At 43.5% G+C, this 288,358-nt stretch overlaps 1 protein-coding gene across 3 annotated transcripts; it reads left to right on the top strand.

Annotated features, from left to right (window-relative positions):
* Positions 1–6,502: 6,502 nt before the first annotated feature.
* Positions 6,503–121,268, top strand: LOC142748957 (heterogeneous nuclear ribonucleoprotein H2-like). Of its 3 annotated transcripts, none has more exons than XM_075856407.1 (12): positions 6,503–6,575; positions 6,864–7,056; positions 7,150–7,305; positions 47,111–47,254; positions 49,233–49,371; positions 49,869–50,041; positions 69,590–69,661; positions 69,751–69,857; positions 85,336–85,471; positions 95,081–95,164; positions 98,568–98,663; positions 120,959–121,268. In XM_075856407.1, exons 2-12 carry the CDS (start codon positions 6,969–6,971, stop codon positions 121,075–121,077), a joined length of 1,314 nt encoding a protein of 437 aa, XP_075712522.1. In that variant the 5' UTR covers positions 6,503–6,575; positions 6,864–6,968; the 3' UTR covers positions 121,078–121,268. The 3 variants fall into 3 exon arrangements, with proteins under 3 accessions (XP_075712522.1, XP_075712523.1, XP_075712521.1); XM_075856408.1 differs by having other exon boundaries at positions 6,510–6,634; positions 98,571–98,663; XM_075856406.1 differs by having other exon boundaries at positions 6,511–6,634.
* The last annotated feature ends 167,090 nt before the right edge of the window (positions 121,269–288,358 follow it).

Below are 288,358 nucleotides of genomic sequence, written 5' to 3' on the forward strand. Positions count from 1 at the left end.
CAAAATGGGGTCACTTGTGGGGGGTTTCCACTGTTTTGTCCCCTCAGGGGCTTCGTAAATGTGACATGGCCTCCGCAAACCATTCCTGCTAAATGTGGACTCCAAAAGCCAAATGGCGCTCTTTCCCTTCTAAGCCCTGCCGTGTGTCCAAACAGCCGTTTATTACCACATTTGGGGTATTGTTTTACTCGGGAGAAATTGCTTTACAAATTTTGTGGTGCTTTTTCTCCTTCAGTCCTTCTGGAAATGAGAAAAAATTAGCTAAACCTAGATTTTTTTTGAAAAAATGTAGATTATTATTTTCAGGGCCTACTTCCAATATTTTCTGCAAAAAAACTGTGGGGTCAAATCGCTCACTATACCCCTAGATAATTTCCTCAATGGGTGTAGTCTCCAAAATGGGGTCACTTGTGGGGGGTTTCCACTGTTTTGTCCCGTCAGGGGCTTCGTAAATGTGACATGGCCTCCGCAAACCATTCCTGCTAAATGTGGACTCCAAAAGCCAAATGGCGCTCTTTCCCTTCTAAGCCCTGCCGTGTGTCCAAACAGCCGTTTATTACCACATGTGGGGTATTGTTTTACTCGGGAGAAATTGCTTTACAAATTTTGTGGTGCTTTTTCTCCTTCAGTCCTTCTGGAAATGAGAAAAAATTAGCTAAACCTAGATTTTTTTTGAAAAAATGTAGATTATTATTTTCAGGGCCTACTTCCAATATTTTCTGCAAAAAAACTGTGAGGTCAAATCGCTCACTATACCCCTAGATAATTTCCTCAATGGGTGTAGTCTCCAAAATGGGGTCACTTGTGGGGGGTTTCCACTGTTTTGTCCCGTCAGGGGCTTCGTAAATGTGACATGGCCTCCGCAAACCATTCCTGCTAAATGTGGACTCCAAAAGCCAAATGGCGCTCTTTCCCTTCTAAGCCCTGCCGTGTGTCCAAACAGCCGTTTATTACCACATGTGGGGTATTGTTTTACTCGGGAGAAATTGCTTTACAAATTTTACGGTGCTTTTTCTCCTTCAGTCCTTGTGGAAATGAGAATAAATTAGCTAAACCTACATTTTCTTTGAAAAAATTTAGATTATCATTTTCACAGCCTACTTACAATAATTTATGCAAAAAACCTGTGGGGTCAAAACGCTCACTATACCCCTAGATAATTTCCTCAATGGGTGTAGTCTCCAAAATGGGGTCACTTGTGGGGGGTTTCCACTGTTTTGTCCCCTCAGGGGCTTCGTAAATGTGACATGGCCTCCGCAAACCATTCCTGCTAAATGTGGACTCCAAAAGCCAAATGGCGCTCTTTACCTTCTAAGCCCTGCCGTGTGTCCAAACAGCCGTTTATTACCACATGTGGGGTATTGTTTTACTCGGGAGAAATTGCTTTCCAAATTTTACGGTGCTTTTTCTCCTTCAGTCTTTGTGGAAATGAGAATAAATTAGCTAAACCTACATTTTCTTTGAAAAGATTTAGATTATCATTTTCACAGCCTACTTACAATAATTTATGCAAAAAACCTGTGGGGTCAAAACGCTCACTATACCCCTAGATAATTTCCCCAATGGGTGTAGTCTCCAAAATGGGGTCACTTGTGGGGGGTTTCCACTGTTTTGTCCCCTCAGGGGCTTCGTAAATGTGACATGGCCTCCGCAAACCATTCCTGCTAAATGTGGACTCCAAAAGCCAAATGGCGCTCTTTCCCTTCTAAGCCCTGCCGTGTGTCCAAACAGCCGTTTATTACCACATTTGGGGTATTGTTTTACTCGGGAGAAATTGCTTTACAAATTTTGTGGTGCTTTTTCTCCTTCAGTCCTTCTGGAAATGAGAAAAAATTAGCTAAACCTAGATTTTTTTTGAAAAAATGTAGATTATTATTTTCAGGGCCTACTTCCAATATTTTCTGCAAAAAAACTGTGGGGTCAAATCGCTCACTATACCCCTAGATAATTTCCTCAATGGGTGTAGTCTCCAAAATGGGGTCACTTGTGGGGGGTTTCCACTGTTTTGTCCCGTCAGGGGCTTCGTAAATGTGACATGGCCTCCGCAAACCATTCCTGCTAAATGTGGACTCCAAAAGCCAAATGGCGCTCTTTCCCTTCTAAGCCCTGCCGTGTGTCCAAACAGCCGTTTATTACCACTTGTGGGGTATTGTTTTACTCGGGAGAAATTGCTTTCCAAATTTTACGGTGCTTTTTCTCCTTCAGTCTTTGTGGAAATGAGAATAAATTAGCTAAACCTACATTTTCTTTGAAAAGATTTAGATTATCATTTTCACAGCCTACTTACAATAATTAATGCAAAAAACCTGTGGGGTCAAAACGCTCACTATACCCCTAGATAATTTCCCCAATGGGTGTAGTCTCCAAAATGGGGTCACTTGTGGGGGGTTTCCACTGTTTTGTCCCCTCAGGGGCTTCGTAAATGTGACATGGCCTCCGCAAACCATTCCTGCTAAATGTGGACTCCAAAAGCCAAATGGCGCTCTTTCCCTTCTAAGCCCTGCCGTGTGTCCAAACAGCCGTTTATTACCACATGTGGGGTATTGTTTTACTCGGGAGAAATTGCTTTACAAATTTTGTGGTGCTTTTTCTCCTTCAGTCCTTCTGGAAATGAGAAAAAATTAGCTAAACCTAGATTTTTTTTGAAAAAATGTAGATTATTATTTTCAGGGCCTACTTCCAATATTTTCTGCAAAAAAACTGTGAGGTCAAATCGCTCACTATACCCCTAGATAATTTCCTCAATGGGTGTAGTCTCCAAAATGGGGTCACTTGTGGGGGGTTTCCACTGTTTTGTCCCGTCAGGGGCTTCGTAAATGTGACATGGCCTCCGCAAACCATTCCTGCTAAATGTGGACTCCAAAAGCCAAATGGCGCTCTTTCCCTTCTAAGCCCTGCCGTGTGTCCAAACAGCCGTTTATTACCACATGTGGGGTATTGTTTTACTCGGGAGAAATTGCTTTACAAATTTTACGGTGCTTTTTCTCCTTCAGTCCTTGTGGAAATGAGAATAAATTAGCTAAACCTACATTTTCTTTGAAAAAATTTAGATTATCATTTTCACAGCCTACTTACAATAATTTATGCAAAAAACCTGTGGGGTCAAAACGCTCACTATACCCCTAGATAATTTCCTCAATGGGTGTAGTCTCCAAAATGGGGTCACTTGTGGGGGGTTTTCACTGTTTTGTCCCCTCAGGGGCTTCGTAAATGTGACATGGCCTATGCAAACCATTCCTGCTAAATGTGGACTCCAAAAGCCAAATGGCGCTCTTTCCCTTCTAAGCCCTGCCGTGTGTCCAAACAGCCGTTTATTACCACATGTGGGGTATTGTTTTACTCGGGAGAAATTGCTTTACAAATTTTGTGGTACTTTTTCTCCTTCAGTCCTTCTGGAAATGAGAAAAAATTAGCTAAACCTACATTTTCTTTGAAAAAATTTTGATTTTAATTTTCACGGCCTACTTCCAATAATTTCTGTAAAAAACCTGTGCGTTCAAAATGCTCACTACACCCCTAGATAATTTCCTTGAGGTGTCTAGTTTCCCAGATGCGGTCACTTTTGGGGGATTTTCACTGTTTTGGCACCGCAAGAGCCCTTCAAACCTGACATGGTGCCTAAAATATATTCTAACAAAAATAAGGCCCCAAAATCCACCAGGTCCTTTGCTTCTGAGGCCGGTGCTTCAGTCCAGTAGCACGCTACGGCCACATGTGGGATATTTCCTAAAACTGCAGAAACTGGGCAACAAATATTGAGTTGCATTTCTCTGGTAAAACCTTCTGTGTTATAAAAAAAATTGTATTAAAAATTTATTTCTGCAAAAAAATATTACATTTGTACATTTCACCTCTACTTTGCTTTAATTCCTGTGAAATGTGTAAAGGGTTAAGACATTTTCTAAATGCTGTTTTGAATACTTTGAGGGGTGAAGTTTTTAAAATGGGGTGACTTTTTGGGGGTTTCTAATATATAAGGCCCTCAAAACCACTTCACAACTGAACTGGCCCCTGTAAAAATGGCCTTTTGAAATTTTCTTGAAAATGTGAGAAATTGCTGCTAAAGTTCTAAGCCTTGTGAGGTCATAGAAAAATAAAAGGATGTTCAAAAAATGATGCCAATCTAAAGTAGACATATGGGGGATGTTAATTAGCAACAATTTTGTGTGGTATAACTGCCTGTCTTACAAGCAGATACATTTAAATTGAGAAAAATGCTAATTTTTGCAATTTTTCACTATATTTTCGTGTTTTTCACAATTAAATACTGAATGTATCGACCAAATTTTACCACTATCTTAAAGTCCAATGTGTCACGAGAAAACAATCTCAGAATCGCCCGGATAGGTGAAAGCATTTCAACGTTATTACCACATAAAGTGAAACATGTCAGATTTGAAAAATGAGGCTCTGTCAGGAAGGTCAAAAGTGGCTAAAGAGGGAAGGGGTTAAAGAGGCTCTGTCACCAGATTTTGCAACCCCTATCTGCTATTGCAGCAGATAGGCGCTGCAATGTAGATTACAGTAACGTTTTTATTTTTAAAAAACGAGCATTTTTGGCCAAGTTATGACCATTTTCGTATTTATGCAAATGAGGCTTGCAAAAGTACAACTGGGCGTGTTGAAAAGTAAAAGTACAACTGGGCGTGTATTATGTGTGTTACATCTGGGCGTGTTTACTTCTTTTACTAGCTGGGCGTTCTGACGAGAAGTATCATCCACTTCTCTTCAGAACGCCCAGCTTCTGGCAGTGCAGATCTGTGACGTCACTCACAGGTCCTGCATCGTGTCGCCACCAGAGGCTACAGTTGATTCTGCAGCAGCATCAGCATTTGCAGGTAAGTAGCTACATCGACTTACCTGCTAACGCCGATGCTGCTGCAGAATCATCTGTAGCCTCTGGTGTCGATGTGTCCTTGCTCGTCTGACACGATGCAGGACCTGCGAGTGACGACACAGCGTGATCTCTCGAGAACACGGCTGTGTCTGCACTGCTAGAAGCTGGGCGTTCTGAAGAGAAGTGGATGATACTTCTATACACAACGCCCAGCTATTAAAAGTAGTAAACACGCCCCGATGTACGCACATAATACACGCCCAGTTGTACTTTTACTGTAAACACGCCCAGTTGTACTTTTGCAAGCCTCATTTGCATAAATACGAAAATGGTCATAACTTGGCCAAAAATGCTCGTTTTTTAAAAATAAAAACGTTACTGTAATCTACATTGCAGCGCCTATCTGCTGCAATAGCAGATAGGGGTGGCAAAATCTGGTGACAGAGCCTCTTTAAATTTAGCAAAAAACTGTGGGGTCAAAATACTTACTATGCCCTTAGGTAAATACCTTAAGGGGTCTAGTTTTCTAAATGGGGTCATTTGTGGGGGTTTCCATCACTCTGAGACCTATGAGCCTCTGAAAACCTGGCTTGGTGCAGGAAAACAAAATGTACTTCAAAATTTATAAAATTATTATTCAATTTGTAAGTCCTCTAAATTGCTGAAAATGTATTTTATTTTTTCAAAAGTGCTGCCAAAATAAAGAGATAGAAATATATATTTAATTTAAAAAATTGTACAGTATGTGTGTACATATGTGACATATTGCAGTTAAAAATAGGGGAAAATTGTAATTTTTACAAAATTTCTTCCATTTTTTTATTTTTTAATTAATTTCCACAAATCGTATCAGTCTACTTTTACCACTAAAATAAAGTACAACATGTGACGAAAAAACAATGTCAGAATTTCTTGGATATTCAAAACTTTCACAGAGTTATTCTCTGATAAAGTCACACATACCAGATTTGACAAACAGGCCCGGTCATTGAGGGGTTAATACAGAGAACACAAGCAAATTGACCATCCATCACAATACTGTATGCTGAGACAATGCATCCCATTCTATCCAGGGGTGGAACTATAGGAGTCTCATAGATATGCTATCTCCAATATGTATGGAAAAATTTATTTCTTTTTCGGGGAGGGGGTGGGGCTAAATATATGTCTCGGGCTTGTGCCCCTGAGCATTTTTCACATCAAAAATTGCAACTTAATTGACTTGCTACAGATTAAAAAAATATGCAAGTCAGGTCAATTTGTGCACAGAAATTTTCTGCAGCGTGTGGTTGAGATTTTTCTTTACATCTCATCCATTTTGCTACTACTGTAGTACGCTGTGAATTTTTCACAAGCAAATTAGGACTGAAAAAAATCAGCAATTACGCTATGTGCGAACATAGCTTTATGGGTTTGTGGTCAAAATGGTGCGGTTTTACGAAAATCGTGGTAAAAACACATTTTTACATGGTTTTCTAAGTCCTATCATTCGTTCCGTGAAGACTTAGCAATTTGGCTAGGGCTAACACGGCGACTTTGGCCTTGCGACCTAATAGACACAGTGACAAAATTGCGGCAACCGCACAGGGAAAGACTATAGCAGCAGCACTGCAAACGTGACTACATCAAACCAGAAGGCGGGACCTTATTTTATTGCGCATGCGCTGACTGGGCAGCGTAACTAATACGCAGCCCGCCTGTTATCACCGCTCCAGCCAGAGGCGTCTGCTCTGTAGAGGTGAGAAGCGGCATTGTTTGTGCTACACGGAACCGACCAGCTTTGGGTTACCTAGTGAGGTAACGTATGCAGTATGTTGTGTCCGACCGCTTTGTTGTGTGGCGGGTTGCCCTAGTTATTCCCTTGTATGACGTCCTGGCTTCGTAGGTTTCATATATGCCAATCTGTGACGTATAGTCGTTCATTTATGGTTTGTTATATTAATGGTTTGTTATATTAGGGCCGTGCACGTTGTTTTGGTATTGAATTATAGTTCCCTCTCCCTATTCTGTTCACGTTTTGTTGCAGATTTGGTCTTTTGAAGTGCTCCGCCGCCATTTTGTCTTTGTGACGAAATAGCTAGTCACGTGTTACTACATTCCGCCTTGCCCCATTCCGTGTCTGTAGAAGAAAATGTCCGAAGCCGGCGAAGGCTACGTGGTAAAGATCCGCGGACTGCCTTGGTCCTGTTCGGCCGAGGAGATTGAAAACTTTTTCTCTGGTGAGTGTAATGTCGGCAATCTCATGTTGAGCGGGTTCTTCAGTGCGCGCGTGTGTTCTTGACTGACTTTTTTTTTTTTTTTTTCCCGTTCAGACTCGAAAATGTTAAATGGCACCTGCGGAGTTCACTTCATTTACACCAGAGAAGGGAGACCAAGCGGAGAAGCTTTTGTCGAGTTAGAAAGCGAAGAAGATCTTAATCTCGGCTTGAAGAAAGACCGGGAAACCATGGGACATAGATATGTAGAAGGTAAGCTCAGAATTGTTCTTTGCAGTGTGCGTTTCTCAGGTTGTGGTAACGTATCATGTAGATGGCTAGCTGGCAGTGTGCCTATCCTGGAAGAAGGCATGGCCTGGTATTGGGTAGGACATACTCATACATGCAGAGTCTTACCGAAAATTTCAAATGCTTTCTTTGTTTTCTAAGTTTTGGTTAATTCTAAACTAATTCACGAGTCCCTGGTAATAGGGTAGTTGAAAAAATAGGCTGTGTTCACATCACCATTGCCCTTTACGTTCACTGGTTCAGTCGGAGGCCCTTAACCACTTCCCGACATTTGACGTAACCATACGCCAAAGTCGGGTAGGGGAAGTATCGCTCCATACGATGCGGGTGTCGTCTGTTTTGTTACAGCCGACACTTCAGAATAACGAGCGGCATCGTGCTCGAGTGTGATCCCGCTCGTTTAACTCGTTAAATGCTGCGGTCAATAGCGACCGTAGCATTTAAATCGTTAAAGATGGGGGTGACATGTCAGAAGTTTTGATCGGTGGGGGGCTGAGCACTGAGAACCCCACCTATCGATAGAACGAAGCTCTAGGGTGAGTGCTGAGCCGCTTTGTTTCTGATCTGCTTTTCTCGGAAAGCAGTAATCGTGTACGGGCTCAAAAGAAAAAGTATGGGCCCGTTCACCGCTACATCAGCTTCACGAAAAAAAGTAGATAAGAAATTAAGCGTCTCAGCGCTTACACTAGTTCTACTGCCGCTTCATTTTAGAGGGGGGGGGGTCGTCTCAATGCATCTTAGAGGTTGGTGGCAGATCGGCAGCCCTGCAATGGCTACAGGAGACCTAACTAGGGCCTCCTGCTCTGCCGTTACGGAAGTCGTTACTGACATTCACTGACATTACGGCTATCTGTCAGTGAACAACTGACAGATCTAATACCTTGCACTACATAGGTAAAAAACAGACCTTCAAGTCCCCTAGTGGGACAAAAAAGGGTAAAAATAATTGTAAAAACATAAGTTTCAAGTAATAAAATAAAACAATCTCCCTTTTTCCCTTATCCAGTCCTTTTATTATTGAAAAAAAATAAATCATACATATTTGGTATCGCCACGACCGTAATGGCTTGAACTATAAAAATTGTATTTATTTGATATGGTGAATGGCATAAAAAAAAACTGCAAAAAACAATGCCAGAATTTCCGTTTTTTTGCTCACCTTGCCCTACAAAGATTAGAATAAAAAGTGATCAAAAAGTCACATGTACCCCAAAATGGTACAAATGATAACTACAGCTCGTCCCACAAAAAAACAGCCCTCATACCAATACAGCTATGAAAAAATAAAATTAGTTAAGGCTTCAATAAGTCAGGAAATAAAAATATGCATTAGTGCAGGCCGAGGGAAAAATTTCTTTCAAGAGGCGGCTTGTCAAGGCCCTAAAATTAAGGAACCAGGAATGGTAGAGCCCAAACATATCTGCTGGAAGCGAGGGTGCCCGTGTTGTATCAGGACAACACTTTTGCAGAAAAATTGTTCAAAGTGCAGTGTGTACCAAAAGTAGGATTAGAAAGGACAGTCTATCAGTGCGACACTGGCCTGTGCGTTATACCACCTGACTCTGCACTAATTTACTCTGCCCAGCTTACATATGCCCGCACATTATACACTAAAATACCAGTAAAATGCCACATAATTACTACCAAGCAAAATCCACACTCCAAAATCCAAATGGCGCTCCCTCCCTTCTGAACCCTACAGCGTGCCCAAACCGCTGTTTACTTCCACATATGTGGCATCACCAAACCAGGGACAACCCTTTTAACAAGTTTTGGGGTGTGTGTCTAGTGGCACAAACTGGGCATGGCACTACATATTTGCTGCTGAAATGGCATAACTGGGGAAAAAAATTTAAGTTTTTGCTTTGCACCATCCACAGTGGAACCATTTATGGAAAAGACCTGTGGGGTGAAAATGCTCACTACACCCCTTGAAATGCCTTGAGGGGTGTAGTTTTCAAAATGGGGTCACTTCTCAGGGATTTCTTTTTATTATTTCACATCTGAGCCTCTGCAATTGTGAATCAATACTTTGTAAATCGCCAAATTAGGCTTCAATTTCGCATGGTACTCGTTCAGTCCTGAGCCTGGCCGAATTTCCAGGCAAAAGATTATGGCCACATGTAGGGTGTTTCTAAAACCGGGAAACGCTGCATGATCACCAGAGAGCTGTCTTGTTATGGTGGCACAAACTTTATACCTATGGAAAATCGCTATTTTAGCTCTAACATCGAGTGTCCACTAACTTCTGTAAAACTCATGTGGGGTTAACATGCTCACTACACCTCGATGAATATCTTGAGCAGTGTAATTTTCAAAATGGGATCACTCATTCTGGGTTTCCAGTGTTTAGGCCCTACAGGGGCTTTGCAACGGCGATGTGGTACAAAAAAACAATCCAGAAAAATTTGCGCTCTAAAAGTCAAATGGCGCACCTTCCCTTCTAAGCGCTGCCGTGTGCCCAAACAGCAGTTTGATAAACATATGAAGTATTTTCATACTCTGGAGAAGTTGCTCTACAAATGTTGGGGGGCTTTTTCTTTATTCCTTAAAAATACAATTTTATTTTCACGTCCATATTCTAATAAAATCTATGAAACACCTGTGTGGTCAAAATGCTAATTACACCCCGAGATGAATTATTTGTGGGGTATAGTTTCCATAATGGGGACCTTTTTGGGGTCTTTCCTTTTGTTTTAGCGTCACAAGACCTCTTCAAACCTGACATGGTGCCTAAAATATAATCTAATAAAAAGAATGCCCCAAAATCCTCTAGGTGCTTCTATTGCTACTGAGGCCGGTGCTTCAGTCCATTATCACACTAGGGCAAAGTGTCGGCTATTTCTAAAAACTTCAGAATCTGGGCAATAAATATTGAGTCGCGTTTCTCTGGGAAAACCTGTGGTACAGAAGAAAAAAAAAATGTAAAAATTAGTTTCTGAAAAAAAAAAATGATTTTTGTAAATTTCAACGATTTCTTGTGAAACGCTTAAAGGGTTAAACTTTCTAAATGCTGTTTTGAGTACTTTGAGCGGTGCGGTCTTTAAGATGGGGTATTTTATGGAGGTTTGTATTGTATGGGCCTCTCAAAGCCACATCAGAACTGAAGTTGTCCCGGAAAAAATAGCTTTTTGAAATTTCTGCTAAAGTTCTAAGCTTTGTAATGTCCTAGAAAAATTAAAGGATGTTCTAAAGTAGACCTATGGGAAATGTTAATTAGCAACTATATTGTGTGATAAAACTATTTGTCTTACAAGCAGATACGTTTAAATTGATAAAAACGCAAATCTTTGCAATTTTTCGCTACATTTTGGTGTTTTTCACATACTGAATGTATCGACCAAATTTTACCAGTAACGTGTCAAAACAATCCAAGAATCGCTTGGATAGGTAAAAGGAAGTTTCTCCCACAAAGTAGAACATGCCAGATTTGAAAAATGAGGCTCTGCCAGGAAGGTCAATAGCGGCCACAGCGGGAAGGGGTTAAATGTATACTAAATGTGCTATACAGGGTTGGACTCGCCCACCAGATTACCAAAGGATCCTACTGTGGGCCCAGGCTCTGACCCCAAAAATGGGCCTCAAAGGTCTATTGGAAGTCAACCCCATTTGGAGCTCACTTGGTAGCCAAGCACTTGCCACTAGTATTTCTTATGGGTGATTCCCAAATAATCTATTAGACCTTATTGACACCGTCCAATGTGTACAATGATAACAGGTGGAGGTGCACATTCTGTAGAGATGGTGGATGGGCCCTCAGAATAATTTTCTCTGTTGGGCCCAAGGGACCCTAGTCTGCGTATATCAACACAGTCAATCTGGGATATATCTATGTATCATGTTCATCTGACAATCCTCTCCCCTCCGGAGTTGTCACACAAAGGGAAGAAGAATCCTATGCCAATGTACTATTGAACAACCTTCCTGAATCAAAGATACAAACAGAATATACTTTGGAAATGACCATTAATCCTAAATACAGAGTCTTCCATAACTAGGTAAACTTATTGTTGTTTTGGCTATTTTCTATCATGTACTCTGCATAATGTAGATATTAACCCCTTCCCGCTGTGGCCACTCTTGACCTTCCTGACAGCCTCATTTTTCAAATCTGACGTTTCACTTTGTGGTAATAACTTCGTAATGCTTTTACCTATCCAAGCAATACTGAGATTGTTTTCTTGTGACACATTGGACTTTGTTACTGGCAAAATTTGCTCGATACATTCAGTATTTAATTGTGAAAAACACCAGAATTTTGGGAAAGTTTGCATGTTTAGCAATTTTTAATTTATCTCCTTGTAAGACAGGCAGTTACACCACACAAAATTGTTGCTAATTAACATCCCCCCCCCCCCATATGTCTACTTTAGGCTCTGTTCACATCTGCGTTGGGGGTCCCGTTCTGATGTTCCGTCTGAGGTTTCCGTCAGAATGGGACCCTGAGCAGACAAACTAACTGAAGGAAACCAGAGGTTTCCGTTTCCATCACCATTGATTTCAATGGTGACTGAGCCGTTGCCCGTGATCTCCGTTTTGTCTCTTTTGGGCACTGGATCTGTCGTTTTGCCGGAAGCAATAACGTAGTCCGGTGTCGGTTTGTCTGCTCAGGGTCCCGTTCTGATGGAAACCTCAGATGGAACATTCAGAACGGGACCCAAACGCAGATGTGAACTGAGCCTTAGATTGGCATCGAGGTTTTGAACGTTTTTTGTTTTTCTAGGATGTTACAAGGCTTAGAGCTTTAGCAGCAATTTCTCACATTTTCAAGAAAAATGTAAAGGGCTTTTTTTTTTCAGGGACCAGTTCAGTAGACAAGTGGCTTTTAGGGCCTTATATATTACAAACCCCCAATAATTCACTCCATTTTAAAAACTTCACCTCTCACAGTATTCAAAACAGCATTTAGAAATTTTCTTAACCCTTTAGACGTTTCACATGAATTAGAGGCTCTGTCACCACATTATAAGTGGCCTATCTTGTAGATAATGTGATCGGCGCTGTAATGTAGATTACAGCAGTATTTTTTTATTTAGAACGACTCATTTTTGACAGTTATGACCTATTTTAGCTTTATGCTAATTACTTTCTTAATGGACAAATTGGCGTGTTATACTTTTTGACCAAGCGGGCGTTGTGTGGAGAAGTGTATGACGCTGACCAATCGGTGTCATACACTTCTCCCCATTCATTTGCACAGCACATAGCGATATAGCTATGTGCAGCCACAAACACACTATAACGTTACTACAGTGTCATGACAATGAATATACATTACCTCCAGCCAGGACGTGATGTCTATTCAGAATCCTGACACTTCGCTAACGTTTCTGTGAGATTTACAGCAAGGCAAGCGTAATCTCTTTATAAATGACCGCTTGCAGTGTAATCTCGCAAGCACGTTAACCCCACAGGTGTTTTGCAGAAGTTAGTGTGCACTCGATGTTGCAGAGTGAAAATGTTTTTTGTTTTTTTTCATAGATATGCCAGTATGTGGTGCCCAGCTTGTGCCACCATAACATAACAGCTCCCTAATTATGTGGTTTCCCGGTTTTAGAAACAACCCACGTTTGGCCCTAATCTTTTGCCTGGACATTCGATCAGGCTCAGGAGTGAAAGTGTACCATGTGAAGTTGAGGCCTAATTTGGCGACTTACAAAGTATTGGTTCACAATTGAAGAGGCTCTGATGTGAAATAATAAAAAAAAAACTGAAAAGTGACCCCATTTTGGAAACTCCACCCTCAAGGCGTTTATTAATGGGTGAAGTGAGCATTTTCACCCCACAGGTCTTTTCCATAAATGATTGCGCTGCGGATGGTGCAAAGTAAAAATTAAATTTTTCCCCTAAATATGCCATTTCAGTGGCAAATATGTTGTGCCACTTGAGAGAGACCCCAAAAATTAAGTGTTCTCCCGGATAAGGCGATTCCATATATGGAAGTAAACTGCTGTTTGAGCGCACTGTAGGGTTCAGAAGGGAGGGAGCACCATTTGGCTTTTGGAGCACGGATTTTGCTTGAAGTTTTACTGGTATTTCAGTTTATAATGTGGTGGCATATGTAAGCTGGGCAGAGTACATCAGGGGCATAGTCAGGTGGTACAACAATGAGGTAAAAAAAAGAATAAAATACTCCATAGTGTTATGCTGTGAAACAATCCTTTCTGCACAGGCCTGTGTCGCACTAATAAATGGTCTTGACTTATCCCCCTTTTTGTCCACACTCCGCACCTTTGCAGTTTGGGGAATTTTACTGGGAAAGTGTTGTCCTGGTATAATATGGGCACCGTCGCTTCCAGCAGATATGTTTGGGCACTAACCTTCCTGGTTCCCTAATTTTAGGGCCTTGATAAATCCGCATCTTAAAGCAGTAGAAATGTTCCCCTCGGGCCTGCGCAACTGCATATGTTTTATTTCCTGACTTTTAACTAATTTTATTTTTTCATAGCCTTAGTGGTATGAGGGCTGTTTTTTTGAGGGACACGCTGTAGTTATTATTGGTACCATTTTGGGGTACATGAGACTTTTTGATCACTTTTTTTCATCCTATTTTTTTGAGAGTCAATGTGACCATAAAACAGCAATTCTGGCTTAGTTATTTAGTTTTCTTTATACAGCGTTCACCATGCGTTATAAATTACATGTTGACTTTACTCTGCGGGTCAGTACGTTTCCGGTGATACCAAACTTCTAGCACTTTTTTGTGTTACAACTTTTTGCACGATAAAATTACTTTAGTAGAAAATTAACTGTTTCTGTCGCCATGTTGTTGGAACCATAACTTTTTAAATTTTTTTGCCGACAGATGTATGAGGGCTTGTTTTTTGCGAGACTAGTTATTATTTTTATAGGTATCATTTTTGGATACATATGAGCTTTTGAACACGTGTGTGTGTGTGTTTTTTTTTTTTTTTTTTTTTTTTTTTTTTTTAATAATCCAATTTTTGGAGGGCAAAGTGACCAATAAACACATTCTGGCATTACTTTTATTTTTTTATTTTTTTTTACACTTGTAATAAATAACAAAACCATTTTATAGTTCAGGCCGTTACGGCTTGCGGCGGTATTGGCTTATTTTTATTTCAATAATGAAGGACTTGATAAGGGAAAAAGGCGATCGTGTTTTTATATAATTTTTTGTTTTACACTTTTCTTTAGTCCCACTAGGGGACTTGAAGGTCCAACTGTCAGTTTATTTATTTATTTTTTTCTAATAGTGCAATGGTGCAATCAGGTGTTTTTAACGGGCATGAAAAACAGATGGCAAACGACCACTAACCTCTTCCCGACGTTTGTCGTATGGATACGTCATGGAAAGCTAGTGCTTCCCACATGTTGCTGTATCCATATGACAAATGGTGGACACCGGCTCAGAAGCTGAGTCGGTGCCACTGTCCTCGGGTGTGGGCTGCATGTTATAGCGGACACCCTGGGGTAATAGCGAGGACGGAAGTTTGCTACGATCCCCTGCATTTAAGGCGTTTGCAGTTCATCGGCACCCCAGCAATGAAATTGCCGGGATTCCGGTGGCTACAAAGGCTTCCGTTCCTGCCGGCTCAAGAGCTGAGCCGGCGGCGTCAGTGTGGTGGATGTCCACTGTATTTTACAGCTGACATTCACCAGTAACGTCAGGGTCTGGAGCTAGCTTCGATTCCTGCGATTAACTCCTTATATGCAGAGATCGAAAGCTGATTAGGCCCTGCCCGGACTTGAAGCCTAATCTGCTTGCTGTCAGTGAATGATTGACCGATCTAATACATTGCACTACATAGGTAGTGCAATGTATTAGAATAAAAATCTGACAGCTAGACCTTCAAGTCCCCTAGTGGGACTAAAGGAAAGTTAACAAAAGTGTGTTTAAAAAAACAAACAAATAAAAGTTGTTAAAAATAAGTTTCAAGTAATAAAATATCCCTTTTTTTCTCAAGTTTTGTTGAAAAAAAAATAACCATACATATTTGGTAATGCCGTGTCCGTAGTTGCATGTATCCAAAAATGGAACCTAATAACTAGCTTGTCCCGCAAAAATACAGCCCTCATGCAGCTCCGTCAACGGAAAAAATGAAGTTATGGTTCTCAGAACATGGAGACAGAAAAAAGACATTCTTTTTACAAAAGTAATTTTATTGTGCAAAAAGTTGTAAAACATAAGCGTGCTATAAATTATGTATCGTCGAAATCGTACTGACCCGCAGAATAAAGTTAACATGTAATTTGACGCGTGGTGAACGCTGTATAAAAAAAAAACTGTCAATTGCTGTTTTGGTCACCTTGCCTCCCAAAAAATAGGATAAAAAGTGATCAAAAGGTCGCATGTACCTCAAAATGGTATCAATAATAACAAAAGAGTGTCGTTCCTTATCCTATTTATCGTTGTGACACTGGCCTGTGTAGAAAGGATTGCTTCACATCGTAACAAATATTTATGGATTATTTTTTTTTATTTTTTTAACCCTAATATACCACCTGACTATGCCCCTGATGTACTCTGCCCAGCTTACATGTACTCCCACATTCTAAACTAAAATGCCAGTGTAACTCCAAACAAAACTACCACCAAGCAAAATCCATGCTCCAAAAGGCGCTACCTTCCTACTGAACCCTACAGCATGCCCAAACAGCTGCTTACTTCCATATATATGTCATCGCCTACCCGGGAGAACCCTTTTAACCGCTTTTGAGGTGTCTCCAATGACACAAGCTGGGCATGGCATACATATTTGCCACTAAAATGGCATATCTAGGGAAAGATTTTAATTTTTACTTTGCACTATCCACAGCGCAATCATTTATGGGAAAGACCTGCGGGGTGAAAATGCTCATTACACCCCTTAATAAATGCGTTGAGGGGTGTCGTTTCCAAAATAGTCACTTCTCGGGTTTCTTTCATTACTTCACATCAGCCCTGAAATTGTGAACCAATACTTTGTAAATCTCCAAATTAGGCCTCAACGCATGGTACTCTTTCACTCCTGAGCCTGGTTGAATGTCCAGGCAAAAGATTAGGGCCACATGTAGGATGTTTCGTAAACCGGGAAACACCGCATAATAATTAGAGAGCTGTCTTGTTATGGTGGCATGAGCTGGGCACTACATATTGGCATATATGGAGAAAAAAAAATCCCATTTCCACTCTGCAACATCGAGTGCACACTAATTTCTGCAAAACGCCTGCAGGGTTAACATGCTCACTACACCCCTAGGTGAATACCTTGAGGGGAGTAGTTTCCAAAATAGGCGTCACTTCTGGGTGGTTTCCAAGGTTTTGGTCCCACAGGGGCTTTGCAAATGCGACATGGCGACTAGAAACCAATCCAGCAAAATCTGCACTCCAAAAGCCAAATGGCGCTCCTTACCCTCTGAGCCCTGCCGTGAGTCCAAACAGCAGTTTATAAACACACATGGGGTATTGCCGTACTCGGGAGAAGTTGCTTTACAATGTTGGGATTCTTTTTTTCCTTTATTTGTTGAGAAAATGTGAAATTTTGAGCTAAAGCTATATCTTATTGAAGAGTATTTTTTTTTTTCACCTCCCAACTCTAATAAAATCTCTGAAACACCTGTGGGATCAAAATGCTCAGTACACCCCTAGATGAATTCCTCATGGAGTGTAGTTTCCTAAATGGAGTCACTTTTTGGGCGTTTTGATCCCTCAGGGGCTTTGCACATGCGACATGGCCTCCGCAAACCATTCCTGCTAAATTTGAGCTCCTGAAACCATATGGCGCTCCTTCCTTTCTAAGCCCAGCCGTGTGTTCAAACAGCCGTTTATGACCACATGTGGGGTATTGTTTTACTCGGTAGAAATTGCTTTACAAATCTGGTTGTGCTTTTTCTCCTTTTTAGTCTTTGTGGAATTGAGAAAAAATTAGCTAAACCTACATTTTCTTTAAAAGAATGTAGATTTCCTTTTTCACATCCTACTTCCAGTAATTTCTGCAAAAAAAACTGGAGTCAAAATGCTCACTATACCACTAGATTTCCTTCAGGTGTGTAGTTTCCCGAATGGGGTCACTTTTGGGGGTGTTGTCACTGTTTTTGTACCGCAAGAGCTCCTCAAACCTAGCATGGTGCCTAAAATATATCCTAATAAAAAGGAGGCTCCAAAATCCACTTGGTGCTTCTGTCCATAAACTCACTAGGACCACATGTGGAATATTTCTGATTGGCAGAATATGGAATATTGAGTTACGTTTCTCTGGTAAATCTTAAAAAAATTGATTAAAAATTAATTTCTGCAAATAAAAGGAAATGTGTACATTTCACCTCTGCTTTAATTCCTTTGAAACGTCTGAAGGGTTAAACTTTCTAAATACTGTTTTGAATACTTTGAGGGGTGAAATTTTTAAAGTGGGGTGACTTATTGGGGGTTTCTAATATGTAAGGCCCACAACTGAACTTGCCCCTGTAAAAATACCCTAACGTCCTTGAAAAATAAAAGGATGTTCAAGAAACTATGCCAATCTAAAGTAGACCTATGGGGGATGTTTATCAGCAACAATTTTGTGTGGCATAGCTGCCTGTCTTACAAGCAGATACATTTAAATTTAGAAAAATGCTAATTTTCGCAATTTTTTTCCTCCTACATTTTGCCGTTAAAGTCCAATGTGTCACGAGAAAACAATCTCAGAATCGCTTGGATAGGTGAAAGCAAGTTATTACCACATAAAGTGAAACATGTCTTATTTGAAAAATGAGGCTGTCCGGAAGGTCAAGTGGCCAAAGCGGGAAGGGGTTAAAAATGGACGGACGGACTGACTGGAAATGGATGAAAATTTAGAGGCCCACTGATGCAAAATGGCCATGAAAAACTGACTGAGTTTTTAATGGCTATCTTTTTTACACGGTCGTGTGAATGTTGCCTAAATGCATTGATCGTGTTTGACCGCTGTATTTAAGGGGTTAATGGCGAGGATCCAAGCTAACGTAAAGAGGCTCTGTCACCAGATTATCAAATCACTATCTCCTATTGCATGTGATCGGTGCTGCAATGTAGATAACAGTAACGTTTTTTTTTGTTTGTTTTTTAAAACGATCATTTTTGGCCAAGTTATGAGCAATTTTATATTTATGCAAATGAGCCTTTCTAATGGAGAACTGGGAGTGTTTTCTCTTTCCAACTGGTCGTGTATTGTGTTTGTAACATCTGGGCGTGTTTACTTGTTTTACTAGCTGGGCGTTGTGAATAGAAGTGTATGATGCTGACAAACACTTCTATTCACAACGCCCAGCTAGTAAAACAAGTAAACACACCCAGATGTTACAAACACAATACACGCCCAGTTGGAAATAAGAGAAAACACACTCCCAGTTGTCCATTAGAAAGGCTCATTTGCATAAAAATAAAATTGCTCTCAACTTGGCCAAAAATGATCGTTTTAAAAAAAAAAAAAAAACGTTGCATTTTTTTGTTGGCTTCTCTGCTTCTGTAATCGTGGCCTGATAGCAGGCACGGATGTCTGCAGGCAGCCGCCTTCATTTTTGGCCCGTGCTCCCATTCCAAGAAAGGGAGCATGGACTGTAAAAAGCAAGATAGGACATGTCCTAACTTTTGAGGTACACTTCAACGGTCTGGACAACTTCCCGTAAATGGGAAGGCGTCCATGGACAATAGAAGTGAATGTGTCAGTAATTGTGGCGCTGTTTACGGTTGTATGCATGGGGCTTAAAACAAAGAAACCGATTTATATGTAGTCTCCTCAGATTCAGAATCTGATCATTACCAGCATTAAATTTCAGAAGATGCTAGAGAAGACTACTTTCACTACTCCATCTGACAATGATGGGAAATATTATTTTTCCTCCTAGCACACAGACTCTTAAGAGCCATAAGGAATATGATGAATACCAAAGAAATCAGGGAACGGAGATCTGTGCAGGGTGAAATGTTTGCTATTCTTGGAACAAAAAAGTGGTTTTCCCAAGTCATGAAAACGTTCAGTCCCTCGTTAAAAATGACTACCAAGAAATGGAAAAAACCTTATTTAACCTAGGTGAAATTAGGAAACTTTCAGTTTAGCACTGAGTATGTTCAAGATTGGGAAGTCCCGAAGTTCGATGCGCAGGTAGCTAAAGTCCCAAAGAGGACAAGTACCGTTTGAAGATTCATCGCAACTAAAAGACCCAATGGATAGGAAGGCTGAAAGTTTGCTCAACCCTCATGGTGAAACACCATCCGCTTTACTGAAGACAATCCTTTCCACAACTCTGGTCGCTAGATCCATGTGTATATGGCTAGACCAACTAGAAGACCATCCAAACGACCGGACGCCACGAGGTCAGATATTGGTCTCTATTCCTACTGAAGATGGCAACGGCCTTCATGGCGGATGCCCCAGCTAAGTCTGTTTGGGTGGCAATGAAATCAGGAGCTCATCAATTCTGCTAGACTAGCTTTGTGACTAAAGCTGTGGTTAGGAGCTAATTTTGATTTGGAGATATTATGTCGCATTTACTTAAAAGCTGGTCCATATACATAATTACATTCAGAGAAGCTACTACAAAACCTCATAAAAGAAGAATTCTCTTCCCGAGGGCAGACTATTTTAAATAGAAGGAATTAGTTCGTCCCCCTAGAAACCAAGAGAATTTTTTGGCTAAATGAAAGATGGGTAGGATGGTGCTACCTTTAAAGGACAGGTGTCGCGGCAAAATTTTTTTTTTTTATGTTTTTGGTTTTAGTATGTCAATACATTTTTTTTATTTGTTTTTTTTACTTTTTTCTTAACTTTTACTTCTCTATGGGGGCTGCCGTTTTTTTTTCATCTCTGTATGGGTCGATTAACGACCCATACAGAGATGGAATATGGCACATACATCCCCATAGTGAATGCGAACGGGAGCAGTTCCATTCACTATAGCGTACGCCGTATGTGTGGGAACGGCGCTTGCGCCGCTCCCACACAGTCCAAAAGGAAGGGCTTCGGCTGAGCGACATCCGGCGCCATTTTCAGGTGGACCGGAATCCGCGGCCGGACAGTAAGATGACTACTTCCGGTCGCGGCTTCTGTCCATATGTTCAGAAAGGACTAGGAGCGGAGGCAGGAGCAGGTAAGTTATGTTTGTGTATGTTCGTGTTATACTGTGTGATTACACTGTATCTAATCCTCCTACACTGTGCATTCGCTCAAAAAATGGCAGCACACAGTGTAAGAGGTTTGAACATTCAACACCCTCCTTTCTGCTGGCACTAGCCAGGATAAAAGAGGGGGCATTGTGTGAGCACACTAGAGCGTGTGTGTCTACACCAAATTTGCAGCATAAAGCAATGAGGTTCCTCTACCACATTGCAATGCTGCAATTTTGGGATTTGCTCCCTCTAGTGACCAGCACATGGAAATGTTGTTATAAATTAGAATCTAATTTATAATATTTCCTGACTTGTGAAAAAATTAACAATGTGTAATCATTTATTGACAGTTTAACTAAAAAAATAAATAGAAAAAAAATAAATATATATATATATATATATATATATATATATATCGTCACATTCCCTTTAAAGAGGCTCTGTCACCAGATTATCAAATCCCTATCTCCTATTGCATGTGATCGGCACTGCAATGTAGAGAACAGTAACATTTCTTTTTTTTTTTTTGAAAAACGATCATTTTTGGCCAAGTTATGAGCAATTTTATATTTATGCAAATGAGCCTTTCTAATGGACAACTGGGCGTGTTTTCTCTTATTTCCAACTGGGTGTTTATTGTGTTTGTAACATCTGGGTGTGTTTACTTGTTTTACTAGCTGGGCGTTGTGAATAGAAGTGTTTGTCAGCATCATATGTCAGCATCATACACTTCGATTCACAACGCCCAACTAGTAAAACAAGTACACACCCAGATGTTACAAACACAATACATGACCAGTTGGAAAGAAGAGAAAACACTCCCAGTTGTCCATTAGAAAGGCTCATTTGCATAAATATAAAATTGCTCATAACTTAGCCAAAAATGATCGTTTTAAAAAAATAAATAAATGTTACTGTTCTCTACATTGCAGCGCCGATCGCATGCAATAGGAGATAGGGATTTGATAATCTGGTGACAGCCTCTTTAAAGGAGATTGAGCCAAGAACGTCTTTAATCCCGGAATAGGTTCTCAGGATAAGCAATGACTCCAATACAGCAGGAGGCAGAATCTCAGAATTTCTCCTGGATTAGCGCAAAGTAACTTCCAATCCTTGGGTGTTAAACACAATCCAGATGGGATACAAAATATAATTTTCTTTCTTACCCTCCTACAAATTTTGATTACTAGACAATCCTTGCCAGGTCTTCAGAAAAAACTAGGGGAAGGAGTCTTAAAACTTATTCACCTGAAAGTAATTACTCCAGTTCCCAAAAAAGTAAGGGACATTATTCAAGTCTCTTACTTGCCAGGAAGCCAAAAACAACATATCGCACCATCATAAACCTAAAGTTACTGAACAAGTTCATAAGATACAGACAGTTCAAGATGGAATCTATTAGCTTTCATTGCAAAAAATGCAGTCATGGCCGAAATCTACCTAAAGGACGCGTATTATCCTATTCCCATCAATACAGATTTCCAGAAGTTCCTCATATTTGCAATCTTTATAAATCAAGAACTTCTACATTTCCAGTTCAGAGCACTCTCATTTTGGAACTTCATTCGCCCTGCAAATTTTAACAAGCTCATGGAGTAAGTAGAATTCCTACATCAAGATCGTACCATATGTGGACAACTTTCTGATCATAGCAGATTCTACTGGTTTTATTTTTTAGATCATCTCAATATAACATGTCAACTACTACAAAGTCTAGGATGGATCACGAACTGTGAAGAATCCTAACTTCTACACACTGCAAAGTATTACTAGGAATCCTTCTGGACTCTTGGAAACAAATGTCCTTCCTACCATCACACAAATATATAGAGATGCATTTACTTTCAAAGAAAAAAAACCCACTCCTGTACAATAAGATAGACTCTCTATTAGGATCCATGACTGCATTCATTCCAGCCATTCCATGGAGCCAAGCTCACTCAAGTGAACTGCAGAGACTAGTTCTTTGGGAGGCCATGTTCTACACTATACTTTCCAGGGAAGATGGCCGCAAAATATAAACACCCGCTCAACGAACCTCAGAGTTAGGCCCCATGCCCACTTAATTTTTTTCTGACGGCTAGCACACTGACCCATTCATTTCAATGGGGCCATGCACACTTCAGTTTTTTTGACGGTCCCGTTGCTCCGTTCCGATCCAAAGTAGAGCATGTCCTACTTTGGTCCGGGATTCCGTGACAGTGAGGCCCATGCAAGTCAATGGGGCCGTCTAAAAAAAACTGAAGGCACATGGAAGGCATCCGTGTGCCGTCCGTGTGTGACGGAGCCGTTGCCTAGCAACGGGCGGGCTGAAAAACATAACAGAAATGTTACACTAATCGGCAGCCACTTGTCTCTATCAATCACTGATAGAGAAAAGAGGCTGCTGATTAAAAATAAAATAAAAATCCGTTCATGCGTACCCGGTCGTTGTCTTGGTGACGAGTCCCTCTTCTTCCTCCAGTCCGGCCTTCGTTTCTGACGCGGCAGGCCGTGATCGGCTGCAGAGGCCGCTGCGGCCTGTGATTGGCTGCAGAGGCGGTCACGTGGGATGAAGCATCATCCCTGGAGGCCGGCCTTCTGACGTCATCCTGACGTGCGTGACCGCCACTACAGCCTGTGATTGGCTGCAGCGGTGACATGGATGAAACGTTATCGCTGGAGGCCGGACAGGAGGAAAGTAAGTATGAATTTTTTTATTACATTAAAATTTTATTTTCCGTGCGCAGAGCATGGTACTGTCCAGGGTGCTGAAAGAGTTACCGCCGATCAGTGCAGCCCATTAACTCTTTCAGCACCCTGGACAGTACCATGCTCGGCGCACGGAAACACGGCGTGTACACGGCCGCTAAAACGGGCACACGGATCCGTCACAAACGGCCGTGAAAACTGGAGGAAGTGTGCACGAGGCCTTAAAAGCAGTGTGGGATACCTCAAAACAAGCAGGACATTTAGTGCAGGAAAAGCCTGACTGTAGTAACTTATCTGAAACATCCGGTGAACACATGACCTGCTTCCCTACAACTTCTATCCACACAGATCTTTCAATGGGCAGAAAGTCAACTCCTGTCTGTCGACTACCCATCTGAAAGATTCAGTAAACAGCCAGGCAAATTTTCTGAGCAGAAGGGAGTTAAGCCCGGGAGAGGTGTCCAGACAAAAGGGTTGGGCTCTGTTCCTTTGTTGGGGAATACCAGACATAGACCACTTTGCGATTCGTCAGAACAAGAAAACAAAACTTCTTTTCACAAAATTCTTGTGACCATCCCCTCGCAGTAGATGCAATATCACAAATCCTGAATTTCAGACTAGCTTACGCTTTTCCTCCAATCCCTCCTCCATTTTGGGGTACATGGGACTTATTGATTAACTTATTTTTTTTGGGGGAGTGGAGGGAAAAAGCGCTTTAAAGAGGCTCTGTCACCAGATTTTGCAACCCCCATCTCCTATTGCAGCAGATCGGCGCTGCAATGGAGATAAGAGTAACGTTTTTTTTTAAACGAGCATTTTTGGCCAAGTTATGGCTATTTTTATATTTATGTAAATGAGGCTTTCTAAAGTCCAAGTGGGCGTGTTTACAGTAAAAGTACAACTGGGCGTGTATGGTGTATGTACATGTGGGCGTGTTTACTACTTTTACTAGCTGGGCGTTCTGACGAGAAGTATCATCCACTTCTGGCAGTGCACAGACAGTGTGTTCTCGAGAGATCACGCTGTGTCGTCACTCACTTCCTGCCCCAGGTCCTGCATCGTGTCGGCACCAGAGGCTACAGTTGATTCTGCAGCAGCATCAACGTTTGCAGGTAAGTCGATGTAGCTACTTACCTGCAAACGCCGATGCTGCTGCAGAATCAACTGTAGCCTCTGGTGCCGATGTGTCCTCGCTCGTCCAACACGATGCAGGACCTGGGGCAGGAAGTGAGTGACGTCACAGCGTGATCTCTCGAACACGCTGTGTCTGCACTGGCAGAAGCTGGGTGTTAACGAAGAGAAGTGGATGATGCTGATTCGTCAGCATCATACACTCCCATTCCCAACGCCCAGCTAGTAAAATGAAAAACGCCCCGATGTACGCACATAATGCACACCCAGTTGGACTTTAGCAAGCCTCATTTGCATAAATACAAAAATGGTCATAACTTGGCCAAAAATGCTCTTTTTTAAAAAATAAAAACGTTACTCTTATCTACATTGCAGCGCCGATCTGCTGCAATAGCAGATAGGGGTTGCAAAATCTGGTGACAGAGCCTCTTTAATAAAAAAAAATAAAAAATTGTACGGCATTCACCATATGGTTGTATTAATGTGTTAACCCGTTAGTGACTGCTAATGGGCCTTTTCACGGCGGCCGCTAACTGACTTTATTCTGATGCATATGCCTTTTTACGGCACCATCAGGATAAAGTAAATAGAGCAGGGAGCGTCAAATCTCCCTGCTCTCAGCTGCTAGAGGCAGCTGAGGGCTGGGAGCGTCCCTGCTCTGCCGTGTGAGATCGATATTAGTATCGCTCTCACCCGTTTAACCCCTCCGATGCGGTGCACAATAGCGAGCACCGCATCTGAGTGGTTTTGAAGAGAGGGAGGGAGCTCCCTCTCATCCCACTGACATCCGGCGATAAGATCGCCGAGTGTTTGTGTCTCTAATGGCAGCCGGGAGCCTAATAAAGGCCCCCAGGTCTGCCTGCTACATCATGCCGGAGGCATGACCTAGCAGATGCCTCTCCGTTTTAAACGGACAGGCAGTAATACACTGCAATACAAAAGTATTGCAATGTATTATAATAGCGATCGCAGAATCGCATATTATAGTCCCCTAATGGGACTAGTAAAAAAGTTAAAAAAAAGTTTAATAAAGTTAATTAAAAAACAAAAGTGAATAAAAAATGAAACCCAGCTTTTCCCCTTACACAATGCTTTACTATTAAAAAAACAAAATAAAGTAAAAAAGTTACACATATTTGGTATCGCCGCGTCCGTAACGACCCCGACTATAAATCTATTACATTATTTAACCTGCACGGTGAACGCCGTAAAAAATGTAATAAAAAAACTATGGCAAAATTGCTGTTTTCTGTGAATCCTGACTTAAAAAAAATGTGATAAAAAGTGATCAAAAAGTCGCATCTACTCCAAAATGGTACCAATAAAAACTACAAGTCTTCCCGCAAAAAAAAAGCCCTCACACAACCGCATCGGCGAAAAAATAAAAATGTTACGGCTCTTCAAATATGGAGACCCAAAAACAAATTTTGAAAAAGCGTTTTTACTGTGTAAAAGTAGTAAAACATACAAAAACTATACAAATTTGATATTGTTGCAATCGTAACAACCCGCTGAATAAAGTTATTGTGTTATTTATATCAGACGGTAAACGGCGTAGATTTAAGACGCGGAAAAGAGTGGCAAAATTTCAGGTTTATTTCTATCCGCCCCCCCCCTCCCCCCCAAGAAAAAGTTAATAAAAGTTAATCAATAAATGTCCCCCAAAATGGTACTATTAAAAAATACAACTTGTCCCGCAAAAAACAAGACCTTATACAGCTATGTCGACGCAAAAATAGAAAGGTTATAGCTCTTGGAATGCGACGATGGAAAAACGTAAAAAATGGCTTGGTCATTAAGGTTTAAAATAGGCTGGTCACTAAGGGGTTTTCCAAGATAAAATGAATGTTAATGCTTGTAATTTATTAATGTAAGTACATTTGTAATATACTTACATTTTCCAAATTGGCCCCGTTTTCTGATGCTGCCGTGGGGTACTTGGCGGGTGACGTCACTCTCTGGCCGCTGTGTTGATCTTCAATTCTTTTCCAGGTATACGACACGTCACTTGTGACGTGCAGTGTATGGGCTGTACTGTTATACAGCCCGTAACTCGCATGCGCGGTCCCTGCGAGTTACGGTCGGTACAACAGAACAGCCTATGCACGTCACAAGTGACATGTCGTATACACAGATAAGAATTTAAGATCAACACAGCGGCCAGAGAGTGACGTCACCCGCCAAGTACCCCACGGCAGCTTCTGGAAACGGGGGCCAATTTGGAAAATGTAAGTAAACAACAAATGTATTTACATAAATTACAAGCATTAACAGTCATTTTATCTGCGGAAACCCCTTTAACTTTATTTTCAGTGTCGTTATGATTGCGGCGTTACCATGTGTACTTTTTTATTTTTTTATTTTACCATGCGAACTTCTGATATAATGCTTTCGAATATTTTGAATACCAAAGCATTGCCTGTCGGTGTAAGGGTATGTGCACACACACTAATTACGTCCGTAATTGACGGACGTATTTCGGCTGCAAGTCCCGGACCGAACACAGTGCAGGGAGCCGGGCTCCTATCATCATAGTTATATACGATGCTAGGAGTCCCTGCCTCTCTGCAGGACAACTGTCCCGTACTGTAATCATGTTTTCAGTACGGGACAGTAGTTCCACGGAGAGGCAGGGACTCCTAGCATCGTACATAACTATGATGATAGGAGCCCGGCTCCCTGCACTGTGTTCAGTCCGGTACTTGCAGCCGCAATACGTCCGTCAATTACGGACGTAATTAGTGTGTGTGCACATACCCTTAAACTGACAGGCAATCTATTAGACCATGCCTCTTGCACTGCCTAATAGACATATAGCCAGAGCAGACCTTGAGGGCTTTGTTAGGCCACCGGCTGCCATGGCAACCTGCCGGTAATTGAATTTGCGGGCCGCCGCCAGGTGAGGGAGCCCCCGTCCCCGTCAAAAGATTTAAATGCTGTGGACGCTATTGACCGTGACATTTAGGGGATTAAATGGCTGAGATTTGGATGTTTCTTCAAACTCCTCCTTTGCAGTGGGAACCCGGCTGTCTGTCACAGCCGGGGTCCCGCGGAGATCGTGCTGTCACAGTTTCTGTGCCCAAGCAATCAGCACATGTATACACGTCGAAATGCGGGAAGGTGACCCTTCCCATGAGATGCATGTATGTGGGAAGAAGTTAAGAATCTTGGTGGATAGAGTAATCTTCAAATTATAATAAGAAAACTTATCCCATTAAATAACCCAGAAAATGCAAAACCAAATTATGCACGGTGCCGTCCAAAGTAAATAGAAAAACTAAACCAAGTCAATGGACATAACCAGCACAGTTTAGGTAGAACAATTGGTATCAAAATTTTACAAATTATTTATTCAAATATGACACAGGTCATTAGCTGAATAAATACCTGTATTTTGGAGTGATCTGTACTTCCACATATATGGCATCGCCATACCCAGGAGAACCCTTTCAACGATTTTTGGGTGTTTCCAGTGGCACAAGCTGGGCACGACAGATTTGCCACAAACTGAATATCTGGGGAAAAATTCAGTTTTGTTTTTTTTTTTTTTTTTACTTTGCACCGTCCGCATCCCATTCATTTATGGAACTGACCTGTGGCGTGAATATGCTCACTACACCTCTTAATGCCTTAAGAGGTGTAGTTTCCAAAATGGGGGGTCACTTCTCAGGGGTTTCTTTTATTTCACAAAAGAGCCTTGTAATTGTTAACCAATACTCTGTAAATCGCCAAATTAGGCTTCAATTTCACTTGGTGCTCTTTCACTTCTGAGCCTGGTCGAATGTCCAGGCAAAATATTAGCGCCACATGTAGGGTGTTTCTAAAACCGGGAAACAACACATAATTAGAGAGCTGTCTTGTTATGGTGGCACATTGGCATATCTATGGAAAATTGCCATTTTCACTCCAACATCGAGTGCACACTAATTTCTGGAAAACACCTGTGGGATTAACATGCTCACTACACCACTAGGTGAATACCTTGAGGGGTGTAGTTTCCAAAATGAGGTAACTTCTGGGGGGTTTCTACTGTCTTGGTCCCACAGGGGCTTTGCAAATGCGGCATAGCGCCCAGAAACCGATCCAGCAAAATCTGCACTCCATAAGCTAAATGCGCTCCCTCCCTTCTGAACCCTACAGTGTGCCCAAACCGCAGTTTGTAACGGCATATGTGGTATTTCCGTACTTGGGAGAAATTGCTTTACAAATGTTTTTTCTTTTTCTTCCTTATCTGTTGAGAAAATGAAAAAATTTTGCACTAAACCTACCTCTACGTCTTATTGGAAAAAAAGTTTACAATTTTTTTTTATTTTTTTTTACTGCCCAATTCTAATAAAACCTGTGAAACTCCTGAGGGGTCAAAATGCTCACTACACCACTAGATCAATTCCTTGTAGTGTATACCTTCCAAAATATGTTTTATTTTTTTGGCATCACAAGACCTCTTCAAACCTGACATGGTGCCTAAAATATATTCTAATAAAAAGTAGGCCCCAAAATCCACTAGGTTCTTCTTTGCTTCTGAAGCCTGTGTTTCAGTCCATTAGCACACAAGGGCCACATGTGGGAAGTTTTTAACCCCTTCCCGACATCGTAAGTATACGTCATGGAAAGCCAGTGCTTCCCGCAAAATGTTGTAAACTTAGGACTAACGGGAAAACAGTTACAGAAAAAAATTAGAAAGTTTTAAAGTAAAGATGGCTGCTGTTCATAACAGCAGGCCATCTGTACACGATGCACAGGGGGGTGTCTCCTCCCCCCCGCATCGGCGATCGCCGCCATTTTCCGGTCAATTCAGACCTGCCAATTGCGGCCGTTTGTGGCTTTAGCCAATTACTGTGCCACAGGGCACAGTGATATGGTTGTGATTGGTGCTGTCTAGGACAGCACCAATCACTTCCATGTAAAAAAATGGCGGTGATGCACCGACCGACCAATTGCAGCCCTCCACCAGCCCTGCCCATCTCATTCCGGTTAAGAACTGTGGGCAGAGCTGGTGACTGTCTGTGAAGCCATCTTACTGAATCTGAGGCCTTCTGTGCTGCGATCATGCTGTGACGTCTTCATCCAACTGCTTCCTGCAGAAGAGTGAACCGTCATCTGTGCTGCTGCTGATTTTTTTTTTTTTTTAAATGTTTTATTTTATTTTTTATTTATTTTTTAGCAGCATCACTTGTTTTTTTCCTAAATTTCTTATCCCTGTACCCTTCTCCCCCTATTTATCCCCCCTTTTACGTCCTGTGGCCGCTGAGTGCAGATCATTGACCGCCATCACTGATCGCTCTGTGCGCTCAATTTTTGGCACAGGACTTTTTTTTTTTTTTCTGTTTTCTGCACAGTCTCCAAGTATGCGCCCTGCGGCCACTGAGTGCCGATCAGTGACCGCCATCACTGATCAGCATCTGTGGTTATTTTTACGCAGCTTTTTTTTTTTTTTGTAGTACACACCATTTTAGTGTGTGCATCCTGTGACCGCTGAGCACTGATCAGTGACCGTCGTCACTGATCAGCATTTGTGCTAAGTTTTTAGCGCAGGTTTATTTTTATTTTTTTACTGCACCATCTTTTGTGTGCGCCCTGCGGCTACTGAGTGCTGAGTCTATAATCCGCCTCAGTGGTAATAGGTTGATGCAGGTTTTTTTTGGGCCTTTCTTTTTTTCTTTTCTTTTTATAGAGTTGTAAAAAAGAGTAAGATTAGGGCATTAGAGTAGCGGACGTTTACTGACGTTTGTTTTGTAAAAAAAATATATAGCAGAAGTTTTAGCTATATATTTTTTCTACACTTACTTTTTTTAACTGAAGTTCGTTCACTAAATTTTTGATAGCGTAGAGACCGTTTAGAGTAAATTTACAGTGTTCTAGTTAGCGTTATTTGTTAGTGTCAGGTAGTCCGGAATTTTTTTATTTATTTTTTTCAATAAATTTCATTTACACGTGTAAAAGCACAACACACAACCACCTCTATAAAAATAAATTATTACACGTGTTGAAGCACTACATACCCCCCTAATAAAAATGTCCCAATCATCCCAAAGGGTCTACTCCGCCGAGGAGGCATACGCCATCCTGGCCTCTGACAATGAATCGGCCAGTGAGGGAGAAGAGGAAATTGCCCCATTCCTCTTGAGCTTCTCCTCATCATCCACAAAGGTGCCCCAGGACATCCGCTCAGGCAACCCCCCCCCCCCCCCCCCCCCAAATTAGTGATTATATGTGGAACCCACCCCCTGATAATTATGAGCCTCACATTCCGGATTTCACAGGGAGCTCAGGAATTTGGTTAGAGACTGCAGGCCTCACAGAAATGGACTTTTTCAAGGTCTTTTTCTCTGAGGATTTTGTTAATGGTGGCCCTGACAAATTTATACGCCCAGCAATTTTTAGCCCAAAACCCCACTTCATCATTTGCTAGGTGGACCCCCATAGAGGCAGCCAAGATGATGATATTTTGGGGCCTTGTCCTACATATGGGCCTAGTAAAAAAGCCAGAGATTAGGCAATACTGGAGTACGGACGTTTTATACAGCACCCCATTTAATCGCATGGCAATCACCTGGGCACGTTTTGAAATGATTCTGACGTTTTTGCATTATAGTGATAATGCACAGTGCCCACCCCGTGATGACCCCACATACGACCGCCTATTCAAAATCAGGCCAGTCATTGATCATTTCTGCACCAAATTTCAAGAAGTGTACACCCCCGAAAAGAACATAGCAATAGACGAGTCCCTTGTACATTTTGAGGGGAGACTAAAATACTGCCAATACCTGCCAAGCAAGAGGACGAGGTACGGAATTAAAATGTACAAGCTGTGCGAGAGCAGCTCAGGGTACACCTACAGGTTTCGGGTTTATGAAGGGAAGGACACCAGGATAGAACCTCCAGAATGCCCCCCTGTCCTGGGAGTTAGTGGAAAAATAGTGTGGGATTTGATGCACCCACTGCTGGACCAGGGTTATCACCTTTTACGTGGATAACTTCTACACCAACATCCCACTATTTAAATGCCTCTCCACCAGAAATATTTCAGCATGTGGCACCGTGCGCAAAAACATAGAGGCCTCTTTAAAAATCTGATTGGGTAACCAATAAGAAAGGGAGAAAGCAGGGCACTGCACAGCGATAACTTGTTGCTGGTCAAGTATAAGGACAAGAGGGATATCCTTATGTTGACCACAATACACGGTAGCGGCAGCACCCCTGTACCTGTCCAAGGTAGCACTACAATAACCCCCAAGCCAGATTGCATCCTCGGCTACAATAAGTACATGGGAGGGGTTGATCTCTGATAATGTACTAAAGCCGTAGAGTGCCATGCGGAAAACAAAGGTGTGGTATAAAAAGCTGGCCGTGCAGATGGCATTGTATAACGCTTACGTGCTATACCAATGTGCAGGCCGGACAGGGACATTCCTTAATTTTCAAGAGGTGGTTATCAAGGCCCTTGTATTTGGGAGCCAGGAAGGGGAGGGCACCAGTACTTCTAGAAGCGATGGTCCACGTATTGTACCCGGACAACACTTTCCCAGCGAAAACCCATCCACTGGTAAAAAGGGAAGGACCCAAAAAAGGTGCAAAGTCTGTTACAAGAGGGGGAGAAGATGCGACACTATTTATCAGTGCGACACCTGCCCCGAAAAACCTGGTCTGTGTATAAAGGAGTGCTTCAAAGTTTATCACACATCCATGGATTTTTAATTGGATCATTTATTTAAATGCTCACTATACCCCTAAATTTCCTTGAGCGGCATGGTTTCCAAAATGGGGTCACTTGTGGGGGGTTTCCACTGTTTTGTCCCCTCAGGGCTTTGCAAATGCGACATGGCCTCCGCAAAGAATTCCTGCTAAATTTAAGCTCCAAATGGCGTTCCTTCCATTTTAAGCCCTTCCGTGTGTCCAAACAGCCATTTATTACCACATGTGGGGTATTGTTTTACTCGGGACAAATTGCTCTACAAATTTTGTGGTGCTTTTTCTCCTTTAGCTAAACCTACGTTTTATTGGGAAAAATGTAGATTTTCATTTTCACGTCCTACTTCCAATAATTTCTGCGAAAAACCTGTGGGGTCAAAATTCTCACTATACCCCTAGATAATTTCCTCAAGGGGTATAGTTTCCAAAATGGAAACTTGTGGGGGGTTTCTACTGTTTTGGCATCACAAGACCTCTTCAAACCTGATATGGTGCCTAAAATAAAAACAAGGCCCCAAAATCTTCTAGATGCTCCTTTGCTTCTGAGGCCAGTGCTTCAGTCCATAAGCACGCTACAGCCACATGTGGGATATTTCTAAAAACTGCAAAATCTTGGCAATAAATATTGAGTTGCACATTTCTGGTGAAACTTTGTGTTACAAAAAAAAAATAATGGATTCAAAATGAATTTCTGCAAAAAAAAAACAAACGAAATTTGTAAATTTCACCTCTACATTGCTTTAATTCCTGGGAAACGTCTAAAGGGTAAAGAAACTTTCTAAATGCTGTTTTGAAGTCTTTGAGGGGTGCAGATTTTAAAAAGGGGTGACTTATTGGGGGTTTCTAATATATAAGGCCCTCGAAGCTACTTCAGAACTGAACTGCCCCCTGTAAAAATAGCCTTTTGAAATTAGCCGCAATGTCTCACAAAGTTCTAAGCCTTGTAACATCCTAGAAAAATAAAAGGATGTTTAAAAAAAAAAACGATACCAACATAAAGTAGACATATGGGGGATGTTAGCAACAATTTTGTGTTAACTGCCTGTCTTACAAGCAGATACATTTAAATTAAAAAATGCTAATTTTTGCAATTTTTCACTATGTTTTGGTGTTTTTCACAATTAAAGGGGTTTTCCGGAAGTAAAAAATTACTTTTAATTAAACGAAACAATAAAAAACATTTAACTTTGTAATGTACTTACGTTTGATTAGCTGGCTGTATCGTCGTATCCCCTCTTCCGTCACGTGACCGCTTGTCCATGTAAAATTTGCACTTCCTGTGCATACCCGTCCATTCGCGCCTAACTTCCGGTTTCCGGTTTGCACAGTGTACGGCTACGTCATAAATGACGTAACTGTACCACGTGTTTTCCCCATCTGCTTAGAGCATGCGTGGTTGACACTACCACGCATGCTCTGTTAAATGATATGGCTGCGTCTTCAGCAGCAGTGTTTCATTGCGCATGCGCAAGTCTTAATATGTGTTGTCGGTGTGCACTGTGACGGCCGTGTCTGCCATAGCTCGCGCTCTCCTTCTCCTCACAGTCCGAAGCGCATAGGAGGAGGAGGAGGGTGTTTATTTGCTCACTGTAGGAGCGGAATCCCCAAACCCGGGATTGGGGATTCCGCTCCAGGAGAAGTCACAGACTTCACTGTGTCCATATATGGACAGTGAAGTCAGGGACTAATGAAGCGGAATCCCCGCCGATGTGGCCGGGGATTCCGTTCCAGAAGAAGTACCTCACTTCACTGTTCATATATGGACAGTGAAGTGAGGGATTTCTCCAGAGCCGTCCCCTACAGGAAAGTACGGAGGGTGGCATTGCATACAGGGGGGGGGCGGCTATGTGGCATTGCATACAGGGGGGGGCGGCTATGTGGCATTGCATACAGGGGGGGCGGCTATGTGGCATTGCCTACAGGGGGGGCGGCTATGTGGCATTGCCTACAGGGGGGGCGGCTATGTGGCATTGCCTACAGGGGGGGCGGCTATGTGGCATTGCCTACAGGGGGGGCGGCTATGTGGCATTGCCTACAGGGGGGGCGGCTATGTGGCATTGCCTACAGGGGGGGGGCGGCTATGTGGCATTGCCTACGGGGGGGGGCGGCTATGTGGCATTGCCTACGGGGGGGGGGGCGGCTATGTGGCATTGCCTACGGGGGGGGGGCGGCTATGTGGCATTGCCTACGGGGGGGGGCGGCTATGTGGCATTGCCTACGGGGGGGGGGGCGGCTATGTGGCATTGCCTACGGGGGGGGGGGCGGCTATGTGGCATTGCCTACGGGGGGGGGGGCGCTATGTGGCATTGCCTACGGGGGGGGGCTATGTGGCATTGCCTACGGGGGGGGGGGGGGCTATGTGGCATTGCCTACAGGGGGGGGGCTATGTGGCATTACCTACAGGGGGGGCTGTGGCAGTATCTATAGAAGGTAGTGAATGGGGCCGCAATTCTCTCGTGGATTTTCGGGAGAATTGTGCCCACAAAAGCGCGTTAGTGTGTATGGGGCCTTACATACATTTATAGTAAATTATGTAAAAAAAAACAACAAAAAAACGTTTTACCATTGTTTGGAGTAGTGTTTGGCGTTTGCTTCACTGTAAGGCCCTGTTCATACAGTTATTTGCAGGCAGAAAATTCTGCCTCAAAATTTCTTCTTGAATTTTCAGCCAGATTTTGATCTGCCTCCACGCCGTTTGCCACGATTTTTGCCCGCGGGCATTGAGCGCAACGGGCAAAAACGCTGCGAAAAACGCTTTCTCTGCCTCCCATAGATGTCAGAGGAGTAAACGCCCGAAGATAGGGCATGTCGCTTCTTTTTCCCTCAATGGCCGCGGGCAAAAAAACGTGGCAAACGGCGTGCAGGCAGGTCAAAATCTGCCTCCAAATTCAAGACAGAATCTTGATGCAGAATTCTGCCAGCAAAAAAACTCAGTGTGAACAGGGCCTAATACAGGATCTATTGGAACAGATCCAGCAGCAGGTGAGGTAAATGTGCTGACTGGATTGTGTGTACCAAGATGTCAGACTTAGGTGGAGTGGGCAGACTTAGGGCATGTTCACACGCCCTATTTTCGTCTGTTTTTCGGGCCGTAAACTCCCGAAAAATCCGAAGCAGAACGCCTCCAAACATCTACCCATTGATTTCAATGGGAAAACGGCGTTCTGTTCCGAAGGAGCGTTTTTTTACACATAAAAAAACGACCGCGAAAAAGAAGTGCAGGAAACCTCTTGAGACGTTTTTGGAGCCGTTTTCCATAGACTGTAGTGAAAAAAGCTCCAAAAACTGGCGTAAAAAACGCAGAGAAAATCGCGATTTGCACAAAAAACGTCTGAAAATCAGGAGCTGTTTTCTCTTGAAAACGGCTCCGTATTTTGAGACGTCTTTGCCTGTGAACATACCCTGACATTTATCAGGCTGTGGAAGGGGCGGGGGAGGGAGACGGGTGCCTGTACTTAGATCAGGGATAGATGGAGGCACAAAGGATAATGATGATTATTACTGTGTAAGGGCTTATTCAGACGAACGTGTAATACGTCCGTGCAACGCGCGTGATTTTCACGCGCCTCACACGGACCTATATTAGTCTATGGGGCCGTGCAGACTGTCTGAGTTTCATGCAGCGTGTGTCCGCTGCGTAAAACTCACGACATGTCCGATATTTGTGTGTTGTTCGCGCATCACGCACCAATTGAAGTCAATGGGTGCGTGAAAATCAATCGCAGCACACGGAAGCACTTCCGTGGTACGCGCATGATTCGCGCAACAGCAGTAAAAAGTATGAATGAAAACAGAAAAGCACCACGTGCTTTTCTGTTTACAAACATACAAACGGAGTGTCATAATGATGGCGGCTGCGCGAAAATTACACAGCCACGCATCATATGGGGCTGACACGCGGAGCTGTTGTGTACCTTTTGCGTGCACAAAACGACGTGTTTTTGGCGCAAGCAAAAGGCACACGCTGGTGTAATCCGGCCTCAGACAGTGTGCAGGGAGGGAGCGTCTGCCTGTAATCTGTAATTAGAGCAGGGAAGGACCATGTGACCATAGAGGGGCGTGGCAGTATGCAAAAAGCTGAGGTGCTTTGGAGGAAGGGGGAGGCTGCAACTGTCTCCTCAGATGCAGCCGGGGATCATGGGTATAGTGAGTTACAAGACGGGAAACAGCCAGTAAGGGATGTAAACAAACAGAAAAAGCAGCAGTGACGATGGAAATCAAACAGAAACTGGTTAGAAGTTTAATAGGGAGTATTAGTGAAGGCAAATCAAGGCTGGGGGACATTTTTTAGATTTTTTATTTTTTTTTTCCTGGACAACCCCTTTAAATACTGAATGTATCGACCAAATTTTACCACTATCTTAAAGTCCAATGTGTCACGAGAAAACAATCTCAGAATCGCTTGGATAGGTAAATGTATTCCGAAGTTATTACCACATAAAGTGACACATGTCAGATTTGAAAAATGAGGCTCTGTCAGGAAGGTCAAGTGGCTAAAGAGGGAAGGGGTTAAACTGCAGAATCTGGGCAATAAATATTGATTGGTGTTTCTCTGGTAAAAACTTCTGTTACAGAAAGATTTAACCCCTTCAAGACACCCTTTGGCCTTAAAGGAACAGTGTCACCACAAAAAAAAAATTCATGTCAGTTTAATGTTAGTGTTTTATTAAAAAGTTTTTATTTATTTGTGTGTTTGTGTGTTACTTTTTTCTATTTTTTCACTTTTTCTTCCCTATGGGGGCTGCCATTTTTTTTTCCATTTCTGTATGTGTCGATTAACGACACATACAGACATGGAATACGGCAGCCACAGTCCCATAGGGACTGCGAACGGGTCCCGTCCCATCCACTTCTGTGTACGCCGTCTGTGTGGGAACTGCGCATGCGCCGCTCCCACACAGTCCAATTTGAAATGCGCGCCGTCTGGCGCCATTTTCCTGTGGACCTGAAGTCGCGGCCGGACAGTAAGATTACTACTTCCGGTCGCGGCTTCCGGACTTGTGCACTTGCACCAGCGGCAGCAGACGGAGCGGACGGGCCGGAGGGAGCCGCGGCGGCAGGAGCAGGTAAGAGATTTCTATGTATGTTCGTGTTTGTGTGTGTTTACTACTGTATGTAAACCTACTACACTGTGTGTTAGCTCAAAAAATGGCGACACACAGTGTAGGAGGTTAGACCGTTCAATCCCCTCGTTTATCCCGGCACTAGCCAGGATAAAGGAGGGGGGGATTCTCAGAGCTCACTAGAGCGAGTGCTTTTTTCCCAATTTTGCAGCAAAAAGCAATGTGGTTGCTTTACCACATGCAATGCTGCAATCTTGGGAATAGCTCCATCTAGTGACCAGCAATGGGAAATATTATAAATTAGAATCTAATTTCTAATATTTCCTGACTCGTGAAAAAAATAAAAAAAATTTGAACAATGTTTAATCACCTACACACTAAATGTTTAATTAAAAAAAAACAAAACATGTTTTGCTGGCAACACATTACCTTTAAAGAGAACCTTTCATCTGCCCATACAAGTGCAGCATGTAATGGTCAGGGCTGCACAAACCCTATGGCGCTTTACATTCTTTTTTTCCTACCCTCCCCTGATATTTAAATAACCCCCTGAAATGTCAATGGGGCGTGTAATTGCAAGGGGGCGTGTAACCTTGTAGGAAAAAAATGCAAAGTGCCCCAGGGTTTGTGCAGCCCTTCCTATTGCATGCTGCACTCATCTGCACATGTATGGGTTCTCTTTAAAAACTAAGCAGATTTTTAAAATCTGACGTGTCGCTTTATGTGGTAACTTTGGAACGCTTTTACCTATCAAAGCGTTTGTTTAGTCGTGAAATATTGTACTTTATGCTAGTGAAAAATTTAATCGATTTAAATTCAATATTTGTGAAAAACACATTTAGAGAATTTGCTAAAATTTGCGCTTTTCTAAATTTAAATGTATCTGCTTATAAAACAGATAGTAATACCACACAAAACAGTTAGTATTTCACATATCCCATATGTGTACTTTATGTTGGCATCTGTTTTTTTTGGTTTTTTTTTTGTTCCTTTTTCTAGGACGTTACAAGGCTTAGAACCTTAGCAGCAATTTCTCACGTTTTCATAAATTTCAAAAGGCTATTTTTTCCAGGACCAGACTCATGCAATACAAATCCCCATACGTCAGCCAATTTTAACCCCTTCGCGCTCAGGTCAGTACTATTACGTCCTGCTGAGCGCATCGTTCGCGCTCAGCTCAGTAATAGTACTGACCTGAGTTAACACGGCGCCGTCTTTCCCCGGCGCGTGTTTGAGCTGTGATACCTGCTGTTTCCGACAGCAGGCTATCACAGCTTAGTGTGCAGGGACCGATCGCGGTGGTCCCCGCTGATTAACCCCTTAGAAGCCGCGTTCAATAGCGATCGCGGCTTCTTAGAAGTTAAGCTGCCATCGCCGGCCTGCTACACGATAGCGGGCCGCGATGGCTACTATGGCAACCAGAATCCTAACAATGGACTCTGGCTACGCCATCGACGGAAGCCTAGTTGGTCCTGATAAAGTATGTAGTGCAGTGTATTAGAATAGCGATCAGAGCCTCCTGCCCTCATGTCCCCTAGTGGGACAAAGTAAAAAAAGTGTAAAGAAGTTGTGTAAAAATAAGAAAATAAAAGTTTTAAAAGTGCTAAAAGTAAAAATCCCCCTTTTTCCCTTATCAGTCATTTATTATTAATAAAAATATATAAATAAACTATACATAATTGCTATTGCCGCGTCCGTAACGGCCTGAACTACAAAGCGATGTCGTTATTTATCCCGCGCGGTGAACGCTGTAAAAGCAAATAATAAACCGTACAACAATCACAATTGTTTGGTCACTTCATCTCCCAAAAAATGGAATAAAAAGAGATCAAAAAGTCGCATGTACCTAAAAATGGTCCTGATCGAAACTACAGTTCGTTACGCAAAAAATAAGTCTTCGCACGACTTTCCTGATGGAAAAATAAAAAAGTTCTGGCTCTTAGAATAAGGTATCACAAAAAGTAAATTATACTTTACAAAACTTATTTTATTGTGCAAACGCCATAAGACCTAAAAAAATACCTATAAACATCTGGTATCGCCATAATCGTATCGCCCCGCAGAATAAAGTGAATATGTCAATTATAGCACACGGTGAACGCTGTAAAAAAAAAAATAGACTAAAAAAACAATAGTAAAATTGCTGTTTTTTAGTCACCATGCCACCTAAAAATAGAATAAAAACTGATCAAAAAGTCGCATGCACCCCATGAAAACTGCAATGAATTCCTCAAGGTCTCTAGTTTCCAAAAAGGGGTCACTTGGGGGGTTTCCACTGTTTTAGCACCACAAGACCTCTTCAAACCGGACATGGTGCCTAATAAATTAAATTAATTAAATGTCACCTCTACTTTGCTCTAAATTCCTGTGAAACACCTAAAGGGTTAATAAACTTTCTAAATGCTGTTGAATAATTTGAGGGGTCTAGTTTCTGAAATGGGGTGTTTGATAAGGGTGTCTTATATATAGGCCCCTTAAAGCAACTTCAGAACTGAGCTGGAAACTAAAAAATAAAATAAAAATGAGGCAATACTTTGCTTCTTACATTATACTGATAATGAGCTGTGCCCATCCCGAGATGACCCCAGTTTTGACCGTTTGTATAAACGGAGACCCCTATTAGACCGTTTCAGTGCCCGGTTTTCCCAAGCATACACCCCAGAGAATTGTATTTCTATTGATGAGTCCTTGGTACATTTTAACGGGAGGGTTCTATTCCGCGAGTACCTGCCGGGTAGGAGGGCAAGGTATGGCGTGAAGATGTATAAGCTGTGCGAGAGTGCATCAGGGTATACCTACAAATTTAGGATATATGAAGGAAAGGACACCAGTATTCAGCCCCCAGAATGCCCCCCCTTACTGGGAGTTAATACAAAAATTGTGTGCGATTTGGTGCACCCACTGCTGGACCAGGGTCACCACCTCTACCTGGATAATTTTTATACCAGCGTCCCACTCTTCAACTGCCTCGCTTCAAGAAGTCCTGCGGCATGCGGCACTGCTAGAAGAAAGCTGAGAGGCCTCCCTAAGACTCTGCTTGGGCAAACAAGAAGGGGTGAGAGCTGGGCACATTCTAGCAGCAACATATTGTGTGTCACGTACAAGACAAGAGAGATGTCCCACCAGTACCCATGTACCTGTACGAGGTACCAGTACAGAGACCCCCAAACCAGACTGCATCCTGGACTACAATAGGTACATGGGAGGGGTGGACTTGTCAGATCAAGTCCTGAAGCCCTACAGTACTTCTGGAAGTGTTGCCACACGGAGAAGTTCCCCAAACTGGCAAGAAGGGAAAAAGACAAGAGGTGCAAAGTCTGCTATAAGAGGGGGATAAGGAAGGACACACTATATCAATGTGACGCGTGGCCCGAAAAACCAGAGCTCTGTATGAAAGAGTGTTTTAAAATTTATCATACATCCCTTTATTTTAATTTACCCCAGTTTTACTCTCTCTGATGCACTCCGCACAGCTTACCCCTCCTCATCTTTCCCCTCTGAGCCCTGCTGTGTGCCCAGGCAGCTGATAACAGCCACATGTAGGGTGTTGCCGTACCTGGGAGAACCAACATTACAGTTTGAGGTGTATATCTCCGATGGCGCATGCTGGGCACAATATATCGGACACTGAATTGGCATATATGTATAGAAAATTGCAAATCTCACACTGCACCATCTGCTGCGCATTATCTTTTACACAATACCTGTGGGGTCAAAATGCTCACTACACCTCTAGATGAATGCCTTAAGGGGTGTAGATTTTAAAACAGGGTCACTTCTCGGGGGTTTCATCTGTACCGGTACCTTAGGGGCTTCTGCGTACAAGACTTAGCACCAGAAAAGCTCCAGTAGGCCAAATGGTGGTCCTTTCCTTCTGAGCCCTGCCGTGTGCCCAGGCAACTAATAACAGCCACATGTAGGGTATTGCGGTACCCGGGAGAACCCACATTACAGTTTATGGGGTGTATGTCTCCGGTGGCACATGCTGGGCACAATATATCGGACACTAACATGGCATATATATAGAAAATTGCAAATCGCACTCTGCACCATCTGTTGCGCATTATCTTTTACACAATACCTGTGGGGTCAAAATGCTCACTACACATCTAGATGAATTCCTTAAAGGAACAGTGTCATGGCAAATAATTTTTTTATATGTTAAAGATGTTAGTGCTTTAATAAAAACGTTTTTATTCATTTGTGTGTTTGTGTTTTACTTTTTCTTATTTTTACACTTTTTCTTCCCTATGGGGGCTGCCATTTTTTGTTCCATTTCTGTGTGTGTCGATTAACGACACACACAGACATGGAATACGGCAGCCACAGTCCCATAGGGACTGCGAACGGCTCCCGTCCCATTGACTGCCGTGTACGGCGTCTGTGTGGGAACTGCGCATGCGCCGCTCCCACACAGTCCTATTCGAAATTGGCGCCGTCCGGCGCCATTTTCCTGTGGACCGGAAGTCGCGGCCGGACAGTAATATTACTACTTCCGGTCGCGGCTTCCGGACTTGTGCACATGGAACAGCGGCAGCAAACGGAGCGGACGGGCCGGAGGGAGCCGCGGCGGCAGGAGCAGGTAAGAGATTTCAATGTATGTTCGTGTTTGTGTGTGTTTACTACTGTATGTAAACCTACTACGCTGTGTGTTAGCTCAAAAAATGGCGACACACAGTGTAGGAGGTTACACCGTTCAAACCCCTCGTTTATCCCGGCACTAGCCAGGATAAAGGAGGGGGGGATGCTGAGAGCTCACTAGAGCGAGAGCTTTTAACCCAATGTTGCAATGCTGCAATTTTGGGAAATAGCTCCATCTAGTGACCAAAAATGGGTAGTATTATAAATTAGAAATAATTTATAATATTTCCTGACTCGTGAAAAAAATAAAAAAAATTTGAACAATGTTTAATCACCCACACACTAAATGTTTAATTAAAAAAAAAAAAAACATGTTTTTCGGGCAACACCATGCCTTTAAGAGGTGTCGTTTTTAAAACGGGGTCACTTCTCGGGGGTTTCAACTGTACTGATACCTCAGGGGCTTCTGCACACATGACATAGCACCAGAAAATTTCCAGTAGGCCGCATGGTGGTCCTTTCCTTCTGAGACCTCCCATGGGCCCAAACGGCAGTTTATCACCACAAATGGGGTATTGCCGCACTCAGAACAAATTGGGCAACAAAATGGGGTATTTTATTCCTTGTGAAAATAAGAAATTTTGAGCCAAAACTACCTCTTATTGGAAAAAATTAAATTTTTTTTAAATTAACAGCCCAATTCAAATAAGTTCTGTGGAAAAACTGTGGGGTCTAAATGGTCACAACACCCATAAATAAATTCCTTGAGGGGTTTTGTTTCCAAAATGGGGTCACTTCTGGTGGGTTTCCATTGCTTTGATACCTCTGAGGCTCTGCAAATGCGACATGGCACCCGAAAACCAATCCAGCAAAATCTGGACTCCTAAGAACACCTAGCGCTCCTTCCCTTCTGAGTCCTCCCATGGGCCCAAACGGCAGTTTATCACCACAAATGGGGTATTGCCGCACTCAGGACAAATTGGGCAACAAAATGGGGCATTTTGTTCCCTGTGAAAATAAGAAATTCTGATCAAAAATGACATCTTATTGGAAAAATTGTCCATTCTTTTAATTTCACAGCCCAATTCAAATATGCGCTGTGAAAAAACTACGGGGTCAAAATGGTGGTAACAACCATAAATAAATTCCTTGAGGGGTGCAGTTTCCAAAATGGGGTCAGTTTTGGGGGATTCCTACTGTTTTGGCACCTCAACACCTCTCCAAACCTGGCATGCTACCTAAAATATATGCTAATAAATAAGAAGCACCAAAATGCACTAGTTGCTTCTGGGGCTTGTGTTTTAGTCCACGAGCGCACTAGAGCCACATGTGGGACATTTCTAAAAACTGCAGAATCTGGACAATACATATTTAGTAGTGTTTCTCTGGTAAAACCTTCTGTTACAGAAAAAAAATGGAATAAAATTGAAATTCAGCAAGAAAAATGAAATTTGCAAATTTCACCTCCACTTTGCTTTAATTCCTGTGAAATGCCTGAAGGGTTAAACTTTCCAAATGCTATTTTGAATACTTTGAGGGGTCTAGTTTTTAAAATGGGGTGTTTTATGGGAGTTTCTAATACATAGGCCCCTCAAAGCCCCTTCAGAACTGAAGAGGTACCTTAAAAAAAAGGCTTTTGAAATTTTCTTAATATGAGAAATTGCAGTTTATGTTCTAAGCCTTGTAACGTCCAAGAAAAATAAAAAAATGCTCTCAAAACTATGCAGATCTAAAGTAGACTTATGGGAAATGTGAACTAGTAACTATTTTGGCTGGTATAACCATCTGTTTTACAAGCACATGCATTTAAGTTTGGAAAAATGCTATTTTTTCACATTTTTCTCAAATTTTGCAATTTTTCACAAATAAACAATGAATATATCGACCAAATTTTACCATTAACATAAAGCCCAATGTCTCACGAGAAAACAATCTCAGAATTGCTTGGATAGGTTTAAGCATTCCGACGTTATTACCACATAAAGTGAAATATGTCAGATTTAAAAAATGGGCTCTGAGCCTTAAGGCCCAAACTAGGCTGCGTCCTTAAGGGGTTAAAAACTGCACCCCTCAAGGTATTCAAAACCGCATTAAGTTTCTTAGCCCTTTAGGCGTTTCACAAGAATTAAGGCAAAGTAGGGATGAAATTAACAAGTTTCTTGTTTGCAGCAATTCATATTTAATAATATCTATTGACCATATTCTGCAGTCTTTATAAATATCCCACATGTGGCCCCTTGTGTGCTTATGGACTGAAACATAGGCCTCAGAAGAGAAGGAGCACCTAGTGGATTTTGGGGCCTTCATTTTATTAGAATATATTTTAGGCACCATGTCAGGTTTGAAGAGTTCTTGTGGGGGGGCCATAACCATTTAAACACTACCAAAGAGACAATATTTTGCAAACTACACTCCCCAAGGGGCATAGTGAGCATTTTGACCTCACATTTATTATTTTTTTATTTTTTTTTGCTGCCTTTAGAGGAATGAGGCCGTGAAAATGAAAAGTTACATTTTCCCGATTAAAACTTTGACACTTCTATAAGAAATGAGAAAAAGCACCACAACATTTGAAAATAAATTTCTCCCGATCCCATAAGTGGTCGTAAACTGCTGTTTGGACACTGCAGGGCTCAAAATGGAAGGAGCACCATTTGGTGCTAAAATTTAGCTGGAGTGGTTTTCGGGTGCCATGTCCTATTTCAAAAGCCCATGCGGGGCCAAAACAGTAGGAGTCCCCTAAAAATGGAGACTAGGATAGGAAACTATCCAGTGGTATAATGAGCATTTAGAAACCAGAGGTCTTTTTCAGAATTTATTGGAATTAGGCCATAAAAGTTAATATAAATTAATTTTCGCGAGGGAGAAAAGGCCACCCAAAATTTGTTAAGCATTTTCTCCCGAGTACGGCAATACCCCACATGTGGTCATAACCTGCTATTTGGGGACACAGCAAGGCTTCTAAAGGGAAGGCGCGCAATCTGGTTTTTGGAGTGGAGAGTTTACAAAATTAGTTTTCTGCCACCATGTTGCATTGAGCTACGGTACCAGTACAGTGGAAAGCCCTGAAATTACCCGGTTTTGGAAACTACATCCCTGAAGAAATTTATCTAGGGGTATTGTGAGCATTTTGAACCCGAAAGTGTTTTGGAGCAATTAAATGTGTAAGCTGGGCAGAGAGCATCAGGGCATAATAGGATAATGTAATGGGGTGAATGTTTTTTTTGGGTGTTGCACAAAATATCGGTATCCAGTATTGCCTAATCGTTGACTTCTTCACCAGCCCTATAAACAACACAAGGCACTAAAGTTTCCTCATCTCTGCTGGATCTACGGGGTCCACCTGTGGGGTCTAGCAAGTGACGATGTTGGGTTTTTCGTGATCAACTACTGGACCTAAAAATTTTTTAGTCTGGCCCGTAGTTTTTTATTTGTTCCATTTTGGGGGTACGTGCATTTTTTTTTTTTTTTTTTGACATTTTTATTTATTTTATTTTTTTTTATATCCACATTTTATTCAATTTTTTTGGGAGACTAGTAAATCCAATAAGGCCTCATGCACAAGACCGTAGCCGTGTGCACGGCCGTGATTTTCGGGTCGGCCGGCTGCGGACTGTCAGCCGTGGGCCGCCCGCAAATCGTAGGACATGCACATGGCCGCCGTTATTGTTTTCAATGAGCCCGGACCGCAGAAGACGGCCGTAATAGGACATGCCCGTTCTTTCTGCGGTGCGGGTTCCCGGGCTGTGCAAAGACCGCAAAAACTATAGAAATGAATGGGGCTGCAATTCTCCCGGATTTTCGGGGGGATTGCGGCCGCAAAAACACGTTCGTGTGAATGTGGCCGAACAGCAACTCTAGCACTTTTTGTTTATTTCTTAGTATTCACCATGCAGCATAAACATTGGCTTCATCCTGTGGGTCGATACGATTACAGCCATACCAAATTTATATTGTGTTTTTTTGTGTGTTACTACTTTCACACTATAAAAATACTTTTTTTTAAAAAAAAATAAAAAATCATGTTGTAGTGTCGCCATTTTCAGACAGCCATAACTCTCATAGTTTTGTATATTTTTTTTCCCCCCTTTATCGCTGTGAAAGGGCTTGTTTTTTGCGTGACGAACTGTAGTTTTTATGGGTGCCATTTTGGAGTACTTTTTGATCACTTTTTATAACATAAATAATATATATATATATATATATATATATATATATATATATATATATAATATATATATAGATTTTATTTTTTTTCTGAGACCAGGTGACCCAAAAAAGAAATTGTCATTGTTTTATTTTGTGTTCTCCGTGTGGTAAAACAAACGTGATATTTTTATAGTTCAGGCCGTTCCGAAAGTGACTATACCTATTATGTATAGTGTTCTGGGTTTTTATTTTTTTTCAATTATAAAGGACTTGATCAGGGAAACGGCGTTTATTACCTAAAACTTTTTTGTTTTTTGAAAAACGGCCCCATAAAAGCACATGTCACTTCTTGAGCCGTTTTTGAGCAGTTTTTCACTGACTAGAAATATGGCTCCAAAAACAGCCGTGAAGAACGCGAGCTTGATTAAAAAACGTACAAAAATCAGGAGCTGTTTTCCCTTGAAAACCGCTCCGTATCTTCATACGTTTTTTGCTTAGCGTGTGAACATACCCTCACTGTCATTTTTCACCTGACCGTTAAGCCTATTAGGTCCTGCCTTGAGCAGGATCTAATAGGCTTCCCCACCTGGCCAACCAGGAAGCAAAGCAGTTGCTTGGCTTCCTGTTTGCCATAGCAACAATTGGCACCCACGATATCTCGTGGGTGGCATACAGAGGGAGCCCCCTCCCTGTGTCAACCACTTCAATGCGGCAGATCCATTGACTGCCGCATTGGAGGGTATATTACAGCTGACACCTGCTGAAGATTAAGCGGGCACAGCTCCTGTGCCCGCTTCATCTACATGACTGGTCTGGTACGTCGAATTGGGGTAAGTTACTTGCAATGCCGACGTACCAGACCCGTCATTTTGCGGGAAGGGGTTAAACATGAACTTCTGCAAAAAAAAAATAATTTATCATTTTCGCCTTTGCTTTAATTCTTGTAAAACGCCTAAAGGATTAAACTTTCTAAATGCTGTTTGGGATCCTTTGAAGGGTGTAGTTTTTAAAATGAGGTGACTTATGGGGGTTTGTATTGTGTAGGCCGCTTCAAAACTGAACTGGTCCCTGTAAAAATAGTGATGCCAACTAAAGTAGACCTGGGAAATGTTAATTAGTAACTATTTTGTTTGGTATCCCTATCCGTCTTACAAACAAGTACATTAAAATTTAAAAAAAAAGCTAATTTCTTCAATTCTTTGCTAAATTGTGGTGGTTTTCACAATTAAATCCTGAATGTATTGAGCAAATTTTAATCGCTTGGATAGGTGAAAGCATTCCAAAGTTATTACCACATAAAGTGACACGTCAGATCTGAAAAATAAGGCTGTCAGGAGCCTTATTGGTTTTTTAGGACTTAATACCCTAATTTCCTTTTCTTTTATTACAGTTTTCAAGTCCAACAGTGTTGAAATGGACTGGGTTCTGAAGCACACGGGTCCAAATAGCCCTGACACTGCAAATGATGGCTTTGTTCGTTTAAGAGGCTTACCGTTTGGCTGCAGCAAGGAAGAAATAGTTCAGTTTTTTTCAGGTATAAGACCATTTTACTTTTTTCTTTTTAAATAAAAGTACTTTAGGCGATTGCTTACCACTAGTATTCCACAAGGTTCACATGAAGCTTAAAGAAAACCTTTCTAGCGGGTTTTTTGTTTTTTTTTCTTTGTACCAAAGTTACTGTGGCAGGCAATAATGGGACCCCTTAGTTTTGATAGACTGCTTACTGTTGTGGGAAGCTAGAGCTATTTTAAAGTACGTGTGAGAAAAATAGCCACCTGCATCTTTGTAAGGCCTTGTTCACACCTGCGTCAGAGCTCCATTCCGTCTGAGTTTCTGTCGAACGGAGCCCTGACTGACACAAACGGAAAGCGGAGGTTTCCATTTTCAACACCATTAGTTTCAATGGTCACGGACCCAGTGCCAATGGTTTCTGTTTGCCTCATTTGTACAGGGGTTCTGTCAGGTCTTGGTGGAATAAATAGCGTTGTCGACTACGCTATGGATTCCGTCAAACCGACGGAACCCTTAAGATTTTTGCAATTAATATGTTGAGATAATTTGTCTACATCCAAGAGCAATGAGCATTGGAAAAGTTAAAGTACGTTCACACGGGTTGGATTTGCTGCTTAAAATTCCGCAGCCAATCGGACACCGGCTCTACAGAGAATTATTTAAAGGGGTTGTCCGAGATACCATCATATTTTCACAAACCCCTTTAATGCATGTAATGTAAATACATTTGTAATATACTTACATTTTCCAAAGTGGCCCTGTTTCCAGATCCTGCCGTGGAGAACTTGACTGGTGACGTCACTCTGCACTGGCTCTGCCGCTTTGTTGAACTTGAAATCTTTGCCGGGTATATCGGCTTGTTCTGTTGTAACGCCCATGCGCGGCCCCTGCTGTTATCTCGAACAGCAGGGATCGCGCATGCGCGTTACGGGCTGTGAAGCAGACCAAGCTCATTTACACCGCGTGACAAGTGACGTGTCGTATACCCGACACAGAATTCAAGATTAACAAAGCGGCAGAGCCAGTGCAGAGAGTGATGTCACCAGTCAAGTTCCCCACGGCAGGATCTGGAAACGGGGCCACTTAGGAAAATTTAAGAATATTACAAATGTATTTACATTTATAAATTACATGCATTAAAGGGGTTTTTGAAAATATGATGGTATCTCTGACAACCCCTTTAATTTGGTGCATATGTCCTGCTGTGCAGAGCTGAGGGGATAAAAAAAAAAAAATTAAAATCCTCTCCTGTATTGAGGTGTCCCTGCATCCCCTTCCCCTGGCTGGACTCTGCGCAACTGCCCTCTTTGGTTGACATTCTGGTTGCAGCAGTCACATACAACGGAACCTCCCAGGGTGCCAGCTGGGGGAGCAGGGATGCGTTGTTAAGCGTGCCAAAAGTGGATTTTTTTTTTCTTTATAGATTTTCTTTAAATATATATATATAATATATATATATAATTTATTTTTTTTTATTAGATTTTTTAAATTATAATTTGGCTTTCACAGCAAAAAATCCTTTTGCCATTTGTTGCGAATTTTCACTTCCCCCATTGATCTTAATAGGGAAAATTTACATCAAACCACTCCGCATGATAAATTGACATGCTGTGGAGTAAGAACACCTGCGCTGCAGGTCAAATTCTGCAAGGAACTCTCTTCTGCAGTATGGATTAGATTTTTTTTATTTTTTTTTACGCTTATTTTGCGGCTACTATAATAAGCTGGAATTTTTCGCCTGCAAATCTGTTGATAAAATCCACAGCAGTTATGCTATGTGTCAGTCTATTTATCTTGGATGAATGGGCTACTGTTTTTGCTTGGTAAGTTGGCACAGCGTATTATTTTTTTTACTGGTTTTAATGTCTCTATGCATTTTCTTAAAGCTTTTACTGGTTGCTGGTTTAAAAAAAATGTGTGGGCTTGTAATTTTTTTATTTTCACGTTTCTAAATATATAAAATGTTAACCCCCCACTGGGGTTTTGTCCTTGGGTTGAAGGGTTGGAAATCGTGCCAAATGGGATAACATTGCCGGTGGACTTCCAGGGGAGGAGTACGGGGGAGGCCTTCGTGCAGTTTGCTTCACAGGAAATAGCTGAAAAGGCTCTAAAGAAACACAAGGAGAGAATAGGGCACAGGTGGGGATGGATGGTTGGATGTCACTTTTCTTATGGTATAGTTGCATATCATTGACAGAATATTAATTTTAGATGTAATGTCATAAGGTGTATGAATTAAAGTTCTAAAGTGTATTTATACTTGCTTAAAACATTAACATTAGATTAGTATTGCCATAAGAAAATGTGATTGACTGTTTTATTTATGTACAGTTTATGGTATAAAATGCAATTATTTGTCACAATGTGTTTACTTGCGCCTGTGACTATTTATACAGACTGTGTGCTTTTGAAATAGATTTATTCTTTACTTATTAATATTCTATTGAATCATGCACCATGCTGACATCGCACAATTTAAATGGTCAAATGTTAAGACATTACAGTAAGTGTAACATTTTATATTAAGTTTTATGTAGATTAAATTTAAACTGGCACATTTCAGATTGACATTCCTAGCATTTGAGTGTATATTTTACTGCATTTGTTCTTTGCTCTCCTCCCTACGTCTCCTCCAGGTATATAGAAATTTTTAAGAGCAGTAGAGCAGAGGTTCGTACACACTATGATCCTCCCAGGAAGCTTTTTGGTATGCAGCGCCCAGGACCCTATGATAGACCAGGTGTTGGAAGAGGCTACAATAATTTGGGAAGAGGTTTTGATCGAATGAGGCGTGGTGCATATGGAGGAGGTAAGCTTCTAATTGGGCTTTTGTAGATCTGGCTTTGTTCTGATTTATCGAGAGTGCTGAGGAGTGTTAGGGTATGTTCACACGCAAACTCAAAAACGTCTGAAAATACGAAGCTGGTTTCAAGGGAAAACAGCTGCTAATTTTCAGACGTATTTTAAGCCACTCGCGATTTTCGCTGTGTTTTTCACAGCCGTTTTTTGGAGCTGTTTTCTATAGTCTATGAAAAACTGCTCAAAACGTCCCAAGAAGTGACCTGCACTTCTTCGCAGCAGTTTTTTTTACGGCACAATTGTTCAAAACGGCCACGTAAATAAACGGCCTGTAGAAACTGAACGCCGTTTTTCCCATTGAAATCAATTGGCAGATGTTTAAAGGCGTTCTGCTTCAGATTTTTCGGCCGTTTTTTCCGGCATTTACGGCTCGAAAAACTACCGTGTGAACATACCCTTAGACTCCGGCCAATCAATCATTGATGGTACCTGTTAACATGAATAAGTTATTAATGGTTTACTTAAGGAAAACCCCTTTTAAAGGGAATGTGTCGCTAGAAATTTTTTTTTTTTAAGTTAAACAATTAGTATAGAAGTGATTACAGTTTAAATTTTTTTAATTTTTTTCACAAATCAGGAAATATTATAAATTATATTATAATTTATAACATTTCCATGTGCTGGCCACTAGAGGGAGCAATTCCCAAAATTGCAGCATGGTCACTGGTAAAGCAAACTCATTGATGTATGCTGCAAATTTGAGGTGGGGACACACTCCCCTAGTGTCCTCACACAATCCCCCCTCCCTTCTTCTGGCTAGTGCCAGGAGAAGGAAGGGTTTGAATGTCTTCAAACCTCCTACACTGTGTGCCGCCATTTTCTGAGCGACTGCACAGTGTAGGAGGATTAGATACAGAGCTCAGCAGACCGTATCACACGAACGTAATACACGTTCTCCTGCCTCCGCTGGTCTACACGTCTCTTCCTTTCGCCTTCGCTTCGTTGAACAAATGGCCGGAAGCCGCGGCCAGAAGTCGTCACCTTACTTGTCCGGCAGCGGCTTTCGGTCCACATGAAAATGGCACCGGATTTCGCTCTACGAACGAGCTTCATTTTGGTCTGTGTGGGAGCGACGCATGCGCCGTTCTCACACAGACGCCGCACGCAACTGAGAATGGAACGGCTCCCGTTCACATTCTCTATGGGGATTTATGTGCCGTATTCCATCTCTGTATGTGTCGTTAATCGACACATACAGAGATGAAAAAAAAAAACGGCAGCCCCCATAGAGAAGTAAAAGTCAGAAAACATTAAAGTAAAACATGAGAACACCATTAAATAAATTTTTTGAGAATATTATATTAAAAGCAATATGATAAAAAAAATTTTTTATTACACCTTCCCTTGTTTAGACACCATGCAATAGAGAATAGTTGACAGCTGTGTGTGGCACTTTTTACCCTCTTCGGTACTGCGCTGTGCATTTATGGCGCTGGAAGGAGGTTGTTCCCACAGACCACACTGTAAATTCACAGTGCAGGGATGGCAAGTTTAATCACTTAAATGTAGCAGTATAGAGCGCCCATAGCATCTAAAAGGTTTTACAGAGGGAGGAGGCTTACTCGAAGCCCATCGGTTCCCCATGATGCAATCACCGGTTGCTGATGGGATTCCATAGTGTCTGGGTGCCTAACAGAGGCCCCCAAAGCTTCCATTGACTTTTTTTTTTTTTTTTTTTTATTTAAACATGGCAGCCTATGGGTAATGGATGCTTCTATGGAATCTATTTTATTTATTTTTTTTATCCCTGGAGGGAGACATCTGAAACAGGCTCAATATGCTGCAGGTGTCAGCGGTGTATTACTTCTGACACCTCGCACAAATATCTAATAGGCGCAGGTAAATCGCACAATACACTGCTATTGTACCAGTGATCTAACAATCGATTTGTTGAAGTCTCCTATATATACTATAGAAAAGAAGAAATTTCAAGAACACTTTCCTTTCTCGTTCTTACGTTGGTGGACACAGACGGTATATGCTGTTGCCACATGGAGGCTTGACGCTAAGAATTCAAAATGTCATTTTGGCTGGTGGAAGGATTGACAGTCTCCCTGTTCTCCCCTCCAAAGCTGGCACACTGCATGCGCCGTTGTCTCCCAGCCCATGAAGACAAGTGGGACAAGTGCGTCAGCTCCTCTGTCAACCACCAGCTTAAAGTGCACCTCATACTGTCTCTCCTTACTAAGGATGAATCACTGAAGGGGTGTGCCTGCTGGTCCCTCATCTGGAACAAGGATGAAGACATGGAGGGATTATTATCCCCACCCCCATCCTGGCCTTTGCTTGTTTATAGTCGTTGCATGGTGCCCGCTTGATGCTGCCCACTTGGCCTGTTAATGTTTGGTGTCCCGAGCCCTTAATACGCTAATGGATGCCATCTTCAGCCAGACTAGCCGGCGACACCATTTTTACTTTAGATTGGCTCCATTTTCTGCTGGCTATAGCCAGTGATGCCATCTTGGGGGCAGGGGTGGTGTCTTAGGTGTGCGTGCCCTCGACTTGTCACATCGCACTCCAGCAGGCTTTTCTCTATCTCATGAGAAATCTGCTTCTCACTGGATTGGCTGATGAACATATAACTGCTGGCAGCCAATTGTGGTGTTTCAGGGGAGTTGCCTCCTTTTTTAATTTTTCTTTAAGATCGCACAAACACTCCAAGCATCAGGTAGGCCTATGCCTTTCTCTCTACAGGTGCCCTAAACCTTCGTTCCTGAGCGTTTTTTTTTCCTTAGGGCTAATTCACACTACAGTGTTCAGTTCGTGATATACGGTCCGCATGTCAGCTGCATTTTCTAAACCGAACACCGTTCGGGGTGCCGGGCTCCTAGCATCGTTATCTAGGACGCTAGGTTCCCTGCCTCCCCGCGGAACTACTGTCCCGTGCAGAAAACTTGATTACAGTACGGGACCGTTTTCACGCAGTGTGGCAGTGACTCCTGGCATCATACATAACTATGATGCTAGTAACGTTCCTCCCTGCGCTGTGTTCGGTCCGGAAAATACTGCCGTCATGTGGACCGTATCTCACGGACCGAACACTGTTGTGTGAATTAGGCCTTACAGCAGGAGTACTTTACCTAGCAGACCTGGGTAATAAGGTAGCAATTACACACTTGCCTAAGGAGAAGTAATTGCTCTACTGTGCAATATCTGAGTGGACTCATCGGCCATCTCACTCCCCATCTTATCAGATTGTGTGTGTGGTGACCCCCTCCTCCCTCTACTGCAATGCCTGTCCCTTGGGGAGAGCCTTCGTGCCAGACAACCATCACAGTAAATTATGCCTGTTTTCTCAAGGTACCCTCCATGACTGCGCCACAGGAGGTAAGACCCTGCCTTTTAATATGGACCGGAAAAAGCACAATAGCCCCATCCCACTGTTCCTCCTCAGTTTTTTCCTGTCCCTATTGGGCAACAAGAGGGTACTGCAGTCTCTGGGCTGGTGGCAGGGAAGGCTAGTACCAAATGGATCCACCAGGCAGCAAGGGTTTGGTCCTACCTACTCCTTTTGCTGCTCCCATTCCCTTCTGGGTCCGGGACCTACGACAAGCCCTCCTGCGCCGTTCTGCTAAAGCTGGGGTTGATACTGGCTGCGGTCCTCTACGGAGCTCCCTAGCCATGCTACTTCCACGGGGGAAGTAGCGTTGAGTCATTTAGGCCTAGCGTGCGCTCCACTGAGAGACGTACGCTGGCACAGTCACTTCCAGTCGGATAAAAATATGGCGGCGCCCGATGCTAGCGGCAGTGAAGATCCACATGGAATCTCCTTTCCCAGAAATGAGAGGGTTTAACCCCATAACGACATGTCACATACTGGTGTGCGGCAGCCGTTAAGGGAAAGTATGGAGCGGGCTCACGGGGCTGAACTCACTCCATACACAGTGGGTGATTGCTGTTACACAGCCGACACTTCACTGCAACTGGCGGAATCAAAGATTACTTTGATTCCACCAGTTTAACACCTTAAGGGCTTATTTAGACGAACGTGATATACGTCCGTGCAACGCGCGTGGTTTTCACGCGCCTGGCGCGGACCTATGTTATTCTATGGGGCCGTGCAGACAGATAGTGATTTTTACGCAGCGTGTGTCCGCTGCGTAAAACTCACGACATGTCCTATATTTGTGCGTTTCTCGCGCATCACGCACCCATTGATTTGCGCAACAGCAGTAAAAAGTATGAATGAAAGCAGAAAAGCACCACGTGCTTTTCTGTTTACAAACATAGTGTCATAATGGCGGCTGCGCGAAAATTACGCAGCCACACATATGGTGGTGACACACGGAGGTGTTAAGTGCCATTTGCGCGTGCAAAACGCACACACGTGTAAATCCAGCCTAAATGCCAGTCAATTGTGACCGCAGCATTTAAATTGTTAGAATCAGGGGGCACCCCCTCAAACACTCCATCGCTGCCTCTCGCGGCACGATCGGCCGTTTACAGTGGTTATGACAGCCTGGGGGCCTAATAAAGGCTCCCAGGTCTGCCATCTTTGTACTCTAAGGTCTTGCCTCCAGCAGGGCTTCAAAGGAGACTCTCAGAATCACGATATACTGTAATACATTAGTATTGCAGTATAACGTGCAAGCGATCCAACGATCGCTGCTTCAAGTCTCCTAGGGGGACTAATAAAATAAAGTAAGATATAGTTAAAGATCTATAATGTTCCAAAAAAAACAACCCTTTTCCCATTTTTTTTATTTTATTTTTTTTCTTGCCCTAAAGCAATGTTAAAAAGATAAAGTTAACATTCCAGAAATCTCCAGGCCCTGATCCTGTGTAAATGGAACAAATCCTCCCTAACACTGGACAAGAAAATACTCCTCACAGGTTCAGTAAAAAGTTCCCTTATCTGGTGGCTGAACCCTGGGAACCTGGACAAAGGAGTAGTTTGGCATCCCTCTCCCATAATCTGTGACAACAGATACAAGCAATTTAGGATGGGGTGCAGTGTTATCCGGAAGAACATTCCAGGGTACATGGTCTCAGACACTAAGCCTTCACGCCTCAAATTTTTTTAGAGGTGAGAGCTGTATTAGAGGCCCTGGTCCATTTAACCCGTCCATCTAAAAGTGACTCTGGAATTTACAGCTTTCCTGCTCAGAAAGTCTGCCTGTGTATTTAGACTGGTGCCTGAATCACAAGGTTTTTCTTCAGATTACCAGCAGGTGGGGGTGTCCCGGAAGTAGATGTATTTGCAAACCAGGGAAATGCCAAAACTCAATTTCTTATCTCTAAACCCCAAAGAAAAATCCATAGGGGATAGATGCACTAGCTCACCAATGGTCGTTTAAAGGGAATGTGTTGCCAGAAAAACATGTTTTTGTTTTTTTTTAATTAAACATTTAGTGTGTAGGTGATTAAACATTGTTCAAATTTTTTTAATTTTTTTCACGAGTCAGGAAATATTATAAATTAATTCTAATTTATAATATTTCCCATTGCTGGTCACTAGATGGAGCTATTCCCAAAATTGCAGCATTGCAAAATTGGGTAAAAAGCCCTCGCTCTAGTGAGCTCTCAGCATCCCCCCCCCCTCCTTTATCCAGGCTAGTGCCGGGATAAACGAGGGGTTTGAACGGTCTAAACTCCTACACTGTGTGTCGCCATTTTTTGAGCTAACACACAGTGTAGTAGGTTTACATACAGTAGTAAACGTACACGAACATACATAGAAATCTCTTACCTGCTCCTGCCGCCGCGGCTCCCTCCGGCCCGTCCGCTCCGTCTGCTGCCGCTGGTCCAAGTGCACAAGTCCGGAAGCCGCGACCGGAAGTAGTAATCTTACTGTCCGGCCGCGACTTCCGGTCCACAGGAAAATGGCGCCGGACGGCGCGCATTTCAAATTGGACTGTGTGGGAGCGGCGCATGCGCAGTTCCCACACAGACGGCGTACACAGAAGTGGATGGGACGGGACCCGTTCGCAGTCCCTATGGGACTGTGGCTGCCGTATTCCATGTCTGTATGTGTCGTTAATCGACACATACAGAAATGGAAAAAAAAATGGCAGCCCCCATAGGGAAGAAAAAGTGTAAAAATAAGAAAAAGTAAAACACAAACACACAAATAAATATAAACGTTTTTAATAAAGCACTAACATCTTTAACATATTAAAAAAAAAAATTGTGATGACACTGTTCATTTAAGTCTAGCATATGCTTTCCCTCCTATCCCCTTGGTTCCATGGGTTTTAAAGAAACTCAGGCTAGAGAAAACCCATCTCATTTTGATCGTTGGCCAAAAACTGCCTAGTTTGGTCTCCTAAACAATTTAAGATAACCGATCCTTTGAGTTTACCATCACTCCCGGATCCCCTATCAGGGGCTTATCCTACACTCAGAGCTGCAAAAATTACACTTAGCAACCTGGCTTGTGAGAGCTTGATACTGAAAGCCAAAGGATTGTCAGGCATTCATAAAAACCCTACAAAAACGTAGAAAAAAATGGCACAAACTCCATTTATGGGAAGGTCTGGAAGAAATTCTTATCCTTTACTGATGTTAATCATCCTAATATTGCACAGATATTGGATTTTCTGCAATTAGGCTTGGAAAAGGGACTAAAACCTAGGACCTTTAAAAGTTCAAGTATCTGCTGTGTCATTTTTTTTTTAAATCAAGATCTGGCCTCCCATAGATGGATAATAAGATTCTTTTGTGGCAGCATCTAGATGATCTCCCAGGCCTTCTGTAGTTCTTCCTCCTTGGGATTTAAACGTAGTATTGAGAGTTTTGATGTTCTCTCCCTTTGAACCTATATCTTCCTGTAAGATAAATCTCTCTTGGAAGGCAGCCTATTTGGTAGCTATAACCACCGCTAAAAGGGTAGGAGAAATTCAAGCCCTCACTATTGGGGATTCTTTTCTTAGAATCCTAGGTAGGCTTATTTTCCATCTAGATCCCACCTTCTTTCCCAAGGTAATGTCAAACTTCCACATATCCCAAGATGTAGTACTTTCTTCTTGTCAAAATCCAACAAACAAAAAGGATGAAGAGTTTCAAACATTAGATGTCCGCAAGATTATCCTACAATATATTGTGTCCACAAACTCGTGGAGGAAGGATCTTAATCCTTAATCTTTTCATTCAATTTAATGGTCCGAACAAGGGAAAGAAGGTGGCAATAAGGGTTAATTACTATTAATATGAGGCACATTAAAAATTCATCACACTACGTGCCTCACATCAGAAAATGGAAGAACTTTTTTCTTTTTTTTATTACTGATGGCAAAGTATCGTTTTAGTATCAAATCGCAATACTACACAAAATATCGGTTTCTAAGTCCAAATTCTGGTATCGTGACTACATACATCTGCCTATGTAATATATATATATATATATATATATATATATATATATATATATATATATAATCTTTCTCAATTAATTAGGATATCATCAAAAATTTATTTCAATAATTAAATTCAAAAATTGGAACTCCTATATTATATAGATTCCTTACACCGTGATCTATTTCCAGAAAATTAGAATATTATCCAGAAACTTATCCAATTAAATCACCTAGAAAAAATGCAACAGACTATAATATGCACGGTGCCGTCCAAATTGATAGTATGGCAAAAACAAAACAAAAAAACATTGTTGGACATAAACCAGCACACTAGGTAAAATTTTGGTATTAAATAATAACAAATTTATTAAAAAAATTAGTCCATTCACTGTATAGATAACACAATTCTAGACTAGAGGACAGGAATCTGACATACATATAAATTGACAGTATAAATTGCTAAAAGCAGACCATGTAACAAGATGAGCTGAGAAGATAAACCTATCACAGAAGTACTGTTGATTAACCCCTTGAGTACCCAGCTCATTTTGGCCTTGAGGACCAGACCCATTTTTTCAAATCTGACATGTATCACTTTATGTGGTAATAACTCTGGAATGCTTTTACCTATCCAATTGATTCTGAGATTGTTTTCTCGTGACATATTGTACTTTAGGTTAGTGAAAAAATTTGGTCGATAAATTCATTGCTTATTTGTGAAAAACACATTTAGAGAAAATATGAAGAAATTATGATTTTTTCCAATTTTAAATGTATCTGCTTGTAAAACAGATAGTAATACCACACAAAATAGTTACTAATTAACATTTCCCATATGTCTACTATATGTGTACATGGTTTTTTGAACATCCTTTTATTTTTCTAGGACGTTACAAGGCTTAGAACTTTAGCAGCAATTTCTCATTTTTTTAAAGAAAATTTCAAAAAGCTATTCTTTCAGGGACGAGTTCAGTTCTGAAGTTGTTTTGAGTGCCCTATATATTAGAAACCCCCATAAAACACCCCATTTTGAAAACTGCATCCCTCAAAGTATCCAAAACAGCATTCAGAAAGTGTTTCAACCCTTTAGGCGTTTTACAGGAATTGAAGGAAAGTAGAGCTGAAATGTTCAAATTTAATTTTTTTTTACAAAATTCATATGTAATACATTTTTTCTGTACCACAGAAGGTTTTACCTGAGAAACGCAACTCAATATTTATTGCCCAGATTCTGCAGTTTTTAGAAATATCCCACATGTGGCCCTAAGTGTGGTAATGGACTGAAACACCGGCTTCAGTAGCAAAGGAGCACCTCTTGGATTTTGGGGCCTCCTTTTTTCAGAATATATTTTAGGCACCATGTCAGGTTTGAAGAGGTCTTGTGGTGCCAAAACAGTGGAAACCCCCAAAAGTGACCCCCATTTTTTAAACTACACCCCTCAGGGAATTTATCTAGGGGTATAGTTAGCATTTTGACCCCACAGGTATTTTGCTATATTTTCTGGAGTTAGTCTGAAAATGAAAATCTACTTTTTTTTTCTGGAAAAATTTAAAAATTTCTAATTTTTGCAAGAAATAAAGGAGAGAAAGCACCCCAACATTTGTAAAGCAATTTCTCCCGATTACGGAAATACCCCATATGTGGTAATAAACTGCTGTTTGGACCCACAGCAGGGCTCAGAAGGGAAGAACCCCCATTTGTATTTTGGAGCTCTGATTTTACTGGAATGGTTTTCGGTGCTGTCACGTTTGCAACGCCCTGGAGGGACCTAAACAGTGGAATCCCCCCAAAAGTGACCCCATTTTGGAAACTATACCCCTCAAGGAATTTTTCTAGTGTTATAGTTAGCATTTTGACCCCACAGGTTTTTTGCTGAATTTATTGGAATTAGTCTGTGAAGATGAAAAGACTTTTTTTTTTTTTGAAAAAAACCCTGAATTTTCTAATTTTTATAAGGAATAAAGGAGAAAAAGCACCTCAACATTTGTAAAGCAATTTCTCCTGATTACGGTAATACCCCATATGTGGTAATAAACTGCTGTTTGGACCCAAGGCAGGGCTCAGAAGGGACGGAGCACCATTTGGATTTTGCAGCTCAGATTTTGCTGAATTGGTTTCTGGGGGATATGTCGCATTTGCAGAGTCCCTGAAGTACCAGTACAGTAGAAATTCCCCAGATGTGATCCCAATTTGGAGACTATACCCCTGAAAGAATTAAATTAGAGGTGTAGTGAGCATTTTGAGCCCTCAGGAGTTTTATAGATTTTATTAGAATTGGTCCGTGAAAATGAAAAAATTTCTTTTTTCCAATAACCTGTAGATTTAGCTCAGTATTTTTCATTTCCACAAGGAATACAGGAGAAAAGACACCCCAAAATGTGTTACACAATTTCGTACGGAAATACCCCATATGTGGTTTGTAAACGGTTATTTGGACATACGGCAAGGGTCTAAACGGAAAAAGTGCAATTTCGTTTTTGGAGTGGAGATTTTACAAAATTTGTTTTTGACGCCATGTTGCATTGCGCTGAGGTACCAGTACAGTGAAAACTCCTGAGAAGTGACCCCATTTAGGAAACTACACACCTCAAGGAATTCATCTAGAAGTGTAGTGAGCATTTTGACCCTCCAAAGGTTTTGCAGAAATTAGTGCACAGTGGATGTTGCAGATTGAAAATTGACATTTTCCACAGATCTGCTATTTCAGTGCCCAATGTGTTGGGCCCAGCTTGTACCACTGGAGACATACGCCCCATAAATTGTTAAGCGGTTCTCCAGAGTACGGTAATACCCCATATGTGGTCATAAACTGCTGTTTGGGCACACTGCCAGGCCCAGAAGGAGCGCCATTTGGCTTTTGGAGTGCAGATTTTGCTTGGTAGTAGTTTTGTTTAGTGTTTTACTGGTGTTTGTCTATAATGTGGGGGCATATGTAAGCTGGGCGGAGTACATCAGGGTATATGTAAGCTGTGCGGAGTACATCCGGGTATATGTAAGCTGGGCGGAGTACATCAGGGTATATGTAAGCTGTGCGGAGTACATCAGGGTATATGTAAGCTGTGCGGAGTACATCAGGGTATATGTAAGCTGTGCGGAGTACATCAGGGTATATGTAAGCTGTGCGGAGTACATCAGGGTATATGTAAGCTGTGCGGAGTACATCAGGGTATATGTAAGCTGTGCGGAGTACATCAGGGTATATGTAAGCTGGGCGGAGTACATCAGGGTATATGTAAGCTGGGCGGAGTACATCAGGGTATATGTAAGCTATGTGGAGTACATCAGGGTATATGTAAACTGGGCGGAGTACATCAGGGTATATGTAAGCTGGGCGGAGTGCAACAGGTCATAATAGGATGATGTAATGGGGAAAATGAATAATAAAATGATCCGTACGCTTTGAACCAATCATTTATGCACAGGCCGGATTATTGGGTGCAAGAGTCGCACTTCTAAAGGGCGTCTGTGGTATTGTACAAAACATCCGCACTCCAGTATTGCCTAATCTTTGACTTCTTCACTAGCCCCATATGTAGCACAGACCCCAAAATGTCATAGTTTCCGCTGCATTTACAGGGTCTACCAGTGGGGGCTGTAAATGATGACGTGGGGTTTTAGGTGAACTGCTGCACATTTAAATTAGTCTGGGCCGTCGTTTTGCATTATTGCGTTCCAAAAGTCATAACTTTTTATTTTTCCGTTGACGAGCTGTGAGTGCTTGATTTTCATGGGACGAGCTGTCGTTTTTATTATCATTTTGGGGTACATGCGATAATTTGATCAGTTTTTATTCCATTTTTTCTGAGGTGAGGAGACCAAAAAACAGATTCTTTTACAATTTTTTTTTTATTTTTTTACCTGCGTTCTCTGTGCAGTATAAACAACATGTTTACTTTATTCTGCGATTCGATATGATTATGGCAATACCAAATTTATATAGTTTTTATGTTTTACTACTTTTACAAAATAAACACTTTTTTCTAAATAAAATGTTTTAGTGTCACCATGTCCTGAGAGCCATAACTTTTTTATTTATTTTTTCGACGGAGCTTTGTGAGGGCTTGTTTTTTGCATGCCACACTGTAGTTTTTATTGGTACCATGTTTGGCTACGCGCAACTTTTTGATCACTTTTTATTCCATTTTTTTGGAAACAACGTGACCAAAAAAGGAAATTCTGCCATTGTTTTTTATGGCATTTTTTTTTACGGTGTTCACCGTGCAGGATAAATGATATTTTTTTTAGGTCAGGCCAATACGAACGCGGCGATACCTATTATTATTATTATTATTATTATTATTATTATTATTATTATGTCTAGTTTTTGTCTTTTTTTTTTTTCATTTTTTTTTCTAATTATAAAGGGCTTGATCAGGGAAACAGGGCAATTATTGTTTTTATTACGTAAAACTTTTATTTATTTATCTAAAACTTTTTTTTTCACTTTTTATTTTACATACTAGGGGACTAGAAGATCTGATCTTCTGATCCCCTGTAGTTGCAGTGAGACGTCGGCTGTATATTACAGCCGACATCCGATGAAGATGGAGCGAGCAGAGCTCCTGTGCCCGCTTCATCCTCAGGGCGTTACTATACGCCCATTTTCGGGAAGGGGTTAATAAAGTGTTTTGTTTTTTTATATACAGCTTTCTCTGATCTCACGGATCTCACCGAAAGGAGGAGAACAGAGAAAGTGACAGGACCTTTCTCCTGCAGACGGCTGTGATTGGTCAGTCTTCAGAGACTGACCAATCGCCGGCATTGGGGACTGCTAATTGGTCCCCAGGCCGGTAGTAGAGACGGTTAGCTGTCGATGACAGCTGCCGCCGCTGTTATATCACTATGTGATTTCACATAGTGACAGTTTATTCCTCCGCAATAGTACGGCGAAGGTACGCTGAAATAAGCGGCCAGCGACCGTACTATTGCGGCGAAGGTACGCAAGGGGTTAAGGATCCAAGACAAGGTTGATAATACAAGAAAGTTATATCTAGAGACAAGGTACAAAATGGACATAAATTGTCTACCGATCCAAATGTACTTATCTATATTTTGACGTGATCAAGGGGCCCCATTGATATATAGATTGTAGATTCGGCCGACTAGGTGTCCTTAATGATGGTATAAGGAGCCTGTGTCTGTGTCGTTTTTGGGAACACAAATCTCTTAAGACACCTGCAGTTGTTGTTAGAACAAAATTAGGTGTAGGGGGAAGATCTGAATTCCATTCCCCCAGATCCGACCAGCATGATCCAATTCTAGCCACCTGTGTAAGGTTAAGGTCCACTCCCAGCACAGAGTGAACCACACGAGATACTAGTTACGTTCTTCAGAACGGGGTCAATAAGGGAGATACGTTCCCGATATTCCTCACCTGATAAGGCGATCCGGCACAGACCTCCTTGCTTGGTCTATTTGTACCCGCACGTTACAGTTCAATTTGCGGTACAGGACCAGGTAACCATGACCCAGCATGGGATCAGCTCCAGAGCAGGTACACGACGTGTAACGTCAAACACCCATGTGTCAAGGTAAATTTTCATTGGCTAACGCGTTTCATCCTCTCAGGGACTTTCTCAGAGCCGACATCGACATCCAAGTACTCTCACTTTATATAGTGTCCATTCTAATTAGGTAAGATTAATCTATGCCTAGTGAAAATAGAATTTTTGTTAAAACGTTAAATACATTAGTCCATCACGATACACATATATATATATATATATATATATACACACCTCCCACACAATTATATTTAGTAATCCTCATGGGTTTCAGTAAGTTTAGATTACATGTGCATATTTATTGATCTTAAATAAAGTCTTTTGTGGGTGAAAAAACTTCAATAGGAAAAACGACCTAGTAATTATCATATATTTTAGTTATCATATTACTGAATATTATCATTTTCCATATTTTAAGATATTGTAAAAAAAAATCTTATATGAATGAGTTTTAATGTAGAACAGAAATGTCACTCATATAAAAAAGTTACTATTTCTGCAGGTGAATAGAAACTCCAAAATAAAGATAAATAAAATAATGATTAAATAAAATAATAAACTAAAAATAATAAAAGAAAATAAAAAAAATTTTTTTGGGAGTATCTATTCACCCGCAGAAATGGTAACTTTATTTATATGAGTGACATTTCTGTTCTACATTAGATCTTGCTGTGAATGACCGCTTACAGCGTAATCTCGCGAGACTACGCCTGCTATGCTGTAAATCAGACGCTATAGAAGTGGTCAGGATTCTGAATACACATCAGGTCCTGGCTGGAGGTAATGTATATTCATCATCAGGACACTGCAGTAATGTTATAGTGTGTTTATGTGGCTGCACATAGCGATATAGCTATATCACTATGTGCAGAGTAAATGAATGGAGAGAAGTGCATGACGCTGATTGGTCGTCAAACACTCCTCTGTACAACGCCCACTTGGTCATATAGTAAAACACGCCCAGTTGTCCATTGAGAAACTCAGGCATAAACCTAATATAGGTCATAACTCCGTCAAAAATAAAAAAAACACTGCTGTAATCTACATTACATCGCCGATCACATCATGTACAATATAGGCCACATATAATGTGGTGACAGAGACTCTAAGTTAAGTTATTTACATAAAGACAATTTATGAAATTCTCTTGTTTTTTGGGGGTTTTTTTTTCAGTTCAGTAATCAGAAAATAGAGATTCAAATCGAAAGTCGCTGATGGGTTTGAAAAAAATCTAGATTTTAGTTTTTGGCCAAAATCGCCCAGCCCTACTTGGTGGTGGTGTTTCCCAAATGGGGTCTTTTTGAGTGTTTTCCCTATGTTTTGGCACCACTATACCTTTTCAAACCTGACATGGTGCCTAAAATATATTTTCTAATAGTTAGGAGGCCTAAAAATTCATTAGGTGCGCCTTTGCTTCGGACGCCTGTGTTTCAGTATATTAGCACACTAGGGCCACGTTTGGGATATTTCTAAAAACTGCAGAATCTGGGCAATGAATATTGAGTTGCGTTTCTCTGGTAAAACCTTCTGTGCTACAGGATGAAATGTTAAATACTTTTGTGTAAAAAAAGACAAAAGTATAATAGGTATGATACCTTTATTGGCTAACCATAAAAGTTCTATATGCAAGCTTTCAGAGCACAGAGGCCCCTTCTTCAGGCAGTTTACAAATGAATGACTTAGAAAAAAGCACAACATTTAGATGTTACACAAAGACAATTAGTACATGAGGTGATACATCATTAAGATAAGCCGAGGATAAAATGTATTACAAATGAATTTAGGCAAAAAAATAATAATTTGTGAATTTTTACTTTGCCTTAATTCATGTGAAACGCCTAAAGGGTTAAGACTTTCTGAATGCTGTTTTGAATACTTTGAGGGGTGCAGTTTTTAATATGGGGTGATTTATGGGGGTTTCCCAAAATATAGGCCCCTCAAAGCTACTTCGGAACTGGACCCTAGAAAAATGGCCTTTTGAAAATGTTAAAAGTTGCTTCTAAAGTTCTTCGCCTTGTAACGTCCTAGAAAAATAAAAGGACGTTCAAAAAACAATGCAAACATAAAGTAGACATATGGGAAATGTTAATTAGTAACTATTTTGTGTGGTATTACTCTGTCTTACAAGCAGATACATTTAAATTTAGAAAAATGCTAATTTTTCCAAATTTATCGGTCACATTTTTTCCACTAACAAAGTGCAATGTCACGAGAGAACCATTTTAGAATCGCTTGTAGAAGTAAAAGCATTCCCAAGTTATTACCACATAAAGTGACAAATGTCAGTTTTGAAAAAAATTAATAAATAGCCTATGTCCACAAGGCCAAAACTGGCTGCGTCTCCAAGGGGTTAATATTTTAGATTCTTCATAACAGCCCCCTTTTGCTTTGATAGCTTTGCACTCTTGGCGTTCTCTAAATCAGGTTCATGAGGTAGTCACCTGGAATGGTTTGCCAACAGTCTTGAAGGAGTTCCCAGAGGTGCTGAGCACTTGGCGGCTTTTCCTTCACTCTGCGGTTCAACTCATCCCAAACCATCTCAATTGGATTTAGGTCTGGTGACTGTGGAGACAATGTCATCTGATTCAGCACTCAATCTCTCTCCTTGGTCAAATAACCCTAACCTAGCCTAGAAGTGTGTTGTCCTGTTTGAGGTGGCATGTTGTTGCAGAATCCTGTGGTAGCCATACTTGTTAAAGGGAATGTGTTGCCAGAAAAACATGTTTTTTTTTTAAAATTTAAACATTTAGTGTGTGGGTGATTAAACATTGTTCAAATTATTTTTTTTTTTTTTTGGCACGAGCCAGGAAATATTATAAATTATTTCTAATTTATAATACTACCCATTTTTGGCCACTAGATGGGGCTGTTCCCAAATTGCAGCATTGCAACATTGGGTTAAAAGCCCTCGCTCTAGTGAGCTCTCAGCATCCACCCCTCCTTTATCCTGGCTAGTGCCGGGATAAACGAGGGGTTTGAAAGGTTTAACCTCCTACACTGTGTGTCGCCATTTTTTGAGGTAACCCACAGTGTAGTAGGTTTACATACAGTAGTAAACACACACAAACACTAACATACATTGAAATCTCTTACCTGCTCCTGCCGCCGCGGCTCCCTCCGGCCCGTCCGCTCCGTTTGCTGCCGCTGTTCCATGTGCACAAGTCCGGAAGCCGCGACCGGAAGTAGTAATATTACTGTCCGGCCGCGACTTCCGGTCCACAGGAAAATGGCGCCGGACGGCGCCAATTTCGAATAGGACTGTGTGGGAGCGGCGCATGCGCAGTTCCCACACAGACGCCGTACACGGCAGTCAATGGGACGGGAGCCGTTCGCAGTCCCTATGGGACTGTGGCTGCCGTATTCCATGTCTGTGTGTGTCGTTAATCGACACACACAGAAATGGAACAAAAAATGGCACCCCCCATAGGGAAGAAAAAGTGTAAAAATAAGAAACAGTAAAACACAAACACACAAATGAATATAAACGTTTTTATTAAAGCACTAACATCTTTAACATATAAAAAAATTATTTGCGATGACACTGTTCCTTTAAGTGTTCTTGCATTTTGAATAAATCGCCAGCAAAACACAATCGCACATCCTACATAATTCCTGGTGGGAACCACATATGTAGAAACCATCTGCTCACCTTTTCTGCATCTCACAAAGACATGGTGGTTGGAATAAAAAAAAAATCTACAATTTTGACTGGTCAGAGCAAAGTACAGATTTCAACTGGTCTAATTTAAATTCCTTGTGTTTCTTGGCCCAAGCACTTCTCATTGTACCTCAGTAGTTGCTTTTTTGCAACAATTCGACCATTAAGTCCTGATTCTGGCAGTCTCCTCGGAATAGTTTATGTTGAGGTGTGTCTGGTACTTGAGCTGTGTAGCATTTATGTGGGCTCTAATCTGAGGTGCTGTTAGTTTGCTATTTGTTAGGATGGTAACTAATGAATTCTCTAAGGCAGAGGTAACTCTTGGTCTTTTTCTGGGGCAGTCCTCATTAGATTCATCATAGTGTTTGGAGTTCTCCTCCAGTGCAGTCATGAAAACCATCAGTTTTTTTGAAATTTTCTGGATTGTCTGACCTTCATGTCTTTACCGGTTCTTGACAGCTGGCTATGTACTTACGGCCGGCGGTCGGGGTCCTTAAAACTCTCGCCATAGACTATTTACAGCTGCTTCTATCTTCTCTGATCTCTTATACACCGCGCTCATTCAGTGCTGTGCAGCTGAAGAGGCGGCGCTGCCTCTATTGCTCCCGGTGATCATGTGACTGGTCACATGATCACCAGGATGCCGTTAGTGGCAGACTGCTGCTGGGTCTTACTAGACCCAGCACACCCCTATTAGTCACTATAAGAGGGGAGTTTTCCTCTGTACCTGGGGCTGCTGTGCAGCCCCAGTTACAGTGGAATAACATGGTGTAAAAGAAGAAATTAAAAACTTTTTTATTGACCTTTTGAGGGGCAGACTATCCTAAAAGTAAAATAAAGTGGAAAAAATTAATAAATACACACAAAATAACCACCCCCCAAAAAACGTCCCCTCTCACCCCCGCCAATCATTGTCGTAACGCTAGCCTTGAGCCAATTACCCTAACATAGAGATGTAGTAACTTATGGTAGACAATGACTATCACAAATAAAAGGTCTATTATAGGGTAAAACTGTTACCAGAAAAAAAATAGCTAAAAAGTAAAGCTTTATTTTTTTTTTATTTTTTTTTGCGATCCTTTTCAAACTTTAAGCCTAAAATTTCTAAAACGGCAAAAACATTTGTGTATAAAAAAAAATAAAATCAGAAACCTGCACTGCACTACGGAATAAACATTGCAAAAATCACGTCGCTAGCCCAACAAATAAGGTTAGTTAATTGGTTCTTGCCATAATGTGAGAGACTGTCCCTGGATAAGTGCTGAGGCCAGAAGTCCAAACACAGGGTGAATTGCGATTGAAGCTGAGATTTCACAGGTAAGGGGAGAATCTGTATGATGCGGATTAGACCACATCATACAGAACACAAGCACCTCACACAGAGATGTTACCACCCCTTTGGCCAGTATAGTCTCATTTGCATAATTAGAAATAAACGCTTAACTTTTCAAATGTTTCGGGACATAATTTTCGCTGAAATTATCAGCGTGACACCACCTATTTAACCCTTTCCTGCACCTTGGAGTAAATGCACGTCCAGGTGAGCAGTAACTTCACGCACCTGGGTGTGCAGTTAGGTCTGCGCGGTGCTACATGGCAGCGGCGGTTAACTGAGCCGGGTGTCTGTCCTGCTCTCCCCGTTGCTGCTGAAATCTGCAATTAACCCCTCCGATGCGACAGTCGATTGCGATCGCCACATTGATGAGGTTTAGAGCAGATCGGCAGCCCCCACGTGCATTTGCGGGGGCTGGCGATCCTTGTCACAGCAACCGGAGGGCAGGAAAATGGCCTCCGGGCTGCCATGTACGGAAGCCTATGAGGACCAGCCGGAGGCTGGTTCTCATAGGCTTCCTGTCAGTGACTGTCATGTCACAATGACAGAAAACATTACACTGCGTAAGTAGTGTAATGTATTCTAGCAATGATCAGAGCTGCAAGTCTAAATGTCCCCTAGTGGGACAAGTAAAAAAAAAAAGATAATAAAAAAGTTTTAAGGAAAAAAAGTGTGCAAACAATGCTTTTTTTTCCCTAATAATAAGTATTTTTATTATAGGGAAAAAAATAAACGCATTCAAATGAGGGCCTATTCACATCAGCGTTGGTTTTCCGTTCCGGGGTTCCGTCAGAGGTTTCCGTCGGGTGAACCCCGCAATGGAAAGTCAAACTGAAACCACAGCTTCCGTTTCTGTCACAATTGATATCAATGGTGACGGAAACTTTGCTAATTGTTTCCGTTCGTCACCGATCTGGCAGGTTTCAGTTTTTCCGACTGAATCAATAGCGCAGTCAACTGCGCTTTTGATTTCTGTCGGAATGGTGACTAATGGAAACCATTAGCAATGTTTCCGTCACCCTTGATATCAATGGTGACAGAAACTGACTTTCTAACTGAACTGCTCCCTGAAATAATAGCCTTTTGAAATTTTCTTGAAAATGTGAGAAATTGCTGTTTAAAGTTCTAACCCTTGTAACGTCCTAGAAAAATAAAGGAATGTTCAAAGAACAATGCAAACATAAAGTAGACATATGGGAAATATAAACTACTAACTATTTTGTGTGGTTTTACAAGCAGATGCGTTTAAATTTAGAAAAATTTTAATTTTTGCAAATTTTCTCCATATCTTGGTGTGTTTTTTTGTTTTTTACATATTGAATTTATCGGCCAAATTTTTTCATTAACATGGTGTATATGTCATGAGAAAACAATCTCCGAATCGCTTGGATAGGTAAAAGCATTCCGAGGTTATTACCACATAAAGTGACACATGTCAGATTTGAAAAATCTGCTTGGTCCTGAAGGCCAAAACAGGCTCAGCCCTGAAGGGGTTAAATCAGAAGATTGTGTTAACTAGTGACAAATCATGTCAAAGGGGTTTTCTCCCCTTTACAACTTATGGTAGAAGTGCTGAATTTTGTAAGCGCTGCCCCTTTTCATCTGTTCACATACTCTAAAATAAAAATCATTACCGTTGATTTACAGTTTGAGAAGCTATTCTGCGTGTGTTATATATGATTTTTTTTTTTTTCTTGTTTCCTACAGGCTACAGTGGTTTTGAAGAGTATAACGGATATAATGAATATGCATTTGGTGCAGACCAGAGGTTTGGAAGAGGTATGTACGACTTTTCGCTGTTTGTGGCTATTTATTTCTATCTTGCCTTGTTTGGCACTAATGGTGTATGGTTTTTTTTTTCCCAAAAGTTTCTGACAATAGATATGCAGATGGATCTAGCTTTCAAAGTACAACCGGTCACTGTGTTCATATGAGAGGTCTCCCTTACAGAGCAACAGAAACTGATATATATACTGTAAGTATAGTAAAATGATTTCTCAGGTAACTTATTTTGTTTTCCAATGGGGGACACAGCGTCCTGAGTATAGACCTTAGCAACAAGAGATAGATAGATAGATAGATAGATAGATAGATAGATAGATAGATAGATAGATAGAGAAAATGACACTAAGTTCTGTGAGATTATTTTTTTTTTTCAATAATCTATATCCCCTACATTGGAATTGCGTTGAGTGCTGCTGCTTTTCCATTATATATATATATATATATATATATATATATATATATTAGAATTAAATTTCCTTTTTGTGCTCAACTTTTCCTGGTGTTTTATTCAGTGTGCTGCCAACTCCTACAGACAACTTTTGCGTCTGGTCCCCCCTCCCTCTTATGTTTGTTACGTTTTATATTTTGTAGATTTAGGGTATGTGCACACGACCTATTTTCAGACGTAATTAAGGCGTCTTACGCCTCGAAATATGCCTGAAAAGACGGCTCCATAACGTCTGCAAACATCTGGCCATTGCTTGCAATGGGTTTTAAGATTTTCTGTTCAGACGAATTGTCATTTTACGCGTCTCTGTCAAAAGACGGCGCGTAAAAATACGTCCACGTCAAGGACGTGCATGTCACTTCTTGGGCCGTTTTGGCGCAGTTTTTCATTGACTCCAATGAAAAACTACTCCAATTACGTCCGTAAAATAGCTCCGTAGTTTCAGACGCTCCGCGGCCGCCATTATGGTTCAGGGAAAAAAGGTAAACCATAGCCCATACTTCAAAACCCATCATTTAATAAACCATATCGGGGGCAAGCTCAATAATATATAAAGAAAACACATGTAAGTGGTACAGGATATACGTGATAAAGGTTTGTATATAGGAAAAAATATATATGTATGTAAACAATATGTCAAAATGCATTTCATATTAACCCCTTAATGACCGGGCCATTTTGCGCGTTATTGACTAAGGATTATTGTTTGTTTTTTCATAGTCGCATTCCAAGAGTCGTAACACTTTTTTTATTCCATCGACATAGCCGTATAAGGGCTTGTTTTTTGCGGGACGAGTTGTATTTTGTAATTGTACCATTTTTAGATGCTTATAATATATTTAACTTTATTTTAGGAGAGAATTGAAAATAAGCAGCTATTCCAGCATTAATTTTCACGTTCTAAATTTACACCGTTTACTATGCAGCGTAAATAACATGTTCACTTTATTCTATGGGTCGGCACGATTACGGGGATATCAAATATGTAAAGGTTTTATGTTTTCCTACGTTTGCACAATAAAAAGCCTTTTAGAAAAAAATTGTTTTTGCATCGGCGCGTTCCAAGAGCCGTAATTTTTTTTATTTTTCCGTTGATGTGGCCGTATGTGGGCTTCATTTTTGCGGGCCAATGTGTAGTTTTCATTAGTACTATTTTGGGGTACACAGGACTTATAGATTTACTTTTTTATTTTATTTTTTATGGGGGGAATAGGAGAAAAGAGAATTTTGCAGTTTTTTTTGGACGCTGTTCATCCGGCAGTTTAATTAATGTGTTAATTTTATTGGTTAAGGCGTTACGATCGTGGGGATACCATATATGTATATGTGTATGTGTTATTTGTTTTGACACTTTTACTAAATCCACTTTTTGGGCAAAAAAGTTTTATTTGATTTTGACTATTTTTTTTTTTTTTTTTTCACAAACTTTATTTAACTGATTTTACATTTTTTTTTTTTTAGTCCCACCAGGGGACTTCACTATGCGATGTGCCGATCGCATATATAATGCTTTGGTATACTTAGTATACCAAAGCATTATTGCCTGTCAGTGTAAAACTGACAGGCAATCTGTTAGGTCATGCCTCCGGCATCGCCTAACAGGCATTTGCTGAAGACAGACCTGGGGGTCTTTGTTAGGCCCCCGACTGTCATGGAAACCCGACAGCGACCCGCGATTTGTTTGCGGGGGCGCCGATCGGTGGACAGAGGGAGCTCCCTCCCTCTGTCAAACACATTAAATGCCGCTGTCACTATTGACAGCGGCATTTAATGGGTTAAACTGCTGGAATCGGAGCGCGCTTCGATTCCGGCAGGAGCCAGGCTGTGTATAACAGCCGAGCTGCTGATCGTGTGGGTACACTAGCAGGACCCGCGCCATCACAGGACGGATATATCCGCCGTCCTGCGCGAACTAGCAGCTGCAGAGGACGGATATATCCATCCTACGGCGTTAAGGGGTTAAGCAAATTAAAAGTGAAAAAAGAAAACAAGTCAAAAACAGTGAAGTGTGACACGCGTGCTCAAATTAAAAGTGAAAAAAAAATATATATATATATATCAACATAATTATATAAGCATATCCTCGTGCATATGCCATTTCATGCATGCTCACATGTACTTACATGTCCATACATACATACACGCATTATATGACAATGTGTAAATACTGACACCTTAAATATATATAACAAATATATTAAAATATTGAATCATATATACAAGAAATATTTAATCATTATTGTGCATAAAACCAAAATTAATATAATTAATAGAAACCCGTCAGTCTGACAAATCAATAGTGAGAAAGGCCAGTATGGCCCTAAAAAGCCCCATGAAAAAGCTGACGTGAAAGTACAATTATTTATAGTGCATACCATATACAATCATACATACAAACCCTAAACAAGGTAGAACGGAACCACAATTAAAAATGTACAAATATTCCTCACAACAATATAGAAATATATATTGAGAAATCATCCAAATTCCTGTAGGAAAGATCAGTAGTAGCACCCTGAGCCATAAAAAGTCGATGAGGCGATATCCACTGCCAACCTACAAAGAGAGATATAGATATATATATTATACGTAAAGATAACCCATCACTCCATATTTCCAAACTAATAAAACATTATCCATACCACTACACAAAATAAGTTACAATTGAAAATTGGGATGATGCTATAGGATTATACCATGAGAGAAAAGACGCAAACGACATAATTTTCATTAACACCAAAAGGGGAACTAGTCTTCAATTTCGTGATCCACTTACTTTCTATCCTTTCCAATTTCCAATACGGTGTCTCCGCTCCGAGATCCAGTGATCTTCTCTATTCCATGGACTCGCCATCTGTTGTTATGGAATTCCCGAGAATGTCTGGGGATGGGTTTTATTTTAGTAATTTTATTCAGATCGTCACAGGCAATTTTTCCTGCACTCTTTATGTCCCTTACATGTTCCTGTATTCTTAATCTCATTACCCTAGTGGTCATTCCAACACAAGACAAACCACAAGGATAGGAGGCCATATATACAATTCCAGAGGTGCTGCAAATAATGACATGAACCACTTTGAAGCACCTTTGGTTGTCCGAATCGGAAAATGTGTGTGTTTTTATCAAACTACAGATTGGGGTTCATTCCCCTGTGGTCCTTGCTCAATCAGGTCCTTTAGAGCCATAAATATATGGATTGGGGAACTCTATAGTGACTCCTAACCAAATGATCACCTGAAGCTTCTTTTGGTTGTTATTTGGGGTCTGGTAGGTAAATATTTTCCAAAATCGGGGTCGGATAGTAGAATTGGCCAATACCTTTCCAGAATCTTTCTCCTTTCTACCCACTGTGTATTGTAGGTCAATCAGTCAATCAATCTTTCCACATTTTCTGTATTTGTGTTGGTTTAGAAGGACATTCTGATATCCATTTTCTATGTCGCGCTTGTAGTAACCTCGTAAGAAACAATTTCTCAAATGGTGTGCTTCATCCTCAAAATTGGCATGGGAATCACGTACCCTTCTTGCTCTCAAAAATTGGCCTGTTGGAGTAGCACATATTGTATGACAGGGATGAAAAGAAACTCCATTGCTTGCTGGCTGACCACATGTGTTAGTTTGATATTCAGTTGATCTCCATTTAAAATAGTAATAAACCGGTCCAGTGTCCCCTGCCAGATGAAAACCCACATGTGGCCCTAGGGTGCGAATGTACTGAAGCACAGGCCTCAGAAGCAAAGGAGCACCTAGTGGATTTTGGGGCCTCCTTTTTATTGGATTATATTTTAGGCACCATGTCAGGTTTGAATTCTTGTGTTATCAAAACAAAGGAAAAACCCCAAAAGCGACCATTTTGGAAACCACACCGTCAAATTCTTCTAGGTGTGTAGTGAGCATTTTGACCCCATAGGTGTTTCATAGATTTTATTAGAATTTGGACGTGAAAATAAAAATTCTGAAGGTTCTATCCTGGTGTTCTTCCCTTTAATAAACCCTAAACCTTTTAGGTGTACCCTGAGCTGCTCTTGTGCGGTTTAATTTCCTACCTCACGCCCTTGCTTGGCAGGTATTGGTGGATATTTTGTCGTCTCTTAAAATGTACAAGGGCCTCCTTTACTGCAATGTTCTTCTCGGGGGTGTATGACTGTTTGTTCAAATGTAATGCAAAAATTATCAATGCCTGACAGTCATTTGTGGGGTCATCACGGGGCAGGCACTGTGCTTTACCATTTTGTTTGGCCTTTAGGCTAAAAATTGCTGGGTGTGTAAATTTGTCTGGGCCGCCATTAAATTAACCAAATCCTCAAAGAATTGACCTTTTCAAGGTCTTTCTATCTGAGGCCTGCCGTCTCCAACCGAATTCCTGAGCTGCTGTTTTTACAGAGGTGGCTGTGTGTTGTGTTTTTACATGTTTATATCAAGATGTAAAGGAAAAAATTCTTTTGGGAATTGTGTAAAGATGGCATGCTGTTAGGAACAATAGCCATCTTTACTTTGTAACGGTTTAGTTTTACACCGTAATAGATTCCCGGTTTGTCGTATGGATACGACAATTTGCGGGAAACACTGGCTTTCCATAACGTATCCATACGACAAATGTTGGGAAGGGCAAAAATTCTGAAAGTAGTATGTATCTGTAGAGCTCCAGTATCGCTTTCAGAGTGTTACAGAAGTCTATTAATATTCGGTTATTTTCATCTGCAATACAAAGGAGTGTATAAATGAAGTTCTAGCTGAAGAGAAGATATCACCCTTGTACATGTCGCTTCTATTACCCACGAGAAAAAAAACTCCTCCGCCTCCCATTGAAATCAATGGGAGGCATTTTCGGCTGTTTCTTTGGTGCGTTTTCCGACTCTGGTTTTCGTCAAACTCTGTGTGAACTGGCCTTTAGAGTAATATTGCGATACACTATAACAAAACAACTTTTCCAACAATAAAAAATAAAATAAAAACTCAAATATGAAGTCCTTCCATTTTCTAATGTGAGGCACAGGGTGTTTTAAATTTTGAACCTCCATATGCCTCACGTTAATAGTAAATAAGCCCATCCTGTACCTCACATTAAACTATTGTTGCCCATTACAACTGTGAGCGAGGTAATTGATGGTATTACTTAATATAATAGTGGGCCTCGTTGGGTTAATGTGTGAGGGAAATGATGTGGTTAATTCAAATTGATGTGTTTAGTGCGTGCAACATGGCGCTCAGGAATCAATCCAGCACAATCGGCGCTCCAAATGCCACATGGTGATCCTTCCCTTCTGAGACCTGTAAATTTTCATTTTCACTGCCCATACCATGTGGGGTCAAAATGCTCACTACCCCCCTAGATGAATTCCACAATGGGTGTAGTTTGCCAAATGGAGTCACTTTTGGGGAGTTTCTACTGTACTGGTACCTTAGGGCTTTGCAAAGCGACATGGTGCCCGGAGACCAATCCAGCAAAATCTGCGCTCCAAAAGCCAAATGGTGCGCCTTTTCTTCTGAGCCTTTCTGTGTATTCATACAGTAGTTTATTACCACATATGGGCCATTTCCGTGCTCTGCTTTACAAATGTTCAGGTGCTTTTTCTTTTATTTGATGGGAAAATGAAACTTTTTGCGATTTAAAGTGGAAAAATATGTAATTTTTCATTTTCACTGCCCAATTCTAATAAAATCTATGAAACACCTGTGGGGTAAGAATTCTCACGACACTCCTAGATGATTTCCTTGTGGGGTATAGTTTCCAAAATGTCTTTTTTGAGGTGTTTCCTTTGTTTTGGCACCACAAGACCTCTTCTAACCTGACATGGAGCCTAAAATATAATCTAATAAATATAAGGCCCCCAAAGTCCACTAGGTGCTCCTGAGGCCGATGTTTCAGTTCAGTAGCACACTAGGGCCACGTGTGGGAGATTTCTAAAAACTTCAGAATCTGGGAAATATTAAGCTGCGTTTCTATGGTAAAACCTTCTGTGTTACAGGAAAAATGGATTCAAATTGAATTCCTTCAAAAATGTTGTAAATTTTACCTCCACGTTTCTTCAATTCCTGTGAAACACCTAAAGAGTTAAGCAACTTTCTAAATGCTGTTTTGAATACTTTGGGGGTGCAGTTTTTAAAATGGGGTGATTTATGGGATTTCCCAAAATATAGGCCCCCCTCAAAGCTACTTCAGAACTGAACTGGACCCCATAAAAATAGGCTTTTGAAATTTCCTGAAAATGTGAGAAATTGCTGCTAAACTTATAAGCCTTGTAACGTCTTAGAAAAATGAAATGATCAAAAAATGATGCCGACATAAAGTAGACATATGGGGGATGTTAACTAGTCACTATTTTGTGTGGTATTACTATGTGTAAGCAAACATTCAATTTTTAGAAAAATCTTAATTTGTGCAATTTTTCTCTTGTGTTTTCCACAAATAAGCAATGAATTTATCGACCAAATTTTACCCTAGACGTAAAGTAAAATTTGTCACGAGAGAACAATCTCTGGAATGCTTTCACCTAGCCAAGCAATCCTAAGTGATTACCACATAGAGTGACTCATGTCAGGTTTTAATAATGGGGCTGTCTTTTAGTCCAAAAGTGCCTGCGACGGGAAGGGGGTTAAATTGACTCCTGTAGCTTCAATGATGTCTGATGCGCATGCACGAATCTTTTGACTACGCTATGTGGTGAAACCTGCACTTTTGCGATTGGGTATCTGAGACTGGACGGGATCACGCTCTGGCGCATGCGTAGTACGCTAGTGACAACGCCGATTTGTAGATCAATCATACAGACAGACTGGTTTACACGTGTCTGACATCATCTCGTAGGTGAGTGCCAGCTGTTTGTCATATGTTAGATTTAACTGGTTGCCGACACAGGACGAGAATGCTCGTCCTGAGCGGCGAGTACTTTGTTGCATTCTCGTCCTGTATGGCAGCTGTCTGTGCGTGTGATCGAGAGCGGGGCAACGGCTGTAATAATACACAGCCACGGCCCCGCTCTGACAGCGGAGAGGAGAGAAACATCTTGTCTCCGACGTTAACCCTTTGAATGCCGCGTTGCAACTGATCGTGGCATTCAAGGAGGGGTGACTGCACTTTCATCGCATCACAGAAGATAACTGTGACGAGATCAAAGCCCATAACTCGTATGGCCAGACAGCCCATGGTCCATTGAAGAACCCCAGGGCTGTCTGAACATATTTCCTATTGTTAGGGCATGCGGAGGTATGCCCTAACAACTGCCTGTGTACAATCAGTATACAGGCTAATGTACTGGCATAAAGATCTATGCCAGTACATTAGTTACAAAATCAAAATGATAAATCCCTTTATGGGATTAATTAAACATATTTTTACATTCATTTAACTTTTTTAATTTTTGTCCCAAAACATGAATTAATATAGACCTATTTGGTATCGCCCCGACCGTAACAACCTAAAAAAAAAAAAAAATTTATAACATTATTTATGATCGGTGTATGGTGTAAGAAAAAATAAAATTAAAACTGCTGCGGAACTACTTTTTTTTCAGCATTTTCGCCAAAATAAAAAATTATAGAAATTAATCGATTTATGTAGGTTCCATTTTTTTGGTACAAATACATTAAGTACACCTTGTCCTGCAAAAAAAGTCTTGTGCAAAAAATAAGGGTTATGAGCGTCGGGATGCAAAGAGGGAAATCTAAAAAAAATTGTTCTGTCCTCAAGGCCAAAATTGACCGTGTCCTTAAGGGGTTAATTCCAATTAACTATGGATTGTTTCTAGCCTACACATTTGTAACGCCTGTAATTTTGCATTTATGTACGATTTGTACTGGATCACGTGTTGATGGTATGTATTGATTACGGTCTTTTTTCAAATATTTATTTCACGATGTATGATATTTTTACTTTTGCATAGTTGCGTATAATAATGGTGTGATTTATCACTGACGCGCTATTTATAGTTTGTATGTACACACTTTCATTGCTTGATAATGCCTTCATTGAGAAGGTGAAATGTCGCCTTTTGCTCTAGGTGAATAAACACCTTTATTTCGTATTTATGCTGGTGTGCTGCCGCTATTTCTTCTGAATACACTCCAGGGAACTTTGCATGACTTCACACATTAACCCAATGTTGTCCATTATGACTGAGAAACATGATGGGGTTAATTACTATTAATATGAGGCACATGGAGGTTCAAAATTCATCACACCTTGTGCCTCACATCAGAAAATGGAATGACTTGTTTTTATTCTTTTATTATTGTTGGCAAAGTATCGTTTGATACCGATACATTGTGTAGTATTACGATTCTCGATACAAAAGTCCAAATTGTGGTATGGTGACAACCCTAGTAACTTTTTCTCCTAGTCTTTACTGAGGAACACACTGACCCCCATATACTACCATGAAAGGCGCAAGAGGAGAATCCTTGACCGGTACCTTATGGATCTCACTATGCCTGTTCCACATGTTGCAAAAAATTCCCATCTGGTCAACCTACCCCTTTGTGCAATGCATGTCAGTCCTGTGGCACAGTCCACTAAGCCACCTCTAGCATTGCCCACGGCTAGTGCTGAACAGGTCTAACCACACTTTGCTCATTCCCTTTCCAGGGTCGTCTGTGATTCTGTAAATGGGACATTGATCCAGGAGTTTATTCTGATTGCCTTATTTGGAATCGGGGAGGATTTTTTTTTCCCTAGTGAGGCAATTGGCCTCAACCCCGTGGGGTTTTGCCTTCCTCTGGATTAACACTGTAGGATTATTGGTTGGACTTGATAAAGTTGAAAAAAGACACAGGTCCATCAACTACTGACCAGTCTTTTGGGGACTCCGTGTCCAGAATTCATGTGGCAGGCAAACCTTCTAAATTGTTCAGATCTGCGTGGTATTACCCATCCTCTGCAGCCGCTGCCTCGGCAGTCTCTCCTCCAGGGGAGAATTGTTGAATTCCGATTCAGAACTGGATGAAGAGCAATCCTAAAAGATGTCCTCTGCAGTGGACAGTCATCAATGCAGTCAGACTTCATGGAAACTACCCATTTTATTTTAGTTTTTTTATCCTAGACTAGCTCGCAAACCATTACCCTCTCACTCGGAGTTTGAAGAGTGGAGTGGAAGCATCGTGACAAGAAACTTGCCCATACCTCTCTCTGAATCTTATGTCTTCTCTGGAGGATAACCTTTACTCTGCAGATAGCGATATAGCTATATCGCTATGTGCAGCCACATACACTAACATTACTGCAGTGTCCTGACGATGAATATACATTACCTCCAGCCAGGATGGGATGTGTATTCAGAATCCTGACCACTTCTCCGCACGTCTCTGTGATTTACAGCATAGCAGGCGTAGTCTCACGAGATTACGCTGTAAACTGTCATTTACAGCGAGATCTCGCTGTGCTGTAAATCACAGAGAAGTGGTAGGGATTCTGAATAGACCTCACGTCCTGGCTGGAGGTAATGTATATTCATTATCAGGACACTGCAGTAATGTTATAGTGTGTATATGTGGCTGCACATAGCGATATAGCTATATCGCTATGTGCAGTGTGAATGAATGAATGGAGAGGAGTGTGACGCTGATTGGTCAGAGTCATACACTCCTCTGTACAACGCCCACTTGGCCAAAAAGTAAAACACGCCCAGTTGTTCATTGAGAAACTCATTAGCATAAATCAAAAATAGGTCATAACTCTGTCAAAAATTATAATTTTTCTAAATAAAAAAACACTGCTGCAATCTACATTACAGCGCCGATCACATCATGTACAAGATAGGCCACTTATAATGTGGTGACTGAGCCTCTTTAAACTATCCTATGGACCATCGCAGAGTCCTTCTACAGGTCCTTCTTTGAAGCTGCTGACTTAGCTTTTGAGGCAGATTTTCACTACTACTTGGGTCTGTAGAGCCCTACTGAATAAGCTCACCAACTAGTGGGCCTCTCACTGGCTGTCTAAGGCCTTATTCACACGACTGTGACAGGTTTGCGTGCGTAAAAAACGCAGCTATTTTCTTGCGTTGCAGGTCCGTGTGACAGTGTACAGTGCGTGTCTGCGTTTTTTACGCACTTATGTCACGTGTTTTTTTTACGTCCGCAAAATAAACAAGGTGTTTGTTTTTTCCCCCTAATTTCTTTAGCAACTGTTGCGTGAAAAACGCATGGCACACGGATGTGCGTCCGTGTGCTGTCAGTCATTTTCACGCACTCAGTGACTTCAAAGGGTGTGTGATGTGCGTTTTTTGCGCAAGTATAGGACATGCAATGAATTTTACACAGCGGACACGCTGCGTGAAAAACACTGTCTGAACGGCCCCTTTGAATTGCATAGGTCCGTGTGACGTCCGTTGTTTTAACACGCGTAACACGGACGTGAAATACGCTTGTTAATAAGGCCCAACGCTACCAAGTATCTGTGTGAAGCTACCCTGGATTCAGGCTGCCTTGTGGCTCTTCCATTGTCTCTCTGCATCGGATGGCATGGCTTAAATGCTGGTGCACAGATACTTCTCAGATTCTTCTAAGTGCTCCTTGACTGCTCTTACCTTCACCGACTCCCGTCTCTGGTATCCGCTTGGACAAAATCCTCTTTGAAGCGACCGGTTGGAAGAGCACTCATAGGCCTTTAAAGAGGCTCTGTCACCAGATTTTGCAACCCCTATCTGCTATTGCAGCAGATAGGCGCTGCAATGTAGATAACAGTAAAATTTTCGGCCAAGTTATGACCATTTTTGTATTTATGCAAATGAGGCTTGCAAAAGTCCAACTGGGCGTGTATTATGTGCGTACATCGGTGCGTTTTTACTACTTTTACTAGCTGGGCGTTCTGACGAGAAGTATCATCCACTTCTCTGCAGAACGCCCAGCTTCTGGCAGTGCAGACGCAGCGTGTTCTCGAGAGATCACGCTGTCGTCACTCACAGGTCCTGCATCGTGTCGGACGAGCGAGGACACATCGGCACCAGAGGCTACAGTTGATTCTGCAGCAGCATCGGCGTTTGCAGGTAAGTCGATGTAGCTACTTACCTGCAAACGCTGATGCTGCTGCAGAATCAACTGTAGCCTCTGGTGCCGATGTGGCTGACACGATGCAGGACCTGGGGCAGGAAGTGAGTGACGTCACAGTGTGATCTCTCGAACACGGCTGTGTCTGCACTGCCAGAAGCTGGGCGTTCTGAAGAGAAGTGGATGATACTTCTCGTCAGAACGCCCAGCTAGTAAAAGTAGTAAACACGCCCCGATGTACGCACATAATACACGCACACTTGGACTTTTACTTTTCAACACGCCCACTTGGACTTTTGCAAGCCTCATTTGCATAAATACAAAAATGGTCATAACTTGGCCAAAAATGCTCGTTTTTTAAAAATAAAAACGTTACTGTAATCTACATTGCAGCGCCGATCTGCTGCAATAGCAGATAGGGGCTGCAAAATCTGGTGACAGAGCCTCTTTAACTAAGGTTTGTCATTCTCACTCACAGGAAACCAGGTCTTTTGTTTTTGCAGCTAGTAAGACAGATTCTACCTGAAGGTGTGCGTCCACTCTAATCTCGAGTGGGGGGCAGGCTTTTACTTTTCAAGGATATCTGGTAGTCAAACATCTCGGTTGCCAGGGTTGAAGATGTGGTCTGTGCACAAATTCAATCTTGTACCCTGACTGCTACTTTCAGTCCTCACCTTTGTCGCCTGACAGAGTACCTGCCTTTTTTTTTTTTTTTTTTTTGTCAATACTCTTTTCAATAAATAATTATCAATGTTTTTCCAAACCAAATGTGTGTTGTTTTTTACTCTAATATTGGTTGTCCCCAAAAAGGACTGATCTGCTCATCCCATCCGGGACCTCAAACGGTTGAACACTTTGATTTTGACCAAAAAATAAGTCATTTTTGCAGAGTACCTCTGGTCACTCATTGCCTATATGGAGCGGGGGGGGGCCCCCCTTACTCTCCTTGTTGGGCATCAGGGAATCGTACCTACACGTCCCAATACATAATGCTTCCTGTACTTTGCAGTTCTCCATCACCACCGCCAATTTGAAGTGCTCCTGATCAGCAGTTGGTTGGTCAGGTTTTCACCAAAATTCTATTAGTGGTAATGGCACTACTTTGTTCCAGCTGAATTTCCGTTGTTCCCTATAGGACAATATCCTTTTAGACCACGTCCCGGGAGGACTAACCAGCCAGTTCCTAAATGACTCTTGATGCCATGGCTTGTTTTGGCTGGATAGTCGACCAGTCTAAGCTCTGCCTGACTCCTTGTCTGAGACTTGAGTCTTGAAATGGTATTTGACACGGTCTGTCTTGTTTTGGGTATCCCTTCCTCATCAATATTTTGGAAATGCGGGCTATTTTTTTAAAAAATTTTTTTATTTTTTCCTCGGTCTCCGTCACTGAACGACTATTCTCGTCTGTGGCTTAGTCGAAGTCCAGAGACTGTCATGGCAGTCTCTCTCCTACCTCTAATCACCAAGGCTGGATGCAGAGTTCGGTAACCATGACTGAAGCATCCAAGATCTTGTAGTGGACATGGCACTTTTTTTTTTTTGTTTCTTTACAATTTATATATATATATATATATATATATATATATATATATATATATATTTTTTTTTTTTTGTTTAATTAAAATTGTACAAAACCTACAAAAGACAGCAAAGATATAGCAACATACTATCCAAAATATTATCCACGCAAGTAACAATACATATAAACTAGGTAGGGGAAAGCAACAATAGGTTTTGCCTTTTGGGATCAGTCCTCTTGTTGGGTTCCCTAGGTATACCCTATTCCCGTGACTGCTTGACAACATAAGAATAAATACTATGTGGAACGCTTATAGGAGTATTAAGGAGAAATTAGCATAAGTTCTAAGAAACCGTTGGAATATGAACTTTCAGTACATCCATAACTAGACCAGAAAAGCACTTGGGCACATCCTAGGATATGGAAGATGAGGATTGGGCTGGGAAGATGAAGCAGAGTAACTTGACATTTAAACAGTCCAGCTAAACCATTGAGTGTCGACATTAGAACGCGTCTTACCTCTTGAAGCCAACATCCGTTCCATATAAAAGTATGCTTGGACTTGATTGATTGAGATCGTGTGACAATGTTGTCAGACTCCACATTGTGGCAATTATGAGTTTCTGCTAGGATGATCTGGCCAGAGACCGATTGGACCTGTCTGGATAAATCTCTCTATATAATCGGGCATAATGCCAGCGCTGCAGAAGGAGAAATATGATGACGGGTAACCTGAGTTATCAAGATGAAAGCAGTTTTCCAGAAATCATGAACCAATGGACAATCCCACCAAGCATATAGGAAGTAAGCCCCTGTCTGCACACTTACACCAACACAGTGCTGAGTACGATGGGTCATACCTGGAGATTTGAGTCCGGGTTCTGTACCATCTTAGTAAGATCTTCAGAGCGAATTCCCAGTGTGTGAAGCTATGGGATACTTTTTTTTTGGCTCCACTAGTTGCAGAATGCCAGTCCTGCAGTGACTAAGATATTCAGATCCACCTCCCATGTTAGGAAAGATCAGGATTTTGAGAGGAATGAGATGGAAGTAGAGCGGCATAAAACAGGAATAAGCCTCTAAGACCGAGATGGTGACAGAGATTGTACGAGATGGCAAAGTCTGAGAGATTTATAAAAGTCTCGGTTTGAAACTCCATAAGTACTCGCTATACTCTGAAACGAAAGACCGTTTGTGTCCATGAGGTGATATATATACTTGATCACTTTGATTCTGCCCGCTTAACATCTTAAATGCCGCAGTTCATCACGACTGGCATTTTAACTGTTAAAATCGGGTGGCACGCCCTCAAACACTCCACCCCCCCCCCCCCCCCTGCATGATTGTATTGGTTGGTGGTGACGGTTGTCATGGCAGGCTGGGGGCCCTATTATGCCATCTTTGTACTCCTTTGAAGAACTGCCTCTGGCTCTAATTTAGACCGAGGGGAGCTTTTTCTTTTCCCTCTTCCACTCCACCAACCATTTTACAATTTTACACCGTGTGTGTGTGTGTGTGTGTGTGTGTGTGTGTGTGTGTGTGTGTGTGTGTGTGTATATATATATATGTACGTACGTACGTACGTACGTACGTACGTACGTACGTACGTGTGACTCATGCCCGTGTTTGTGAACCGTTGTGGATGTGTATCGTTCGTGGACAAATGGCACCATTGGGAATAACAAATGTGGAAACTGCGGAGCACCACGTGCCATTGATGTGAGCTGTGAATGTCTGCTACAAAGGTGTGCGAGGGTCATTTGACACGCTACAGTGGAGCAGCTTACCATGAAAATCAACCAGGGGTCTACCAGACGTGTGTCTAAAACAGTTCAGCGAACCCTACTGCGTTTGGGGCTCCGAAACAGATGGATGGTCACTGCTCCTATGCTAACAAAGCTGCATCGGAGAAAAAGGCTTAAATTTGCACGGCAGTATCTGAATTGGAGCGACGAAGATCGGCAAAGGGTTGCCTTCTCTGAGTCCTGTTTTCTGCTTCATCAAATTAATGGATGTTGGCGTGTCAGGCGAGAAACCTCAGACCGAACATCCTGCAACCATTGTAAGAACACAAGCTGGTGGTGTCAGCGTTATGATCTGGGGATTTTTTTCATGGCATTCTCTGGCCCACTCGTCCATGTGGCAGGCACTCTGAACCGATTTGGGCATGAATCCATCGTTGTAGATCACGTCTACTCACACGTGCTGTTTGGCTTCCCTGGGGCAGATGGAATCTTGCAGAAAGACAATTCGACATGGCACACAGCTAGGAATGTCAAACAGTGGTTGGAAGAGCACGACCAAAACTTCCAAGCGCTTCCCGGGCCCCCTAATTCACCGGACTTGAGCCCAATTGAGTATCTGTGGGACCCCCTAATCTTGTTCGCTCTATGGATCCTCCCCCCACGCACCCTCCAGCAAATGTGGGATGCTCCAGAGCGAACTTACTGTCCCCGCACATGGAGATTACTCTGGATATTGGCTTTTCGTGTGTGTACGTAACCTATTGTGTAACACATTTTCCCTGCTTATTAATTAGTTTTACTAATGTAGCTAAGGAAAGAACCTTATTGTTCTAGGAAAAATAGTGACCGATAATTCTTGTAATTTTATTTCCTTTTTTCTAAGTAGCAGAAACATGTATTTTCCTTTTTAATTCAGAAGTGTTTTTTTTTTTCTTCCGCTTTCAGTAAACTTTGTTCTTTTTCTTTTGTCTAGTTTTTCTCTCCGTTGAATCCAGTAAGAGTTCACATTGAAATAGGAGCAGATGGCAGAGTTACCGGAGAAGCAGATGTTGAGTTTGCAACTCATGAAGATGCGGTGGCTGCAATGTCAAAAGACAAAGCAAATATGCGTAAGTAACATAGTAACGTCTGTTGACCTAAGTTGACTGCTTTTGCTCCCACAGGAAGTATGTAAACACTATTTAGGCTTAGGGCTACACGGCGACTTTGTCTGTTACACAGGTTGCGTGACCAAAGATCACTGTCTCCAGCATAGCATGTAATGTAAGTCAATGTGGTCGCTTTGTAGCCTGCAGGTTACCGCGACTTCAGCATGATGGTCACAAAAAATCCAGCAGGCAGTGGCGTAACTACCGCCGTAGCGGCTATGAGGGGGCCCGTGTCGCCCGCCGGCACGGGCCCCCACCATGACCGGAGGCTCCGCTAGCAGCCGCTATGGCTGCTACAGCGAGACGCCACTGAACACTACGGCAGAGCAGGGAGGTATCTCCCCGCTCTGCCATTAAACAAAAGACATGTATCCCCTATCCACAGGACAGGGGATACATGTGTGATCGATGGCATTGATAGGGAGAACGGGGGACAAAGTCCCCTGAAGTTCTCCATCACAAACCTCGGACTTCTGGGGTCTGTGTCGGCAGCTCCGTAGAAATGAATGGAGTGCCGGTCGTGCTTGTGCGCATGCGTGACCAGCGCTCCTTTCATTTTTATTGAGCTGTGCAGACGCCGGAAGTCAGAGGTTAGTCATGGAGAACTTCAGGGGACTTTCGGTCCCCCGTTCTTCCTATCGCTGCCAGCGAACACATGTATCCCCTATCCTGTGGAGAGGGGATACATGTCTTTTGTAGGACACACCTTAGGTCGCATTTTTTCGGGGGGTTAGGGACGCTGTATGGCGGGGGGGGTGGCTGTATGGCGGTCCCTACAGGGGGGGGGTGGCTGTATGGCGTTCCCTACAGGGGGGGGGGGGGTGGCTGTATGGCGTTCCCTACAGGGGGGGGTGGCTGTATGGCGTTCCCTACAGGGGGGTGGCTGTATGGCGTTCCCTACAGGGGGGGCTGTATGGCGTTATCTACAGGGGGGGCTGTATGGCGTTATCTACAGGGGGGGCTGTATGGCGTTATCTACGGGGGGGCTGTATGGCGTTATCTACGGGGGGGCTGTATGGCGTTATCTACGGGGGGGGCTGTATGGCGTCATCTACAGGGGGGGTCTGTATGGCGTCCTCTACAGGGGGGGTCTGTATGGCGTCCTTTACAGGGGGGGTCTGTATGGCGTCCTCTACAGTGGGGGCTGTATGGCGTCCTCTACAGTGGGGGCTGTATGGCGTCCTCTACAGTGGGGGCTGTATGGCGTCCTCTACAGTGGGGGCTGTATGGCGTCATCTACAGTGGGGGCTGTATGGCGTCATCTTCAGGGGGGGGCTGTATGGCGTTATCTACAGGGGGGGCTGTATGGCGTTATCTACGGGGGGCTGTATGGTGACATCTACAGGGGGGGTCTGTATGGCGTCCTCTACAGTGGGGGCTGTATGGCGTCCTCTACAGTGGGGGCTGTATGGCGTTAGCGCCATACAGCCCTCCCTGTAGATAACGCCATACAGCCCCCCCCTGTAGATAGCGCCATACAGCCCCCCCCCCTGTAGATAGCGCCATACAGCCCCCCCCCTGTAGATAGCGCCATACAGCCCCCCCTGTAGATAGCGCCATACAGCCCCCCCCTGTAGATAGCGCCATACAGCCCCCCCCTGTAGATAGCGCCATACAGCCCCCCCCTGTAGATAAAGGGAACCTGTCACCAGCATTTCACCTATTAAACCAGCCATACCAGGTGGTAGTGGGTGAAAAATCATTTCTATATAACCTAGAATTGTCGTCTTAGTCTTTAGTATTCAGTTTTTTTGTGTTCCCACACCGTATGCTAATGAGCATAAAAGAGTCAAATCTTCGTTTGTCCAGAGTCAAATCTTCGTTTGTCCAGAGTCAAATCTTCGTTTGTCCAGAGTCAAATCTTCGTTTGTCCAGTCTTTCCGGGTTTACCCCGCCTCCTTACTTTTGACAGATTGACAGCTCCTCGCCTTTCCCCAGCACACTAAATCTGATGTCCTCTTCTGGTGTGTGCGTACAACGGGACACCGGATTATTACGATAAAAGGCGCAAAATGTTTGCAGACCGTTATTTAAAGTCGGAGGAGGAGATTAGGAGAGGGGATAATGGCAATGAACTTTTGATAGCAGCGGCCAGTGAGGGATAAGTAAAGTTCAATAGGTGAAATGATGGTGACGGGTTCCCTTTAACTTATTTTTTGATTTTCCGTCAACCTAGCCATATGAGGGCTTGTTTTCTGCGGGACGAGTTGTAGTTTTCATGGCTCCATTTAATGTACCATATAATGTACCAGGGTACTGAAGAACTTTCTGTAAGGGGGAAATGGGCTAAAAAAAACAATTCCACCACTTGATTTTTGGGTATCGACTTTATGGTAGTTAATCCGATTTTACGGTAGTTGGTGGTTAATCGTGCAGTAAAAACGACATGTTAAAGTGTAGCTAAACATTTAACAAACTTCTGACCTGTCATAGAGACACATCAGGAATTTTGGATTGGTGGGGGTCCGAGCGCTGAGACCCCTGCCAATCTCTAGAACGAAGCAGTTGAAGTGCTCGTGTGAGCGCTCAGCTGCTTCGCGTGTGTTCGGCTATTTCCGGAAATGTATCTGTGTATGGACTCAATAGAAATTCTATGAGCCCGTACACCGATACATCGGCTTTCCGGAAAAAGCCAAACTAATTTGTTAAGAAAAAAAAAGTTATACCCCTCTGAATGTGGCATCAAAACACAATTCTTTTTTTTGTCAATTTGAGCAGTATGATGGCTTATTGTTTGCAGGGCGAGCATTTTGCGGAACGTGCAAATGTTTGATCATTTTTTATTCTTTTTTTTTTTTTTTCTTCTTTACAGCGTTCACCGTGCGGGGTTAGGCCATGTTCACATCTGCGTCAGGGCCCGGTCCGATGTTCCATAGGAGTTTTCCGTCAGAACGGAGCCTTGACTGACACAAACCGAAACCAATGGTTTGTTTGTCTCCGTAGTGCATAGTATAGTACGCTCTGACGCAGATGTGAACAAAGCCTGAAATTAAGTTCTATTGTAGTCATTTGGCATTTTATGGAAGTGGTGATACTAGCTAGCTGTTAAATGTATATATTTTTTAAACTTATTTTTTAAAATATTTTTTGTGTAAAAGGAGTTTAATATTTTTATTTTTTTTAAACTTCTCTCCCTAGGGGACTTGAACAAGCGATTGCTTGTGGAATGAAAGTATCATGTATTTATAAAAAAAAAAAAAAATCTATATATATATATATTTTTTTTTTTTTTTTTTTCATTTTGATACTTATATTAATCACAACCATAAATGTACAAATTACAATATTGAAACCTCCGTGCAAACATGAAAAATGGGTGCAAAATGGATGTCAAACGGCCATTAAAAACGGACAGACGGACTGGGAATGGATGAAAATTTAAGAGACACACTGGTGCAAAATGGCCATGAAAAACGGAGTTGATCAGTTTTTAATGGACACTTTTTTTTCACTGTAGTGTGAATGTAGCCATGAACAAGACCGTAAAAAAAAAATAATTGCGGGCCGCAATACGGTTCGCTATTACGGACCCACTCTGTTCTATTAGCCGCGGCACCTTTCCGTATTGCTGCGGAAGGGTGTCCGTGCTGTAGAACAGTGTCGGGAAATATGGAGCATTTACTACTTTTTTGTTTTTTGCAAGCCGTGCTTCCATACTTAGTATGGAAGCACGGCACTTAAATGCGGCCTTGTGCATGAGGCCTAAGGAGGTTCTTTCCTCAGAGGATAAAGGTTATACACATAAATGCATTTCTTATCAAATCTATCCAAAAGAGATTACCTGAGGGGTTTCTCAAATAACATTACCCTGTTCATCGGCCTTTTCCACTCGGGCAGTTCCAAAGGAGGTGGACGTGGTATGTGTCTGGCATTGAACATATCCAACACTTGGAAGATTCCCTAGCCCCAAATTTACATAAGAGTTTAGGAGAGAGCCTATGATTGATCAGCAATTTGATAAAATCAATGGGCATGATTAAGAGAAACCTGGTTCACTGCTCTAAATATTCTCTTCCAGTCGGTATCTGTCATTTCTCCCAAGTCCCTTTCCCAGTTAAGTTTACTATGAAAGAATTTTTTGTTATTCTTAACCACTTCGGGATGAAGCCATTTTTTGATTTTTCATTTCCGTTTTTCACTTCCCGCATTCCAAGAGCCGTAACTTTTTTTTTTTCCTCCCACCCCCCCCTCCGAGTTGTTTGAGGGCTTATTTTTTGCACGAGGAGGTGTAGGTTTTAATGCTACCATTTATAGTTCCATATAATGTATTGGGAAACTGAATAAAAAGTGTGTGTGTGTGCAACGTCGTGCGCGTGTGTGTGCAACGTCGTGCGCGTGTGTGTGCAACGTCGTGCGCGTGTGTGTGCAACGTCGTGCGCGTGTGTGTGCAACGTCGTGCGCGTGTGTGTGCAACGTCGTGCGCGTGTGTGTGCGCGCGTAACGTCGTGCGTAACGTCGTGCGTATATGGACCAATAAAGCACCTTTTTCTACCTTGCTTATACCTTGGAGTGCTGCCTGATTTTTCGATTCTACTACAGCAGGTCTGTTAGCCCTGACCTGGGCAGGTCGACACCCACCTATGATTTACAAGGCTGTGCAGCTGACGTTGTATTTGGACTTTATGTATGTATGTATGTATATATGTATGTATGTATGTATGTGTATATATATATATATATATATATATATATATATATATATAATTTGACTAATTGTATTGATGATAAACTTTGTTTAAAAAAAAAAAAGTTGTCGCCACATTCTGAGAGCCATAACTTTTTTTTTTTTTTTCACCGATTGAGCGGTGTGAGGGCTTATTATTTGGGACTAACTATAGTTTTTCTAAAAATTTATCTAAAATTCTAGCCAGCAGATTACAACTCATTCTACCACAAATACTTAGTCCAGCACAAGCCGGCTTCACTCAGGGAAGGAATTGCATAAAGAATATTTGCGGCAGCCATGGTGATGGCTCAAGACCCGCATAGCCCGATAACTATGCTTATGAGCCTAGACGCTGAAAAGGCGTTGACAAAATGGCATGGCCTTTCCTGATTAAGGGCCCTAACACAACGTCAATTCGGTACTATTTTTATGAACTATATTGCGCTATTTCAAACTGATACTACAATCGCGGTTAATGGATATAACACACCATCTAGATATGTTTCAAGGGGCACAAAAGGGATGCCCATTCTCCCTCCCCCTTTTTTAATTTGTCTATAGATCCTTTACTGCGTCATTTGCAAAACTCCCCAATGTTTCAGGGAATGAACAAAGACTGGGTAGAGCTCAAAGCAGCGGCTTTTGGGGACGACGTACTGTTCTCTAATCCCCAAAAAACCATGCCTCCTATATTGGGAAACTTCGGGTAACAAGGGATTGAATAAATAACACGTCACACTTTGCAGACTCAGTTAGAACAAATCCTCCTCTTATATCGTGCGCTGCCCACCATGCTTCATTTACAGCATCATATGCTACCGGAAGAAGTGAAAGATATCCCTCTCAATTACTGCATGGAAAGGGTGGGGGGAAAAAACACATATTGGGAGCTTCTCCTTTTTGATCTCCCCTTTTTTCCTTTTTTTTTTTTTTAAATCTGTCAGGAATCCTGACTACCAAGATGGTGGGTCACATGCATTATTTTGGAAAATGGTACAGGTCATGTATCAAAACCATAAATGCCTTACTTCACATTACAGGAAAAAGGATTGTATACAAGGCAAGAACTAATACAAAAATATCCGTATGTCACATTCCCACAATTCATGTATTTTCAGTCGAAAAGTTCTATCAACATTTTACTACATAAACTCACAAGACAGAGATTGGAACCCCGCTATTCATGCGAAATTCGATAAACACTCGAATGTTAGGGGGGGGGCGATGTCACGAACATCTTTACACACACTAATAGATCATGCGTAAATTTCCCTTTCCAAATGGGTGTTGGATGATTCGACTCTTACCTACGAGACTATACTATTGGCAATAGAACAAGCGCATAAATATTTACCATCTGCGAGGTATTTGGAAATGACAGTGAAGATCTGTCATCGAGCGTATCTTACACCTTCAAGGGGTATTTGATGGGCATACATGATAGAATTGTTTTATACGTGGCAATGCCGACACAAATCTGTATTGCTGCATGTGGACGTGTCTCGTAATACAACAATTTTGAGATAGTATAAGAATTTTCACTTTAGCACACCTGACTAACTTTGATCCTAATTATGCTCTTTGGGCTATTTTTGGATATTTGGAAAAAGGAAGTTCTAACTATACACGGAGAGCAGGTAAATTATTGCATGTTATAGCAGCAGCAGGTGTAAAATCCATTTTGCACACATGGTTACATAAACAGGATAAATTTGCTTTTCTGTTCGAAATGGATTGGACAGAGACTTCGATTCGAAAAGCAGCGCTGATAGAATCCTTCTTTGACGCATGAGGCAGTTTTATCTCTGTTCTCCCGCAACGGCTCAGGGAAGTAATACAAAATAATTTCCAGAACACTGTATGGTACCAGGAAAGGGTATTGACGGGATCTCCACCGTTGTGATATCAAAACAATCAAGGAATATGAATACCGGGAGTACTTAATTGGAACCTGATAGGTGGGACCGCGGGTTCCACACAAATACTTTTGAGTCATTTTACCTATATGTCCCGCAAGGGAATAGGGTGCACAGAACTCGCTGAGTGGCGGTGCCTTGGGGGACATGGAGAGCATGGCTGGCTCCGAGTTCCTCCTAGGAACTCTTTCTTACATCTATTTAAAGTGATACTTGACTTGATGTTTTCTTTACTATATGACTTATCAAACTGATAGTGGCGATTCTAAATGCCTATCTAATGACTCATATATAATATTGGACTTTGTATACAAGACCAGAAATACACTCTGCTATAACATCGCTCCTACATAATGAAACCATTGTCGTATCGCTTTGATGTTTTTGTTAAACAAAAAAAATGGGAATCACAATGAACAAAATAATGAATTTAATGGCGTGGCATGCAAAAAGGGGTGTGGCCTAAATAAATCTTTCAATAATTGAGGTTACATTAATCGGGATTTGATTTAGGTCATAATTGCCCAGCCTTACTATTAGGTCCTACCTTGGGCAAGACTTAGCAACGACTTCCTGGTCTGCCAAATACGGAAGTCCAGTAACAATCGGCACCCCGCAATTGTTCGCGGGGGTAGGGACGGCAACGGTGGGGTACAGTTGGAGCCCCCTCCCTCTGTCAACCACTTAAATGCGTCGGTTGCTATTGACCGCTGAATTGAAGGGGTTAAACAGCGGCGATCAGAGGTAACTGCTATTGCCACCGTTGCAGCGGATGTCAGCTGTATATTACATCTGACACCCGCTGAAGATAAAGCGAGCACAGCTCCTGTTCCTGCTTAAAGGAACAGTGTCACCACAAAAAAAAAATTCATGTCAGTTTTATGTTAGTGTTTTATTAAAAACGTTTTTATTTATTTGTGTGTTACTTTTTTCTATTTTTTCACTTTTTCTTCCCTATGGGGGCTGCCATTTTTTTTTCCATTTCTGTATGTGTCGATTAACGACACATACAGACATGGAATACGGCAGCCACAGTCCCATAGGGACTGCGAACGGGGCCCGTCCCATCCACTTCTGTGTACGCCGTCTGTGTGGGAACGGCGCATGCGCCGCTCCCACACAGTCCAATTTGAAATGCGCGCCGTCCGGCGCCATTTTCCTGTGGACCGGAAGTCGCGGCCGGACAGTAAGATTACTACTTCCGGTCGCGGCTTCCGGGCTTGTGCACTTGGACCAGCGGCAGCAGACGGAGCGGACGGGCCGGAGGGAGCCGCGGCGGCAGGAGCAGGTAAGAGATTTCTATGTATGTTCGTGTTTGTGTGTGTGTTTACTACTGTATGTAAACCTACTACACTGTGTGTTAGCTCAAAAAATGGCGACACACAGTGTAGGAGGTTAGACCGTTCAATCCCCTCGTTTATCCCGGCACTAGCCAGGATAAAGGAGGGGGGGATGCTGAGAGCTCACTAGAGCGAGTGCTTTTTTCCCAATTTTGCAGCAAAAAGCAATGTGGTTGCTTTACCACATGCAATGCTGCAATTTTGGGAATAGCTCCATCTAGTGACCAGCACTGGGAAATATTATAAATTAGAATCTAATTTATAATATTTCCTGACTCGTGAAAAAAATTTGAACAATGTTTAATCACCTACACACTAAATGTTTAATTAAAAAAAAAAAAAACATGTTTTGCTGGCAACACATTCCCTTTAAACTTCAGGACGGCCCGGCACGTCTGATTGCACTAAATTACCTGCAATCCTGATGTACTAGGCACGTCCATTTGCGGGAAAGAGTTAAAAGGTTAATGGTTCTATAAAAATATATACAAAGAAATGGGATAACAATCAAAACCATGCATTATATTTTTGCTCCCTGTTCGGTCTGTTTTTTTTTTTGTTTTTTTTGCTTGCGCTTGAAGCAATCTGAAGTTGCGGTAACCGTACTAGCCGTAGTATACAAGTAGTGGCACGAGCCAATTGTAAGTCAGTGGCAGAATAGAGGACAGTTTTTATGTAGCTAAAGCAGTTTAACTGATAGTGACCAAAGCAAGGTGTTAACGTACTGTGAATTACACACGATGTACCATTGTCCCAGTACTATATAAATACACATAATATCAGAGCCGGCAGTCCAGCTTTCCCTGACTGCTAAATGCCAAATTTGCTTAGTTATGCTGTGATAAATCCCCTCCCCCTCCCATATAGCTTGACATATTTAGGGTCCTGGGAAAGCTAGGTAAAACACTGGAGCTGTAAGGGTATGTGCACACAATAAGTGCAATTACGTCTGAAATTACTGAGCTGTTTTCAGGAGAAAACAGCTCCTGAATTTCAGATGTAATTGCCTGTACTCGCGTTTTGTGGGGCGTCCATTACGGACGTAATTTGGAGCTGTTCTTCATTGGAGTCCGTGAAAAACTGCTCCAATTACGTCCCAAGGGGTGTCCTGCACTTCTTTTGACGAGGCTGTAATTTTACGCGCCGTCTTTTGACAGCGACCCGTAAAATGACAGGTCGTCGGCACAGTACATCGTAAAGCCCATTGAAAGTAATGGGCAGATGTTTGCCGACGTATTGGAGCCGTTTTTTCAGACTTAATTCGAGGCGTAAAACGCCTCCATTACGTCTGAAAATAGGTAGTGTGAACCCAGCCTAATGGTGATGACAAGCTGTTGCCCCGATACACACTATCAGGGCAGTTTTGCTTTTTATTTCATAAAACAAGTAGTCTTCATCACGGCTCCTCAGTGGTCACTGCTCAGCTTTTCCAGACTGCCAATTTGTCAGATCTGCCTAGTTATGCTCTGATTAAATCCTCTATTTTGCGGCATAGCTAGACCGATTTGCCATTCAGGTGAATAAATTAGGTGGAGTTGTAATAGTGAGCTGTACAATGCTTTGCTATTTCAATTAATAAATGGAGATCAAGCCCCATCCTTAAACTTTCGTTTTGATTTTTAATATTTATTTCCTTTTATCTTTACAGAACACAGATATGTGGAGCTATTTCTTAATTCGACAGCCGGCGGATCTAGTAGTGCATACGGCAGCCAAATGATGGGAGGTCTTGGTAGGTGTTAAATCCCATTTGTGTGCTTTAAAGAGGCTCTGTCACCAGATTTTGCAACCCCTATCTGCTATTGCAGCAGATCGGCGCTGCAATGTAGATTACAGTAACGTTTTTATTTTTAAAAAACGAGCATTTTTGGCCAAGTTATGACCATTTTTGTATTTATGCAAATGAGGCTTGCAAAAGTCCAAGTGGGTGTGTTTAAAAGTACAAGTCCAAGTGGGTGTGTATTATGTGCGTACATCGGGGCGTTTTTAATACTTTCACTAGCTGGGCGCTCTGATGAGAAGTAACATCCTCTTCTCTTCAGAACGCCCAGCTTGTGACAGTGCAGATCTGTGACGTCACTCACAGGTCCTGCATCGTGACGGCCACATCGGCACCAGAGGCTACAGTTGATTCTGCAGCAGCATCAGCGTTTGCAGGTAAGTCGATCTTACCTGCAAACGCTGATGCTGCTGCAGAATCAACTGTAGCCTCTGGTGCCGATGTGGCCGTCACGATGCAGGACCTGTGAGTGACGTCACAGATCTGCACTGTCACAAGCTGGGCGTTCTGAAGAGAAGAGGATGTTACTTCTCATCAGAGCGCCCAGCTAGTGAAAGTATTAAAAACGCCCCGATGTACGCACATAATACACACCCACTTGGACTTGTACTTTTAAACACACCCACTTGGACTTTTGCAAGCCTCATTTGCATAACTACAAAAATGGTCATAACTTGGCCAAAAATGCTCGTTTTTTTTAAATAAAAACGTTACTGTAATCTACATTGCAGCGCCTATCTGCTGCAATAGCAGATAGGGGTTGCAAAATCTGGTGACAGAGCCTCTTTAAAGTTAGCTTAACCCCTTGGAGACAGTCAACTTTGGCCTTTATGGTGTAAAATTTGGTCGATGCATTCAGTTGATTTGTGAAAAACACCAAAATTGTTGGTATCTTTTTCTCTGATTAAAGTCAGACATACCAGATTTGACAAATCGGTCTTGGTTATTTACGCCAGTATTTACGTGTAGACAAAAATACGGTCATGTGCATGGGGCCTTACCCTAATTTAATTAAAGGGACACTTCTGTAAAAAAAAAAAAAAAAAGTTGGATTATTGTTTTTATTTTATTTTTTGTTTTTTTTTAATCATGTATGTATTAAATAAGAATTATAACGAGAAGTGCACACATGGCAGATTCTCTCTCTCTGCGTCTCTCTCTCTGCGTCTCTCTCTCTGCGTCTCTCTCTCTGCGTCTCTCTCTCTGCGTCTCTCTCTCTGCGTCTCTCTCTCTGCGTCTCTCTCTCTGCGTCTCTCTCTCTGCGTCTCTCTCTCTGCGTCTCTCTCTCTGCGTCTCTCTCTCTGCGTCTCTCTCTCTGCGTCTCTCTCTCTGCGTCTCTCTCTCTGCGTCTCTCTCTCTGCGTCTCTCTCTCTGCGTCTCTCTCGCTCTCTCTGCGTCTCTCTCGCTCTCTCTGCGTCTCTCTCGCTCTCTCTGCGTCTCTCTCGCTCTTTGCGTCTCTCTCGCTCTTTGCGTCTCTCTCGCTCTCTGCGGCTCTCTCTCGCTCTCTGCGGCTCTCTCTCGCTCTCTGCGGCTCTCTCTCGCTCTCTGCGGCTCTCTCTCGCTCTCCGCGGCTCTCTCTCGCTCTCCGCGGCTCTCTCTCGCTCTCCGCGGCTCTCTCGCTCTGCGCGGCTCTCTCGCTCTGCGTGGCTCTCTCGCTCTGCGTGGCTCTCTCGCTCTGCGTGGCTCTCTCGCTCTGCGTGGCTCTCTCGCTCTGCGCGGCTCTCTCGCTCTGCGCGGCTCTCTCGCTCTGCGCGGCTCTCTCGCTCTGCGCGGCTCTCTCGCTCTGCGCGGCTCTCTCGCTCTGCGCGGCTCTCTCGCTCTGCGCGGCTCTCTCGCTCTGCGCGGCTCTCTCGCTCTGCTCGGCTCTCTCGCTCTGCGCGGCTCTCTCGCTCTGCGCGGCTCTCTCGCTCTGCGCGGCTCTCTCGCTCTGCGCGGCTCTCTCGCTCTGCGCGGCTCTCTCGCTCTGCGCGGCTCTCTCGCTCTGCGCGGCTCTCTCGCTCTGCGCGGCTCTCTCGCTCTGCCTCTCGCTCTCGCTCTGCCTCTCGCTCTCGCTCTGCCTCTCGCTCTCGCTCTGCCTCTCGCTCTCGCTCTGCCTCTCGCTCTCGCTCTGCCTCTCGCTCTCGCTCTGCCTCTCGCTCTCGCTCTGCCTCTCGCTCTGCCTCTCGCTCTCGCTCTGCCTCTCGCTCTGCCTCTCGCTCTCGCTCTGCCTCTCGCTCTCGCTCTGCCTCTCGCTCTCGCTCTGCCTCTCGCTCTCGCTCTGCCTCTCGCTCTCGCTCTGCCTCTCGCTCTCGCTCTGCCTCTCGCTCTCGCTCTGCCTCTCGCTCTCGCTCTGCCTCTCGCTCTCGCTCTGCCTCTCGCTCTCGCTCTGCCTCTCGCTCTCGCTCTGCCTCTCGCTCTCGCTCTGCCTCTCGCTCTCATCATGCACGCAATCACGGCATGCCGACGCCCGTGGGTCGTACTTTCGTGCCATTCTCCCATACAAAGTATGGGAGCACGGGCCGTCAAATCCGTAAAGTAGGATATGCTCCATAATTCCCGGCACGGACACCTGCCAATATAATCGGACGGGTCCGTAATCGCGGACCGTGTTGCCGTATGCAATTACGGAGTTGTTTTTTTTTACAGTCCTGTGCATGGAGACTGTGTGTGACACGTTTCATGCCTTTTATCTCCACTGTTGTCCCCTCCCCCTCCTCTACTACATTGTCTCTGGAAGGGACCTTTCAAATGCTTGGCAGCAAAGCAGTGTCTTAGCATGTTAGCTGTAACATTGAGCAATGCCTGTGAGAATCGAGAGAAATCATTTGAACTATAGTCCTTTTACATGGTGGCCCTATTATCAGCAAGCTCTGTCCGCTTTAAAACAGAGCGTATGTACCAATCTGGGTAAGATGACAAGCTATAGTGTAATCACCTAGTTTGTTTTTTTTGTTTGTTTTTACAAACTCTAAGGCCTCATGCACACGACCGTGTTTTTGCGGCCGCAATTCCCCCGAAAATCCACGGGAGAATTGCGGCCCCATTCTTTTCTATGGGGCCGTGCACACGACCATAGTTTTTGCGGTCCGTGCACGGCCCGGGAGCCCGGACCGCAGAAAGAACGGGCATGTCTTATTACGGCCCGGTTCTGCGGTCCGGGCTCATTGAAAACAATGGCCGCGGCCATGTGCATGTGCGGGCGGGCCTGCGGCTGACAGTCCGCTGACAGTCCGCAGCCGGCCGACCCGAAAATCACGGCCGTGCACACGGCTACGGTCGTGTGCATGAGGCCTAAATCAATTTGTATAGGTTTGCTGCTTTGTTGAAAATGTTTTTTGTTTTCTCTAATGGTGTTTGTTTTGTTTTTTTAATTCAGCAGGCACCCAAACAAATTATGGTAGTCCTGGATCGCAGGCAATGAGTGGCAGTTATGGGGCAGGATATGGAAGTCAAGCCAGTTTAAGTGGTTATGGTAAGGGTTTTTTTATTTTTGCACTGGTTATGATTGTTATATTTTATAGCTTTTTTATTGCAATCTGTGTTTTCAGAACCTCTCTATTGTTGCAATACACCCACTTCCCCCCGCCAAAGAATAGTAATGAATGACCTTGGCATTAGCTAGCATATATACTGCAACTTTAGCCGAGATCTGGTTGTCCTAGAATTCAAAAGTATAACCTAGCCCAATCTAGTTTGGATATAATCCACTAAATCTGAACTGCGAGCGTTTAATTCATTACAACTTTATTAGGCTTCAATTCTTTCTTAAATATTTGCAAACTTTCAAATCTAGAAGAAAGCTGTCATTGTACTTAAAGAGGCTCGGTCACCAGATTTTGCAACCCCTATCTCCTATTGCAGCAGATCGGCGCTGCAATGGAGATAAGAGTAACGTTTTTTGTTTTTTTTTACCGAGTATTTTTGGCCAAGTTATGACAATTTTTATATTTATGTAAATGAGGCTTTCTGAAGTACAACTGGGTGTGTATTGTGTATGTACATGTGGGCGTGTTTACTTCTTTTACTAGCTGGGCGTTGTGTATAGAAGTATCAGCCACTTCTCTTCGTTAACACCCAGCTTCTGGGAGTGCAAAGACACAGCGTGTTCTCGAGAGATCACGCTGTGTCGTCACTCACTTCCTGCCCCAGGTCCTGCATCGTGTCGGACCAGCGAGGACACATCGGCACCAGAGGCTACACTTGATTCTGCAGCAGCATCAGCGTTTGCAGGTAAGTAGCTACATCGACTTACCTGCAAACGCCGATGCTGCTGCAGAATCAACTGTAGCCTCTGGTGCCGATGTGTCCTCGCTCGTCCGACACGATGCAGGACCTGGGGCAGGAAGTGAGTGACGTCACAGCGTGATCTCTCGAACACGCTGTGTGTCTGTGCACTGCCAGAAGCTGGGTGGTAACGAAGAGAAGTGGCTGATACTTCTATACACAACGCCCAGCTAGTAAAAGAAGTAAAAACGCCCCGATGTAACGAACACAATACACGCCCAGTTGTACTTTTACTTTAAACACGCCCAGTTGTACTTTAGAAAGCCTCATTTACATAAATATAAAAATGGTCATAACTTGGCCAAAAATGCTTGTTTTAAAAAAAACAAAAAAAAAACGTTACTCATCTCCATTGCAGCGCCGATCTGCTGCAATAGGAGATAGGGGTTGCAAAATCTGGTGACAGAGCCTCTTTAAGGCCTTGTTCACACGGTGCTAAAAAAATTAACGATGTGTAAGTGTCAAACGCTAGCGCTTTTTGTGAAGTGCTTTTTAAAGTACTGGAGTTTTTAATCGCGTAAAATCTGTCAAAAACACGTCGCATACGTGCAGTGTGAACAAGGCCGCCTTATGCCATATATTCATCATGTTAAAAGGTGCAGAGGAATCTGCTGTCCATATGGGAGCTGGTAGGCCATCAGCCAGCCAAACGTTTTCCTCATGCCGTGGCCTCAATGACGTCCTTACATTTAAGACATCCTCTTTGAACCTGTGGTAATAGAGGAGGTACACCATTAGTCCCAGATATAGAGGACACCTGGGCAGAGCTAGTTTATCAATGCCGCTGCATACATGAGCCTTGCTCTGTGACGGCAGGGTTTGTACTTGAACCTCTTCGCATTTTTTTTTATTTTTTTGAAAAAACTTGCGTATGTCAGTGATGTTTTTGGTACAATTAATTAGGGCTGGGCAATTATTCGAAAAATCTAAATCGAAAATCAGCGCAATTGGCGTCATCTTGCGAATTTCGGTTTTATCAATTTTCTACAGATTTAAAGGGAATGTGTTGCCAGAAAAACATGTTTTTTTTTTAAAAATTAAACATTTAGTGTGTGGGTGATTAAACATGGTTCAAATTTTTTTTATTTTTTTCACGAGTCAGGAAATAGTCAGGAAATATTATAAATTAATTCTAATTTATAATACTACCCATTTTTGGTCACTAGATGGAGCTAGTTCCCAAAATTGCAGCATTGCAACATTGGGTTAAAAGCCCTCGCTCTAGTGAGCTCTCAGCATCCCCCCCTCCTTTATCCTGGCTAGTGCCGGGATAAACGAGGGGTTTGAAAGGCTTAACCTCCTACACTGTGTCGCCATTTTTTGAGGTAACCCACAGTGTAGTAGGTTTACATACAGTAGTAAACACACACAAACACTAACATACATTGAAATCTCTTACCTGCTCCTGCCGCCGCGGCTCCCTCCGGCCCGTCCGCTCCCTTTGCTGCCGCTGTTCCATGTGCACAAGTCCGGAAGCCGCGACCGGAAGTAGTAATATTACTGTCCGGCCGCGACTTCCGGTCCACAGGAAAATGGCGCCGGACGGCGCCAATTTCGAATAGGACTGTGTGGGAGCGGCGCATGCGCAGTTCCCACACAGACGCCGTACACGGCAGTCAATGGGACGGGAGCCGTTCGCAGTCCCTATGGGACTGTGGCTGCCGTACTCCATGTCTGTGTGTGTCGTTAATCGACACACACAGAAATGGAACAAAAAATGGCAGCCCCCATAGGGAAGAAAAAAGTGTAAAAATAAGAAACAGTAAAACACAAACACACAAATGAAAATAAACGTTTTTATTAAAGCACTAACATCTTTAACATATAAAAAAATTATTTGTGATGACACTGTTCCTTTAAGCTGAATCTGCACCTTCAGGACGCAGATACAGTTGAATCCAATGATAGAGCAGGGACCTTATCATTCGATATGTATCGCCGGACGCGAGGCAGTGACATAATCGCGCCTGTCTGCGCTGGGCTTGTTGGAACGAGTAGGTATGTGAGTGTGTATTATTATTTTTATCAGGCACTACCAGGTACAGCTTGGGGGCAGCTATGGGGGACTTTATACTGTGTAGGGTGCTTCTATGGGGCCAGTTATGAGGGCATTATACTGTGAGGGCAGCTATAGGGGCATTCTACTGCATGGAAGTCCGTTATGGGGCATTATACTATGTAAAGACAACTATGGGGGCATTTATACTGTGGGAAGGGCAGTTATGGGGGCATTATACTGTGTGGAGGTCAACTATAGAAGCATTATACTGTGTAGTCAATTATAGGGGCATTATGATGTGTGGGGAGAACTATGGGGGCAATTTCAGATGGTATATTATATACAGTAGTATATAGCAGGCTCTGGATAAATATTCAATGGCGTAGCATGCAAATAGGGGGCGTGGTATACAAAAGGGGTGTGGCCTAAATAATCGTTCAATAATCTTAATCGAGGTTACGTGTTCAATTAATAGTTATTCTAATTTAGGTCATAATTGCACAGCCCTACGATTAATGTCTGTGGGTGGAAACAGACCTCAAAAAGGCGCATTTTTGGAAGATACAGAAAACCCAATGTATCTCCATGCAGATTGGTGCAAAACAAGTCACTAAGCATCACACCACCTGCAATATAAATGCATTAAATTTAACGAATAGCGTGTGAGATTTAACTGAGTGAACACTAACTTTTCAAAGAACTTATGCTAGTAATAGTATAATAGTATACCTGATATAGATCAACTTCGTAACTTAATATTAATAGCTTTATCGATCAACATTATGAAGTGTGAAGTTACTGCCACTAGGTGTCCCCATTCCTAAACTGCTATCCACCCCCTGGGGAGGAAGGAGCAGAGCGAGAGAGAGAGACAGAGATGCTTCTGGTAAGTTCTGTCATCCCAGTGCTGGATTTACAGCTGCACTGTTCTTTAACCTCTAAACAACATACCATGTACATGTATGTGGTAGCCGTTAAGGGGGAAGTATGGAGTGGGCTCACAGGCTGAGTTCGCTGCATACTCAGCGGGTGTCTGCTGTGTTATACACCAACAACTCACTGCAATGGGCGGAATCAAAGATCACTTTGACTCCACCCGTATAACACCATAAATGCCGTGGTCAATCGTGACAGCGGCATTTAAATTGTTAGAATCGGGGGCGCCCCCTCAAACACGCCATCGCGCCCCCCCCATGCGACGGGATTAGCAGGTGACTATCCTAATGAAGGCTCCCAGGTCTGCCATGGCTTCAAAGGAAACTGTCAGTATCACAATATAATGCAATATTAGTTTTGTAGTATTACAGTATACCGTGTTAACAATTGCTGGGTCAAGTCCCTTAGGGCTAATAAAAAAGAAAAAATTGTTTTGTTTTTTATAATGTTACAAAAAATATATAAAAATAAAAGTTTTAAAAAAAAAACCTTTTTTTTCCAGGTTTTGTTTGTTTTTTTTTTTGTTTCCCCCCCCCCTAAGTCAATGTTAAAAATAAAAGTTAACATTAATGGACACGGCCATACCAGTTAAGTCGAAACTATAAAAATAATGGTGTTTAACCCACTCGGTGAAGGCCGTAAAACAAAATGATAAAAACAGCAATTTGCATGCTTGCTTGGTCGCCTTAGCTCTCCAAAAGAAATAGTTATCAAAAAGTCGCATGTACCCCAATGGTATCGGTGAAAATAACAGCTCGCCGTGCAAAATTTAAGCCCTCCCACCGCTAAATTGTTAGGGAAAATAAGTTATGGCTCTCGGAATATGCCGACACAACAGGTATTTTTTTTTTTTTTTTTGTTTTTTGTTTATTTTTTTTTTAGCAAATAGTTTTGCGGGGGGGGTTTAACCCCTTCCCAACATTTGTCGTAAGTATACTTCATGGAAAGCTAGTGCTACCCACAAAATGTTGTATACTTACGACAAATGCATGGCACCGGCTCAGAAGCTCAGTTGGTGCCATCATCCCCGGATGTCAGCAGGTGGCTGCTATGGCAACCGGAAGCCTAATAGTGGCCTCCCTGTCTGCCTAGCACGGAAAACTTTCAGAGGCGGGGCCTGAAAGGCTTACGTAGCCGCCGGCAAGATGGCGCCGGCTCGGGATGAGCCGGCATCAGCGGTGGATCTCCGCTGTATATTACAGCTGACTTATACCTGTAAAGGGGGGGGGGGTGTTTTTCAACTGTTTTGGTCCCACAGGGGCTTTGCAAATGCGACATAGCGCCCAGAAAGCAATCCAGCAAAATCTGCACTCCCAATAGCCAAATGCCACTCCTTCCCTTCCGAGTCCTGCCGTGTGCCCAAACAGCAGTTTATAACCACATATGGGATATTGCCGTACTCTGGAGAAATTGCTTTACAAATGTTCGGGTTCTTTTTTTTCCCTTATATGTTGAGAAAATGAGAAATTTTGCACTAAAGCTACGTCTTGTTGGGAAAAAAAACGTAATTTTTATTTTCACTGCCCAATTAAAATAACATTTATGAAACACCTGTGCGGTCAAAATGCTCACTACACCCCTAGATTAATTCCTCAATGGGTGTAGTATCCCAAATGGAGTCCCTTTTGGGTAGTTTCCACTGTACTTTTACCTTAGGGGCTTTGCAAAAGCGACATTGTGTCAAAAAACCAATCCAGCAAAATCTGTGCTCCAAAAGCCAAATGGTGCCCCTTCTCTTATGATCCTTGCCGTGTGCCCAAACAGCAGCTTATGACCACATATTTCCGTGCTCCAGAGAAGTTGCTTTACAAATGTTGGGGTTCCTTTTTTCCCTTATTTGTTGACAAAATGAAAAATTTTGAGCTAAAGCGATGTGAGGAAAAAGGATTGTTTTTATTTTCACTGCCCAATTCTAATTCTATGAAATACTGTGGGGTCAAAATGCTCACTACACATCTAGATGAATTCCTCAATGGGTGTAGTTTCCTAAATGGAGTCACTTTTTGGGCGTTTTCACTGTTTTCGTCCCTCAGGGGCTTTGCAAATGCGACATGGCCTCTGCAAACCATTCCTGCTAAGTTTGAGCTTCAAAAGCCAAATGGCGCTCTTTCCCTCCTGAGCCCTGCCGTTTGTCCAGCCGTTTTATATGGGGTATTGTTTTACTCGGGAGAAATTGCTTTACAAATTTTGCGGTGCTTTTTCTCCTTTTAGTCCTTGTAGAAATTATAAAAAATTCGCTAAACCTACGTTTTCTTTGAAAGAATATAGATTTTAATTTTCACAGCCTACTTCCACTAGTTTCTGCAATAAATCTGTAGGTTCAAAATGCTAACTATACCTCTACATAATTTCCTTAAGGGGTGTAGTTTCCAAAATGGGGTTTATCGGAAAAATTCAATTTTAAATTGCACAGACTAATTCCACAAAATGCAGCACAAAACCTGTGGGGTCTAAATGCTCACTATACCCCTCGATAAATTCTTTGAGCGGTGCAGTTTGCCAAATGGGGTCACTTTTGTTGGATTTCCACTGTTTTGGCACCGCAAGAGCCCTTCAGAGCGTAAAAGATAAAGCAAAACATATAAATTTGGTATCGTCGTAATCTTATCAACGTGTAGAATAAGATGAAGAAGTTGTTTTTTTACCGCCTTATGGACGTTGTAAAAACAAAACCACCCAAAAAAAATTGCATTATCGCTGGGTTTTTTTATGCCCATTTCACCCCACAAGTAAGTTGTGTTTTTTTTCAGCTTCCCAGTACAGTATGTGTAAAAACTACAACTTGCATTTGTTACTAACCGTTCACTACCGTCCTTCGGATATAAATTGTATATATCCTGACTAGGGATGTCACGATACCAGAATTTGGACTTCGATACCGATACTTCGTTTAGTATTGCGATTTCGATACCAATTTCGATACTTTTGCCAACAGTAATAAAAAAAAAATTCTTCCGTTTTCTGATGAGGCGCGACGTGTGGTGAATTTTGAACGCGCCTCACATTAATGGTAATTAATCCCATCATGTTTCTCAGTCATAATGGGTTAATGTGCGAGGTACATGATGGGGTTAATTACTATTAATGTGAGGAACATGGAGGTTAAATTCATCGCACCTCGTGCCTCACATTAATAAGTGAATGAAAGCCGTGTTTATTTCATTTTTTTACAGCGTACACATCATAAATGATGCAAAAAAATTGTTGTGCGCGCCATTACTGAATGTATATTTTATGTATTGAGACTTATTTTAATGTTTATTGTAAAAAAGGTGAATGTGTATTTTTTTTTTAAAATTTAACAATACTTTGTTTTTACTTTATTTTTAAACTTTAATGTACTGACATATCAGATATGTGCCAGTACATTAGCCTGTGGACGGATAGCACACAGGCAAGTTGTTAGGACATACTTGGGTATGTCCTAACAGGAAATATGGTAAGACAGCCCTGGGGTCCGTCAATAGACTCTGAGCTGTCTGCCCATATATGGTATGGCCCTCGATCGCGTCACAGGAATTCCCCGTGACGCGATCCAGGGGCATCCCCCCTTCTCACTTTCCCCTGAATGCTGCAGTCAGCTGTGATCGCAGCATTCAGGGGAATAACGGCGGCGATGAGAGGTTTCTCTGATCTCCACCGTTATAGAGCGGGGCTGCGGTTGAGTAATACAGCCATTGCCCCGCTCCTGACAGGAAGTGCACGCGCGGTCAGCATGAGGAGGTGCGGCCGGCGCTGCACTAATGAGCGGCAGTTCAGGCACGGAGGACAGAACATGGGGGTGTTTTGTAGTGCGCCCGCCATGTTCTGTCTCCAGTGCCGCCGCTCATTAGTGCAGCGCCGGCCGCATCTCATCATCCTGACCCCGCAAACTTATCATGACTCAGGAGCGGGGCTGTGGCTGAATTACACAGCCGCAGCCGCGCTCCCATACATTCATGTATTACTATACTGAGCTGTGCGGCTGCGAAGCTCAGTATCGAAATACAGGAAATAGCGGTATCAAACCGTTTAGGGATGCACCGTGCATCCCTAATGCTGACTAGTCTCGTTACTATTCTATTTATGTAGGACCTTGACACTGGAGCAATAGATAATCCAAATAAGTACAGTGTTCTGACTTCAATTATTCCCTGTGAGGATTCTGTATCTCATTTTTAAACCTTATTTTTATGGTATATCAAAGTATTTTTTCAATATATGGTCGTGATCTCTTCTGGGTTGGTTTATTATCTATTCACTGGAACCACGTTACAATATGGGGCTTTTTGCTCGGTTTTGCTTCTATATATGATAGAAATAATAGACCATCCTGCTCTCCTCTCTGTGCAGTGCAGACGTGACAGCAGTTAGGCTCCGCCCACTATATGAGAAACCTGAGAATTAGAGCGCCTGCAAAAGTGAAAATGCAGATGTCAACTTTTTTTCTGAAAGTTAGAGGCTCTGTCACCAGATTATAAATGCTCTATCTCCTACATAATGTGATCGGCGCTGTAATGTAGATAACAGTGATTTTTATTTTGAAAAACTATCATTTTTGAGCAAGTTAAGAGCAATTTTAGATTTATGCAAATTAGTTTCTTCATGACTAACTGGGCGTGTTTTTACTTTTTACCAACTGGGCGTTGTACAGAAGTGTATGAGGCTGACCAATCAAGAGAAGTGTATGATGCTGATTGGTCAGCGTCATACACTCCTCTGTACAACGCCCGGTTGGTAAAAAGTAATCACACGCCCAGTTGGTCATTAAGAAACTATATTAGCATAAATCTAAAATTGCTAAAAACCACTGTTCTCTACATTACAGCGCCGATCAGATTTTGTAGGAGATAGGGCACTTATAATCTGATGGCAGTGCCTCTTTAACTGGTTCCCGACCGCTGGCTGTGTTTTTACGGCCAGCAGTCCGGGTCCTTAAAACACGAGCCATAGACTTTTTTTTTACGGCTCTAGTTTTAACTTTCTTCCCGAGCGATCGGGCAGCTGAAGTTCGGGTCTCCGGCTGTCAGTGACAGTGTCAGTGTCTTCTCTGATCACTTGTACACAGCGCTCAATGAACGCTGTGTATAGGAATAGAGGCCGCGCCGCTGTCTCTATTGCTCCCGGTGTTGATGTGACTGGTCACATGATCGCCGGGTGCCGTTAGTGACAGACTGCTTCTGGGTCTTACTAGACACAGCACAGCCCTATTAGTGACAATAGTCACTATGAGAGGGCTGATTTCCCCTGTAACTGGGGCTGCGGGGCAGCTGCAGTTACAGGGGAAAAGCATGGTGTAAAAGAGAGAAAAAAATATATATATAAAGTTCCCCAAAGGTCTTTTTTGACCTTTGAGGGACAGATCATAGTAATATAAAAGTAAAGTGAAAAGAGAATTATTAATAATACACACAAAATATCCGCCCCAAAAAAAACACCTCCCCCCGCCAATCATTGTCATAACGCTAGCCCGGTCCCAATTACCCTAATATAGACATGTAATGTATTAATTTACGGTAGACAATGACTATCACAAATAAAAGGTCTATCTTAGGGTAAAACTGTTATTCCCCCCAAAAAATAGCTGAAACGTAAAAAAGCTTATTTTTTTTACTATTTTCAAACTTTAAGAATAAAAACTCTAAAATAGCAAAAAGAATGTGTATAAAAATGATAAAAAAAAGAAACCTGCATTGTCTATGGAAAAAAACATTGCAAAAATCAGGTAGTTAGCCCAAAATTTAAAGTTATAGCCATTTAACTAACATGGGCTAAACGGTGTCTGGTCCTGAAGGCTCAAAATAGCCCGGTCCTGAACTGGTTAAATGGGTTGTCAAGTCAGTAAAAATTGATGGCCTGTCCTCAGGATAGGCCTTCAAAATCTAATCAGTCAGGGTCCAAAACCCGGGACCCCCACCAATCAGTTGTTTTGAAGAAGCCGCAGCGCTCGTAACGCTTCAATGGGAAAAGGATGCAATACTTGGAATCGCCACTACATGTAACGACGATTCACAGTGAGAAAGTAGAAATGAAGGGGAACTAGCGCTCGTACGAGGTCCCAAGAGTTGGACCCGGACCGATCAGCTGTTGATGGTATATCCTAAGGATAGGTCATCAATTTTTAGGGACTGGAAAACCCCTTTAATGACATGGGCAGTTTTTTTTTTTTTTTTTCCTTCCAAAAGCCATAACTTTTATATTTTTTTTTTTTTTGTTCTTGAACATAGCCGTATAAGGGTTTGTTTTTTGCGGGACAAGTTGTAGATTTCCATGGCACCATTTAACACTTTCACGACCGATGACGAAAATGAACGTCCTGGTCGGCTGCTAGATCGCGCACCATGACGTCCATTTTCGTCAGTATTTCAAACTGTCACTCTGTAAACAGTGACAAGCCCGCGCTCACAGCTGTCCTAGACAGCTGTCACATCAGTCTTGCCGGTCAGCGGAACATCGCCGCTGCTTTCGGCAATTAACCCCTTAAGTGCGGCGACGGATTGCCGTCGCCGCATTTAAGTGGTTTGAAGCACATCGCCACACCCCACGAAGTGATTGTTGGGTTGCCGATGCTTGTTGTGGCAATCGGAGGCTAGACAATAGCCTCCGGGTTGCCATGTACGGAAGCCTCGGCGGAACAGCCTCCGGCTGGTCCTCCTCGGCTTCCTGTCAGAGTGACAGTTACGTCACAATGATAGTTAGAGTACATTACACTATGTGTGTAATGTACTCTAGCAGCGATCAAAGCTGCAAGTCCAAATGTCCCCTAGTGGGACAAGTAAAAATAAGTAACTGATTTTTACACTTTTTAAAAAAAAAAAAACATTTAAGTTCTATCTATAAACACAAAATGCATTTTTTTCCCCTATAATAAGACTTTTATTATAGAAAAAAAATTAACACGTTAAAATAGTACACATATTTGGTATCACCGCGTTCGTAACGACCCCAACTATAAAACTATAATGTTGTTTTTCCCGCACGATGAACACCCCAAAAAAAAATCAGTAAAAAACTACGACCAAATCGCAATTTTTTTGGTCACCACCCCTCACAAAATAAAGAATAAAAAATGATCAAAAAGTCGCATGTACCCAAAAATAGTACCAATAAAAACGTCAATCCGTCCCGCAAAAAACAAGCCCTAACACAGCTTTTTTGACTAAAAAATAAAAAAATTATGGCGCTCAGAATATGGTGGCACAGAATTTTTTTTTTTTTATAAATAAGTGATTTTATTGTGCAAACGCTAAAAAAAGGAAAAAAAAACTATATACATATGGTATTGCCGTAATGGTACCAACTCGCAGAATAAAGTAAAAATTTCATTTTTAGCGTACGGTGAACGCCGCAAAAAAAACCTAAAAAAACTTCAGAATTCCTGGTTTTTGGTCACCCGGCTTGCAAAAAAATTTAATTAAATGTGATCAAAAAATTGCATGTACCCCAAAATGGTTCCCATGAAAACTGCAGATTGTCCTGCAACAAATAAGCCCTCACACAGCTCCGGTGGTGAAAAAATAAAGTTCTGGCTTTCAGATTATGGCGATGCAAAATGTGCAGTGTGTTCCAAAAGCAGATAAGATCGGGCGCCATTTATCAGTGCGACACCTGCCACATATCTATGAAATATTTATTTACCCCATTATTATACCCTCTTATTATGCCCTGATGTTCTCCGCACAGATTACATATGCCCCCACATTATAAACTGAAATACCAGTAAAACCCCAAACAGAAAAACTACCAAGCAAAATCTACGCTCCAAAAGCCAAATGGCGGCCCTTCCTTCTGAGCCCTGCAGCGTGCCCAAACAGCAGTTTGCGCCCACATATATGGTATCGCCATACCCAGCAGAACCCGCTTAACGTTTTATGAGGTATGTCTTCTGTGGCACAAACCGGGCACAACATATTGTGCACTAAAATGGCATATCGGTGGAAAATTTTAATTTTCACTTTGAGCCATCCGCTGTGCATTAACCCCTTTGCGCACTATGACTTAATTGCCCGTCATGGTGCGGGGGTTGATGTATGGAGCCGGCTCACGCGCAGCACATGGAAGCACTTCGGTGTGACGCGCGTGATTTGCGCAACAGCAGTTAAAACTATGATTAAAAAAACAAAAAGCACCACGTGCTTTTCTGTTTACAAACATACAGAAAATCTAATTTATAATATTTCCTGACTTGTGAAATTTTTTTTAAAAAAATAAGACCATATCTAATCATGTATATACTAACTGTTAAACTAAAAAAGAAAAAAAATTTCTAGCGACACATTCCCTTTAAGGTATTCTACTTTTTCTTTCGAAAGAACTTGACACCCATAAATAAGATTGTTAACCGCTTCCCGACCGCCCACTGTATATTCACGTCGGCACTTGCTGGGCTCTGTGCAGTGCCGCCGTGAATTCACGGTGGGTGTTAAAAGCGCGATCCGGGTGTCTCAGAGTAGCGCTGACACCCGGATCGTGCTGTTATCACCTGCCTCTGGTCCCGGAGATATGATCGGGACCTGATTAGTTCAGGTCCCGGTCATGTGATCGCAGGGAAAGTGTGTTGTAGCAACGAACTGGAAAGTTTGTTGCTACAACAAACTTTCCCGGGGACCGATTGCTGGTGCTGCAGTCGGTTATAAGGCAGAACCGGGGGCCATATAACAGCCCCCGGGTCTGCCATGCACAGCAGCCTATGAGAACCAGCCGGAGGCAGGTCCTCATAAGCTTCCTGTCAGTGTGACTCAGCGTCACACTGACAGTTTATAATACGTTACACTACCTAGGTAGTGTAATGTATTATAGCAGCGATCAGTGCTGCCTGTCTTCAAGTAAAAAGTGAAAAATAAAGTAAAGTTTTATAAAAGTGTAAAAACAAGTTATAAAAGTTACAAAAACAAAAAATGCTTTTTTTCCTATAATAAGTCTTTTATTATAGGAAAAAAATGAAAATGTTAAAAAAAAAGTACACATTTGGTATCCTCGCGTTCATAACGACCCAAACTATAAGGCTGGGTTCACACGTGGCGGAATTTCACTTAAATTCCGCTTCGGACACTCCGCAGCGTTAATCCGCAGCGGAGCCGTTTCTGCATTGACTTCCACTTCTATTTAGAAGTGTTCGTTTTTACGATGCGTAACATTCCGCTGCGGAGCATAGGCTGCGGAGCGGAATTTGGTGTCCGCAGCATGCTCTGTCTGTTGCGGAGCAGTGGCGGACTCATGGCGGAATTTCTCCATTGACTTCAATGGAGATTCTAAGTTCCGCAATGAAGTCCGCAGCTGTCATGCACATGTTATGTGTGCTGCGGATGCGTCTTGCATTTTTGCCATGACATTTCTTCATTCTGGCTGGACCTATGTATTTCTAGGTCTACAGCCAGACTGAGGAAGTCAATGGGGCTCCCGTAATGACGGGAGCGTTGCTAGGAGACGTCTGTAAATAGTCACTGTCCAGGGTGCTGAAAGAGTTAAGCGATCGGCAGTAACTGTTTCTGCACCCGGGACAGTGACTACCGATCCCAATATACAGCAACCTGTAAAAAAATATAAGTTCATACTTACCGAGAACTCCCTGCTTCTGTCTCCAGTCCGGCCTCCCAGGATGACGTTTCAGTCTAAGTGACGGCTGCAGCCAATCACAGGCCAAGCACAGGCTGCAGCGGTCACATGGACTGGCGCGTCATCCAGGGAGGTCGGGCTGGATGCCGAAAGAGGGACGCGTCACCAAGAAAACGGCCGGTAAGTATGAAATTCGTTTACTTTCACTAGGGAAAGTGCTGTCCCTTCTCTCTATCCTGCACTGATAGGGAGAAGGGAAGCACTTTTCCCGCAGTCCGCAGCAGCTAGTCCGCATCAATTTTCTGCACATTTTGTGCAGATCCGCAGCCGTAATCCGCAACCCGGATTAGGTGCGGCATTGATGCGGACAGTTGCGGAGGAAATCCGCCACGTGTGGTCATGCCCTAACGGTGAACACCGCAAAAAAAATAATTAAAAAACAATGTCAGAATCACTTTTTTTGGTCATCAACTCTCCCAAAATATAGAATAAAAAGTGATCAAAAAGTCGCATGTACCCCAAAATAGTACCAATGAAAACTACAACCCGTCCCGCAAAAAACAAGCCCTTACACCGCTTTTTTGACAGAAAAATAAAAAATTATGGCTCTCAGAATATGGTGACACAAAAAATAAATAATTTTATCGAAAAGTTATTTTATTGCGCAATCGCCACAAAACATAAAAAACCTATATACATATGGTATCGCCGTAATCTTACCGACCCGCAGAATAAAGTAAAATGTCATTTATACCGCACGGTGAACACTGTAAAAAAAAAAAATACAAAAAACATTGTCAGAATTTGTTTCTTTGTCACTTTGCTTCCAAAAAAATCTAATAAGTGCTAAAAAAAAATCACATGTACCCTAAAATGGTACTAATGAAAAGTACAGATTGTCCCGCAACAAATAAGCCCTCAGACAGCTCCGTTGCAGAAAAAATAAAGTTCTGGCTCTCAGAATATGGCAATGCAAAATGTGCAGTGTGTTCCAAAGCGGATAAGATCGGGCGCCATTTATCAGTGCGACACTGTCCACATATCTGCAAATTATTATTTGTGTACCCCATTATTATACCCTCTTATTATTCCCTGATGTACTCTGCCCAATTTACACATACCCCCACATCATAAACTGAAATACCAGCAAAACCCCAAACAGAACAGTTACCAAGCAAACTCTGCGCTCCAAAAGCCAAATGGCGCTCCCTCCCTTCTGAGCCCCACAGCGTGCCCAAACACCAGCTTACGTCCACATATGATATTTTATATCCGGGAGAACCCGCTCAACATTGTATGAGGTATTTGTCTTCAGTTGCACAAACTGGGCACAACATATTGTGTGTTAAAATGGCATATCAGTGGAAAATTTTAATTTTCACTTTGCACCATCCGCTGCGCATTAACGTCTTAGCGCACCACGACTTAATAGCATGTCGTGGTGCGAGGGGTTATATATGGTGCGGGCTCACGCGCTGCGCCCGCTCCATATTCTGCAGGTGTCCGCTGTGTATTACAGCTGACACCAGGGACTAATGGACCGGAACAGCGATCGCGCTGTTACAGGAGCCTGTAAAATGACATTATACTGCAATACATTAGTATTGCAGTGTATTGTACCAGCGACCTAATGATCGCTCGTTCCAGTCCCCTAAAGGGACTTTTGGGAAGTTTCCACTGTTTTGGTACCTCAGGGGCTTTGCGTATGCGACATGACACCCGAAAACTATTCCAGCTAAATTTGAGCTCCAAAAGCCAATTATTGTTCCTTCCGTCCTGAGTCCTGCCGTGGGTCCAAACAGCAGTTTATTACCACTTATGGTGTATTTCTGTAATCAGGACAAATTGCTTTACAAATTTTGGGGTGATTTTTCTACTTTATTCATTGTAAAAATTAAACGTTTCTATGTTTTTTCAGAAAAAAGTAGATTTTCATTTTCACGGACTAATTCCACTAAATTCAGCAAAAAACTGTGGGGTCAAAATGCTAACTATACCCCTAGAACAATTCCTTGAGGGGTGTAGTCTTCAAAATGGGGTCAGTTTTGGGGGGATTCCACTGTTTTGCTTACTCCAGGGTGTTGCAAACGCGACATGGCACTGAAAAACAATCCAGCAAAATCTGCGCTTCAAAATCCAAATGGCGCTCCTTCCCTTCTGAGCTCTGCGGTGGGTCCAATCAGCAGTTTAGTACCACATATGGGGTATTGGCGTAATCGGGAGAAGTAGCTTTACAAGTTTTGGGGTGCTTTTTAATCTTTATTCCTTGCAAATATTTTTTTTTTTTAATATTTCAGAAAAAAAGTAGATTTTCACTTTCACAGACAGACTCCAATAAATATGTATGTATGCAAGTGTCAGAACAGTGTAATAATGTAATAAAAATAAATAATGAATAAATGTGATGAATAGGGGTCAGTGCTGTGAATAGTACATGGGGTGTCAGTACTATGTGTAATACGTGGAGGGATAATGTGCTGGTCGTCAAGCATGGCGTATCTTGCCCAATAACAGCCTATTTGTAACGCCGCTACTGTTAGCTAAAGCGGGCTGCTCTGAATGCCAAACCAAACGCCAGCACATCATGCCCTCCCAGCATATAAGACCTGGCTGCGTCCTGAAAAAAAGTAGTATACATAGTAAAAAATATCCATGAAACATGGGGTATTAGTTGTTATTTTGGCCAAAATACGCAAAGCTCGCAACCCAACGTCAAGGGTCCCCAGTGCCTTGCGAGTCCCTAACAAGAACTTTTTCGTTCCTAATTTAAAAACACAAGCAGAAAAAATGGGACATAGATAACATCAAAACCACAAAAAAGGCCATACTTACTAGGTAGGTGGGTGGGTGAAAACCCGTTCCCAGCAGGACGCAGACAGGTCAAAAAATGCTGCAGAAGGAGTGTGCATTAAATAGTGATAGCCACTCCCACTAGTCTTGAGGGGAGTGGCGAACTAAGTGCTCAAAGGTGTGCGCTAAATGAGTGTCAGTGTGGTGCTAGGGTGTGAATGTATTTTTTCAGGACGCAGCCAGGTCTTATATGCTGGGAGGGCATGATGTGCTGGCGTTGGGTTTGGCATGCAGAGCAGCCCGCTTTAGCTAACAGTAGCGGCGTTACAAATAGGCTGTTATTCGGCAAGATACGCCATGCCTGACGACCAGCACATTATCCCTCCACGTATTACACATAGTACTGACACCCCATGTACTATTCACAGCACTGACCCCTATTCATCACATTTATTCATTATTTATTTTTATTACATTATTACACAGTTCTGACACTTTCATACATACATATTTCTTTTTTACCATACATTCACACCCTAGCACCACACTGACACTCATTTATCGCACACCTTTGAGCACTTAGTTCGACACTCCCCTCAAGAATAGTGGGAGGGGCTATCACTATTTAATGCACACTCCTTCTGCAGCATTTTTTGACCTGTCTGCGTCCTGCTGGGAACGGGTTTTCACCCACCCGCCTACCTAGTAAGTATGTCCTTTTTTGTGGTTTTGATATCCATGTCCCATTTTTTCTGCTTGTGTTTTTAAACTCCAATAAATATAGCAAAAGACCTGTGGGGTCAAGATGCTAACTATACCCCTAGATAAATTCCTTGAGGTGTGTAGTTTCCAAAACCGTCTCACTTTTGGGGGATTTCCACTGTTTTGGCACCACAAGACCTCTTCAAACCTGACATGGTGCCTAAAATATATTCTAAAAAAAGGAGGCCCCAAAATCCACTAGGTGCTCCTTTGCTTCTGAGGCCGGTGTTTCAGTCCATTATCACACTAGAGCCACATGTGGGATATTTCTAAAAACTGCAGAACCTGGGCAATAAATATTGAGTTGCATTTCTCGGGTAAAAACCTTCTGTGTTACAGAAAAAAATGTATTACAAATGAATTTGAGCAAAAAAAATAATGTGTAAATTTCACCTCTACTTTGCTTTAATTCCTGTGAAGTGCCTGAAGGGTTAAGAAACTTTCTGAATGCTGTTTTGAATACTTTGAGGGGTGCAGTTTTTAATATGGGGTGATTTATGGGGTCTATCTAGTACATAAGGCCCTCAAAGCCACTTCAGAACTGAACTGGTCCCTGTAAAAATAGTCTTTCGAAATTTTCTTGAAAATGTGAGATTGCTTCTAAAGTTCTAAGCCTTGTAACGTCCTAGAAAAATAAAATTATGTTCAAAAAACAATGCAAATATAAAGTAGACATATGGAATATGTAAAATAGTAACTATTTTGTGTGGTATTACTATCTGTTTTACAAGCAGATACATTTAAAATGAGAAATCATAATTTTTGCAAATTTTCTCTAAATTTTGGTGTTTTTCTCAAATAAGCAATGAATTTATTGACCAAATTTTTCCACTAACATAAAGTACAATATGTCACGAGAAAACAATCTCAGAATCGCTTGGATAGGCAAAAGCATTCCAGAGTTATTAACACATAAATTGTCACATGTCAGATTTGAGAAAATGGGGCTGGTCATGAAGGTAAAAATGAGCTCGGTCTTGAAAGGGTTAATAAAAAAACAAATTTGAAAAAAAATAAATACTTTTCAACAAAACACTTGAAATAAATGGCGTTAATTCCAAGCGTTTTCATACAAACAAAAAATTAATAAAACGCCAAATAGTGTCTATAACTGTACCTGGTACTGTACCGCCAGACCCATGAGCTAGCTCTGCTCGATTGCTTATAAGAGTTTAAAACCTTAACCCAAGGGCTTATTCAGACTAACGTATTAATTGTTCGTGTGACTGACTTGACTTTTTTTTTTTTTTTAACGTCTATCACACAGCTGCATGCGTTTTTATGGGGCTGTTCACATGGCCTTTGTTTTAACGGACCGTGTGAAGGGCACATGAAAAAAATAGTTCATGTCCTATTTTTGTCCGTTTTCATGGATCTCTCAATAGACTCTAGTCCTATGAGGGATCCGTGAAAACTGTTCCCGCACGCGTGTGACTCGGACGTGAAAAATGGCTGGTTTTCAAGTCCAATTTTACACTCGCTCATTTGAATAAGCTCTTACAGACCAGCCAACTTTTAGACTAGGGCTGCTTTGTACTTTTTTGTAGTACTACTGATTGGTTTTAACTGTTGAGTGACAGCTTGCGGTCTACAAGATTTCATGCAGCTCTGTTTTTTTAATTGGACTGTAACTCAAAAGTAAAAAAATCAATCCTCAGGCCTCGTTTACACGTGCGTACGACGCGCGTGTTTTTCACGCGTGTCGTACGCACCTATGTATGTCTATGGGGCCGTGCAGACAGTCCGTGAATTTTGTGCAACGTGAGTCCGTTGCAAAAAACTCACAACCTGTTCTATATTTTGTGCGCTGTTCGCGCATCACGCACCCATTAAAGTCAATGGGTGCATGAAAATCACGCGCAGCACATAGAAGCACTTCCGTATGATTCGCGCAACAGCAGTCAAAACTATGAATGAAAACCGAAGCACCACGTTCTTTTCTGTTTACAAACATCCAAACGGAGTGTCATAATGATGGCGGCTGCGCATCATATGGTGATGACACATGGAGCTGTTAAGTGCCTACTGCGCACGCAAAACGCCGCGTTTTTTGCGTGCGCAAAACGCACACGCTCGTGTAAACCAAGCCTCAGGCTGAGGCTTGACACTCCCAGCATGTAGCGATTAAAAATAAATCTCTAGCAGGAATACTCTCCTGTACTGAAACATGATTACAGGACAGTATTCCCACGGGGAGGAAGGGACTCCTATCGTCATAAATAACTGATTCTAGGATCCAGTCTCCCTGAACTGTGTTCGGTCTGGGGAAGAGGTGGGTGTCAGACCCTGTCGGTTAACCCTTTCATGCCGACAATCTGTAGATTCACGTCCTATTCGCATATACCCTGTGCAGATAGGACGTGAATCTGCAGACCTCTGCTTCTGCCCTCATAGCGCTGGGGAGATTGCTCGGACGCCGGCGGTGTCCGTGTCCCCTGCTCCCCAGCAACCTGTTCTGACAGCCGAACCGATTGGTTCGACTACAGAGAATATGATCACCATGTTTAACGGTTTCCCGACCGCCCACAGTAAATTCACGTCGGCACATGCTGGACCCTGTGCAGCGCCGACGTGAATTCACAGTGGGTGGTAAAAGCGCGATCCGGGTGTCTCAGAGTAGTGCTGACACCCGGATCGCGCTGTTAACCCCTGCCTCTGGTCCCGGAGACATGATGGGGACCTGATTTGGTTCAGGACCCAATCTTGTGATCGCAGGGAAAGTTTTTTGTAGCAACGAACTGGAAAGTTTTTGTTGCTACAACAAACTTTCCCGGGGACCGATAGCGAATGCCGCCGTCGGTTGCATGGCAAACCCGCAGGTCATACAACGGTCTCCGGGTCTTCCATGCACGGAAGCCTATGAGAACCAGCCGGAGGCTGGTCCTCATAGGCTTCCTGTCAGTGTGACTCTCAGCGTCACACTGACTGACTGTTTAACACGTTACACTACCTAGGTAGTGTAATGTATTGTAGCAGCTATCAGTGCTGCAGGTCTAAAAGTAATAAAAATGTTTTATAAAAGTGTAAAAACAAAAAATGCTTTTTTCCTATAAGACTTTTATTATAGGAAAAAGATGAAACCGTTAAAGTACACATATTTGGTATCACCGCGTTCATAACGACCCAAACTATAAAACTACCGTAATATAATTTTTCGCCCACGGTGAACACTACAAAAAAAAATATATTAAAAATACAATGCCGGCATCACTATTTTTTTGGTCATCAACTCTCCCAAAATATAGAATAAAGTGATCAAAAAGTCGCATGTACGTGAGTCCGCTGCGAAAAAGTCATGACATGTCCGTTCTTTGGGTGTTTTTAGCGCATCACGCACCCATTGAAGTCAATGGGTGCGTGAAAATCACGCATGCCACACGGAAGAACTTCCGTGGGACAAGCGTGATTCGCGCAACAGCTGTGAAAAGGATGAATGAAAACAAAAGCACCACGTGCTTTTCTGTTTACAAGCATCCAAACGGAGTGTCATAATGATGGCGGCTGCGCGAAAAGCACGCAGCCGCGCATCATACGGAGCTGTCAAGTGCCTTTTGCGCGCGCAAAATGCACACGCTCGTGTGAATCCGGCCTCAAAACTACAACCCATCCAGCAAAAAACAAGCCCTTACACAACTTTTTTTGACTGAAAAATAAAAAAAGTTATGGCTCTCAGAATATGGTGACACAAAAAATAAATAATTTTATAGAAAAGTGATTTTATTGCGCAAACGCCACAAAACATAAAAAAAAACTATATACATATGGTATTGGCATAATCGTATGGACCCGCAGAATAAAGTAAAATGTCATTTATAGCGCACGGTGAACACTGTAAAAAAGAAATAAATTTAAAAAAAACATACATTTTTTTTGTTGTCACTTTGCTTGTCAGAAAAATCGAATGAAAGTGATGTACCACCAATGAAAACTGCAGATTGTAACGGAACAAATAAGCCCTCGCACGGCTCCGGTGGAGAAAAATAAAGTTCTGTCGCTCAGAATATAGCGACAGAAATTGTGCAGTCTCCAAAAGCGGATAAGATTGTGACAGCGGCCACATATCTATGAATTTTTATTTATTTACCCCATTATTATACCCTCTTATTAAGCCCTGACCTCTGCCCAGCTTACATATGCCCCCACATTATTAACTGAAATACCAGCAAAACTCCAAACCTAACTACTACCAAGCAAAATCTGTGCTCCAAATGCTGCCCCCTCCCCTCTGAGCTCTGCCGTGGGTCCAAACAGCAGTGTATTACCACCTATGGGGTATTGCTGTAATCGGGAGAAATAGATTTACAAGTTTTGGGGTGCTTTTTAATCTATATTCCTTGTAAAAATATATTATTATTTTTTATATTTTCTTCAGAAAAAATTTAGATTTCCATTTTCACAGACAAACTCCAATAAATATAGCAAAAGACCTGTGGGGTCAAGATGCTAACAATACCCCTAGATAAATTCCTTGAGGGGTGTAGTTTCCAAAACCACTTTTGGGGAGTTTCCACTGTTTTGGCACCACAAGACCTCTTCAAACCTGACATGGTGCCTAAAATATATTCTAAAAAAAAAAGGAGCCCCAAAATCCTCTAAGTGCTCCTTTTGCTTCTGAGGCCTGTGCTTCAGTTGATTGCCACATGTGGGATATTTCTAAAAACTGCAGAATCTGGGCAATAAAATATTGAGTTGTGTTTCTCTGATAAAACCTTCTGTGTTACAGAATTTTTTTTTATTATTACAAATGAATTTCGGCAAAAATATTTACATTTGTAATTTTCACCTACTTTAATTCCTGTGAGACGCCTAAATGGTTAAAAACACTTTCTGAATGCTGTTTTGAATACTCTGAGGGGTGCAGTTTTAAAATGGGGTGATTTATGGGGTCTATCTAGTATATAAGGCCCTCAAAGCCACTTCAGAACTGAACTGGTCCTTGAAAAATGGCCTTTTGAAATTGTCAGAAATTGCTGCTAAAGTTCTAAGCCTTGTAATGTCCTAGAAAAATTAAATGATGTTCAAAAAACGATGCAAATATAAAGTAGACATATGGGGATGTTAATTGGCAACATTTTTGTGTGGTATTACTATCTGTTTTACAAGTAGATTACATTTAAAATTAGAAAAATCATAATTTTTGCACATTTTCTTTAAATTTTAGGGTTTTTCGCAAATAAGCAATGAATTTATTGACCAAATTTTTCCACTAATATAAAGTACAATATGTCACGAGAAAGCAATTCAGAATCGCTTGGGGATAGGCAAAAGCATTCCAGAGTTATTACCACATAAAATGACTTGTCAGATTTGAAAAAATGCGGCTGGTCCTCAAGGGCCAAAATGAGCTTAGTCCTGAAAGGGTTAATAAAGACTATGATTTGAAAACTGTTTATTTGTCTAAATGCAAGTAATTTCTGAAGGCTATTGGAAGCTTCTAAACAGAATATTTTCTTATTTTGTAGGAAATCAAAGTGGCTTAAACAACAATTACTACAGCAGTGGAACACGAGGCTCACTAGGAGTAAATGGAATTGCTGGAATGTCTAGCAGCATGAACATGAGTGCGGCATGGGGAATATAAGTGTATCATTGGCTCTTTGTTGTAGAGTTGCCAGGGTGTTTTTGTTTTATTTTTTTTATTTTTATTTTTTTTGTTTTTTTTGTACGCTGATTACGGAGAACATTTTAATAACTTAATATTTCAGTATTCTGTCTGTCAAAGATGCTGTTAACTATTGTAACTAAAAATATGCAGCTTTTTTTTTATAGATATCTCTTTAGCTGTGTTTTTATGTTGTAATGTATTTGCTTCCACAGTACTTAAAGGCTATGTAAACTGTATTTGCTTCCACAGTACTTAAAGGCTATGTAAACCTTTGAAAGTCAAATTTATTTATTTTTGTTACTAAATAGGTGTACCAGTGTGTTCTGTGTAACTTTGTAAATACTTTTTATTAAGAATTATTATTTTAACTTTTTTAGATACAGCTGCTCTGTACAGATGTGATCGTTTACAGGTGGATCCTGCGTGTCAAACGCAGGACCCGTTGTTACTGAGCCAGTAGGGTCTGTGGGGCTGACTGATTCAGTGAATATTGCTAGATACAGCTGCTCTGTATAGAGAATACAGAGCAGATGTATCTAAAAAGGTAAAAACAATTTTTAACAAAGTATTTACAAAATGACACAAAACATACTGATGCACCTATTTATGGGAAAAATAAAAATGTTTGCCTTTCAAACGTTTATCTAAACTTTTTATTCTTTAAAGCATAATCATTTTTTTTCCCCATATGCAATCTGAAAGGTGTTTCTTTTATTTTTCTCCCCTAGTCTGTTCTTTTCATATCTTCTTTTGTGTGTATGTATATATGTACACACGTGTGTTTCCCAAACTATCTTGACCGATAAATAATTAAAAAATAAAAAATTATTGTTTGTTTTTTTTTTTTGTTTTAATTCAGTCAAAGACTTATTTGAAATTCTTTGCATGATGTACATAATACAGCACATACTACCAGTCAGTAAAAAGATTGCAGACAGTAAAAAATATATAGAAAAATAATGAGTATCATAGCTTGCAGAAAGTAGTTTGGGAACCCTCCCCAAATTCTTTCCCCTGGCGATCCAGCACTGATACTCCAGCGGGCGTCCTGGTGTTTTTTTTTTGTTTTTGTTTTTTTTTACATTCTTCCAGTATGTGACTGCTGCAGCCAATTTGAGGCCTCAGCAGTTGTATTCCTAGCATGAGCGCTCGGCGATGAACGCCATGATGCCAGGAATATAAGTCACTGCTGAGGCTTCTGCTTGCCTGCAGCGGTCACGTTTAAACAACCACCGGGAGGGCCGTCGGCACTCAATAAACAAGGGAAAAGAATAGGTGAGTACTGTGGGGGTCTTTTTGGATGAAAATTTGCATCTGTTTCTAAAAGAAGAAATAAAAATTATTCAACCAGCAGAATCTTACTAGTGTTAGCAATAGAAAGTCTAAGACAAAAAGAGGAGAGCAGTGCAAATTATTTCTGAACACTTTTCCTAATTTAAAACCAGAGTAAAAACACCATATTCAGTTTTTGTTTTTTTAAATATTTTCTGTGCATCATTATGGGGGCAGGCATCTTGCATGAACGGCTTTAACAGCATTTAGGGAAATTCTCCACAGCAGCCACATGGACCATAAAAACCTGTAAATAGAAGTGGGCACACTGAATTTTATGGGAGAGTTTTCTAGACCTGCTCAGTGACCTGTGCAGAGGTATTTGACACCGCTCCCCTCCTATTCCTTCCTTCACAATCACCAATTGTCAATGTTGGATCCGGTGTTATCTGTGTATAGATTTTCATTATAATCCTGACTGGGATGAGATGATTACTGAGAAGTGATCTCTACAGAACATGTAGTTTGTCTATTGTGAGGCTTAGTGGCAAGAGTGAAAGCTGCTATATTTTAGGATTATTTTACCAATAAAGCATTTTATTGAAATTTGTTGAACAACTCTCGAAAGCTCCAACAAGAAGCCTCCACAAGGAAACATAACCGAAAAACAAACAATTGCAGGATTATAACAACATAAGTTATGAGCAGATCTAGAATTACAGCACTATACATGCACAAAAGAAAAATTGTATACAGGAGTCCAGAGACATCAGAATTACTGTCTATGCCAGGGGTCTCAAGCACGCGGGCCACATGCGGCCCCTGGGGCTGTCATCTGCGGCCCGCGGGACACAGAGCCGCTAGTATTGGCTCTGCTCCGAGACTCTGGAATTCCCTGACATCGCTGTCCACATATGAACAGCGATGTCTGGGGCTTCCCCAGAGCCGGAGTCCCGAGCAGAGCACTGGTGTCGGCTCTGCTTCGGGACTCTGGAATTCCCTGACATCGCTGTCCACATATGAACAGTGATGTCTGGGGCTTCCCCAGGGCCGGAGTCCCGAGCAGAGCGCTGGTGTCGGCTCTGCTCCGGGACTCTGTGGAATTCCCTGACATCGCTGTCCATACATCGACAATGATGTCAGGGGCTTCCCCAGAGCAGGAGTCCCAGTGATGTCAGGAGCACAGCTGGAGTCCCAGGAAGTGCCTACTAGCGCTCTGCCTGGGACTCAAGCTCTGGGCAAGCCCCTGGCATCACTGGGGCAGCCTCTACAGAGGGCACTGGGGCAGCCTCTACAGAGGGCACTGGGGCATTATCTAGGGGTGTGTTGCATTATCTACAGAGGGCACTGGCATTATCTAGGGGTGTGTTGCATTATCTACAGAGGGCACTGGCATTATCTAGGGGTGTGTTGCATTATCTACAGAGGGCACTGGCATTATCTAGGGGTGTGTTGCATTATCTACAGAGGGCACTGGCATTATCTAGGGGTGTGTTGCATTATCCACAGAGGGCACTGCGGCAGCATCCACAGAGGGCACTGCGGCAGCATCCACAGAGGGGGTTGCCCAATCTTGACGTGTGCTAACTGAGCCGCCGGACTGCATTTAGCGACACTTAAACTGGAAAGCTGGATTGTTGAAATAAGCACGTGGAGAAATATCTCAATTTTTAAACCTAGCGCTATTATTATAGTAATGTATTATTATTCTAGTAATATAGTGTTCTAGTAGTTCAAATAACTAATTGATTAACAATAATTTCTGGTGCTAAAACCTAAAGTTCGGAGTCTGACACACCAAAATGATTTAAAACAAAGATTTCTTTATTGAATACATCTTAAAAACAACATAAGTAAAACAGAGATGATTTCCACGGTGCAGAAAGACAACCAGATAAATTGTGTATAGTATATCCAAATATATGGGTAATGGGTGACACTGTTTAAATATAGGATTACATCAGCAGTATATTACAATTATATGATGTACATATTCTGATACATAAACCAGTAGAAAAAACTAATCCGCAACAAGACAATTTTTTTATATATTTTCCACATTTAAACTATGATTGGAGTAAATATAAGTTGATGAGTGTACACCAGTGTACATACCCCTGATTAGAGCCAGATGGAAAAATCAATATTAGTACTGTACATGAACAAAATACATGGCTCAGTTTAACCCCGTAAACAAAAATCCACAAAGCAAAATCAGGGCAGTGGTTGTGTTGTCAGACACAGATGCAGACACTCAATGCACAATAGGTTTGATCTAATAAAGAATCATTTGCTGAACAAAGTGCATATGCTGAAAGCGGAGTTCATACCCATTTCAACAGGTCACCGTCTCTGGCGTCAACCCCGACGCGCGTTTCGGCCCAGGAGCCTTCGTCTTCGTTAAACTGAGCCATGTATTTTGTTCATGTACAGTACTAATATTGATTTTTCCATCTGGCTCTAATCAGGGGTATGTACACTGGTGTACACATCAACTTATATTTACTCCAATCCTACTTTAAATGTGGAAAATATATAAAAAATTTGTCTTGTTGCTGATTAGTTTTTTCTACTGGTTTATGTATCAGAATATGTACATCATATAATTGTAATATACTGCTGATGTAATCCTATATTTAAACCGTGTCACCCATTACCCATATATTTGGATATACTATACACAATTTATCTGGTTGTCTTTCTGCACTGTGGAAATCATCTCTGTTTTACTTATGTTGTTTTTAAGATGTATTCAATAAAGAAATCTTTGTTTTAAATCATTTTGGTGTGTCAGACTCCGAACTTTAGGTTTTTGCTATTAATCAGCGGGTTCACCGTTACTACCATGCTTCATTCCCCATAAGCTATTACGCAATAAGTCAGATTTTTGACTACAATAAATGTATCTGGGGAATATTTTTCGTGGTGTTCTTCATGTAGGTATACTACTTTTATTCTGATGCTGTATATGTGTATGAGCTTGGTTCTAGTGCTGCATTTATGTACTGAGCTTGGTCCGTGTGTCCGTGCTTTGTTCTGGTGCTGTATATATGTTGGCTTGGTTCTAGTACTGTATTTATGTACTGAGCTTGGTTGTCGTACTGTGTGTGTGTGTGTGTGTGTATGTATATATATATATATATATATATATATATATAATACAGATACGCTTGGTTGTGGTACTGTGTACAGTGAAGGAAATAAGTATTTGATCCCTTGCTGATTTTGTAAGTTTGCCCACTGTCAAAGACATGAACAGTCTAGAATTTTTAGGCTAGGTTAATTTTACCAGTGAGAGATAGATTATATAAAAAAAAAAAAAGAAAATCACATTGTCAAAATTATATATATTTATTTGCATTGTGCACAGAGAAATAAGTATTTGATCCCTTTGGCAAACAAGACTTAATACTCGGTGGCAAAACCCTTGTTGGCAAGCACAGCAGTCAGACGTTTCTTGTAGTTGATGATGAGGTTTGCACACATGTTAGATGGAATTTTGGCCCACTCCTCTTTGCAGATCATCTGTAAATCATTAAGATTTCGAGGCTGTCGCTTGGCAACTCGGATCTTCAGCTCACTCCATAAGTTTTCGATGGGATTAAGGTCTGGAGACTGGATAGGCCACTCAATGACCTTAATGTGCTTCTTTTTGAGCCACTCCTTTGTTGCCTTGGCTGTATGATTCGGGTCATTGTCGTGCTGGAAGACCCAGCCACGAGCCATTTTTAATGTCCTGGTGGAGGGAAGGAGGTTGTCACTCAGGATTTGACGGTACATGGCTCCATCCATTCTCCCATTGATGCGGTAAAGTAGTCCTGTGCCCTTAGCAGAGAAACACCCCCAAAACATAATGTTTCCACCTCCATGCTTGACAGTGGGGACGGTGTTCTTTGGGTCATAGGCAGCATTTCTCTTCCTCCAAACACGGCGAGTTGAGTTAATGCCAAAGAGCTACATTTTAGTCTCATCTGACCACAGCACCTTCTCCCAATCACTCTCAGAATCATCCAGATGTTCATTTGCAAACTTCAGACGGGCCTGTACATGTGCCTTCTTGAGCAGGGGGACCTTGCAGGCACTGCAGGATTTTAATCCATTACGGCGTAATGTGTTACCAATGGTTTTCTTGGTGACTGTGGTCCCAGCTGCCTTGAGATCATTAACAAGTTCCCCCCGTGTAGTTTTCGGCTGAGCTCTCACCTTCCTCAGGATCAAGGATACCCCACGAGGTGAGATTTTGCATGGAGCCCCAGATCGATGTCGATTGACAGTCATTTTGTATGTCTTCCATTTTCTTACTATTGCACCAACAGTTGTCTCCTTCTCACCCAACGTCTTACTTATGGTTTTGTAGCCCATTCCAGCCTTGTGCAGGTCTATGATCTTGCCCCTGACATCCTTAGAAAGCTCTTTGGTCTTGCCCATGTTGTAGAGGTTAGAGTCAGACTGATTAATTGAGTCTGTGGACAGGAGTCTTTTATACAGGTGACCATGTAAGAGCTGTCTTTAATGCAAAGAAACAAATTATGACCCTGGGTAGACAGCAGGTTCAATACATGTAGTCAATGGAGGAATGCCTGCAGGCAAACAGAACCCTATTTCCTGACCACCCAAATGGTAATAGAAATTATATTTAAATTTTATTAAGCTACGTATAGCAAAGGACAAACCATACACAAGTTTAAAATTTTTCACTGCCAAGAGCCGAAGTCAGAGTGAACAGCTGGAGGAAACGCAGCAGAGTGTCTGATGACCAAAGGTGAATGCTGATTGTCAGCAGCACACAATCATAAAGCAACAAGTGGTACTTTTAGCTACATGAAGACAATATATTCGGCTAAGGCAGGGATTAAAACTGATAGAGCCCCCCCCCCCCCCCCCCCCCCCCGACATGTTTCGCTAACTTGTAGCGTCCTCAGGGGTACACGGGGCTAAATAGGGTTCTGTTTGCCTGCAGGTATTCCTCCATTGACTGTCTTTAATGCAGGCACCAAGTTGATTTGGAGCGTGTAACTGGTCTGGAGGAGGCTGAACTCTTAATGGTTGGTAGGGGATCAAATACTTATTTCTCTGTGCACAATGCAAATAAATATAAATAATTTTGACTGAGATTTTCTTTTTTTTTTTTAATATAATCTATCTCTCACCGGTAAAATTAACCTAGCCTAAAAATTCTAGGCTGTTCATGTCTTTGACAGTGGGCAAACTTACAAAATCAGCAAGGGATCAAATACTTATTTCCTTCACTGTATATGTCAGAGATTGGTTTTGGATCTGTAATTATATAGGATATATTTATAATAACAAAATTGCAGAGCAAGTGGAATTGTTCTCAATTCATTGTATATTTCATGAGAACCGGTCTGGTAGTTTTAACCCCTTGTACCGCCACCATGTGGTAATACATGACCTGACGATATTCCCCTGTGTTTTTTTTTCTCAGATGCAGCAAAATCTTTAAAATCCACTTTTAAAGCGGAGCACACTATATGCTAATTACTCATTAAAGGGTCATGGGGTGGTGCCGCTATCCTGACGAGTCACGTAGTCCGGCCTCCAAACCAAACTTTCCATGTTTGATTGACATCCTCTGGCTGATGCAACTTTCTCGGATGTGCCATTGCCTTGTGGCACTATATACAAAGGGGAGCTGTGTGGCACTACTAAGGGGGTTTGGCTGTGTGGCACTATTTACAAGGCGGAGGGCTGTGGCTCTACAGCGGGCTGTGTGTGGCGCAACTACAGGGGTCTGTGGGTGTCACTATCTACTAAGTGGGGGCCTGTGCAGCACTATATACAAGGGAGGGGGCTCTGTGGCACTGTATACAGTGGGAGCTGTATATCGCTATATACCAGGGGGGCTGCATGGCACTATCAACAAGGGGCAGGTGGGGATCGCTATCTACAAGTGAGGTGTGACATGGTTTATAGGCGGGGCTGTATGGCACATTCTACAGTGGGCGCTATAAGGGGGGCTGCTTGTGGCACCTAGGGGGGCCCCGGTCAAGAGTTTTTGTCTGCCTGCTATGGGGCCCAATCTTTCCTAGTTACGCCCCTGGGCGGCATTTTGAACCAGGGAAGGACTGGACCGTGGGGAGGGGGCATGCCTTATATTACTTACCTGACATGCCGCATGATGGTGCCCATCTGTAAGAACACTCCTCTCTGACGCTGTACACAGCACGCGCCGCCAGAGAGGAGCAGGTCTACAGAAAGAGCGGTCGAGTGCTCTCTCCTCAAATAGAGGAGTGACAAGATGCATGAGGTGAGTGGTGGCCTATTTTAAAAGCTGAGCGCCACCTACAGCGCTCACGCTCCTGCCTTCACGAATTTAAAAGGTGTTGGTCGGCCGTAGCTGGGGGACCGGGAGTATACTGCAAGGGAGGTCTGGGCATTTTACTGACAGCCAAGGGCTCTATGAGGGGGGAATAATCCACCCATAGAGCCCTCACGTCACTATAATGGAAGGATAGGGGGATGCAGGGGAGGGGCGGTCTGAGCGTCTGACTTACTGCAGAGGGCTCTATAGGGTGGAGTATTCTGCCCTCCCTTTAGAGCAGTCGGTCGGATGCTCAGACCCCCCTAGCCTTTCAGTATAGTAACTAGTGAGGGCTCTATGGGGGATTATTTCCCCCCCACCCCCCTATAGAGCCCTCTGCTGTCAGTAAAACGCCCAAACCCCCCCCCCTATACTCCCGGCCCCCCAGCTTCGGCCGACCCCTTTTATATTAGTAGGGGCAGGATCGAGCGGTTACCGTTCACAGATGTGATCGATAATAGGTAACCTAATGGATTCAGGTCTTAGCACTAGATACAGCTGCTTTGTATCCTGTATACAAAGTACAAATCATTTTCAATAAAAAGTAATTAAAACTTGCACCAATCAGATTGATGGATATATTCATATATATAGAGATAGAGACGTTTTTAAAGTTGTACATAGCATTTAAACTGTAACTAAACTTTTATCATGTCATACTGACATGTCAGAAGTTTTCATTGGTGGGGGACCGAGCACTGAGACCCCCACCAATCGCTAGAACGAAGCAGATGAAGGTCTGGTGTGAGCGCTCAGCTGCTTTGTGGCTGTTTGGCTATTTCCGGAAATAAATGTATCGGTGTACGGACTCAATACAAAGTCTCTGAGCACAGATAAATTTATTTCCGGAAAAAGCCGAACAGACACGAAGCAGCTGAGCGTTTACACGAGTGCTTCAGCTGCTTCGTTCTAGCGATTGGTGGGGGTCTCCGTGCTCGGACCACCACCAATCCAAACTTCTGACGTTACTATGACATGTCAGAGGTTTGTCGAATGTTTAGTTACACTTTAAGCTTTTTTTCAATAAAATGGTAAAAGTGGATTATGTGGAAGTTATTTCAATAAAACTTATTTTTTAATGTCTGTTTTTGAATACTTTATTACCGCCTTAGTAATGGCTGTTGTCTGATTGAGAGCGTCCATTACTAAAAAGGGGCTTAGTGTTAGCCAGTAAAAAGGCTAGCACTAACCCCCTATTATTACCCCGCTACCTGCCACCACCAGGAGTACCGGGAAGAGCTGGGTACGATCCAGTACCCGACTATCTGAAGTGAAGGGTACTGGGGTGGCCGCAGGCTGGTAGGTACTATCAGCCTAGGAAGGGCCAAAAACCATGGCCCTTCCCACCCTGGTGATTCTAGGCTGCTGCTGCTGCTTTATTGTATCTGGCTGGTTATGAAAAATGGAGGGATATCACAATTTTTTTTTCAGTTTAATGTTAAAAAATGACATGGGGTTCCCCTTATTTTTCATAACTAGCCAGATACAATAAAGCAGCTTCAGCATAGCATCACCAGGGTGGGAAGGGGCACGTTTTTTTTGGCCCTTCCCAGCCTGATAATACCAGCCTGTGGCCTAACCGTCGTTGCAGATGGCCAGGTACTCGACTCTTCCCGGTATCCCTGGCGGCAGTGGGAATCGGGGTAATAATAGGGGTTTGTGATAGCCTTGTTACTGGTGTCAAAGATATTTTAATTATCTTTATATGTGTGAACATATATTGCTTTAAATGGACAGTTGAGTTGTCACTAGAGCTCACAGACCTGCTGAAACAAGAGCCTACATGGGGGGATGGCTATTCTATTACAAGTCGTTTAGTTTATGGCTTTGCATTTCAGCTGTTACAAAGGCAACGTGAGAAAACGTGCTGACATTGTATTTCTTATGGCTAAAGATATATGTGGAGTTTTGGGATATTACCATATTTAGAATGCTCATGCTTTGCAAGTATGAAGTTACCACCTACTCTCATTTTCTTATAAATAAAGATGGATCCGCCCCATGTGGGCAGAGACTGTTTGAACACTGAAGCTGCGTGTCATGGTCTCTCTCCGGCCGGCCCCTCTCAGATCCACCATTGAGAGGGCATGAATTAATTTGGAACTCATAGACAAATGCAGATAATGTCCAACGTTAACGGACATACTAAATTCTGCAGCGACATTACTTGGGGGCTCTTGTCCGGGATTCTCAACACAGATCGAAGGCGACAATCGAAGGTGGATGACGGCTAAGATAATGGAGAACTGCACACAAAACCGGTGAGTAAGAAATGTTATTCTTACTGTGCACTTCTCTCTTGTTTTAGCTGCCGTCCAGGTATTGTCTCTTTTGACTATTTGGGAACATGAACACCATTTGTCTATGAGTTGTTGTATGTATGAATTATAGGAATAGGCGTGTGAGTAGAAATGAATCTGTGAGTGTATCTGTGAGAGGCTGAGATAAGGGAGCGTTTGTTTTCTGATCCCAAAGCATACAAAAACAATTAAATACCGAGAAAACACTAAACGGCCTGTCCGAAGTGTTCCCACCGGCCCCTGGGTTTAGTATGTATTAAGATCAGGTTGCAAATTGATCCTTGCAGAAGTGACGGGTAACCATCCCCGCCCAAGTGATTGTTAGGACTTTCGCGTATCCAGACTGTGACCCATAGGAGGCGCACCTGGCCGGTAGTAAGAGTATGTATGTGGGCTAATCCTCGGACGCCCGAACTGAATGAGTTGCTGATTATTAAGTAACATCTCTGTGACTAGAAAGTTTATGGAATATCCACGGGCCCCTGAGACAGTGAGAGAGTTATAAATCACACCCATCCCTTTAAATACAACATAAAGTAGGTTAACGTACACTGCACCGAGGGACTTGCAATAATTGTGATCTTGTTGACAATAGTTGTGATTTGGCTGCTGTTTAGGAGACCGGATCAGAGACGTGGTTGCCCAACGACAGTCTAAAACATTTAGCAGAGCGCGTGGGGGGGTAAACTCCATGACAGTCTAGAATATTTAGCAGAGCGCGTGAGGGGGAAACCACCATGACAGACTAGAAATAGGCCCAGGATTTAGCAGAGTGCTTTGAGGAGCCCTACGGACAGACTAAACACAGGAGTTAGCAGAGTGCCTAGGGAATTCTCATTGACAGACTAAGAAAGCCGAAAGTCTAGCAGAGGGCATGGGGACTTCTGATCCAAAGTATGCCCAAGGTAAAGTGCTGGCCAGCCGGGAATTGGGGCATAACACCCAAGGTACAGGGTGTGGAAAAACAGCAGCAGATATTGTTAGGAAACTAAGTGGGAAAAGGTTTAGTTTAGAACCTAGAGAAAATAACGTAGAAATCGAGAATGTCCAAGCAGGTAGTTTTCAGCTATACTGGATGGGATGGTTTCTTGAGAGATGATGGGCCCTGGATTAGTAGACAGAGTTGCAGAGAACAGATAGAAGTGATTGAATGTACCAGGTAAAAAAAAAACAAAAAAAAAAAACACATGGAAACACAGTTGTCAGTTGTCAGTAAGAATTAATCACCGTCTAATTCTATAGATAGAGACATTCCAGTAGAAAAGAATGTGCCAACGTATAATTCTTCTATGTACAGCTTTATAAACCAAAGGCTTACAGAAACAAGAGGTTTCCAGGGGTGACAGGCGATCAGTTATTAGCCATACATAGAGAGAAAGGAGTCATCAGAATTCATAAAGGAATAAATTAATTCTTCACTTCCTAAAAAGGAAACATTGGGTGAAATGTTCAGGGATTATTGATAGAGAGATAGACGTGGATTAGGAATTGGCTAGAAATAGAGTTAAAGCCAATAGGATCATTATAAGTGTAATGACCCCGGATTGTAGAAGAAGTGAGATTGATATAGTGAAGATTCTTATGTATTTCTATCCAGATCTGCTTGTTGGAATATTCTGTATATCATCTGTCCTAAATTGTCACTAATGAAATTTCCTCTCGTTATAGGAGTTTTCCAAGACATTTTAATTATCTTTATATGTGTGAACATATATTGCTTTAAATGGACAGTTGAGTTGTCACTAGAGCTCACAGACCTGCTGAAACAAGAGCCTACATGGGGGGATGGCTATTCTATTTCAAGTCGTTTAGTTTATGGCTTTGCATTTCAGCTGTTACAAAGGCAACGTGAGAAAACGTGCTGACATTGTATTTCTTATGGCTAAAGATATATGTGGAGTTTTGGGATATTACCATATTTAGAATGCTCATGCTTTGCAAGTATGAAGTTACCACCTACTCTAATTTTCTTATAAATAAAGATGGATCCGCCCCATGTGGGCAGAGACTGTTTGAACACTGAAGCTGCGTGTCATGGTCTCTCTCCGGCCGGCCCCTCTCAGATCCACCATTGAGAGGGCATGAATTAATTTGGAACTCATAGACAAATGCAGATAATGTCCAACGTTAACGGACATACTAAATTCTGCAGCGACACTGGCTAATGCTAAGCCCCAGCCTTAGTAATTGAACGCTGTCAATCAGATAGCAGCCATTACGAAGTCCATAATAAAGTATTAAAAAAAACAGACACAAGAATTTTTTGTATTGAAATCAAAACTCCTCCATGCAACTCTCTTTTACAATTTTATTTTTAAAAGTAGATCATTGAAGTAGTCCAATGAATCTATGACGTAGTCCAAACGGTCCAGCGGAACCTACCAAATAAAAGTTAGCAGTATAAAATTTAAAAAAACTTTAAATTTGCCACAATAGAACCCCTGCTCCTCCGTTTGCTCTTGTAGGCCACAGCCTGGTTTAGGCCTGAGGCCTACGAGAGATCGGGCGCACGCTTATGACGTCACTGCATCATTCCGTCCACGCCGGGCCACTGAACTCAGTTAAAAATCATAAGTCAATTAGGTAATAAAAAGGGGGAATAGAAGATGCGTTAAACCATTTTCAGGTTAATGCTACGTTGCTGATCTATGATACTAAAGTAATACAGTAAGTAGAATTCTTTAAATGTTTTCTATACCTCAAACAGCACTTTATCACATAAACAACAAATGGTTTCCTATTTTAATTTTTTTTTTATATACTGCGTGTTTGTTGTGTAAAGCTCGTAAGGAGAAAACTCAGATTTTATAGTTCGCCTCAGGCAGTAGAGGGGCTAGATTCACCCCTGCTTATGAGCAATAATCAGTCTCAAGGCCAAGATGATGTGACATAACATAGTCCTACTGTAATAAGGGGCAGTCTCAATTTCTAAAAAGCATAATGCTGTCTCGGGGGTTTGGCTGGATGTGTAGTTGCAGAACTTGTGAAGCCAAGCTAAAGGTGATGAACCAGATTTTATGAAATAGGGGACATTCCAACCAAGCAGGAAGTTCCTCTCATCCCACAGCCTCTCCAGCAAATGTTCGAAGATGAAGAAGACATTTTAGAGATACGTGTAGGAGTAAGGTACCAACGAAAAATGATTTAACGTGACATGTCACAATGAATAGAACCTTTAGACACCTTAACGTATGCCATAGCCTTAAACATGGCAAAATCGAGAATTCAACATTGATTTCCGATTCCCATTTGATCGTATGTGATAGCTTAACAGTAGGGACATAAGCAGTGAATAACTTACAGAATAGGGAAATACCTTTTAGCTTTGGGGAATTTGTTGAAAAAAAATAACAAAGCCTGTCTGGCTAGTTATGCTCTGGAGATATCTAAAGATGACAGTGCATGCCTAATACATAAATAATAAATAAATAATACATTTGTAAAAGTCAGAATGGGGGATATTATATGTGGAGGCTATAATCTACAAAGGAGCGTAAGTAGGAGTTCTGGAAGAGAGACCGAATGTCCCCAATGCCTGCTGCCTCTGAGCAGTCAACATTGATATTTTCAATAAAAGAATACAAAAACCTGAGGGGAAGACCTCCCAAGTCCACACACACTCATTAGTGAGAGATTAACCCATTGAAGTACTTCCAAGTGGCCATTGAAGCTTTTTGGCTTAATAAAGGTACCATAGGGATACATGCAGGGGGAGTATTCTTCTGGCCACAGATGAGGGACTTTCCCAGGGCACATTGTTCAATCCCCACCCATTTCTTATCACAGGATGAGGGCCAACAGTATCTAATTTGAGCTAGAACAACAGACATGTAATATTTATATAGATCGGGGACCCTCATCCCGCTAGCTTGCCACGATCTAACCATGGTGGAAATACGAACCCTGGGTCTCTTCTCACTCCAGATAAAGGACAATAAGATTTTCTGTAATTTAGGAAGAAATGAGGGGGGTAAGGGAGTACTCACCGCATGAAAAACAAAGGATTACTGGCATTACCAACACCTTAATAATGGCTATCTTTCCAGCCCAAGATACCATAGAGCCCGCAAACTTATTAAGCATTCTAACATATTTTCGAATGGGGAGTAGTTTAGGGAGAATAAGAAAGCACTAGGGAAAGAGCTCTACCCAGACAATGGATACGATCAGAATTCCACACATACTGAAAGCGGGACTTCAAAAGTGTCTGCATAGTGGGGTCAATATCCATGTTCAGAACCTGGGATTTAGACTGATTGTCTCTATAATACGAGACCTCTCCAAATTATTTAAGTATAACGCCGACCTCCAAGTGAAGTTAAGGGGTCAGTAATTGCAAGGAGTACGTAGTCTGCATACAGCATTGGTAGAGTCAAGATCATTATTCAGCATGGTATTACAATCCCCAGAACAATAAGAAGTCCCCTCTGCACTTAGTTACTAGTTTAGAGAAAAATCGCCCTGGTCTACGATTTGGAAGATAAACATTTACCAGCGTGTATAAAGTCTGTTAATGGAACATACTAAAATTAGAAAACTACCTAATCGTGTGAAATTCAAAGGCCACCGTATTTTTTATTTCAATAAGTTCCGCTTTGCAACTGTAGATGAGCGGAAGATCTGCAGTAAGCCTTATTAGAGCAAGAGGGAGCCTGCAATTTATGATGTCTCCTGGACTCCTTCCACACCAAACTTCTTTTAAATGGACTGTTAAGCCCATGAACATTAATAGATGAAAATTTAACATCTGTAGATGACAGAGGGGTAGCTTGGCGAATGAGCGGAGCAGCCTGAGAAGGGACCACGTCATACATCAGTATGTTGCCATGAAGACAGTACAAAGTGATTGAGATCAGATAATCCTGCAAAAAAAACAAAACAATGCAACACATAGCAACATCAAAAATATCACAAATGGTTTGACTTCTGGGGGCGGGGCATCCAGCATGGCTGCTTTTAACTGAGGGTGGGGGTGGGGCCTTCAACTGAGGCTCCGGCCGTGCTCCAGAAAATCATTTGCCATCTTGCTGCCGCGGGTCGGCAAGAGCCCCTGAGTGGTGGCCGCAGGACAGCACACCATACCGGCGATTCACTAGAGCCGGTATTTATAACCCCCGGAGGCATTCGCGAGGGCCATCTTGCAAACGGCCAGGCTGCAGACCTAGGGTTGATGCGGTGATTCCCCGGCGCTCACATTCAGGGGAGAAGAAGCAGACGGACATTGATGGAGACCGAGCTCGTCTCATCTGCCGGTACCAGGAACTGATACCCCTCTCCTTTTGGAGTCACAGTGGGCTGGCGCTGAAGGGCCGTGGTGGCCATTTTAAAAACAAAAAAATGTCAGACGGCAACGCTGTGCATCCCCTTTCCTGTTTGGTCTGATTTATTCCCTGAAGTCACTCAGAGGCGACGGAAACCTGACCTTGTATTGATGGCCTTAGATTGAAAAGAGGACCTGTCGGACATTTTGGGACCCACGCGGTGTGCCTACTGTCTTTTTCTCTGGGGAGCTGCATCACAGGTGCTACGAGGGAGAGCGAGCCAGTGATCACAACGTTTAAAGACAGATACGTTTAATATTTAACAACCTGTAATTCTTGAATTGTTATTCAATTTGCACTGCCATTGTGAAATACGTTTATACTCGAACCCTGACGCACTTCTTGATCACAGAAGACAAAACTTTTGAATCAAGGCAAACTATATATAGACACAGCGAGTACTGGCAGATAATTCTACATCACGTGTGTCTGCAGAACAAATATAACAAACTGATCTTTTCCTAAACATCCTCTCTCTCCTATACAACTGTGCCACCTACTGGGTGGATGGAATCTGAGACACCAGGTACTTTTTGAAATTTAGAGACTTTGAATGCGGGCAATATTGAACCTTGCAGAATTTTTCCCCTGACGAGATATTTTTATTCGTGGCTCCTGATTCGACTATTTGGTTTAAGTTGTTTTGTCGATACTGGGTGTGACCGGATGCATAGCATGCCACTGATTCGCGTCTGAATGTATGTACCTCCTGTAGCGTCCATGGCTGCGGGCCGTCGGGTTTACTCACACCCGGCGGTCACAGCCTTGGATCTGTGAGACTGACTCGCATCTCCCTCCCAGGAGACGCCAGCGCTCATTTCCGCTCCGGTCCGCTGTGTCCCGTAGAGTGTGCACGCTCGTGCCCGGCCTTAAAGGGCCAGCGCGCACACATGGGAATCATCATCAACTAGCCCATGATTCCCTGGACTATAAGAAGGGCCCTGCCCCTTTGCGCATTGCCTGAGCGTTATTTGTATTCCCATGTCAGTCTTGCAAATGGTCCCTTAGTGTTATCCTGTTCCTGTTGTTACCCATGCCCTGCTACCTGTATCCCGTGCTATGTCCTTGTTCCTGAGCCTGTTAGTGTTGGAGTCGTGTCCTACTGTACCTGCTGTAATCTGCCACGTCCAGTGTTATCTGCCACGTCTGGCGCAACCTGCTGTCATCCGCCACATCTGGTGTAACCTGCTGCACGCACCTCCATCTATGCTAAAGCCTCGGCCACTGTCTGGACTATTCAGGTACCCTAGAGCGGGACTTTGTATTGATTGGGTGCTCCGTTGCTTGGCCAGCTGCCTCCCAGCTACAGCGGTGCGGCCTAGTGGGTCCACATACCCACAGACCGTGACACCTCCCTATAAACCTGCTACACCACTAGGGTCTACATTTTCTACAGTATTAATGACATGGACAAATTTTTGAGTAAGGGACAAACCCAGCATTCGTCACGCCAACACCAAACCTCACCTCGTTCAATACGGCGGAAACCAACATAAACCCCTCCCATGACCAGATCAAATACCAAATCTAACAAAAAAGACCAAATGCCAACAAGCCCATTACCGGGACCTTCGCACTCATCGGATGAGACAATTCTCTAAAGAGTTGATTACAGGAGGGAACAATACTCTGGTACATGTCTCCAAATTATAACTTACAAATGTCCCCCTCAATCAGAGGATAATCACGCTCCAAATGTGGCTAAGGAGGTGTCCCGCCTGTTGATGCCTTTATTTGACAAGAGACTTGACGTATTACACGTGTCTATCAATTCAGCCTTAGCTCTCATAATGACGAATGCACAAAAAATTACAGATCTGGAAAATAAAGTTACCTCAAACGAGATAACTTAGAGTGGACTGTTACTCGGCAAAGAGACGTAATTGCAAATTTTGAAACCAAACTAGAAGGTCTTGAAAACTGAAGTAGAAGAAGTAACTTGAGATTCATTGGCATTCCGGAAACAGTCGTGGGGGACGATCTCCTTACAATCCTCACTTTGGATATGCCGAAGGCTTTGGGCCTGGACCTGCCTCCTGATCCACTCACAATAGAACGAGCCCACAGGATTGGTCCTCCTAGACAACACGTTGGCAACGGGGGGCCAAGGGCAGTCATCGCAAAATACCAAAACTGGGCTATAAAATAAAGGATTTTAAGAGCATACAGAAGCCAGCATTCTTTACGGATCCGGGACTTCTCGATACTCCACTTTCAGGACTTCTCAGCATCACTGGCGCAAAAAAGAAAACCCTTCACCCCAGTCTGCCGTTACTTATGTGAACGCGATATTTGGTTCAGCTATTATATCTGTCAAAACTCAGAGTCCAAGATCAAAGCAGGCAACTCATCTTTGATAAACCTTCCTCGGCAAGGCAACACTTCCGTATTAGAAATGAAGTCCCACCAGTATGACCTTCAGGGAGGATGACATCGCTCGCTGGGATGACTGGAGAGGTCAACTCAGAAGTTTACACCAATGACTATACCTCGGACTTATCAGGTTAGATGCTGACACCCGTAGATGACCTGATGGAACAATACACTACTTCACCCACATTTTAAGATATTATCTTGGAACCAGGGGCGTAACTAGGAAAGACTGGGCCCCATAGCAAACTTTTGACTGGGGCCCCCCCTCCCCTGGGTGTCACACAACCCCCCCCCTTGTAGATAGTGCCTTTTTTACAAACCCCCCCCTTTTGATAACGCCATACAGCCCCCCTGTAGATAACGCCATACAGCCCCCTTTGTAGATATCTACAGAGGGGGCTGTATGGCGCTATCTACAGAGGGGGCTGTATGGCGTTATCTACGGGGGGACTGTATGGCGTTCCCTACAGGGGGGGTGTATGGCGTTCCCTACAGGGGGGGACTGTATGGCGTTCCCTACAGGCGGGGACTGTATGGCGTCCCCTACAGGGGGGGCTGTATGGCACTATCTACAGGGGGGGGTGTATGGCATTCCCTACAGGGGGGGACTGTATGGCGTTCCCTACAGGGGGGGACTGTATGGCGTTCCCTACAGGGGGGGACTGTATGGCGTTCCCTACAGGGGGGGACTGTATGGCGTTCCCTACAGGGGGGACTGTATGGCGTTCCCTACAGGGGGGGCTGTATGGCACTATCTACAGGGGGGCTGTATGGCGCTATCTACAGGGGGGCTGTATGGCGCTATCTACAGGGGGGCTGTATGGCGCTATTTACAGGGGGCTGTATGGCACTATCTACAGGGGGGCTGTATGGCGCTATCTACAGGGGGGCTGTATGGCACTATCTACAGGGGGAACTGTATGGCGCTATCTACAGAGGGGGCTGTATGGCGTTATCTAGAGGGGGGACTGTATGGCGTTATCTACGGGGGGACACTGAAATGGCATATATGTATAGAAAATTGCAAATCTCACTCTGCACCATCTGCTGCGCATTATCTTTTACACAGTAACTGTGGGGACAAAATGCTCACTACACCTCTAGATGAATGTCTCAAGGGGTGTAGTTTTTAAAACGGAGTCACTTCTCGGGGGTTTCAACTGTACTGGTACCTTTCGGGGCTCTGCAAATGCGACATGGCACCCGAAAACGAATCCAGCCAAATCTGGACTCCAAAGAACGCATAGCACTCCTTCACTTCTGAGCCCTCCCATGGTCCCAAACGGCAGTTTATCACCACAAATGGGGTATTGCCACTCTCAGGACAAATTGGGCAACTTAATGGGATATTTTATTCCTTGTGAGTTATAGGACACACCAAAAGGCTAAGGGTATGTTCACACAATTACTAAACAAAGGGAAACCAGCTCCTGATTTTCAGCCATTTTTTAATCAAACTCGCGTTTTTTACGGCCGTTTTTGGAGCTGTTTTTCTATAAAGTCAATAAAAAACGGCTCCAAAAACGTCCCAAGAAGTGATGTGCACTTCATTTTGGCGGTCGTCTTTTTACGTGCCGTTTTTGGAAAATGACCACGTAAAAAACGCCTTGTCGGAACAGAATGCCTTATTTCCCATTGAAACCAATGGGCAGATGCTTGTAGGCGTTCTGCTTCCGATTTTTCAGCTGAAAACATTGCGTGTGAACATACCCTTAGAACGATTAAAGTGAAGTGAATGACTTTTCAGTTGACAGGTTCACACGGCGTGTATTTGACAAGTTTTTTTTGCACATTTTACGTGCCAAAAACCACATAAAAAAACAAACACTTTTTTTTTTTTTGCGTGTTTGGGGTGATTTGTGTGTGTGTGTGTGGGTGGGGGGGTGCTCGCCTCTGATTCTTCAAAACAGCTAATAAGCGGCTATGAAGTATCAGCGACGCCCGTGCACACACACACACACACACACACACACACACCACTGCAGACACAGGAAAAGTCTTGAAGGGGTCGTCCAGGAAAATATGGCGCCGCACCTGTCCTCAGGTCGTGTGTGGTATTACAGCTCTGTCCTATTCACTTCAATGGAGGTGAACTGCAATACCAGACACAACTTGAGGACAGGTGCGGCGCTGAGTCTCCATTCCGGACACCCCTTCTGTCCTGAGATGACCCAACGGGGCAGGCGGGTGTCAGAGCCACCCACCACCATCACTGCAGACAGAACCACACAACTACGGCATGAGGGCAGGGCTTGTCCTGAGTGCACTGTCTCTTGTTATGGACAGATTTATAGTCACATGAACCCCGTCTGCATCAGAACCGGTAACCTAGATCCGATCACATGACAGAGGGGGATCACCAAAAACCCTGCGCACCCTCAGCCTGTCCATCCAGCCCTTTCCTGGTTATATCTGCTTCGGAAAGCTGGGTGACCAGCATTACCCCTCCTACTGGAGTGTGTTTGGGGATGTGACTAATGAACCTCTCACACTCCAGTAGGAGGGGTAATGGTGGTCACCCAGCTTTCCCAGACCCCAGAACGGTAAATCTCTCTAGTTGTGCTGAGACTGTTTGGGGATGTGACTAATGAACCTCTCAGTCTCAGCACAACTAGAGGGATTTACCGTTCAGGGGTTTGGGAAAGCTGGGTACCACACTAACAGCGGGCATATTGTTTATCACCCAACTTTCCCAGGACAGTTACATCATGTGTGGATGGCAGACACCACATTACATAGAAGGATAAGCTGCGTCCTTTATACAGAGTCTCCTGCACGACTACAGGGGGGCCCGTCGGGGGGGCCCGTTGGGGGTCACGAGAGCGGCGGTCTGTGAGAGAGAGAGACGGACAGACAGGGACACACACGTTACCTGTAGTGCAGCTTGTCTTCGTAATGGCACCTGCTATCTCCCTACAAACAGCTTCTCTGCTGTGTGACTCTGACCTGCGTCTGCGCAGTAGAGCCAGAGAGCAGAAGCAATGGACGGGAGCCGTTCATTGACTCCTATGCGTTGTAGCTGCCGTATTCCATCTCTGTATGTGTCGTTAATCGAACACAAGAACACAAGAACACAAATAAATAAAATTTCTTTTAATATCATACTAAATCATACATTTCAGAACTGAACTGGCACCTAAACAAACAAGGCTTTTGAAATTAAAGTAAAATAAGAAAAAGTAACACACAAACACACAAATTAATCCAAACGTTTTTAATAAAGCACTAACATCTTTAACATATTAAAAAAAAAATTGTGGTAACAATGTTCCTTTAAAGAGGCTCTGTCACCAGATTTTGCAACCCCTATCTGCTATTGCAGCAGATAGGCGCTGCAATGTAGATTACAGTAACATTTTATTTTTAAAAAACGAGCATTTTTGGCCAAGTTATGACCATTTTTGTATTTATGCAAATGAGGCTTGCAAAAGTACAACTGGGCGTGTTTACAGTAAAAGTACAACTGGGCGTGTATTATGTGTGCACATCGGGGCGTTTTTACTTCTTTTACTAGCTGGGCGTTAGCAATGGGAGTGTATGATGCTGACGAATCAGCATCATCCACTTCTGTTCGTTAACACCCAGCTTCTGGCAGTGCAGACACAGCGTGTTCTCGAGAGATCACGCTGTGACGTCACTCACTTCCTGCCCCAGGTCCTGCATCGTGTCGGCCACATCGGCACCAGAGGCTACAGTTGATTCTGCAGCAGCATCAGCGTTTGCAGGTAAGTAGCTACATCGACTTACCTGCAAACGCCGATGCTGCTGCAGAATCAACTGTAGCCTCTGGTGCCGATGTGTCCTCGCTCGTCCGACACGATGCAGGACCTGGGGCAGGAAGTGAGTGACGACACAGCGTGATCTCTCGAGAACACGCTGTGTCTGCACTGCCAGAAGCTGGGCGTTCTGAAGAGAAGTGGATGATACTTCTATACACAACGCCCAGCTAGTAAAAGAAGTAAACAAGCCCAGATGTAACACACATAATACACGCCCAGTTGGACTTTTACTTTAAACACGCCCAGTTGGACTTTAGCAAGCCTCATTTACATAAATACGAAAATGGTCATAACTTGGCCAAAAATGCTCGTTATTTAAAAATAAAAACGTTACTCTTATCTACATTGCAGCGCCGATCTGCTGCAATAGCAGATAGGGGTTGCAAAATCTGGTGACAGAGCCTCTTTAACTTAAAAAATATGCTGTTGTCAAAATTTTCTCAAAATTTTGCTGTTTTTCACAAATAAACCCTTAATGTATCAACCAAAATGTACCACTAAAAAATAAGCCCAATGTGTCATGAGAAAACAATCTCAGAATCGCTTGGATAGGTAAAAGCATTCTGAAGTTATTACCACATAAAGTGAAACATGTCAGATGTGAAAAATGGGCTCCAAGCCTTAAAGGGAATGTGTTGCCAGCAAAACATGTTTGTTTTTTTTTTAGTTAAACAATTAGTGTATAGGTGATTAAACATTGTTCTAATTTTTTTTTTTTTTCACGAGTCAGGAAATATTATCAATTGGATTCAATTGGATTCTAATTTATAATATTTCCCATTGCTGGTCACTAGATGGAGCCATTCCCAAAATTGCAGCATTGCATGTGGTAAAGCAACCACATTGCTTTATGCTGCAAAATTGGGTAAAAAGCCCTCGCTCTAGTGAGCTCTCAGCATCCCCCCCTCCTTTATCCTGGCTAGTGCCGGGATAAACGAGGGGATTGAACGGTCTAACCTCCTACACTGTGTGTCGCCATTTTTTGAGCTAACACACAGTGTAGTAGGTTTACATACAGTAGTAAACACACACAAACACGAACATACATAGAAATCTCTTACCTGCTCCGGCCGCCGCGGCTCCCTCCGGCCCGTCCGCTCCGTCTGCTGCCGCTGGTCCAAGTGCACAAGTCCGGAAGCCGCGACCGGAAGTAGTAATCTTACTGTCCGGCCGCGACTTCCGGTCCACAGGAAAATGGCGCCGGACGGCGCGCATTTCAAATTGGACTGTGTGGGAGCGGCGCATGCGCCGTTCCCACACAGATGGCGTACACAGAAGTGGATGGAACGGGCCCCGTTCGCAGTCCCTATGGGACTGGAGCTGCCGTATTCCATGTCTGTATGTGTCGTTAATCGACACATACAGAAATGGAAAAAAAAATGGCAGCCGCCATAGGGAAGAAAAAGTGTAAAAATAAGAAAAAGTAACACACAAACACAAAAATTAATCCAAACGTTTTTAATAAAGCACTAACATCTTTAACATATTAAAAAAAAAATTGTGGTAACAATGTTCCTTTAAAGAGGCTCTGTCACCAGATTTTGCAACCCCTATCTGCTATTGCAGCAGATCGGCGCTGCAATGTAGATAAGAGTAACGTTTTTATTTTTTAAAAAACGAGCATTTTTGGCCAAGTTATGACCATTTTTGTATTTATGCAAATGAGGCTTGCTAAAGTCCAACTGGGCGTGTTTAAAGTAAAAGTCCAACTGGGCGTGTATTATTTGTGTTACATCTGGGCGTGTTTACTTCTTTTACTAGCTGGGCGTTCTGACGAGAAGTATCATCCACTTCTCTTCAGAACGCCCAGCTTCTGGCAGTGCAGACACAGCGTGTTCTCGAGAGATCACGCTGTGTCATCACTCACTTCCTGCCCCAGGTCCTGAATCGTGTCGGACGAGCGAGGACACATCGGCACCAGAGGCTACAATTGATTCTGCAGCAGCATCGGCGTTTGCAGGTAAGTCGATGTAGCTACTTACCTGCAAACGCTGATGCTGCTGCAGAATCAACTGTAGCCTCTGGTGCCGATGTGGCCGATACGATGCAGGACCTGGGGCAGGAAGTGAGTGACGTCACAGCGTGATCTCTCGAGAACACGCTGTGTGTCTGCACTGCCAGAAGTTGGGTGTTAACGAACAGAAGTGGATGATGCTGATTCGTCAGCATGATACACTCCCATTCCTAACGCCCAGCTAGTAAAAGAAGTAAAAATGCCCCGATGTACACACATAATACACGCCCAGTTTTACTTTTACTGTAAACACGCCCAGTTGTACTTTTGCAAGCCTCATTTGCATAAATACAAAAATGGTCATAACTTGGCCAAAAATGCTCGTTTTTTAAAAATAAAAACGTTACTGTAATCTACATTGCAGCGCCTATCTGCTGCAATAGCAGATAGGGGTTGCAAAATTTGGTGACAGAGCCTCTTTAAGGCCCAAACTAGGCTGCATCCTTAAAGGGTTATAGGATTAACAGCAGTAATGTGTAACATTTTCAGTGTCTTGTGTATGGGGTTAAATAATTAGTGACGTACTATTCCGTCATGGAAACTTCCCCATTCGCGCTCCATGACGGAATAGTACGTCATGGGAGTAACGGCCATTTCGGCCGTCCTTCCGACACATACAGGAGCTGTGACAGCTGCTGTCTCGTACAGCAGTTGCCGCAGCTCCTACAGCGGGGACCGATCGCTATGTCCCCGCTGATTAACTCCTTAAAAGCCGCGTTCAATAGTGATCACGGCTTTTTAGGGGTTAAGCTACCATCGCCGGCATGGTACACGATAGCGTCCGGCGATGGTGACTATGGCAACCGGACACCTAACAATGGCCTCCGGCTATGCCATCGACGGAAGCCTAGTGGGTATTGACAAAGTCAGGACGCACTATGCTTGCTGTCAGTGAGTAGCTGACAGCTCTAATACACTGCACTACGCATGTAGTGCAGTGTATTAGAATAGCGATCAGGGCCTCCTGCCCTCAAGTTCCCTAGTGGGACAAAGTAATAAAGTTTAAAAAAAGTAAAAAAAAGATGAGTGAAAATAAGAAAATAAAAGTTTTAAAAGTGATAAAAGTAAAAATCCCCCTTTTTCCCTTATCAGTCCTTTATTATTAATAAAAATATATAAACAAACAAATAAACTATACATAATTGGTATCGCCGCGTCCGTAAGGGCCTCAACTACAAAATTATTTTGTTATTTACCCTGCTCGGTGAACGCCGTAAAAGAAAATAATAATAAACCGCACCAGAATCACAATTGTTTGGTCACTTCACCTCCCAAAAAAATGGAATAAAAAGAGATCAAAAAGTCGCATGTACCTAAAAATCGTGCTGATCGAAACTACAGTTCGTTACGCCAAAAAATAAGTCCTCGCACGGCTTTATTGATGGAAAAATAAAAAAGTTCTGGCTCTTAGAATAAGGCAACACAAGAAGTAAATGATTTTTTACAAAATGTATTTTATTGTGCAAACGCCATAAGACGTAAAAAAACTATAAACATCTGGTATCGCCGTAATCGTATTGCCCGGCAGAATAAAGTTAATGTGTAATTTATAGCGCACAGTGAACGCTGTAAACATTTTTTTATAAAAAAACAATAGTAGAATTGCTGTTTTTTAGTTACCACGCCACTTAAAAATAGAATGAAAACTGATCAAAAAGTCACATGCACCCCATGAAAACTACAATGAATTCCTCAAGGGGTCTAGTTTCCAAGATGGGGTAACTTTTTGGGGGTTTCCACTGTTTTGGCACCACAAGACCTCTTCAAACCGGACATGGTGCCTAAAAAAAAGGAGGCCTCAAAATCCACTAGGTGCTCCTTTGCTTCGGAGGCCGATGCTTCAGTCCATTACCGCACTAGGGCCACATGTGGAATATTTCTCAAAACTGCAGAATCTGGGCAATAAATATTGAGTTGCGTTTCTCTGGTAAAACCTTTTGTGTTATAGAAAAAAAAATTTATAAATAGGATTTTCTGACAAAAAATAAATAAATGTAAATTTCCCCTCTATTTTGCTCTAAATGCCTGTGAAACACCTAAAGGGTTAATAAACTTTCTAAATACTGTTGTGAATACTTTGAGGGGTCTAGTTTCTAAAATGGGGTGTCTAATATATAGGCCCCTCAAAGCAACTTCAGAACTGAACTGGAACCTAAAAAATACTTTGCTTCTTACATTATACTTATAATGAGCAGTGCCCACCTTGAGATGGCCCCAGTTTTGACCGTTTGTATATACAGAGACCCCTATTAGACCGTTTCAGTGCCAGGTTTTCCCAAGCATAAACCCCAAGAAGTGTATTTCTATTGATGAGTCCTCGGTAGATTTTAAAGGGAGGCTTCAATTCCGCCAGTACCTGCCGTGTAAAAGGGCAAGGTATGGTGTGAAGATGTATAAGCTGTGCGAGAGTGCATCAGAGTATACCTACAAATTTAGGATATATGAAGGGAAGGACAGCAGTATTCAGCCCCCAGAATGCCCCCCCTTACTGGGAGTTAATGCAAAAATTCTGTCGGATTTGGTGCACCCACTGCCGGACCAGGGTTACCACCTCTACCTGGATAATTTTTATACCAGCGTCCCACTCTTCAACTGCCTCTCTTCCAGAAGTTTTGCGGCATGCGGCATTGCTAGAAGAAATCTGAGAGGCCTCCCTAAGACTCTGCTTGGGCAAACACTCAGAAGGGGTGAGAGCAGGGCACATTCTAGCAGCAACATATTGTGTGTCAAGTACAAGGACAAGAGAGATGTCCTTGTATTGACAACAATACATGGCCACTCCAGTACCCATGTACCTGTACGACGTATCAGTACAGAGACCCCGAAACCAGACTGCATCCTGGACTACAATAGGTAAATGGGATCTTGTCAGATCAAGTCCTGAAGCCCTACAGCGCTATGCGGTGTGGTATATGAAGCTGGCCGTGCACATCATTATCAAGAACCTAATCTTTAGGGACCAAGAAGGGGGGGCACCCATTACTTCTGGAAGCGAGGCCACACGCATAGTACCAGGGCAGCACTTTCCAGAAGAAGTTCCCCAAACTGGCAAGAAGAGAAAAAGTCAAAAGAGGTGCAAAGTCTGCTATAAGAGGGGGATAAGGGAGGACACAATATATCAATGTGACACGTGTCCCGAAAAACCAGGGCTCTGTATGCAAGTGTTTTAAAATTCATCATACATCCCTTAGATTTTTCATCTACCCTGACGCACTCCGCACATCTTATCCCCCTCATTTTTCCTTTCTGAGCCCTGCTGTGTGCCCAGGCAGCTGATAACAGCCACATGTAGGGTATTGCCATACCCGGGAGAACCCACATTACAGTTTATGTGGTGTATATCTCCAGTGGCGCATGCTGGGCACAATATATTGGACACTGAAATGGCATAGATATATAGAAAATTGCAAATCTCACTCTGCACCATCTGCTGCGCATTATCTTTTACACAATACCCGTGGGGTCAAAATGCTCACTACACCTCTAGATGAATGTCTTAAGGGGTGTAGTTTTTAAAATGGGGTCACTTCTCGGGGGTTTCAACTGTACTGGTACCTCAGGGGCTTCTGCATACATGACTTAGCACCAGAAAAGCTCCAGTAGGCCAAATGGTGGTCCTTTCCTTCTGAGCCCTCCCATGGGTCCAAACTGCAGTTTATCACCATAAATACGGTATTACTGCACTCAGGAGAAATTGGGCAACAAAATGGGGTATTTTGTTCCCTGTGAAAATAATAATTTTTTTAAATTTCACAGCCCAATTCAAATACGTGCTGTGAAAAAACTGTGCGTTCAAAATGGTCACAGCAACCATAAATCAATTCCTTGAGGGGTGTAGTTTCTAAAATGGGGTCACTTCTGGTGGGTTTCCATTGCTTTGATACCTCTGGGGCTCTGCAAATGCGACATGGCACCCGAAAACCAATCCAGCAAAATCTGGACTCCAACAAACACATAGCGCTCCTTTCCTTCTGAGCTCTCCCATGGGCCCAAAGGGCAGTTTATCACCATAAATGGGGTATTGCCACACTCAGGACAAATTGGGCAACAAAATGGGGTATTTTGTTCCCTGTGAAAATAAGAAATTTTGATCAAAAATTACATCTTATTGGAAAAAATTCAATTTTTTTAATTTCACAGCCCAATCCAAATACGTGCTGTGAAAAAACTGTGCAGTCAAAATGGTAACAACAACCATACCCTTGAGGGGTGTAGTTTCCAAAATGGGGTCACTTTTGCGGGATTCCTACTGTTTTGGCACCTCAAAACCTCTTCAAATCTGGCATGCTGCCTAAATTATATTCTAATAAAAAAGGGGCCCCAAAATGCACTAGGTGCTTCTTTGCTTCTGAGGCTTGTGTTTTAGTTCACGAGCACACTAGAGCCACATGTGGGACATTTCTAAAAACGGCAGAATCTGGCAGAATCTGAACAATACATATTTATTAGTGTTTCTCTGGTAAAACCTTCTGTGTTACAGAAAAAAATGGAATAAAATTGAAATTCAGCAAGAAAAATGAAATTTGCAAAATTTACCTCCACGTTGCTTTAATTCCTGTGAAATTCCTGAAGGGTTAAAAAACTTTCTAAATGCTGTCTTGAATACTTTGAGGGGTCTTGTTTTTAAAATGGGGTGTTTTATGGGGGTTTCTAATACATAGGCCCCTCAAAGCCACTTCAGAACTGAACAGGTACCTTAAAAAAAAAGGCTTTTGAAATTTTCTTAAAAATATGAGAAATTGCTGTTTATGTTCTAAGTCTTGTAACGTCCAAGAAAAATAAAAAATGTTCAAAAAAACGATGCCAATCTAAAGTAGACATATGGGAAATGTGAACTAGTAACTATTTTGGGTGGTATAACCATCTGTTTTACAAGCAGATGCATTTAAATTCAGAAAAATGCTATTTTTTCAAAACTTTCTCTAAATTTTGCAATTTTTCACAAATAAACACTAAATATATCGACCAAATTTTACAACTAACATGAAGCCCAATGTCTCATGAGAAAACAATCTCAGAATCGCTTGGATAGGTTTAAGCATTCCGACGTTATTACCACATAAAGTGAAATATGTCAGATTTGAAAAATGGGCTCTGAGCCTTAAAGAGGCTCTGTCACCAGATTATAAATGCCCTATCTTCTACATAATCTGATCGGCGCTGTAATGTAGATAACAGCAGTGGTTTTTATTTAGAAAAACGATCATTTTTAAGCAAGTTATGAGCAATTTTAGATTAGTTTCTTAACTTCTTCACGCGCTGCTCCGCAATAGTACGCCCTGCAGAGGGGTTAGTTCCCGCATCCAGACGTACTATTGCGGAGTAGTTCCCGGCGCCCACTGTCCTAGCGGACAGTGTCCGGGAACCGGGAGGTCAGCTGTCCCTGACAGCTGACACTCCAGCCTTGCCGGTCAGCGGACCATCGCCGCTGATTTCGGCAATTAACCCCATAAATGCAGCGATGGATTGCCGTCGCCGCATTTAAGGGGTTTGAAGCACATCGGCAGCCCCCACGAAGTGATCGTGGGGGCTACCGATGCTTGTCACGGCAATCGGAGGTCAGACAATGACCTCCGGGTTGCCATGTACGGAAGCCTCGGAGGAGCAGCCTCCGGCCAGTCCTCCGATGCTTCCTGTCAGTGTGACAGTTACGTCACAATGACAGTTAGAACACATTACACTACGTGTGTAGTCTAATGTGTTCCAGCAGCGATCAGAGCTGCAAGTCTAAGTGTCCCCTAGTGGGACAAGTAAAAGAGTAAAAAATAGATAATAAAAATGTTTTTAAAAAGTGTAAAAATAAAAGTTAGAAATGCTTTTTTTCCTATAATAAGACTTTTATTATAGGAAAAAAATGAACACGTTAAAAAAAAGTACACAGATTTGGTATCACCGCGTTCGTAAGGACCCCAACTATAAAACTATAATGTTATTTTTCCCGCACGATGAACACCCCAAAATAAATCAATAAAAAACGACACCAGAATCGCTATTTTTTGGTCACCACCCATCCCAAAATAGAGACTAAAAAGTGATCAAAAAGTCGCATGTACTCGAAAATAATACCGATAAAAACTACAACCTGTCCCGCAAAAAACAAGCTCTTACACAGCTTTTTTGAGTGAAAAATAAAAAAGTTACGGCTCTCAGAATATGGTGACACAGAAAATAAATTATTTTATAAAAAAGTGATTTTATTGCGCAAACGCTGCAAAACATAAAAAAAACGTATATACATATGGTATCGCCGTAATCGTACCGACCCGCAGAATAAAATATAATGGTCATTTATAGTGCACTGTGAACGCCGCAAAAAATAAACTAAAAAACATTGTCAGAATTGCTTGTTTTTGGTCACCCGGCTTGCAAAAATTTTTTATAAAAAGTGATCAAAAAAATCGCATGTATCCCAAAATGGTACCAATGAAAAGTACAGATTGTCTCGCAACAAATAAGCCCTCACCCAGCTCCGGTGGAGAAAAAATAAAGAAGTTCTGGCTCCCAGGAATATGGCGATGCAAAATGTGCGGTGTTTTCTAAAAGCAGATAAGATCCGACACCATTTATCAGTGCGACACCGGCCATACATCTATGAATTATTATTTATTTACCGCATTTTTTTACCCTCTTATTATGCCCTGATGTTCTCCGCACAGATTACATATGCCCCCACATTATAAACTGAAATAACAGCAAAACCCCAAACAGAAAAACTACCAAGCAAAATCTGCACTCCAAAAGCAAAATGGCGTCCCTCCCTTCTGAGCCCTGCAGCGTGCCCAAACAGCAGTTTGTGCCCACATATATGGCATTGCCATACCCGGGAGAACTCGCTTAACGTTTTATGAGGTATTTGTCTTCAGGGGCACAAACTGGGCACGACATATGCAGTAAAATGGCATATCAGCAGAAAATTGCAATAATCACACCATCCGCTGTGCATTAACCCCTTTGAGCACTATGACTTAATAGCACGTCATGGTGCAGGGGTTGAGTATGGAGCGGGCTCACGTGCTGAGCCCGCTCCATATGCTGCGGGTGTCGGTTCTGTATTACAGCTGACACCCGGGACTAACGGACAGGAACAGCGATCGCGCTGTTGCAGGAGTCTGTAAAAATAACAATTTACTGCAATACATTAGTATTGCAGCATATTGTACCCGCGGATCCAATGATCGCTGGTACAAGTCCCCTGAGGGGACTAATAAAATGTGTAGAATAATTAAAGTTGTTAGTAGTGAGAAAGAAAAAAGTTTAAAGTTAAAAGAAAAAAACCTTTTCCCATTTTTCTTCAAAAGTAATGTCAAAAAATAAACATAATTGATATCGCTACGTCCGTAAAAGGCCGAACTATTACAATATACCATTATTTAACTCGCACGGTGAACACCGTAAAAAACTTAAATAATTTAAACCGGCAAAATCACTGTCGTTTTCGTTTTTACCGCAGGGCGAAAGCTGTAAAAACGAAAACCCCAAAAAATGGAATCAGATTTTTTTCCTATATTCCTATATTTTCCTATTTTTTTTCAGTTTCCCAGTACTTTTTTTGGCACTTTAAATGGTGTCAATAGAAACTACAGCTCCTCCCGCAAGAAATAAGCTCTCAGATCACTCTACTGATGGAAAAAGAAAAAAGTTATGGCTCTTGGAAGGCGGGTAGTGAAAAACGAAAATAAGAAAGCAAAAAATGGATCAATCCTGAAAGGGTTAATTCATTTCTAATGAAAAAAATGTATGACCACATGTGGGGTATTTCCGTACCCGGGAGAAATAGCTTTACAAAAATTGGTTGTTTATTTCTCCTTTATCCCTCGTGAAAATGAGAAAATGCAACATTTTAGTGGAAAAAATTGTGATATTAATTCTCTCCGCCTAATTCTAATAAATTCTGCAAAAGACCCGTGGAGTCTAAATGCTCACTATACCCCTAGAAAAATTCCTTGAGGGGTGTTTCCAAAATGGGGTAACTTGGGGGGCTTCCACTGTTTTGGTCCCTCCAGGGCGTTGCAAAATCGGCATGGCACCGAAAAACAATCCAGCAAAATCCGTGCTCCAAAATCCAAATGGCGCTACTTCCCTTCTGAGCGCTGCCATGGGTCCAATCAGCAGTTTATTACCACATATGGGGTATTGCCGTAATCAGGAGAAAATGCTTTACAAATGTTGTGGTTCTTTTTTCCTTTATTCCTTGTAAAAATTAAAAATTTCTATGCTTTTTCAGAAAAAAAGTTGATTTTCATTTTCACTGCCTAATTCCACTAAATTCTGCAAAAAACCTGTGTGGTCAAAATGCTAACTATAACCCTAGATAAATTCCTTGAGAGGTGTAGTTTCCAAAATGGGGTCACTTTTGGGGGGTTTCCCCTGTTTTGGTCTCACCAGGGCGTTGCAAACGCGACATGGCACCGAAAACCAATCCAGCAAAATCCGTGCTCCAAAATCCAAATGGCACTCCTTCCCTTCTGAGCCCTGCTGTGGGTCCAATCAGCAGTTTATTACCACATATGGGATATTGCTGTAATCAGGAGACATTGCTTTACAAATGTTGGGGTGATTTTCTTCATTATTCCTCGTAAATATTACAAATTTCTATGTTTTTTCAGAAAAAAGTAGATTTTCATTTTTACAGACTAATTCTGATAAATTTAGCGAAAAACCTGTGAGATCAAAATGCTAACTATACACCTAGATGAATTCCTTGAGGGGTGTAGTTTCCAAAATGGGGTCACTTTTGGGGTGTTTCCACTGTTTTGGCACCACAAGACCTCTTCAAACCTGACAAGGTGCCTAAAATATATTCTAAAAAACAGGAGGCCCAAAATCCACTGGGTGCTCCTTTGCTTCTGAGGCCAGTGCTTCAGTCCATTATCCCACTAAGGCCACATGTGGGATATTTCTAAAAACTGCAGAATCTGGGCAATAAAATATTGAGTTGCATTTCTCTGGTAAAACCTTCTGTGTTACAAAAAAAAATGTATTAGAAATGAATTTCGGCAAAAAAAAATTAATTTGCAAATTTCACCTCTACTTTGCTTTAATTCCTGTGAAACGCCTAAAGGGTTAAAACACTTTGTGAATGCTGATTCGAATACCTTGATGGGTGCAGTTTTCAAAATGGGGTGACTTCTGGGGATTTTCTAATATATAAGGCCCTCAAAGCCACCTCAGAACTGAACTGGTCCCTGAAAAAGTAGCCTTTTGAAATTTTCTTTCAAATATGAGAATTTGCTGCTAAAGTTCTAAGCCTTGTAACGTCCTAGAAAAATAAAAGGACGTTCAAAAAACGATGCAAACATAAAGTAGACATATGGGAAATGTTAAAGAGGCTCTGTCACCAGATTATAAGTGCCCTATCTCCTACATAGTCTGATCGGCGCTGTAATGTAGATAACAGCAGTGGTTTTTATTTTGAAAAACGATAATTTTTGAGCAAGTTATGAGCAATTTTAAATTAGTTTCTTAAAGAGGCTCTGTCACCAGATTATAAGTGCCCTATCTCCTACATAATCTGATCGGCGCTGGAATGTAGATAACAGCAGTGGTTTTTATTTTGAAAAACGATAATTTTTGAGCAAGTTATGAGCAATTTTAGATTTAGTTTCTTAATGCCCAACTGGGCGTGTTTTTACTTTTGACCAAGGGGGTGTTGTAAAGAAGTGTATGAGGCTGACCAATCAGTGACTAATCAGTGTCATACACTTCTCATTGTTCCAGCATGATCCACAGCACAGTGAGATTGTGCAGTGAAAGAAGCTGGGCTGGAACAATGAGAAGTGTAGGACACTGATTGGTCACTGATTGGTCAGCCTCATACACTTCTTTACAACACCCACTTGGTCAAAAGTAAAAACACGCCCAGTTGGTCTTTAACCCCTTCCGGAACCAGCCTGTTTTGGCCTTCAGGACCCAGCCAATTTTTTCAAATCTGACATGTGTTACTTTATGCGGTAATAACGTTGGAATGCTTTTACCTATCCAAGCTATTCTGAGATTGTTTTCTCGTGACATGTTGTACTTTATGTTAGTGAAAAAATTTTGTCGATAATTTTGGTATTTAGCATTTTCCTAAATTTAAACGTATCTGCTTGTAAAACAGATAGTAATACCACACAAAATAGTTACTAGTTAAAGAGGCTCTGTCACCAGATTATAAGTGCTCTATCTCCTACATAATCTGATTGGCGCTGTAATGTAGATAACAACAGTGGTTTTTATTTTGAAAAACGATAATTTTTGAGCAAGTTATGAGCAATTTTAGATTTATGCTAATGAGTTTCTTAATGACCAACTGGGCGTGTTTTTACTTTTGACCAAGTGAGCGTTGTACAGAGGAGTGTATGACGCTGACCAATCAATGACCCATCAGTGTCATACACTTCTCATTGTTCCAGCCCGGCTTCTTTCACTGCACAATCACACTGTGCTGTGGATCATGCTGAGCTGGAACAATGAGAAGTGGGGAAGGAGATAATAATGGAGGGGGGGGGGTGACACCAGAGAATGCATTATACTAGGGGGATAATAATTGAAGAGATGATATCTGAAGGGAGGGGAGAAATTATACATGGGTAGGGGTAGAGAAAGGAGAAGGGACACCTGGGAGAAGATTATACCGGGGTAGGGGGAGAGAGCTTATACCAGAGGCATAGTTGCCAACAGTCGCAAATTTAGCATGACTGTCCAGAATCCACAGAGACAGTCCAAACAAATTACTGTCCCAAACGTGTCCCAGCAACTGCCATATTCAATTCTATCTGCGTCCACAGGATGCAGATAGAATTGAATACTATGGCAGAGTAGGAAACGATACACTTCCTGCTCTGCCATTCACCCCTCCAGGAGCAGAATCCCCAGCCAGAGAGTTGCCGACTCTATAGCAGAGAATTCCTCTCCTAGAGGAAGCCCCTGACATCACTGTCCATATATGGACAGTGAGGTCAGGGTCTCCTCCTGGACTGGAATCCCCTGTAGATAGCGCCCCACACACCCCACTGTAGATAGTGCCACACATACTCTCCTGTAGTTAGAGCCACAGTCCCCCTCTATTTTGCCAGATAGATAGCACAATACAGCCCTCTGTAGATATTGCCCCACCCCCTGTAGATAGCGCCACACACCTCCCTTTAGGTAGTCCCAGACACACACCCCCTGTAGATAGTTATCACGGTTATCACCGGTTTGTTTGTGGATCCTCTGTGTCGTCTGGGAGCTGGTGCTTGTAACCCAGGTCAACACTTGGCACAGCAGGTTTAAAGGCAGTCAGATGAATAGGCCAGAAGTCAGGACAGGCAGCAGACGTCGTTACAGGTATGGATAGCAATAGGTCAAGGTAGGCGGCAGGCAAGGATAGTACAAGTTCAGGCAGAGGTCACAACGGGAAATCCAGACAAAAGGCAATCTGTGACCAGGGAGATTCAGGCATGGGTAGAGGATGCAAAAGACCTGCAGGTCTTAAATGGGAAACTTTATTCTGGGAGCAGGTGGAGCAGGCTGAAACAAAGTCTTTAGTATCTTGGAACATGGAAGGCCACCAGTACTGACGGCTAATCAAATTGAGAGTCTTTTTGATGCCAGGGTGCCCAGAAATCCTGGAGGCATGACCCCAGCGAAGAACACAATCCCTTTGTTTTGGGGGTACTTAGGTCTTCCCGCGGGGAATGTGTACCACTTCAGCCAGGGCAACGATCATAATGCGTTCTGGATCTATAATGAACTGGGGACTGGGCTCTTGATCTGTGGGGTCAAAAGAGCGAGATAAGGTGTCAGCCTCAGTATTCTTTCCAGAGGGTCTGTAGTGAAGATGGAAATCAAATCTGGAGAAGAATAATGCCCACCGTGCTTGGCGAGGGTTTAGGTGTTGAGCAGATTGCATGTAAAGGAGGCTTTAATGATCTGTGTAGATGATGATAGGATGCCGTGCACCCTCTAGCAAATGTCTCCACTCCTCCAGGGCCAATTTAATAGCCAAAAGTTCTTTATCTCCAATACCATAATTTTTCTACGCAAGTGTAAATGATTTGGAGAAAAACCCACAAGCCACATCTTTCCCTCTACAACTCTTTTGTGAAAGAATAGCTCCGACTCCCACAGATGAAGCATCGACCTCCAGAACAAAGGGTTTGGTGGAATCCGGTCTATGTAGGACTGAAGCAGAAGAGAAGGCAATTTTAAGAGCTTGGAATGCGGCTTCGGCCTCCGTGGTCCAGTCTTTGGCGTTAACCCCCTTTTTGGTCAGTGCAGAAATAGGAGCTGCCATAGAGGAGAAGGGAGGAATAAACTGGCGGTAATAATTTGCGAATCCCAGCAGGCGTTGGACAGCTTGAGTCCTTGCGGATGAGGCCAGTTGAGAATTGAGGATAGCTTGGCTGGATCCATTCAAAGTCCCTGGTCGGAAATGACATACCCCAGGAAAGGCAAGCTGGTTTTCTCGTAGAGGCATTTCTCCAGTTTAGAAAACAGAGAGTTCTGTCGCAGACGCTGTAACACTTGGCGCACATGCACACGATGAGTCTGAATATTAGGATAAAAGATTAAAATGTCATCTAGGTATACCACCACAAAGCTGTACAATAGATCTCGAAAAATGTCATTAACAAAGGCTTGGAAAACCGCAGGAGCATTGCAAAGTCCAAAGGGCATGACGAGTTATTCAAAATGCCCATCACGAGTGTTGAACGCGGTTTTCCACTCGTCTCCCTCGCGGATATGGATGAGATTATAAACTCCACGAAGGTCTAGTTTGGTGAAAATTCTCGCCCCCTGTAAGCGGTCAAAGAGTTCAGAGATCAACGGTAACGGGTACTTGTTTTTTTAACGTGATATAATGCAACCCACGGTAATTAATGAAAGGACGCAGCCCAGCAGGAGAGGAGGACTTACGGATGAATCCTCTATCCAGATTCTCTTGAATATACCGAGACATGGCCTCCATCTCGGGCAAAGACAGGGGATAGACTCTACCTCTGGGAGGCATGGCGTTGGGGACCAGGTCTATGACACAGTCGTATGGCTTGTGAGGTGGCAGCGATTCAGCTTGTTGTTTACAGAAAACATCAGAGAAGCTTTAATATGGAGTAGGAAGTCCTGCTGCATTAGGTTCTGTAGGCATGGATGGGCAAATAGTTTGTAGACAATGTTGGTGACAGAAGTCACTCCAGCGGGTAATTTGACTTCCAGTCCAGTCAATAACAGGAGAGTGCTTCTGCAACCACGGTAGACCCAGTAGCAAAGGGTTCAGAGAGTTCTTTAAAACGTAGAAGGAGATACGTTCCTGGTGCAGCGCCCCTGTTAACATGAAAATGGGCTCGGTGACAAGATAGATAGTCTCCTGTGGAAGCCTCCCATCCATAGAAGCAATGGACAAAGGTTGGGTTAGTTCTTGAACTGGGATTTTGTAGCGATTAACCAGGGACTGGCACAGGAAATTCCCAGCGGATCCGGAATCTAGAAAGGCTTGAACGCAGAAAGTGGTTCCTGCAAAGGACAGTTTTGCCGGTATGGTCATCTTTTGGGAGGGTGGTACTCCACCTAGGGTAGCCTCTCCTACTTGCCCTAGGCATTGGAGTTTTCTGGACTCACTGGACAGTCATTGAGGAAGTGCGTTTTACCACCACAATAGAAACATAAATTCAACTTGCGTTTATTCTGGCGCTCCTCAGTCGTGAGTCTTGTTCTCTCCACCTGCATGGGTTCATCCGACCAAGAGGAAGATGAGGCAAGAAGATGCCTTTGGAAGGTGGGTGCCAACCGTGATGTCCGATTGCCCCGAGCAGATTCTTGTTGTCTCTCGCGGAAATGTATATCAATCCGATTGGCAACAGTGATCAAATCATCCAAGGATGGTGGAATGTCTCGGCCAGCAAGTTCATCCTTGATGCGGCCCGCAAGACCATCCCAGAAGGTAGATACCAAAGCCTCGTTATTCCACTGGAGTTCTGTAGCCAGGGTGCGAAATTGAATGGCATATTGGCCTACAGTGGAGGTTCCTTGCTGGAGCTTGAGAAGAGAGGAAGCTGCTGAAGACGCTTGACCCGGTTCTTCAAACACCTTTTTAAATGTGGAGAGAAAGTTCTGAATATCATACATTATGGGGTCGTTTCTCTCCCACAAGGGCGATGCCCAAGCAAGCGCTTCGCCAGAAAGCAGAGACAGGATATAGGCCACCTTAGCCTGGTCTGAGGAAAAATGATGCGCCATGACCTCAAAATGGATGGTGCATTGATTAACAAATCCCCTGCAGGTTTTGGGGTTACCCTCATAGCGGGCAGGCTTAGGTAAATGTAGTCCTGGACTATAGTCAGGAGCTTGCGGTGGTGGTGGCTGTATCGGAGGCGCCGGAGGCGCTAGTTTGTTCAAACGAGTGGACACATTTTGGAGAAGCTGGAAAAGCTGGTCTTGGCGGACTTGTTGTCTTGAAAGTTCCTGAGCCATATCAGCCGCATCAGGCAGGGCTGTGTCAAGGGGATCCATGGCTTGTTCAAACTATCACGGTTCTCACCGGTTTGTTTGGGGATCCTCTGTGTCATCTGGGAGATGGTGCTTGTAACCCAGGGCAACGCTTGGCACAGCAGGTTTAGAGGCAGTCAGATGAATAGGCCAGAAGTCAGGACAGGCAGCAGACGTCGTTACGGGTATGGATAGCAATAGGTCAAGGTAGGCGGCAGGCAAGGATAGTACAAGTTCAGGCAGAGGTCACAATGGGAAATCCAGACAAAGGCAGAAGGCAAGGTAACAGGGAAAACTGGGGTACAGGGAAGCTCACAGGGATAACTTGGTTGAACAAGCAAAGATCAGAGGGAGGCGGGTCCTTAAATAGGAAGTCTTAGGATTTTGGCACACGCTGGCCCTTTAAGAAGGAAAGAGTCAGCGCGTGCGCCCTCTAGTGGCTGCAGCCGCACATAGTGGATGATGGCCGTGGAGGGAGGTGAGAGATGCAGTTACCTGACGATGCCCAGAGCCTGCAGAGCGTCCGGATTGGGTGAGTGGAGCTCGGGACGAGCATGAGGGAATGGAGGGTGCAGGAACCGGAGCAGAGGCCATGGAAGCAGCGGAGAACGGCGCACACAGCCGTTACAATAGTACCACACACACAGCCCCCTGTAGATAGTACCACACGCATAGCCACCTGTAGATAGCGTCACACCCCCGCTGTAGATAGGTCCACAGACCCCCCTGTAGGTAGTGCCATACACCACCTGTATGAAGTGCCCAACACACCCCCCCTGTAGACAGTGCCACACATCCCTGCTGTAGGTAGTGCCGCACACCACCTGTATGTACACCGCATTCCAAATTATTATGCAAATGTTATTTTTTGCTGATTTTCCTATATAGTTGATGCAAATGACAGTCAGTATAATCTTCAACTTCAAGCCATCAACCGTTGGAGTATAATGCAAATTTTATTGAACAAATCTCCTAATGATAACTGATTTTTTTTTAGAAGTAAAAAACTCAAAATGCACTGTTTTAAATTATTATGCCCAACACAGATCAAAATATTTTAAAGGTTGTAAAGAGAACTAAAATGGTAATTTGTAGCATCAGGAGGTCATATTTACAGAAATCAAAAGCTCTTTCAATCAAAAAAAAAACCTAACAGGCCAAGTTATATGTTAACATAGGACCCCTTCTTTGATATCACCTTCACAATTCTTGCATCCATTGAATTTGTGAGTATTTGGACAGTTTCTGCTTGAATATCTTTGCAGGATGTCAGAATAGCCTCCCAGAGCTTCTGTTTTGATGTGAACTGCCTCCCACAATCATAGAATTATAGCTCTCCTAATCCTTTTAATTTGTCAGGCAGAAACCTTCCTCATTATGCCGTTATCTGAATGAACCCGTCTGTGCTTTTAATCAGCCACAAATCTTTTCACAGTACGATGATCACGCTTAAGTTTTCTTGAAACATCCAATGTTTTCATACCTTGTCCAAGGTATTGCACTATTTCACACTTTTCGGCAGCAGAGAGATCCTTTTTCTTTCCCATATTGCTTTAAACCTGTGGCCTGCTTAATAATGTGGAACGTCCTTCTTAAGTAGTTTTCCTTTGCTTGGGCACACCTGGCAAACTAATTATCACAGGTGTCTGAGATTGATTACAATGATACAAAGAGCCCTAAGACACAATACCATCCATGAGTTTAATTGAAAAACTAATAATTAAATCTTTATGACACTTAAATCCAATGTGCATAATAATTTGGAACGCGGTGTAGTGCCCAACACACATAGCCCCTGTAGATAGCGCCAAGGACAAGCCTGCTCACGATAGTCCGGCACAAGCCGGCTACCCAGGTACTCTCACCCTAGTGTCTGTCATAGACTTTCCGTTTGACCAGCTGCTACTTCTCTAAGGCGGAGCGACCCAGTGGGTCCACATACCCCACAGTTGTGACATCTACTATGTCAGATTCTTTGGCCAGAATGTATAACTTTTGGAAATCCCCTCCGGGGAAAACTCGACTTGCCCAGAAAAATCTAATTAAAAATGCTGATATCAGACAGGATTCTCTCCGATGTAATAACCCAGGCTGCATATTTGCAGCCTTAGAGGCGAAGGAGGGCGAGCAAGATGACCAGCCTAGTGACATTTTTGGCGAGATTCTGTTGCAGGTTAAGAAAAGCAATGCTGCCTGGGATGACGTAAACTTACAAGTTGGAGTAGTGCGACGTGAACGTTCTTTAATTCGAGACTATATAAATAAAATGCGTGATTGACTTAAGGACGTTGCAGGAAAAATCGCCACGCTGGCGGAAGAAACTGGTACTATCAAATAGGAAGTTAACAAAGCCATTGACTTAGGCCCCATGCACACGACCGTAGAATTCATCCGTAATTATGGTCTGTAATTACGGACGCATTTATTTCTATTGCGCTCGGACACCTTCCCGTATATTTACGGGAAGGTGTCCGTGCCGGGGAAAGACAACGCAAAAGATAGGACATATCCTATTTTTTGCTTTTTACTGACTACTTTTTACATTCTTTATATGGGAGCACAGCCCACAAATGCGGCTGGCTGTCCGCGGCCGGCCATGCCCGTAATCACGGACTGTGATTACGGGCACTGTCGGTTGCATGGGGCCTTAGAGGACAGGTCTAGAAGGTGTAGATTCAATGGTTGTCAGATATCTCTCTATCCAGATTTTTCAAGAGTGACCCAACTTAAGAGATGGCAGTTTTCTGAGGTTAAAAAAAGGCTTGCTCAGTCTCAAATACTGTACGCCTTACGTTTCCAGCACAGCTGAAAGCTTCATACCAAGAGCAATATAGTTTTTTTTCCTCCCCTAAAGAGGCCATGACCTGGTCGGATAGTGTTGGCCTTTAAATTGGGGTACTAAATACTTTTATTTCTTTTTCATTTCTTCCTTTTTAATCTTGTAGTGGATTATTCTGAGATAAATCAAATATAATCTGGTATATGTTTGGAGGGAGGCTGGGGCTGGGGGTGAGACAACTGGTCTACTGGTTTGAGATCTGTCTTTTTATGATGGGGTCTTTAAGGGGGTTGGGTTGGAGTGATTGGGTTGGGCTCTAGATCTAACGTTTTGTTATTTCTGCTCCCTTCGTGTTTTTTTCAGATGAGCACCCTTCGCTCCCCTCCATTATTTGGATTTGCTCTTTAATTAAAATATGACTTCTAAAATTATTGCCTGGAATGCAAGAGGAGTATGAAAGAAAGTATCCAGCACACCAATTTGAAAAAAAGGTAATTTTTTATTTCGTTTTTAATACCAGTGGCAGAGTGCAATGTTTCAGTCGACCTTCTTCAGGCACTAGAATCAATTGTCAAAAATAAGTACATTACAAGACATAAAGGGAAGTGGGAAAAGAGAAACAACAAGGGTATTTTCACAATTACATATATACATGTTACGCTGAACAAGTTTTGTATTAAAGTTGAAACTTTTTTTCGATTACTCCAAGTGGCAAAACAATTCCTTTAATAAAAGAGCATACAATTAGGAGCAGGCAGAAACATCCAAGTGCAGGTATATATATATAGCATTAATAGTAGCAAAAATAGTACAATCAATGAATCTAATTGTACATAGGTATCTATAGATCCAAATTAAGGAAGCAATGAACATGAGTGTGACTATCCACTAGATGGCAGTGAAGGCACAAGCATTAAATGCACTTACAGAAATGGACTCTGTGTTAAAACACATAGAGTCACATTGGACCAGGTATCAATGGTATAAGGCCTCGTGCACTTCGTGAACCCGTCTTAGCGGCCGTGTGATTTCCGTGTGCACTCCGTGTTTCCGTTTCCGTGCGCCGAGCATGGTACTGTCCAGGGTGCTGAAAGAGTTAATGGGCTGCACTGATCGGCGGTAACTCTTTCAGCATCCTGGACAGTCCCATGCTCGGCGCGCGGAAAATAGAATTTTAATGTAATAAAAAAAATGAAAAAAACATAAGTTCATACTTACATTCCTCCTGTCCGGCCTCCAGCGATGACGTTCAATCCATGTCGCCGCTGCAACCTATCACAGGCTGTAGTGGCGGTCACGCACGTCAGGATGACGTCAGAAGGCCGGCCTCCAGGGATGACGCTTCATCCCACGTGACTGCCTCTGCAGCCAATCACAGGCTGCAGCGGCCTCTGCAGCCAATAACAGGCAGCAGTGGCCTCTGCAGCCAATCACAGGCTGCCGCGTCACAAAAGAAGGTCGGACTGGAGGAAGAAGAGGGACTCGTCATCAAGACAAAGACCGGGTACATATGAAATGCTTTTTATTTTATTTTTAATCAGCAGCCTCTTTTCTCTATCAGTGATTGATAGAGACAAGTGGCTGCCGATTAGTGTAATATTTTTCTAATGTTTTTCTGCCCGCCCGACGGTTGCTAGGCAACGGCTCCGTCACACACGGATGCCTTCCGTGTGCCTTCAGTTTTTTTGATGGCCCCATTGACTTGCGTGGGCCTCACGGTCACGGAATCCTGGACCAAAGTAGGACATGCTCTACTTTGGATCGGAACGGAGTAACGGACCGTCAAAAAAACTGTAGTGTGCATGGCCCCATTGAAATGAATGGGTTCAGGGTGCTATCAGTGACAAAAACGGATAGCACCTTGAAGGAAAAAACTGAAGTGTGCATGAGGTATAATGGAAAGACAGACATGCATAGGTGTATAATGAAAGAATCATAGCGGTTGGAAATAAAAGAATAGAACAGGCATAGTCAAAAAGTGAAATCAAATAAATCCATCAAGACAGAGTAGCGTGCGTGTATCTTAACTGTCACTATATCTTAGCCGTGTTGGGAATACTGCATAGATGAGCGCTTGTTGTAGTAATAGCGGCTGGGAACTTTGTCATGTCGCTGAATGTGAGCGTTCTGCGTTCACTTTAAATAGGGCGCCAAGAAGGAGATTCCGTGGGCGTGGTGATGACGTCAATGTTGACGTGTCATCACTATACGCGCAAGGGGGTGTGACCCCCAGGCGTGGAGCGCAATTTGGCTAAAGCGCTCCATGCTTCTCGTGCAGTCAATGACAGGAAGTCAGGAAGCTACCTGGTCGTTAGGATACAGGAGAGAGGAGGAGAAGGATACGACGGCTGTTTCCAACTCGATGGGGCAGGCCAAAAGGTAAATATAGTAGTGATTACTATTAGTCTAGGAGTGAAGATATTGTCAGGAGTCTCCTTAGTCTGCCTGGGTGCCATAGCCTAGGTGAGGTACCCTGAGCTGGGTAAAACAAGTAGTGGAAATTCTATAATTCTATATGTGTATGTCAAATGAATAGATATATTGGCGTTATTAGCATATCATGGTAGATGTATAGATAGATGATATGGATAGATGGTATATTACGTGGTGAGAGCTGTAAAGGGTTTGGAGAACCCAAAAGGTTAGAAATAGAGGGGAAAATAGTAGGTATAAAATAGCTCATATATCTATAAACAAGCTCATATTATATCTATACAAAAGGGATAGCATGGTGGTCTAGTGGGTCTATCACGGTTCTTGGTGGTAAGCAGTAACTCTGTCAGCATGTCTGGAGGAGGAAGCAATCATGTTAGCATCAATAGGGAGACATAGCATTACAGGATGTATGTTAATCGTGGTACATGTCAAGTACATTTCCAGTTTTATCATATATTGCAATAACCTCTAATCAGACAGTATGCGACTTTATAGGAAACTACTGAGTTCGTAGTCCCTATTAAGTCCTTTAGGTTCCAATGTTTGTAGTTTGTGAATCCAGAATGCTTCCCTTCGTTTAAGGGTTTTGATCCTGTCCCCTGCTCTTGTAGGGGCTGGTATATGTTCAATGACCTGGAACCTGAGCTGTGTGATGTTGTGATGTTTATTGATAAAGTGTGCTGGGATCGGGAGTAGTGTCTTACTGCATGTTATGTTAGACTTATGTTGACTAATGCGGTCTTTGACGCACTGCGTAGTTTCTCCTACATAAGCCAAACCACACGGGCATTTTATCAGGTAGACAACATAGTTAGTGTTACATGTGAAAAAGTCATGAATCTGTATGTCCTGACCAGTCTGTGGGTGATGTATCATGTCACCTTTTATGATGTGGGAACATTGCATACAGGATCGGGATGGGAAGGTTTATTTTTTAGGTGTACTAAGGAACGTTTGGGATTGTACCTTTTTGATAGAGCCTATGTCCGCCTTGACTAATTTGTTTCTGATGTTTTTTTTTATTTTAGTACAAGGTAAAAATGGGTGTTTAAATTCATCAATCTGAGGGTACTTTTTTTTTAGGAGGGGCCAATGTTTCCTTATTATGTGCTGTATTTTCTGTGAACAGGGGTGGTAGGTATATACAAACGGGATACGTTTGTTTTTTTCTTTGTTGGGCCTATCTGAGGTGTTTTCCCTTGCTCTACTCAATGTGTCAATAGGATAGCCTCTGTTCCTAAATGTTACTGTCATTTCGTCCATTCTTTGGGATCTGGTTTGTTCGTCTTCTACAAACCTTTGTACCCGATTGTATTGTGATTTGGGTATAGAATTTTTTATGGATTTGGGTGGCAGCTGGTGTAATGGAGTAGGCCATTTCTATCAGTTTCTTTGATATGTAGGTCGGTGCTAAGTTTACCCGCTTCATCTTTTTTGACCCGTGTGTCAAGGAAGCTAATGGTTGTTGTGTCATGGGTCATGGTGAATTGTAATTCAGGCCAAATGTTATTCAGGTAGTTAGCAAACTTCATTAATTTATCAAGTGGGCCATGCCAAAGGCAGAAAATGTTATCGATGTATCTTTTCCACATCATTATATGTTCTTGGAAATCGGTGTGGGGGTATATGTAGTATTCTTCAAAGAAGGCCATGTTGGCATATGGAGGCGCAATGTTAGAGCCCATGGCAGTACCCTGTTTCTGTATATAGTAGGTATCCTCAAATAGGAAGTCATTTTCTGTGAGTATTAGGGTGAGTAGGTCAGTGCTCAGCTCGATTATTTTAGGTTCTTTCCCTGATCTTGTCATGATCTCACATACCGCCGTCAAGCCTTTGTTGTGTTGTATGGAGGCATACAGACTGCAAACATCAAAAGTGACTAGGAAGGTATCAGGTGGAATATGACTTAGGGTATGTATGGCTGTCAAAAAGGCGCTGGTGTATAGAAGGAATGACCTGGTGTTTTTTATCAGGGGAGTAAGAAGTTTCTCCAAAAATATGGTTAGAGGGGATAGTATGGAATCTGTGGAGGCCACTATAGGGCGTCGGGGGTTATCGAGTCTTTTATGGATTTGGTTAATGTATAAAAGACTGGTGTGATCGGATGTCGTTTCGTTAAATAGCTGGCTTTGTCCATATCAATGGTGCCCGCCGGTGTATGTTTCTCTAAGGTGGCCCTGATTAATGGGTTGGTAAATCATTCTATCCCCCAATTGTCTATGGATTTCCTCCATATAAATGGATTTGTCCATAACCACCAGCTCCTCCTTTGTCCGCTGGTTTGATGACCAGGTCTTTATCATCCACCAGTGAAGAGAGAGCTTGCCTGTCTAGACTACTGAGATTGACTTAGCACTTGTAGTAGCCCAGGCCAAAATTATGGCTGAATCGGTCCACATCCCTGTGTACCAATTTGATGGATGTCTCGAGGGGAGGTGAGTTTTTGGGAGGAGAGAACAAGCTCTTGTTCCTTTGTAATGGCAGGAAGGAGGTGAAGGGAAAGTGAGCCCTAATCTACCCACCGCCCTGTCCCTGCCTACTTGCAACGACCCGCCCTAGGCGACGGGGTACAACTGGGCGGCGGTCCCTACGCTGTCTAAGTGCACGGGAGAACAAACAGGGAACACGCAAGGGAAGGGGCAGTAGCCACGGAACGCCGTGAGGAAACTGAGCGGTGAACGAGTAGTCAGGACCAGGATGAAGTGGAGTATACCAAAGTGAGCACGGAGAAGGAAGCAAGCCAGGGGCAAAGCAAAGCAGGTTAAGCGGAACTGCAGCAAGGCAGAAGCACGGCAGAAGCAGGCTGGAGCAAGCAGCAGTGAGGCCAGGAATCCAGAAGAATTACAAGCACTGAGGAAGAGAGCACGGCAGGTAATAAAGGACAGGGGGCGGAGCTAACTCCGACTGACCAGGCCGCGATAGGCTCTCCCACTCCTGAGCCTGCCACCCTGGTTGGTGGGAGATGGTGTCAGTCGAACAGGTCTGGCCTCAGGTGTGGATTGATTAATCCCAGGAGTATACCTAGACGTAGTACCTGGCAGATCCCTAACAGTACTCCCCCTTTTATGAGGGGCCACCGGACCCTTACTAAGAGGACCCGGTTTAGTAGGGAAGAGAAGGTGGAACCTCCTGATCAATACCCCAGCGTGAACATCACGGGCAGGTACCCAAGTCCTCTCCTCCGGCCCGTATCCTCTCCAATGGACCAGGTACTGGAGGGAGCCCTGGACCATCCTACTGTCCATAATCTTGGCCACCTCGAATTCCACCCCCTCAGGGGTGAGAACGGGAACAGGAGGTTTCCTCGAGGGGGACCAGGACGGGGAGCAGCGTTTAAGGAGGGAGGCATGGAAGACGTCATGTATGCGAAAGGATGGGGGCAGCTCCAGACGGAAGGTTACAGGGTTGAGGACTTCAATGATCTTATAAGGTCCAATAAATCGGGGAGCAAACTTCCTGGACGGGACCTTAAGGCGCAAGTTCCTGGACGACAACCAGACCAAATCCCCGACGACAAACCGGGGGTTAGCAGAACGTCTACTATCCGCCTGAATCTTTTGTGCGCTCTGGGACGCCTCTAGGTTCTTCTGAACCTGGGCCCAGACAGTGCACAGTTCCCGATGAACATCCTCTACCTCAGGATTATTGGAACACCCAGGGGAAACGGAGGAGAACCTTGGGTTAAACCCGAAATTACAGAAAAACGGGGAGACCCCTGACGAGTTACTGACCCGGTTATTCAGGGAAAATTCAGCAAGGGGAAGGAATGAGACCCAATCGAATTGACAGTCAGAGATGAAACACCTTAAATATTGTTCCAGGGATTGGTTAGTCCTTTCCGTTTGGCCATTAGTTTCGGGATGGAAGGCGGAGGAGAAGGACAGATCAATCTCCAACTTTTTACAAAAAGCTCTCCAAAATAAGGAAACAAATTGTACCCCTCTGTCAGAAACGATATTGACTGGGGCCCCATGGAGACGCAGGATGTGTTTCACAAACAAAGAAGCTAACGTCTTGGCGTTAGGTAGCTTCTTAAGGGGCACAAAGTGGCACATCTTGCTGAAGCGGTCTACTACCACCCACACCACCGACTTGCCCTGAGATGGAGGCAAATCGGTGATAAAATCCATGGAAATATGGATCCAAGGTCTCTGGGGAATGGGCAAGGAACGTAGTAGGCCCGCAGGTCGGGACCTAGGGGTTTTGGACCTAGCGCAAACCTCACAAGCGGCGACGTAAGCCCTAACGTCTTTAGGCAACCCAGGCCACCAATAGTTTCTGGTAATGAGGTGTTTGGTGCCCAAGATGCCAGGATGACCAGATAGAGCGGAGTCATGGTTTTCCCTGAGTACCCTTAGCCGGTATTGCAGGGGAACAAACAGTTTGTCCCCAGGGACGTTCCCGGGAGCTGCACCCTGATCAGCCGCGATATCAGAAGCTAAATCAGAATCCGTGGCAGAAACGATTATACCAGGGGGTAAAATACAAGCAGGATCCTTCTCGGAAGGAGGATTGGCCATGAAACTACGTGACAGAGCATCAGCCTTAATATTCTTGGACCCAGCCCTATAGGTAACCAAGAAATTAAATCTGGTAAAGAATAGTGCCCACCGAGCTTGTCTAGGATTAAGCCTCCGGGCCGATTCTAGGAAAACCAGATTCTTGTGATCCGTAAGGACCGTTACCTGGTGTCTGGCCCCCTCCAGGAAGTGCCGCCACTCTTCAAAAGCCCATTTAATGGCTAGAAGTTCACGGTTGCCAATATCATAGTTACTCTCCGTGGGCGAAAACTTCCTAGAGAAGTAAGCACAGGGGCGGAGATGGGTGAGGGAGCTGGTACCCTGGGACAAGACGGCCCCCACTCCCACCTCGGATGCGTCAACCTCCACAATAAATGGCTCCTCTTGGTTGGGCTGAATCAGCACGGGGGCCGAGATAAAGCACTTCTTGAGGGTCTCAAAGGCCTGGACGGCCTCAAGGGGCCAATGGAGGACATCAGCACCCTTGCGAGTAAGGTCCGTAAGAGGCTTAGCGACGACCGAGAAGTTGGCAATAAATCTCCTGTAATAGTTGGCGAACCCTAAAAAACACTGTAACGCCTTAAGGGAGGCAGGTTGGACCCATTCCGCCACAGCCTGAACCTTGGCAGGGTCCATGCGGAATTCATGAGGAGTGAGGATTTGCCCTAAAAATGGTATCTCCTGTACCCCAAAGACACATTTTTCAGTCTTAGCAAACAGATTATTCTCCCGAAGGACCTGGAGCACCTTCCTGACATGCTCCACGTGGGAGGACCAGTCCTTGGAAAACACCAGTATGTCATCAAGGTACACAACAACAAAATTACCCAGGTAATCTCTCAGGATTTCATTAATAAAATTCTGGAAGACAGCAGGGGCATTACACAACCCAAAGGGCATGACCAGGTATTCGAAATGACCCTCGGGTGTGTTGAACGCAGTTTTCCACTCATCCCCCTCTTTGATGCGGATAAGGTTATATGCCCCCCGTAGATCGAACTTAGAAAACCATTGGGCTCCCTGAACCTGATTAAAAAGATCCGGAATCAAAGGAAGTGGGTACTGGTTCCTTACGGTGACCTTATTCAGGTTACGATAATCAATGCACGGCCTAAGACCACCATCCTTCTTCCCCACGAAGAAGAAGCCAGCACCTACAGGAGAAGTCGAGGGGCGAATGAAACATTGGCCAGGCATTCTTGGATATACACCCTCATAGCCTCACGTTCAGGACATGAAAGATTAAATATCCTACCCTTAGGAAGCTTGGCACCAGGCACCAAATCGATGGCGCAATCGTAATCTCTATGGGGGGGCAACACCTCGGAGGCCTCCTTAGAAAACACATCGGCGAAGTCCTGAACAAACTCAGGAAGCGTGTTTACCTCCTCCCGGGGAGAAATAGAGTTAACAGAAAGACATGACATAAGATATTCACTACCCCATTTGGTGAGATCCCCAGTATTCCAATCAAACGTGGGATTATGCAACTGCAACCAGGGAAGACCTAATACCAGATCAGACGATAATCCCTGCATCACCAGTACAGAGCACTGCTCCAAATGCATGGAGCCAACCAGGAGTTCAAAAACAGGAGTATGCTGAGTAAAATAACCATTAGCAAGGGGAGTAGAGTCGATACCTACTACAGGGATAGGATAAGGTAAATCAATAAAAGGCATCTTTAGAGACATAGCAAATTCCACAGACATGATATTAGCAGATGAGCCAGAATCCACGAAAGCACTGCCCGTGGCAGACCGGCCAGCAAACGAGACCTGAAAGGGAAGCAAAATTTTATTGCGTTTCACATTAACGGGAAATACCTGTGCGCCCAAGTGACCTCCCCGATGATCACTTAGGCGCGGAAGTTTTCCGGCTTCTTATTCTTGCGCCTGGGACAGGTGTTCAGTAGATGCTTGTCATCCCCACAGTAGAAGCAGAGACCATTCATTCTGCGAAACTCCCTACGTTGTCGAGGGGACATTGAGGCCCCGAGTTGCATAGGTACCTCCGAGTCCTCCGTGGAGGGGCGAGGAGACGGGACCTCGGGGGGGATCGCAGAAAAGTCAGAGGGGAGCACATTGAAGAGTTCAAGCTGACGTTCCCTGAGACGTCGGTCAAGTCGTACTGCTAGGGCCATAACCTGGTCAAGGGAGTCAGAAGAGGGGTAGCTAACCAGCAGATCCTTCAGGGCGTCAGATAATCCTAACCTAAACTGGCACCTTAGGGCCGGATCGTTCCACCGAGAAGCTACGCACCACTTTCTAAAATCAGAACAGTATTCCTCAACCGGTCTCCTACCCTGACGTAAGGTCACCAGCTGACTCTCGGCTAAAGCAGTCCTGTCAGTCTCGTCGTAAATGAGTCCGAGGGCAGAGAAAAAACGATCAACAGAGGAAAGTTCAGGGGCGTCAGGAGCCAAGGAGAAGGCCCACTCTTGGGGCCCTTCCTGGAGTCGGGATATGATGATACCCACCCGCTGGTTCTCGGAACCTGAGGAGTGGGGTTTTAGGCGGAAATACAGTCTGCAACTCTCCCGGAAGGAGAGAAACGTCTTACGGTCCCCTGAGAACCGGTCAGGTAACTTGAGGTCGGGTTCTAGAGGTGAGGTGAGGGGTACTACTAAGGCAGCGTCACCCTGGTTGACCCTCTGGGCCAGGGCCTGGACCTGTAGGGAGAGGCCCTGCATCTGCTGGGTCAGGGTCTCAAGGGGGTCCATGATAGCGTCAGCGTAGGAGAAATGGTAGACTAGGTAAAGGCTTGTAATTATGTAATGGCAGGAAGGAGGTGAAGGGAAAGTGAGCCCAAATCTACCCACCGCCCTGTCCCTGCCTACTTGCAACGACCCGCCCTAGGCGACGGGGTACAACTGGGCGGTGGTCCCTACGCTGTCTAAGTGCACGGGAGAACAAACAGGGAACACGCAAGGGAAGGGGCAGTAGCCACGGAACGCCGCGAGGAAACTGAGCGGTGAACGAGTAGTCAGGACCAGGATGAAGTGGAGTATACCAAAGTGAGCACGGAGAAGGAAGCAAGCCAGGGGCAAAGCAAAGCAGGTTAAGCGGAACTGCAGCAAGGCAGAAGCACGGCAGAAGCAGGCTGGAGCAAGCAGCAGTGAGGCCAGGAATCCAGAAGAATTACAAGCACTGAGGAAGAGAGCACGGCAGGTAATAAAGGACAGGGGGCGGAGCTAACTCCGACTGACCAGGCCGCGATAGGCTCTCCCACTCCTGAGCCTGCCACCCTGGTTGGTGGGAGATGGTGTCAGTCGAACAGGTCTGGCCTCAGGTGTGGATTGATTAATCCCAGGAGTATACCTAGACGTAGTACCTGGCAGATCCCTAACATCCTTAGTCCCAAGTTTTTTGAAGTGACCATAGGGGTCACTGTGCTTGCGGTCCTTTCCTCTTGTGTTGTCTTCTATAGAATTATAGAATTTCCACTACTTTTTTACCCAGCTCAGGGTACCTCCCCTAGGCTATGGCACCCAGGCAGACTAAGGAGACACCTGACAATATCTTCACTCCTAGACTAATAGTAATCACTACTATATTTACCTTTTGGCTTGCCCCATCGAGTTGGAAACAGCCGTCGTATCCTTCTCCTCCTCTCCCCTGTGTCCTAGCGACCAGGTAGCATCCTGACTTCCTGTCATTGACTGCAGGAGAAGCATGGAGCGCCTTAGCCAATCGCGCTCCTCATCTGGGGGTCACACCCCCTTGCGCGTATAATGATGACACGTCGACATTGACGTCATCACAACGCCCACGGAATCTCCTTCTTGGCGCCCTATTTAAAGGGAACGCAGAACGCTCCATGACAAAGTGGCCAGCCGCTATTACTACAACAAGCGCTCGTCTATGCAGTATTCCCAGCACTGCTAAGGTATAGTGACAGTTAAGATACACGCACGCTACTCTGTCTTGATGGATTTTTTTTATTTCATTTTTTGACTATGCCTGTTCTATTCTTTTATTTCCAACCGCTAGGATTCTTTCATTATACACCTATGCATGTCTGTCTTTCCATTATACCAATGATACCTGGTCCAATGTTACTATGTTTTTTAACACAGAGTCCATTTCTGTAAGTGCATTCAATGCTTGTGCCTCCACTGCCATCTAGTGGATAGTTACACTCATCTTCATTGCTTCCTTAATTTGGATCTATAGATACCTATGTACAATTAGATTCATTGATTGTACTATTTTTGCTACAGTATAATGCTATATATATACCTTCACTTGGATGTTTCTGCCTGCTCCTTATTGTATGCTCTTTTATTAAAAGAATTGTTTTGCCACTTGGAGTAATTGAAAAAAGTTTAAACTTGAATAAAAAACTTGTTCAGCGTAACATGTATTTATGTAATTGTGAAAATAGCCCTGTTGTTTCTCTTTTCTCACTTCCCTTTATGTCTTGTAATGTACAATATACATACTTATTTTTTACTATTGTCCTTTAACCATTCTAGTGCCTGAAGAAGGTCGTATTGACCGAAACGTTGCACTCGGCCACTGGTATTAAAAACAAAATAAAAAAATTACCTTTTTTTTTCAAATTGGTGTGCCGGATACTTTCTTTCATACTCATCATTTGGGTTGGGCCCCTATCCGTACAAAACCACTTCCACCCAGTATCTGGTGCTATCTGAACCTACACACAAATGGAATGCAAAAGGATTAGGGGAAATGATGCATACCGGGCAGTGTCCCACTGTCCCAGGCGGCCACTGTCAACTGTATCTGTGTCCTCAGGATGATCTGGTCGGGAATTCCGCTCCTAGAGGAAACTCCTGAGGTCACAGTCCATATATCGACATTGACGTCAGGGGCTCCTCCTGGGGCTGAATCCCCGGCCAGAGCCGGCAACGGGGATTCCTCTCAAGAAGTAGACACTGACATCACTGTCCATATATAGACAGTGACATAAGGGCTTCCCTCTAGGAGCAGAATCCCTGGCCTATGCTTTGGCTGGGGATTCTGGTCCTAGAGGGAGTTCCAATGGTGCTATCTACAGGGGGGGCTATCTTCAAGGGGGTGTGGCACTATCTACATGGACACTGTGGCACTATATATGGGCACTATCTAAAGGGGCACTGTGTCACTATCTACAAGGGCACTAGCACTATGGGCAGCTAAGGGGGCATTATACTGTATAAGGGCAGCTAGGGGGCAATATACTGTATGGGGCAACATTGTGGCATTAAGCTGTATGGGGCAGCTTTGGGGGAATTAAGCTGTATGGGGCAGCTATGGGGCATTGTACTGTATAGGGCAGCTATGGGGGCATTCTACTGTATGGGGCATCTGTGTGGGCATTATACTGTATGGGGCAGCTATGGGGGCATTATGCTGCATGGGGGCAGCTATGGGGCATTATGCTGGATGGGTGAATTTGTTTGGACATTATACTACATGGGGCATCTGTATGGGCATTCAACTGTATGGGAGAAACTGTGTGGGCATTATACTGTATGGGGCATCTGGGCATTATACTGTATGGGGGCATCTGTGTTGGCTTTATACTGTATGAGTGCATCTTTGGGGCAATATACTGTATGATGGCAGCTATGGGGCATTATACTGTATGGTGACAGCTATGGGGGCATTATACTGCATGGTGGCAGCTATGGGGGCATTAAACTGTGTGGGGGCAGCTATTTGGTATTATACTGGGTGGGAGGCACTATGGGAGCATGATACTGTATGGGCTGAACTGGGTGTGTATTGGCGGGGATTGGGTGGGATTAGAGGCGTGGCTTAAAAGAAAAAAATTGCTGCTTCCCTCTTTGTGATACTTGAAAGTTGGGAGGTATGTCTTATCTATTAGTCGGGAGAACTGGTCTCTGAAAGGGAGGATATTAAGAGGGAGCTTTAGGAATACTTCTCGAGACTGTTTGGTCATACTCTGGGTCAGACCACTCTGCTTTGGATAGTTATCTAGACCAGATTTAATTCCCAATCCTTATAAGGGGGGAAGGGAGATGCTCGAAGCACCTATCTCGATAAATGATCTGAAATAAGCTCTGTTCTCTTTTTCGGGTAATTCAGCCCCTAGAACGGATAGATTACCTTTTGAAATGTATAGAATTATATGGTGATGTTGCTTTACCATTGTTGCTGGAAGTATTAAAGGCAGGAAAGGGAGAAGGGAACCTCTCAAAATCAATGTCGGAACCCATCATTACTCTTATTCTAAAAAAAGACAAGGATCCTTGCGATAGGGAGGTTTATAGGCCTATATCTCTTAATACAGATCTAAAATTATACGAGAAAATTCTAGCGAATAGGCTTCAGAACATTACAACCTCTATAATTCATGTGGATCAAAATGGTTTTATTCTAGGCAGAAATGGTAATAACAGTCTCCGCAAATTATTCTATACACCTGGGTCGGGGTGAAACCAGCTCCATCCTGTCTTTAGACTTTACTAAGGCGTTCGACAGGGTGTAGTGGATTTTCCTCTGGAGGGTTATGACCAAATTTGGGATTGATGGAAATTTTAGAGATATGGTGAAGGTAATGGACCCCTAAATAGTGGTAATAGGGAGTTGGTCACAGGGGATCAAGAGAAGGCAGAGTTACTAAATGGGTTCTTTAGCTCTGTATATACAGAAGAACAGAAAAAAGAGCAGCGGATGTAGCTGATGCCAGTGCTGTTAATACATCAATTAATATACTGAATTGGCTGAATGTAGATAAGGTCCAAGCTAATCTAAATTAAAATACATGTGCTCAAGGCTCCGGGACCACATGGGTTAATACCCAAGAGTTCAGTCCCCCTCTTCATAATATTTACAGATTCTCTAGTGACTGGTATAATGCCAAGGGACTGGCGCAGGGCAAATGTGGTGCCTATTTTCAAAAAAGGGCTCTAGGTCTTCTCCCAGTAATTGTAGACCAGTAAGCTTAACATCCATGGGAAAAATGTTTGAAGTACTATTCAGGGACTATATACAGGAGTATGTGACAAATAGTATTATAAGTTACAGCCAGCATGAATTTACTAAGGACAGAATTTGTCAAACCAACCTGATTTGTTTTTATGAAGAGATAAGTAGAAGTCTAGCCAGAGGGGCCGCTGTGGATATAGTGTTTTTGGACTTTGAAAGGCATTTGACACTGTCCCTCTGTAACGTCTATGACTAAGGGCCGTCGTTCAGACTTGCCTTCTGACGGCCCCGGCCATGGACATCTGTGTTCTCGGCGACATCTTCCTCCAGGGAGACGCCGACACTCACTTCCGGGTTCTGTGACTGTTTCCCGCAGGGTGCGTGCGCCCGCGCGTGCATGGCCTTAAAGGGCCACTACGCGTCCAGATGTCATTACTCAATAATTAGCCCAGAGGGCTACTGGACTACAAAAAGGGCTCTGCTCACTTGATCCTTGCCTGAGCGTTGTTGTATACCTAAAGTTTGTCTTGCAAATGGTCTCCCAGTGTTTTCCAGTTCCCAATGTTACCCATTCCTGCTGCCTGTATCCCGTGCTATCGTTTCTACAGTGAGTCAAGTCATGTCTTCTGCTGCATCTACTGTGCCATCTACAGTGAGAGTCAAGTCTTGTCTTCCGCTGCATCTACTGTGCCATCTACAGTGAAAATCAAGTTGTGTCTCCGTTACTATCTACATTGCCTCAGGTACCCATTCTGGACTATAGACATTATTTTGTATCTAGTTGGCCAGCTGCTATCCCGCTATGCGGTATGGCCCAGTGGGTCCACACCCTGCGCCGTGACACCCTCAATGCCCCGTTTGTAATTGGATTAAAATTGGCTCAAGGACTGTATCCAGAGAGTTGTGGTCAATGTCTTCTCCTCTGAATGGTCACCGGTTATAAGTGGTGTACCCCAGGGTTCAGTGCTGGGACCACTATTATTCTAATTATTTATTAATGATATAGCGGATGGGATTAATATCACTGTTTCTAGTTTTGAAGATGACAGCAAGGTATGTAGTGTCACGGTCTAAGTGTATGTGGACCCACTAGGCCGCTCCGCCGTGGTGGAGAGGCAGCTGACCAACTCACAGTCTATGCACAAAGTCTATGGTAGGAGTGTAGCACAAGGGTATCTGGGATAGTCCGGATGGCGGAAAGGGCACTGGCACAGATGGGGCTGGAAGTGATGGGTTGCACCAGATGTAGCGGATGGTATGACAGGTGACAGCAGACGAGGAGTATTCCAGCAGGCGGGGCAAGGCACGGCTCAGGGACAATACAGGCTCGGGAACAAGGCATAGCACGGGATACAGGATATAGGAGACAGGACAAGGGAACAATGGGAGCAGGAAAACACTAGGGGACCATTTCCAATACAGACATGGGAAAACTATAACAATGCTCAGGCAGGGAATGGAAGGGTGGAGCCTTTCTTATAGTCCTGGATGGACAGGGGTTGATTAGGGAACTTTTAACATGTGTGTGCCCAGGCCCTTTAAGGCCGGGGCCGAGCGCGCGCTCGCACCTTAACAGTGAGAGCAGTACCAGCCGGCCGTGAGTGCAGGCATCTCCTAGGAGGGAGACGCCGACAGGAAGCCAACGGACTGTGGTCGCGGGTGTCGCCAGGTAAGGAATGGCGACGTTCCACGACATTTAGTATAGTTCAGTCTTTGGAAGATGTGCATAAATTACAAGCCGATTTGGACAAACTGAGTGTTTGGGCATCCACTTGGCAAATGAGGTTCAATTTGGATAAATGTAAAGTTATGCATCTGAGTACCAACTATCTGCATGCATCTTATGTCCTAGGGGGAGCTATACTGGGAGAGTCACTTGTTGAGAAGGATCTAGGTGTACCTCTAGATCATAGACTAAATAACAGAATGCAATGTCAATCGGCTGCTTCTAAGTCCAGCAAGATATTGTTGTGTATTAACCCCTTCCCACTTTGGCCACATTTGACCTTCCTGACAGAGCCTTATTTTAAAAATCTGATATGTTTCACTTTATGGGGTAATAACTTCAGAATGCTTTCACCTATCTAAGCGATTCTGAGACTGTTTTCTCATGACACATTGGACTTTATGTTACTGGCAAAATTACTGGCAAAATTTCCTCAATACATTCAGTATTTAATTGTGAAAAACACCAAAATTTTGTGAAAAATTGCAAAAATCTGCATTTTCTAAATTTTAATGTATCTACTTGTAAGACAGGCAATTATACCATACAAAATTGTTGCTAATTAACATCCCCCATATGTCTACTTTAGATTGGCATCATTTTTTGAATATCGTTTTATTTTTCTAGAACGTTACAAGGCTTAGAAGTTTAGCTGCAATTTCTCACATTTTCAAGAAAATTTCATAAGGCTATTTTTATAGGGGCCAGTTCAGTTGTGAAGTGGCTTTGAGGGCCTTATATATTAGAAACCCTGAATAAGTCACCCTATTTTAAAAATGTCACCCCTAAAAGTATTCAAAACAGCATTTAGAAAGTTTCTTAACCCTTTAGACGTTTCGCAGGAATTAAAGCAAAGTAGAGGTGAAATCTGCAGTTTTTAGAAGCATCCCACATATGGCCCTAGTTTTCTAACTGGCCTCAAAAGCAAAGGAGTACCCAGTGGATCTTGGGGCCTCCTTTTTATTTGAAAATATTTTAGGCACCATGTCAGGTTTGATATGTTCTTGTGGTGCCAAAACAGTAGAAATCCCCCAAACATGACCCCATTTGGGAAACTAGACCCCTCAAGGAAATTATCTATGGGTATAGTGAGCATCGTTTCAGAAAATGTAGGTTTAGCTAATTTTTTCTCTTTTCTACAAGGACTAAAGGAGAAAAAGCACCACCACATTTATAAAGCAATTTCTCCCGATTAAAACAATACTGCACATGTGGTCCTAAATGGCTGTTTGGACACATGGCAGGGCTTAGAAGGGAAAGAGCGCCATTTGGCTTTTGGAGCTCAAATTCAGCATATCGCATTTGCAAAGCCCCCGAAGGGACAAAACAGTGGAAACTTCCCACAAGTGACCCCATTTTGGAAACTACACCCCTTGAGGAATTCATCTACGGATGTGGTGCACATTTTGACCCCACAGGGGTTTTATAGATTAGATTAGAATTGGGCAGTTAAAATAAAAACAAGACAAATTTACGCAAGGTATTGACGGTGCTAGAAACAGTCAGGCACGATCCCCAGCCAGGTACCAGGCCGGCACTTTTAGCGCTAGACGCAGAGAAAGCCTTTGATAACATACAATGGGAATGGCTGGGGATGGTGCTAGACAAAATGAACATTCAGGGAGCTTTCCGGGTCTTCCTGAAGGGAGTCTACAATAGCCTGCAAGCACGTGTTCACTCCTCGGGGTTCCTATCAGATCCCTTCCAATTACATAAAGGAACACGACAGGGTTGCCCCTTGTCGCCCCTGCTATTCAATCTAGCACTGGAACCTATGGCCAGATTCTTGGAGGAATCGGATATGTTCAGAGGCATTCAAGTGGGATCTTGTGCAGTGAAATTAGCCCTGTTCGCTGATGATGTCATACTTTTTATGTCAAACCCTCAGGAGCATTTAGGTAAGGTTTTTCAATTTTTGCAGGAATTTGGGCAATGCTCGGGATACAAAGTCAATATAGCTAAGAGCGAACTGCTGGAGTTGGGCAGGCCATTGCCAAAGACCTTTTGGCAATCCTTGGGTTGCGGGATATCACCGGTGGAACACTGCATTACCTATCTGGGTATCAAAATAGGGAGGGTACCAGACACTCTGTATGGCGTAAATTATCCCCCGTTAATTAAAAAAATACAAGCGGAACTCACTAGATGGGGCCAATTGCCGTTGTCCCTCTTGGGAAGATGTCATCTGATCAAGATGGTTAGTTTTCCTAGATTGCTATACCCCTTTCAAACGCTACCTCTCTTATTGAAGCATGTGGATGTATCGAAATTGACGGCTTCATTCACTAAATTTATATGGGCAGGAAAAAGGCCGCGTATAGCACTCACCAAGTTCATGATGGGTAAACAAGAAGGGGGTGTGAACTTTCCGAATGTCAGGGGTTATAACGTGGTCTGTCTTTTGCGTCATGTAGTAGATTGGCTTCATGAAACAAGCAATTATTCCAATTTAGATCTGGAAGGGGAGTATGCGTCACCTTGGAACCTGAAAGCTTTGTTACATTGTAGAATCACTTCTCTTCCGTGCCGTCTCAAAACCTCCATTGTATTGAGAGATACAGTTCTAGCTTGGAAAGTGGTACGTAAGCAGTTTGGGTTACCCCACCTGGTATCGAAGTATATGCCGTTGAGCGGTCATCCGGAGTTTTTACTTGGAATGGACAAGGGGGAAGGAATTGCCTCATGGGGGAGGGTAGGCATTGGTAGCGCAGGGGATCTTATGCATACAGAGGAAAAGAGGTGGTTAACTGGGGAGGAAATCACCGCTAAACTCAGACCCATAGTAGATAGAGTCAATTTTTTGCAAGTACTTCAGGTACGAACATTTTGTACCTCCAGGCTCAGGGATTTGAGTAAGGAAGCTACTACGCACACTCTGGATGAGGTCATAGGTCCAACAACTGGGCAGGCGACCATTTCAGGAATGTATAGAGCATTGAGAGAGGGTTTTGTTAGTCCGCAATTAAGGATTAGTTTTAAAAGCTGGGAACGGTGGACTCAGGATCCAGATATAGGAGAGACCATACTGGGGGGTTGGGAGACGGTACGGAAGAGTGTGATAAATGAGAGCTGGAGGGAAACCTATTTCAAGTTGATGCATGCAGCTATATATGGCTTTAATATCTTGCCCTCACAATCTTTCCCTGATCGAATTACAAGTTGTCCCAAGTGCAATACACCACTGACGAATTTGTGGCATGGAGTGTGGGGGTGTGTACATACGAAACGATTTTGGGGGATGGTACAGAAATATATTAAGGACCATTGGAAAACGAATCTCCCAATGACGCCTCAAGCGCTACTATTCCATCAGGCGCGGCCGCCAGAGGAAGAGGGTGCTCGAGGAGTAAGATCACCTCCCGTGTTGGTGCACACGATTTTACTGGTAGCTTTGAGATGCCTCCTGAGTCACTGGTTAGAGGCAGACACGCCGGGGTTAGAATTGATTGTGTCACGGCTGAAACAGTTATTGGTTCTTGAGAGGGTGGAGGTGGAAAGGCGGAAGGAAACGGGAACCAAGAAGCTATTTGATAAGTGGCAAGTATTTATAGAAATGCAATGTACAACAGCCGAAATAGCGGAAATTGTTAGGCCTTTCCAGTACACAAAGTGGTACTGCACGCAGCTCTTGGCAGGCGTTTTAGGGAGGATGCAACTGTGAACCAGCTGGGGGAGAAAGGATGAGTGGAAACTCATTGATGATCTAGGTGGTGTTGGAGTTGGGGGAGTCATGTTTGTTTGGTCCATCTGAAGATCGACAATTATGCCATGTTTCTATGTTGGTGTGTTTATATGTTACGTTGAATTTAATTTAAAAGTTAATCCCATGACAGTTGAGTGCTGCGCACTCATGATGTAACTCTTACGTGAAATGTTTGTAAGAAAATGTGAAAACTGACAATAAAAAGGATATTTAAAAAAAATAAATAAATAAAAACAATCCTTTTTCATCAATAAGACATAGCTTTAACTCAAGATTGTCCATTTTCTCAACAAATAAAGGAAAAAATGAACCCCAAAATTTGTAAAGCAACTTCTCTGGAGTATGGCAATACCCCATATGTGGTCCGAAACTGCTGTTTGGGCACACGACAAGGATCAGTAGAGAAGGAGCGCCATTTGGCTTTTGGAGTACAGATTTTTCTGGATTGATTTCTTGGAACCATGTCGCTTTTGCAAAGCCCCTAAGGAACCAGTACAGTGGAAACTGCCCACAAATGACTCCATTCATGAAACTACACCCCTTGAAGAATTCATCTAGGGGTGTAGTGAGCATTTTGACCCCACAGATGTTTCATAGATTTTATTAGGATTGGGCAATGAAAATTAAAAAAATCCTTTTTCTTCAATAAGACGTCGCTTTAGCTAAAAAAAAAATAATTTTCTCAATAAATAAAGAACAAAAGTACCACAACGTTTGTAAAGCAATTTCTCCTGAGTACGGCAATACCCAAAATGTGGTCATAAATTGCTGTTTGGGCACGCAGTAGGGCTCAGAAGGGAAGGAGCGCCATTTGGCTTTTGGAGTACAGATTTTGCTGGTTTGGTTTCTGCTTGCTATGTCGCATTTGCAAAGCCCTTGTGGGACCAAAACAGTGGAAACCCCCCACAAATTACCCCATTTTGGAAACTACACCCCTCAAGGTGTTCGCCTAGGAGTGTACTGAGCATTTTAACCGCAGGTGTTTTGCAGAAATGAGTGTGCACTCGATGTTGCAGAGTGAAAATTTTATTTTTTCCATAGATATGCCAATATGTGGTGCCCAGCTTGTGCCACCATAACAAGACAGCTCTCTAATTATTATGCTATGTTTTCCAGTTTTATAAACACCCTACATGTGGCCATAATCTGTTGCCTGGACTATTAACAGGGATCAGGAGTGAGAGAGTACCATGCAAAATTGAGGCTTAATTTGGCAATTTACACAGTATTGGTTCACAATTGCAGAGCTCTGATGTGAAATAATAAAAGAAACCACTGAGAAGTGACCCCATTTTGGAAACTACACCCCTCAAGGCATTTATTAAGGGGTGTAGTGAGCATTTTCACCCCACAGGTCTTTTCCATAAATAATTGCGCTGCAGATGGTGCAAAGTAAAAATTAAAATTTTTCCCTAGATGTGATATTGCAGTGGGAAATATGTCGTGACCAGTTTGTGCCACTGGAGATGCACACCCCAAAAATTGTTAAAAGGCTTCTCCCAGGTATGGCGCTGCCATATATGTATAAGTAAACTGCTGTTTGGGCACGCCGTAGGGCTCTGAAGGGAAGGAGCACCATTTAGCTTTTGGAGCGTGGATTTAGTTTGGAAGCAGTTTTGTTTGAAGTTTTACTGGTATTTCAGTTTATAATTTGTGGCATATGTGAGCTGGACAGAGTACATTAGGGGCATAGTCAAGTGGTATAATAATTGGATAAACAATAAAATAATCCATAAATATTTGTTACGCTGTGAAGCAATCCTTTATGCTTTAGGCCAGTGTTGCACTGATAAATGTCCTTTCTTATCCCCCTTTTGGTCCACACTCCACACCTTTGCAGTTTGGGGAGTTTTGCAGGGAAGTGTTGTCCTGGTATAATACGGGCACCCTTGCTTCCAGCAGATATGTTTGGGCCCTCCCCTTCCTGGTTCCCTAATTTTAGGGCCTTGATAAATTGCCACTTGAAACAGAAGAAATGTTCCCCTCAGCCGGCACAGCTGCATATTTATCCTTCCTGACTTATTAGAGCCTTAACTCATTTTATTTTCTCATAGACGTAGTGGTATGAGGACTGTTTTTTTGCGGGGCGAGCTGTAGTTATTATTGGTACCATTTTGGGATACATGTGACTTTTTGATCACTTGTTATCCTTTTTTTTGGAGGCAATCAAAAAAGAGCAATTCTGCCATAGTTTTTTTTTTATACAGCATACACCACGTGTCATAATTTACATGTTAACTTTATTCTGCGGGTCAGAACTATTCCGGCGTTACCAAATTTATAGAACTTTTTTATGTTTTACAACATTTTGCACAATAAAATTACTTTTGTAAAAAGAATGTACTTTTTCTGTCGCCAAGTTTTTAATTTTTTCATCGACGGAGTTGTATGAGGGCTTGTTTTTTGCGAGACGAGCTATAGTTTTTATAGATACCTTTTTTGGATATATGCGACTTTTTGATCCCTTTTTAGTTTACATTTTTAGAAGACAAAGTGACCAAAAAAAAGCTATTCCGGCATTATTTTTTAGGTTTTCTTTACGGCGTTCACTGCGCGGGACAAATAACATAATATTTTTATAGTTCAGGTCGTTACGGACGCGGTGATACCAAATATGTATGGTTTTATTATTTTTTTACAATAATAAATGACTTGATATTGGAAAAAGGGCGATAGTGTTTTATGTTATTACTTGACATTTTTATTGTATTTTTTCCAACTTTTATTTTTGCTTTTTTTCAAAAAAATTTTACACTTTTCTTTAGTCCCACTAGGGGACTTAAAGGTCCAACTCTTTGACTGATGTTCTAATACATTGCACTACCTATGTAGTGGAATGTATTAGAACTGTCAGTTGTTCACTGACAGCAAGCCAATCAGGCTCAAGCTCCAGTCAGGGCCTAATCGGCTTCCGTAATGGCAGACAGGAGGCCATTGTTAGGCCTCCTGTTGCCATAGTAGCAGTTGGCAGCCTTGCTAGCGCATGGCAGGCTGCCGATTTGCTACAAACCACTTTGATGCAGCGATCGCATTGGATCACTGCATCGAAGGGGTTAATGGCAGTAATCGGAGCTAGCTCGGGTTCCTGACATTACAGCGGGGTGTCCGCTGTAACATAGAGCAGAGACCCACTGCTGTCGCCAGCTCAGCTTTTGATCTGGAAGCTGAGCCGGCGCCATCTTGCCGATGGTACCGGAAGTCTTTTAGGCCCCGTTGGCGAGCGAGGCATAGGAGGCTTCCGTTGCTGGCAGACCGGGAGGTAAGTATTCGGCCTCCGATTGCCATTGCAGCCACTGGCAACCCAGCGATCAGGTTGCTGGGGTGCCGGTGGCTAAAATGTCCTCACGTGCTGCAATCTCTATTGAACATAAACAGAAGAACGAAAAAAGGGAGCTAAGATAGCCAAAGATCATTTAAATAGATATCTTTATTAACATAGAAATACAAATATTAAAAAGTTTGCAACAGGACATGAAGACACTGTAATAACCACTACAACACGACAGAACAGACTCAACGTAATGATCCAGGGTAAGTCTAACACTGGTATAGGTATGTGGCGGAAGAGATATGGCATGGAGCTACCAGGTTACTAAGATCCGTAAAGCCCTAGTGCTAAGCACAATGGGTGGGTGACACAGAAAAAGAACCAATGTTACCGACAAGTAAGAATATATAGCAAGAAATGCCCACTCATCTAAACTTAGAAGAGCTTACCCATAGTGTCGGGACCAGGAGAGTCGATCAAGCGTGTTGGTGAACCCCGACGCGCGTTTCGCCGTATGCTTCCTCTGGGGGTGTTATTGTGTCTCAAATGGGACAGCCTTTTATGTGGTACGTCATGTCTAAGATGACCAATCGTAATTCTTCCTACACACCGTCATTCCAACGCGTCACGGCGCGCGTCCCCTGCACAGAGCCGGAAGCGAGGCATCCCCCACTTCCCGTCCTCGGCGCCATAGCGCAGGTCCGGCATCCCCGACGCGTACAGGGATCCCGAGCATGCGCAGTGCACCATAGGAGGCAGGAACGGGGATGAACCAAGCACCCGACACGCACAGGGAAGGCGCGCACCTCATTGGAGGAAGATGGGAGGGAGTGTATCGCCGAGGAAAGGAAGAGAAGTAAATATAGCAGTGGACATTGTATATAAAACGCAAATCCAATTAAATTTAGACCGGAGAACATGAACCATATAACTCAATAGTAAAGAAGGATAAAAAACATAGAATGGTCATATATACGGTTCATGGCCTGTGCCGTGCATAATATACGTGAAGTGAAGGACATTATATGTGTTATATAAAGAAATAATAATGTAGGATAAACTAACTTAACATAAGACTAGGGGCACAGATGTTAGTCTGGAAACCTAGATATGAGGGAAATAAGCAAATATATTCCCAATAAAAGGTGAAGAAAAAATAAATAATAATAATAACAAATAATAAGTGAAGAATTTTTTAAATAATGAATGAAATCAAAATCAAAAATATGTATTGAAAAATATATAATTAAATTGTATGCATAACTAAAGTCACATGCGCAAACACCATGTAATTGGCACGCAATACATACAATGACAATTATGAAAAGTGTAGGTGATCATATTTATCCACAACACAGGATATGACAAAAACCCCTAAACATAAATATTATGTCATAATTAGATACATCGTTTGTAGACAAATGCCTAAATAGCAATCATCTGTCCAATAATTACTATAATGGGCTAAAAATACATAGAAAGAGTATAATACTACTAGAAGCATCATGTACCCAAAAAAGATACAAGTGCATAAAAACACACATGTATATTGTGCATCATAATATATTCAAATTCTCTTCTTTATTCTCGGAAGTGCAGTCAAGTATTGATGTCCAGGATCGCATCAGAGATAGGAAAAAAGACCGTCCCAGGGTAAGTAAATAAAATGCCTATATAGCAAAAATAAGAGACAACTGTTAAAAAATTAAAAACAATAGGTGGTAGGAATTTTTTATAGAAAGGGAGCAAAGTTGAGTTGTTCATTGAGTCCGCCAGGGACCATGGTTCCCAGTTTAACAATCCACATACACTCTCGCTGAGCCAAAATCTTCCTCAAATCACCCCCTCTGATGCCACAGTGTATGCGGTCAATTCCGCGAATCATGAGCGACTTAGGGTTACAGTCGTGAAATTGTTTAAAGTGTCGCGGTAAAGTCTTCAGTTGTTGGTAATCAGTTATTTTTTTGGCTCCAATGATATCCCGTATGTGTTCCCGGGTGCGTATTCGCAATTGTCTGGATGTCAGACCTACGTATATTTTGGGACACCCACACAACGCGTAATAAACAACGTGTGTGGTACTACAAGAAATGTAGTCCCTGATCTCAAAAGTTCTTAATCCATCAGCGGTTATAAAATCCTTGGCTCTGCTCATGTTGGGACATGCACTACAGTCACCGCACGGGTAACATCCAGTCTTGGGTTTACATGGGCCAAATGGATTAACATATTTGGGCACGTAATGACTATTTGTTAGAAGGTCTTTGAGGTTTTTGCTCCTTTTGGCTGTCATAGACGGTCTCGGAGGTAGGCATTGAGCCAGGGCAGGTTCCGATCTTAAAATGGGCCAATGTTGCCCAAGGATTGACCTCATCTTCTCCCACTGACTATTATAGGTGGTGATAAAACGGACATTATTGTCAGCGGTTACAGGCGTTTTAGTGCGTAATAAATCGCGCCGTGGTGTATGTCTGGCCCGATTGTACCCTGACTTTATAGTACGTATACTATAGCCTCTGTCCTCAAATCTGACTCTCAAATCCTCTGCCTGTTGTTCAAAGAGTTGGTTTGTGGAGCAGATCCGCCTCATCCTGATGAACTGCCCAACCGGGATGGCTTTTACAGTAGACCGAGTATGAAAGGACGTGGCGTGCAGCAGTGAATTTACTGATGTGGATTTTCTAAAGACATCAGTCTGGAGGAAACCATCACAATCAGCAAAAATTCCTATATCTAAAAAATCAATCTGTTGTTTGTGTGACTTATAGGTTAGTTTGATATTAAACGAATTTAAATTTAACTGCTGCATAAATGTCGCCAAGCTACTCTCTGACCCCTGCCAGATAAAGAGAATATCATCGATGTATCGATACCAGCACTGCACATGTTCAGCGGCCCGAGCGCCATCCCCATGAAAAACCTGCCTCTCCCAGAAGCCGAGAAACAGGTTCGCATAGGATGGCGCACAGGCCGCGCCCATCGCAGTGCCTCTGGTCTGCAGGTAGTAATGGTCCTTAAATACGAAGAAATTATGGGTCAAGATATACTGGAGAAGTTCCAGAATAAAATTGGACATCTCACCATCCCGGTTGCTCATCCCCAAGAAGAAGCGGACCGCCTCCAAACCATCACTATGCCGTATGCATGTATATAGGGACTCCACATCAGCCGTGACTAACAACATATCAGATTCGATCTGAATTCCATCCAATCTCCCCAGGACCTCCGTCGTGTCTCTAACGTATGATGGTAACTCGGAGACCAAAGGTTTGAGGTAGTAATCAACAAAATGACAAATTGGGTCACAGAGACCACCAATACCTGACACGATCGGACGTCCTGGGGGATCCAAGAGGTTTTTGTGTACCTTAGGTAGAAGGTAAAGTGTAGGGATCTTGGGTGCCTCAACATAGAGACCTTCATAAATTTTCTTTGGGATGGTACCCCTATCCAAGGCTTTATCAAGAATCTTGATTAGTTCTAAAGAGAAAGCAGATAAGGGGCTAGAAGTTAATTTAGCATAGGTTTCTTTGTCACGGAGTTGTTTAAAGACTTCCTTTTCATATTTACATATGGGCCAGATCACGATGTTCCCCCCCTTGTCTGCTGGTTTAATTACGACATCATCAAGTGACTGTAAATCACCCAGTGCCTTCCTCTGAACAATGGTGAGATTGTCAGCACCTCTTTTTGTGGAAAGATGTCTAAATTCATTTATGACCACTTTCATAAAAATTTCCACTTGAGGGCACAGAGACAAGGGGGGAAACCTCGTAGATCTGGGCAAAACTGACGTTGGAAAAAGGCCCGTTACCTCTGCCGTTTGTTCGCGCAGAAGATCCTCTAACGCTTGTAAAGCCTCTCTCTCCATCTCACTAGTGATAGTTAAGGCATCAGGGCTCCTGTTGTAAAGTTTTTTAAGAACCAATTTGCGCGCAAATAGATGGAGGTCTTTTAATGCTGTGAAAAAATTGAATGAGTTGGTGGGAGAAAAGGTCAGTCCCTTACTCAAAACCTCAATTTGGGCATCAGAGAGGGTGTGAGAGGATAGATTGATTACCTCCAATTTATTGGCTGGGTTCTTATCCTGCTGATGTTGTCGTGTATTTTTCTGTTTGGCATTTCTCTCATAGTGCCGTCTGGGGCCAGGAAGTCCCTGATTAGTCCCAAGGTTATTACTCAGGTCCCTACCTCTGCTCATCTCATCACCTGATGTTCGAGATGTGGTTGATGCAGATCTAGAATGGGAGAATGATCTAGATCTAGACCGACCTTGTCTCATATGCCATCTATATACTTTGTTGGATGTATAGTCCAACAGGTCTCTTTTAAATTTGCCTGATTTGATGGTACATATGTCTTTCTCCCATTTGGAGTGCTCTTTATCTAAATCATCTTGAATCTTACTCTGTGTCTCAATGGGAAAATCTTTCTTCAGGATCGCTTGGACATCCTCTATTTCTTTTTCCAATTCCATAAGTGTGTTGGTATTGGATTGAACTAGGAGATCCATAAAGCCCCTGGAACAGGTGTCAGCTAGAGATTCCCATTTGGATTTAAAATCATCATAGTCAATATTAAAAGAGGGGAACACTTGCACTCTCAGACCCCTAGGAATCAAACCCCTGGCAATATATTTCGTGAGAAAGGCTTTATTCCACCAAATTTTAATTCTTTTATTCAAAAGGAGCTTTAATTGATTAAAAAGCTCTCTGCTGTCCCTACCACCGCTAATTGGGACTAAAACAGGGTCTTCACTAAATATTTGATCCAGTTGCAAGAGCCATGTCTCATCACGTGCTCTAAAGTTCATCTTTTGCTGAGAACCGGTTGCTGTGAGGAACACAGGATACAATATTATACACAAAAAGGCTCAGGCAAGCAAATACGATAATAGGCTAGGAGCTAAATAGGTAAAGCATCCTCCTTAAATGTAGAGAATAGGCAACTCCCATATATTGAATATAAACAGAAGAACGAAAAAAGGGAGCTAAGATAGCCAAAGATCATTTAAATAGATATCTTTATTAACATAGAAATACAAATATTAAAAAGTTTGCAACAGGACATGAAGACACTGTAATAACCACTACAACACGACAGAACAGACTCAACGTAATGATCCAGGGTAAGTCTAACACTGGTATAGGTATGTGGCGGAAGAGATATGGCATGGAGCTACCAGGTTACTAAGATCCGTAAAGCCCTAGTGCTAAGCACAATGGGTGGGTGACACAGAAAAAGAACCAATGTTACCGACAAGTAAGAATATATAGCAAGAAATGCCCACTCATCTAAACTTAGAAGAGCTTACCCATAGTGTCGGGACCAGGAGAGTCGATCAAGCGTGTTGGTGAACCCCGACGCGCGTTTCGCCGTATGCTTCCTCTGGGGGTGTTATTGTGTCTCAAATGGGACAGCCTTTTATGTGGTACGTCATGTCTAAGATGACCAATCGTAATTCTTCCTACACACCGTCATTCCAACGCGTCACGGCGCGCGTCCCCTGCACAGAGCCGGAAGCGAGGCATCCCCCACTTCCCGTCCTCGGCGCCATAGCGCAGGTCCGGCATCCCCGACGCGTACAGGGATCCCGAGCATGCGCAGTGCACCATAGGAGGCAGGAACGGGGATGAACCAAGCACCCGACACGCACAGGGAAGGCGCGCACCTCATTGGAGGAAGATGGGAGGGAGTGTATCGCCGAGGAAAGGAAGAGAAGTAAATATAGCAGTGAACATTGTATATAAAACGCAAATCCAATTAAATTTAGACCGGAGAACATGAACCATATAACTCAATAGTAAAGAAGGATAAAAAACATAGAATGGTCATATATACGGTTCATGGCCTGTGCCGTGCATAATATACGTGAAGTGAAGGACATTATATGTGTTATATAAAGAAATAATAATGTAGGATAAACTAACTTAACATAAGACTAGGGGCACAGATGTTAGTCTGGAAACCTAGATATGAGGGAAATAAGCAAATATATTCCCAATAAAAGGTGAAGAAAAAATAAATAATAATAATAACAAATAATAAGTGAAGAATTTTTTAAATAATGAATGAAATCAAAATCAAAAATATGTATTGAAAAATATATAATTAAATTGTATGCATAACTAAAGTCACATGCGCAAACACCATGTAATTGGCACGCAATACATACAATGACAATTATGAAAAGTGTAGGTGATCATATTTATCCACAACACAGGATATGACAAAAACCCCTAAACATAAATATTATGTCATAATTAGATACATCGTTTGTAGACAAATGCCTAAATAGCAATCATCTGTCCAATAATTACTATAATGGGCTAAAAATACATAGAAAGAGTATAATACTACTAGAAGCATCATGTACCCAAAAAAGATACAAGTGCATAAAAACACACATGTATATTGTGCATCATAATATATTCAAATTCTCTTCTTTATTCTCGGAAGTGCAGTCAAGTATTGATGTCCAGGATCGCATCAGAGATAGGAAAAAAGACCGTCCCAGGGTAAGTAAATAAAATGCCTATATAGCAAAAATAAGAGACAACTGTTAAAAAATTAAAAACAATAGGTGGTAGGAATTTTTTATAGAAAGGGAGCAAAGTTGAGTTGTTCATTGAGTCCGCCAGGGACCATGGTTCCCAGTTTAACAATCCACATACACTCTCGCTGAGCCAAAATCTTCCTCAAATCACCCCCTCTGATGCCACAGTGTATGCGGTCAATTCCGCGAATCATGAGCGACTTAGGGTTACAGTCGTGAAATTGTTTAAAGTGTCGCGGTAAAGTCTTCAGTTGTTGGTAATCAGTTATTTTTTTGGCTCCAATGATATCCCGTATGTGTTCCCGGGTGCGTATTCGCAATTGTCTGGATGTCAGACCTACGTATATTTTGGGACACCCACACAACGCGTAATAAACAACGTGTGTGGTACTACAAGAAATGTAGTCCCTGATCTCAAAAGTTCTTAATCCATCAGCGGTTATAAAATCCTTGGCTCTGCTCATGTTGGGACATGCACTACAGTCACCGCACGGGTAACATCCAGTCTTGGGTTTACATGGGCCAAATGGATTAACATATTTGGGCACGTAATGACTATTTGTTAGAAGGTCTTTGAGGTTTTTGCTCCTTTTGGCTGTCATAGACGGTCTCGGAGGTAGGCATTGAGCCAGGGCAGGTTCCGATCTTAAAATGGGCCAATGTTGCCCAAGGATTGACCTCATCTTCTCCCACTGACTATTATAGGTGGTGATAAAACGGACATTATTGTCAGCGGTTACAGGCGTTTTAGTGCGTAATAAATCGCGCCGTGGTGTATGTCTGGCCCGATTGTACCCTGACTTTATAGTACGTATACTATAGCCTCTGTCCTCAAATCCTCTGCCTGTTGTTCAAAGAGTTGGTTTGTGGAGCAGATCCGCCTCATCCTGATGAACTGCCCAACCGGGATGGCTTTTACAGTAGACCGAGTATGAAAGGACGTGGCGTGCAGCAGTGAATTTACTGATGTGGATTTTCTAAAGACATCAGTCTGGAGGAAACCATCACAATCAGCAAAAATTCCTATATCTAAAAAATCAATCTGTTGTTTGTGTGACTTATAGGTTAGTTTGATATTAAACGAATTTAAATTTAACTGCTGCATAAATGTCGCCAAGCTACTCTCTGACCCCTGCCAGATAAAGAGAATATCATCGATGTATCGATACCAGCACTGCACATGTTCAGCGGCCCGAGCGCCATCCCCATGAAAAACCTGCCTCTCCCAGAAGCCGAGAAACAGGTTCGCATAGGATGGCGCACAGGCCGCGCCCATCGCAGTGCCTCTGGTCTGCAGGTAGTAATGGTCCTTAAATACGAAAAAATTATGGGTCAAGATATACTGGAGAAGTTCCAGAATAAAATTGGACATCTCACCATCCCGGTTGCTCATCCCCAAGAAGAAGCGGACCGCCTCCAAACCATCACTATGCCGTATGCATGTATATAGGGACTCCACATCAGCCGTGACTAACAACATATCAGATTCGATCTGAATTCCATCCAATCTCCCCAGGACCTCCGTCGTGTCTCTAACGTATGATAGTAACTCGGAGACCAAAGGTTTGAGGTAGTAATCAACAAAATGACAAATTGGGTCACAGAGACCACCAATACCTGACACGATCGGACGTCCTGGGGGATCCAAGAGGTTTTTGTGTACCTTAGGTAGAAGGTAAAGTGTAAGGATCTTGGGTGCCTCAACATAGAGACCTTCATAAATTTTCTTTGGGATGGTACCCCTATCCAAGGCTTTATCAAGAATCTTGATTAATTCTAAAGAGAAAGCAGATAAGGGGCTATAAGTTAATTTAGCATAGGTTTCTTTGTCACGGAGTTGTTTAAAGACTTCCTTTTCATATTTACATATGGGCCAGATCACGATGTTCCCCCCCCTTGTCTGCTGGTTTAATTACGACATCATCAAGTGACTGTAAATCACCCAGTGCCTTCCTCTGAACAGTGGTGAGATTGTCAGCACCTCTTTTTGTGGAAAGATGTCTAAATTCATTTATGACCACTTTCATAAAAATTTCCACTTGAGGGCACAGAGACAAGGGGGGAAACCTCGTTGATCTGGGCAAAACTGACGTTGGAAAAAGGCCCGTTACCTCTGCCGTTTGTTCGCGCAGAAGATCCTCTAACGCTTGTAAAGCCTCTCTCTCCATCTCACTAGTGATAGTTAAGGCATCAGGGCTCATGTTGTAAAGTTTTTTAAGAACCAATTTGCGCGCAAATAGATGGAGGTCTTTTAATGCTGTGAAAAAATTGAATGAGTTGGTGGGAGAAAAGGTCAGTCCCTTACTCAAAACCTCAATTTGGGCATCAGAGAGGGTGTGAGAGGATAGATTGATTACCTCCAATTTATTGGCTGGGTTCTTATCCTGCTGATGTTGTCGTGTATTCCCCGTTCCTGCCTCCTATGGTGCACTGCGCATGCTCGGGATCCCTGTACGCGTCGGGGATGCCGGACCTGCGCTATGGCGCCGAGGACGGGAAGTGGGGGATGCCTCGCTTCCGGCTCTGTGCAGGGGACGCGCGCCGTGACGCGTTGGAATGACGGTGTATAGGAAGAATTACGATCGGTCATCTTAGACATGACGTACCACATAAAAGGCTGTCCCATTTGAGACACAATAACACCCCCAGAGGAAGCATACGGCGAAACGCGCGTCGGGGTTCACCAACACGCTTGATCGACTCTCCTGGTCCCGACACTATGGGTAAGCTCTTCTAAGTTTAGATGAGTGGGCATTTCTTGCTATATATTCTTACTTGTCGGTAACATTGGTTCTTTTTCTGTGTCACCCACCCATTGTGCTTAGCACTAGGGCTTTACGGATCTTAGTAACCTGGTAGCTCCATGCCATATCTCTTCCGCCACATACCTATACCAGTGTTAGACTTACCCTGGATCATTACGTTGAGTCTGTTCTGTCGTGTTGTAGTGGTTATTACAGTGTCTTCATGTCCTGTTGCAAACTTTTTAATATTTGTATTTCTATGTTAATAAAGATATCTATTTAAATGATCTTTGGCTATCTTAGCTCCCTTTTTTCGTTCTTCTGTTTATATTCAATATATGGGAGTTGCCTATTCTCTACATTTAAGGAGGATGCTTTACCTATTTAGCTCCTAGCCTATTATCGTAATTGCTTGCCTGAGCCTTTTTGTGTATAATCTCTATTGAACGCAGCATCTGAGGGGTTAATCGGCTGGATCAGATGCTAGCTCTGGTCCTGGCCAATACCTCAGGGTGTCAGCTGTAACATACAGCTGGCACCCGGCGGTGATGGTGCGGGCTCAGCTCCTGAGCCTGCAATATCACCGCAACGTAATGGTACTGCACTTTGCGGGAAGCTCTGCCTGACGGCACCGTATATATATGGCGGATGTCGGGAAGGGGTTAAAAGAGGCATGGACTCGCGGGACAGCAAAATAATTTTACCACTTTACAAAGCATTAGTGCATCTCCTAAAATATGCAGTTCAGTTCTGGGCTCCAGTTCATAGAAAGGATGCCCTGGAGTTGGAAAAAATACAAAGAAGAGCAACGAAGCTAATAAGGGGCCTGGAGAATCTAAGTTATGATGAAAGATTAAAAGAACTAAACCCAGAGGCGTAGCTAGGTTCTCCTGCACCCGGGGCAAAGATTCAGATTGGCGCCCCCCCCCCAACTTATTTCCCGACATCTCCTTCCCCCTCGCCATGTTTTCTTTCCCTACCAATCAATGAGATGTAATTTTTTGTTCACAATTTTTTTTAATGTAACTTGAGTATAAAAGCATTTCTACATTTTACAAGCGATAAAGTTCTATAATGTAATTAACAGAAAAATAAATTAACAGAAAATAAATTAAAGAGGCCACACACAGCCCCCTGTAGATAGCGCCACACAGCCCCTCTCTTGTAGATAGTGCCACACACAGCCCCCTGTAGATAGCGCCACACACAGCCCCCCTTGAAAGTAGTGCCACACACAGCCCCCCTTGTAGATAGTGCCACATTACAAACAGATAGTGCCCATTTACAAAGGGGCAGCGGGTTGCTGCCCCTTTGTAAATAGCGCCACACTCCCCCACCCCCTTTTAAATAGCGCCACACTGTGAACAGACCGGTGAGCGGTAGCCTACCGCTACCACTCTCCGCTCTGCCTGGTGTGACTTACCGGAGGAGCCGAGGAGGTCATTCGGCGCAGGCAGCGGCGGAGTTTCTTCTGACGAGGGTTGGTGACAGCCAGGCCGGCCTTAGCTTGGATGGCGCCCTGTGCGGGACTCTCTATTGCCGCCCCCTACACAAACCTAAAATGAACCACATATATCGACACGCTGGAACATATATACTGTACATACATAAAGACAGATATTTAGACATACAGGCAAATATACATACACACATTCTGGAATATATACATACAGGTAAATATATAGACGTACAAACACATACACACACACACACACACACACACACACACACACACACACCGGCAGATAAATACACAGACCGGAACATATGCAAATACATAAAAGGCACAAATATACAAGCACAAAGACACATTCACAAACAGACCCATATATACCCACACAGGCACATATGTGCACACAGATAATGTAGTAGATGTTACCTGCAGTCCTATGTAACACCACAGATAACACAGTGATAACTCTGAGTACAGATAATGTAGTAGCTGTTGCAGTCCTATGTAACACCACAGATAACACATTGTAGTAGAGATGAGATTGTAATTTAGAACTATGTGTTATCTGTGGTGTTACATAGGACTGCAGGCAAAAGCTACTACATTATCTGTAATCAGAGTTATCACTGTGTTATCTGTGGTGCTACATAGGACTGCAGGTAACACTACTACATTATCTGTACTCAGAGATATGACTGTGTTATCTGTGGTGTTACACAGGACTGCAAGTAACAGCTACTACATTATCTGTACTGTGTAGCAGAGCTGAGATTGTAATTTAGCACACAGTACAGATAATGTAGTAGATGTTCCCTGCAGTCCTATGTAACATCACAGATAACACAGCCATATCTCTCTGAGTACAGATAATGTAGTAGTATTATCTGCAGTCCTATGTAACACCACAGATAACACAGAGATAACTCTCTGAGTACAGATAATGTAGTAGATGTAAGAGACAAACACATGCAGAGACACAGACAGACAGACAGACACACACACACACACACACACACACACACACACACACACATACAAACAAACACAGAGACACACATTACACTCAGACACTCACCATGTTTCCTCTCCTTGCTGACAGGTCAGGACGGGCTGTGTGTGGGCGGAGCTTCCTCTCTGCTTCTCGGCAGAGCACAGGCAGATGCAGGGAGGCTGTAGCACTGGAGTGGACCTGTCCCCTGACCTGAGTCATCTGACCTCATGTCACTGACGTAAGGTCAGGTGACTGGACTGGTCCACTCCCTGGCCGTCACAGACCCGTCAGAACGCCGTACTGTCCTGGCTCTTCCTAAGCTGCTGCAGGTGTCCCACATACGGGGCGCCTGTCAGCAGCGATTAGCTGCTCTTCGGCGCCCCCCTATCAGTATACTCCAGGCTGCGCCCGGGGCACATGCCCCGCTTGCCCCCCCCTAGCTACGCCCCTGACTAAACCTATTTAGCCTTGAAAAGAGACGACTAAGGGGGGACATGATTAACTTATATAAATATATTAATGGCCCATACAAGAAGTATAGTGAAAACCTGTTCCATGCAAGACAAGTGGGCACTCCCTCCGTCTGGAGAAAAAAAAGATTCAATCTGCAAAGCCTTCTTTACGGTGAGAATTGTGAATCTGTGGAATAGCCTACCGCAGGAGCTGGTCACAGCTGGGACAGTAGATGGCTTTAAAAAAGGCTTAGATAATTTCCTAGAAGGAAAAAAGTTCATATGTCAAAGTTTAGAATTTTTGTTTCATCCCTTCCCTTTCTCCCATCCCTTGGTTGATCTTGATGGACATATGTATTTATTCAACCGTACTAACTGTGTAATGTACACTGCTAGAGTCAGTGTAGGAGGGGATTTGTCTCACTCTTTTGATCTCTCTAGGGGAACAGGGCAGGGCTGCCACCTTTCCTCGCTCTTATTTGCAATATTTAGTGAACCCGTGGCGATCTTAATAAGGGAGGATGAAAATTATGATATGAAATTATGAAAATTGTAATGATAAAATTATGCTGTATGCAGATGATCTTTTATTATGTTTGTCGGAAGCGAAGAGGTCTGTCCCTAGGACCATCTACTTAAAGGGAATGTGTCGCAAATTTTAAAAAAAGTTACTTATTTTTATTATATTTTTTAAGTTTTTTTGCTGTATTTCTTTTTTCTTCCACAATGTGGGAAGTATTAAAAATTAAAAAATAATTTGACATGTTTTCCTATGTTGGCCACCAGAGAGAGCACTTCCCAAAATTACAGCAAGGTGAATCAGGCAAAGCAGCCTGGCTTACAGCTGCTGTAAATATGGGAGAGAAACTCAACCCCCCTCCCTATTTTTGGCTACAAGCCAGGAAAAGGTGTCTTCAAATGGCTAAGGGTATGTTCACACGGCCTATTTTCGGCAGTTTTTCAGGCCGTAAACACCCGAAAAATTGGAAGCAGAACGCCTCCAAACATCTGCCCATTGATTTCAATGGGAAAACTGGCGTTCCGTTCTGACGGGCCGTTTTTTTAAAACCGGGCGCGTAAAAAAACGGCCACAAAAAAGTGCAGGTCACTTCTTGGGACGTTTTAGGAGCCGTTTTTCATAGACTCTTGAAAACAGCTCCAAAAACGGCCGTAAAAAACGCAGCGAAAATCGCGAGTGGCATAAAAAAAGTCTGAAAATCAGGAGCTGTTTTCCCTTGAAAACAGCTCTGTATTTTGAGACGTTTTTGAGTTTGTCTGAACAATCCATAAGCATTATCCAGCTCCCATTTTGGGAGTGCTTTTACAATGGCAGCTGGCAGAACTCTAGAACACACCAAAAGGCTAAAAATTATGAAAGTCACGAGCGAAGACCATGTGGTGAATGACTTTTTAGTTGACGTGCCAAAAAAAGCATCAAACGCTTGATTAAGCTTTACATCAATGGGAAAGCGTGCCGTTAGTACATACAACACGTTTTTTTACGCCAGCGCTTTTAAAAAACCTGTTGTGGAAAAAAAGATACGTCTAGTCAAGTCTTTAGCACGTAAAGCGCGTCAAATGTTCTTATAGTCAATCGGAGTAATACTTACGCACCAAAAAAACTTGCAAAAAGCGTGCACAAAAATTTTAAAAAGCCCCTTGAAGGACGTGTCAAAAAACGTGGGGTCCCTTCCATTTTCATAACCAGACAGATATACTAAAACAGCCGCAGCTTAGCATTACCAGGGTGGGAAGGGCCACTGTTTTTGGCACTTCCCAGCCTAATAATACCAGCTTGCGGCCGCTCCGGTGCCCGACTCACTACAAATGGTCAGGTACTGGATCATACCCGGCTCTTCCTGATACCCCTGGTGGAGGTGGGTACCGGGGTAATAATGGGGGGTTAGTGCTAGCTTTTTTACTGGCTAACACTAAGCCCAGCCTTAGGCCTCATGCACACGACCCTAGCCGTGTGCACGGCCGTGATTTTCGGGTTGGCCGGCTGCGGACTGTCAGCCGCAGGCCGCCCGCAAATCGCGGGACATGCACATGGCCACCGCCATTGTTTTCAATGAGGCCGGACCGCAGGGCCGTTATAAGACATGCCCGTTCTTTCTGCGGTCCGGGCTCCCGGGCCGTGCAAGGACAGCAAAAACTACGGTCGTGTGCATGGCCCCATAGAAAAGAATGGGGCCGCAATTCTCCCGTGGATTTTCGGGGGAATTGCGGCTGCAAAAACACGTTCGTGTGCATGGGGCCTTAGTAATGGACGTCATCAAACAGACAACTGCCATTACTGAGGCACTGATAAAGTATTAAACACAGAGACTTAAGAAAATATTTTTTTTATTGACACAAAACCTCCCCACACAACCCTCTTTCACTATTTTATTTTAAAAAAGAAAAGAAAAAGTTTAGCATCGAAGTATATGACGTAGTCCAAACAGTCCAGTGGAATCTGCAAAACAAGAAAAATAAATGTTCGTAATATGCAGCTGTTTCTTCATTCCTTGCTCCTACTGTGAATCGCCATGTAGTAACACGGAGTTTCGCAGTAGGAGCAAGGAATGAAGGAGCAGTGGCATATGAGCGCCACTGATCCTTAATAGCTGCTTACAAGCTGTTTTAAAAGATCAGCAGCAAGTCATCGCTGCTCCGTTGTTCCTTGCTCCTACTGTAAATTGCTATATAGGGGCGTTTCATAGCATTACAGCCATCTCCCATTCAAGTGAACAGGAGAAGGCTGTAATACTGTGAGACGACGCTAGAGGACGATTCCCAGTAGGAGTAAAAAAGTGTTAATAAAAAAAACATTTTGTGAAAAATTAAAGTAAATATAATATATATATTTTTTTTTAAATCGGATAACTTTTATTCTGATACAACCATAAACATTATAGCTGTTACAATATGTTGCAATTTTTTCATTACAGGTATACAATGCATTACTTGGTACAAAGAAGAAAAGTAGCACAATACATATCCCCACCACCCACCAAACCAACTCCCCCAACATTATAATTATTTATTTTGGTCAAAGCAGACCAGTACTATTCCAGGATATGCAAAAGTAGTATTGCCATTGCTGTCATATAAACCAAAGGCGATGTCTTAGACAATATGTCATACATGTATATGTTCCCAACTCTCACCACAATCTACCACCCCCTGACCGACCACAGCTCTATGACCCAGTCCCATCCGTCCTTCAATACCTCATTATTATCTCCTACCAGTTCATAAAGTATTTCTTCCAGGCCAGTGTCTCACTAATAACCTAGAAGCACTAAAGCGAGGGGACAGAACACCCCAATATATAATATTCGCACAAATAACAGCCACGTATTGTAAAAGAATATATATATCTTTATTAATAAATAACAATACAAGGTATCACATAGAATGTAATGAAAATACAAATGGTCACATGGAGAGCAGCAGCAAAAAGGTATATCATTAAATATACCAAGAGGTTAACAGACCTAACCCATCTCAAAGTCTAACGTCCTGTATCCAGGGCTGCCATCAGGAATTTCTGGGCCCCATACTGCCAATGAGTCTGGGCCCCCGCCCCCCTCGTTATTAGGAGGGGGGGTGGAATGTAAAGGGGCGTGAGGTAGGGCACATTAAAAAGAAAACTCTTTGGAGGAGCAGGGCAGAGACAGGAGGTGGGTGTCGGAGGGCAAAGGGGAGAGACTAAGTGCCAGGGCTGGGAGAACTGAAGGTAGCAGTGGTAGCCAGGGGGGAGACGCAACCTCACAGGGGCTCTGTGGAGTGATAGGGAAGAGACAAGAGAGAGCGGCTCTGTGGGGGGCAAAAAGGGAAAGTGTGTGTGTGTGTGTGTGTGTGTGTGTAGAATCTGTCAGGATGTAGGAGGGCAATATAAACAAAAATCATTGCACTGAAGCCCTATACACAGCAGAGTGACTCACCAAAATGTAGTCCCTAAGATCTCCCACCGCCACGGGCATGCCTGGATGATACTTTTGCATTCTCTTCACACGCTGCACACACGTTATCTGTGTAAAAACCACACAACAAAATTAATTCAGACACCAAACCAGAAAAAAATTCAGATCCTAGACCAGACCTGTTAGGTAATTCAGACACCTTTCCAACAGAACCCTACCTGTGGCCAGAGTTTAGCATTTAGACTTTTATCTACAGGGGAGTGTGTGTGGAGCTATTTACAGGGGGTTGTGTGTGGCGCTATCTGCAGGGGTGGGTGAGGCGCTATCTACAGGGGGGGTGTGTGGCGCTATCTACAGGGTGGGTGTGGCGCTATCTACATGGGATTGTGTGGCGCTATCTACATGGGATTGTGTGGTGCTATCTACAGGGGGCAGTATGTGGCACTATCTACAGGGGAGTGTGTGTGTAGCGCTATCTACAGGGGGTATGTTCGGCGCTAACCACAGGGGAGTGTGTGGCACTCTCTACAGGGGATTCCAGTCCGGGAGGAGACCCTGACCTCACTGTCCATATATGGACAGTGACCTCAGGGGCTACCTCTAGGAGAGGAATCCCCGGCCAGAGTGTCGGCAACTCTCTGACCAGGGATTCCGCTCCTGGATGGGTGAATGGCAGAGCAGGAAGCTGATACTTTCCTGCTCTGCCATAGTATTCAATTGTATCTGCATCCTGTGGACGCAGATACAATTGAATATGGCAGTGGCTGAGACACGTCTGGGACAGTAATTTGCCGGGGCTGCCGCTGTAGATTCAGGACAGTCCCTGCAAATTCAGGACTGTTGCTAACTATGCCTCCGGTATAAGCTTTCTCCCCCTACCCAGGTATACTCTCTCCTTCCTCTACCCATCCCCATGTATAATTTCTCACCTCCCTTCAGATATCATCACTTTTCACCCAATTATTACCCCCCCCCCCCCCATTGTATAATGCCTCCTCCAGTGGAGGGATGTCACGATACCAGAATTTGGACTTCGGTACCGATGCTTTGTGTAGTATTGCGATTTCGATAACAAAGCGATACTTTGCCAACAGTAATAAAAAAACAAAACAGTTCTTCCATTTCTTATGTGAGGCGCGAGGTGTGATGGTAAATTTAACCTCCATGTGCCACACATTAATAGTAAGTAACCCCATCATGTTCCTCAATTATAATGGGTTAATGTGTGAGGTACATGATGGGGTTAATTACTATTAATGTGAGACACATGGAGGTTAAATTCATCGCACCTCGTGCCCCACATTATTAAGTGAAAGAAGTTTTTATTTTATTTTTTACAGCGTACACATCATAAATGATGCAAAAGAATTGTTGTGCAGGTTATTACGGCCGCGCCAATACTGAATGTGTATATTTTATGTATTGAGACTTATTTTAATGTGTTTTGTAAAAAAGGTGTATGTGTATTTTTTTTAAATGTCACATTACTTTATGTTTTTACTTTATTTTTTAAACTTTAATGCACTGTCATATATCTATGTACACAGGCAGTTGTTAGGACAGACCTGAGTATGCCCTAACAGGAAATATGGTAAGACAGCCCTGGGGTCCTTCATTGGACCTTGGGCTGTCTGCCCATATATGGTATGTCCCTCAATCGCGTCACAGGGATTCCTGTGACGTGATCCAAGGGGCATCCCCCCTTCTTATTTTCCGCTGAATGCTGCAGTCAGCTTTGATCGCAGCATTCAGGGGAATAGCGGCGGAGATGAGAGGTTTCTTTGATCTCTGCCTTTATAGAGTGGGACTGCGGCTGTGTAATACAGCCATTGCCCCGCCCCGCACGCGGTCAGCACGAGGTGATGCGGGCGGCGCTGCACTAATGAGCGGCGGTTCAGGCACTGAAGACAGAACATGTGGGGGTGTTTTGTAGTGCGCCCGCCATATTCTGTTTTCAGTGCCGCCGCTCATTAGTGCAGTGCTGGCCGCATCACATAATCCTGGCGGCGCGCACATGTCAGGACTCCGGAGCGGGGCCGTGACTGTATTACACAGCCGCGGCTTCGCTCTCATACATTCATGTATTACAATATTGAGCTGTGCGGCCGCACAGCTTAGTATCGAAATACATGAAATAACAGCATCGAACCGTTTGGGGGTGCACGGTATCGAAACCGTATGGAAGTTTTGATGCATCGTGCATCCCTACTCAAGTGCCATCCTCACTCCATTATTATCTCCTTCCCACTCTAGCATCATTTCCCTCCCTACCCAATGCCATCTCCCTGCCCCATTATCATCTCCCTGCCCCATTATCATCTCCCTGCCCCATTATCATCTCCCTGCCCCATTATCATCTCCCTGCCCCCATTATCATCTCCCTGCCCCCATTATCATCTCCCTGCCCCATTATCATCTCCCTGCCCCCATTATCATCTCCCTGCCCCATTATCATCTCCCTGCCCCATTATCATTTCCCTGCCCCCATTATCATCTCCCTGCCCCATTATCATCTCCCTGCCCCCGTTATCATCTCCCTGTCCCCGTTATCATCTCCCTGTCCCCGTTATCATCTCCCTGCCCCCATTATCATCTCCCTGCCCCATTATCATCTCCCTGCCCCATTATCATCTCCCTGCCCCATTATCATCTCCCTGCCCCCATTATCATCTCCCTGCCCCATTATCATCTCCCTGCCCCCATTATCATCTCCCTGCCCCATTATCATCTCCCTGCCCCATTATCATTTCCCTGCCCCCATTATCATCTCCCTGCCCCATTATCATCTCCCTGCCCCCGTTATCATCTCCCTGTCCCCGTTATCATCTCCCTGTCCCCGTTATCATCTCCCTGCCCCCATTATCATCTCCCTGCCCCATTATCATCTCCCTGCCCCATTATCATCTCCCTGCCCCCATTATCATCTCCCTGCCCCATTATCATCTCCCTGCCCCCATTATCATCTCCCTGCCCCATTATCATCTCCCTGACCCCATTATCATCTCCCTGCCCCCATTATCATCTCCCTGCCCCATTATCATCTCCCTGCCCCATTATCATCTCCCTGCCCCCATTATCATCTCCCTGCCCCCATTATCATCTCCCTGCCCCCATTATCATCTCCCTGCCCCCATTATCATCTCCCTGCCCCATTATCATTTCCCTGCCCCCATTATCATCTCCCTGCCCCATTATCATCTCCCTGCCCCCATTATCATCTCCCTGCCCCATTATCATCTCCCTGCCCCATTATTATCTCCCTGCCCCCATTATCATCTCCCTGCCCCCATTATCATCTCCCTGCCCCATTATCATCTCCCTGCCCCATTATCATCTCCCTGCCCCCATTATCATCTCCCTGCCCCATTATCATCTCCCTGCCCCCATTATCATCTCCCTGCCCCATTATCATCTCACTGCCCCATTATCATCTCCCTGCCCCCATTATCATCTCCCTGCCCCCATTATCATCTCCCTGCCCCATTATCATCTCCCTGCCCCCATTATCATCTCCCTGCCCCCATTATCATCTCCCTGCCCCATTATCATCTCCCTGCCCCCATTATCATCTCCCTGCCCCCATTATCATCTCCCTGCCCCATTATCATCTCCCTGCCCCCATTATCATCTAACTCTACCCCATCCTCATAGAAAGCAAAACTCTTCCCCACGTCTGTATTAGTTCACACTGCAGCATAGGATTGTATCACTATCAGCTCTACAACGGCTCTTTTCTCCTGTCCTGTGTAAACAGAGGGAGAAGACAGGTTTATTGTCACATGTTACACAGGACGGGAGATAAGAGCTGTAGGGCTGATACAATCCTATGCTGCAGTGTTAACATAATACAGAGGTGGGGGAGATATTTACTTTCTATGGGGGCAGGAGGAGATCTTTTCAGGAGGCTCCGGGCAGCAGCAGCCGGACACAGACATAACTTAGTACTCACTGTGTCTGAAGAAGAAGACGACGACTGCTGCTGCTGCTGCTGGACGTATCCTCCGAGGCTGAGCTCATAACTCCCGCTGCTGTGATGTCTCCTCCCCGCACGCTGTCACGCTGTTGTGGAGGAGGAGGGGCGGGCACATCTCACTCTCCAGCGGGCCCTTACGGTTTTATTCTGATGTAATGAACGGGCCCCTGCTTTGTGATGGGACCTGTTCCTTTCACCGAAATGAAATCGTAAGAGCCACACTGCCGTGAGTATATTAGTTCCAGCGGCAGAGTGCGGGCCCCTTTTTTCTAAATTTATGCCCGGGCCCCTCACTGCAGTACCCCCAGTACCCCCCTGATGGCGGCCCTGCCTGTATCTAATACCACCAAATATGCAATAAATGAATGGTCTAATATAATATTACAAAGGTAAAAATGCCAAATAACGCTAAAGAAACTGCATAGTGTGTATTGAACAGCGATCAAGATATATATAGGAAAACCTATATGAGTGAATAGACACAGTAGCAGCAGTAGCAATAATACCTAATCATAAAGATGGCAGAGCATACCTTAAGACATGGTGGGGGAACAGGACGTGATGAGATGTGGCACAGGAGCAGAGCAAGCCCAGGACAAGTCAACACTGCCGCTCGATTTTCTTAAGTACCCCATGTTTGAGATATACTCGTCTTCCCAAGGCGATCGTATTATTTAGATATGTTATAAGCTCGGGCAGAAACTCCTCGATATAAAGTTGGACTTTTCCTCAGCCTACCATCCCCAGTCCAATGGCCAAGTTGAGAGGATCAATCAGATTATGGAGAACTACTTACGACACTTCATCTCCAGGCAGCAAGATGACTGGGTGCAGCTTCTTCCTTGCGCCGAGTTCTCCTATAATGACCACACAAGTGAGTCCACCGCCTCCACACCGTTCTTTATAGTCTACGGCAAACATCCACGTATTCCTCTCCCTGTGTCTGCTTCGTCCCAGGTGCCTGCAGCTGACTCTGCATTCCGGGACTTTCTACAGATCTGGCATCAAACCCGTTCCTCTATTCTGCTGGCAATCTATCACAAGTATCGAAAGGCAGATACAAGGAGAAGAGAGCCACCTCCGTTTCTTCCCGGTACCAAGGTCTGGCTGTCCTCAAGAAATATCCGGCTGAGGATGCCATCATGCAAATTCGCTCCCAGGTTCCTCTGACCCTTTGAGATTCTGCAGTGGATCAAGCCGGCCTCTTATAAGCTTCGGCTGCCCGCTACCCTCCGGATCCCTAACTCCTTTCACATGTCTCTTCTGAAAGCTGTGGTCCTGTACTATTACTCTAAGACTCTTAGCCCTGCAGTTGCCCCCAGTGGTTCTGCCAAGATATTTGAGGTTAAGATGATCCTGGACACCAAAAAAGTAAGAGGAAGAACCTTTTATTTAGTAGATTGGAGGTGGTTTGGTCCAGAGGAGAGGTCCTGGGAGCCAGAAGAGAATCTCAATGCTCCTACCCTCATCAAGAAGTTTCTCTCTCGTTCTGGTCCCAAGAAAGGGGGCGTAAGAGGAGGATACAGTAACGTCCATGGTCGCTGACCACAAACTCCTCCCATCCTGCTGACACCTTTCTCTCCAGAGATGCCAGCACATGTGGCCATCCTGTTCCGCAGTGACCACTAGGGTGCGTGCGCAAGCTCAGTTCAGCCTTAAAGAGCCAGAGCGCACACATTTGTGAGATTGAGCTGATTGCTCCCAGATCACCCTGGACTATAAGAAGGGCCCTGCCCCTGCCTTCATTGCCTGAGCGTTTGTACCTACCCGTGTTAGCCTTTGCAAATGGTCCCTTGAGTGTTTTCCAGTTCCCAGTGTTCCCGTTCCTGCTACCTGTATCCTGTATGCCGTGCTACCGTGTTCCTGTGCTTTACAGAGTTGGAGTCGTGTTGTGTCGCCTACTACACCTGCTGTGTTTCACCGCACCCATTGTCTGCCTGCTACCAGAGTTCCATCCGAGCCTAAACCATCGCTACTGTCTGAATTGCCACAGGTACTTTTAGCCGAACAATAGACATTGACTTTATACCCTATTTAGCCATCTGCTATCCCGCTAAGGTGGTACGGCCAGTGGCGTAGCTATAGGGGTTGCAGCGGTCGCAATCGCGACCGGCCCCTGAAGCCAGGGGGCCTGCGGCCCCCCGCACCACATCGTTAAAAAGTTACTATAATAACTGGGGCTGCGGGTCACTGTTACCATAGTAACTGACAGTACTTACCTTCCTGCTTCCGGAGCGCAGCAGAGGTCCTGACGTCACAGCACGGTGCGCAACGCATTATGTCACAACGCTATGCGCCGCGCACAACATCCCGACCCTGGATAGAGTCAGGAGAGGACCTCCGCGGCGGCTGAAGAGGCGTAAGATTAATATTCCTGTCTGCTGAAGCTGATTGGTGGGGTCCGACTCCCGGCACTCGTACGAGAGCTGCTTCCCCTTCATTCTGGTCACTTGTTCACACTGTGAATCCGTGTCGGCGATTCACAGTGTAAGCAAGTAAGCGAAATTAAGGTGAAGCAGCTCTCGTATGAGCGCTGGGGCCCCTTCAAAACAGCTGATTGGCGGGGTCCCGGGAGTAGGAACCCGAACCATCAGCTACTTATGGATAGGTCATCAAAGTTTAGGGACTGGACAACCCCTTTAAGCCTACGATGTAGCAGGCTTAGAGGGCCCATGAGACAGGATCACAGATTGTGTGATGCTGTCTGCTGGCCCCTGTATCTAAGCCAATCACATGGTAGGCTTAGATACATGGCCCATGTGTGATCCTGTCTGATGGGCCCTGTATATAAGCCTACCACACTGAATAAGATTACTGTCTGCTGGACCCTGTATCTAAGCCTACCTTATGGGCCCTGTATCTAAGCCTAACACACGTGTTACTAATCGTTTTTTTTGTGTTTGTGTTTTCTTACAGGTTCGGTTGTTGGATTACGTCAGATTGGAGGACTACTTCGATGACTGCTTTTTTTATTATCAATAAAATGGTAATGAGGGATGTGGGTTTTATTTAAATATTTTTTTTTTTTTATGTCTTTGTGTTTTTTTTAAACTATATTACTACCACCTTAGTAATGGCCGCCGGATGATTGACAGCATCCATTACTAAGGCGGGGCTTAGTGATAGCCAGTGCAGAGGCTAACACTAACCCCTATTATTACACCGGTACCCACCGCCACCAGGGGTGCTGGGAAGAGCCGGGTACGATCCAGTACTTGACCATCTGTAGTGATGGCCGGGCAATGGGGCGGCCGCAGGCTGGTATTATCAGGCTGGGAAAGGCCAGAAATAGCGGCCCTCCCTCCCCCATCCCACCCCTTGGTAATGCTAGCCTGCTGCTACTTTATTGTATCTGGCTGGTTCTGAAAAATGGGGGGGACCCCACGTCAGTTTAAATACAATAAAAAATAAATAATTGGAAAGAACAATGTGGGGTCCCCCCAATTTTCATAACCAGCCAGATACAACACAGCAGCAGCCATCTTATCAATCAATGCTCACGGCTTAAACTCGCCATTTAAAGGGAATGTGACGCAAGAAATTATATATTTTTTCAGTTAAACAGTTAGTATATAAATGATTACACGTTGTTTTAATTTTTTTAATTTTTTCACAAATCAGGAAATATTATAAATTAGATTCTAATTTATAACATTTCCCAGTGCTGGTCACTAGATGGAGCAATTCCCAAAATTGCAACATTGGCATGTGGTAAAGCAACATTGCTTTATGCTGCAAAATTTGAGAAAACTCACTCGCTCTAGTGAGCTCTCGGAATCCCCCCTCCTTTATCCTGGTTAGTGTCGGGAGAAACGAGGGGATTGAATGGTCAAACCTCCTACAGTGTGTGCCGCTATTTTTTGAGCTAACACACAGTGTAGTAGGGATACCTACAGTAGTATACACACAGTAAAACACGTACATACACAGACCTAACTTACCTGCTCCTGCCGCCGCCGCTCCCTCCGGTCCGTCCGCTCAGTCTGCAACCTCCGCTCCAAGTGCACAAGTCCGGAAGCCGCGACCAGAAGTAGTAATCTTACTGTCCGGCCGCGGCTTCCGGTCCACAAGAAAATGGCGCCGGACGTCGCTTGGCCGAAGACCTTCAATTTGGACTGTGTGGGAGCGGCGCATGCGCCGTTCCCACATAGTCGGCGTACAGCATAGTGGATGAAACATGCCCTGTTCGCATTCACTATGGGGCTGTATGTGCCGTATTCCATGTCTGTATGTGTCGTTAATTGACACATACAGAGATGGAAAAAAAAATGGCAGCCCCCATAGACAAGAAAAACTTAAAAAAAAAAAAAGTTAAGCACAAACACACAAATAAATAAAACATGTTTTAATAAAACACTAAAAGCAAATAGATATAAAAACTTTTTTTTCGTGACACTGGTCCTTTAACGCCCTAATCTCCTGCTAGTCTTTCTAGTGACGCTCGTAGCACTGGTAGTATTTCTTAAAACACTATCTTGGAGGTCCTGGACTTTAGCTTCTGTCCTAGTTCCCTAAAATCATTTTTAAGGACCTTCCATCTCTCACTGACTTTTTCATTGGTACCAATGTGTGCCATGACTGCCGGGTCTTCCCCAGCCCCACCCAGGAATCTGTCTATTCGATCCGCAATATGCCGAACTTGAGCACCCGACAGACAACACACTGTTTGGCATTCACGGTCGTGGTGACAGATGACCCTATCTGTCCACCTAATAATAGAATCAGCTACCACCAGTATCTGTCTGACCTTTGCTGCACTCCTACTTCCATCCTTCCTACAGCATGTAAAGGATCTGCCAGACACAGCTTCTGTGTCGACGCCCGTGGTTAATCAGTCTGCACCTGCTCCTAAGTCTGATAGAGTGACTCGATCATCTACCACTCGGGCTGGGAGGCTGAGAAGTGGGAGAACCTATCACAGCCTGGCCAGACGGATCTAGCTCCCGCCCTCTGTCTATTTATACCTTCATTTCCTGCTCCTCCTTTGCCTGTGATTCTGCCTGTTTCCTGGCTCTGCTGCTGCTGCTTGTACTATTGACCTCTGCTTCATATTGACCCTGGCTTTACTGACTACTCTCCTGCTCTGCGTTTGGTAACTCGTACACTCCTGGTTTGACTCGGCTTGTTCACTACTCTTGTTGCTCACGGTGTTTCCGTGGGCAACTGCCCCATTTCCCTTAGCTTCTGTGTACCCTTGTCTGTTTGTCTGTTGTGCACAAATTGAGCGTAGGGACCATCGCCCAGTTGTACGCCGTCGCCTAGGACGGGCCATGCAAGTAGGCAGGGACTGAGTGGCGGGTAGATTAGGGCTCATCTGTCTGTCTCCCTACCCCATCATTACATAATCACAGGCCCATATACCTTTTCTACCCAGGTCCCTGACACAACTATGGACCCCCTTGAGACCCTGGCTCAGCAAATGCAGGGCCTCTCCCTACAGCTCCAAGCCCTGGCTCAGAGGGACAACCAGCATGTTGCTACCCTGGTAGTGCCCCCCACCTCACCTCTTGAACCCCACCTCAAGTTGCCTGACCGGTTCTCAGGGGACCGGAAGACTTTTTTCTACTTTCGGGAGAGTTATAGGCTCTATTTCTGTCTAAGGCCCCACTCCTCAGGTTCTGAGAGCCAGCGAGTGGGTATAATTATGTCCCGGCTCCAGGACTGGCCCCAAGAATGGGCCTTCTCCTTGGCTCCTGACGCCCCTGAAATTTCCTCTGTTGATCTTTTTTTTTCTTCTGCTCATATATGACGAGACTGACAAGACTGCCTTTGCCGAGAGTCAGCTGGTGATCTTACATCAGGGTAAGAGACCCGTTGAGTACTGTTCTGACTTTAGGAAGTGGTGTGTAGCTTCTCGGTGGAATGACCCTGCCTTGAGGTGCCAGTTTAGGTTGGGTCTGTCGAACGCCCTGAAAGACCTGCTAGTTAGCTATCCCTCTTCTGACTCCCTAGACCAGGTCATGGCTTTAGCGGTACGACTTGACCGACGTCTCAGGGAACGACAACGTGAACGTTTTTGTGTTTTCTCCTCTGACTCCCCCATGATGCCTCCCGAGGTTCCGTTGCTTCGTTCTTCCACGGAAGACTCGGAGGTACCTATGCAACTCGGAGCCTCCGTGTCCCCCCAACAACGTAGAGAGCTCTGCAGGAAGAATGGTCTCTGCTTCTACTGTGGGGATGACAAGCATCAAGTGAACAACTGTCCTAGGCATAAGAATAAGCAGCCGGAAGAACTTCCGTGCCTAAGTGAGCATCGGGGAGGTCACTTGGGCGCACAGGTATTTCCCGTAAATATGAAACCTAATAAGATCTTGCTTCCCTTTCAGGTTTCTTTTGAGGGTAGGTCTGCTACCGGCAGTGCCTTTGTGGATTCAGGGTCTTCTGCTAATATTATGTCTGTGGAATTTGCTATGTCTCTAGCTATGCCATTGATTGATTTGCCTAAACCTGTCCCGGTAGTGGGTATCGACTCCACTCCACTTGCTAATGGTTATTTTACGCAGCATACCCCTGTTTTTGAACTCCTTGTTTGCTCCATGCATTTGGAGCAGTGCTCTGTACTGGTGATGCAGGGATTATCGTCTGATTTGATTTAAGGCCTTCCCTGGTTGCAGATGCATAATCCCACGTTTAACTGGAATACTGGGGATCTTACCAAATGGGGTAATGAATGCTTGACGTCATGTTTTTCTGTTAATTTTATTTCTCTCCCTGAGGAGGTGAACACTCTACCTGAGTTTATTCAGGACTTCGCTGATGTTTTTTCTAAAAAGGCCTCCGAAGTGTTACCTCCTCATAGAGAATACGATTGTGCAATCGATTTGGTACCAGGAGCTAAGCTCCCTAAGGGTAGGATATTTAATCTCTCTTGTCCCGAACGTGAAGCCATGAGAGAGTATATCCAGGAATGCCTGGCCAAGGGTTACATTCGCCCCTCTACTTCTCCGGTAGGTGCTGGCTTCTTCTTCGTAGGGAAGAAGGATGGTGGTCTTAGGCCGTGCATCGATTACCGAAACTTGAATAAGGTCACTGTAAGGAACCAGTATCCCCTTCCTTTGATTCCTGATCTCTTCAATCAGGTTCAGGGGGCCCAATGGTTCTCTAAGTTTGATCTACGGGGGGCGTATAACATCCGCATCAGAGAGGGGGATGAGTGGAAGACTGCGTTTAACACGCTCGAAGGTCATTTCGAATACCTCGTCATGGCCTTTGGGTTGTGTAATGCTCCCGCGGTCTTCCAGAATTTCATAAATGAGATTTCAAGAGACTACCTGGGGGTATTTCTTGTAGTGTACCTTGATGACATACTTGTGTTTTCCAAGGACTGGTCCTCCCACATTGAGCATGTCAGGAAGGTGCTCCAGGCCCTTCGGGAAAACAAACTGTTTGCTAAAACCGAAAAATGGGTGTTTGGCGTGCAGGAGATACCATTTTTGGGTCAAATCCTCACTCCTCATGAATTCCGCATGGACCCTGCCAAGGTTCAGGCTATGGCTGAATGGGTCCAACCTCCCTCCCTGAAGGCGTTACAGTGCTTCCTGGGGTTTGCTAATCATTACAGGAGATTTATTGCTAACTTCTCGGTCATCGCTAAGCCTCTTATGGATCTTACTCGCAAAGGTGCTGATCTCCTCCACTGGCCTCCAGAGGCAGTCCAGGCTTTTGAGGTCCTTAAGAAGTACTTTATCTCGGCCCCAGTGCTGATTCAGCCTAACCAAATGGAGCCATTCATCGTGGAGGTTGACGCCTCCGAGGTGGGAGTGGGTGCTGTCTTGTCCCAGGGTACCAGGTCCCTCACTTATCTCCGTCCCTGTGTCTTCTTCTCCAGGAAGTTCTCGCCCACTGAGAGTAACTATGACATTGGCAACCGCAAACTCTTAGCCATTAAATGGGCATTTGAAGAGTGGCGCCACTTCTTGGAGGGGGCTAGGCACCAGGTAATGGTCCTTACCGACCACAAGAATCTGGTTTTGATAGAATTTGCCCGGAGGCTAAACCCGAGACAAGCTCGATGGGCGTTGTTTTTTACTAGATTCAACTTTTTGGTCACCTATAGGGCTGGGTCTAAAAATATTAAAGCTGATGCACTGTCGTGTAGTTTCATGGCCAGCCCTCCTTCGGAGGAAGATCATGCTTGTGTTTTGCCCCCAGATATAATAATTTCCTCTGTTGATTCTGACTTAGTCTCCGAAATTACGGCTGATCAAGGTTCAGCTCCCGGGAACCTTCCTGAGAACAAGCTGTTTGTTCCCCTGCAATTCCGGCTAAGGGTACTCAGGGAAAATCATGACTCTGCACTATCTGGCCATCCAGGCAACCTTGGTACCAAGCATCTCATTGCCAAAAACTATTGGTGGCCTGGGTTGCTTAAAGACGTTAAGGCCTACGTCGCAGCTTGTGAAATTTGTGCTAGGTCCAAGACTCCCAGGTCCCGACCAGCGGGCTTACTATGTTCTTTGCCCATTCCCCAGAGACCTTGGACCCATATCTCCATGGATTTTATCACTGATCTGCCTCCATCTCAAGGCAAGTCGGTGGTGTGGGTTGTAGTAGACTGCTTCAGTAAGATGTGCCACTTTGTGCCCCTCAAGAAACTACCCAATGCTAAGACGTTAGCTGCCTTGTTTGTCAAACACATCCTGCGTCTCCATGGGGTTCCTGTCAATATTGTTTCTGACAGAGGGGTACAATTTGTTTCATTGTTTTGGAGAGCTTTCTGTAAAAAGTTGGAGATTGATCTGTCCTTCTCCTCGGCCTTCCATCCTGAAATTAATGGCCAAACTGAGAGGACTAATCAGTCTCTAGAACAATATTTAAGGTGTGTTATCTCTGACTGTCAATATGATTGGATCTCCTTCATTTCCCTCGCCGAATTTTCCCTTAATACCCGGGTCAGTAACTCGTCAGGGGTCTCCCTCTTTTTCTGTAATTTTGGGTTTAATCCACGGTTCTCCTCCGTTTCACCTGGTGATTCCAACAATCCCGAGGTAGATGTCGTTCATCGGGAACTGTGCACAGTCTGGGCCCAGTTTCAGAAGAACCTAGAGGCGTCCCAGAGCATACAAAAGACTCAGGCAGATAGAAGACGTTCTGCTAACCCCTTGTTTGTGGTCGGGATCTGGTGTGGCTGTCTTCAAAAAATTTGCGCCTTAAAGTCCCGTCCAAAAAATTTGCTCCCCGGTATATAAGGCCGTACAAGGTCATTGAAGTCCTTAACCCTGTCTCCTTCCGACTGGTTTACCCCCGTCTTTTCGAATACATTGTTTCATTGGAGAGGATACGGGCCTGAGGAGAGGACTTGGGTACCCGCCCGGGATGTTCACGCTGGGGTATTGCTCAGGAGGTTCCATCTTCGGTTCCCCAATAAGCCAGGTCCACCTAGAAAGGGTCCAGTGGCCCCTCATAAAAGGGGGGTTACTCTAAAGCTTCTGTGTCGATGCCCGTGGTTAATCAGTCTGCACCTGCTCCTAAGTCTGATAGACTGACTCGATCATCTACCACTCGGGCTGGGAGGCTGAGAAGAGGGAGAGCCTATCACAGCCTGGCCAGATGGAGCTAGCTCCCGCCCTCTGTCTATTTATACCTTCATTTCCTGCTCCTCCTTTGCCTGTGATTCTGCCTGTTTCCTGGCTCTGCTGCTGCTGTTTGTACTATTGACCTCTGCTTCATATTGACCCTGGCTTTACTGACTACTCTCCTGCTCTGCGTTTGGTACCTCGTACACTCCTGGTTTGACTCGGCTTGTTCACTACTCTTGTTGCTCACGGTGTTTCCGTGGGCAACTGCCCCATTTCCCTTAGCTTCTGTGTACCCTTGTCTGTTTGTCTGTCGTGCACATATTGAGCGTAGGGACCGTCGCCCAGTTGTACGCCGTCGCCTAGGGCGGGCCGTGCAAGTAGGCAGGGAATGAGTGGCGGGTAGATTAGGGCTCACCTGTCTGTCTCCGTACCCCGTCATTACACAGCAGGTCTTGTCCTGGTTGCTAGGAGCAACGCCCTGCTGTAGTGATGCTGGCTCTGGACTTGCATCCCTAATATTAGCCAAACGGGCATATTTCCTGGGTTGTGCCAATTCACGACTAGCCTCCCTGGCACTTTTTCCCCTACCCCTTCCTCTAACTGTTACCCAGCTCCTAGTCTCTGGATCCTGAGCTTGCCCGCCTCCACCCACCTCCATCTCACTGGCCCCAGCCAGTGTTTGCTCAGTGAGCTCTAAACTCCTCTCCAGGTTTGCAATGCTCCTAAGTGTTGCAAGCTGCATATTTAGATCCAGTACCTGGGCTTCCAAATACACAACATGCTGGCATTTAGCGCAGAGATATTCACCCTCAAACAACTGTTCAAGGAATGCATACATTGCACAAGACACACACCTGGTAGCATTATCCATGGAGCACATTTTTAAATGGGGATAAATAGTATAGCAAGAGAAATAAAATTTGTAGTACAGAATACAGAACAATGCACAAAGAAAATGTATCAAACCTTATTTTCCTATGTCCTTTAGTTAAACTATGTCCCCTTGTTTAACTATGCACTTGTCTACAAACTCGCACTTTGCTGTACACATGCTTCACTCGCTACTGTAATACTAGAAGCTAAAAATACCAATATATTGTTATACATGGAATAATGTATCCCATACGCTAAGGCCGGATTTACACGAGCGTGTGCGTTTTGCGCGTGCAAAAAACATAGCGTTTTGTGCGCGCGCAAAAGGTACTTAACAGCTCTGTGTGTCACCCTCGTATGATGCGTGGCTGCCATCATTATGACACTCTGTATGTTTGCTTTTTGTGGTGCTTTTCTGTTTTCATTCATACTTTTTACTGCTGTTGCGCGAATCACGTGCGTCACACGGAAGTGCTTCCGTGTGCTGCGCGTGATTTTCACGCACCCATTGACTTCAATGGGTGCGTGATGCGCGAACAACGCACACATAACGGACATGTCGTGAGTTTTACGCAGCGGACACACGCTGTGTGAAACTCACGGACAGTCTGCACCACCCCATAGACTAACATAGGTCCGTGTGAGGCGCGTGAAAATCATGCGCGTTGCACGGACGTATATCACGTTCATCTAAATAAGCCCTAAATCATAAGAATACTGAAAGCCACTAAGGGCTCATTAAGATGAGCGTAATACTCGTCCATGTGCTGTCCGTTGAAATAACTGACAGCACACGGACCCATTCATTTCATTGGGGCTATTCAGACATGCCTGAGTTTTCAGTGTCCGTTGCGAGAAACTCAATGCATGTCTTATATTGGTGCGATTTTGCGCACTTTGTCGCCCATTGAAGTCTATGGGTGCGTGAAAACCACGGACAGCACACGGAAGACATCTGTGTGCAGTCCGTGTTTCACGCATCAGTTGGTAAGGAAATGCAGAGATGCAGGAAAAAAAACAAAAAAACAAGTGCTTGCACGGATGTGAAAAATGCTTGCCACACGCAAAGCACACTGATGGCACAAGACTAAGGCTCCTATATCTACACCGTTGGATAGAATTGGATGCATTGTCTCAGCAGACAGTATCATACATAATAGGCTTAGATACATGGCCCCAGTAGACCATATCACACATGATAGACTTAGGGCTCATTCAGAGGAGAGTGATTCTCGTCCGTGTGCTGTGCGTTAATACAAAGCACAGCACACGGACACATTGATTTCAATGGGGCTATTCACACATGTGTGAGTTTTCACACAGCGAGTGTCCGTTGCGTGAAACTATATTGAAGTCAATGGGTGCGTGAAAACCACGGACAGCTCACGGACGCACATACGTGTGATGTCCATGTTTTACTAAACAATTACACTAAAAAAAAATGCTTGCAAGTGCGGGAAAAACACATGTCACACGCAAAGCACACGAATGCAAAACGCAACGCACACGGACAGAATTTTTCATGCGTAAATCTGGCACGCTCGTGTGAATTTTGCCTTAGATACAGGGTCCCAGCAGTAAGTATCCTTGTACTAAGTCTCAGGGGCACTTTTGGCATTTCTGGGGCCCCAAACAAAGTTATGTCTTGGGGCTCCAATCAAAGACACCTGTAGAGAGTTCCCCACACAATGCCCCCTGTATATAGCATCACACACCCCTGCATGGTTCCACACACAGTTCAGGCCGTAAAAAATGCAGCAAAAAAGCAGGTTGCTTAAAAAACGGCTGAAAATCAGGGGCTGTTTTCCCTTGAAAACAGCTCAGTATTTTTTGCAGTTTTTTGTTAAGCATGTGAACATGCCCTCACACTAACCCCCTTTATTACCTTGATACCCACCGCCACCAGGGGTACCGGGAAGTGCTGAGTACGATCCAGTACCCGATCATCTATAGTGATGGTTGGCCACTGGGGCGGCCACGGGCTGGTATTTTTAGGCTGGGAAAGGCCAAAAATAGTGGCCTTTCCCACCCTGGTAATGCTAGCCTGCTGCTTTTTTTTTACACATTTTATTAGTTCCCCCTAGGGGACTTGAACCAGCAATCATTAGATCGCTGGTACAGTACACTGCAATACATGGATGAGTTACGGAAACAGCGTAACTCACTGAGCTATGCTGTTTCCGTAACTCCCATAGTAGTGAATGGCAGTTACAGAAGCAGCGTAGCATGCTACTCTGTTTCTGTAACTCCCATAGTAGTGAATGGCAGTTACAGAAGCAGAGTAGCATACTACGCTGTTTCCGTAACTACTATTCAGTTCTATGGGAGTTACGGAAACTGTGTAGCTCAGCGAGTTACGCTGTTTCCGTAACTCGACCATGTAACCAGCAAGTGGCCGGAAGACAGCGGAGCTGGGTAAGATAGAACGGGGTTTAGGGGGCCCCGTGCTAGAGATAGATGCGGGACACAGAGGTGGGACCCGCATCTGTCTGACATTTATGGCATATACTGTGGATATGTCATAAATGTCCTTCATGGGAATACAAGTTAAACGACCAGGAACAGCGCCATCGCTGTTCCTGGCCGTTAGAGCAGCATGTCAGAAGCTGACACCTGAAGTGTATGGAGTGGGCTCAGCGCGTGAGCACGCTCCATACATCATCCCATCCCCGCTCCATAATGTGCCGGCACATCACGGGTCGGGAAGGGGTTAAGTAAGGTGCGGTCAGGGGGCCCTGCGCTGCCGGGTCTCTTGATTGCGACTATAAGACGCAGGGACTTTTTAGCAAGATTTATCCTTGCTATAAACTGCGTCTTATAGTCCGAAAAATACGGTATATATATATAAAAAAAACGATTGACCTTCCCGACAGAGCCTCATTTTTCAAATCTGACATGTCTCCTTTTATGTGGTAATAACTTCGGAATGCTTTTACCTATCAAAGCGATTCTGAGATTGTTTTCTAATGACACATTTATATTACTGGCTACACATTATGTTATTGGCAAAATTTGCTCGATACATTCAGTATTTAATTGTGAAAAACCCCACAATTTAGCGTAAAAATGCAAAAATTAGCATTTTTTCTAAATTTAAATGTATCTGCTTGCAAGACATTCAGTTATATCACGCAAAATAGTTGCTAATTAAAAAAAAACATTTACCTGCCCATATATGTGCAACTGAGTGCACCATGTAATAGGCTTTGCTGCACAAACCCTGTCTCACTTTAAATTTTATTCCTATCCTCCTCCGTTATTTAGATATTTGGCGCCCGATATGTAAATAAGCCCCTGAACTGTCAATGGGGCATGTAACTGGCATGAGGGCATGTTACCTATCGCTGTGATTCTGTCCAATCAGCTTCGGAGAGTGTCACAGTGGCATTTGCTATGTGATCTCTCTCTTTCCTTCACTGTCTGACAAGAGCTGGAGAGAGGAGAGCGCGCACGCACAGCTCCACCGCCGTTATGGAACAGAAGAGGAAAAGAAGAATGTGAATTCTTCTTCTGTTCAGTGACGGCGTTAGTATCATCGGCAATGGCGTCGGAGCTGTGCGTTCATGAATGCGCGCACGCTCTCACTCTTCAGCTCTCGGCAGACAGGGGCGACAAGACTTTGTGATTTTCTCACGTGGTCTTATCGTCCTTGTCTGCCTAGAGCTGAAGATTTAGAGAGCGTGCGCGTGCACGCACACAGCTACGACGCCACTGCCGGCGATACACCTGCTGCCACGGAACAGAAGAAGAATTCACATTCTTCTCTTCTGTCCCGTGGCGGCGGCGGAGCTGTGCGCGCGCCCTCTTGTCAGACAGTGAAAAAACAACTGTGTGATCTTGCAGGAGAGATCACGCAGCACAAGCCGCTGTGACACTGTCCGCAGCTGATTAGACAGTGTCACAGCTATAAGTAACACGCCCCCATTCCATTTACATGCCCCATTGACAGTTCAGGGGGAAATTTACATATTGACAAATATAACGGCGCCGATATCTAAATAATGAAGGAGAATAGAAACATTTAAAGTGAGACAAGGTTTGTGCAGCACTCCCTATTACATGGTACACTCAGCTGCACATGTATGGGCGGTGAGAGTTTCTCTTTAACATCCCCCATATGTCTACTTTAGATTGGCATCGTTTTTGAACATCCTTTCATTTTTCTAGGACGTTACAAGGCTTAGAACTTTAGCAGCAATTTCTCACATTTTCAAGAAAATTTCAAAGGCTATTTTAACAGGGGCCAGTTCAGTAGTGAAATGATGTAATCAATTTTTTTTTGTAAAATAGAAGGTTTTATGAGGGGAACGCAACTCAATATTTCTTGCCCATATTCTGCAGTTTTTAGAAATATCTCACATGTGGTCCTAGTTTGGTAATGGACTGAAACACAGGCCTCAGAAGCAAAGGAGCACCAAATGGATTTTGGGAGCCTCCTTTTTATTAGAATATATTTTAGGCAACATGTAAGGTTTGAAGAGCTCTTGCAGTTCTAAAACAGTGAAAATCCCCCAAAAGTTACCCCATTTCTGAAACTACACCCCTCAAGGAATTTATCTAGGGGTATAGGGAGCATTTTGACTACACAGGCGTTTCATAGATTTTATTGGAATTGGGTCGTAAAAATGAAAAAATAAATTTTTTCCAATAAAACACAGAATTGTTTCGTTTCCACAAGGACTAAAGGAGAAAAAGCAACCCAACATTTGTAAAGCAATTTCTCCCAAGTAAAACAATACCCCATATGCGGTCATAAACGGCTGTTTGGACACACGGCAGGGCTCAAAAGGGAAGGAGTGCCATTTGGCTTTTGGAGCTCAAATTTAGCAGGAATGGTTTGTGGAGACTATGTCACATGTGCAAATAACCTGAGGGGCCAAAATAGAGGAAACCTCACAAAAGTGACCACATTTGGGAAACTGCACCCCTCAAGGAAATTTTCTAGGTGTATAGTGAGCATTTTGAGCCCACAGGTTTTTTGCTGAAATCATTGGAAGTAGGCTGTGAATATGAAAACCTACATTTTTTTCAAATAAAATGTAGGTTTAGCTATGGTTTTTTTTCATTTCCACAAGGACTAAAGGAGAAAAAGCAACCCAACATTCGTAAGGAAATTTCTCCAGAGTTAAACAATACCCCATATGCGGTCATAAATGGCTGTTTGGACACACGATAGGACTCAGAGGCGCCATTTGGCTTTTGAAGCTAGGATTTAGCTGGATTTGTGTGTGGACGCAATGTTGCTTTTGGTATAATTAAGGGGTTAATGAAGAATGAAATTACTAATTTAAGTATGTATGGTATGCTTTGAAGCAATCTTTGATACACCGGCCTGGTTTTTCAGGGCAGGTTTCACAGTGGTAAATAGTGTCCTTTCTAATTCCCCTTTTGGAACACACTCTTCACCTTTTTTGTGTCCTTTCCTTCTTTGCAGTTTGGGGTACTTCATTGGGGAAATGTTGCCCTGGTACAATACATGGACCATCGCTACCAGCAGATGTGCTTGGGCCCTCCCTGCCTGGTTCCCAAATAGAAGTGCCTTGATAACCACCTCTTGAAAGTTAAGGAATGTCCCTGTCTGTCCTGCACATTGGGATAGCACGTAGGCATTAGGCATTGCCATCTGTACAATGTGCACGGCCAGCTTTTTGTACCATACCTTTGTTTTCTGCAAGGCACTATACGGCTGCAGTACTTGATCAGAGAGATCAACCCTGCCCATGTACTTATTGTAGCCCAGAATGCAATTTGGCTTATGGGTCTCTGTGGTGGTACCTCGTTTTGGGAGGGGTGCTGCAACTGCCGTGAATTGTGGTTAATATAAGGAAATCCCTCGTGTCCTTATATTTGACGAACAACAAGTTCTCGCTGCATAGTTCTCTATTCTCACCCCTTCTGATGCTTTGGCTAAGCAGTATTTTAGGGAGGCCTCTCTGATTGTTGCGCACAGTACTGCATGCTTAAGTACTTCTGGCAGAAAGGCACCTAAATAGCAGGATGCTTGTATAGAAGATATCCACGTAAAGGTGATAACCCTTGTCCAGCAATGGGTGTATTAAATCCAACACCATTTTCCCACTAACTCCCAGGACAGGGGGGGGAGGGGACATTCTTGGGGTCCAATAATAGAGTGCGCAAACCCTAAATAGAGTTTGTAAACCCTAAACCTGTGTAATGACGGGGAGGAAGACAGACAGGTGAGCACTAATCTACCCGACACTCAGTCCCTGCCTACTTGCACGACCCGTCCTAGGCGACAGCGTACAACTGGGCGACGGTCCCTACGCTCAATAAGTGCACGACAGACCAACAGACAAGGGTACACAGAAGCTAAGGAAAATGGGGCAGTTGCCCACGGTAACACCGTGAGCAACAAGAGTAGTGAACGAGCCGAGTCAAACCAGGAGTGTACGAGGTACCAAACGCAGAGCAGGAGAGTAGTCAGTAAAGCCAGGGTCAATTTGAATCAGAGGTCAATAGTACAAGCAGGAGCAGCAGAGCCAGGAAACGAGACAGAATCACAGGCAAAGGAGGAGCAGGAAATGAAGGTATGAATAGACTGAGGGTGGGAGCTAGCTCCGTCTGGCCAGGCTGTGATAGGTTCTCCCACTCCTCAGCCTCCTCAGGCTGTGGTAGCAGATCGAGTCACTCTAACAGACCTAGGCACAGATGCAGGCTGATTAACCACGGGCGTCAACACAGAAGCTGTGTCAGGCAAATCCTTTACAACCTCTGTGTATACCCAGATGTACTCACAAGGTTTGTACAGTTTAAGTCCATACCTTGCCCACTTATTGGGCAGATATTGGCGTAATATAAGTCTCGCCTTAAAATGAACAAGGGACTCGTCTATGGAAATATATTTATCGGGGGTGTACACTTGTGAAAATGTGGTGCTGAGATGATTAATGACTGGCCTAATTTTAAATAGACGGTCAAATGTGGGGTCGTCTTGGGGCAGGCACTGTGCAATATCATAATAATGCAAAAAAAATTAAATCGCTTCAAAGAGAGTCTGGGACATGGCCATGCGGTAAATTCTCCTCAGAGAAAAAGTCAATTTCGGTGAGGCTTGCAGTCTCAAACTGAATTCCTGAACTGCCTATAAAATCCAGAATTTGAGGCTTATAATGTTCGGGGGGTAGAGTCTACACGGGATCAATCTTTGGGGATGCCCCAGCTGCTCTCCTGGGGTGCCTTTGTGGGGTTCCTCATCACTGGAGGAGAAGGAATAAGAGGAGGAAACAAAAAGGAGTGGGGAATATTTCTCGTCTCTCTCGCTCGCCATATCAGTATCAGAGGCAATGATGGCGTATGCCTCATCGACTAAATACATCCTTTTGAACGATTGAGACATTTTGGTTTATTACAGAGGGGTGTGTGGTGTAATGAACTTTATTTTTACAAAGGGGTGTGTGTGTGTGTGTGTGTGTGTGTGTGTGTGTGTGTGTAGTGTTTTTACACGTGTATAGTGAACAGAAATTAGAGGATAACAATAATTGAAGAAAAACAAAAGAGAGAAGAAAAAAAAAGAATAGGTGGATATAAAAAGTAAGACTAAATTAGAATAAAATTAGACTAAAACAGTAAATCTACGTTATGTAAAATTTACTGTACAAATGTCAGTTAAAAACTGTAAAAGAGTATTCCACAGCACACACTTGATCGGATTCTCACCACTTTAAAGAGAGATGAAAATCTGTGTCCAGAAAACCCATTTGGACAGACTACTGATACAAAAACATCCATGAGGACAGCATCCATGTGGCAAAAATATATTTGTGTTTATTAACACATCCCAGATATATAAAAAGCTACGTTTCGCAGGAGTCTTTCTCAAGCATAAAATACATGTGACAAAAAGTGGGTTATAAATACTCCTCCCAAAGGTGAATACATCCAATCTAATGGAAGTGTTTCAGACAGTGCATCAAAACACGTATGTGAACAATGACAAAAATATATCATCAACATAGATCAAGTGAAAAACATAGTGTACTTCCATAATCCATGCTGTAGGACGTCGCTGTTGCACTCCAAGTTGCCCATCTGTATCGGCATTCTCAATTAGTCATTGCGCATGCGCTAACGGATAGACGAGGTCAATGAACCTCTCTCTGCTCTACTGCGCATGTATGGCGGCGATCTTAACTTCTGGCTATTGACCTATCTGTATAACTGCGCCTGCGCAAAAGGGAAGCACACAGTGTCAACATTCGGTCGCTTGGCAACCCCTACCACCAATCACTGGACTCCAAAAAAGTCCGGAGCCATAATCAGCGGACTACTCGCGTAACTATAGAGATAAAGAATTGTCATCCAGCAGTAGCCATCAAATGGCAAACAGATATTATTGTCATCCTCATTTATATATAGAGGCAAGAATATTAAGCTTCCGAATGTAATAATAAATTTTACATTTTCAAATGAATGTCGACTGGTCTATAGAAGGGGACGAGGTAAATATGTCAGACTCTATTGTTGTGGGAACTATTAAATACCTAATAGAAAATACTCAAAAAGACTAATGTAGAAGAGCATGGATGTATATAGAAATTGTTGTGTATTTAATCAGAAATACTATAAAAATCTACTGGTTATAATTACTATAGTGCAAGCAACCTAAAGTAGCGCACTCTCCACCACTAGATGGCGACCATAGGTCACCATTGAGTGGAATATGAAAGAAGCTATCTTAATATCAACACACAGATTTATGATTTATAGTATTCCACTCACATATGTCTTTTGATACTCATTAATTGAGGCATCTATTGAGAAATATTACTGTATCAAATTCCCAAAGGAACATCCTTCATTATTGTATTATGATTTCATAAACAGTCACGTTGTTTAAATCTGACTAATCCGTCAAACGATTCTAATGACGCCATATAATATTCACGGAGCTCTAGATATAGGTCTGCTTTTGGCAACATGAACCCTTTTCCCATCTAACCCTAAAGAATATATAGTAACTTTTATTAGGCTATTATAGCAAAAAAGACGAACCACATGTAGAATAAAAATTAAACGCGCTTGCTGCTGCACATAGTAACACCGTGGGAAACTACCCACGCTAAGTAAAGAATACAAGGTCAAAGAGGCCAGCGGCTGCAGAACGCCAGGCCCAACCTAAGGTGCAATTGATAAAGCCAGCAGCAGAAGCACGTTATTTTAAAAGAGTAGAAAGAGCGCCCCGACATGTTTCACCACACAAGTAGCGTCTTCAGGGGTACTGGGGCTAATGACAGCACGCCGCCGATTTCCGGAACTAAAATTGAGTCCGGAAGGACGTAGTGAGAGAGAAGTCTCCCAATCCAATATGCCAGCAGAGTAGAACCTCCCATAATTTTGATAGGCACTCTGACTGTACTGTGTAAGTTTAGAAATGATAGCCAATGGAGTCTCTGGATGACGGACCAATCCGGTGCAGGCGGAGAGGTCGAGCCTCTCATAGTGTGATGGACACTCATATTGGCCAATGAAAATGCCGTGTGAGAGGCCTATAGCGTAATCAAGTTCGCGCATGCGCATACAAACATTTTACCAAGATAGAAAGGATACCGAATAGCCCGGTATTATCGTGAGATATATCGTTCTGCTTTTCCACTGTGAAGACTGGTGAGTATTGACAAGGCATAATCTAAGGACTATATTATGCTGGATCTGCTGGATATATTATACGGACTCCTCTATCAGATGAAATCCAGTCATGGAGTAATAGTATTTATCAAAAAAAAACTGAAAACGGCGTGGCTGTCAATTTATTGTAGTAAAGACTACATAATGGTTCGTTAACCCCTTAATGACCGCCGATAAGCCTTTTCATGGCGGTCATTAATGGGCTTTATTCTACAGCACCGCTATTCCACGGCGCTGCATTAGAATAAAGTAAACAGAGCAGGGAGCTGTCAAATCTCCCTGCTCTCAGCTGCCAGCGGTAGCTGAGGGCTGGGTGCGTCCCTGCTCTGCCGTGTGAGATCGATATTAGTATCGATCTCACCCGTTAACCCCTCAGATGCGGTGCACAATAGTCCAAACCAATATCTCACGCAAATCCACAGCTACCAATAGCTTCTGAGTTGTCTTGGAGAGAGGGAGGGAGCTCCCTCTCATCCCACTGACACCCGGCGATACGATCGCAGAGTGTCTGTGTCTGCAAAGGCAGCCGGGGGGCCTAATAAAGGCCCCCAGGTCTGCCTGTAATGAATGCCTGCTAGGTCATGCCGGAGGCATGACCTAGCAGGTGCCTGTCCGTTTTAAACGGACAGGCAATAATACACTGCAATACAAAAGTATTGCAGTGTATTATAATATCAATCGGAGGATCGCATAGTGAGGTCCCCTAGTGGGACTAGTATAAAAGTAAAAAAAAAGTTGAATAAAGTTAATTTAAAAAAATGTGAAAAAAAAAAAATGAAAAACCCACTTTTTCCCCTTACAAACTGATTTACTATTAAAAAAAAACCACAATAAAGCAAAAAAGTTGCACATATTTGGTATCGCCACGTCCGTAACGACCCCGACTATAAATCGATTACATTATTTAACCCGCACTGTGAACGCCGTAAAAAATAAAATAAAAAACTATGGAAGAATTGCTGTTTTCTGTTAATCCTGACTTTAAAAAAATGTGATAAAAAGTGATCAAAAAGTCGCATCTACTCTCAAATGGTACCAATAAAAACTACAAGACGTCCCGCAAAAAACAAGACCTTATACAGCTATGTCGACGCAAAAATAAAAAAGTTATAGCTCTTCGAATGTGACAATGGAAAAATTTAGAAAATGGCTTGTTCATTAGGGCCCAGAATGCAAGCAGGGGAAGGGGTTAATATATGTAAACAGTAAATAGTAATCAATATTTGTCGTGATGTTTCAAAGGAGGTAAAGTCTCTCATAAAAGCAGAGGCCCCTCTATATCAGAACACATTATTATAGAGAAATGTATTCATATTAAATAAAATATTTTTTGTTGTAAAACCCAATGGGGAGGTTTGGAGATAGTTTATCCTTAGTTAATGTTCAGAAAAAGGCTGCAAACGTAAAGCCTTCATTAAGTCCCATAGGGTTCAAAGTGCCCAGCCGATGGATCCACCTGGCCTCCTCCTGTAGAAGTTTACGTTCGAGGTTCCCTGCTCGTGGACCCAGTTTGATCTGGGTGATGCCCCAAAATTTTAATAATTGAGTGTTTCCATCATGGACAAGCCGAACATGTCCTGATAAGGGAGTGTCTTCTTTATTGTTTATAGTAGAGAAATGTTTAGAGATTCTTCTCTCAGTTCTTGAATCGTTTTGCCCACATAAAGCTTGGGGCATGGGCATTTCGCCACATAGACTACTCCACTACTTTGGCAATTTATAAATTGTTTTATCTGATAGGTTTTATTATCTAGAGGGTTGCAAAAACTTTTAGAGGTGGGCATAGATGGACAAAAGGAGCATCTACCACAGGGATGGGATCCAATAACTGACGATTTAAGCCAGCATTTAGGTGCTGATGAGGGCTGAGAATAGTGACTATGTACAAGATAATCACGTAAGTTTGTACCTCTTCGATAGGTAACACTAGGATTGAAAGGTATTTGATCACAGAGATCAGAGTCTGCACGGAGAATAGGCCAATATTTTTGTAGAAATTTAGTTATTTGATGAGAGCAAACATCAAAGGTACCAATACATCTAACAGTCGAAAAGGATTGTGGGAATTTAGCATTAGTTCTTGTATCAGAATTACGCAAACGATTGGTTTCACACAAAAGATTCTTTCTGTCTGGCTCCCTGGCCCTGGCATAGGCTCTATGTAAATATTTCTTGGGATAGCCACGGGCAATGAATTTTGAAAACAGCCCATCACATTCACTTTTAAATGATTGTTCATCGAAACAATTCCTTTTTGTTCTCAGGAATTGTCCTATTGGGATACCACTCTTTAGGGAAGGGGGTGGTGACTGTCCCAATGCAAAAAGCTATTGGTAGCTGTGGATTTGCGTGAGATATTGGTTTGGACACCACAACTACAGTAGAGGAGTCTCTGGTCAGGTATGCAAGATGTTGCACAATAATGTTATATGCGCTCATTACCAGAAGCGGGTGTCTCCTATACCAGAGGTCTTCTCTGGTTAAATTTGTTTTTATCTTCTAATACTAGGAAAGAGTATGATGCCATCTAAATCTAGAGGGATAGCTTTGGTCAATCTTTACCATACAACCTAATTCCAGAGAGGATTCTGTGGTCTACTTTCCTTTTACCCCGCAGTACCAGTTTATTAGGGAACGGAAAATTATATTTTAAGGAAGGAAAATACGGAGAAGTTGATTAAGTAATTAATTCTATCAGGGAAAGGAAATAGAAGCATTACGATAAAAAAAAAATGGACTATGGGTCACGGTTTAAAACTATATATAGAATGGATCCTACAGACTCGGCAAAGCGGGAGGAACCTTCTAAAGTAGATCCAGTTGGAGCATAGCTCTCAAAAATATATTTTTTTCCATCTGACGATTCCTCTCTGTTGCTGGAGCAAATGAATAGAAAATTCTTGAGAGATGTTATGTAAATTCCGCTCCTTTAAACAAGGCAGCGAGTGCTATGGTTCCAGTCTTCAGAGCCCTTAGAGTTTGGCTTTCACAGTTGAGTAACGACATCCAAGATGGGGTTCCTAGAGACTGCCTTTTTGACCAAGTCCCAACATTAAAATTGGTGGCATATTATATGTGTATTTTTCCGTGGTGCTTCAAAAGTACCTGGTCCTAGCCAATTTGATTATAAAAGGTGATTTGGTTCAAACCCCGGAACAGAGACTTAGAATCTAAGAGCAATTTTGTTTCCTTGCCCTTTGAGCTAGAAAGATTATTGGAACTGGACTTGACAACATCCTAATAGCTAACAATGATGGTAAGGTGCTATTGTTTCCTAGAAATCAGAATTTTCCTCCCTTTCATTTCAGCGGATGCGGATACAGAAATTATAGATACCCTGAACAGGTTAGAATTGGCAAAAGATATCGCAATAGATTCCAGAAAAGGTCTAGATAAAAACAGAATGTTCCCCCGCAACCTAAACAGGAATTCTGACGCCAGAAGTTCGTGTGCTGTAGGCGCAAAATTATTGACCCAAACCTGACGGGGCTTGGCACATAATCATAGATTTGCATTACCTGAATTGTCACCTGAAGAAGACAAATTTCAGAATCAAGACAATAAGATCTGTCACAGTGATCCTGAAGCCAGAAGACTTTATGGCGTCTTTAGATTTAACAGATGCGTATCTTCAGATACCAATAAAAGAGGAAGACAAAATATTCCTAAAGATATTAACTATTGTACATCAGAGAGCAATTCTTCACCTGCAGTTCAGGGCCACTCCTTTTGATCTATCTTTGACTACCACACTCTTACGAAGGTGGCTGTGGCTATAGCTGCAGTTGATGCCCTGCGGCTCCAGGGGAGCCAGATTGTTCTGTACCTGGATGATTGGTTAGTTATCGCATCGTCCAGCGATCCTACAGTCTCACCCCCACTCTACCATGGAGTTCCTGAAAGATCTGGGTCCCCTAATCAATCTGAAGTAATTCATCCTAGTTTCAGGTACGAGGAAGCGTTTCCTGGAGTTCATCATAAATTCTGTAAGTCAGACACTTTTCTTCCATCAGACAAGATGGCCACAATCAAAGAGCTAGTATGTAAAGGATCTGCCCGACACCGCTTCTGTGTCGACGCCCGTGGGTAATCAGTCTGCACCTGCTCCTAAGTCTGAGAGAGTGACACGATCTTCTACCAGTCAGGCTGGGAGGCTGAGGAGTGGGAGAGCCTATCACAGCCTGGGCAGACGGAGCTAGCTCCCACCCTCTGTCTATTTATACCTGCATTTCCTGCTCCTCCTTTGCCTGTGATTCTTTTCTGTTTCCAGGCTCTGCTGCTCCTGCTATGATTATTTACCTTGCTTCATTTTTGACCCGGGCTTTACTGACTACGCTCCTGCTCTGCGATTTGTACCTCGTGCACTCCTGGTTTGACTCGGCTCGTTCACTACTCTTGTTGCTCACTGTGTTGCCGTGGGCAACTGCCCCATTTCCCTTAGCTTCTGTGTACCCTTGTCTGTTTGTCTGTCGTGCACTTATTGAGCGTAGGGACCGTCGCCCAGTTGTACGCCGTCGCCTAGGATGGGCCGTTGCAAGTAGGCAGGGACTGAGTGGCGGGTAGATTAGGGCTCACCTGTCTTTCTCCCTACCCCGTCATTACATAGTAATTCACCTAATTAGAGAGGATACGAGGGTGCTAGGGTTGCTCTCAGCATCTATTGAGGCTGTGCCTTGGACAAGGGCTCACATGTGGGAGCTCCAGCAAGAGGTCCTATCTGCTTGGGATCGCAACCCTCTCAACCTCCAGAAAAGGTTCCAGATAAGTTCTTATAGTCTAGATACGCTTCAATGGTGGTTGATAGACAACAATCTTGGCATAGACAGATGCTATAAGACACTATAGTGAAAGAATGATCAACTTAGGCACAAAACAATGCAGAGATATGAAAATATATAAATTTTATTACATAAAAAACATGAACAAGTTTAAAAGATGGAATAAAAGATGAGTCACACAATGATATTGACGTCAACCTGTGCTAGACCAGGTATGAGTAATTTGCCATAATTATGAGCTAGTAACAGACACAACATTCAACAGCATCAAATAAGATCAGTCAAATAGAATATCAAGGATATGTGGGTTTGCTGAATGAAAAGATGGCGATTGGTAAAATGTAATAGAATGAGAGATAATGATCATGTACAATACGCCACAGTAAGAGGGACTAATGTATGAAGTGCTGAAACGACAAGCTCATTGAAGTCAGAAATACCAAAGTAAGGTTACTGACTTGGTGAAAAAATGAGGCTTACATATCAGTAGACATAGTGACACACAGAGGAGACGCCTGCACCTCTCCTCTGTGTGTCACTATGTCTACTGGTATGTAAGCCTCATTTGTACAGAAAAAATGTATTACAAATGAATTTTCGAAGAAAAAAAATAAAATTTGTAAATTTCACCTCTACTTTGCTTTAATTCCTGTGAAACGCCTAAAGGGTTAAAACACTTTCTGAATGCTGTTTTGAATACTTTGATGGGTGCAGTTTTCAAAATGGGGTGACTTCTGGGGACTTTCTAATATATAGGGCCCTCAAAGCCACTTCAGAACTGAACTGGTCCCTGAAAAAATAGGCTTTTGAAATTTTCTTCAAAATATGAGAAATTGCTTTTAAAGTTCTAAGCCTTGTAACGTCCTAGAAAATTAAAAGAATGTTCAAAAAACGACGCAAACATAAAGTAGACATATGGGAAATATAAACTAGTAAGTATTTTGTGTGGTATTACTATCTGTTTTACAAGTAAATACATTAAAATTTAGAAAAATGCTAATTTTTGCTAATTTTCTCTAAATCTTGGTGTTTCTTACAAATAAATATTGAATTTAACGGCAACATTTTTTCAGTATCATAAAGTACAACATGTCACGAGAAAATAATCTCAGAATCGCTTGGATAGGCAAAAGCATTCTGGAGTTATTACCACATAAAGTGACACATGTCAGATTTGCAAAAATCGGCTGTGTCCACAAGGCCAAAACAGGCTTAGACACTAAGGCTGGGTTCACACGACCTATTTTCAGACGTAAACGAGGCGTATTATGCCTCGTTTTACGTCTGAAAATATGGCTACAATACGTCGGCAAACATCTGCCCATTCATTTGAATGGGTTTGCCGACGTATTGTGCAGACAACCTGTCATTTACGCGTCGTAGTTTGACAGCTGTCAAACGACGACGCGTAAAAATACAGCCTCGTCAAAAGAAGTGCAGGACACTTCTTTCAGACGTAATTTGAGCCGTTCTTTATTGAACTCATTTACGTCTGAAACGAGGCAGCTGTTTTCTCCTGAAAACAGTCTGTCTTTTCAGACGTAAAGGCCTCTCATCGTGTGCACATACCCTAAGGGGTTAATGCTAGACACAAGTTCTAGGTAGCCACTGAATGTCTGATACTAGGTCTAAGATTTCTCAGAGCCTTAAAGAGGCTCTGTCACGACATTAGAAGTGCCCTATTTCCCAATGTGATCGGCGCTGTAATGTAGGTAACAACAGTGTTTTTTATTTTGAAAAACAATCAATTTTGAGCAAGTTATGCACAATTTTAGATTTATGCTAATTTGTTTCTTAATAGACAACTGGGCATGTTTTTACTTTTTTAGCCAACTGGGCATTCTAAAGAGAAGTGTATGACGCTGGCCAATCAGCATCATACACTTCTCTCCATTCATTTTTAGCAGTACTCGCAACACAGTGTGATCTCGCCGAGATCACGCTGTACTGACACATACTCACACATTAACTTTACCGAGGTGTCCTGGGAGTGCTGGAGTGCCTCCAGCCAGGACGCGATGTCTATTCATCACTCCCGACACTTCGGTAAAGTTTCTGTGAATGACAGCACACGTGATCTCGCAAGATCTCTATTAAGAAACTAATTAGCATAAATCTAAAATTGTGCATAACTTGCTCAAAATTTATCGTTTTTCAAATAAAAAACACTGTTGTTACCTACATTACAGTGCCGATCACATTAGGAAATAGGGCACTTCTAATGTCATGACAGAGCCTCTTTAAGGCTTTGAGAAATCTTAGACCTAGTATCAGACATTCAGTGGCTACCTAGAACTTGTGTCTAGCATTAACCCCTTAGTGTCTAAGCCTGTTTTGGCCTTGTGGACACAGACGATTTTTGCAAATCTGACGTGTCACTTTATGTGGTAATAACTCCAGAATGCTTTTGCCTATCCAAGCGATTCTGAGATTGTTTTCTCGTGACATGTTGTACTTTATGATACTGAAAAAATGTCGACATTAAATTCAATATTTATTTGTAAGAAACGCCAAGATTTACAGAAAATTAGCAAAAATTTGCATTTTTCTAAATTTAAATGTATTTACTTGTAAAACAGATAGTAATACCACACAAAATACTTACTAGTTTATATTTCCCATATGTCTACTTTATGTTTGCATCGTTTTTTGAACCTTCTTTTATTTTTCTAGGACGTTACAAGGCTTAGAACTTTAGAAGCAATTTCTCATATTTTGAAGAAAATTTCAAAAGCCTATTTTTTCAGGGACCAGTTCAGTTCTGAAGTGGCTTTGAGGGCCCTATATATTAGAAAGTCCCCAGAAGTCACCCCATTTTGAAAACTGCACCCATCAAAGTATTCAAAACAGCATTCAGAAAGTGTTTTAACCCTTTAGGCGTTTCACAGGAATTAAAGCAAAGTAGAGGTGAAATTTACAAATTTCATTTTTTTTCTTCCAAAATTCATTTCTAATACATTTTTTTTGTACCACAGAAGGTTTTACCCAAGAAATGCAACTCAATATTTATTGCCCAGATTCTGCAGTTTTTATAAATATCCCACATGTGGTCCTAGTGCGGTAATGGACTGAAACACCGACCTCAGAAGCAGAGAAGCACCTAGTGGATTTTGGGGCCTCCTTTTTTTAGAATATATTTTAAGCACCATGTCAGGTTTGAATAGGTCTTGTGGTACCAAAACAGTAAAGACCCCCCAAAATTGACCCCATTTTGGAAACTATACCCCTCAAGGAATTTATCTATGGGTATAGTTAGCATTTTGAACCCACAGTTTTTTTGCTAAATTTATTTGAATTAGTATGTGAAGATGAAAATCTACTTTTTTTGTGAAAAAACTTAGAAATGTTAAATTTTTACAAGGAATAAAGTAAAAAAAACACCCCAACATATGTAAAGCAATTTCTTCCGATTTTAGCAATACCCCATATGTGGTAATAAACTGCTGTTTGGACCCACAGCAGGCCTCAGAAGAGAAGGAGCACCATTTGGATTTTGGATTTCTGATTTTGCTGGAATAGTTTTCAGTGCCGTGTCGTGTTTGCAATGCACTGGAGGGATGAAAACAGTGGAAACTCCCCAAAAGTTACCCTATTTTGGAAGCTACACCCCTCAAGGAATTTTTCTAGGGGTAAAGTTAGCATTTTGACGCCACAGTTGTTTTGCTGAATTCATTGGAATTACTCTGTAAAGGTAAAAATCTACTTTTTTTCTGTAAGAACTTAGACATTTTTAATTTTTACAAGAAATAAAGGAGAAAAAGCACCGCAACATTTGTAAAACAATTTCTCCTGATTACGTAAATACCCCATATGTGGTAATAAACTGCTGTTTGGACCCACACCGGGGCTTAGAAGGGAAGGAGCGCTATTTGGCTTTTGGAGCTCAAATGTAGCTGGAATAGTTTTTGGGTGTCATGACGAATTTGCAAAGCCCCTGAGAGACCGAAAAGTCTCCCAAAAGTAACCCCATTTGGGAAACTACACCACTTAAAGAATCTATCTAGGGGTATAGTGAGCATTTAGGCCCCACACGTCTTTTGCAGAATTTATTAGAATTAGGGCGTGAAAATTAATATCAACATTATTTCCACTAAAATGTTGAATTTTTTTCAATTTCACAAAGGATAAAGGAGAAAATGCCGCCCAACATTTGTAAAGCAATTTCTCCCGAGTACGGCTATACCCCACATGCGGTCATAAATGTTTTTTCATTAGAAAGTAATTAACCCTTTACGAACTGATTCATGTTTTGCTTTTTTCTTTTTCGTTTTTCCTCCCCGCTTTCCGAGAGCCACAACTTTTTTATTTTTCCGTCAATAGAGTGGTGTGAGGGCTTATTTTTTGCGGGACAAGCTGTAGTTTTTATTGGTACCATTTTTTGGTACATAAGACTTTTTGAGCACTTTTTATTACATTTTTTGGTCGAGCCAGGGTGACCACAAAACTGCGATTTTGCAGTTTAAAATTCTTTATTTTTCACGGCGTTCACCGTGTGAGTTAAATAATGGTATATTGTAATAGCTTGGACTTTTCCGGACGCAGCGATACCAATTTTGTGTATTTTTTTAATTTTTTTACATTACTTTAGAGAAAATATGTGAAAAGGGTTTCTTTTTGGACTTTAAATATTTATTTAACTTTTTCCACTAATAATAACTATTTACTTTTGTTTTTACATATTCTATTAGTCCCCCTGGGAGACTTGAACCAGCGATCGTTAGATCACTGGTAGAATACACTGCAATACTAATGTATTGCAGTATATTGTCATTTTTACAGGCTCCTGTAACAGCGTGTTCGCTGTTTCTGTCCGTTAGTCCCGGGTATCAGCTGTAATACACAGCTGACACCCGCAGCGTATGGCGCGGGTTCAGCGCGTGAGACGCTCCATATATCACCCCCCACACCACGACATGCTATTAAGTCATGGTGCGCGAAGGGTTTAATGCGCAACGGATGGTGCAGAGTGAAAATTAAAATTTTCCACAGATGTGCCATTTTAGTGCACTAAATGTTGTGCCCAGTTTGTGCCACAAATACCACATAAAATATTAAAAGGGTTCTCCCGGGTATGGCGATGCAATATCGGTAGACGTAAACGGCTGTTTGGGCACGCTGTAGGGCTCAGAAGGGAGGGACGCCATTTGGCTTTTGGAGCGCATATTTTGCTCTGGCGTTTTGCTGGTATTTCAGTTAATAATGTGGGGGCACATGTAGGCTGGGCAGAGTACATCAGGGGCATAATAAGAGGGTATAATAAAGGGGTAAATAAATAATAATCCACAGATATGTGGCCAGTGTCGCACTGATAAATAGCACCCGATCCTATCCGCTTTTGGAACGCTCTGTACATTTTGCATCGCCATAATCTGGGAGCCAGAACTTTTTTTATTTTTTCACCACCGGAGCTGCGTGAGGGCTTATTTGTTGCGGGACAATCTGTAATTTTCATTGGTACCATTTTGGGGTACATGCGATTTTGTTGATCACTTTTTATTCCATTTTTCGGCAAGCCAGGTGACCAAAAACCATCAATTCTGACAAGGATTTTTATTTATTTTTGACGGCGTTTACCCTGGGCTATAAATGACTATTATACTTTATTCTGCGGGTCGGTACGATTATGGCGATACCATATGTATATAAGTTTTTTTATGCTTTGCCGCGTTTTCGCAATAAAATAATTTATTTAGAAAATAAATTATTTTTTGTGTCACCATATTCTGAGAGCCGTAACTTTTTTATTTTTCAGTCAAAAAAGCTGTGTAAGGGCTTGTTTTTTGCGGGACGGGTTGTAGTTTGTATTGGTACTATTTTGGCGTACATGCGACTTTTTGATCACTTTTTATTACATATTTTGGGAGGGGTGGTGACCAAAAAATAGTGATTCTGGCATTGTTTTTCGTTTATTTTTTTTGCGGTGTTCACCGTGCGGGAAAAATAATATTATAGTTTTATAGTTGGGGTCGTTACGAACGCGGTGATACCAAATATGTGTACTTTTTTTTTACGTATTAATTTTTTTTCCTATAATAAAAGACTTATAATAGGAAAAAAAGCAGGTCTTGTTAATATCACTTATAACTTTTATTTTTACACTTTATTTAAAACATTTTTATTCTTTTTTTTACTTTTTTCACTTGTCCCCCTAGGGGACACTTAGACTTGCAGCTCTGATCGCTGCTGGAATACATTACACTACACACGTAGTGTAATGCATTCCAACTGTCATTGTGACGTAACAGTCACACTGACAGGAAGCCTACGACGACCACCCTCCGGGTGGTCCTCATAGGCTTCTGTACATGGCAGCCCGGAAGCCATTGTCTGGCGTCCGGTTGCCATGGGTACCATCGCCAGCCCCCGTGATTTCACGTTGGGGCTGCCGATCGGCGCTAAACACCTTAATTGTGGCGTTCAAAATCGAACGCCGCAATTAAGGGGTTAACTGCCGATATCAGCGGCGATAAGCCACTGATCGGCAAAGGGGAATGCAGGGCAGACACCCTGCACAGTTAACCGCCGCTGCGGTGTAGCGCCGCGCGGCGGTTAACTGTCAAAGCACAGACGTAACTGCACGTCAAGGTGCGCGAACTTACTGCTCACCTCGACGTACAGTTACGTAAAGGTGCGGGAAGGGGTTAAACAAATTAACCCTGTCACCCTTTGAACCTCTGGAAGACGTAGAGATCAAGTTGCTCTAGTTTTAAAGTTATTTTTCTGGTTGCAATCACATCAGCAAAAAGAGTGGGAGAGCTGCAAGTTTATCTTCCTGCCCTCTTTTTTTCTGAAGATGATGCCTGATGGTGATCTTCAACAGAGAAGCCTTACTGCCGTTGTTCTTCCCTCATCCAGCTAACATATCAATATATATATATGTGTGTATATATATATATATATATATATATATATATATATATTAAAAAAACAGAGTAGAACGTAGTAACTGCACCAGGACTCCAAGACAGATGAAAAACAGGGTGGATTTATTCACCTCAAGACATAGCAACGTTTCGGTTCAACAGGAACCTTTCTCAAGCTATGACAAACTCACAATGGTGTCAAGTTTAAATAGAGGGAACATACATCAGCTAACAATCAAGTTATTAAATGTACAAAACCCATTACATGTGTGAAAACAATATCCAACGAGGGGGCGTGGCTTGGATATGGCGCTGACCAGACGTGCTGCTTGAGAGTTCCATTCCTGCACTTCCATAACCCGCTCATAAGCATACTAAAAAGACACACTTGAACCTACCTAATGGTCAGGAAATCTAAGGCAACCACGGGGACTCCATACTGTACGAGGCAGATGTCTTCAGCCGGCTACATTCAAAGATTCCTCACCGACGCTACTGCCGGGCCGTCTCCCAAGATGGCGCCGCTGGAGGGGAGACGAACTGGAACGGGATTCCCGCTTGCAGAGGAGTCTTCTTCGGGGGTTGCCGCTGCAGCATCAGGTACCGACAGTACCCCTCTTCGGTCTCTGGCTCCCTGGGCCTGTTTCCTTCCCTGCAGACGGGGGTGGAGATGGGTCCTTCTGGAACTGTCATGGCGCTTCCCGCTCCGTCCTGCTCGCCACGTGGTGTTAGTCATGGAACCCGGGTCTCTCCTTCCTCATCCTTTGTCATGGTGGAGTCTGCATCGATGCCTGCTTCTCCTCGGGATTTGAATCTACATTCCTCTCCCCATAGTGTCGGCTCTGCTAGCATGGGAGATGATTTACAGGGCCTGAGACAACAGCTCGCCACATTGCCCACTAAACAGGACATGGAGCGTTATGTGAATCATCTTGAGATGACCTATAAATCTGAGATACAGGCTCTTTCGACTAATGTCTCTCAATTGTCCGATCAAGTCCAGCGCATAGAAGGCGACGTTTCCACTGTTACACAGCAGCAAGTCTCTCATGCAGAACGGCTGGATCATCACTCCCAGCAGATTCATGCTCTATTTAACCTGGCTGAAGATCATGAGAATCGGAATCGCCGTAACAATATTCGGCTCCGGGGTATTCCTGAGGATATATCTTCGGGGCAACTCTTACCTGTCTTACAGTCCTTGTTTAACTCCCTGCTGGAGCGTCCTGCTGATGATCCATTGGAGCTGGATAGGGCTCACAGGACTCTTGGCCCTCGTAACCCGGATCCTGATAGGCCTAGAGATGTGCTATGCCGTGTCCATTTTTTCTCTCTAAAGGAGCAAATCATGAGGAAGGCCCGAGATAAAGGTGAAGTCTTATTACAAGGGGTCAAGATCCAGTTGTTATCCGATTTGTCCAAGATGACCCTGGACAAACGCCGAGTGCTTCGTACTTTACTGGATGTGCTGAGAGAGCATGAGATCTCCTATTCCTGGGGTCACCCCTTCCAGCTACAGGTTCGCAGGGACGGGACATTGCTGAGTATACGAGACCCAGGAGATGTCCCGGACTTCTGTGCTGCCCTACAGGTACCGAGAGTTTCCTTGCCTGATTGGCCGTATGTTCCTCTACCACCACAGCGTCCAAGGCCACGCCGGCGTGGCCGTTCTCCCGCTTCTCCTATGGGTCGTCCTGGTGGGCGACGTGCTGATCCGCTGTGATTTCGTCTGGATGTTTTTTCTTCTTTGTAGGCCAGCAGTCGGCTTTGGCCTGTTAAGTTCAATTGTTACTGCTTATATCGTGGGAGGCGAAAGTCTGATGTGTTTCATGTAATACTCCGTTATACTGGTTCTTTCGCTCTGGGCAGGGGCTGCAGGTGCTCAGATTGGCCATTTGCCCGTGATTAATTAATGTTCCTCAGCTGCCAGTCCTACTGCACTATGTATGTTATGTGATTATCTACGTTTTTACTAATTACATGCCTGTATACTCCTGCGGTAACTGTGTAAATTTTTCGGGAATGTATTGTTATGCTGGCATCTCTGTTCGATCCTGATCTAATATCGCCATTACTTCATTTTTTCTTGTGATATTGAGCTAATGGCCTTGATTCTCTTTCCATTTATGTTTTGGTTCTAAGATGTGTGATATTTTGCACTGGGTTGGGGGGTGCGGGGCGCTGGCTAGACCTTGTCCTGACACTTCTCCTCTTAGGGACTCACTGGTTATATCTGGTGTATATTGGATTGTTTCTCCTTGAGTAGCTCAAGGAGTGGGTGATTATTTCACCTGTCTGTTTGTCTTTGTTGTCGTGTCTCGCTTCCTTGTTTGTCCTGTTGCTGTTTGTCTCGCCTCTGCTTAGTGCATTGCTCTACGAGTTCCTTCAGTGAGAGGTGGCGATGGCACAATTGAAGGTTTGTACCTTTAATGCTAGGGGGCTTAATGTCCCAGAAAAACGCTCACAAATTTTATATAACATGCATAAAGAGCGGGTACATATTTTGTTCCTACAAGAGACCCACTTTCAGGCGGGCCATACGCCACAGTTCACAAATCGATATTTTCCGGCCTGGTTCCACAGTACCAACCCGGAATCCAAATCCAAGGGTGCCAGTATATGTATTCATAAGTCACTCTCTCATAAAATTCTTGATGTTCTGGTTGACCCGGATGGTCGATATGTTTTTCTCAAGCTATCCATACGTAATAAGATTTTTACTCTGGCTAATATGTACCTCCCCAATAAGGACCAGGCACGAGTGGCCCGATTGTATTTAAGGAAATTGGAGGAGTTCACTGAGGGCGTTTTAATTGTTGGAGGTGATTTTAATCTGACTTTTGATTCCAGACTTGGCACCTCCTCGGGCAGGTCTGTTGTCCCTAAGTCGCATTTGGGGGCACTGAAAACTGTGATGCATTCCATGCAGTTGATTGGCGTGTGGAGGATTCTACACCCTCAGGTAAGAGAATAAAGAGAATACACTTATTTCTCACCACTGCATAACATGTACAGTAGGATAGACGCTTTTTTGATTAGCCACCACTTGCTTACCTGGCATCCTACCTCTGACATGGGCCCTATGGTTTGGTCGGATCATGCTCCTGTGTTTCTGAATCTCACATTTCCTAACGCGTTGCCTAATTTCCAATCCTGGAAACTTAATGACAATTTGTTGCGGGATGCAGTATGCGTGGCGGCCATTAAAGATTCACTTACCGGTTTCTTTGAGGTTCATGAACATGAAGCTACTCCCTTGCCACTCCAGTGGGAGGCACTGAAGTGTGTCATTCGAGGGGTACTAATACAAAATGGGGCACGATTGAAGCGCGAAAAGGGGTTTGCTATTGCACGTCTCTTGACTCAGATACGGGATCTGGAATCCTGTCATAAACAGGTCCCATCTTCACAGATTTTTGCAGAGCTCACTACAGCGAGAGAATCAGGCTATAAATCAGGCCTCACTACTCTGTAGAGCCTGCTCTGTGGCTTGAATACCAAGTGGTTTGTATATTAAGTGGAGTTCCAAAAACCGGATTGATTTACTGTGTTGTGTGTGACAAAGTGGGGGGCCATTGTATGTGATATATGTATTGATTGCTTGCTTGCTACAAAGTTTGCAAAAGTGACATAATTTGTAACCATTTTTCCTTTGCAGTTTCCTGAGTAGCTGAGTAAGGGGGAGGGGTTAGCTGCAACCAGGTGCTATAAATCAGGCCTCACTACTCTGTAGAGCCTGCTCTGTGGCTTGAATACCAAGTGGTTTGTATATTAAGTGGAGTTCCAAAAACCGGAGTTCAAAAGAGGAGTTAAAGCCCAAGTAAGTGCTCTTCTACTTCTTTATCTTTTTGATTAACACCTGTTCGCTGTTTTTTTGTAACTGGGATAATGGACAGCAAGATTGGAGGTTTTCTTCAGTGCACAGTTTGCCATATGTATGCACGACTGGAGCCGGAGTTCCAGGGTGAATATCTCTGTGGCAGATGTGAGCATGTTGTTCACCTGGAAGCTCGTATTAGAGATCTGGAGGAGCAGAATGCAACACTGAGGAGGATAGACAATTTTGAGCGGAGCTTGCTGCTCACAGAGCATGCAGTTAGTGGGTTACAACTGGAGGGTGAAGACATGGGTGAGCAGGATCAGGTAAGTAGCTGGGTTAATGTAGTTAGGGGCAGTAGAAAGGGGTCAAAGACAAGGAAGGCCGATCCGGTTTCTGACATTCCAGGCAAAATTGCCAAGTTGGGTGATGATGCGAGGGTGTCAGTCTCAGAAATGGCAGCCCTAGTGGATACTGATCTCCCTAACAGCCGGGAGAACAGCCCAGCTAGTAGTTGGCGGGATGGTAATGCAGGTAAGCCAAGACAATTGATAGTCGTAGGGGATTCTATAATCAGGAAGACGGATAGAATTATTTGTCGCCAAGACCACCTCAACCGAATGGTTTGCTGTCTCCCTGGTGCCAGGGTTCGGCATGTGGTGGAACGGGTGGACAAATTGCTGGGAGGGGCTGGTGATGATCCAGCTGTCGTGGTCCATGTCGGTACCAACGACAGAATAAATGGTAGGTGGAGGAGCCTTAAGAATAATTTTAAAGAACTAGGCTACAAGCTGAAGGGAAGGACCTCCAAAGTAGTATTCTCAGGAATACTGCCTGTGCCATGCGCATCACAGGAAAGACAGCGGGAGCTTAGGGAGTTAAATGCATGGCTGAAGTCTTGGTGTAGAGGAGAAGGATTTGGGTTCCTAGAGCACTGGGCTGACTTTTCATTGGGGTACAAACTGTATTCTGTAGATGATTTGCACCTAAATGGAAGGGGGTCCGCTGTGCTGGGGGAGAGAATTCTAGCTGGGGTGGCGGAGTATTTAAACTAGGGCTGAGGAGGGAGGTCAATGTAGAAAAAAAAGGGGTAGCCAGGTTAGAGAGGGGTCAGACTATATTGGTGGGGGGAGAAACAGAATGTGGGGAGAGGACTAGACAACAAGATAAGGAGATCCTTTCGTTACAAAACATCAGTGTAAATAAAAAGGCCCGATTAATGTCAAATCACATTTCTGATAATAAAAGTGAAAAACTGACAGGCAAGTTAAAGTGTATGTTCACAAATGCCAGAAGTCTAGCAAGCAAAATGGGGGAGCTGGAGGCCTTGATACTGGAAGAAAATATAGATATAGTTGGTGTTGCTGAAACATGGCTGGACTCTTCACATGACTGGGCTGTAAATCTACAGGGTTTTACACTTTTTCGTAAAGACAGGACAAATAGGAAAGGTGGTGGTGTATGTCTGTATGTGAGAAGTGATATGAAGGCGAGTGTGAAAGAGACAATAGTGGGTGAAGACTGTGAGGAGGTTGAAACCTTGTGGGTGGAACTAGAAAGGGAGGTAAACACTGAAAAAATTACTTTTGGTGTAATCTATAGACCCCCCAATATAACTGAGGAGATGGAAGGTCAGCTATATAAACAGATGGAGCGGGCTGCACAGGCGGGTACTGTAGTGATAATGGGAGATTTTAATTTCCGGGATATTAATTGGTGTCATGGTTCGGCTTCAACTGCAAAGGGGAGACATTTCCTCAACCTGTTGCAGGAAAATTTTATGGGCCAGTTTGTGGAAGACCCGACTAGAGGTGAAGCTCTGTTGGATCTGGTCATTTCTAATAATGCAGATCTTGTTGGGAATGTCAATGTTCGTGAAAACCTCGGTAACAGTGATCACAATATAGTTACATTTTACCTATACTGTAAAAAACAAACGCAGGCTGGGAGGGCAAAAACATTTAATTTTAAGAAAGCCAATTTCCCCAGGATGAGGGCTGCAATTCAGGATATAGACTGGGAAGAACTAATGTCAAATAATGGAACAAATGATAAATGGGAGTTTTTCAAATCTACTTTGAGTTATTATAGTGCAAAATTTATTCCTACAGGTAATAAGTATAAACGACTCAAATTAAACCCCACATGGCTTACACCTTCTGTGAAAGGGGCAATACATGACAAAAAAAGGGCATTTAAAAAATACAAATCTGAGGGTACAGCTGTAGCCTTTGTAAAATATAAAGAGCTTAATAAAATCTGTAAAAATGTAATAAAATTAGCAAAAATACAAAATGAAAGGCAGCTGGCCAAGGATAGTAAAACAAATCCCAAAAAATTCTTCAAGTATATAAATGCTAAAAAGCCAAGGTCTGAACATGTAGGACCCCTAGATAATGGTAATGGGGAGTTGATCACAGGGGATCAAGAGAACGCAGAGTTACTAAATGGGTTCTTTAGCTCTGTATATACAACTGAAGAAAGAGCAGCTGATGTAGCCGGTGCCAGTGCTGTTAATATATCAGTTGATATACTGAATTGGATGAATGTAGAGATGGTCCAAGCTAAATTAAATAAAATAAATGTGCACAAGGCCCCGGGACCAGATGGGTTACACCCTAGAATTCTTAAAGAGCTTAGTTCAGTTATTTCTGTCCCCCTTTTCATAATATTCAGAGAATCTCTAGTGACTGGTATAGTGCCAAGGGACTGGCGCAGGGCAAATGTGGTGCCTATTTTCAAAAAGGGCTCTAGGTCTTCCCCGGGTAATTATAGACCAGTAAGCTTAACATCCATCGTGGGGAAAATGTTTGAGGGGCTATTGAGGGACTATATACAGGATTATGTGACAATAAATAGCATTATAAGTGACAGCCAGCACGGTTTTACTAAGGACAGAAGTTGTCAAACTAACCTAATCTGTTTTTATGAAGAGGTGAGCAGAAGTCTAGACAGAGGGGCCGCTGTGGATTTAGTGTTTTTGGACTTTGCAAAGGCATTTGACACTGTCCCCCATAGACGCCTAATGGGTAAATTAAGGACTATAGGTTTAGAAAATATAGTTTGTAATTGGATTGAGAATTGGCTCAAGGACCGTATCCAGAGAGTTGTGGTCAATGATTCCTTCTCTGAATGGTCCCCGGTTATAAGTGGTGTACCCCAGGGTTCAGTGCTGGGACCACTATTATTCAACTTATTTATTAATGATATAGAGGAAGGGATTAATAGCACTATTTCTATTTTTGCAGATGACACCAAGCTATGTAATATAGTTCAGACTATGGAAGATGTTCATGAATTACAGGCAGATTTAAACAAACTAAGTGTTTGGGCGTCCACTTGGCAGATGAAGTTTAATGTAGATAAATGTAAAGTTATGCATCTGGGTACCAACAACCTGCATGCATCATATGTCCTAGGGGGCGCTACACTGGCGGATTCACTTGTTGAGAAGGATCTGGGTGTACTTGTAAATCATAAACTCAATAACAGCATGCAGTGTCAATCAGCTGCTTCAAAGGCCAGCAGGATATTGTCGTGTATTAAAAGAGGCATGGCCTCACGGGACAGGGATGTAATAATGCCACTTTACAAAGCATTAGTGAGGCCTCATCTAGAATATGCAGTTCAGTTCTGGGCTCCAGTTCATAGAAAGGATGCCCTGGAGTTGGAAAAAATACAAAGAAGAGCAACGAAGCTAATAAGGGGCATGGAGAATTTAAGTTATGAGGAAAGATTGAAAGAATTAAACCTATTTAGCCTTGAAAAAAGACGACTAAGGGGGGACATGATTAACTTATATAAATATATTAATGGCACATACAAAAAATATGGTGAAATCCTGTTCCTTGTAAAACCCCCTCAAAAAACAAGGGGGCACTCCCTCCGTCTGGAGAAAAAAAGGTTCAAGCTGCAGAGGCGACAAGGCTTCTTTACAGTAAGAACGGTGAATTTATGGAATAGCCTACCGCAGGAGCTGGTCACAGCAGGGACAGTAGATGGCTTTAAAAAAGGGTTAGATAATTTCCTAGAACAAAAAAATATTAGCTCCTATGTGTAGAAATTTTTCCTTCCCTTTTCCCTTCCCTTGGTTGAACTTGATGGACATGTGTCTTTTTTCAGCCGTACTAACTATGTAACTATGTATGTAATCCTTGCGTTCCTTGATAGACCAGTCTCACGCTCGGTTCAGGGATCGGATGCGTAAGCACTCCTACGAACATGCGGATAAATGCGGTAGGTCTCTGGCACATATGCTGCATCCCCGCACACAAGCGTCATATATCCCTAAAATTTCATCTCCCTCGGGCGTTGAGGTTCATGACCCGGTTGGTATTACTGACTGCTTTAAACACTATTACTCGGCGCTATACAATATTAAAGGCCAATTTCATGATATGCAGGCGGAGGCATTACGAGATAAAATCGACCGTTATGTTCATGACACCGCGTTGCCGACCTTGGAGGAGGGGGGGCTTTGGAGCTTGAGGAGGATTTTTTGGAAGCCGAAGTGGAGCGTGCTATTGGAGAGTCACCCTTGGGCAAGAGCCCGGGGCCCGATGGGTTTAATAATACATTTTATAAGGCATTTAAAGATCAATTGGCTCCTTTTCTGACGAAAGTTTTTAATTCGGTATCCTCGTCGTGTCCCTTTGCGCCTCAATCCCTCGAGGCTCATATAACTCTCCTACCAAAACCAGGCAAGGATCCAACGGTGTGCGCAAACTTCAGGCCCATTTCGCTAATCAATGTAGATGTGAAGCTTTTCGCAAAGTTGCTTGCCTCTCGTTTATCGCCATTACTGCCTGGCTTGATCGTGGATGATCAGGTGGGGTTTGTGTGTGGTCGGGAAGCGCGGGATAACACAAACAAAACTCTCCTTTTGACGTCATACTGCCAAACCCGTAAGATACCGATGTGCTTACTCTCGATAGATGCCGAAAAGGCTTTTGATAGAGTGCACTGGGTGTTGCTCCGCAGTGTCTTGACGCAGGTTGGCCTTGGCACCACCACGGTGGATAGGATAATGGCCTTGTACCAAAGGCCTACTGCTCGAGTTCGTATCAACGGACTATTATCTGATCCTCTGTCTATTGCTAATGGCACGAGACAGGGGTGCCCACTTTCGCCTCTTTTGTATGTTCTGGTCATGGAACACCTGGCCGTGGCACTGCGGAACAACCCTAATATTAATGGTATACGCGTTGGCTCACAGCATCATAAATTGGCGTTATACGCAGATGACCTCCTGGTATACGTTACAACTCCCATGATTTCTTTGCCATCTTTGACGGAGGAATTTGAGTGCTTTGGTCATTTAAGTAACTTTAAAGTCAATACTCTAAATCGGAGGCCTTGAATATCTCTTTGGATCGCCCTCTAGCTGCCCATCTCCCTCAGGTTTTTCCGTTCAGGTGGCAACCTACATCTTTAAAATACCTAGGGGTACATGTCCCCACACAACAGTCGGATTTGTATGCTCTGAATTATACGCCCATTCTACAGCATACCATGAAGGACTTGGCGGAATACGGCGGGAACCGCATGTCATGGTTTGGGCGTATCAATGCGGTTAAAATGGATATCTTGCCCAAATTTCTATATATCTTCCAGACCGTCCCTATTGCTGTACCATCCAGTTTTTTCCAGGCTTTACATAGGGCCATAACCAAGTTTGTGTGGGGCTCCTCTAAGCCTCGTATCCGGTTTGCTGTCCTTAGCCGGCCAAAAATAGACGGGGGCGCGGGTTTCCCAGACTTTAAACGATACCATCAAGCAGCGATAATTATGAGAGTAGTGGATTGGTTCCGTTCGGAAGCAGGTAAGCAATGGGTGTGCATTGAAAAGGCTATGTCTCCTCTTGCATTGTCCTCTGTGCCGTGGCTATCAGTCCTTCAGAGACAAACTCTCTCTCTACCTTTCCTCACACGTCAGTTTCTCATGGTATAGGAACGGATCCTGGGTACTACGGGCCTTGTCCATCGCCCGGGTCCCTTGACTCCTCTATTTGATAATCCTTCTTTCCCTCCGGCGGAGGGTGTTGATACATTCCTCTGTTGGGAGAGAGGAAATGGTGGATGTTTGTCTGAGACTCTTACTCCAGACGGTGCCATATTGCCAATGACTGATGTATCTGCTGCCTGCCCGGGGAGGCGGTGAACTTGGTGGTCCTATTTGCAGTTGCGGTCCTATCTCTCCTCCATGGCGGACTGTCTGGTATTACTACAGGATAAGACTCCTCTGGAACTCTACTTGTCCTTACCCACAGCCCCTTCTCATGTGTTGTCCCACCTACATGGGATCATCCTGCCAAAATTTTCTTTTTCTCAATTATCCTTTACTGCCGCATGGGACGAGGAAATGGGGGTTAGACACTCTGAAGAAGAGTGGGGCACCGCCTTCTTTCTAGCCCATAAGTTACCGATGTCTTGTTTTGCCCAGGAAAAGAATTACAAAATACTTACCAGGTGGTACCGTTGTCCGACCTTGTTACATAGGCTATACCCTGATGTGTCTGCTGATTGTTGGAGGTGTGGGGGGGCTCCTGGAACTATGTTGCATATTTGGTGGGACTGTCCCATGCTACGTCCCTTTTGGGGAAAGATTTTTGATCTAGGCAACAAGCTTTTCCATACTGAGGTTCCGACCTCGGCTTCCATAGGCTTGCTTTCTATGGTTCCTGGATCACTCCCACACCTCAAAAAGGGGATTTTTCGACATTTCTTGACGGCAGAGAGAACAGTGATACCTCGTCACTGGAAGTCGCATACTGTTCCGTCCCTGGCGGAGTGGGTAACGGAGGTGAACGGGATTATGAGGATGGAGGAGTTACTGTCCGCTGATAGGGACAAATCAGGGCTCTTCGTCCAAACTTGGATGGTGTGGTCTGGATTCCGGGATGGTGCTGATTTGCCTCTCTGGCTGGATGGAATGTTCTGAACAAATTATATTACCTACCGGAGGCGCTTTGTCTGTATGTGTTTCCTTTTGTTGTCTGGTGTTATCTGTTGTGTGTCCATATATTCAAAAGTGCTCTTATATGTGTCACTTTTCACTTTACTGGGGGGGCGGTCTCCCTGACTATTGCACTGATTTGACGCAAACATGGTACAGTTATGGCCGTTATATCTCTCTTATCACTCAATTCTGATAGGTGGGAGGCTACATTTTACTGTTGTTCTTATACATGTATATATATGCATACTGTTGTTACACTATGATACTTCATTTAAATGTATTGCACTGCGTGCAAATTTCTTTTTTTGCATAAATCGTGAAATGTTTCTGTATTGTTATATTTTCAAAATAAAAATCTTTGATAAAGAAAAAAAAAAACAATATCCAACAACATTATAAATATTAGTGCAAAAGTGCATCTCTTTACATTTAAAAGACCAGTCATGGACAGTGTTATATTTATATCCCGTATAAACAACATAAATAGTGACAAATAGGGGTAATTAGACTGGTAAGGAAGGAGGCAGGGGCCAATTATATCCAGGTGTAAATCAATACACTTACAGTAAGAAGTCAGTCTGTAATGTCCGCATAGCCAGCGTGTGGAGTAGGTGCGCATCAACTGCGCATGCTCCAAGATGGTGTCCGAACCGGATATTCAATCCGGTGGAACGCATCGAGCGGAGCAGTTGCCACTGCGCATGCGCGGACACGGAACTTGCGTTCCAGTCCTGACACGCAAGTGGCAGTATCAGCAAAACCACAAGGTAAATGGAAAAAAAACCAAAATATAAATTGCCTGCAATTAGAGCATCGTCTATAAAATAGAATGAGCACTGCGATGCATCATCAGAAAAAATAGATAATGTAACGCAGCGTTCATAATGCGCAACGGATCATCTAAGCTAGTCACATTGAAACTGCAATCGCAGAGTCTGGGAATGCCCACAATCAATTAGTATGTAATGTGACAATAGTCACCATGAACACATTTCAAGGAACCTCACTTGGCAAAATAATACTCATCCCAACCAGGGATGTAAGATATATCGGACAAACCATGTCACGATGAAAAAAAACCATTGGTTCCACAAGTGTATATTGCATATTTATTGATAATGTGACAAGCAATTATATGGTGACTATTGTCATATTACATACTAATTGATTGTGGGCATTCCCAGACTCTGCGATTGCAGTTTCAATGTGACTAGCTTAGATGATCCGTTGCGCATTATGAGCGCTGTGTTACATTATCTATTTTTTCTGATGATGCATCGCAGTGCTCATTCTATTTTATAGACGATGCTCTAATTGCAGGCAATTTATATTTAGTTTTTTTTTCCATTTACCTTGTGGTTTTGCTGATACTGCCACTTGCGTGTCAGGACTGGAACGCAAGTTCAGTGTCCGCGCATGCGCAGTGGCAACTGCTCCGCTCGATGCGTTCCACCGGATTGAATATCCGGTTCGGACGCCATCTTGGAGCATGCGCAGTTGATGCGCGCCTACGCCACACGCTGGCTATGCGGACATTACAGACTGACTTCTTACTGTAAGTGTATTGATTTACACCTGGATATAATTGGCCCCTGCCTCCTTCCTTACCAGTCAATTACCCCTATTTGTCACTATTTATGTTGTTTATACGGGATATAAATATAACACTGTCCATGACTGGTCTTTTAAATGTAAAGAGATGCACTTTTGCACTAATATTTATAATGTTGTTGGATATTGTTTTCACACATGTAATGGGTTTTGTACATTTAATAACTTGATTGTTAGCTGATGTATGTTCCCTCTATTTAAACTTGACACCATTGTGAGTTTGTCATAGCTTGAGAAAGGTTCCTGTTGAACCGAAACGTTGCTGTGTCTTGAGGTGAATAAATCCACCCTGTTTTTCATCTGTCTTGGAGTCCTGGTGCCGTTACTATGTTCTACGCTGTTTTCTATCTAAAAAGAAGGGGAATTGATTCATCCCCTGGTGACGAGCACATGGCCTGATTTCTTGGATTTGTGGAGTGCTGTGTTTACTTGCTTCTGTTTCGTGTCTGTTGAATCAAACACGTGCACCCACTATAAGATGATGTCTACTGAAGATGATTCTGGTTTAGGTGTGATTACACCTCAAGTTTTTACCTACACCAAGGAGGACGCTGACCGTATCCTTCAGGGTCTATCAGGAGATGTTACCTTCCTAAGTGTACCCACTGTTGAGAATATAAGGAGAAAATGGGAGGCAGATTCTAAGAGATTAATCTCGCTTGAATTACATCTGTCCACGCTCGGTGACTACTACAGATGTCTCCGGATACCACATGGCATGCGCTCACATTTAAGGCCAAATCTGTTCCCTACAAATGTAGCGTTCAATGAGAGATTTGAAGCAATTTCAAACAAATATTCTCCTGCTATTGAATCTTGAATTCTTACAAAAAGAGATCGATTCGGTCAAAATACGCTTGAGTGAAAAAGATGCTCAGCTGAAGGAGATGGTATCTTCACAAGATTTGCTAACCTTAAAGAATAAAGCCACTCTATATTTACAGAAATTTTGTGGGGATATCGAGAAAACAAAGCGCCAGAAATGGCAGCGAGATCTCGATTATGCCATGGGCAAAGTTTATTGCTGGCAAGGTGAAGATTCTGACCAAAGGGGTCCCAGGAGTATTGAAAGAGGACCCAGAAGACGACAGAGGGGAGCTGAGCCTTATATTACAGATTCAGAACTCTCTGACGACCAATATGCTATACCTTTTTTAGGCGACAACATGGATACCCCCATGGGAGGAGAAAGCGAACCCGCAGGGGCGGGAGGAAGTACAGGAGGAAGAATGAATTACAACAAGTCCAGGGGACGGATGACTTCAACACGGGGGACTCGGCAATATCAGACCAGGAAGAGAAATCTTCAGACCTAGTGGTGAATATATCGTCATGTGTGTTAACTGTCCCACATGTCAAAGTTCTTAACCGTGGGTTGTCTTTCTGTCCAAGTAATCCCATTGATTGGTTTGGGCTGAATTTAGATTTGGAATGTTTTTTTAGGTCATTAAGACTTAAGGCATATTTTTCAGATCTACCCAAATGTGTGAATAACATACCTGAAGTTCTAACTAGTGAGATGTTCTATCTTAGGGACTATGGGTTATGTAACAAAAGTAAGTTTCAACCGCCACAAAACATTCATGCTGTTGAGACTTACATTTCATTTGTCAAAGATCAGATAGACTCTCTAAAGAGAGAGCAGAGTAGTCAATATATTCATAGGAACCTGACAAGTAGTGAAAATGTTGCACTTAAAGGAACAGTGTCATCACAATTTTTTTTTTAATATGTTAAAGATGTTAGTGCTTTATTAAAAACGTTTATATTTATTTGTGTGTTTGTGTTTTACTTTTTCTTATTTTTACACTTTTTCTTCCCTATGGGGCTGCCATTTTTTTTCCATTTCTGTATGTGTCGATTAACGACACATACAGACATGGAATACGGCAGCCACAGTCCCATAGGGACTGCGAACGGGGCCCGTTCCATCCACTAACATGTACGCCGTCTGTGTGGGAACTGCGCATGCGCCGCTCCCACACAGTCCAATTTGAAATGCGCGCCGTCCGGCGCCATTTTCCTGTGGACCGGAAGTCGCGGCCGGACAGTAAGATTACTACTTCCGGTCGCGGCTTCCGGACTTGTGCACTTGGACCAGCGGCAGCAGACGGGGCGGACGGGCCGGAGGGAGCCGCGGCGGCAGGAGCAGGTAAGAGATTTCTATGTATGTTCGTGTTTGTGTACGTTTACTACTGTATGTAAACCTTCTACACTGTGTGTTAGCTCAAAAAATGGCGACACACAGTGTAGGAGGTTAGACCGTTCAAACCCCTCGTTTATCCCGGCACTAGCCAGGATAAAGGAGGGGGGGATGCTGAGAGCTCACTAGAGCGAGGGCTTTTTACCCAATTTTGCAATGCTGCAATTTTGGGAATAGCTCCATCTAGTGACCAGCAATGGGAAATATTATAAATTAGAATTAATTTATAATATTTCCTGACTCGTGAAAAAAAATAAAAAAAATTTGAACAATGTTTAATCACCTACACACTAAATGTTTAATTAAAAAAAAAAAACATGTTTTTCTGGCAACACATTCCCTTTAAGGAATTAGTGGACAATAGTAATTTGACTATCAAACCTGCGGATAAGGGGGGTGCTATTGTTGTGATGGACACCTCCCTTTATCTGCAGGAGATGTCGAATCAGCTTAATGACACCAGTATATATATGGTGTTATCGGGTGATCCTAAATTCACATTTTCACGTGAATTGGATACCCTGATTACTAAAGCTTTCAGGAATAAAACCATTGATAGAGGTTTATGCGAATTCTTGCAGGTGAAGTTTCCTGTGACTCCAGTACTCTACCTCCTGCCTAAGATTCATAAGGACCCTATTCGACCACCTGGCCATCCTATCGTGCCAGGGAGTGACTCTTTATTTGTCCCGGCAGCCATGTTTATTGATAAAATTCTCAGGCAGTTTGCCTTTGGTGCAGACTCCCACATCAGGGACACCTCAGACTTCCTGGTCAGAATTCAGGATCTTTTGATCCCTGACCAGTCGGTCTTGGTTACCCTTGATGTGGGTAGTCTTTACACCTCAATTGCCCATCAAGAGGGCATTGATGCCTCTCTTTCCTATTTGGGGGGTTCAGGCTTCTCCGAGGACAAAATTGAGTTCATTCGATCACTATTGGAATTTATCCTTACGAAAAACAATTTTTTGGTAGGAGATAGATTTTATTTGTAGAAGAGGGGGACGGCTATGGGGTCGAAAATGGACCCTACCTATGCAAATATTTTTATGCGACGGATGGAGGAGGACCTTATCTATGTGTCCCACCACTTCAGTCAGGTACTGCGGTGGTGGCGATACATAGATGACGTCTTCCTCATCTGGACTGGCTCTATCAATCAACTACAGGATTTCCTTAGATTTCTTAATGATCTTAATTCCACAATTCTCTTTACCATGTCTTATTCCATAACTACCATTGATTTTTTGGATACTCGGATTTCAATTAGTGGAAATAAATTGATTTCCGATCTATTCTCTAAAAATACGGATAGAAACAACCTTTTATATTACACTAGTGAACATCCGAGGACAATGTTAAAATCATTACCTTATAGCCAATTGATCAGATTCAAGAGGGTGGTAAGTCAGGAAGACAGACTATCCTCACGCCTCGATCAAATGTGCAAAAAATTCTCTGACCCGGGTTATCCCAAACACATTTTGGAGTCTAATAGGCGGAAGGTGGATTTACTGGACAGACATGATCTCTTGGATGGGAAGTTGAGTAAAGAAAAGAAGGCCCGTTTGCCTTTTGTTTCTACTTTCTCTCCTCTCAGTTCACTAATTGGTGACATCCTGAGGAAGGATTAGAGGGTGTTGAGTAGAGCCTTCCCAAACATTAGTGAATTTCAGGAAAGACCTATGATGGCATACAGAAAAGGCGAAACGATTAAAAGTAGCATTGTTAAAGCGGACATTGGGTCCCATCGAAAGAGCCAGACTTTTCTGGCACCTCCTAAAAATGGTTGTTACCCCTGCCTTGGTTGCAATATTTGTGATAATATGATTAAAGGTAGCTCGTTTAAGCATCCCCAAACTGACAGAGTTATAAATATTAGAGGCTTTTTTACATGTCAATCATCTTTTGTGATTTATCTCCTGAGCTGCCCTTGTGGTCTACACTATGTTGGTGAGACCACAACGGAATTGCGTCTCCGGTTGAGAAATCACAAATCAAATATCAAAACTAAGAGACAAGATTTGCCTGTGTCAAGACATTTTGTCGAGAAAATTCACAGCTTGTCACAATTGATATTCAAAATCATTGATTCTCTGCCTCAGTTGAGACGTGGTGGTGACAGAGGTCTGGCTCTTAAAAGGAAAGAGCTGGAGTGGATTTATAGGTTAGATACTATGTCTCCCAAGGGGTTGAACATAGAGTATCCCTGTGGCCCCCATATCTAATACAGTGGGAGGGGGGGTAACTTGCCCGGGACTCCGGGGGGTTTTTTGTATGGTTTTCGCTCTCTATGGTGTAGTTTGTGTCATATGCATTCTTTAGAAAAAATCTCTTAGGGGTCCGACTTTGACTCCATTTATATATGCATTTTTTTACTTTTCTTAAATGTATTCCTATTTTTGAATTGTGTTTTGTTTATATTTCTAAACATTGGTTAATTTTTTCTTTTTCTTGTTTTTTAGAAATATGATACTGTGTTGTAGCAGCGGCCGATGCACTGGGATCATCAAATTATATTCCGAATTCTTTTTAGCAATCTGTCATTGTAATGTCCTGCATAGACCTCTGTGATGTTATGTATTGAATCATTGGGTTGTACTGCAATTTTAAACTGGAGCTTAGGGTTTATCTCAAGATCTCCTTGTAAAATCTTTTTCTTCATGTCCTTAACTTCATATTATCATTATAATTGCTTGTCACATTATCAATAAATATGCAATTTACACATGTGGAACCAATGGGTTTTATTCATCGTGACATGGTTTGTCCGATATATTTTACATCCCTGGTTGGGATGAGTATTATTTTGCCAAGTGAGGTTCCTTTAACTCCTTAACGCCGAAGGACGGATATATCCGTCCTCAGCAGCTGCTAGTTCGCGCAGGAGGACGGATATATCCGTCCTGTAATCGTGCGGGTACTGCCAGTGTACACACGCGATCAGCGGCAGGAGCACGGCTGTTATACACAGCCTGGCTCCTGCTGCAACTGCCGGAATCGAAGCGCGCTCCGATTCCGGCAGTTTAACCCATTAAATGCCGCTGTCAATAGTGACAGCGGCATTTAATGTGTTTGACAGAGAGAGGGAGCTCCCTCTGTCACCCGATCGGCGCCCCGCAAACAAATCGCGGGTCGCCGTCGGGTTTCCATGACAGCCGGGGGTCTAACAAAGACCCCCAGGTCTGTCTTCAGCATCTGCCTGTTAGGCGATGCCAGAGGCATGACCTAATAGGTTGCCTGTCAGTTTTACACTGACAGGCAATAATGCTTCGGTATACTAAGTATACCAAAGCATTATATATGCGATCAACAGATCGCATAGTGAAGTGTCCTGTTGGGACTTTAAAAAAAAATGACAATCAGTTAAATAAAGTTTGTGAAAAAAAAATAAAAAATTACAGTCAGAGTCAAATGAAACTACTTTTTTGGCCCAAAAAGTGGATTTGTTTAGTAAAACTGTCAAAACAAATCACACATACACATATATGGTATCCCCGCGATCGTAACAACTTGACCAATAAAATGAACACATTAATTAAACCGCCGGATGAACGGCGTCCAAAGAAAACGCAAAAAACAACGGCAAAATTCTCTCTTTTCTCCCATTCCCCCCATAAAAAATAAAATAAAAGTTAATTTATAAGTCCTATGTACCCCAAAATAGTACTAATGAAAACTACACATTGTCCCGCAAAAATCAAGCCCACATACGACCACATCGACGGAAAAATAAAAACGTTACGGCTCTTGGAATGCGGCAATGCAAAAACAAGTAGTTTTTTTCTAAAAGGGTTTTTATTGTGCAAACGTAGGAAAAACATATAAAACCTATACATATTTGGTATCCCCGTAATCGTGCCGACCCATAGAATAAAGTTAACGTGTTATTTACGCTGCATAGTAAACGACGTAAATTTATAACGTGAAAATTAATGCTGGAATAGCTGCTTATTTTCAATTCTCTCCTAAAATAAAGTTAATAAAAGTTAATCAATATATTATAAGCATCTAAAAATTGTACAATTACAAAATACAACTTGTCCCACAAAAAACAAGCCCTTATACGGCTATGTCGACTGAATAAAAAAAAAGTTACGACTCTTGGAATGCGACCGTGAAAAAGCAAAAAATAATCCTTGGTCATTAACGTGCATTACGGGGTTAAATGTGTTCATGGTGACTATTGTCATATTACATACTAATTGATTGTGGGCATTCCCAGACTCTGCGATTGCAGTTTCAATGTGACTAGCTTAGATGATCCGTTGCGCATTATGAGCGCTGCGTTACATTATCTATTTTTTCTGATGATGCATCGCAGTGCTCATTCTATTTTATAGACGATGCTCTAATTGCAGGCAATTTATATTTTGTTTTTTTTCCATTTACCTTGTGGTTTTGCTGATACTGCCACTTGCGTGTCAGGACTGGAACGCAAGTTCCATGTCCGCGCATGCGCAGTGACAACTGCTCCGCTCGATGCGTTCCACCAGATTGAATATTCGGTTCGGACGCCATCTTGGAGCATGCGCAGTTGATGCGCGCCTACTCCACACGCTGGCTATGCGGACATTACAGACTGACTTCTTACTGTAAGTGGATTGATTTACACCTGGATATAATTGGCCCCTGCCTCCATCCTTATCAGTCTAATTACCACTATTTGTCACTATTTATGTTGTTTATACGGGATATAAATATAACACTGTCCATGACTGGTCTTTTAAATGTAAAGAGATGCACTTTTGCACTAATATTTATAATGTTGTTGGATATTGTTTTCACACATGTAATGGGTTTTGTACATTTAATAACTTGATTGTTAGCTGATGTATGTTCCCTCTATTTAAACTTGACACCATTGTGAGTTTGTCATAGCTTGAGAAAGGTTCCTGTTGAACCGAAACGTTGTTGTGTCTTGAGGTGAATAAATCCACCCTGTTTTTCATCTGTCTTGGAGTCCTGGTGCCGTTACTACGTTCTACGCTGTTTTCTATCTAAAAAGAAGGGGAATTGATTCATCCCCTGGTGACGAGCACATGGCCTGATTTCTTGGATTTGTGGAGTGCTGTGTTTACTTGCTTCTGTTTCGTGTATATATATACATATATTTATTTATATATATATATATATATATATATATATATATATATATGTATATATATATATATGTATATACATATATAGTAAAACAGCCAGGGGGGTTTTGTAGCAAGGAAACTGTGTTTCCCTGCTCAAGGACTTTATGTAAAACCAGTGAAAAGGGCCTGACTGTTGGAGTAGGGAGAGTTGGGTGGGTTCCCACTCCATTTAGCAACTCCGGGTGTTTCAAATAATTGTGGCTGATCACCTGCAAAGGCTGAGGTGTGCTTCAAAAAGGCTGAGAGTTCACAAGCTGCTCTCTCTCTCTGCTCCTGGGAAAAAACTGTTGTAAGTAAGGGTATGTGCACACACACTAATTACGTCCGTAATTGACGGACGTATTTCGGCCGCAAGTACCGGACCGAACACAGTGCAGGGAGCCGGGCTCCTAGCATCATACTTATGTACGATGCTAGGAGTCCCTGCCTCGCTGCAGGACAACTGTCCCGTACTGAAAACTGTCTTATGTTGTTTCTTTAAAGAGGCTCTGTCACCAGTTTAATACTTCACTATCTCCGACCTAATCTTATAGGTGCTGTGTTGTAGAAAACTAGTGTGTTGTTTTAAAAAAAACACATTTATTAGTGACAAAGTTATGGTCACTGTAACACTTATGCAAATTTTTTGTAAAAGCCCAATTTTTTTTAACTTTAACCAAGTGGGCGTTGTAAAGAAAAGTGTATGACGCTGATCAATCAGCGTCATACACTTCTCTTCATTCATGTCCAGCTTTAGTCACAGCACAGCATCATCTTGGAATTTTTTCATGGCATTCTCTGGGCCCACTCATCCATATGGAAGGCACTCTGTACAGATTTGGGTATGAATCCATCATTGCAGATCAGGTCCACCCATACATGCTGTTTGCCTTCCCTGAGGCAGATGGAATCTTCCAGCAAGACAATGCGACATGTCACACGGCTAGATATGTCCGACGGTGGTTGAAAGAGCACGACCAAGACATCCAAGAACTTCCCTGATCCCCTAATTCACCACACTTTAACCCAATTGAGCATCTGTGGGACCACCTAAATCGTCTTGTTCGCTCTATGGATCCTCCCCCATGCATCCTCCAGCAAATCAGGAATGCATTGCAGTCACCATGGCTCCAGATACAGGAGTCAACCTATCAGCTCTTTATTAACTGTCACGGCGCGGGGTGTGGACCCACTGGTATGTGCAGCGTAGGTTCCCACCTCATAGAGGTCGCCTTGTCATGGCAGGTGGGCTCACACAATTTGATCAAAATGTGCGCTAAGAACCTCCCTATTGCAAGTAGATTTAGCAGTAATGCATATTTATTTATATTTAGCGGCTTAGGTGGCGTTAGTGTTCGCTGTGTGCTGTTGTCAGTTTCTTGTGTGCTGTGTATATATGTGTGTGTATATATATATATATATATATATATATATATATATAGACAGCACTCCAATCATATTCCAAGTGAAAGAAAGTGTTTTTATTTACTGTCACGGCGCGGGGTGTGGACCCACTGGGCCGTACCACGTAGCGGAGTAGCAGCTGGCCAACAAGGTACAAAACAATGTCTATAGTTCAGAACGGGTACCTGAGGCAATGTAGACAGTAGTGGGAGCACGACTTGACTTTCACAGCAGGTGACACCGCAGATGCAGCGGGAAGACACGACTTGACTTTCACAGCAGGTGGCACGGCAGATGCAGCGGGAGGCACGACTTGACTTTCACTTGTAAATACGATAGCACGGGATACAGGGTACAGGCAGCAGGAACGGGTAACACTGGGAACTGGAAAACACTGGGAGACCATTTGCAAGACAAACTTAGGTATACAGAAACGCTCAGGCAAGGAACCAGTGGGCAGAGCCCCTTATTATAGTCCAGCAGCCATTTAGGCTTATAATTGATGGGTGACAGTTGGACGCGTACAGGCCCTTTAAGGCCGTGCACGCGCGGGCACGCGCGCCCTGAGGAAATCAGTCCGGAGGAAGCTGACGCCATGAAGAGAGATGTCCATGGCCGGGATCGTCAAGGGGTAAGTCTAAACGACGACCCCCGGCCATAGACGTTACAGTATGTATATATATATATATATATATATATATATATGTAGGTTTAGTCCCAGTTCAGGGTGTATGTGCAACGTAAGTTCCCACCTCGTAGAGGTCACCTTGTCGTGGCAGGTGAGCTCACACAAATTGATCAAAATGTGCGCTAAGAACCTCCCTATTGTAAGTAGATTTAGCAGTAATGCATATTTATTTATATTTAGCGGCTTAGGTGGCATTAATGTTTGCAGTGTGCTGTCGCCATTTTCTTGTGTGCCGTATGGTTATGCAGTCACAGGTGCAGTCCTGCACCTGTATACACATTTTGTTCCATTTTGTTGGAATGTGCTGTTCGAATTTTTGTGTTGTTCATGTGATTCATATATGTGGGGTTAGTGACTGTCTCCATTTTTGAACTTGCACTCCCCCCATACTACCCTGGGTGATTTTAATTAGTTTAATGCTGGTTCCTCCCATCCCCAAGTACATGTAGGCTTAGTCCCAGTTCCAGGGGTATGTGCAGTCTAGGTTCCCACCTCACAGAGATCGCCTTATCATGGCAGGTGGGCTCACACAATTTGATCAAAATGTGCGCTAAGAACCTCCCTATTGCAAGTAGATTTAGCAGTAATGCATATTTATTTATATTTAGCTGCTTAGGTGGCATTAGTGTTCGCTGTGTGCTGTTGTCATTTTCTTGTGTGCTGTGTATATATGTATATATATATATATATATATATATACATATATATATATATATAGGCAGCACTCCAATCATATTCCAAGTGAAAAAAAGTGTTTTTATTTACTGTCACGGCGCGGGGTGTGGACCCACTGGGCCGTACCACGTAGCGGGGTAGCAGCTGGCCAACAAGGTACAAAACAATGTCCGACTTGATTTTCACAGCAGGTGACGCCGCAGATGCAGCAGGAAGACACAACTTGACTTTCACAGCAGGTGACGCCGCAGATGCAGCGGGAAGACATGACTTGACTTTCACAGCAGGTAACGATAGCACGGGATACAGGGTACAGGCAGCAGGAACGGGTAACACTGGGGACTGGATAACACTGGGAGACCTTTAGCAAGACCAACTAGGGTATACAACAATGCTCAGGCAAGGAACCAGTGGGCAGGGTCCCTTATTATAGTCCAGCAGCCATTTGGGCTGATAATTGATGTAAGGTAGCTGGACGCGTACTGGCCCTTTAAGGACGTGCACGTGCGGGCACACGCACCCTGAGGGACACAGTCCAAGGACCCGGAAAAGAATGCCGGCATTTCCCTGGAGGGAGAGAATGCTGAGAAGAAAGATGTCCATGGCCGGGATCGTCAAGGGGTAAGTCAGAACGACGACCCCCGGCCATAGACGTTTTAGCAAGGAGACGTGAAAGGAGTTAGGGATCCTGACGGTAGGAGGCAGTCGAAGCTTGTACGACACAGGATTGATCTGCAGCAGAATCTCGAAGGGTCCAAGGAACCTGGGAGCAAATTTGCAAGACGGCACCCTCAGCCGGATATTCCTGGAAGACAGCCAGACCTTTGTACCTGGAAGAAACTGTGGAGTTCTCGTCTTCTAGTGTCTGTCTTTCTCTTCATGCGGTCCACCGCCAGCAGAATAGAAGATCGTGTCTGCTGCCATATCTGCAGAAAGTTCCTGAAGGTAGAGTCGGCTGCAGGCACCTGAGACATAGTAGAGCCGGGCAGGGGTATTTGAGGATGTTGACCGTATACTATGAAGAATGGACTGGAGGTGGTGGACTCACTGGTATGGTTATTATAAGAGAACTCCGCCAACGGGAGCAGCTGCACCCAGTCATCATGTCTTCTGGAGAGAAAGTGCCGCAGGTAGTTCTCCATAATTTGGTTAATCCTCTCAACTTGTCCATTGGACTGAGGGTGGTAAGCTGAGGAGAAGTCCAACTTTACACCGAGTAGGCCGCAGAGTGCTCTCCAGAACTTAGAGGTGAACTGGACCCCTCGATATGCAGAGGTAATCCATGCAGACGGAAGATGTGTTGCATGAAGAGATCAGCCAGTCGAGCGGCAGAAGGCAGACCAGTCAGGGGAACAAAATGAACCATTTTAGAAAAACGATCCACCAGCGACGGAACCTCGGGCGCAGCAGAAGAACAAGGCAAGAGGGGTTGCTGGAAGTTGGACGCCAGTCTAGAAAGCCGTTTTTCCTGAAGAATCTCTCGGGATCTCTCTCTGAGCCTTATGTCCACACGGGTAGCCAGTAGAACCAGATCATCCAGGGCAGCTGGGAGGTCTCGAGCAGCCAGTTCGTCTTTGATTTCAGGCGATATGCCATGCCAGAAGGATGATACCAAGGCCTCATTGTTCCAGGACAATTATCCTGCCAGAGTCCGGAACTGGATGGTGTATTCGCCCACGGAGACGTCCTCCTGACGATGGTTAAGGATAGAAGTGGCTGCCGACGAGACTCGTCCAGGCTCCTCAAATACGGAACGGAACAACCGCACAAACCCCTGGAAGTCTCTGGGCTTGGAGTCCCTGTCGTTCCCAGATTGGATTCGCCCATGCCAGGGCCTTGCTGGCGAGTAGGGATATAACAAAGGCGATCCTGGCTCCGTCTGAAGGAAATGCTTGGGCGTGCAGACTGAAGTGGATTTGGCATTGGTTCAGGAACCCCCTGCACGATCTTGCGTCTCCATGAAACCGAGGTGGCAATGGCGGCGAGAACCGAGAGTCCGAACTGGAGCTGCCAGGAGGTGTAGCAGAAGGGTCGATCGGAGGAGCTTGACTTGGAGTGGTGACGGAAGTAACTAGCGCACCAAGGTGCTGTGCCATGGAGTCTACTGCCACAATGAGTTGATCCTGTCGTGCTTGCAGGTCCGCCTGCATGGCTTGGGAGGATGACAGGCTCTTGACTTGGCCAGCGGGGTCCATGGCATGAGCGTACTGTCACGGTGCGGGGTGTAGACCCACTGGGCCGTACCGCGTAGCGGGGTAACAGCTGGCCAACAAGGTACAAAACAATGTCTATAGTTCTGAACGGGTACCTGAGGCAATGTAGACAGTGGCAGGAGCACGACTTGACTTTCACAGCAGGTGACGCCGCGGATGCAGCGGGAAGACACGACTTGACTTTCACAGCAGGTAACGATAGCACGAGATACAGGGTACAGGCAGCAGGAACGGGTAACACTGGGAACTGGAAAACACTGGGAGACCTTTAGCAAGACAAACTAGGGCATACAACAATGCTCAGGCAAGGAAACAGTGGGCAGGGCCCCTTATTATAGTCCAGCAGCCATGTGGGCTGATAATTGATGTAAGGCAGCTGGACGCGTACTGGCCCTTTAAGGCCGTGCACGCGCGAACGCCCTGCGGGACACAGTCCGAGGACCCAGAAGAGAATGCCGGCGTCTCCCTGGAGGGAGCGAACGCTGAGAAGAGAGACGTCCATGGCCGGGATTGTCAAGGGGTAAGCCAGAACGACGACCCCCGGCCATAGACGTAACATTTACCCATCAGTTTGCAACATTTCAGCCCCTGCACATTAAAATTCATAATATCCAAGTTACAATACATGAAATACATGTAATTAGTAAATCTATCTATCTATCTATCTATCTATCTATCTATCTATCTATCTATCTATCTATCTATCTATCTATCTATCTATCTATCAATCTATCTATCTATATCCAAGAGTTCCCTATCAAGGATCCATATATCACCCATTGTATTTCATACTAAGCCCCATATTCCGGCGTCCAAACATCTCTATTGCTCATGTCCATGTAGAAACCGTCCCATTCTTTCTGAAGCTATGCATTGCGCATGTCAAACAGACTCGTGCATGCGCATTAACAAAGAAAATCTCTGGCTGCAAGACTAAACCAAAGGAGACTTATGACAGATGAAGGTCCTTTTTTTAGGAACCCGGAATACATCAGAATCAGGAGAAACTCTACGAGACATGGTGGATGAAGACATCATAGACTATACAAAACCAAGGAACAGCAAGGCCAGGCCCACTCTCACTCGACCACCATCTTGAGGAGGGACAAGAAAAAGTGGTAAATATTTCCTCTAAAAAATGTGAAAGTCGACTCCGCTATTGATTCCGTCGGAAAACCGGAAACCAGCCGGAATGGTGACGAACGGAAAGCATTAGCGATGTTTCCGTCACCATTGAGATCAATGGTGACTGAAACGGAAGCTGTGCTGTCAGTTTCACTTTCCGTTGCGGGGTTCACGTTTTTAAGAAGGAAAAGCGTTTATATTTTCCTTAGATATTTACATTGTGATATACAAAGCCAACACACATAAACATTAGTGTGTGATAGAAAAAGTCACCCAATATGCCGGAATCCTCGTGTATATGATAGTCCGGTAGATATTTCCTTTTTCCTGGTAGATCTGTAAAGAGGAGTCCTGCAGAGGTTCACATGAGAAGACAGGTAAGGCGTCTAACTGCTCCAAGTGCTGATACGAAGTTTCGGGGTCCGGCCCCTTTTTCCAGCATGTGGAGCTAGATTCTGTGCCCATTTATATAGAAGACGTACAGCTTGTGATTAAGACTTATGAAGTAAGTATAAAATGTATTATGTACTGTGATATATAAGTGAAATAAAACATTTAAAAACAGGCTTGGTAATATCTAGATATATGTATAATCAATATTTCATATTATAGTTCAATAGACAGTTTATTTTATTATTATCTTTGAGATATATAGATATATATACATATATATATATACACAGTATATATATATATATATATATATATATATATATATATATACAGTGAAGGAAATAAGTATTTGATCCCTTGCTGACTTTGTAAGTTTGCCCACTGTCAAAGACATGAACAGTCTAGAATTTTTAGGCTAGGTTAATTTTATCAGTGAGAGATAGATCATATAAAAAAAATATAAAAAATTACATTGTCAAAATTATATATATTTATTTGCATTGTGCACAGAGAAATAAGTATTTGATCCCTTTGGCAAACAAGACTTAATACTTGGTGGCAAAACCCTTGTTGGCAAGCACAGCAGTCAGACGTTTTTTGTAGTTGATGATGAGGTTTGCACACATGTTAGATGGAATTTTGGCCCACTCCTCTTTGCAGATCATCTGTAAATCATTAAGATTTCGAGGCTGTCGCTTTGCAACTCGGATCTTCAGCTCCATCCATAAGTTTTCGATGGGATTAAGGTCTGGAGACTGGCTAGGCCACTCCATGACCTTAATGTGCTTCTTTTTGAGCCACTCCTTTGTTGCCTTGGCTGTATGTTTCGGGTCTTTGTCGTGCTGGAAGACCCAGCCACGAGCCATTTTTAATGTTTTGCCACCAAGTATTAAGTCTTGTTTGCCAAAGGGATCAAATACTTATTTCTCTGTGCACAATGCAAATAAATATATATAATTTTGACAATGTAATTTTTTATATTTTTTTTATATGATCTATCTCTCACTGATAAAATTAACCTAGCCTAAAAATTCTAGACTGTTCATGTCTTTGACAGTGGGCAAACTTACAAAATCAGCAAGGGATTAAATACTTATTTCCTTCACTGTATGTATATATATATATATATATATATATATATATATATATATATATATATATATATATATCTTTAGTACAAAAATATATATTTATATTCTAACAAATTCATAGATATTAAGAATGGTATTGTAACGTGCATAGCTGTATTCTTTTGCTATTAAGATTATATTACATTTTTATTTATATTTTATCGAGTATAGTGGATTCAACCTGTCAAACTTATGTTTAATCAAAGGGTCAAATAGCGACCTATAGAATGTAGGTATAGTTAAAGATTTTTGTAAGCTAAATTCTCATAGAATATCTATTTTTTTTCATATATATAAAATTGAAAATACGCAAGTTTGGATAAAAATTATTCATTTTCCCATTAAGGCTGTTCAAAGTGTGAATCCAATATACTTCTCTTTGGAGAAGTTTCGTTTTAATTTGTTCTCTGTCAGACCCTTCGATTTCTTCTATTATACACCATTTTAGATCGTATACTTTATGTTTCATTTCAGCAAAGTGTTTTGCCACAGAAGTTTCTCCATGTTTTCTTTTAATCAAGGTAGTGGAGATGATTTGATCTTTAGTTTTGGTTCCAAAAGTTTTTATTTCACTTCTGTGTTCAGTGATACGAGTCTCAATTAACTGCATGTACTGACCAACGTATACTTTGCCGCATGGGCATTTTAACAAATAGATTACATTTTTATACAGTCGTAATATCCTTTCAAATAGATCTTATATCCTTTTGTTGGATGATTTAAAAAAAATCCCCTTTTATGATGGATCTACAATTGGGACATGATAAACATGAATAGGTACAGTTTTTTGGTGTGTTTAGAAAGGTTTGTTTAGAAATAGATTTTTTCTTAATATCTGCTCTAATCAGTTGAATTGATATAGATCTACCTTTTCGATAAACAAATTTAGGTTTGTCTTTATACAAGATACCATATTTTTGATCATTTTTCATCATATCGCAATATTTAGTAATAGTTGTTTTGATAAGGTTGGAATGTGTACCATAGGCAGGGCCGCCATCAGGGGGGTATTAGGGGTAGTGGTGTGAGGGGCCCGGCCAAACCTAATTGAAAGGGGGGCCCGGCAACTGCCTCGACATTCTTTTGGTAGGAAAAAACGGGCCCCTGCAATGGGGCCCGTTTTTTTCACCAAAAGAATGTCGTGAGCTGCTGCTGCTGCTGCGGGCCCCCTCCCCTCGTCATGGGGGGCCGTCAAACCGTCCGCCCGCGCGCGCGCACCCGATCGCGCGCACAATGAAACTCCCGCGCGTGCGCACTCGCGAGCGCGCATCCACGAACGCCCACACTGGAGACCGCCCGCGCGCGCACCCGCGATCGACCGCGCACGCACCCGCGACCGGCCGCCCGCGCACCCGCGAACGAAGCGCGCGCAGCCGCGGACCCACATGGACAAAACTTACCTGGAGCCTGGCTGGAGGTGAAGGACTGGACGTCTGGACCGAAGACCTCCCCTGGAAGACATCGCCGGAAGAGGACTGGAGTGGGAGCAGCTCTTCTGACAGTGAGTAAATTATCTCAAAGTGTTGTTTATGTATGGCCCTGTTCACACAGTATTTTGCAGGCAAAAAAAAATCTGCCTCAAAATTCCTTAAAGAATTTTGAGGCAGATTTTGACCTGCCCACACTATCTTGCCGCGTTTTTTTGCTGCGTTTTTTGCTCGCGGCGATTGAGGACAGCAGACAAAAAACGCAGCGAAAAATGCATTTTCTGCCTCCCATTGATTTAGATGGGAGGTCAGAGGCGGAACCGCGGCAAGAAAGGACGCGCTGCTTTTTCTTTTTTCCGCGACTGGCTCCCATTGATTTCAGATTAAATCAATGGGAGGCCGTTTTGGAAGTTGTTTGGTGCTGATTCTGACGCAGTGTCCGAGTCAATATCAAGGCCCAAAAACTCTGCGAACTGGGCCTTATTGTTAGGGCTTATTCAGACGAACGTGTAATACGTCCGTGCAACGTGTGTGATTTTCACGCGCCTCGCACGGACCTATGTTACTCTATGGTGCCGTGCGGACTGTCAGTGATTTTCACGCAGCGTGTGTCCGTGTGTCCGCTGCGTAAAACTCACGACATGTCCTATATTGGTGCATTGTTCGCGCATCACGCACCCATTGAAGTCAATGGGTGGGTGAAAATCACGCCCAGCACTCCCGCAGCCGTATAAACTATGAATGAAATTAGAAAAGCACCACGTGCTACAAACATACAAACAGAGTGTCATAATGATGGCGGCTGCGCGGAAATCACGCAGCCGCGCATCATACGCTGCTGACACACGGAGCTGTTATGGACCTTTTGCATGCGCAAAACGCCACGTTTTTTTGCGCGTGCAAAAAGCACACGCTCGTGTAAATCCGGCCTTAGGGTAGGAACACACTAGGCATGAACACTGCGGATTTTATGCAACACATTTTATTGTGGAAAATCCGCAGCGTATTACAGTCGCAGCCGAGTGGATGAGATTTTAACAAATGTCATCCACACGCTGCAAAAAAAATGGACCTGCCGTGTGGCTTTGGCTTTTTAAGTCGCATGTCAATTTATTCTGTGGAATCGCCGCTCCTCTGTTGCGGAAATGCTGCGGTTCTGCCGCAAAAATCACACAAGAGAAGAAAAAAAAGGTACTTTTTTAAATTGATAAAGTTTAGACTTCCCCCGGCCGTAGTCCTGGTGACGCGATCCTCTATTCTTAGCGCAGCCCGGCCTCCTGTCATGACGTTTCATCCCATGTGACTAATGCAGCGGTCACATGGTCTACAGCGTCATCCCAGGAGGCGGGGCTACGTTCAGAAGAGAGAGATGCGTCACCAGGACTACGGCCCTGGCAAGTCGAAACTTTTTTTTCCCTGCAGGATTCCCGCAGCGGACGCGCCTCACGAAACCTGCGCCACTATTTGGTGCGGTTTTGCTGGCAGAATTCCCTGCGGCTACCGGGGCGGATAAGCTGTGTAGTTTTACTCAGCATATCCGCCTAGTGTGTTCCTTATGATGTCGCTCCTGGAGCTGCTGCCGCTCTCTAAATAGGCAGTTGGTCCAGTAGAATTTGGAATTATTTTTTTTTGTGAACCAGCTTAAAAAAATACAAAACTTTTGTGTTAGGGCCTGTTCACATCACTGTTCGCTTCCGCTCCGGGGTTCCGTCTGAGGTTTATGTCGGGTGAACCCCGCAATGGAAAGTGAAAGTGATAGCACAGCTTCCGTTTCAGTCACCATTAGCGCAGTCGACTGCGCTATTAATTCCGTCCGAAAACCAGCCGGAATGGTGACGAACCACCGCTCCGGGGTTCCGTCTGAGGTTTCTGTCGGGTGAACCCCGCAACGGAAAGTGAAAGTGACAGCACAGCTTCTGTTTCAGTCACCATTGATCTCAATGGTGACGGAAACATCGCTAATGGTTTCCGTTCGTCACCATTCCGGCTGGTTTTCGGACGGAATTAATAGCGCAGTCGACTGCGCTAATGGTGATGGAAACGGAAGCTGTGCTATCACTTTCACTTTCCGTTGCGGGGTTCACCCGACAGAAACCTCAGAAGGAACCCCGGAACGGAAGCGAACGGTGATGTGAACAGGCCCTAACACAAAAGTTTTGTATTTTTTTAAGCTGGTTCACAAAAAAAAATAATTCCAAATTTTACTGGACCAACTGCCTATTTAGAGAGCGGCAGCAGCTCCAGGAGCGACATCATAAGGGACACACTAGGCGGATATGCTGAGTAAAACGACACAGCTTATCCCGGGAGCCGCAGGGAATTCCGCCAGCAAAACCGCACCAAATAGTGGCGCAGGTTTCGTGAGGCTTGTCCGCTGCGGGAATCCTGCAGGGAAAAAAAAGTTTAGACTTACCCCGGCCGTAGTTTAAGTGACGCATCTCTCTCTTCTGAACGTAGCCCCGCCTCCTGGGATGACGCTGTAGACCATGTGACCGCTGCAGCAGTCACATGGGATGAAACGTCATGACAGGAGGCGGGGCTACGCTAAGAATAGAGGATCGCGTCACCAGGACTACGGCCGGGGTATGTCTAAACTTTTTTATAAATTTAAAAAAGTGCCTTTTTTTTTTTTTCTCATTTGTGATTTTTGCGGCAGAACCGCAGCATTTCTGCAACAGAGGAGCAGCGATTCCACAGAATACATTGACATGCGACTTAAAAAGCCAAAAAGTCACACTGCAGGTCCATTATTTTTGCAGCGTGTGGATGAGATTTGTTCAAATCTCATCCACTCTGCTGCGACTGTAATACGCTGCGGATTTTACACAATAAAATGTGCTGCATAAAATCCGCAGTGTTCATGCCTAGTGTGTTCCTACCCTAAGGCCGGATTTACACAAGCGTGTGCTTTTTGCGCGCGCAAAAACGTGGCGTTTTGCGCTTGCAAAAGGTCCATAACAGCTCCGTGTGGCAGCAGCGTATGATGCGCGGCTGCGTGATTTTCGCGCAGCCGCCATCATTATGACACTCTGTTTGTATGTTTGTAGCACGTGGTGCTTTTCTGTTTTCATTCATAGTTTATACGGCTGCGGAAGCGCTGGGCGTGATTTTCACGCACCCATTGACTTCAATGGGTGCGTGATGCGCGAACAATGCACAAATATCGGACATGTCGTGAGTTTTACGCAGCGGACTCGAGCTGCGTGAAAATCACTGGCAGTCTGCACGGCCCCATAGAGTAACATAGGTCCGTGCAAGGCGCGTGAAAATCACACACGTTTCACGGACGTATTACACGTTCGTCTGAATAAGCCCTGACAATAAGGCCCAGTTCACAGAGTTTTTGGGCCTTGATATTGACTCGGACACTGCGTCAGAATCAGCACCAAAAAACTTCCAAAACCGCCTCCCATTGATTTAATCTGAAATCAATGGGAGCCAGTCGCGGAAAAAAGAAAAAGCAGCGCGTCCTTTCTTGCCGCGGTTCTGCCTCTGACCTCCCATCGAAATCAATGGGAGGCAGAAAATGCATTTTTCGCTGCATTTTCTGTCTGCTGTCCTCAATCGCCGCAGGCAAAAAACGCGGCAAGATAGTGTGGGCAGGTCAAAATCTGCCTCAAAATTCGGTGCGCGGTTCCAGGCGGTCGCCGGTGCGCATGCGCGGGAGTTTGCGGGTGCGCGTGATCGGTCGCACGGGCGGCGGTGTTTGACGGCCCCCATGCTACCCAGGGCCGCCATCAGGGGGGTATTAGGGGTACTGATGTGAGAGGCCCGGCCAAACCTAATTGAAAGGGGGGCCCGCAGCTCATGACATTCTTTTGGTGAAAAAAACGGGCCCCATTGCAGGGGCCTGTTTTTTTTCTACCAAAGGCAAGTCGCGGCAGTTTGCCGGGCCCCCCTTTCAATTAGGTTTGGCCGGGCCTCTCACATCAGTACCCATAATACCCCCCCTGATGGCGGCCCTGGGTACCATGATATAGTACTGGACGGAGTACCGTTAACAGGCGGTGCCACGGTAGGGGGGCCCAGAAAATGTAGCTGTAGGGGGCCCTGAAATTCCTGATGGCGGCCCTGACCATAGGTGTAAAGGATCTGCCAGACACAGCTTTTGTGTCGACGCCCGTGGTTAGTCAGTCTGCACCTACTCCTACGTCTGAGAGAGTGACACGATCTTCTACCAGTCAGGCTGGGAGGCTGAGGAGTGGGAGAGCCTATCACAGCCTGGCCAGACGGCGCTAGCTCCCGCCCTCTGTCTATTTATACCTGCATTTCCTGCTCCTCCTTTGCCTGTGATTCTTTTCTGTTTCCTGGCTCTGCTGCTCCTGCTATGATTGTCACGAAGCGGGTTAGTGGACCCACTAGGCTGTACCGCCGTAGCGGGAAGGCAGCTGGCCAAACCACAGGAAACCCCAGAAATACAATGTCCCGCACAAGGGTACCTGAATAGTCCAGATGGTGGCCGCAGCTCTGGCACAGATGAGATGGGAGCAGCGGATGGTGCCAAACGTGGCGGATGACACAGGAGTTGCAAGTTGCGCCAGACGTGGCGGATTCCTCCGGACGTGCCAGATGACACAGGACATCGCATATTCCTCTCGACGTGGCAGATGACACAGGACGTGGCAGATTCCTCTGGACGTGGCAGATGACACATGACGTGGCAGATTCCTCTGGACATGGCAGATGACACAGGACGTGGCAGATTCCTCTGGACGTGGCAGATTCCTCTGGACGTGGCAGATGACACAGGGCGTGGCAGATTCCTCTGGACGTGGCAGATGACACAGGACGTGGCAGATTCCTCTGGACGTGGCACGACTTGATACTAAGGCAAAGCATGGGAAAACAGGAACGGGGAACAAGGCACGGGTAACAACAGGAACGGGAAACACTAAGGGACCATTTGCAAGACAGACTGGGAAAACTAACAACGCTCAGGCAAGGATTAGAAGGCCAGGGGCCTTCTTATAGACCAGGAAATCGTGGCAGTTGATGATGATGACGATTTCCTTATTGCGCGCACTGGCCCTTTAAGGCCGGGCGCGAGCGTGCGCGCGCACCCTACGGGACACAGCCGAACGGAGTGTAAGTGAGCGCTGGCGTCTCCTAGGAGGGAGACGGGGACCAGCACTCACAGATCCATGGCTGCAGATGTCGGGAGGTGAGGGAACCCGACAGCCCGCGGCCATGGACGCTACAGTATCCCCCCTCTTCTTGGGTCAGAGTGAGAGAGGAACTTTTTAATAAGAGCAGGGGCGCTGAGGTTCTCTTCTGGCTCCCAGGACCTCTCCTCAGGACCAAACCCTCTCCAGTCCACCAAATAGAAAGTCCTTCCTCCTACCCTCTTGCGGTCCAGGATCTCCTTTACCTCGAATATATCAGAGGGACCACAGGAAGCAACTGTGGAACTAGAAGTCTTGCTGTAGCGGTTCAGGACCACTGGTTTCCGGAGGGACACATGGAAGGAGTTAGGGATTCTGAGGGTAGGAGGCAGCCGCAGCTTATAGGAGACAGGGTTGATTTGTTGCAGGATCTCGAAAGGACCAAGGAGCCTGGGAGCGAACTTGTATGAGGGTACCCTCAAGCGAATGTTCTGAGAAGACAGCCAGACTTTAGTCCCAGGAAGATACTGAGGCGGCACTCTTCTCCTAGTATCCGCCTTACGCTTCATGCGATCTACCGCCAGCAAAATAGAGGACCGGGTCTGTTGCCAGATTTGCAGGAAGTCAGCAGCGGGTACCTGAGATGAAGTTGATACAGGAAGAGGGACTCTGGGATGTTGACTGTACACGATGTGAAACGGAGTGGAAGTGGTGGACTCGCTTGTGTGGTTGTTGTAGAAAACTCGGCCCATGGAAGAAGCTGTACCCAGTTATCGTGCTGTGAAGAGATGAAGTGGCGGAGATAATTTTCCATGATCTGGTTGATCCTCTCAACTTGCCCATTGGACTGGGGGTGATAGGCAGAGGAAAAGTCCAAACTCACTTCCAGGAGTTTACAGAGGGCTCTCCAGAACTTAGAGGTAAACTGAACACCCCGATCTGACACGATGTGAAGAGGTAAGCCATGCAAGCGGAAGATGTGCTGAATGAAGAGAGTCACATGTGAGTCACTGTGAGTCACTTTGTTAAAGGCACACACCGTGCAAGCAGAGACAAAGTCCAGAACATCTTTAGGTAGCGTGGGCCAACAGAAGTGACGAGCAATCAGGTCTTGGGTTTTACGGACACCAGCATGCCCAGCCAGTTTAGAACAGTGTCCCCAGCGGAGAATTCTTTTTCTGTCTGCCAACCGAACAAAAGTCCTCCCAGGAGGGATGTCTCTAACCTGCAGAGGATTAGCAGTGTCAATGCAGTACGGGTCTATGATGGTCTGAAGGGACTCCACCGAGTCTTCCGTCTCAAACGATCTGGACAGGGCATCGGCCCTCACATTCTTGTCCGCGGGATGGTAGTGGAGCAGAAACTGAAAACGGGTGAAGAACAGCGACCACCTGGCTTGACGAGGATTCAGTCTTTGAGCGGACTGAAGGTAAGTAAGATTCTTGTGGTCGGTGAAGATCAGGATGGGATGAGCAGCGCCCTCCAGAAGATGTCTCCACTCCTCCAGAGCCAACTTGACGGCCAGAAGCTCCCGATCTCCAATGGAGTAATTGTGCTCAGCAGAGGAAAACAGTCTTGAGTAGTAGCCACATACTACTGCCTTTCCTTTGGAGCTCCTCTGGAACAGAAGTGCACCTGCACCAACAGAGGAAGCGTCCACTTCCAGTGAGAACTGCCGAGATACGTCAGGATGATGGAGGATCGAGGCTGAAGTGAAGGATTTCTTGAGGCTAATAAATGCGTACTCTGCCTCTGGAGTCCACACTTTGGCGTTCACACCCTTCTTGGTAAGGGTCGAGATGGGAGCCGTCAGAGAAGAGAAGTTAGGAATAAACTGCCGGTAGAAATTAGCGAATCCCAGGAACCGCTGTATGGCCCTTAAGCCTTGGGGACGTGGCCACTCCAGGACAGCCTTCACTTTCTCAGGATCCATTTTGAGGCCTTGATCCGAGATGATGTAGCCCAGGAAGGGCAGAGAGTTCTTCTCAAAGACGCACTTCTCCAACTTGGCGTATAAATGATTCTCCCTCAATCGTAGTAGAACCTGACGGACATGCCTCCGATGAGTCGTCTGATCTGGGGAGAAAATTAAAATATCATCGAGATAAACAACAACACAGACATAGAGTAGATCCCGGAAGATATCGTTAATGAACTCCTGAAACACTGCGGGAGCGTTACACAGGCCGAAGGGCATCACAAGGTATTCGTAGTGCCCGTCCCGGGTGTTAAATGCTGTCTTCCATTCATCACCCCGGCGAATCTGGACTAGATTGTAAGCCCCGCGCAGGTCTAGCTCAGAAAAAATGTTGGCCCCTCGTATGCGATCGAACAGCTCAGAGATGAGAGGCAGCGGGTATTTGTTTTTGACTGTGATCAGGTTGAGGCCCCTGTAGTCAATGCAGGGACGAAGGGATCCATCCTTCTTTTTAACGAAGAAGAATCCAGCCCCGGCCGGGGAGGAAGATTTTCATATAAAACCCCTCTCCAGATTCTCCTTGATATAGGCCGACATGGATAGAGACTCAGGCAAGGAGAGAGGATATACCCGTCCACGGGGGAGAGAGGCATTAGGAACCAGTTCAATAGGGCAGTCGTAGGTCCGATGTGGAGGCAGCGTCTCAGCCTCCCTTTTGCTGAAAACATCTGCATACTGAGCAAATTGGGAAGGCAATCCCGCCAACGACTGAGGCAGAGGAGGCTTGACAGGATGGATCTGCAACAGACAACGACCATGGCACTTGGAGCCCCATTGGAGAACCTCTCCAGAATTCCAGTCCAGGACTGGGGCATGTAGTTGAAGCCAAGGCAGGCCCAGCAGAACAGGATTGATGGCCTTGGGCAAAACAAGGAAAGAAATATATTCAGAATGAAGTACTCCAACCTGGAGCTTCAACGGCTTGGTTTTAGAGATAATGGGATCAGGCAGAGGCAGTCCATTAACTGAGGCAACAGCCAAAGATGTCTCCAGGGGAACTGTGGGCAACTGAAGATGATCCACCAGCACTTTCTGGATGAAGTTTGCAGCAGAGCCAGAGTCAAGATAGGCAGAAACTTTATGCGTCCTCTCGCCGGATACCAGGGTCACAGGAATAGTCAATTTGGAAGCGAATGCTCTGTTAGGCTCCGTTCCACCTAGGGTCGTCTCTCCAACCAATCCTAGGCAAGGGGGTCTCTCTGGCTTCTGGGGACACAGACGCACAATATGGCCTCCATGGCCGCAATACAGACAAAGTCCAGAAGTGCGTCTGCGTTGTTTCTCCTGGGTGGACAATTTGACATAATTGCCCTGCATCGGATCCTCTGGTGGGATGACTGAGGGGGATTGCGGGACAGCAGAATCCAGCCTGGGGAGTTCTCTCCCCCGGAGAACCTTTTGGGAACGTTCCCAGATCCTCATGTCGACACGGGAGGCGAGTTGGATAAGATCGTCCAGGTTGGACGGCAGATCACGAGCAGCCAGCTCGTCCTTGATCCCTGAAGACAGTCCCTGCCAGAATGTAGCCACCAAAGCCTCGTTGTTCCAGGTAAATTCAGCAGCCAGGATACGGAACTGGATGGCGTACTCGCCCACGGAGAGGTCTCCCTGATGTAGGGTCAGCAGGGATGCAGCAGCCGAAGAAACTCTTCCAGGTTCCTCAAAGATCGAGCGGAAGGTCCGTAAGAAGCACTGCAAGTCCCGGGTCTCTGATCCCTGATGTTCCCACAGAGGATTGGCCCATGCCAGGGCTTTGCCAGTAAGGAGAGAGATGATGAAGGCGATCCTGACGTCATCCGAACAGAAGGACCTGGCATGAAGTCTGAAATGGATCAGGCACTGATTCAAAAATCCCCTGCAGGACCTCAGATCTCCGTCATAGTGTGAAGGTAGCGGCAAAAAACACGGGGGGTTGGTACCGGTACAGACAGGAAGTGTAGCAGGCGGAACCGCAGGAACGGGTGCGGTGACGACTGTGGTTGGAGCGAGCAACCGCTGGGCTATGGCGTTCACCGACAGGAGGAGCTGGTCTTGTCGTGACTGGAGATCCTACATCTCAGCCAGCATGGCTTGTGTAGTCAAAGTCTCAGGTTGACCAGCGGGGTCCATGGCCTGAGCGTACTGTCACGAAGCGGGTTAGTGGACCCACTAGGCCGTACCGCCGTAGCGGGAAGGCAGCTGGCCAAACCACAGGAAACCCCAGAAATACAATGTCCCGCACAAGGGTACCTGAATAGTCCAGATGGTGGCCGCAGCTCTGGCACAGATGAGATTGGTGCAGCGGATGGCGCCAAACGTATCGGATGACACAGGAGCCGCAAGTTGCGCCAGACGTGGCGGATTCCTCCGGACGTGGCAGATGACACAGGACGTGGCAGATTCCTCTGGACGTGGCAGATTCCTCTGGACGTGGCAGATGACACAGGACGTGGCAGATTCCTCTGGACGTGGCAGATGACACAGGACGTGGCAGATTCCTCTGGACGTAGCAGATGACACAGGACGTGGCACATTCCTCTGGACGTGGCAGATGACACAGGACGTGGCAGATTCCTCTGGACGTGGCACGACTTGATACTAAGGCAAAGCACGGGAAAACAGGAACAGGGAACAAGGCACGGGTAACAACAGGAACGGGAAACACTAAGGGACCATTTGCAAGACAGACTGGGAAAACTAACAACGCTCAGGCAAGGATTGGAAGGCCAGGGGCCTTCTTATAGACCAGGAAATCGTGGCAGTTGATGATGATGACGATTTCCTTATTGCGCGCACTGGCCCTTTAAGGCCGGGCGCGAGCGTGCGCGCGCACCCTACGGGACACAGCCAAACGGAGCGGAAGTGAGCGCTGGCGTCTCCTAGGAGGGAGACGGGGACCAGCGCTCACAGATCCATGGCTGCGGACGTCGGGAGGTGAGTGAGCCCGACGGCCCGCGGCCATGGACGCTACAATGATTATTTACCTTGCTTCATTTTTGACCCTGGCTTTACTGACTATGCTCCTGCTCTGCGATTTGTACCTCATGCACAGAAAGGTTGCCTTTCTGGAAAGGGTTTTGACGGAGATGGATGGTTTTCTGGAAGGCACTCTCATACTGGGGGAGGATCTGAATTTTACTTTGGATCCGACAATGGATTCCTCGCGTGGGCACTCGTCTTTACCCAGGTCTGCACACCGCCGTATATGTCAGTTGTTACATGAACACCAACTAGTAGGTACATGGCGGCTCATGCACCCAACGACAAAAGGTTACACTTTCTTTTCGGCCCCCCACAACACATACTCCAGACTGGACTACTTCTTTCTTCGCCACTCCCATTTATCAGACCTCTTCTCAGTTTCTATTGATGACATTACCTTTTTGGACCACGCCCGCATTACTCTCACTCTCTGTCTCCCAGCGGCTCACCCTCGCTCCTGGCAGTGGCGGTTGAATGACTCGCTCCTGCAGGATTCGACGGTGGTTTCGGAAATACATAGGGATCTCAGGGAGTATTTTGCCACGAATGTTTCTCCAGATGTGGACCCGCTCTGTGTTTGGGAGGCGCATAAGTGTGTGATTTGCGGCTTCTTCATTCGGATCGGATCTAAACTTAAAAAGGACCGGACTGCACACTTGCGTGACCTATTATCCCGCATACACCTCCTGGAGCAGTCCCACAAAGCCTCCTTGGATCAGGTTGTGGGGGCGGAGCTGGGGCAGTTGCGTGTTCAGGTTCGTTCTCTCTGTCTTGCCAAGGCTAGGGCCTCCCTGGTGAAGTGTAGGCAACATTTCTACGAATTTAGTAACAAACCTGGCAAGACTCTGGCACGGGCACTTAGGAAAACTCGATCCCGTACCTACGTACCTCACGTACAGGCCCCCGGAGTTGGGAGTTTACACCTCCCCCAGGATATCTCTGAGGCCTTCCGGGCGTATTACCACTCCCTCTACAATCTCCCTAGGGCCTCTCCTTCTGCAGATGGGGGGAACCGACTGGAGCAGATGGAGGCATATCTCCGCTCATCGGGGATGAAATGTATCCCGCAGGAGGCTATTGCAGCCTTGGAGGAGCCAATTTCTCCAGAGGAGTGGTCCTGGGCCTTGAAGGATTCGCCAGTGGGGAAGGCGCCAGTTCCGGATCGTCTGCCAATTCAATACTACAAGGTTACATAGTTACATAGTTACATAGTTAGTACGGCTGAAAAAAGACACATGTCCATCAAGTTCAACCAAGGGAAGGGAAATTATCTAACCCTTTTTTAAAGCCATCTACTGTCCCTGCTGTGACCAGCTCCTGCGGTAGGCTATTCCATAGATTCACAGTTCTCACTGTAAAGAAGCCTTGTCGCCTCTGCAGCTTGAACCTTTTTTTCTCCAGACGGAGGGAGTGCCCCCTTGTTTTTTGAGGGGGTTTTACAAGGAACAGGATTTCACCATATTTTTTGTATGTGCCATTAATATATTTATATAAGTTAATCATGTCCCCCCTTAGTCGTCTTTTTTCAAGGCTAAATAGGTTTAATTCTTTCAATCTTTCCTCATAACTTAAATTCTCCATGCCCCTAATTAGCTTCGTTGCTCTTCTTTGTATTTTTTCCAACTCCAGGGCATCCTTTCTATGAACTGGAGCCCAGAACTGAACTGCATATTCTAGATGAGGCCTCACTAATGCTTTGTAAAGTGGTAATATTACATCCCTGTCCCGCGAGTCCATGCCTCTTTTAATACACGACAATATCCTGCTGACCTTTGAAGCAGCTGATTGACACTGCATGCTGTTGTTGAGTTTATGATTTACAAGTACACCCAGATCCTTCTCAACAAGTGAATCCGCCAGTGTAGCTCCCCCTAGGACATATGATGCATGCAGGTTGTTGGTACCCAGATGCATAACTTTACATTTATCTACATTAAACTTCATCTGCCAAGTGGACGCCCAAACACTTAGTTTGTTTAAATCTGCCTGTAATTCATGAACATCTTCCATAGACTGAACTATATTACATAGCTTGGTGTCATCTGCAAAAATAGAAATAGTGCTATTAATCCCTTCCTCTATATCATTAATAAATAAGTTGAATAATAGTGGTCCCAGCACTGAACCCTGGGGTACACCACTTATAACTGGGGACCATTCAGAGTAGGAATCATTGACCACAACTCTCTGGATACGGTCCTTGAGCCAATTCTCAATCCAATTACAAACTATATTTTCTAAACCTATAGTCCTTAATTTACCCATTAGGCGTCTATGGGGAACAGTGTCAAATGCCTTTGCAAAGTCCAAAAACACTAAATCCACAGCGGCCCCTCTGTCTAGACTTCTGCTCACCTCTTCATAAAAACAGATTAGGTTAGTTTGACAACTTCTGTCCTTAGTAAAACCGTGCTGGCTCAGACCTCCTAGCTCCCCATTTCCTACAAGCCTACAACTCCCTTCCGGAGGGGCAATCTCTCCCTTAGGATTCTCTGAGGGCATACATCACGGTGATACCCAAGGAGGGGAAGGATCCCTCCATCTGCCAAAATTACCGCCCCATTTCACTGCTAAATGTAGATCTTAAGCTGTTTGCAAAGATCTTGGCCCGTAGGATTATTCCCCTCCTCCACAGCGTGATCCATCACTATCAGGTGGGCTTCATGCCTCTTAGGGAAGCTCGGGACAACACCACTAGGACAATTAACTTGATTTATCACGCGGCTGCCTCGGCTCTGCCCACGCTTTAACTGTCCACAGATGCAGAGAAGGCCTTCGACAGGGTCGATTGGGACTTTATGTTGGCCACTTTGCGGCATATTGGGTTGGGTTCTTATATGGTGCAATGGATTTCGAGCCTCTACTCATCTCCCTCGGCCCAGGTTAAGGTTAATGGTACTTTCCTCCCCGCTCACTATATCTAATGGCACGCGGCAGGGCTGCCCTCTATCTCCCTTGATTTTTATTTTGTGCCTGGAGCCCTTCCTTTGTCGGGTTCGCTCCAATCCGGACATAGCGGGGGTGTTAGTGGGTGGACGGTCCCATAAGGTTGCTGCATATGCGGACGACCTTCTTTTCTTTCTCACCACACCCAGGATCTCCTTGCCCAATCTCATGGCGGAGATGAGTAGATACTCGAAACTGTCTAATTTCAAAATTAACTATCAGAAGTCGAAGGCTCTTAATATATCTTTGCCGAAGTCCCTGGTAGACGAGCTGTCAGGGTCCTTCTCCTTTAAGTGGGCTAGAGACTCGCTCCAATACTTGGGGGTCCAGCTTTCCAGGGATCTATCTCGCCTTTATGCAGTTAACTATCCTCCTCTCCTTCAACGTGTAAAGAGCAATTTGGATTCCTGGATGACGGGCACCTTCACGTGGTTCGGCAGATGTGCAATCTTTAAAATGAACATTCTACCGCGGATTTTGTATTTCTTCCCGGTCCTGCCGATTCACATCCCTCGTGCCTTCTTTCAAGCCTTGTTGTCCTTACTCCATCATTTTATCTGGGTGGGGAAACCGGCCCGTATAGCCCGCTCCATGCTTTTTGGCTCTAAGAGTGAGGGTGGAGTGGGGCTCCTGGACTTTGTCTCTTACCACCAGGCATCGCACTTATCGCGCATTCTGGATTGGTTCCGCCACACAGAGGTCAAACAGTGGGTGTCGATGGAACAGTCATTTATGGCAGTTCCTCTGCAGGCCCTGCCTTGGTTGGGCAGGGATACCCCCCTATTGGCGCGGACACACCCGACGATTGGACCCTCCTTAGCGGCTGCGTCTCGGCTCTTTCCCCGGAAAGAGATCTCCCCTTCTCCGTTCCCCCTGTTTCCAGTCTTGGGCAATCCGGTGTTTCCTCCGGGGCGAGAGGGGGGTCCATTCAGGAGCTGGTTGCGGGCAGGTAGGGGGTCACGCTTCCCATTTCATACATGGGGAGGCATGGATGACTGGTCCGCAATTAGCATCTCTGACAGACCCTCTTCCTTTCACTCCTTGGCAGGTCACTCAATTGAGATATTTTCTTGCGTCCTTGCCTAACCCTGCGGAACATGTGCGGGACAAAACCCTGTTTGAGCTCCTTTGCGTAGGTACAGGCTCGTTGCGTCATTCACTATCCAGACTATATACCCTACTGATCTCCCCATCCACTCTTCCCACACCTACTTATCTGCTCCACTGGGAGAGGGACTTAGGCCTAACACTCACAGCTGAACAACAGGACCGGGTGTATACTATGACACATAAATCATCCATGGCTAGCAGGTATCAGGAGGCGGGATATAAGATCTTAATGCATTGGTATAGGGTGCCTTCCAGATTGCATGCAATGATTCCGGCGGTCTCGCCTCTGTGTTGGAGATGTGGAGACCAGGTGGGCACGATTTTACATATTTTTTGGGAGTGCCCGAGGCTGACAGCGTTCTGGTCAGAGGTATTGCGTATCTCCACCAAACTCACGGATTTCCAGCTCCCGCGTACGCCGGCCTTCTTCTTGCTCCATCTGTGTGAGGCTCCGTTGTCCTCATATCGCCGCTCCGTGGTTCGCCACCTGGTGAATGCAGCTAGGGCATGCATTCCAGCACTGTGGAGACAAACCGGAGCACCATCGATCAGCATGTGGTTTAGTAGGATACAGGAGATTATGAGAATGGAGGATCTCACGGCATCCATGAGAGGCACCCACGCCAAGTTCCTTAAGACTTGGTATCATTGGGTCAGGTTCCAATCTTCGGTTGAGTTCAGGAACATCGTGGCCTCTTGAATATGTTTCTGCTGCTTAGGGGACACTGCTAGTTCTCCTCCCTCCCTTTCCTCTTTCTGTCATTTCCTCTCTTTATTCTTTCTTTAGTCTTCAGGATATGCTTACTCTCGGGCCTCTGTGCAAGACTGCAGGTCCAGGATGCATAGGGGATTGTTCCATTTATAGTCTAAGATATTCCTTATTGTTCATCTGACATTCAGTGTGACCACTTATGCTGGCCTGCGTGCCGATGTATGCTAATGATGCTTATAATTTTGGCATTACCGTGTTTTGTTTGGAAAAATCGAAAATAAAAGAATTTATTTTAAAAAAAGGACTTTATCAGCAATTTCTCACATTTTCAAGAAAATTTCAAAAGGCCATTTTTCAAGGACCAGTTCAGTTCAGAAGTGGCTTTGAGGGCCTTATATATTAGCTAGACCCCATAAATCACCCCATTTTAAAAACTGCACCTCTCAAAGTATTCAAAACAGCATTCAGAAAGTTTCTTAACCCTTTAGGCGTTTCACAGGAATTAAAGCAGTAGAGGGGAAATTTTCAAATTAATTTGTTTTGCAGAAATTCATTTGTAATACATTTTTTTCTGTAACACAGAAAGTTTTACCAGAGAAACGCAACTTAATATTTATTGTCCAGATTGGCCCCAGTGTGCTAATGGACTGAAACACAGGCCTCAGAAGCCAAGGGTCACATGGAGGATTTTGGGGCCTCCTTTTTTTATAATATATTTTAGGCACCAGGTCAGGTTTGAAGATGACTTGTGGTGCCAAAACAGTGGAAACTCCCCAAAAGTGACATTGTTTTTGAAACAACACACCTCAAGGAATTTTTCTAGGGGTATAGTTAACATTTTGACCCCACAGGTTTTTTACTGAATTTAGTGGAATTAGAGCGTGAAAATGAAAATCTACTTTTTTCTGAAAAAACATAGAAATGTTTAAATTTTACAATGAATAAAGAAGAAAGAACCCTAAAATTTGTAAAGCAATTGCTCCTGATTAAGACAATATCCCATATGTGGTAATACACTGCTATTTGGACCCACGGCAGAGCTCAGAATGGAAGGAGCGCTATTTGGCTTTTGGAGCTCAAATTTAGCTGGAATAGTTTTCGGGTGCCATGTCGCATTTGCAAAGCCCCTGAGGTACCAAAACAGTGGAAACACACCAAAACTGACCCCATTTGGGAAACTACACCCCTTAAGGAATCTTTTTAGGGGTATAGTGAGCATTTAGACCCCACAGGTCTTTTGCAGAATTTATTAGAATTAGGCTGTGAAAATGAATATCAACATTTCTTCCACTAAAATGTTGATTTTTTTTTAATTTTCACAAGCGATAAAGGAGAAAAAGCACCCCAATATTTGTAAAGCAAAATCTCCCAAGTACGGCAATACCCCATATGTGGTCATAAATGGTTTTTATTAGAAATTAATTAACCCTTTCAGGACTGATCAATTTTTTGCTTTTTCATTTTAGTTTTTCCCTTCCCGCTTTCTAAGAGCCATAAAGTTTTTTCTTTTTCCGTCAATAGAGTGGTGTGATGGCTTATCTTTTGCGGGAGGAATTGGATTTCCTAGTGACACCATTTAACCGGTAAAGGACTAGACTGTTTTACAGCTAAATGACCAGAGAAAATTTCTCAATTTTGCTATGCGCTTCTTTAGATAATTATAACTCTGCAGGTGAATAAAGTTCATCTTTGAATTTTACACTCTTTTTAAAGGACAGATAGGGCTTTGTTTTAATGGCATTTGTCAGTATACATCATTTTAATTTTTTTCTCTAAAGTGGGCAAAATTGGAAATTGCAAGAATTTAGCAATTGTGTCAGTTTATGCTAGCATTTTTCACACACAGTATAGACCACAGACAAAATTAATATCCTTTCACATACTTCCACTTCTCCCGTGCATGGGGATACCAAATATGTGTGCTTTATTCACTGTGCGGGCATGTGCCAGGGCTTGGCATAAAAGGAGGCTTTTTGGCCTTTTCGGTAAAGGAATTCTGCACTTGATTTTATAGCAGCATACGGTTTTCAGGGGGGGGGGCTAATGCTGTTCAAACATTAGAGACACCCCATAAATGACTTCATTCACAAAAGAAGACCCCACAAGGTTTTCTTCAAGGGGTTTATCATATTTTTAGAAAGTCTAGTTTTCTTCTGAAAGTTTATTGAATAAGATGGAACAAAATAAAATTGCCATTTTTTGTCGAATGCGTCAGTTTATGATAGCATTTTTCACACATAGTATAGACCACGGACAAAATTCATCTCCTTTCACATTCTCCCACTTCTCTTGTGCATGGGGATACCAAATATGTGTGCCTTATTTATCACATAGAGATGTAGGAGGGCTTACGATATTTCACAAATCACCTTTTTTCAAAGCTGGTTTTACAAAACTCAACAGAGTTTCTATAACACTTCCAAAATATCTGCTCTTGAAGCAGAGATCCCAAAACATTCATCTAGGGGTATAATGGGAATTTATTTTTTTGGGTTTCCTAAAATAAGAAATTGCAGGTTTATGCAAATGGAGCTCTCCAGCAGATGAACTTTAGAGAATATGCAAACATGACATCCACCCCCCACCCATTCCCTCCCTCACCCTTGGAGTAAAATCATTGGAAAAATAAAAATGTAATGCAGGGCAAATATATTTTCAACTAATTAACTAAAATCTAAAAATTCATAACAGTGTGGTTTTTTTAAAATCATGGGTGAATGAACAGGCCTGGTTGCGAGGGACAGAAATATCGGGAATCTTTGCGGTGCACGTCTTTTCTGAAGACGCGGCACTTTTTCTGGGGGTTGCTTCTAGTTGGTGTTGGGGGAATGCGAGTGATGAAATGTCTTTCAGTCAGTCATTTGACATCCTCAGACTGGGGGCATTCTCTGGTGTCCTGAACGTCAAATATGAGGCCTTCAATAATTTTCTCTTGCAAATCCAGGTATGTGTCTCTGCCTCTGTTTTTTTTATAGAGCACAAATGAATTGTGGATTGCCACCTGTAAAAGATAAATGGCCACTTTTTTGTACCAGGTTTTTGTTTTGCGTTTTACTAAATAGGGCTGTAAAACCTGGTCGCTTAAATCCACCCCCCACATGTACTTGTTATATTCGGACACACTCACTGGTTTGTGCTTGTCCGATGTTGCCCCTCTTTCCCTCATTGCCACTGTTCCTGCGGTATGTATTGTGCTTAGTACATACACATCTTTGCGATCCCTGTACTTCACCGCCAGCAATGCTTCAGATGCATAAGCACAGGAGTCCCCCTTTACCATGCGCTTCCACACTAATTGCTGCGGAAAACCAATTCGGTTTTTGCGCATGGTACCACATGCCCTAGTCCTTGCAGCATGCAAATGCTTTAACAGGGGCACACTCGAATAAAAATTGTCGAGGTACAGGTGGTACCCCTGGTAAAGCAGAGGCGGCATTATCTCCCACACAATTTTGCTGCTGGTGGAAAGATCAGGGGGGCATCCAGGAACATTTATTGAGCGGTCCCGCCCTTCATAAATTCTGAAGGCGGTGGCATATCCTGACCCACTTTCACACAATTTATAAAGCTTATCGCCATATCTTGCCATTTTCAAAGGTAGATATTGGCGAAAGCTAAGTCTTCCATGGAAATTGAGGAGGGATTCGTCTACACTTACATTCTGCTCAGGGGTGTAGAGTTGCAGAAATAAATTATTGAGGGAATTTATCAGCGGTCTTATTTTGAACAACCGATCACGGTTTGCATCGGTACTTGGGGGGGGCCTGTGTGTTGTCAGGGAAGTGGAGGAACCTCATTATTGTCTCATAACGAGACCCGGGCATTACTGCAGAATACACTGGGGTGGCTTGGGCGGGTCTTGTTGACCAGTAAAACCTAGTGGAGGGCTTTTTTACAATACCCATCGTTAGGGTGAGCCCCAAAAAATGTTTTAATTCCTGCAAATTGGTGGACGTCCAATCTCTGGCATGGGTGGATGAAGGTTTCTGCCTTATATACTGAGAGGCATATAAAATAGTTTCGTGGACAATCATATTCAGGATGTCCTCAGTAATAAATAAATGGAAGTAATCCATTTGGACAAAATTTGTATTGTCCACAGTTATGCCAGGAGTGTCAGTAAATCCGTGGATTCTAGGCCCAAAAGATGTAGCAGGTGCCCATACAAGAGCCTGAACTGGAGGGACTAGGCTGTCCCGTGCTACAGCGCTACTAGGCCCTGCGATTTCATGTTCTGCAGTTTCAACTGCATCAGGGATAACGTCCCCTGAAGACGAACCTGAAGTGACGCTACCATCGTCACTGCCTACAACAGGTTCCAGTTCTGACGCCATCTCTGATGCGGTCTCAGACTCTGACCACAGCATGGCGTATGCCTCAGCACTAAATAACTTCCTCGCCATAATGTCACTAACAGTAACTATTTTTTTAAATAATTTTTTATAAACACACAAACTAACTGGTATATATATATATATATATATATATATATATATATATATATATATATATATATATATATATATATTTAAAAATGTATATATTTATATATATATATATATATATATATGTACACTACCGCTAACAAAAAAATAAACCGCTACTGATATATATATGTGGATATATATGTAATTATATATTCCCTACCTGCCTATTCTAATATAATGATAGATAGATAGATAGATAGATAGATAGATAGATAGATAGATAGATAGATAGATAGATAGATAGATAGATAGATAGATAGATAGATAGATAGAAAGAAATCTATCTATCTATACAAAGATACAAAAAATAGGAAAAGATTGGATCGTATGAGGTGCTGCTACATTGCCAGTGGACAAAGGCACACGGATATTTGAAGTAACATGACATTGAAACATATATCTATTTAATAGAAATAATAGTGGCGAACTAGCGTCTTCCTCAGGCCATATCAGGCCTGTTCGGCGTCGAAACACGTAGCCACTATTGTTTCTATTAAATAGATATATGTTTCAAGTTACTTAAAATCTCTGTGTGCCTTTGTCCACTGGCAATGTAGCAGCACCTCATATGATCCAATCTTTTCCTATTTTTTGTATCTCTCATTTGCATTGCGGTGACCGTATGGTTAACCGGTTTGGATCTTGGCAGCAGCACATATTGTATTTTTTTATCCTGAACATTGTTTAACCACTGTTTAAGTACAGTACTTAGGTAAGCATAGTATTGTATCACCTATACTTGCTTACTTGGATTTACCTGCACTATGTGGCGCCGTGCATCTTGCTTTTATTTCCATGTATTGGTGTGTAATACTGTATTTTTTTGTAACAATTCTTCTGGTAGCAATTCTCTCAAGTCTCTTCTTCTCCTCACACTGAAACAATGTGTGAGGAGAAGAACAGAGGCAGGAGATTTACTGCCAGAAATGTCAAAATAAAAACAAATGTGAGCTCTGTGATAGGTTTTCACAGCGATCACATGTTCAGGGACCATCAGATTGGTCCCTGATAACCTGCCCAGTGCCCAGAGCTGTTAGTAACAGCATGGGCACTGGGCTGTGTGCACGCGATTGCGTGCGCACTATATTTTGCATTGAAATGCTTGTGATCGCTGTGATTGGTTGTCACAGCAATCACATGTTCAGGGACCAAAAGATTTGGCCCCTGACACTCTGCCCAGTGCCCAGGACTGTTAGCAACAGCCAAGGCACAGGGCTGTGTGCACGCAAACGTGCGTGCACACTCTCTGAAGTTCCGCCGTAATTAGTCTATATGGTGGACTTCAGAGACCCTGAGCTCTGGCCGTAAAAATACAGACAGCGGTTGGGAACCTGTTAAAGCACCATTTAAATTACTGGGAAACTCAAAATAAAATAGTTTGCAGGCTGAAATTGGAAACAGATGCGATTCCTCCATTTTTTGGGGTCTTGGGCCCGCTCCATATATAACCCCCCCCCCCCCGCATCCTGACATGCTATTAAGTCGTGATGCGTGAAGGGGTTAATGCGCAGCGGATGGTGCAAAGTGAAAATTTAAATTTTCCACTGATATGCCATTTTAGGGTATGTTCACACGTAGTCAACAAAAACGTCTGAAAATCCAGAGCTGTTTTCAAGGGAAAACAGACCCTGCTTTTCAGACGTTTTTTTACCAACTCGCATTTTTCGCTGCGTTTTCGCGGCGTTTTCACGGCGTTTTTTTACGTCCGTTTTTGGAGCTGTTTTCATTGGAGTCTATGAGAAAACAGCTCCAAAAACGTCCAAAGAAGTGTCCTGCACTTCTTTTGACGAGGCTGTATTTTTACGCGTCGTCGTTTGACAGCTGTCAAACGACGACGCGTAAATAACAGGTCGTCTGCACAGTACGTCGGCAAACCCATTCAAATGAATGGGCAGATGTTTGCCGACGTATTGGAGCCGTATTTCCAGACGTAAAACGAGGCAAAATACGCCTCGTATACGTCTGAAATTTGGCCGTGTGAACATACCCTAAGTGCACAATATGTTGTACCCACTTTGTGCCACTGAAGACAAATACCTCATACAATGTTGAGCGGGTCCTCCCAGATATAACATGTCATATATGTGGATGTAAGCTAGTGTTTGGGCACGCTGTAGGGCTCAGAAGGGAGGGAGCGCCATTTGGCTTTTGCAGCGCAGATTTTGCTTGGTAGTAGTTTTGTTTGGAGTACATCAGGGCATATGTAAGCTGTGCGGAGTACATCAGGGTATATGTACGCTGTGCGGAGTACATCAGGGTATATGTAATCTGTGTGGAGTACATCAGGATATATATAAGCTGTGTGGAGTACATCAGGGTATATGTAAGCTGTGCGGAGTACATCAGGGTATATGTAAGCTGTGCGGAGTGCATCAGGATATATGTAAGCTGTGCGGAGTACATCAGAGTATATGTAAACTGTGTGGAGTACACCAGGGTATATGTAAACTGTGAGGAGTACATCAAGGCATATGTAAACTGTGCGGAGTACATCAGGGTATATGTAATCTGTGCGGAGTACATAAGAGTATATGTAAGCCGTACGGAGTACATCAGGGTATATGTAAGTTGTGCGGAGTACATCAGGGCATAATAAGAGGGTATAATAATGCGGTAAATAAATAATAATTCATAGATGTGAGGGCAGTGTCGCACTGATAAATGTTGCCCGATCTTATCCGCTTTTAGAACGCTCTGCACATTTTGTGTTGTCATATTCTGAGAGCCAGAACTTTTCTATTTTTTCTCCACCGAGCGGTGTGAGGGCTTATTTGTAGTGGGACAATCTGTAGATTTCATTGGTACAATTTTAGAGTACATGCGATTTTTTGATCACTTTTTTATTCTATTTTTTGGTAAGCAAGGTGACAAAAAAACTAATTTTGACAATATGTTTCGTCCTTTTTTTTTTTTTTTACGGGATTCACTGTGCGCTATAAATAACATTTTACTTTTTTATGCGGGTCGATACGATTACGGCGATACCATACGTATATAGTGTTTTTTATGTTTTGTAGCGTTTGCGCAATAAAATCCCTTTTCTATAAAATAATTTATATATTGTGTCACCATATTCTAAAAGACCATAACGTTTTCATTTTTCTGTCAAAAAAGCTGTTTAAGGACTTGTAGTTTTTATTGGTACTATTTTGGGGTACATACGACTTTTTGATAATTTTTTATTCTATATTTTGGGAGGGGTGGTGACCAAAAAACATTCTGGCGTTTCTGGCGTTGTTATTTTATTCTGGCGTTGTTATTTTTTTGCGGTGTTCACCTTGAGGGAAATATAATATTATAGTTTTATCGTTTGGGTCGTTACGAACGCGGTGATACCAAATATGTGTACTTTTTTAAAGTTTTCATTTTTTCCCTATAATAAAAGGCTTATTATAGGAAAAAAAGCATTTTATGTTTTTGTAACATAACTTATTTTTACACTTTTATAAAACATTTGTATTACTTTTCACTTGAAGACCTGCAGCACTGATAGCTGCTATAATACATTACACTACCTAGGTAGTGTAACGTATTATAAACTGTCAGTGTGACACTGAGAGTCACACTGACAGGAAGCTGGTCCTCAAAGTCTTCCGTGCATGGCAGATCCAGAGGCCGTTGTATGGCCTCCAGTATTGCCATGACACCAACGGCAGCACTTGCAATCGGTCCCCGGGAAAGTTTGTTGCAGAAACAAACTTTCCCTGCGATCACATGATCAGGACCTGAACTAATCAGGTCCTGATCTTGTCTCCGGGACCATAGGCCGGTGTTAACAACGTGATCTGGGTGTCAGCGCTACTCTGAGACAGCAGATCTCGCTGCTAACACTCTCTCTGTCTTCTCTCTCCTCCGAACTCACACAGACAGGAGGCAGGAGGAGAGAGAAAGTTATAACCATCAAGTGCCGGGAAAGTTTGTTACTACAACAAACTTTCCCTGTGGTCGTTATGATTGGCTATCATAGCGATCACATGATTGGGACCTCAACCAATCAGGCCTTGATGAGAGCACCCGGACCAGAGGCTGATAGCAACAGCCCGTTCCGGGTTTTAGACGCACTCTGGGGGACCCGATCGCCGACATAAGGAGGAACATAAATTAACGTCGGCGCTGCACAAAGCCCAGCAAGCGCTGACGTTAATTTACCGTCGGCGGTCGGGAAGCGGTTAAATGTTTGTGGGGGATGGGCACTATCCCTTCTTAGTAAATTATTTATATCTGTAGATTTAGAGAATAGAGTAGTGATTAATTTATTATTTTCGGTTTTATTAATCT

This window comes from Rhinoderma darwinii, chromosome 3, assembly GCF_050947455.1.
Source record: "Rhinoderma darwinii isolate aRhiDar2 chromosome 3, aRhiDar2.hap1, whole genome shotgun sequence".
NCBI lineage: Eukaryota > Metazoa > Chordata > Amphibia > Anura > Rhinodermatidae > Rhinoderma > Rhinoderma darwinii.

Excerpts from the sequence above, each read along its gene's own strand:
- LOC142748957 (XM_075856407.1), top strand. The coding sequence starts at position 6,969 with ATGTCCGAAGCCGGCGAAGGCTACGTGGTAAAGATCCGCGGACTGCCT. Across the intron at positions 7,306-47,110 it reads GGGACATAGATATGTAGAAG|TTTTCAAGTCCAACAGTGTT; the intron begins GTAAGCTCAGAA and ends CTTTTATTACAG. Across the intron at positions 95,165-98,567 it reads CCAAATGATGGGAGGTCTTG|CAGGCACCCAAACAAATTAT; the intron begins GTAGGTGTTAAA and ends TTTTTAATTCAG.